Source organism: Narcine bancroftii, chromosome 1, assembly GCF_036971445.1.
Source record: "Narcine bancroftii isolate sNarBan1 chromosome 1, sNarBan1.hap1, whole genome shotgun sequence".
NCBI classification, from domain to species: Eukaryota; Metazoa; Chordata; class Chondrichthyes; order Torpediniformes; family Narcinidae; genus Narcine; species Narcine bancroftii.
Window position 1 is genome coordinate 213,060,194 of NC_091469.1, and position 288,358 is coordinate 213,348,551.

At 43.4% G+C, this 288,358-nt stretch overlaps 2 protein-coding genes across 13 annotated transcripts; one reads left to right on the plus strand and one right to left on the minus strand.

The window, feature by feature from the left end:
• Positions 1–6,666: 6,666 nt before the first annotated feature.
• On the plus strand, positions 6,667–159,750 carry akna (AT-hook transcription factor). Of its 11 annotated transcripts, none has more exons than XM_069890189.1 (23): positions 6,667–6,774; positions 25,843–26,339; positions 38,541–39,727; positions 40,692–40,766; positions 49,123–49,267; positions 52,220–52,395; positions 56,016–56,075; positions 58,600–58,733; positions 61,019–61,256; positions 65,026–65,177; positions 68,490–68,675; positions 68,846–69,104; positions 84,768–84,871; positions 85,470–85,705; positions 86,655–86,796; positions 87,228–87,380; positions 99,649–99,761; positions 117,221–117,352; positions 120,230–120,325; positions 122,276–122,392; positions 153,024–153,156; positions 155,954–156,095; positions 159,379–159,750. In XM_069890189.1, the coding sequence occupies exons 2-23, from the start codon at positions 26,000–26,002 to the stop codon at positions 159,496–159,498; spliced, it is 4,440 nt and encodes a 1,479-aa protein (XP_069746290.1). In that variant the 5' UTR covers positions 6,667–6,774; positions 25,843–25,999; the 3' UTR covers positions 159,499–159,750. The 11 variants fall into 11 exon arrangements, with proteins under 11 accessions (XP_069746290.1, XP_069746321.1, XP_069746308.1 ...); XM_069890220.1 differs by having other exon boundaries at positions 99,649–99,710; XM_069890207.1 differs by having other exon boundaries at positions 87,231–87,380.
• Positions 159,751–168,848: 9,098 nt separating this feature from the next.
• stxbp1a (syntaxin binding protein 1a) lies at positions 168,849–287,127 on the minus strand. Of its 2 annotated transcripts, XM_069890262.1 has the most exons (20): positions 287,058–287,127; positions 264,892–264,941; positions 259,124–259,205; positions 255,686–255,762; positions 247,876–247,954; positions 240,228–240,331; positions 225,806–225,954; positions 213,997–214,081; positions 209,132–209,262; positions 206,508–206,615; positions 205,302–205,362; positions 188,888–188,953; positions 188,623–188,703; positions 185,685–185,823; positions 184,187–184,296; positions 182,445–182,546; positions 177,813–177,898; positions 174,713–174,867; positions 173,796–173,921; positions 170,323–170,411 (listed from the first exon to the last, which is right to left on the minus strand). In XM_069890262.1, the coding sequence occupies exons 1-19, from the start codon at positions 287,092–287,094 to the stop codon at positions 173,812–173,814; spliced, it is 1,812 nt and encodes a 603-aa protein (XP_069746363.1). In that variant the 5' UTR covers positions 287,095–287,127; the 3' UTR covers positions 170,323–170,411; positions 173,796–173,811. The 2 variants fall into 2 exon arrangements, with proteins under 2 accessions (XP_069746373.1, XP_069746363.1); XM_069890272.1 differs by lacking the exon at positions 173,796–173,921 and having other exon boundaries at positions 168,849–170,411.
• Positions 287,128–288,358: the final 1,231 nt, after the last annotated feature.

Consider the following 288,358-nt stretch of genomic DNA (forward strand, 5'->3'; position numbering starts at 1 on the left):
ATGACTTATGAAGGCCAGCATACTATTTGCCTTCTTAACCACCCTGTCTACATGGGAGTCTACCTTCAATGAACTCTGTACCCTAACCCCCAGGTCCCTCTGCTCCTCTGAGTACCTCAATACCCTCCCCTCAACTGCATATGTCCTATTCTGGTTATTTTTACCAAAATGGAGCACATCGCACTTGTCTACATTGAATTCTATCTTCCATCTTTCAGCCCACTCTTCCAAACAAACCAAATCCTTCTGTAATCCAAGAAAACCTTTCTCACAATCCACCACTCCCCCTATTTTCGTATCATCCGCATAGTTGTTTACCCAGTTAACCACACCCTCCTCTAAATCATTGATATAAATGATAAATAACAAGGCACCTAGCACTGATCCCTGAATGACGCACACTGCCCTCCTTCCCCTCAATACAACCAAATGTTGCAAACAAGATGCCTTCTCCTTGCAAGGAAACAAATCTCGGAAGATTTTAGACTGGTATTTATGCACAAAAAGACGTGCCCTTCTCCTGAACTGTGGAAGGACATGTTAATTCTACTTTAAATAATCTGCTCACCTTCAGACAGAGACAGGGTGGCAGGATTATGATAATCCATCTGGCAATCTGTCTAATGATGACGCGGCATCTGGCTGGGTTTACTAAGTTGTTATAAAAGCCCAATGATGGAGAAACGCAGCTGGTCAAACAGTGTACTTTCCATTGCAAATATAAAGATGCATAACTAACGTTTTTGGCGAGCCCTTCATCAAGGTATGAGAAAATATTGGCAGATGCCCGAACAAGATGGTGGGTAGGAGGAGGAGCACAAGATGAACGGCTCAAGCATGAAATGTTAGTTATGCATCTTCATTTGTGATACATAAAGGACACTGTTTGACCAGCTGAATTTCTCCAGCATTGTACTTCAGCCACGGTGTCAGCAGACTTTCGTGTTTGACTTTTGTTGAGTCGTTTTGACTTGTCCCATGGGGACAGCAGTAATCCCATGTGTCTGGTTCACATTCAAAGGTATCTCATTATGCTGCAGAATCTTTAAGATCAGAGTCCCCTGAACTCTGAACTTTCAAATAAAATGGATGCAAAGACTAGGTTGGAGTGACACCCACAGTGAGCTGTTACCCACAAGCTGGTAATAGGTCAGTTTTTAATGTGAAGTCAAACACCACAAACCCATCCACTAAAACCCTGTTTTAAACACTAAAAGAGGATGCTAAAACTGGAAACATCACTTACTGAGCAGAACAAAACATACATCATAGAACTTTACGGCACAGTACAGGCCCTTTGGCCCATGATGTTGTACTGACTGTAAGAAATCTACTCATGCAAAGGTCATGGATTTAGTCACCGATGTACCTGAAGGGTAACTAATGTTTTCAAGAAGGTAGTAGGAACAAACCAGGAAGCTACAGCCTAATGTCAGTAGGTCAACTATGGGAGAGAATTCAGAGGGATGAGATGTAAAATCACTTCACTTGGAAAGGCAGAGACTGATAAGAGGGAGTTGATATGATTTTGTGCAGAGAAGCTCCTGCTTCACAAATGTTAATGATATTTTAAGGAGTGTGCTAAGAAAATTGATGAAGCCAAGGCATTAGATGAAGTTTACAATGATTTAACAAGGCTTTTAACTAAGTTCCACATGGGATAGACATGGGCAGTCTCTTCAATCTGAGGCACCTGCAAGCTCACACCAAGACACAAGAGAAACTTGTCCGTGAACTACTCTTTGCAGACGATGCCGCTTTAGTTGCCCATTCAGAGCCAGCTCTTCAGCGCTTGACGTCCTGCTTTGCGGAAACTGCCAAAATGTTTGGCCTGGAAGTCAGCCTGAAGAAAACTGAGGTCCTCCATCAGCCAGCTCCCCACCATGACTACCAGCCCCCCCACATCTCCATCGGGCACACAAAACTCAAAACGGTCAACCATTTTACCTATCTCGGCTGCACCATTTCATCAGATGCAAGGATCGACAATGAGATAGACAACAGACTCGCCAAGGCAAATAGCGCCTTTGGAAGACTACACAAAAGAGTCTGGAAAAACAACCAACTGAAAAACCTCACAAAGATAAGCGTATACAGAGCCGTTGTCATACCCACACTCCTGTTCGGCTCCGAATCATGGGTCCTCTACCGGCACCACCTACGGCTCCTAGAACGCTTCCACCAGCGTTGTCTCCGCTCCATCCTCAACATCCATTGGAGCGCTTTCATCCCTAACGTCGAAGTACTTGAGATGGCAGAGGTCGACAGCATCGAGTCCACGCTGCTGAAGATCCAGCTGCGCTGGATGGGTCACATCTCCAGAATGGAAGACCATCGCCTTCCCAAGATCGTGTTATATGGCGAGCTCTCCACTGGCCACCGTGACAGAGGTGCACCAAAGAAAAGGTACAAGGACTGCCTAAAGAAATCTCTTGGTGCCTGCCACATTGACCACTGCCAGTGGGCTGATATTGCCTCAAACCGTGCATCTTGGCGCCTCACAGTTTGGCGGGCAGCAACCTCCTTTGAAGAAGACCGCAGAGCCCACCTCACTGACAAAAGGCAAAGGAGGAAAAACCCAACCCCAACCAACCAATTTTCCCCTGCAGCCGCTGCAACCGTGTCTGCCTGTCCCGCATCGGACTTGTCAGCCACAAACGAGCCTGCAGCTGACGTGGACTTTTACCCCCTCCATAAATCTTCGTCCGCGAAGCCAAGCCAAAGAAAAAGAAGACATGGGATAGAACCATAGAACATTACAGCACAGAAAGGAGGCCCTTTGGTCATTCTAGTCTGGGCCAAACTATTATTCTGCCTTGCCCCATTGACCTGCAACCAGTCCATAGCCCTCCATACCCCTCCCATCCATGCATCTGTCCAAATGTTTCTTAAAAGTGAAAATTAAGCCTACATTCACCACTTCAGCTGGCAGCTCATTCCACACTCCCACCACTCTGTGTGAAGAAATTCCCGCTAATATTCCCCCTAAATTTTTCCACTTTCACCCTTAACCCATGTCCTCTGATTTGTATCACACCTAACCTCAGAGGAAAAAGCCCACTTGCATTACCTATACCCCTCATAATTTTGTATACCTATTTCAAATGTCCCCTCATTCTTCTGTGCTCCATGGGATAAAGTCCTAACCTATTTAACTTTTCCCTGTTACTCAGTTCCTGAAGCCCCAGCAACATCCTAGTAAATCTTCTCTGCACTCTTTCTATCTTATTGATATCTTTCCTCTAGTTAGATGACCAAAACTGCACACAATACTCCAAATTTGGCCTCACCAATGTCTTATACAACTTTACCACAACATCCCAACTTATATGCTCAATACTTTGATTTATGAAAGCCAATATGCTGAGTAAATGGCAGACTTTTCTTGAGAAGCAAGTCCACAGCTCCTTGAAATTGCAAAATATGGAGAGGATGGTAAAGGAGGCAAATGACATTCTTTCCTTCATTAGGTTTGGCAATCGTGTTCCAGATGTATAAAACTGTGGGGAGGCCACACTTGGAGTATGGAGTGCAGTTCTAGTTACCACACCTTCGGAAGGATGTGGAGTCTTTGAAGAGGCACAGAAGAGGTTCATCTGGGTCATTCCTGGATCAGAGAGTCTCTCCTCTTATGGCAAGCCTTCCATTGGCCAGAACCAGTTGGGTGTATCTGCACTCCATTCCCTTCTCCATCTCAGAACCAATCGGGTGCATCTTCGCTGCATTCCCTCCTCCATCTCAGGACCAATCGAGTGAATCTTTGCTGGATTCCCTCCTCCATCTCAGAACCAATTGGGTGAATCTTTGCTGCATTCCCTCCTCCATCTCAGGACCAATAGGGTGAAATCTTTGCTGCATTCCTTCCTCCATCTCAGAACCAATCGGGTGAATTTTCACAGCATTCCCTCCTCCATCTCAGAACCAATCGGGTGAATCTTTGTTGCATTCCCTCCTCCATCTCAGAACCAATCGGGTGCATCTTCACTGCATCTAAATTGTTTTTATTGTCTTTACTAAGGAAGTGGTGAAATGCAGAGGAAGAATACCTGCTGGCAGGTCAGGATGGGCATGTCCTCCACTCCCAGAGTCCCTTTACCAGAGGATAAAAAGAAAAGGAGAAAAAACAAATTGGCTGAGCCAACATCACAGGATAGCTAATACTGATACCAAGATGTGACCTGAAGTGGAACATTCAGAAGGTTGCAGATGGAAGATGAGGTGCAGATTCTCAATGTTTCATTGCAGAGTCTTCTCGGGTAGAGAAATTAACACTGGAACTGATACATTGTATTCTGTACTATGCAATATGATACAGTGTTCTATGGTTTTCATAAGACATCACCACTCCTGCAATCAAACCCTCTTGTAAAAAAAGACTATTTGTCTGCCAAACTTCCTGCTGTATATGCATGTTGGCTTTCAGTGAATGGTGTAACAGGGCATTAACACTTAACAGTCTGTCTCCATTCCAGATGTGCTCCTATTCTCAATGAAGTTATCTCTTCTTTGCTCTTACCCAGATCCATCTCCAACGGAGTCATCAAGTTTGCAAATGATACTTCAATAGTTGGCCTCATCAGCAACAACAATGAATTGCACTACAGGGAAGAGGAGGACAATCTTGTAAAATAATGTGAGAAAAACAAACCTGAGTTTCAGTGTGGAGCAGACAAAGGAGATGAATGTGGACTTCAGGAGGACCAGGGATGATACCCCTCCACTGCTCATTAATTGCTCAGTAATGGAGATGGTGAGAGCACCAAGTTCCTTAGAGTCCATGTAACAAGTGACCTATCCTGGACACACTTGTGAGGAAGGCACAACAGTAACTCCACTTTCTGAGAAGAGTGAGGCAGGAAGGACCCTGGCCACCATTCTATCAACTTTCTATAGGAGCTCTATCGAGAGCGTTCTAGCCAGCTGCATCACAGTGTGGAACATTGCTGTAGAACAGTGAAGGGGGGGAGTGTGGGAGTTAGTGGTGACTCTGAGCAGGGAGGGTTTGGTGGGGACTCTGAGCGGGGGGTTTGGTGTGGACTCTGAGCGGGGGGGTTTGTGGGGACTCTGAGCTGGGGGGGTTAGTGGGGACTCTGAGCAGGGGGTGTTAGCGGTGACTCTGAGTGGGGGGTTAGCGGCGACACTGAGCAGGGAGTTAGTGGCGACTCTGATCTGGGGGGTCGAGAGTGATGGTGGCAGCAGTGCTGAGCAGGAGGGTAGAGACACCAGTACAATGTGGCAGCCCCCGAGACCAACTCTCGTGAGAATGCCTTGTCGCCATTTACAGCCACCCCGAGTTTGGCCGTAAAATTACTGCACTGGCTTCTTCATAAAACTTTGCAACAGACTGAATAATAAGACGGAAGGTTTGGACACCGCTCCCCCCCCCCCCCCCCCTACTTTCCCTCACTGCCCCCATGGATCTTTCCACCACCAACTTTGGGAATTACTGCTGAAGAGCATCAGATCAATGGTCAATCCACATGATCGTGAGAAGTGGAGGTGTCAAAGGGCTCTCCCTCTCTCACAATGATTCCATTTCCCAGCATTGCCGTCTCGAGAGCTTGCAAAATCAGTGAGGACCCCTTCCACCCTGCACACAGCATCTTCCAGCTCCTCCCATTGAGAAAGAGATGCAGTTGTGTAAGAGCAAACAGCCCCAGGCTGAGAAACAGCTTCTTTGCACTGGCTGGGAGACTGCTTAATGACTGATGAACTCTATGCAAACCCTTTGTGACTACTATTTATTTAAAAATAACATTCATTCATTTCTTTTTCTTTGGCTTGGCTTCGCGGACGAAGATTTATGGAGGGATATGTCCACGTCAGCTGCAGGGTCGTTTGTGGCTGACAAGTCCGATGCGGGACAGGCAGACACGGTTGCAGCGGTTGCAAGGGAAAATTGGTGGGTTGGGGTTGGGTGTTGGGCTTTTCCTCCTTTGTCTTTTGACAGTGAGGTGGGCTCTGCGGTCTTCTTCAAAGGAGGTTGCTGCCTGCCGAACTGTGAGGCGCCAAGATGCACGGTTTGAGGCGATATCAGTCCACTGGCGGTGGTCAATGTGGCAGGCACCAAGAGATTTCTTTAGGCAGTCCTTGTAACTCTTTGGTGCACCTCTGTCACGGTGGCCAGTGGAGAGCTCGCCACATAACACGATCTTGGGAAGGCGATGGTCCTCCATTCTGGAGACGTGACCTACACAGCGCAGTTGGATCTTCAGCAGCGTGGATTAATTTAATATTTGTACATATGTACTGTACATGTGTATCATGCCTATATGTATGTTATGTCTGTATGTGTGTTTGTTTATAGTGTTTCACCCCCAAGGACCAGAGAAAGCTATTTTGTTGGGTTGTACTGATATGATCAAATGATCAATAAACCTGAACCCTAACAATATCACATGAAGTCCTCGCAGCTGAATCATTGACATGGATTTTCCAAAGGGTAATGAAATGCTAACTTTTTCTCTCTCGATGTTAAGTATTGACATAATTCTGTTTTATGTTTGCAGTTTTTTGGAGCCTTGAATAGACCTTTAAATCAGTCATCGAGTTTGTCCATTACTTTTCCAAAGTGCTCACCATGAATTGTTAACAGCTATTGTGACTTTGACAGATTAGGAATTGTGACATCACCTGTGTGCAAGGTGTCATCCCACCATGTTATGACAATTTGTTAACCCAAGTTCTCCATGAATCAAAGATGTGAGAAGGGGCTGGGGTGAGCACGACGTATTTAACTCGCGAGCGTGCTGTTGAGCTTGCACTGGATGGAAGGTAAGGCTGACTTCATGGTGTCAGAATTGGAAGTTGATCTATCAACTTTAACATTTCTGCAGCACAATATTCCATGTTATTGGGCAGTTATATTTTGCATAAAATTGCTTTATTCAATGTCATAATTTCTTGGGATCAAACTGTTACTAGCAAGAGTTATTGCCTACCTCTAGACACCATGAAAGCTCAGCAGGAGTGCAGTAATTGTTTCATGTTTTTTTTAGTCAAATATAACATTACTGGACATTTTACTGGATTAAAAACCTTAATCTAATTTAGTCACAATTGATCAAAGAGTTTGGGATAAAATCAAGTCTGTGGTGACATGTTAATAATCTGGAAATAAAACAAAAACTTCTACTCGTTAAGTGGGTTAATGTCATTTTTATTTTGGATGATATTTAAAAGTAAAATAGGGCACTATTACACATGGAGAAGGGGTTGGAAGAACACATGGGATGTCTGAGACAGGGATGTCTGAGCCAGACCAGAAGAGACTGAATGGTGATGGTGCTGGTTGGGAGAAGGTGGAGGAAGTCCACTAATCACTGCTGAGCGGTCAGGAGAAGCTGTAAAAGAGGAGAGAAAGAAAGAAAGCTAGAATTACTTGAGAACAAGCCCCATGAACTGTTATCTGATGCCACCATAGATTTGTGGTTCAGATTTAGTATCAAATTGTGTCATTTTCAATGCAAGGCTGAATTTGGTTGCGATGGCCTCATGATGTTCAATTGTGACCTGAGAAATATGAGAATGCGAAAAAAAACAAATGTGATAGAGACCCACAACCAGACATTCAGTGGGACTGCCCATATTTCAGCATGTGACTGATAGCATCCTACTGGGGGATCTGCCTATAACACAATGAGAGATGAATGATATCTCCTTGTGGGCCTGCTGGTATCTCCATGTGTGTTCAAAGAGTCTCTTGCCATGGAATCTTTTCAATAGTCTGAAGTGCAGCTCCCAGGAGCGTCGGGGAAGAGTGGTGGATATCTGGAACTTGCTGCAAGAGGAAGTGGTGGAATTGGATACAGTCACATGTTAAAGAGGCATTTAGACAGGTACCTGACTAGGCAAGGAAGAAGAGTCCTAAAGCTTATATAATAATAATAACAAGATTAGTATATTATGGCTGTAAGAGTTGGAATGGATGTAGTAGAAAGAATACCTGTGCTCCATTACTATAAGACACTGCTGTTGAACAGAAATTATCTACAGAAAGCGGTTGATCATAAATACATCAATGGAATAGGATGTGAGCTGACGTGGCAGGGTTGTCAGCTAATGCGAGTTGGGTGAGTCATTGGATGATGGGGGCTGTGGGTCAGCTGGTGGGGAGGGGAAAATTGAACCCAACATTGGGCTGAGGAGTTCCCTCACTCTCCCTCCATATTTCTTTTCCTGCTCCATTCCCCCTCTCCTCCTCCAACTCCCCTCCCCTCCTCCTCCCTTCCCCAGCCTCCAGGTTTGCATTTTCCTGAGAGCTCGAAGGTCTGGTGAGGGACAGATTATGGGGAGAACGTGCATGCGAACAGATCCCTGGGGGACCTGTTCAATGCATAGTTATATGTTGAGGGTAGTTTGTACTCCTGATACCTTTCAAATATTTTAGATTTATCGTCAGAGTACATACATGACATCACATCCAACCCTGAGCTCTTTTTCCTGTGGGCGAGAAAGAATTACCACTTATTGATGATGCAAAAACAAAATGCACTCAATGTACATGTAAAGAAATAAGGAAGTGTAAAATGAGCAATACAGAGAGGGAAAAAAAAGTCCAAAAGTAAGAGTCTGTAGCAGGCTGAGTAACCGTGCAGTTAGACGCGCCTAATCACTGCCCCAGTCATCTGACACAAGATGATGTGGGCCCCCTCCCGTTCCAAGGAGAAGCCAATGGTTGATGACACGCATTGCCTGGGGGACAGTGCTGCTTCTACGTTGTGCGCTGCTGGACGGGGACTGATGCTGCGACGTGCTGACGTCACTTCCTTAGGCCAGCGCGCCCCTCACAGGAAGTGGCCATCTCCTCGAGCAGTGCGAGGGATTCAAAATAAAGTTCAGTTACTGGTTCACTTCGTGCTGTGTGGATGTCTCTCATTTCGGTAACGCTGCCATTAGCAGCCACTACAGTGGTGACCCCGAAGGTTCCAACGTCTTTGGAACCCACCTCGAACGTAGCAAAATGCAGGATGTTGCTACCACGACAGTCGCAACGGCTGCGACCAACGCTGTGAGCATGCATTTTCTGCCCTTCTGGGCAAATCAGCCTAGGAATTGGTTACAAATGGCTGAGTCTCAGTTCCAGATCAGAGGCATTGTCTTGAAGGACACCAAGTTCGGGCACATCGTCAGCACCCTGGATGCTGCTACCGCAGCCAAAGTAAACTCCTTCATGGAAAATCCTCCTATGGAGCACAAGTACGAACAATTCTGGCATTTTCTCTTCGATTCCCTGGAACTCAGCCAACAGAAGCACATCATCCCCATCCTGACTCTGTAAGGCCTGGGTGATAAGAACCCATCTGAGCTCATGAACGAAATGGTGGCCTTAGCAGACAGACACACAAACTGCTTCTTGTTCAAGGCCCTGTTCCTCCCCAGGTTCCTGGTGTACGTTTCCTTTGCAATATCCAACATGGATTTCAGCGCTCCAGACCTGGTGGCCAAAGAAACAGACAGACTTTTCTGCAAAAGAGCTCCATACATGTATAATCTATGCCATCGGCACCGCTGTTTCAGCCCCCCGCCAGACCCCCCAGCAATAGCCATGGCCCAGCCACAGCATAATGAGTGCTCAGACAAAGAGAGTAATTACTGTTCCTACTATCACAGATGGGGCTGTAACTCTCGGCAGTGCGTCCCTCCACGCTTGTACCCCAACACCAGGTCAGGCAATAGACAGGCCAGCTGCGAATAGTGGCCTTGGTGGATGGCACACATAAAGGCCTACTCTACCTCAGGAACCAGTAAACAAAGAGAGATTCCCTAGTCGACATGGGCACAGAGATAAGCTTCATTCCACCGACGTATTTCAAACTCAAACACAATCCTAAGGGCCTTCCCCTACAGGCAGCCAACGCGTGCTCCAATCTGTGTTTCAGCACCTGTCTGGTCACAATCCACGTCGTGGATACAGTTTTCCACTGGAAGTGTACGATTGCATCTGTGGGACAAGCCCGACTCGGAGCAGATTTTCTCCATGTATACTAGCACCTGGTGAATGTGAACAGATGCCATTTGGTCAATGTTTACCACGTTCCAGTCATACCCCCTCACTCTATAGCAATGCTCCTTTCTGCCATTAGGAATCCACGCTCTGGACCGTAACGAGTATGCCCTTTACTGGCCAAATACCCATCCCTGCTGGTGCCCAACTTCCTTGACATTAAACCAGCACATGGCGTGGAGAACCACATCGAGACCACCGAGCCCCTGGTGAATGCCCCCGGCGCCTCCCGCAGGACAAACTCCAAGCCAAGACCAAGTTCGCTGCCATGGAGGAGTTGGGTATCATCCATCACTCGAACAGCCCCTGGGTGTCCCTGCTGCACATGGTCCAGAAGAACTCCAGAGGTTGGTGCCCGTGTGGCAACTACAGGCGACTCAATGACACCACATGATAGGTACCCCATCCCACATGTCCAAGATTTCACCAAGAGGCTTCAGAGCTGCTGGATATTTTCCAAGGTGGACCTCATCAGAGGGTACCATCAGATTCCGATGCATCCTAATGACATCCTGAAAATGGCCATCATTACACCGTCTGGCCTTTTCAAGTTCCTCCAGATGCCATTCAGCCTAAAGAACACAACCCAGATATTACAGCGTCTCATGGACGTGGTTGGCGGGACCTTGATTTCATCTTCGTCTACCTGGATCACATCTTCATCACCAGTCCCAACACCAGCACACACAGGACACATCTGACTCACCTTTTCGACAGGTTGCAGGAGTTCAGACTCACGGTGATCCTGGCTAAGTGCCATTTCGGCCTGGAAACTATTGATTTCCTGGGACATCGTATCACCTGAGAGGGGTCCACACCGCTGCTGAATAAGGTGGAAATCATCCAACATTTCCCCACGTCGAGCACAAACAAAGGCCTACAAGAATTCCTAGGGATGGTGAACTTCTATCATCGTTTCCTCTTGGGAGCAGCTACCCTCATGCAACACCTATTTGATCTCATCAAACTCAGCAAGAAGGCACTCCAGTGGATACGCAAAACCGTTGAAACATTCCAGGCAACCAAAGCAGAACTAGTGGAAGCCGCATCTTTGGCCCATCCTGACTCTTCCTCCCCCCTGGCCCTTACAACAGACACATCGGACAGAGCGGTTGGCGTGGTGCTGGAGTAGTGGCTCGATGAACGGTGGCGCCCCCGGCTTTCTTCAGCACACATTTCCGGACACCAGAACTCAAGTACAGCACGTTCGACTGTGAACTGTTGGCCCTGTACCTGGCAATAAGACATTTCTGGTATATGTTAGAAGGAAGGGTTTTTGTCACCTGCACAGACCACAAACCACCACCCCCCCCCCCCCCCCCCCCCCACGCACTCAGCAACGTCTCGGACACATGGTCGGTGAGGCAACAACACCACTCCTACATTTCCGAATATACGACAGACATTCACCACGATGTTGGCAAATCCAACATGGTGGTCGATGTAGTGTCCAGACTGGCCATCGCCACTACATCAGGAGGGCTTGATGTTGCTCAGCTGACGAAAGACCAAATGGAGGATGCAGATGTCGAGGCCTACTGGACCGCCATCACCAGCCTGAAGGTTAGCAATTTCTCTCCTTCACCGGGAAGCCTGACTTTACTGTGTGACACATCCACAAGTTTCCCCAGACCCATCCTACCCAGGACCTGATAATGGCGGGTGTTCAACAAATTACACAGTCTATCACATCCTTCCATAAGGTCCACAGTCCACCTGCTGTCTGACCAGTTCGTGTGGCACGGTCTCCACTGCAATGTAACCCTATGGGCTAAGACTTGTTTGGACTGCCGACTCATCAAAGTGCAAAGACACACCAAAGCCCTGCTACTGAGTATCGACCCAGTGCAGCACCTTTTTGACCATGTGCACATGGATATTGTCGGCCCACTTCCTGTGAGCCAAGGTATGTGGTGTTTATTTACAGTAATCGACCATTTTACCCTTTGGCCGGAAGCGATACCCCTGCCCACATTTGACACAGAAACTTGCGCTAGAGCTTTCTTGTCCATTTGGGTCACATGCTTTGGAGTCCTGACCCACATCAGCTCGGACCGAGGGGCCCAGTTCACATCCTCAGGCTGGTCCAACCTTGCCAAGTTCTGCGGCAGTCAGTTACACCACACCACAGAATACCATCCTCAGGCAAACGGCTTCGTCAAACGTTTCCACTGCCCCCTGAAAGCAGCCCTGAAAGCCTGACTACAAGGCCCCGAATTGGATGGATGAACTCCCATGGGTGCTGTTAGGAATTCACACAGTACCAAAAGACCTATCAGCGTGGTCAGCAGAAATGATGTGCGGCTCCCCATTTACCATCCCAGGGGACATTCACTTTAACCCTCCCGCCCACAATCCAGTGTTCTAGATGTTCTCTAGTGATTGAGAGAACAAATGGGTAGACAGAAACCTCCACCACCTTCCCAACATGGCTCTCCACCCTGCCACGTCCTGGTGAACTTGCAGTCCGTTGAGTTCGTTTTTGTGCAGTGAGGACAGCAAGGGACACCGCCTACAATGCCCCTTTGAAGGCTCATTCAAGGTGTTGCAGCGCAACAGTGTCGTTTTCACCTTGGACATTGGCAGGTGGCAGGACAGGTTTACCATTGACCACCTCAAGGCAGCGCATCTCGACTCAGACCAGCCCCTCCGGACCTCCAGGTCAGACACAGAGGCCGCCCATCCAAAGACAGTACGGTAACTTGCTTAAAGCATGGCAGTGATTCTGGGGAGTGGGGTGTAACGGGCCGAGCGACCACGCGGTTAGACCATCACAGTTGTCCAACACAAGATGGCTCAGCCTCCCTTCCCTTCTGATAAGAAGCCCATGGTTGGCAATACGTGTTGTCCAGGGGACGGTGCCACTTCCATGTTGCGTGCTGCTGGACGGAGAGTGATGCTGTGACGCACTGACGTCACTTCTTATGGCCAGCGTGCCCCTCACAGGAAGTGGGCTTCTCCTTGAGCAGCACGAGGAATTCAAAATAAAGTTCAGTTTCTGGTTCACCTTGTGCTGTATGGATGTCTCTCATTTCAGTAAACACTACCGTTAACAGATGCTACAAGTCCTTAAATGAGTCCCTGATTGAGTTTGTCATTGACAAGTCTGATGGTGGAAGGGTAGCAGCTGTCCTGAACCTGGTGATGAGAGTCTTGCGGCACCTATACCTGTTTCCTGATGGTAAAAGTGAGAACAGAGCGTATGATGGCTGGTGTTATTACTTGATGATTCCTGCTGCTCTCCGACAGCAGTATTCCCTGTTGAAGGTGGGCGAGGTTTTGCCTGTGGTGTCCTGGGCTGTGTCCACTACTTTTTATCGGGATTTGTGCTCAAGGTTGTTGGTGTTCCCTCAGCAGACTGTGTAGAAATTTGCCAAGGTTTCCGATGTCATTCCAAACCTCTGCAAACCCCTGAGGAAATGGAGGCCCTGACGTGCTTCCTTCACAATGACTTTAATATGTTGGGTCTAGGATAGATCCTCCGAGATAGTGAGTCCCAAGAATTTAAATGTGCTCATCCTCACCACCTCTGATTCCCCCAATGATCACTGGATCGTACACCTCTGGTTTTCTCTTCCTGAAGTCAACAATCAGTGAGGGGTCATGTGGACTCGTTTCTGTGATCTCCCTCAGACAAGCCTCTGGCAAAGTTGCTGCTGCTTTTAAATACACAGTTCACACATTTTATTGTGGCTGTTCACCAATCTGGAGCTTTGGAATATAAAGGGAGGAAGCGGAAACTATACTCTTGTGCATTTGACAACACAAACTGTATGAGTCACTTCCCTCCTCCCTTGTAATTTAGTTCCCTGCAGCACGTCTCTAGCGAGCGAGGCTCTGGATTAAGACGCACCCGCCAGTGCTGCTTGTGCCTGAGTTTTCTCAACTTTGAAGTGTGTCGTAGCAGAGGGAGCCTCCGTGGAGTTTGCTGTTCCCAGAGGAGGGGGAGGCAGCAATCAGAGATTCTGTACCAGTGAATTGACAGTGTCAGTTTTGAATTCGAGGAACTCTGTGTTGACCCGGCCTGTTTTGTGGGATTTCAGACTTGGAAATGTGCCAGAAGAGAGGGAGTGTGCAGTCGAATGGAGCTCCCCTCGTCTCTCATTGCCGAGCTTCACACGTCTCACCTGCAGACACGACACCAATCGCAACTGCAGCAGGAATCTGAACCACTCCTAAAGCGCTCTCTGTGTGTGGCTGGCTGCATTTAACTGCTGGGAGCAGGGCAAACTTCATTTGGTGTTTCAACCCCTTTTATTAATATTCTGTGCAATGTGACTTTGTGGAAGTTTTCCCTGTTTTTGAAGCTTCTTGGCTTTGGTAGCGTTGTGGATTTTTGTAAAGTTACAGGAAATCAGATCACTAGCAGAACAGAGGCTGAAGAAACTGCACAAAATGACCAGCTCTGCCTGCAAATCACCAGATTCCTACACTGTCAAATTAAATCCACATGGAAGCTGTAATTGGAGCTAAAGTTCTGGGTTAACTAACTATGCACGTGGCCTTAAAACATCATAACTGTGCCTGCTGCAATGAATCTTCCAGTGCTTGGTTACTGCTTTGTATTTTGTGGTTACTAAGCTACCTTTCACAGGTTGGAACACAGAGCTTGCTGCTCATTTTGGAGGCACCCTTAATGCTGGGTTCCGGCTGCAGAAATGGTGAGTTCCTGATTTTCCTGCCTGAGTCTCAATCTGTTTCAGAACAAGTCTGTACTAATTAAAAAGCTGAAAATTGAGCTGTGCATTTGAAACTTGCTGAGACCAGTGTAATTTCTCTCGTCGCCAGTAGCCCTGCTCAATGTTCGAACAAAGGAGTGAAGGTTTTATAGCACCCCTCACCCACCCAGCCTCAGGAAACATTGTTCAAAGACACAAGTTTGATTCAAATGTGCTGATGCTTTCTGTCTCTATCATCCCCTTAGGCAACGAGTTTCGAATGGAGGGAATATGTTGCTTCATTTCTGGTCTAATCTGCCTACCAAAGAGCACTGATTTTTTTTTACCCTCTGCTGTGGAAGATAGGTCCTTCACATGTGCTCTGCCTTAGTCCAGAGTGTGGAGGAGACTCGATGAACTGAATGGCCTAATTCTGCTCCTAAATCCCTTTAACCAGTGAGATGTTGGAATTGTCTCTGACATCTTTCCTTTTTTAATTGGCTGATTTAAAATTCACCGATTGATGATCTGTCCTAATGTCTCATGTGGTTTGGGAGATGGTGTAAAGTTCCATGAACTGTGGGCTACACACAAGGATTGACCCCTGCGCTAGAAATCACAGTAAAACCCCTGTTATCAATTATTCAATCAACCAGCAGCCTTAAGCAACTGGCAAAAAAAAATGCGGAAAATAAATAGGTAAAGAATTCAGGTTTAAAATTGGCAACGCGCAATCTCAAGCAACCAGAAAATACACTTCTCCGCCATCTACCAATCCCTGTAGGTGCCGGTTACCTGGGGTTTTACTGTAATTTTAAAAAAATCATCTGTTAAAGAGGGGAACGGATACATGGTGCTCCCCTGCGGGTTCTACTACCGATGGCTTTAAATGGCCCTGAAAAAGGAGCAATGGTGTTTTATTTTAAAATCCTGCGACTGTGGGGTCTAGGCTCTAGATGGTGGTACCTATGCTGGCAGAGCCCTTGAAGAGTTGCAGACTGCAGGAAAGCAGACGACTGTCAAAGGACACCAGAAAATGGGAAGACCCCTCCCCCCCATTTCAGAAGGAGAAGCAGAAGACATGACGACCCTACAGGACGGAGGCCTCAGCAACAGACCAGTGGGGGGTTCTGTGGCTGAGGAACACACGTGCAGCAGGCTGTGGATGGCTCGAGGTGAGGAACCCATGCAGACTGCTGTCAACTTGCAGTCAAAGGATTCACACCAGGCTGCTGACTGCTGGAGACTGGCTGAAGTGCTACCAGGTATCGAAACCGGGATGTGAGAGGGTGCTGAAGGCTTCCTCATCATGTCAGAGGTCCAGATCTGGAGCTCGGGTCACTGATGGTTGCAGTGAAGTTTGTATGTGTGCAGAGGTGAATCCATGGACACTCAATAGGCCCTTTCATAAAGCAATAAAATTTGAATGTAAAGGCGGAGATTCTCTGCCCTCGTGTCAGAAAACTTACCTTCATGAATGCTCCCCGACCAGTTCCAAGGCGCTGACTCCAATCCCTCTCCGAAGTAGTGTCAGCGGTGGAGTGGAGCACTCTGCATGCATTACGAATGTACTGCCGCTGCTAGGGATGAGCTGATGATGTCGCGGCGTCACCATCAGCCTGCGACCAATCTCACTTCTCTCTCTCTCTCTCCCACTCACTCACCCCTCTCCCTCCATGATCCCATCAGGGCAGGGGCAGCCGGTGGGGGGCTGTCATGGCAGCAGGGGCTGAGCCTACAGGGGACAGGCTGTGACAGCCGCTCTGGCCTCCTGCACCTCACCGTGCCACTTCATCCTTTGAGGCAGCTTGTCAGTGCCAGCGGCTCATTATGCGGCAGAGGTCTGCTGCATATTGAGCTGCTGGCAGTGATGAGCAGCCCCAGAGGCCATTGCTCAGCGCGCAGGTATGGCATCATGGCACCAGCACTTGAACACCGCATCAATGCCCAGGGTATGGCATCATGGCACCAGCGCCTGAACACCGCATCAATGCCCCAGCCACCTCCAGGCTGAAAGGGGACATTGGAGCAGGCTTTTCTGGGCTTGCATGGAAAGGAAAGAAATACCTTTACATTCATCTTTTAGCCAGCCTCCATGCAGAGGCTGACTATGAAAAGGCCTAGTGTCTTTGTTGGGGGGACAGGGGGGGATTCTCTTTCTCTGACTGTAAGGAGCGCTGGGAAATTTCTGGTGATGGTGAATCTTTGCAGTGCCATCTTGCCCTCACTTTTTTTTCCCTGGAAGGCCATATTGCATGAAGTCCAGGACAGGCTGGGCAGAATTGTCTGAGTGGCATGAGTCGGAGGGTTGTTATTCAAATCGGAGACCTGTGAAAGGGATTTATCATAGACGGTGCAGATAGCCACCCCCAAACGCCAGGGCCAACCGCCAAAGCGACAGGATGTGTAGCCGGTTCGGGGGGGGGGGGGTTGTGTGGTGGCACACATCCTCATGGTGAACTGGCCCCGCTTGTATCACCATGTGGCGGGGCAGCCATGGGGAAATGGCGCCGTCAGAGGTTTCTCTCTGACTCCAGCATCCCTTCCAGCGCCCACCCTGGGCAGCGATTATGATGTCACAATGCACCAGGTGACTGAGCTCATGCTGCCCTTATAGGGACGTGCTGAATCTGAATAAAAACTGTCGTTAACGACCCTCAACATGGTGGCTGTGTTTCTTCCACTGCTCACACCGCCACAATATATGCCTTCCTTTATTGGCTATAGTTGAGAAAGTAATCTAATTTGCACACAGTTCATCATTTAATAGTGCATTAGCATTACAAAGTCGGGTTTCATGCTGGGTCTACTGCTGTTTGTCATCTATATTAATGATTTGATGTGAAAGGAGGTGTCATGGTGAGTATGTGTGCAAATGGTGAAGATTACCTTAAGATTATATTGCTGTGGAACTCCATGACTTTTTACCCATAATTTGCTCCTATTATTTTACATTAACTGTGAATCAGGAACAATGTGATACTTTCTGTGGCCCTCTCTCCAGTGTTTAACAAATGAAGAGTTTATTGTCATAGAGGTAGGTACAATGTCTCATTGAAATCCCGACTTTGTAATGCTAATGCACTATTAAATGATGAACTGTGTGCAAATTAGATGACATTCTCAACTATAGCCAATAAAAGAAGCTGCTGTGGTGGTGTGAGCAGTGGAAGAAACACAGCCACCATGTTGAGGGTCGTTAACGACAGGTTTTATTCACATTCACCGTGTCCCTTTAAGGGCAGCAGGAGCTCAGTCACCTGGTACATTGTGACATCATAATCGCTGCCCAGGGTGGGAGCTGGAAGGGATACTGGAGTCAGAGAGAAACCTCTGACAACACCATTTCCCCATGGCTGCCCTGCCATATGGCGATACAAGTGGGACTGTTCCACCATGAGGACGTGTGCCGCCATACAAATCCTGAGGAGGACCCAGGGTAGTTTGTCCGCCCAGTCTGGTCCAGAGAGCCTGGCCATAAGTGATGCCTCCAGGTGGAACTTCTCACCTGTTGGACTGCAGGTGGTATGCTGTGGTGTGGTGGAACTTGACCCCCAGGAGCTTCGCCATCTGAGTCCACAAGGCAGACGTGAACTGCACCACTCTGTCACTAGTGATGTGCGCCGGGACTCCGAAATAGGCGATCAATTGGCTGACCAGAGTCCAGGCGCACGTCTCCTCGGAGGCCTCCTTAATCGGGATGGTCTCCGCGGAGGCCTCCTTAATCCGGAACCTTGTCGCCTGATCCACCCTGTGAGGAGGTAACGAGCCTCCTTGGACACCGGCAGGGGCCCAATTACATCAACGTGGATGTGTTGGAATCTGCGAACCGCCAGGTTGAAGTTCTGAATGGGGGCTTGCGTGTGTTGCTGGACCTTGGAGGTCTGGCACCTGGTACAGTTCCTGGCCAGTTCTGCCACGTCCTTCTTCAGCCCATGCCACACAAACCACTCCACGACCATCTGCTCGATTGTCTTTACCGCTGGTTGAGCAAGGTCATGGATCAGACTGAAGACCTTTGCCCTCCAGTGTGGCAGGACCACTGGGTGCGGCGTGCCTGTTGAGACTTTGCAGAGCAATGTGTCTGGGCTGCTGGGCACCTGAACATCCTTGAATTTGAGGCCTGAGATGGCGGTCCGCGAGGCCTGCGTCTCCACATCGTTCCTCTGTGCCTGAGCCAGTTGCTCGTAATTCAGGCCAGGCGCAAGAGTGTTGATAGCTGGAGAGGGGAGCACATCTGCCACTACATTGTCCTTGCTGGCCCTGTGTTGGATATCAGTCGTGAACTCGGACACATACGAGAGGTGGCACTGCTGTCTGGTGGACCACAGATCCTTGGCCATCGCCAGTGCTTGAGTGAGGGGCTGTGAACAGCTTGCCCTCGAGGAAGTAGTGGAAATGGCAGATGGCCAAATACAGTGCCAGGAACTCCCGGTCTAAGGTGCTGTATTTAAGCTCCAGTGGGCGCAGCTGCTTGCTGATAAAGGCCAGTGGGCGCCATCTTCCATCGAGCCACTGTTCCAGAACACCCCCCACTTCCCACTGCCATAGCTGAGGCATCCACGGAAAGCGTTGTGTGTGCCTCCAGCTGCTGGTGAACCAGCAGCGTGGTGCTGGCAAAAACCTCCTTCATCACGATGAAAGCCCTGTCCGCCTCCACTGACCACAATAAAGTCTTTGGTCGCCATGAGTGCGAACAATTGGCGCATGGTGCGCGCGGCTCCGGGGATGAAACGATGGTAAAAGTTCACCATCACCGCAAACTCTTGGAGTCCTTTCAGGGTGGAGGGTTTGGGGAATCGTTGAACAGCTGCTACCTTCTCTGGCGCTGGCGTGGCCCCAGCTGCCGATATGGTGTGACCCAGGAACTGGAGGGACCTTGCCGAACTGGCATTTGGCCGCATTGACTGTGAGGCTGAAGTCTGCCAGCCAGGGCAAAGAGTGTGCAGAGATGGGCTTTGTGTTCGTCAAGGTTGTGACTGGCAATGAGAATATCGTCCAAGTAAATGAACACGAAGCTCAGGTCTTTTCCAACCACGTCCTTGAAGCGCTGGAACGTTTGGGCTGTGTTCTTTAGATCAAAGGGCATACACAGGAACTCGAAGAGGCCAAAAGGGTTGATAATGGCTATCTTACCAATGTCGTCTGGATGCATCGGGATCTGATGGTATCCCCGCACGAGGTCCACTTTGGAGAAGACCCATGCGCCGTGGAGGTTGGCAGAGAAATCCTGTATGTGGCGCAACAGGTATCTGTCGGGGGTGCTTTCGTCGTTCAACCAACAGTAGTCCCCGCACGGTCTCCAGCCCCCAGACAATTTCAGGACCATATGGAGTGGCGATGCTCAGGCGCTGTTTGAGCACCGGACGATTCCCAGTATCTGGAGCCTGGAGAACTCCTCCTTTGCCTGATGGAGCTTTTCAGGTGGCAGCCATCTGGGTCTAGCATGCAGCGGGGGGCCCTGTGTGGCGATGTGGTGGAAGACCCCATGTTGGAGCAGGGCGGTGTTTAACCGTGGCTCTAAGATGGCGGGGAATTCGTAGAGGATCTCGTCGAACTCATCCCTGGCGGTGGCTACGGCAGTGATTTCGGGTCTGTAGGCTTCTGCTATGTCCAGTCGGGTGGAGTGGAGCGTTTGGGCATTGACCAGCCTTTTGCCCTTCATGTCAACCAGTAGGCCGTTAGCTCTGAGGAAGTCGGCCCCTAACAGCGCGGTGCCCACGGAGGCTAGGACAAACTTCCAGTGGAACTTCTTCCCAATCTGGATCTGTGACCTGCGGGGCCGTGGGTCCTGATGATGGAGCCTTTGGCCGCCCGCAGGGTTAGTCCTCGATACCGGGTGCGAGTCTCTAAGGCTGTGGGGGGAAGGATGCTGAGCTCAGCCTATGTGTCCACCAGGAATTGGCAGCCGGTGGATCTGTCTGTCACATGAAGGAGGCTGTTTGTGTGGCCAGCCGTCGCAGCCATTATCAGTGGCTGGCCTGGTCATTTTCCTGAAGCGCGCAGGACTGGCGGCACTTATGGGCTGGTGGTAGAAACACCTGGTCAACTGGCCCTCTTCTGGCTTGGTCTTGGGAGCAGCTTGTGGTTGGCTGGCTCCTGGACATGCCACCTAGTTGAGGGCTGTCTCGTTCTCCCTCTTCGTGCGCCAAAGGGCATCCGCACGGGCTGCTGCTCTACTCGGGTCTTCATCTGTGAGGAGCAGCTGGGTGTCCTCCAGTATCAGTTCCAAGAATATCTGGCGGAAGAGAAAACAAGGCTTGTGCTCTTCCACCAGGTCCAGCATTTTGTCCATCAGCGCCGACGGACTCGGTTCCCAAGCCCATCTAGGTGAAGGAGCCTGGAAGCCCGTTGCTGAGGAGTTCACTCGAAAGTTCCAAGCAGCAGGTCTTTGAGGGCAGTGTACTTGCCCATAGCCGGGGGGGTGGTGGATGATGCCGTCCACCCTCGCTGCCGTATCTTGGTCTAGAGCTCTCCCAACATGTTAGAACATCATGGCATCTGAGGAGATGTTGTGGAGTTGAAATTGTGTTTCCGCCTGCCCGAACCACATTCTCGGTTGGTGGGTCCAAAAGGGGGGAAGCTTGATGGAGGCAGCATTAACCTCTGCTGAATCCATGATGTTTTGAGTCCAGAAAAACATCTGGGCTCGTCGGGGTCACCATTGTGCCGGTGTGAGCAGTGGAAGAAACACAGCCACCAACCCTGGCAGGACGGAAGTGGTATGGGAATGTGCAGGAGGCCAAGTTGTGTGTTTGTGGTGGGTCACCAGTGCCAACATTGAATCTGGTGTATTATGTAAATAGCAGTTCTGACCTGGAGCAATCGTCAACAGTAATTGGGGAAAAGTGGCAGAATTTGTACTTAGGACATTCTTGGGCACCTGAATGGACTTCACAAGGTTGAACCTCTGTGACCACATTTAATACAGGGTCTTACAAGTAACATTGAGATGATTGCTAATTTATTTTTTTTATCATCGAATTAAAACAACTGTGCTGAGTCTTCAAGCTTGGAGGGTAAGGAGCTCGTGGACCTTTTTATCTTCCCAATTTGTAGGTTTTACAAACGTGACTCTTGGAGTTTGCCAAGGAGGAATAACGGAAGAATTCAGCCACTGAAGTTGGAATTCGAGGGCCAAACCCATCGGGACCATTGCCTGAAGACGGCGCACAAAATCAGTGAACCAGTGCAGACTCGAAAGGCCAACATGGCCTGTTTCCGCTCCGTAAATGTTTATATGGTTATATGTTGAGAGTCGTTAACGACTGTTTTTATTCAGATTCAGCACATCCCTATAAGGGCAACATGAACTCAGTCACCTGGTGCATTGTGACATCATAATCGCTGCCCAGGGTGTGCGCTGGAAGGGATGCTGGGGTCAGAGAGAAACCTCTGACGATGCCATTTCTCCATGGCTGCCCTGCCACGTGGCGATACAAGCGGGGCTGGTTCGCCATGAGGATGTACGCCGCCACACTTCCCACATTTCATGCGATCGTGCCAGTGATCTGATTTGCTGTAACTGTCTGGCCAAGTTGCATCTCTGATGGTTCAAGAAATGACTGAGTGCTAGAAATGAGCTATATCCTCATCATAAACTGACCAAAGCCAAGACAAATAGTCTTCAGTTTCAATTGATTAGAGGGCAGAGTGTGGCAGTAGAAGGGTGGTGAGAAGGTATTGGTGAGAGAATGCTTCAGCAATACTGCCAGCTTTGGTGAATGCAGGGCTACAACCCACTATTTCAGGTTTTTAATGGAGGACCAAGAGTCAAGTAGCCACTCCTTTGCCATGAACTGATGATAGGTTAAGATTATTAATGAGGCATTTAACCTCTGAGTTCACTAACATTGCAAGTTCTACGAGTTTTTGTGACTCCCAGCCCTCAGAAATCCCAGTTGTAACCTGCCGACAGGTGTGTCCCACTACTATTTCAGTCAATGAATACCAATCATGGCTCACTGACGAGTGAAGGAGGATCTGATGGGAGCAGCAACAGCTCTAACTAAAATAATGAGGGGGAAACTTCGTGAAAAGCTGCAGAATAGGACAATATTATTAAAAAGATTCAATGAAGCAAAACAAACTCTCGTCCTGTTTATCTGAGCGGAGTTCTGCATCCATTTGTGAACACTGGTGGACAATTAGACCAGGAACAGGAGGAAGAGGCCCCAAGGTCATCTCCTTCCTGATCCAGTGAAGCCAGCATGTGAGGCACTAAAGTCAAAATGGAAGCATTTGTAAATGTGTTCAGCCACACGTGAGGACCTGTCTCAGCTTCTTCCTGAGATCGCACCATGCCTCAGGCCAGTCTCTGTGAATACAAAGTCCATAGAACTAATTCACATCTGGGCTGTAGCAGAGACAATTTGCACTCTCAAACTAGCTGTACCTCCAACCAAAAATGATAAAGGACAATCTGATGCTAGATACTGGCTGCTGAGACGAGCATCTCCTGACACCCGAAGCCTTTCCATTGAATGTAAAGCACAAATTAGGTGCATGATGAAGTACTCTTTACCTCAGTGGTTCTCAACCTTTTTCTTTCCACCCATATACCACTTTAAGTATTCCCTATGACATAGGTGTTCTGTGATTAGTAAGGGATTGCTTATGTGGGTGGAAAGAAAAAGGTTGCAAACAACTGTTTCAATTGTACGTCATTGACTCGTTATGTGCTCGGTTCCATAACTCCAAAGGAGTTATGGAAACTCCACTGACAATTTTTCTCAAGCATAATATTTCAGTAACAATTAGGTCTAGAGGTGTGGTTCTCAACTTCCCTTCCCACTCACATCCCACCTTAAGCATCCGATGGCAGAGGGATTACTTAAAGTGGGATGTGAGTGGAAAGTAAAATGTTGAGAACCACTGCTTCACCTCTTTGGGTGCGAACAGCTTCAACATCCCTTGTGAAATTTTATACCATCCAGGACAATGCAGCTTATTTGATTGGCATCCATACAGCATCCTAAACTGTATGGTGACTGCACTACCGCAGAATGGCCCACAGTTACTCATCCAGGCTCCTTTGACAGCATCTCCCAGATCTCTGACCTCCACCACCAAGAAGGACTAGGGCAGCATTCCCATGAGATCACCATCTACTGGTTCCCTCTCAGCACCACTGTAGGAGCATATTCACTGGAAGGACTCCAGTGAAGATGATGGCTCACTACCATCTTCTCAAGGGCTATTAGAGATGGTTAACAAACGATAGCCTTATCGCTTATAGCCAGATCTCAGCAATAGATGTTAAATATAGATGAAGATTGTTAAGAGAATTTAGTGAGTGATTGTGGAACTTCGGCCTCCCAACATACAATGGCCAGGAATCACATAACACCATTCTGTAATGCTGCTTAGGGAAAGGAACCTCAGGTCCTGCTCCTGTGGACATTCCTCTCCATCTCTGCAGCTGACTGAATGACAGCCGGTATCCCAGACTAAAAAGAAACATCAGCACCAAGACATGTTCATGGCCATTTTAACATTCGTTTATCACCGCCTTTTTAAAAGAATTCAGGGTCAGGAAGACGTAATGATTTCCCTGAGTTTACAAACAGCACCCATAGCTCTCCGTTAATCAGACATTTATAATGTTCTGCGGCACGAACTGAGTGCTCTGGAGGATGGAATGGTTTGTGGAACGCTGTGGCCTCAGTCTTGCATTCCTGGGAATTCTGAAATTGCACATCTGAAAAGCTGAGCTGCACACCGACTTTACTACGACAACTCTAGTCTCCAGCTTGGGACCAGAACAGGACACATGCAAAACAAACAAATAAAAACACAAAATTCTGGGAACACTCAGGTCAGGCAGTGACTGTGGAGAGAGAAACGAGTTAATGTTCCATCAAGGTATTTCTATTGTAGATTAACATTATCTGCAGCCTTTGGCTTTTCAACAGAAGAGGCTATGGGTCTTCCTTTGATCTGATTGATCCCAATCTCTATCTAGTTCCTGAGAGGGGTCTGATGTGCCATGTCCAGGATAAGACTCATAAATGCTATCAGCACTCAACAGGTCAGGCAGCATCTCAGAGAGAAACAGCTAATGCTTCAGTTTAACAACCTTTCTTTGTGTAAATGTGGAGTATGGATGTTGTACAGTTAAGCACCTTAGAAAATTAACTTGCAAGATGAAACCATCTGGATAATGTGAGCTGTCAATTTGCCAAGGGCTTGCCAGCACCTTCATTCTGATTTATTTTGAAGTGGTGAGTGTGAGATTGTCTAACGAGGCCCAGCCCCTTTCCCTCAACAAATGACTGCATTCTCGTTATATTCTTCTCTCAGGCAAATGCCACTTTATGACATTCCATTAAGCACAGTCTGCCTATAATATGAGCAGGCATGGTGTTGTATGTCGCCATGGAGAAATTATTTTGTTTGCGTGAATTCTTCTTTGACCACTGGCTGAGTTTAGTACTGCTGACATCTATAGACAAGAAGAGGCATAAAATGTGTATAGTAAAGCAGTTCTCTGATAGATATCTGCATGCAATTTCCAGATCTCCTTTCAAACCAAGTCGCCTGGTACCCCAATTAACTAGAATTCAACTTGACTGAAGTTTCAAAAAGGCTTGCTTGGGGAAGCTGAACAATGAGCTAGTAAATTGTACAGGAAGGAAAATACATTGTATGTAGTGGTCAGCACCACACTATTACAATGCCAGGCACTGAGTTTCAAATCCACTGTTGTCTGTAAGGAGTTTGAATTCTCCCTGTGTCTGCATGGGTTTCCTCCCACATTCCAAAAATGTGGTTAATTGGTCACGTGGGTGTATTGGGCAGCTCTGGCCCTTGGGCCAGAAGGGCCTGTTGCCATACTGTATCTCTAGGCTGTAAATTGAACCTGAGTGGGGGTGTCCAATTCTTTCCATCATGTCCAAAATTGATTTCTTTTGCTTCATGTGTGGGCAGGGACAGATCATTCATTGCTAAACTCTGTGTGCTGATCAGCCCCGAAGTTCAAGAGTAATAAGGAGAGAGGAGTGATTGCATTTGTGAACTGTCACGTGCCCTGTGCGTGTTGTAGCTGTGCTGTGGGCTTCGCTGCTGATGCTCAGTTCACGTAACTCTAAGTGACAAGCTGACAGAATGGATCAGCCTTCTTTCTGTTGCTTCCTTTTCCTGGGTGCCTTGATACATTCTATTATTGTTTCATATTAGCAGGTGGGAGTGCTAACTCATTAAAGAGGCAACAATCTGAGCAAAGAGCAAAAGCTGCCTGATCCCGAGCAGGGACAGAATGGAGACTTGCATGGACATTGCCATCAGCTCACGCAGGCCTATTGTCATCGTGTAGCAGTGAGCCAGAGGGAACAGGATGTCAGCAGCCGAAACACAAGCAGCAAACATAGACCTGGGTTCTCAAACCGATTCAGAAGATGAAGACATTTTCAGTCAGATGGATGAGAATGGGATAATAGGAATGGAGAAAGTCGATGAATATTACAGGAAGTACCATCCAAGACTGGAAGGCGGTTTGGAAACTGTGGAGGAATATGCAGACATGATGGACATGGACAAAGACTCGAATCGGAGAGGCCCAATACTTGCCCAGGTCTCTGTGGATGACGAAAGCTTCAACATCAGTGAGTTACAGGATTCTGATGTTGCTCTTTCATCCCTGTCTGAAGAGGAGCCAAGTATCAACCATCTTCTGTGTAAGTAGTTCACTGCCTTGCATGTCTCTAAACTGATTTACGCTGCAGTGTTAACTGCACTTAGGTTGATTATTGATTGTTGGAGTCTTGTGATACAAGGGAGGCACAGATTCAACAAATGTTCATTCCAAGGTGAAATGGTTTGCATGTTTCTGTTTCAATGTGAAGAATCAGATAAGTTTGACAAGAGGCATCCTATTGCATGTATTTATCTCTTGTTATTTTATGTTCACGTAAGGAAGGGCAGTAGGTTATTTCGATTTTATTAATCTCTCCAGTCAATTATTTATCATACTTTGGCTTCAGATGTTTCAGTCAAGGTCCAGTCTTCTATATTCCCAACTAGAGGCTAGATATGACCCTCTAATGTGGAAGTACAGCTGGGTCATAATAGAAGTGACTCCTTGTCCCTCCCACATCACCACTCTGGTGGGAGGCAGAATTGAAGCATATGGATGAATCTTTCCCCTCTCTTTTTTAAAATGATCAGAATTTATTGTCATGAACAAGTCACAAAATTCAGTGTTAGGGTCATTGCTCATAAGTTATCTACTGAGTCCACAGTGAGCTGCTAACTTCAAGAAATAAAGTCCCGGATCCTTCTCCAGAACCTGTCGGGAGGATGAAAATCGTATCAGGATAAGCCAGTAAAGCACTTGAAATTATTATTTCTCATCTTTTCTTAAGACCCAGTGAAAAGCTATATGGTCCGTACAGCCTCTGCCTGTTCTGTGAATACTGTTCCTCTCCTCCCCCCACCTCTACCCCCACCCACCTAGCTCAGTGTAACCAATCCTACCCACCCACCCTCATTCAGGATAATTTACAGCAACCCATTATTAACCTATCAACAGATGTGTTCTGCACAATACTGTTGCTGCAAAATGATGCACATTCATGGCAATAAACTTGATTTATTTCTATATGGATGGGAGGGGGTGTGGAGAGATTTGGTCTGGGTGTACGTTAGTGGGATGAGGCAGAATAAAAGAACTGTTTCCGTACTGTAGTGCTCTATGATTCTAAGGCTGAGCGAATGCTCTAAGAGGAACATTTGATCACGTTGTGTGATTGTGTCTTCAAGCTGTCCCATTGCAGCTTATCTTATCCCTGACCTCGCTCAAAGTGGCTGGGAACACTTAGAGAATAAGCAATGCCGATGTAAACTCTTAATCAAGGCAACAGTAATTGCCTAATGTTGTTAATTAACATTTTTCTTTTAACCAAAAGGACAGTTTCAAGAACATGGAGTCTTAAACGGCATGGAGGATGTATTTCAGCTCAGAAAATGAAGGTGAATCAGTTGAGCACTGAGAGGCAGCAAGGAAGTGAAAACATTGCTGGGAAATTTCTAGCGATCCTCAAACTCTTCAACAACAAACTCAATCAGGGACCCATTTATGGACTCTTACTTTTGCACTTTATTTTTCCCTCTCTCTGTAGTGCAGTTTGTTTGCATTTCTTTATTTGTTTACAAGTGTATGTTGAGTATTTTATTGTACTACCAATTAGTGGTAATTCTGCATCGCCAGCAGGCAACAGAACAAAAGAACATGTGTTGGGAGGTTGTGGCCCCTATAAACTGCCCAAGGATCAGGTGGGAGAGAAAATAGCCTCTGAATGGAAATTATTTAAAAAAAAATTAGTTCTTTATATTAATTCATTTTTGTGTTTGTTAACTTCAAATAGAATACAAACAGATGCTGTTTTAATGTAGACATTTTGCTTCCTCTGGGGGAAGAGGACCTTTCAATAGTTAATCAAATAGACTTTAGGATCAGATGCTGTCACAATGAACTGGTTTAATTCAAAAACATTGCTTCAACTTGCGTTGTTTCAGGACAAGGGAATACATTTGGCAGGGTCCAACACTCTCTTGTGGTCAAACAAAGAGATGATAATAGAGCGCTTGGAAAATTCAAGATAATAACCAAAGATAATTTCTGATTTGAATTGGTTGTTATTTATAGGAGTAACCGGTGGTTTAGGGAAAGAGGAATCAGATTTATTGTCAGAGTGCATACATGACATCACTTACAACCCTGAGATTCTGTTGCCTGCTGGCGAAGCGCAACTAATTGGTAGTGCAATAAAATACTCAATAATTACTGTTGCCTTGATTAAGAGTTTACATCGGCATTGCTTATTCTCTAAGTGCTCCCAGCCACTTTGAGTGAGGTCAGGGATAAGATAAGCTGCAATGGGACAGCTTGAAGACATAATCACATAACGTGACTGAATGTTCCTCTTAGAGCATTCACTCAGCCTTAGACTCATAAAGCACTACAGTACGGAAACAGTTCTTTTATTCTGCCTCATCTCACTAACATACACCCAGACCAAATCTCTCCACACCCCCTCCCATCCATATAGAAATAAATCGAGTTTATTGCCATGAATGTGCATCATTTTGCAGCAACAGTATTGTGCAGAACAAGGTGCAAAACTTGCTATAAATTACAATTCTCTAAATACAAGAATTTAAAAATAAATAACTAGAGCAAAAAAGAGAAAAAAAATGAGGTGGTGCCCACCAGTTCACTGTCCATTCGGAAATCTGATGGTGGAGGGTGTCGGACTCTGGCTTTACCTTTCTCTTAATTTAGTCTATGTGTGGTCTGAGTCCAGCGTGTTCTTTGAATGAAGTGATAGGAGAAGGTATTCGGTTCAACAGTCAATTTATTACACAGCACAAGAATAAAACTTAACAGAGCTCTGGGTCAGTCGTTAGTTCATAGGTCACCTGCACAGTGAGCTATTCCCCAAGACTGACCCCTATTGTCCAGTTGGCTCAGTTTATATAGATCAACCTTATCATACAGAACAAAAGTTGGCTTCCTTTGCTAGATTTCGTTATCATGCAGAACAAAAGTTGTCTTTCTTTGCTAGATCTTTTTGCATAAGGGTTATCACAAGTCATCTCCTGTTTTGCAGATATCTGGGGTGTAGCGCTCCCATCTTAATCCTCCAGGCCAGACTATCCTGTTGTTTTGATCAGAAATTAATTCATCCCCAGATATTTCTAATCACCATTCTGTCCCTGTCTGGCCAATTTCTGCTGTTCTCTTTAACACCTCCTCATGCCTTAATCTTCCTCCTAGACTGGTTTTCCATTCCCTTTGTTTCTTGCAGGCCATTCTTTGTTCTGGTCTGGCCTGTGTCTCCTGTGCTACTCACCACCTCCTTCAGTTGAGCATTCCTCCCAAATCGTTTTATGCATTTCCTCTCCCTGTATTTGGGAGCAGACAATTTTGTTCAGCCAACTTTGCTCCATGCTGTGATTGCCACTTAATCACATTCCTCTTTTTCCCTGACCCATGCAGTACATATAAACTTATTAATTAATCATTTCTTTCATAATGTTTTAACCCCTAGATTCCAACAAGGGGAAGGAGGAGCTCTTTTTGAATTGTTGAGTGTATGTCTTCAGGCTCTTTGATGAGAAAAGGCCATGGCCTGGGTGGTGAGGGACCCTGATGATAGAAACTGCTTTCTTGATGCATTGCCTCTTAAAGATGTCATTAATGGAGGAGTGACTACTACCCACGATGCCACTGACTATGTTCACAACCCTCTGCATCCTGTTCCTGTCCTGTGCATTTACACCTCCATACCAGACAGTGATGCAACCTATCAGAATACACCTGTAGAAATTTGCAAGAGTCTTTGGCGACATACCAAATCTCCTCAAACTCCAAGCAAAAAATAGACACTGGCAAACCACCTTCATAATTGCATCGAAATGGTGGCCCCAAGATAAGTCTTCAGATATGTTGACACACAGGAATCTTATCCTCTCTACTGCTGTCTCCTTGATGAGGACTGGTTTATGTTCTCTTGGCTTCCCCTTCCTTTTTTTTTTTTTTTTAAATTTTTTATTTTTCACACCATAAATCACAATAGCCATGATATACACTTTTTCTTTTCCACACATTTACAGTGACTTTTTCTCCCCCCCCCCCACTCCCTCCTCCCAAGCCACCCCCCCACCCCACCCCCTCTCATCCATTTTAGGTATACAATCTAGGTTGCATTAATTCAGTCAGACAATGTTATCATTCAACAAAAATACACCAGAAATTCTACTGAGTCCATTCTTTTCTTTTCTTCTCCTTCCATCAACTTAGGTAATGTTTGTTCCCGGTAGGTTTTCGCTATTGTATTTAATGTAAGGCTCCCATACTTGTTCGAATATTTCAATATTATTTCTTAAACTATATGTTATTTTTTCTAATGGAATACATTTATTCATTTCTATATACCATTGTTGTATTTTCAAATTATCTTCCAATTTCCAGGTTGACATAATACATTTTTTTGCTACGGCTAGGGCTATCTTGACAAATCTTTTTTGTGCATCTTCCAAGTCAGTTCCAATTTCTTTATTTTTTATGTTACTTAGGAGAAAGATCTCTGGATTCTTTGGTATATTGTTTTCTGTTATTTTATTTAATATCTGATTGAGATCATCCCAAAATTTTTCTACTCTCTCACATGTCCAGATTGCATGAATTGTTGTTCCCCTTTCTTTTTTACATCGAAAACATCTATCAGATACTGTTGGGTCCCATTTATTTAACTTTTGCGGTGTAATGTATAGTCTGTGTAACCAATTATATTGTATCATACGCAGCCTCGTATTTATTGTATTTCTCATCGTTCCAGAACATAATTTCTCCCATGTTTCCTTTTTTATCTTTATATTTAAATCTTGTTCCCATTTTTGTTTAGTTTTACCATTTGTTTCCTCATTCTCCTTTTCTTGCAGTTTGATATACATATTTGTTATAAATCTTTTGATTAACATTGTATCTGTAATCACATATTCAAGGTTACTTCCCTCTGGTAAACTCAAATTGCTTCCTAATTTATCTTTCAAGTAGGCTCTCAGTTGGTAATATGCCAGCGCTGTATCTCCAGTTATATTGTACTTATCTCTCATTTGTTCAATGGATAAGAATCTACTTCCTGAAAAACAATTTTCTATTCTTTTAATCCCTTTTTTTTCCCATTTTCTAAAGGAAAGGTTGTCTATTGTAAAAGGGAGTAGCTTATTTTGCGTCAATATTAGTTTTGGTATTTGATAATTTATTTTATTTCTTTCTACATGAATCTTCTTCCATATATTGAGGAGATGGTGTAATACTGGAGAAGTTCTATGTTGTACCAATTTTTCGTCCCATTTATATAATATGTGTTCAGGTATCTTTTCCCCTATTTTATCTAATTCAAGTCTCGTCCAGTCTGGTTTTTCCCTTGTTTGATAAAAATCTGATAGGTACCTTAATTGTGCGGCTCTATAATAATTTTTGAAGTTTGGCAATTGTAAGCCTCCTTGTTTATACCATTCTGTTAATTTATCTAGTGCTATCCTCGGTTTCCCCCCTCTCCATAAAAATCTCCTTATTATTTTCTTTAACTCTTTGAAGAATTTTTCTGTCAGTTGTATTGGCAATGCCTGAAATAAGTATAGTATCCTTGGAAAAATGTTCATTTTAATACAGTTTATCCTTCCTATCAGTGTTAGTGGTAGCTCTTTCCAATGCTCTAAATCGTCCTGTAATTTTTTCATTAGTGGATTGTAATTGAGTTTATATAATTGGCCTAGATTTTTGTTTATTTGCACACCTAGGTATCTTATTGCCTGCATTTGCCATCTGAATGGGGATTCCTCCTTAAATTTTGAGAAATCCGCGTTATTCATAGGCATTGCTTCACTTTTATTTACGTTTATCTTGTATCCCGACACTTCTCCATATTCCTTCAATTTCTTATATAGTTCTTTTATTGATAGTTCTGGTTCTGTTAAGTACACTATCACATCATCCGCAAATAGACTGATTTTATATTCCCTGTCTTTTATTTTTATTCCTTTTATATTATTATCTATTCTTATCGATTCTGCTAGTGGTTCTATAGCTAGCGCAAACAATAATGGTGATAGTGGGCATCCCTGCCGCGTTGACCTGCTTAAGTTAAATTGCTTTGATACATGTCCATTTACTGTCACTTTCGCTAACGGTCCCTCATATAATGCTTTAATCCAATTAATATACTTCTCCGGTAAACTGAATTTTTGCAATACTTTGAACAAGTAATTCCATTCTACTCTGTCGAAGGCCTTCTCTGCGTCTAAAGCAACTGCTACTGCCGGTGCTTTATTTCCTTCTACTGCATGAATTAAGTTAATAAATTTACAAATATTGTCTGTTGTGCGTCTTTTTTTGATAAATCCAGTTTGGTCTAAATTTACCATTTTCGGTACCTGTTCTGCTAATCTGTTTGCTAATAGTTTAGCTATTATCTTATAATCTGTGTTTAGCAGAGATATTGGTCTATATGACGCTGGTGAGAGTGGATCTTTCCCTTGTTTTAGTATCACTGTAATTATTGCTGTTTTACATGAATCTGGTAAGTTTTGTGTCTCATCAATCTGGTTGATTACATCCAGGAGGGGCGGTATTATTAGATCTTTAAATGTTTTGTAGAATTCTATTGGGAGTCCATCCTCTCCTGGTGTCTTATTATTTGGTAAATTTTTTATTATCTCTTGTATTTCTACTGTTCCAAATGGTTCTGTTAATTTATTTTGTTCCTCTATTTGTAGTTTTGGTAGTTCAATTTTAGTCAAAAATTCATCTATTTTCCCTTCTTTCCCTTCGTTTTCAGTTCGGTATAATTGTTCATAGAATTCTCTGAAGTTTTCCTTAATTTCTTTTGGATTATATGTAATTTGTTTGTCTTTTTTCCTTGTTGCCAATATCATTTTCTTAGTTTGCTCTGTCTTAAGCTGCCATGCTAAGATTTTGTGTGTTTTTTCACCTAGTTCATAATATTTCTGTTTTGTCTTCATTATATTCTTCTCCACCTTATATGTTTGTAATGTTTCATATTTTATTTTTTTATCCGCCAATTCTCTTCTTTTGGTTGTATCTTCCTTTATTGCTAATTTTTTTTCTATGTTTATTATTTCCCTTTCCAACTGCTCTGTTTCCTGATTATAGTCCTTCTTCATCTTGGTTGCATAACTTATTATTTGTCCTCTAATGAATGCTTTCATTGCGTCCCATAGTATAAACTTAGCTTCCACTGATTTCGTATTTACTTCAAAGTACATTTTTAATTGTTTTTCAATAAATTCTCTAAAATCCTGTCTTTTAAGTAGCATGGGGTTTAATCTCCATCTATACATTCTTGGAGGGATGTCCTCTAGCTCTATTGCCAATAACAGGGGTGAGTGGTCCGATAATAGTCTAGCTTTATATTCCGTTTTCCTAACTCTCCCTTGAATGTGGGCTGATAACAGGAATAGGTCTATCCTTGAGTATGTTTTATGTCTAGTCGAGTAGTATGAGTATTCCTTTTCTTTTGGGTTTTGTTTCCTCCATATGTTTCATTTCTTGCATTGATTTAATTATAAATTTGGTTACTTTGTTCTTCCTGTTAATTTTTTTCCCCGTTTTATCCATATTTGGATCCAAATTCAGATTGAAATCCCCTCCTATTAGTATGTTCCCTTGCGTATTAGCTACCTTCAAAAAGATATCTTGCATAAACTTTTGATCTTCTTCGTTAGGTGAATATATATTAAGTAGATTCCAAAGCTCCAAATATATCTGACATTTTATCATAACATATCTCCCTGCTGGATCTATTATTTCCTCTTCTATTTTAAATGGCACATTTTTGCTAATTAATATAGCCACTCCTCTTGCTTTTGAATTATACGATGCTGCTGTTACATGTCCTACCCAATCTCTCTTTAATTTCTTGTGCTCCAATTCAGTTAAGTGTGTTTCTTGGACAAATGCTATATCTATTTTTTCCTTTTTCAGTAAATTTAGTAGTTTCTTCCTTTTAATTTGGTTATGTATTCCATTAATATTTAGAGTCATATAGTTCAGCGTAGCCATTTTATATTTTCTTTATCTTCTCTTTCTGTTTTTCCATCATTACCTTTCCTCCTTTTCCATTTCTGTTTTCTTATTTTCAACTCTTTACCAGACAACATTCCTACAACATCCAACATTTTCCTTATTCTCCTATTTCTATCTTCTTTATCCCCAATCTCCCCTTCCCCTCCTGAGTTGTCCTTTATCCCTTGTCGGACAACCACATCTCCCCTCTCCATTTGGATTTGCGAATCCACTCGCAAGCGTCAACTGATTTTGCAGTGACCGCTCTTTTCCCCCACCCAGCACCCCCCAGAAAAGATTTCACTTTTTATATGTCACAAAGGTCACTCTTTTAATTCCCTCCTTATTCTCTCTATTCCATTACCTTCCCTTATTAATTCTTGTCTATACTATCTATGTTTTCCTCTAATTACAGATACTTTCACATATGCCCATTGTCTCTATTCACTCTTATACCTCTTTACCCGCATACATATCAATCGTGGTCATTTTTACCCTCATTACCCGTCTTCATCCCTCAGTCTATTTTTGTCTTTACCCACATACATATCAATCGTGATCATTTTTGCTCTCATTACCCGTCTTCATCCCTCAGTCTATTTTTGTAATTGTTCTGCAAATTTTCGTGCTTCTTCTGGATCCGAGAACAGTATGTTTTGTTGTCCTGGAATAAATATTTTCAATACCGCAGGATGCTTCAGTGTAAATTTATATCCTTTCTTCCATAAAATCGCTTTTGCTGTATTGAACTCTTTTCTCTTCTTTAGGAGTTCAAAGCTTATATCTGGATAAATGAAGATTTTTTGCCCTTTATACTCCAGTGGTTTGTTGCCCTCTCTTACTTTTTCCATTGTCTTCTCCAGTACCTTTTCTCTTGTAGTATATCTTAGGAATTTTACTACAATAGATCTTGGTTTTTGTTGTGGTTGTGGTTTAGGGGCCAGTGCTCTATGTGCCCTTTCTATTTCCATTTCTTGCTGTAGTTCTGGACATCCTAGGGCCTTAGGGATCCATTCTTTTATAAACTCCCTCATATTCTTGCCTTCTTCATCTTCCTTAAGGCCCACTATCTTTATGTTATTTCTTCTGTTATAATTTTCCATTATATCTATTTTTTGGGCTAGTAATTCTTGTGTCTCTTTAGTTTTTTTATTAGAATCCTCCAATTTCTTTTTTAAGTCTTCTACTTCCATTTCTGCTGCTATTGCCCGTTCTTCCATCTTGTCCATTTTTTTCCCCATTTCTGTTAAGGTCATATCCATTTTATTTATTTTCTTTTCTGTGTTGTTTATTCTTCTTCTTAAATCATTGAATTCCTGTGTTTGCCATTCTTTAAATGACTCCATGTATCCTCTAACAAGAGCAAGTATATCCTTTACCTTGCCTTTCCCTTTATCTATTTCACTGTATTCTTCCTCTTCTTCTTCCTCTGGGTTGGCCATCTGTTGTTTCTTTGATGCCCTTTCCTCCTCTTCTTTCTTGTTTCCATTGTCTTCTGTGGTCTCTTCTTGCTGCAGGTGTTCTGCAGCTGTCGTTGCCGGCTGTGGAGATCGACTCCCCAGCTGGTCCCCCCTCCCGTCGGTGTGTTTTTTTACATGCGCGGTTGCGCACTTTTACTCGGCTCTGTGAGCCATTGTTGTAGTTCTTTTTCTACCGACCTGAGGTAGTGGGGTCCTCTCTCCACAGCAGGCCTCTTCGGACAGGTAAGGCCTTCACCTTTTTCCTCCGTTGTCTTCTCTTCCTCTCTTCTTTCCGTTGATTTTGATTTTTCTCCTTTTGTCTCCATCTTCTTTCCACCTTTATACTCACTTTTCTTTAACTTGTATTTCTGTGCCTTTGTATTTTCTCTTGTTTTTCCCGACTTTTCTGGAGAGGGCTGGAGTTCACCGTCCGGCCACTACTCCATCACGTGACTCCTCCCTTGGCTTCCCCTTCCTGAGTCTACAATAATTTCCTTAGTGTTACTGACATTGAGTGCAAGGTGGTTGTTGTCACACCACTCAACTAGCTAATTTATCTCATTCCTATACACTTCCTCATTGCCGTCTTTGATTTTGCTTATCTCCGGGGAGTTATTGGCAAATTTGTAGATAGCATTTGAATTGTGATGAGCCATGGATGTAGAGAGAGTTTTGTAGAGGACTAAGCACCCATCCTGTGTTGTCAGAGAGGAGGAGAAGTTACCAATCTGCACTGACTGTGGTCTTCCAATGAGGAAGTCAAGGATCCAGTTGCAGAGGGAGGTGCAGATGCCTTGGTTTTGAACCTTGCTGACCAGTACTGAAGGGGATGATGGTGTTGAAAGCTGAGGTATAATCTATGAAAAGCAGCCTGATGTAGGCATTTCTTGTTGTCCAGGGGTGATCCACAGCAGTCAAACTGCAATGGGTCCTGGTCTTTGCTGAGATGCAAGTTAATTCTGGCCATGATCACCCTCTCAAAGCTTTTCATCGCAGTAGATATGAGTGCTACTGGGTGATAATCATTGAGGCAGCTCTCCCTGTTCTTCTTGGGCACCTTTGAAGTAGTGGGGCCTGTCCTAATTTATCTTAAATGTCAAAATTGAGCCTGAATTCACTAATCCAGCTGGCAGCTCATTACACACTTCCACCACTCTTTGTGTGAAGAAGTTCCCCCTAATGTTCTCTTTAAACTTTTCCCCTTTCACCTTTAACCCATGTCCTCTAGTTTTTATCTCCAGTGGAATAAACCTGCCTGCATTTACTCCATCTATGCCCCTCATAACTTTGTCTACCTCTATCAAATCTCCCCTTTGTAAATGATTTAGGACGAGGAGAGTGAAGCATTCTCCTTCCTGCAGAGTTATCATTGGGCTCTGTGACCGGCGGTGCAGATTTGCAGTTTTCACTGACTAAAGAAGCAGCATCCGTCAAGACAGTTGCTAAGACAGTTGCTCTCGGGTTGGATCAGACTGATGCACTCCATTCCTGGTTCAGAGTGTTTTGATTAGAATTGGTTTACAGTGCCTTGTGGAAACAGCATTGCTATTTTGCTCACAGCTTAACTTGACTGATAGTGTCAACAGAAGTTCAGTTTGGTCCAACTAGTTAGTGGGTTTAATTACAATCTGCCTTGACTGATGACTGACTGGTGGAGGTGAAGAGCATTGTTTGTTTATTTGGTTCTGACTGAACATGTCTATGAAAGCTGGCTTCCTGCCACTCAGATTTCAGATTTCTTGTTGAGTACATACATGACATCACATACAACCACGTCATTCTCTTTCCTGCGCGACAGAATTACCACTAATTGGTAGTGCAACAATAACAATACAGCGTAATCATGTAAACAAACAAAGAACTGTAAACAGATAATGAATGTAAACAAACAGACTGTTCTATACAGAGAGAATAAAAAAGAAAATCAATGAAGTGCACAAGTCAGAGTCCTTAAATGAGTATCTGATTGAGCTAGTTGTGAAGAAGCCTGATGGTGGAGATATTCACATTTCCTGGGGCAACCTTTTCCACTTTTTGTCATATTATACAGCCAAGACCTGAATTTGTTACTAAACAAGTGGAAAACTATTTTGAAGTCTTGAGATGGTGGAAAACACAATTTCAAGTCAGCAATAACTAAGCATTTTTCTTGCATGGAAGTGACGGGGATAGGTGACTGAGAGGTGACGGGGATAGGTGTGTATTTGGTGCTTCAGCTGATTAGTGTTGAGCATTTAAATAATACCACTGGATGGGGGAATTCATTTGAAATTAGTGATCGATCAAATCAGTTGTTTTGCACTCAGTATTCACTTATACCTGCCCACCCACTTTTCACAAGTTGAATGTGCAGGGGGCAGGGGTGCGGTGCACGTCTTATGAGGCAAGGGCAACAGAGGTCAGGCTTTTCTCTTTGAAGCAATGAAGCATGAGACTTAATAGAGATCGACAAGATTATGAGAGGCAAAGACAGCCTTTTATCCTGAGGTGACAGTAACAAATTACAAAGTGCATCTACTATAATTAAGGTGAGTGGAAGAAAGTTCAGGGGAGACATCAGGGTAAGTTATTTTTTTACCCAGAGTAGTGGGTACCTGGAATGCATTACTGGAGGTAGTGGTGGAGGCTGGTGCAAAAGGGACATTTAAAAAATGCTTCGATGTGGTTGTAAGAAAAATAGAGGGTTTTGGGTGTGAGGTAGGAAGGTTGAGTAAATTTATATAGGTCAGCACAACATTGTGGGCCAAAGGGCCTGGGCTGTTCTGTAATGTTCTATGAACTGTTTGTCCCATGTTACCCCATTGATCTATTTTTCACCACCTTAGATGAATCAGACCAAGAGGAGGAGGGGATTCTCTGGCACCATGAACAAGATGAACAAACTATCAAAACTGAAGGCAAGAAGGATCAAGGAACTCTGAACATTCAATATAAAGTAGTTGCAGGGAAGAGGGAAGAAAGTGACGAAGGTTACCCCCACCTAGAGTACAATGAACAACCTGAGGAGACAAGCACAGGCATGATGGGAGACTCATGGTGCAGCATACTAGACCACAGGGATGATTCTTCAGTGCAGATTATAAGGAACGACGCAGAGAAACTTGCGGATCGATCTGTTGGGAATATTAACGACTCAAAAACTCAGGGTGAGGAGTCCAACCTATCAGCTGAGGATTGTTATTCTGAAGACTTTGAAACAATATATTCCAATAACATGGACCAATATGGAGATATGTTAGAACTGTCCCATGACAGCAAAGGAGGTGATGGTGAAGTGATGAAGGAAGGGGAAGATGCCCCTCCATCAAATCACCTAATGTTATATTTTAACCAGGTGAAGCCAAGTCACCTCTCAGTTGAGGGCCTGCCAAGTGAAGGAGAAATTGTAGCTGAAATGATTCCGGAATCTCTAAGCTGTGACCACGTTGATGAATCAATGGTGAGACGCCCTTTGAAAGGAAATCCAGATCCAGGGTATGGAAGTACAAGGCAAACCAATAAACTCAGACAACCTCAGCTTAACAAAGCACCATCTAATGACCAAATCAAGCTTACCAACCATAAGAAACAGCTTCATAGCCTCGGTAAACCATCAATATTAGCCAATAAAAAGAGCCAGAACAGCTGGCAGATAAAGTCTCTAAATCCCCAAGGGAGAACAATTAATCAAAGAGGATCAACAAAGCAACTATCACGCAAGATTACCTCAGAAACAGCAATTTATGGCCGGGGTCAGCTTAACTATCCCCTTCCAGATTTCTCAAAGGTGGAGCCCCGAGTTAGATTCCCAAAGGATGAAAAGGTCTACCAGAAGCCCAGGAGTAAGTCCACTGCCATGACCAGGAGTAGGACCAATGCTCAGCTTTTCCTCCATTCACCTGCAGATACTGTCCATCAAGTATTGCAGAGCAGTAAGGATTGTCCTCCGATCACACCAACACCACCTGGAGTCAAGGTGCCGGAGGAATTCAAGTGCCCACAAGAAGCCAGAGAACTGGTTTACCAGCTGCAGGTAAGAATTCAGGGAGCACTGTGGTTCCACCTGCAGTCTGAGAAATGGAGCTGAAACAATTATTCAAAAAAGATGAGGAGAGTTTGATCAAAGTCTGGAGTTTGGAACTTTTCCATAACTGAGGTGAATATAATTAATTTCCATGATTGTAGCTTTGCCACAGGGCCAGGATGTTCCAGAGTAAATCTGAGCATTGATTTGCAATTAATGTTAGTCCAGGGTATAGACATCTGTATGCACGTACATTTGGCCATAGAATCCACTTTAGAGACATTGGTTGAAAGATAAAGTTGACCACAAAACAAAGCACCACGCCCAATTTATCAAATAAACCAGTGAAAGTGCCCCAGACAATGCAGGAGGCTCACATCACTGCCACTCTTAACGGTGCACTATACCCGCAGAACTTCTCCTTGTACAATGCTCCCTCCCGATAGTGGGCCTGCTCTTCAACAATGTAGCACTCTTTTACATCAGATCTCTACCTCAGAACAGCACCTGCAGCCATGCAAGTCTTTCTTCAGTATGACCTCTCTTGACAGAACAAACTCCCCCAAACTGTCCCCCTGACAATGCTTCAACCAAACTGTCCCCCTGACAATGCTCCATCCAAAAGGTCCCCCCAACCACGCTCCCTCCAAACTGTCCCCCCGGCCATGCTCCCTCTGAACTGTCCCCCGGCCACGCTCCCTCCAAACTGTCCCCCTGGCCACGCTCCCTCCAAACTGTCCCCTTGGCCACGCTCCCTCTGCATTGATTTAATTTCTCTCTCAGATCTCTACCTCACAGTGGAGCTCTCCTTCACTACAGGTAGACCTCCAACTTCTGTCACTTCTGCTCGAAGGCACAGAGAGATGATGAGAGGACGGAGCCATAGAATGGCTCGAAGCCCACATCTCGAGCTCCTGCTGCCCCATGGAGCGTCCTCAGTAGCTGCAATTAATTCGACCTTTTCTTTTGTTAGGAGGATTATCGCAGCCTCTTGACCAAATATGCTGAAGCTGAGAACACTATCGACCGGCTGAGGATTGGAGCCAAGGTATGAAATGCAGAGCAAAGCATGTGTTGGGTGGTTTTCCTGAAAAATTGATGAATGGAATTCAGATCCACTGGGCACACAACTTTCTTCAGTGATATCTCCAGGTGGAAAAAGCCTTTGATCTTTGTTGTAGCTCACTGGGGGAGGAAATTCCAAGGTATTCTTTTTTTTCCTGAGACAATGATGTCTAGAATTGGTTATTGGCTGTCACATAATGGTATTTAATTTTTTAAATTTAGACATACAGCACGATAACAGACCCTTTCAGTCCACGAGTCTGTGCCGCCCAATGGCACCCAATTGACCTACAACTCCAGTAGGTTTTGAATGGTGGGAGGAAACCAGAGCACTTGGATGAAACCCACTGAGTGACGGGGAGAACGTAGAGACTCTTTACAGAGAGCGCGGGATTCGAACCCTCCCCATCCTGATGGCTGATACTGTATCAGCTTCGCTCTAACTGCTATGCTAACCTGGCCGCCCTGAACAGCATTCAGCATGTTCTTTCTTTTTCAATTTTTTAAAAATTGTTTTTTTATAAAAGTTACAGTACAATGAAGAAAAGAGAACTAAACTGAAAATAGAATATCACATATATATCAAGATAAAACTTCATACAGTATAAACTCGGTCCCTCCCTCCACTCCACTGGATGAAGACAGAAAAGCACCAAAAATGATATAATCTAAAGATATATATAAATGCCACCTAACCTACTCTATTTAAAAATAGAGAAAACTAACAAAATAAAACATCTGAGTAGCTTATCCTGAAGGTTAAATATATTTTGTAGCTTTTGGTTCCTACCATGAATCAAAAAACAAAGGTGAGACTATATCTCATCTGGAAGAGCACGTATATCTAATCACATTAAAAACATTTACCTCAAATGAAAATAAGACATAAAAGGTCACCATGTATTTTCAAATTTAACCGATAAATCAAATACATGATATCTAATTTTTTTTAAACTTAAACAGGGCATAATGTGAGAGAAGCATTGAAACAATGTGGGGAATCTAGAGTCCTTCCATTTGAATAAGATGGCTCTTCCAGCCAACAATGTAGAGAAGGGCACAACCCATTGAATAGGTACAGAAAAATTCCCTATGTCTGTTCCCTATGAGCCCAGAGGACCCCAAAACCCAGCAGCAATAGATATTCACCAAGACAAATAGTTACTTAAACAAAAGTTGCTTTTAACTATCTGGTGATCCCCCAGGATCACCCTTTAACTTATCACTAACTTAACTAACCTAACAACCCCCTTCCAATCCTAAACAGATGTGTGTAATGAGTGTCTAAGTTTAGAAAAGTTATTTGATTCACAGTCCAATCTCGTTTCTCATTCCTCCAAGTTCACTAGTTGCAGGCAATTCTTATACTGTGCACAGAATTTAATATTTATGAAGTTCACCAGGCTTTGGTGCTTGAAAGGTAAATAGTTACCACTCAGGAAAGTTCTTGTTGGTTTTCAGAGAGAGATTTGTTGTTCCTGGACACAAACTGCTCCCTTTTAATCAGCCACTTCAGTGTCTTGCTGACGAAACTTGCCCCCTCAAGGTTCTCCAGATGATAACCTCTTTCTTTCAGGTCATCACAGAGTTCCTTTTTGTTTCTCTCATTTCAAGTGAAACATTAGACAGCCAGTACTCTCTTGTATGAACCACAAGGACTTTGGCCAGGCTGAACTAAGAACTCACAACCCATCTTCCTAATGGGGGTTTACACAAGCTTTCCAGCTTATCCTGTTCTAGTCCCAGCTGCTGACTTGTAACACTGCAGAACTGAATTCTCTCTCTGAGAAAAATATATTCAACTCTCTCGACTTGCAAAAACCACATGACCCTTTTAGAACAGCAAGCTGCACTCAGACAGCTTGCAGCTTCAAACTAGACCTCTGAGTTCTTTCATCTGTTGCTTTTCAAAACATCAATCCATTAGTGAAGTCTCTTGGGCAAAGGCCCCCAGGGGCCACCCTGTCTGGCTTGAGCAGAGCTCCAGTGCTTTAAATGAGATCTGTTTTGAAGTGTTTGTATGTGACCTACACTTAAAAAAAACCTGCCCCAATTTATCTCCTAAAACGTATCTATATACAATATAAAACTGTGGATTCCGGTTCTTTTCAGTGGATCTCACGAAATGACTTTACCAAAACTTTGTCTGGTCAAGACTTCATTTATTCTGCAGAATTATGAGTTATCTGCACAAAGTCCCATGGAGATGTTCTCTCTGTGAAAGATGGCAGAGACTGACCTCGTGTTTCACAGCTATTTCCTTTGTCCTGCTCACACATGGGGGGAGTTACATTTGGCCTAATCAAAAGTTCACACAATACATTCTTACCCAATGCAATTCCTACAAAGTACAAATTCCATTGCTACATATTATTGGCAGCCTCTTATCAGACCTGCACGTTTGATTGGTTCTGAGTAAATTCCTACGGTTGATCTTCATGCTAATTGGTCCTTTTGACTTGCCATGCCCACCTTACTAGAATGCTGCAAAACCTAGCTACACTATCACTAGCTGTTAACCCTTTCCTTTCTCAAAACACCACAAAATATGTCACACTAGTTCAGTAACCCCAAAAAGAGCAAATATTGGATTGGGCCATAGCTCAATCTGAATTACAGTTGAAAAGATATCAAAAATTTCTTTCCAATAGTTTTCTAAGGATGGACAAGACCAAAATATATTTGTCAATGTGGGATTATCAGATTTTCATATGTCACAAGTAGGGTTAATATTAGAAAAGATATTAGCCACCTTATCTTTGGACACGTGAACACGATGCACCACTTTGAATTGAATTAATGAATATCGGACACATATTGAAGATGTATTCACCAGTTTAAGAATCTTGTCCCTGATTAGGGTCTTGCAAGTTCCAGTCCCCAATCCTTTTTAATCTCATCATGAAGTACTGGGCATAATTTCAATAATCTATATTGTTCAGCATTTATTCACCCAGAATATAGGATACTGCTGCCTAACATCAGACTCACAATTGATGTCTGGCTGCATGATCAGAGTTATTTGTCAATCGCTGGAGCATGTTTTCTGACTTTAATAATCCCTCTTTTAGAGTTAAAGAAAGAGATTAAATCGAATCTGTCCAGCAGAGAACCAGCAAACATGTTGTTCAAAAGTCCATTAAAATATAGAACCTTAGTACATTAAAGCACAGAAACAGGCCTTTTGGACCTTCTAGTCTGTGTCAAAATAGTTTTCTCCCTTGTCTCACTGACCAGCACCTGAGCCAGTCTAAAGTCCTCCATACCCCTCCCATCCATGTATTTGTCCAAATTTCTCAAATGTTAAAATTCCACATTCACCACCTCAGCTGGCAGCTCCTTCCACACTCCCACCACTCTCAGTGTGAAGAAGTTCCAGTGCTTTTTCTTTTTCCTCTTTTCCCTTTAACCCATATCCTCTGATTAGTATCTCACCTACCCTCAGTGGAAGAAGCAAACCTACATTTAGTCTGTCTACACCTCTCATCACTTTAAATACCCGTAATCAAATCTCCCCTCAGACTTCTATGCTCCAGGGAATAAAATTCTAACTTGTTTAACCTTTCCTTGTAACTCAGGTCCTGAAGTCTGGGCAACACCCTAGTAAATCATCTCTGCAATCTTTCAATCTTATTACTACCTTTCCTATAGTTTGGTGACCAAAACTGCACACAATATTCCAAATTTGGCCTCACCAATGTCTCATACAACTTTACCATAACATTGCAATTCCCATACTCGATACTTTGATTTATTAAGGCCAATATGCAAAAGCTCTATTTGCAACCCTATCCACCTGTGATGCTATTTTCAGTGAATTATGCACCTGTATTCCCAGGTCCCTCTGTTCTTCCACACTCCTATCATATGAATTTAAATTTACTGTGTATGTCCATTCTTGATTTGTCCTTCCAAAATGCAACACCTCACACTTGTCTACACTAGATTCCATCTGCCATTTTACAGCCCAGTTTTTCTGCTGGTCCAGATCACTCCATTTTGAAAACCTTCCTCGCTGTCTGCAACACCTCAAATATTTGTGCCATCTGCAAACTTGCTGATCCAGTTTACCACATTGTATCTAGATTATTGATATAGATGACAAACAACAATGGTCCCAGCACTGATCCCTGAGGCACACCACGAGTCACAGGCCTCTAGTCTGAGAAGCAACATCCACCACTACTCTTTGGCTTCTCCCATCCAGCCAATGTCGAATCCAGTTCACTACTTCACCATGAATACCTAGCGTCTGAACCATCCTGACTAACCTCCCATCTGCGACCTTGTCTAAGGCCTTACTAAAGTCCATGTAGACAACTTTCACAATTTGTCAACTTTCCTGGTAACCTCTTCAAAAAATTCTAGAAGATTGGTTAAACACAACTTACAATGCACAAAGCCATGTTAACTATCCCTAATCATTTTCTGGCTATCCAAATAATTGAATATAGATCTCTTAGAACACCTTCCAATAACTTACCTACTACTGTCGTCTGGCTCACCAGCCTATAATTTCCAGAGTTATTTTTGGAGCCTTTATTAAATAATGAAACAACGTGAGCTACCCTCCAACCCTCCAACCCTCCAACATCACACTCATGGCTAAGGACATTTTAAATATTTCTGCCAGGCACCCTACAATTTTTACACTAGCCTCCCTCAAGGTCTAAGGGAATATCTTGCCAGACCCCGGGGATTTATCCACCCTTATTTGCTTTAAAACAGCAAGGTCTTCCTTTTCTTTAATCTGTATAGGTTCCATGACCTCACTGCTTCTTTGTTTTACTTCCACTGACTCTTTGCCTGTTTCATGAGTGAATATTGATGAAAATAAATCAATTTCCAATCCATTTCTCTGCAGCAACCATACTGCACTTTGATGCAGCCGGTCAGGACGCTTTTTAAAGAGCTCCTGTATGATGATGGCTGGCAGCCTTGCGCACTTCGGTCTTCTCAGGAAGTGCAATCACTGTTGCACCTTCCTGACAAGTGAGGAGATGTTGAGTGTCCACAACAGGTCACTAGTTAAGTAGACTCCAAGGAGCTTGATGTTCTCTATTCTCTCCACTACATAGTTATTGATCTATAGTGGAGGGTGGTCTCCCGAAGTCCACCAACATCTCGTTCATCTTGTCCACATTGAGACCCTGGTTGCTACTCTGACACCATATCATGAGATTTTTCACCTCTTGTCTGTCATGTAACTCATCGTTGTTGCTGATGAGCCCGCTACTGTTGTGCCATCTGCAAACTTGACGACACCATTGGAGCTGGATCTGGCGATACAGTTGTGGGTCAATAGCGCGAACAGAAGCTGAATGAGCACACAGCCCTGTGGTGCGCAGAGCTCAGCATTCTGCTACTGGCCAAGACAGACTGTGGTCTCTCTGTTATGAAGTCCAGAATCCAGTTACAGAGAGGGGTGTTGAATCCCAGCAAGAGCAGATAGCTTCTCCACCAGCCTCTGGGGAATGATTGCATTAAATGATCCTGTAGTTCCTTTTAGCTTTTACTTATCTGATCTCTTCTATACTCTCCCCTGCCAGTGATGTACTTATTGGTTCTTTCCATACCCTCAATTGATCCTTAATGTGTTTGTTCCTCCCTGGAGTCTCAATTTTATAGTTTGTTCTTTCCTTTCACTGGATATATTTTTACTCTTTAAATAATTCCTATTTTTGCACCAATCATTGTTTCCAACTTCTTAACCATCAGTCATTTCCGCCAATCTATTTTACTGATTTGATATACTAAAGTGCTGCTCTGTCATCGTGGTCAAGAGAATTTTATGGTGTCGGCACTATCTATCTGTTCCCGGCTTTTACTTCTTGGATACATTGTCCACCCCTAGACCCAAGCGAGGACCTTCCTTTGTTGATATTTTAAAGATTCTGGTACATTATAGAGCTCAGTTCCTTTTACTTCCTTATTTTTGTTTGGTTAGTAATCCATTAATTGCTGTTTGTTTCTTATTTGATTCCCTCATTTGTTGAGTATACTTCTTTCCTTCCTTTCCACTGTCATTGGGTTGTGAATGTTTTACATAAGAGTTCTATTTTTGTATCCTTAGCAGTTACTTCCATGTTGTTACAGATTTCCCCCCCCCCATCGTATATGCGTCACACCTTGAAATATGTAATTCCCAGTCCTGATGTTTTAATGACCATAGAAATTAAAGAAAATTTTCCACAGAGTAGGATATTAAGCCCATCCTATTTGTGCCATTGAAACCCCAGCCAAAGACTGGCTTTGTTATCCTGCAAGCCACAGCTCTTCAATGCCAAATCGGCATGTTGTTTCGGTGTGGTGAAAGCTTCTGCCTGCACCAATCTTTTCAGCAGTGGGTTCTAGCTCACCACCATGCTCTGAGTGAAAAAGATTCTTCACCATCCCTTGTACACCTCTGAGAATTATTATGTGTTCTGAATTTTAACTATTCAGCTGAGGAAATTCTGACCATTTTAGTGCAGTCCAGAAAATACTAAATCATGAAGGTGGATTCTCATGTAGTGGTGAAGAATGTTTTTGGTATGCTGACCTTTATAAACCATAGCATAGAATATAGGAGCTGGGAGGTGATGTTAAGATGTTTCAAGGCATTGTTGAGGCCAAGTTTGGAATATTATGTGCAGTTCTGGACCCCAAATTATAGGAAGGATATCAATAAGGTAGAGAGGGTGCAGAGAAGATTTACTAAAATGTTGCCTGGATTGCAGTATCTAGAATACAGAGAAAGATTGGGTAGACTGGGTCTTTATTCATTGGAGCATAGAAGGTTGAGGGGGGATTTGATAGAGGTATTTAAAATTATGAAGGGGATAGGTAGAGTAGATGTGAATAGGCTCTTCCCCTTGAGGGTAGGTGAGATTGGAACGAGGGGTCATAAGTAAAGGGTAAGGGGGCAAAAGTTTTGAAGTAACATAGAGGAAACTTCTTCAGTCAGAGAGTGGAAGAGATGGTCGCAGCAGGGTCAATTTTGTCATTTAAGAGGAGGTTGAATGAGTACATGGATGTGAGGAGGTTGGAGGGTTATGGGCAGGGAGCAGGTAGTTGGAACCAGTGGAGTTTCACTTAAATTGCTGCAGACTAGAAGAGCCAATATGGCCTGTTTCCGTGCTGTAATTGTTATATGATTATATATATTCATGGAGTTCTTCAGCACAGAAGCAGGCTTTTCAACCCTCCTCAAAAGACTTATCAAATGAAGTAGGTTTTGTTTCAATCTTTCAAGAGTAAGGAAACCTTATCATTGCAGCAACAGGCTTGATAGTATCTTCAATGAGATTAGAGCTGGGAGGGTATTATAAATCAGGACAGAGTTATGATCTCCACCAGTTAAACTGGTATAAAGTAAATAATTCTGTAGATATTCCAACAGGTTAGATAGCATTTCTGCAGAGAGAACCAGAGTTAACGTTTCAGGATGATGGGCTTTTCTCTGAAATGTTTTGAGAGGAATATTAAATAAAAACAAAACATTCATCTGTTGTTCATGAAGAGTTGGCCATGCTCTCAGCAATGTAATGTGGCTGTGTTAACCACAAAGAACCTGTATTCAAAACAGCCAACAGAATCATGGACGACCTTTCCAGTCAGCATGTCCAAGGATGCCTCTTCACTGACCGCCTGTTGCTGGGGCTCCCCACATACTTGAACAGAACCGATTGAGTTTGGAAGCAGGAGGTGCAGTTCACCAGATAACACCCTACTATCAGGTTTAATTATGAGGGTGTTTGTTATGGTGTGTGTGTGTGTGTGTGTGCATGGGGAGGGGGGGGGGTATAAGGAAGAGAGAGAGATAAAGATGAACACAGCATGGAAAAAGGCTCTTCAGCCCACTGGTTAAGTGTTACATATCCTGGAGTTTCAAAGATTTGAGTTAAATTGAGGTTTTAAAGATGACAAATGATTGACTCTCTGTCCAGAGAGAGAATTACTTCCAATGGTGGGGAAGAAAGGGACAGAGGATTAATATTTCAGGTTAAACAGCAGAATGAAAGTTGTTCGTAATAAAGAGCAGCAGATTGTAAAATTAGACATATGACACAGTAACAGGCCATTTCTGCCCATGACTCCATGCCGCCCAATTTGTATCCAATTAACCTACGCCCCTGGTACATTTCGATCGGTGGGAGGAAACCAGAGCCCCTGGGGAATACCCACACAGACATGAGGAGAATGTACAAACAATGCGGGTTTTGGACCCCGGTCTTGATCACTGGCGCAGAAAAGGCGTGGCACTAACTGCTATGCCAACCGTGCCGCCCTGTTGTGTCTGTTTTTGTCTCGGTCTCTGGCCCTATAGACATATGCTTCTTTCATCTTCTGTTTTGTAGGTGAACCTGTTTGCTGATCCTCCAAAACCAGGTCACATTTTCCACGGAACATCCCTTAATCGACCTTCAAAGGTCATGGCATTTGCCATCTCTCATCCACAAAAAGCTGAACTTGAACCCCCTGCAGTCTCCCAGTCTCAAACAGGTAGGAACATAACAGGTTGTTTATCCTTCTAAAGAAATATGGGACCTTTGAAATATACTCAGTGGGAAACAGAGCCAATTTCTTCCAGCTTCCTGCACCTGGTCATGCACAAGATTTGTTTTATGTCCTTTCATCTTGTTGGTCGCATCTTTTTATAAAATCAAACATTTTTTAAAATTTTGAGGGAGTTGGCAGGAATTGTATCATTTGAGAAAGAATTGCTCAAGTAGAGAGGAATATGGATTTTGGCTCTGGTATTTAGGATGGATCACCAGCTGCAAGTCAAAATGAACACAAAACTGATTTTTAGCCAGCAATGAATTGGCCATCTAACTGGCAAGCACGTTTACTGATATGAAAAAGGTCTCTCTCTGAAGGGCGGGAGGATCTTGGGGTTGTGTCGAGTCGAGATTTTAAGGATGAACACTTTCTGCATGGCTTGCTGCTGACCACATCTGACAACAGATAGGAAATGCACGACATTCACTGACATCCTTACGTATACAGGGAATACCCACAGTGCTGAATTTGTGATATATCAGCAATATTAGGTGGATACTCAGTCTTTATTTCCCCCAAATGGAGGCTAATGGGACTACTTCAGAAACAAATTTTGGAAATAGAATAAGATACCGAACCGAGCTCACTTAGTGTAGTATCTGTTATCCCACAGCAAATCTCCAACCATACAAATCTTCACAGTCCTGGCACACCCTGTGAACACTGTTACCTGTACAAGCATGGTCTAATCAAGCAAAAACAAATTGACAGGGAAAAACCCACTGGATATTCACACAATGGAAACTGAGGGGAGATTAAATTGGAACAAATAAAATGATCAGAGGAAGCCAGGTGAAGAGGAAAGATGGACTTTGGTGAAGGGATAAGTAACTAGAGAGACAGATTTGAGTTGGTTGGTAGAAAAATTTGAGGGGGTTTGATTTGTTCATTTGATGAGGGCCGGAGCTCACTGTGTGAAGGGGAATGAGAGGCAGAAAACCTCATTGCATTGGGAAAGGATTTGGATGGGCAGATGAACAGATGGAACCTGAAAAGTATGGATGGAGAGAAGGAAAATAATCTAAAGAATTTGTTTTTTTTGGTCTGAATGAGCATAATGGACCAAATAGCTTCCACCAGTGCTGCAAATCATACAGTAGATCCAACCTCCACCTTCCCCCAGATCTGTCTTGCTCTGGAAAAAAGTTCCAAAGAGTCACCATCCTCTTGGTGAAAAAAATTCTTTTTATCTCAGTCCCAAATGTCTGGCCCCTTACTTTGAGACTTGTTGCCCCTGTTTCTTGACATCAAACAGGGAAACAATCAATCCTACATCTATCCTATCAAAACTCATAAGAAACTTGCCTACTTCAATGACAACACCCCTTATTCCTCTAAAAATAAATACAGTATAGGCCTGGTCCATTTTATCTTTCCTTATGGATCAAGGACATTCCAGGGATCATTCTGGTGAATCTTGCAGCAATCCCTCTATCACATTGCGTAGAGAGATTACTTTGGCCAGAGATTTATAGATTTTTACATATAAAGGGTCTTGTAGGATATTGTGGTTGGTGCAGGAAAATGGAGCTGAGGCAAAAGATCAGCGACAATCTCACTGATTGCTGGAGGAGGTGTGAGGCTGAATGGCTCCAACTTACTGTGTCTATAGTCAGGGCGCATCAGGTAATGTCACGGAGTTTGATGGTTAACAGCATGCAGCTAATGCTCTTTGCACCTATCGATTATGATAGAGCAGTACAGAACTGGAACAAGCTCTTTGGTCCACCATGTCTGCGCTGACCATGATGCCAATCTATAGTAATCCCATTTGCTTGTGCATGGTCCATGTCCCTCCATTCCTTGCTGTTTATGTGTCTGTTTAAATGATTCAAAAGCATTGCATTGCATTTGAGTCCATCACTTTTCCTGGCAGCATGTTCCAGACACCCACTGTGTAAAAAAAACCAAAAAACACACACACACACACACACACACACACACACACACACACCTCGTAAATCTCCTTTAAACTTTTCCCCTCCCACATGAAACCCTCATCCGTTCATTAGTAACATTTCCACTCCAGACTGTCTACCATAATTTTATGAACTTCTAACAGGTCACCTCTGATGGTCCAGAGAAAACCATTCAAGTTAGTGCAACCACTCTTTATAGTGAGTTTTGACCAATCCTTGCAACACCTTGCTATACAGGGAAGCGCTTTTAGCATAGCTATTACAGCCCCAGCAACCCAGGTTCAAATCCCAGCATTGTCATAAGGAGTCCGTATGTTTTCCTTGTGTATTTGTAGGTTTACTCCGGTTGCTCTGCTTTCCTCTGACCCTTCAAAATGTACCAAGGTTGTAGGTTAAATAGGTATTTCGGCAGCATGGACTCCAGGGCTGGAAGGGCCTATTAGGTGCTATATGTCTAAATTGAATTTAGAAATCTGTAGAGTTTACAATTGGGAAAGGTGTAACAAAAATGCCCATTCATGATTTTCGCGTAACACACAGGGACTGCTGCACTTCTATATAGTAATGCAGACTCAAAACCAAATAAATATCTTCCCGAGGGTGCCTTTGGAGTCCAGCCATGGTCTTTGCTTCTGTGTCCCTGCTATCTCACTTGGTGATGCCAGAGTTATTCTATTCCTTTCTTGAGACAATGTTGTGTATGAATTTCAAGTGATCACTCAACCAAGTAACTGGCATCAAAAAGACAGGACCTCGTGCTAATGCTGACAAGCGCTTCTTTCGTCAGGACCTTTGATATTTTTGCTGACTTAAATGCTCCTTAAAGCAGAAAAATGCAGCAATGTCAGTGTGAAGACCAAAGGTGTGACATGATTATGCAAATTTCCTATAAGATTTTCTTTAAAATTACTGAAAATCACGTTACACAAAGATGGTTTTAATTTTGATTTGAAACTGTTGATTCCTGGTCTAGGAGCCATTACACCAGAAGGAGTGACTGCAATCTTGTCTGGATTCAACACTCTGGAGTTACCAGGGACATCAGCTGAGACGTGGATGTCTAGCCACAGTGACCCTACTGTGGAGCCCACAACAGGCGAGTGTCTGACTTGGGCTCTTGCCCAGCAGGCTGAAGCGCTGCAGAAACAGGTGAGAGATAGCCTGAATAGCTGTTTTACAGCAATCTTGTTCTGGCATTGTGATGTATTAAGATCTATGAACCCATGCTAATGGCTCTGTGCAGGGGAGATTGTCTCACAGCTTTTTGTTTTGAACATTTTATTTTTGATTTCTTTTCATAAATATACATATTAAAATTTCAATTTTTAATAAACATAAATGTATATAATTTTTTTCTTACTAAACAAAACACAACAATCCATTCCCTCCCTCCCTCTTCCCAGCATAAATCTGTACACCATCAGGGCTTACAATTGGGTTTAAAAAAGAAAGTCTTCATTAGGGAGGTCACATTTTAATCATAATAACACTTTTTTATATTTGGTCTGCTGAATAGTCCAGATATGGTTGCCATATTTTTATAAATGTCATAATTGTTCTTTAGATTGTATGAGATTTTTTTTTCCATAGGTATACAACTATTCATCTCTGTCTTCCTTCGTGTTATCTGTAGAGGGGAGTCTAAATAATCACTATACATTTTTTTGCCACAGCTAAAGCTATTTTAACAAATGAAATTTGGAATTTAGTTAGTTTATTACTTATTGCAATCAAATTGCCCAAAAGCTGAAGTTCCAGGTCGTCCATGAAGGCCACCTCATTATCCTTGTTAGCATTTCAGTAATATCCTGCTAGAAAGGTCTCACCTTCACACACGACCACATGGCATGTGCCAACATTCCTATTTCTATTCCAGGCCTAAAACACATTTCCAACATTTCCAATTTTTCCAATTTTGTTTTATGTAATTTCTGTGATGTGTGATATAATTGGTGTAGAAAATTATATTGTACTAATCCGTATCTTGCATTTATAATTGACGTCATGCTGTCCAAACACTAATCACACCAGCATCTTTCCATTATGGCAACTCCTAAATCCAACTCCCTTCTCTCTTTTCATCTCTATGAACCTGGCTTTGCACTTTCATTTTGGAGAGCAAAATATATCCTAGATATAAATTTAGGTGTGTTCTCCAGCCACATTGTTGGTTTCATCTCACTAATTTCTTGGTCCCCATCTTTCTCTTAAGAACAATCTTAATTGGAGAAACCAAAAGAATGTCCCATTAGCTACTCCATACTTATTTCTTAATTGTTCAAAAGACATAAGCGATCCTTCCCTATAGCAATCATCAACATATCTTATTCTTTTGTCATATCATGAATTCAATATTTTGTTACCCAGATTCATAGGCAGTAGTACATTTTTTACATAATGATATCCTCAGTGATATTCCTGCTATTTTCCTGATGCATTCATTTATTTCTTGGCGTATTCCAATCATGTATTAATTTAGGATTATTTGGGTTTTTTGTTATTGACATGACATTCCACATATAAATAATGTCTTTCATTGTCTCCTCTTTTATTGAATTCAGACCATTCAAATCCAAAAAGGGGGAATATTTTGTTCAAAGAAAGATGATAAAAATCTTGCAAGTCCTTCTTAAAATCTAACTCGTCCCAATTTATAATCCCATGTTAACTTTTCCAGGGCAATTCTTGGTACTTTGTTATTCCATAGGAATTGTCTTATACAATTATGTAATTATTTAAAGAAGTTTTAGTTAGTACAATAGGCAACAATTGAAAGAGATACTGCAGTCTTGACATTACCTTCATTTACGTAGAATTTACCCTTCCTATTAATGTAATCGGCAGATCTTTCCATTTCTTTGAATCTTTTTCTATTTTTTCTAGTATGGGATATAATTAAGCTTGTATAAGTTCTGTAAATATTATCTGTCATTATTCCTAAATATTTAATTCCATCTTTCTTCCATTTAAATCTACTGCCTCTTTGGTATCTTTCATAATCAAAGTTTTGCAATGACATAATCTCACTTTTATCCATATTTATTTATATCTCAATATTCTTCCATATTTTTCCAATTTTGTTTGTAATCTTATCAGTGATTCAGCTGTGTTCTATATATATATATATATATATATATATATAGAGATAGATAAAATAGCACATCATCAGCAAATAAACTAATTTTATGTTCTTCCCGTCCAAATTTGATGCCCTTAATATCTGGATCTCTTCTTATAATCTCTGCCAGAGGTTTAATAGCTGGGATTAATAATGCTGGTGAGAGGGGACCCCCTGTCTACTCAATCTGCTCAAGGGAAAAATAGAAGACATTTGGTTCTTAGTTATAATTTTAGCTTGTGGTTTATGATAAAGAGGTTTTATCCAATTTATGAATTTTCTGCAAACACCACATTTTTCCAATGTTTTATATAAGAAAGACCATTCTAGTTGGTTGAATGCCTTTTCTGCATCTAAAGAAATAGTTGCTTGGATTCAACCTTGATTTTGCCATATGTATTATTTTGAATAATCTACCTAGAGTCTCCAGTGGTTTCCAACCTTTTTCTTTCCACTCACATACCACTTTAAGTATTCTTTATGCCATAGGTGCTCTGTGATTAGTAATGGATTTCTTAAGGTGGGATGTAGGTGGAAATAAAAAGGTTGAAAACCACTGTTGTAACCATACTTAATTGACTCATTATGTGCACAGTTTCATAACTCCAAAGGAAATGGGCCATTGACCATTTTACTCAAGCAAAATATTTCAGTAACAATTGGATCTAGAGCAGTAATTCTTAACCTTTCCTTCCCACTCATATCCCACCTTAAGCAATCCCTTACTAATCACAGAGCACTGATGGTATAGGGATTACTTAAAGTAGTATGTGAGTGGGAAGAAAAAGGATGGGAACCACTGACCTAGACTATTTGACGAATGTCTTCTTTAACAAATTGCACCTGATCTGGATGTATTAAATTTGGTAAATACTCACCCGATCTATTAGCTAATCCCTTTGCTAGAATTTTATAGTCTGCATTCATAAGTGATATTGGTCTGTATGATGAGGTTTTAAGTGGATCTCTGCCTTTCTTCAGTTGAAAATGTTTCCAGGTGGGTTTGGGTCTCCACTGCCTGGTCTAACACATCCGTCAAAAGAGGCATCAACAAATTTTTTAATTGTCTGTAGAACTCAGGGGGTGAAAGTGTGCATTGCATATATGGATTTTTGCAAGGCCTTTGATAAAATTCCACATACAGGTTAGTGTGGAAGGATAAATCCAGGGTAAACTGATCAATTGGTATCAAAACTAGCTTAATGCTTTTCTAGTCACCCAGCTATTGAAAGGTCATCAATAAATTGGAAGAGGTGCAGAGGAGATTCACCACGATATTGGCAGGTCTGGAGAGGGTTGATTTATAGCAAGAGTTTGGTTAAGCCTGGTCTTTATTCCTTAGAGCATAGAAGGCTGAGGGATGATCTTGTATATATAGGTTTATATAATCATAAGGGACATAGAGAGTGTTCACACTCTTTTTCCTAGGGTATATGGTTCCAGAATTAGAGGAGATAGGTTTAAGTTGAGAGTAAATGCCACAGTAAAAGTCAGCAGATAATCTGGGGCAAAAATGCATGACCATCACACCCTTCCTTCCTCCGACTCAAATACATTTTGTAAAAAATAGTATTTTTTGACTTTGTCTCTTTCAATGCACTTTATTTGAATTATGTACATTTGTGCAATTTTTTTTATATATCTCTCACAGATGGATATATTTGAAGAGTTTCTTAAGACTAGAAATTTGGCATCTATGTCTCGAGTGAAGGTAATGAATTCAGCTGCTGGGCAAGACTGGAATTTGAGAGCAGCAAGACGTTGAGGAGAATGGGCCGATTTTTTTTTTCATGCTAAAAGGGTAGGGGCTTGTTAATTGTGGATTGTTCATTGTAGGTGGAAGGAAGTGCTGAGAGTATCTGAGGGGAAAGAACCATTCAGAAAGAGAATTTGGGTGAGAATAAAGTTAAATGTGGGTTGGGAAGGAAGATGAGCTCAGGAGTAACATGATGGAACAAAGGTAAGAAACACAGGTTTAGGACTGAAGTTGAGGAATGAAGGGCAACAGGATACTTTCACAGGAGCTATGAGAAGGGAGGAGATCAGAAAGGGCAGTACACAGGGCTCTCTGAATCTTAGTGCAGACATGTCCCCACCCTTGTTCACAAGATCTCAAGACAAAGAAACAGAAGCAGGCCACTAGACCCATCAAGTCTGTTCCGTAAATCTACACTAAGCTACTCTTCACTAGTTCCAATTTCCGGCCTTTTCCCCATATCCCTTCATGCCCTCACTAATGAGATACTTGCCTATTTCTTGTTTAAATACTCCCAGTGATCTGGCTTCCACTGCTGTATGCGGCAGTGAGTTCCACAGATCCATGACCCTCTGGCTAAAGAAGTTCTTCCTAATCTCTGTTTTATATGGATAACCTCTAATTTTCAGACTATGACCCCTTGTCCTCAATTCAGCCACCAAGGGAAACATCTTACCCATATCCACCCTATCTAAACCTTTCAAAATACAAAATGCCTCTATGAGATCTCCTCTCATTCTCCTATACTTCAATGAATCCAACCCAAGAGCTGCCAAACACTCGTATGTTAGCTCTTGCACCCTCTCCATTCTAAGATAGGGGGCCCAGAACTGCACACAGTTCTCCAAATGAGGTCTCACCAGTGCCCCATAGAGCCTCATCCACACCTCTTTACACTTATATACTTAGCATTCACTTTCTTCACCACTAATTTCACCTGATCATTGACTTTTAGGTTTCCCTACACGAGGACACCCAGGTCCCTTTGCACATCTAAGATCTGAATTTTCACCCCATCCAAATAGTATTCTGCCTGTTTATTTCCACTGCCACAATGTAGAACGGAACGCTTCTCAACATCATACATCATCTGCCCTATATTTGCCCAGTTTTCCAAACTGTCTATATCCCTCTGCAATTTTACGGTTTCTTCAACATTTCCTGCTTCACCACCTATCTTGGTGTCATCCGCAAATTTGGCCAATAAACCATTCATCCAAATCATTAATATAAATTGTGAACTGCAGTGGCCCCAATACCAAATATCTTTTCAATCAATTCAGTTCAAAATGGGATTTGTGCAGATGGGCTGAAAGGTTGGCATTGGCCTGATGACCAGAAAGGCCATTTACTTCCATTCCATGACTCTATAACTGACTGCAGAACACCACTGGATGTTCTCTTCCCATCAATGGTTCCCCTGCAGACTGCAGGAAACATGTTCCTGAATACGGTCCCTGAGCCAGGTTTGCAGGGTTGGAGAGAAAGGGAAAAGATGGAGAAATTCAGTCATTGGGGGGATTAGAGAAGAGATAATAATTGAGTAAAGGAGGAAAACCTTAGGAGATTCATAGAGATTGGTGGCAAGTTGGAATCAATGGGGCTAATGTGCTTTTCTTCAGGTTAAACTGGCCTAGGACATTGTTCATCAAATTCTAACACTGTGGTCGCATTTTGTATGGAAGCAAGATTTATTTCTTGTGTTAGATCTCATTAACCTTTAGCTTTGCTCATGATAGGCATGTAAATAAATAGGGTAGATACCTCTAATATTGCTGCCATTTGAGTGAATGCACTAGATGAAAGAGGGCAGGTTACACCCAGGCAACAGTGGGACTGAAGTCTGATGGGAAGTATTCGACAGAGCTGTTGGGGAGGGTTTAGAATAAAATGGTGAGGGGTGTGAAAGCAGATATGCCTGAGTAACACATTAAATCAAAGTGTTCACTGTACCTCGATGCACATAACAAGAAACCAATTTGTTTCCATCAATTCAGTTCAAAATGGGATTTGCGCAGATGGGCTGAAAGGTTGGCATTGGCCTGATGAACAGAAGGGCCATTTACTTCCATTCCATGACTCTATAACTGACTGCAGAACACCACTGGATGTTCTCTTCCCATCACTGGTTCCCCTGCAGATTGCAGGAAACATGTTCCTGAATACGGTCCCTGAGCCAGGGTTGCAGGGAGGTGAGCCTGTAAAATTCTACCCCACACAATGTGATGGAGACAAAATCATGAAGTATTTTCCTGAAGTTAGATATAGTCCGATAACTAAAGATATCACCGGATATGAGAAGCAAGAACAGGGCACTGAATTGGGATGAGAAATCGTGATTAAACTGGGCTTGAAGGGCTGAATTACCTGCTTCAGCTTGTTTTCCCTTTACCATTGAGAAGTGCTCAGGATTTTCTGGATCCTCTCTATGGCCATGAATTAACCTCAGGGTTCTTCTTTATTCTGGTCGTGTGTCCAGGCATTTGAGAAGTTGAGGGAGGACCTGGATGCCCTGGAGCGAAGCTATCTCCAGGTTCGGGAGGAGTATCGTGGTCTCCAGCAGAACAACACTGGCAACAACAGTTTCACCCTTGGCAGATTTGATCCCAACAGGTAAGAGGTCAATTCCACATTTTGTTTGGTCATTTGGAGCAACAGGACAGGTAATTCTTCACTTGGACAGTTACATTTTAAGTAATACATTATATCTGGAGCGATGAGCTGTCTAACAGGTTAACTAACATTCAGACAACTGCATATAGTAGAAGGGCAAGGGGACAATTACAGAGTTATAATGGAAATAAAATCAGCTTGTACAAAGCTAGGGCAGCGAGTGCTCTGTTGTGGGGTTTTTCTCAGAATCGTGATGGATGCAGGAAAGAACCTTGACTTTACATCTGTCAGTTCGCACTTTCACGCTCCTGGTGGAAGGAGGGAGAAGAGAGTGTGTCTGTGGTCATTCAATATGTTGACTGAAATTTCTAGACAAGAGCCTCTCAACGTTTTTTTTTCCCATTCACATCCACCTTAAGTGATCCCTGACTAACCACAGAGGATCTATGTGAGTGGGGGATAAAAGATTGAAAAGCACTATCCAAGACAGTAGAAGATGGAAGTGGGGGAGGGAGAGGTTGCATAATGTTCTGAACAGCATTCTATACCTTCTGCAGCTTCTGATCATGAGTAGGATCCAGTTACAGAGGGGGGTGATGAGGCTTCTCGATCCACATTTGAAAATAAGTTTGCTGGGACTATGGTATTGAAGGCAGAGCCATTGCTTACAAGTCTGACACAGATGTGCTTGATGTCTAGGTATTCGAGGGCCAAGTGAAGAGCAAGGGAAATGGTGTCCATTGTGGATCTGTTTGGCTGGTAGATAAATTGAAATGGGTTAAGGCTGGAGTTAATGTGAGCCACGAATAGCCACTCAAATCACTTCATGATGGTGGATTAAGCTCCATTATTGTGCTTTCTTCACTACTCATATGCTGGTGAACTTCTTGAAGCCGGTGCGATTGCAGCCTGTTGCAGGAAGCTATTGAAGATGTTTGTGAATAGACCCACCAGCTGATCTGCACAGGCTATCAGGACACATCCCAGGACTCCTTCTGAGCCATGGGTTCATGTTCCAGAAAGCTGACCTTATTTCAGTCACAGAGGCCATGGGTGCAGGGTCACTTGTGGCACCTCCACCATGTAAATGTTGAAAGGATTGCATTTCATTCAGACTCTGCACCAAAGCTGAGACATAGGTTTCCAGTTCCTCATGGGATTGGAGAATGCTTGTTCTGTAGGGTGTAGAGGCCTCACCATTGCCACTAGCCTGGGTGGCAGTGGTCCTTTGCAAGGAGAAACCAGGTCACAGGGAGAATGTGTGAACTCCACAAGATCAAGAAGAAACCTAAATCCCTGAAGCTGTGAGATGGCAGGTTTCAAGGGCTCCCCACCAAGTCACCTCATTTTACCATGTTATTTACTCTTTGATGCCAATTATATATAGACTACAGCTGTTGTAAATGGACAGCCTATCATTATGTGAATTATAGCATTCTTCTGCTTGTTATTTTCATCACTGAGTGATGAAGGGACGAGCACAGAGAGAACAATAATTAACATATATTTTTGTGAGTTGTTGATTATAGGTTAAAGTTCTGTTGGTGTACCCCCCTGGGTTTGGAAAGCTGCTCCCCAAGCAATTCTTTCCAACTGACACCTTTACCCAGCACATCAGTGTCTGGTACCATACCCTGATATCCCCTACTTCCAGGGCCAATCTTTGCCTGTGATTGTGACCCTGTCCCCCAAACTTGACCTTCCACTAAGTGGCTACTGTGAAGCAAAGCTAACACAAGTCTGGCCTTTGGGGCTTTGTGCATCATTGAATTTATTTTTGGGACCTGAGATAAACTTGCACAGAGCTGCTTTAATTCATCGTTTGGACTCGACTATTGTTCTCATTATTAATGCTGTTGAGAAAACATTTTAGTTTGCCACTGCCGAAGTTTATAAAGTACCTGACTTTCTGATAACGTGAAAGATGAATATGTGGTGAAACACTTAACGGTCTTTACACTGCAGCGTGCATAATGCGGATTGGCACAGAAAGCGAGACTGCACATGCAGGGATGTCTATGGTTTATTTGGTAGCTACCTTTTCTTTTAAAAAAACAATGCTGGAGAAACTCAGCAGGTCAAACAGTGTATTTTGTATAGCAAGGATAAAGATACATAACCAACATTTCGGGCACTTGATGAAGGGCTAAAGCCCAAAATGTTGGCTATATATCCTTTTTATAAAGGACACTGTTTGACCTACTGAGCTTCTCCAGCACTGTGATTTTACTTAATTCACAGTGTCTACAGACTCTCATGTTTTACTCCTAAATTTTCTTTCCCAGGGAAGTGGAGGGGAGCATTTTCCGGCTTGTAATGCACTTAGAGGATGTAAAGGAGCAGATGGACCAAGTCCCTGAGACAAGGGACTCCACAGACCTTCAGTTTGATGAAAGAAAGAGCACCAACTCCTGGGTGTGCAGTGGACCTACCCAGCAGCCACCCAGGCCAGTGCCAATGGTACAACCTCCAAAACCTGCCGTTGAACCCCCAGCAGACACAGAACAGGATCCCAAACATGAGGTAAAATGTGGATCTCTGGCCTCACGCTGCATGGTTCAGCTCTAGGAGCTAGTTTGTGACTGCCATCTACAACCAGGTAACACTACTTATTTGCCCAACTTTTACCACAAGCATTACTGTCTGTCCAGTGGACTGGGAGTGGTACTTGGAATATTCCAGCATAATTCCGGACATTTATCCTTCTTTTCTCACGTGCTTCCATTTCCACTGCAAGTGATGCCTGTTGATGACAAAGCATTATGAAGTAAAATGTTTTGGAAGGTTGAATTTGAAGGTAGAGTACATGGTTAATGGCAGGATTCTTAACAGTGTGGAAGATCAGAGGAACCTTGGGGTCCAAATCCTTTCCTCTTTCAAGGTTGTCATGCAAGTTGATAGGGTAGTTAACAAGGTTTGTGGTGTGCTGATCTTCATTAGTCAGAGAATTGAGTCCAAGAGTCATAACTTTGCAGGGCTATAAAACTCTTGTTAGATCCCACTTGGAATGTGGTGTTCTGATCGGGTCGTCTCATTGCAGGAAGTATGTGAAGCTCAGGAGAGATGACTTAATGGAGGTCTACAAGATTATGAGAGGCATAGATAGGGTGACAGCAAATATCTTTTTCCCCGGGATGAGAGTAGCAAACACCAGAGGATATCTGTACATGGAGAGGAAATTGTAGGGGTAAGTTTCTTTACACCAGTGGTTCTCAACCTTTTTCTTCTCACTCACATCTCACTTGAAGTAATCCCTATGCCATCAGTGCTCTGTGATTAGTAAGGGATTGCTTACGGTGGGTTGTGAGTGGGAAGGGAAGGTTGAGAATCACAGATCTTGACTCAAGTGTTACTGAAATATTTTGCTTGAGAAAAATTGTCATTGGCCCATTTCCTTTGGAGTTATGAAACCATGCACATAATGAGTCAATGAGGTACAATTAAAACAGTGGTTTTCAAACTTTCTTTTCCCCCACATACCACCTTAACCAATCCCTTGCTAATCACGGAGCACCTATGGCATAGGGATTACTTAAAGTGGTATGTGAGTAGAAAGAAAAAGGTTCAGAATTAGTGCTTTACACAGAGTAAACGGCATGGAATGTATTGCCAGAGGTAGTGGTGGAGGCTGGTTCACTGGCAAATTTTAAAAGACTCTTAGACAGGCACATGGATGCAATAAAAATAGGGGGTTATTGGTATAAGATGGGAAAGGTTTAGTTTGTTGAGTAGATTTCCATTGGTCGGCTCAACATTGTGCGACAAAGGGCCTGCATTGTCCTGTAATATTCTATGGAATCCTAGATTTCTGCACATTAAAGCAATCAAAGGAAATCAAGTGCAGAACAATTACACAAAGGTAGAAAGAGAATCAACCATGATCTTCATGAGTGACTGAATAGACGCCAAGGCCAGATGAACTCTGACAGCTCCTATTTCAAAGTCAATACCACTATTTTATTACCAGCTATGCAGTCAACGCTAACCATTAACTAACCACTAAACACTAACAGAACTGTGATTAAATAAACCAACATCAAGTCAAAAAAAAAGGATGTTAAGGGAGGAATCTGGAGTCTTGCTGCAGGGAGGTAGCGTTGGGAAGGTCTTGTGCATCAAAGTGATTACCAGTGGTTGGAGTTGAGAAAGTGGAGGTGCAGAATGGCTGTATTAACTGGGATGAGGTTCACCAGTGGAAGAAGCTCTTGCAAAAGGAAAGCATGAACACAAGAGGATCTTACTTGAGGTTGCAAGGCCAAGTGCCAGTTCAGTGTGCAAAACCAGACGTAGCACTGAAGAGTATGGACAGTAGTGTTCAAACTGATGTTTATGGAAATTGAGTCTTTGGTTGCCCATAAGATTGGATCATTGGAGGAAAACGTTTAGAAGAAAAATATAAGCATAACTTGGTCCCCATTTATCATTTCTGGGGCTCAATAATTGCAGTGTGTACCATTTGCACAATTTTCTCACTTATGCCACTTCAACAGCATCTCCCAAATCTGTGACCTGTACCACCAAGATACATAAGCCCACTAGGTGCATGGGCAAACCCATCTACAGCAGATTTCTCCCCACACTCTCCTGATTTGGAAATAGTCGACCAGTCCTTCATTGTCACTGGATCCAAATTCTGGAACTCCTTCCCCAACAACAGAAGGACAATAAATGCTGGCCTGGCGAGCAGTACCAGAGCCCAGAACCAAATGAAAGAAGTTTGATTTTAATGGAACTGAATGATTTGTGAGGAGAGAGATGTGGAAGAGCAGAAACAGGCAGCAGAGACACTACAGCAAAAAAAAAAAAACAACGGTGGATCAGGCAGCTTCTGTGGTGACACCAGAATGGCTCTTTCCCTTCACAGATGCTGCCTGACCATAGAATTCCTCCGGTAGCTTCTGTTCTGTCTTCGTATATTTAGGTAATAAAATTCTAATGGCTCTATTGAGTTCTAGAGTTGAGAAGCATGCACTCCCGATGAAGGTAAGTACGTGACCGCGACAGGCCCTTCAACTCGACTCATCAATACTGACATTGTCTATCTGACTTAGTCCCATTTGCTTGCATTTGGCCCATATCCCTCTAAAGCTTTCTAACCCATAAACCTGACCAAATGTCTCATTAATGTACAAATTGTACCTGGTTCTACAGGTCTTTCTGCATATCCACCATCCTCTATGTGAAAAATTGTTCCTCAAGCCCCTTTCAAGTCTTTCTCCCTTTCACCTTGTTCCAGTTCAGCAAATTCTCTGTTCTTGTTGATTGGATACACACCCTGATGGTAAGAATTCTGTGAAAATCTCTGAGACTTTAAAGCCAACACCATATACCTTTCTAAATAGTCAAAGAAGATCAAATGGAACTATTTGAAATAGAACAGATGTTATCTTGTATTAACTTCATTATATTTCCCTCAATTAATGTTAAACTTGCATTTTAAATTTAAATTTAGGTTTACAGCATGGTATCAGGCCCTTCTGGCCCATGAGTCCCTGCCGCCCATTTGCACCCAATTGACCAACAGCCCCAGTACATTTATTTGAAGGGTGAGAGGAAGCTGGAGCACCAGGAGGAAAACCATGCAGACAATGTACAAACTCCGTACAAACAGCGTCAGGTTCATAGCCCAGTCGCTGGAGCTGTAGCATTGTTGGCTAACCATGGCACCCTAATTGTTTAGATTAAGATTGTTTTGTTCTCAAACAAACTTAATAAAAATGACAATAAAATCCCATCGTTGAATATTGTGGTAAATTGCATGGTTCACAAGTGTCCTTTAGGACAGGACATCTGGCATTCTCACCCAGTTTGAATACACTTGACTCCAGACCTAGTCATGTGCTTGATTCTTCAATATTGTCTGAAGTAGTGCAGTAAGCCACATAGTTCAAGGCAGCATAGCTCAGCTCCATGAGTTCTCCCCTTGTGATTTGATTCCCATAATATCCGGAAATCAATCAATTTCAGCGGTAGGCAAATCCCAAAACACAGATTGCGAAATTATCTATTTATTTATCTCATCCCTTTTTGAGGCTTTCCATAGACAATGGAGTTACTGCTGTAATTGTGACTACTTTCCAAAAATAACCAATTTGTGGCAAAATATTCTGTGATATACTGAGAATGCACCAGATGCCAATAAATGCAAATTCTCACTTCCTTTTCCATGAAATGTTGTGTCCATTTATAAGTTTTTCATGATTCATTTAAAGTGTTATCTAGGCTTGCTAAGATAATGTGGCTTTTTGAGGGATCTGAGAATGTTTAATAGTCACTTCTGGTGTTTTTAAAGATCCTGGTTCCCAGTGTGATATCCCATCTCAGTAAGGTGGATATAGAAGTGAGTTCCGTGAGTGGAGAGAGTGAAAACGGGGATACCATTCCAAGAACCCTCAAATCCAAGGAGATCCAATTGGAGGAAAGTTTTGACCAGCTGTTAGACCAGTGAGTATGGCCATAATTAACCAGTGTTGTTGTCTCTTAAAATTTCAACAGGCATTCTGAATAGGTTTTGAATTTCCAGTTCAAATGGAATATCACAATTCCAGCCATCAAGGAAGACTAACTGATAGTGCTGGGCTCAATTGTGTCAGCATTCGGATGATTATGGTACTGCTTCACAATGCTGTGCTGAGATCTAATGGACTCTCGTGTTTACCGTCATCTTTATCTTGCGCTTTGACCCAGAATCGGCAGAAGGTCTGAGCTATTCAACATTTTATGCCTTTCCTTCCTAAGCACAGAGTCAGGCCCATCAAGTCCATACCTGTCGATAGTGATCTCATTTTATGCCTTTCCTTCCTAAGCACAGAGTCGGGCCCATCAAGTCCATACCTGTCGATAATGATCTCATTTTCCAGCTCTATGCGGTCCATAGCACTTCATGCATCGGTGATTCACGTGCTCATCTAGGTGCATTTCTTACATATTGCCTCAGTGTATTCTTGATTCCACTCACCCTCTGGGAAGAATTTTTCCAACTATCAGGCTCTTGAACCTCCTTGCCCCTATCCTAACCATTACATCATTTTATGACCACCATTGAAACTTGTCTATCATCCAAATACTGACACAGCATATTTTTGCACTCTTTGTCAACTCTGAATAGTTCTTAATCTTTCCTAATTTTGTTCTCTCTCTTGCTTGTTAATTATACTTCAATTGTTAGTTGGGAAGCTGTAGAAAGTAAGATTTTATGGTATCTGTACACTCTACTTATGTATACGACAGTAAACCATTCATTCAAAAAATTCTTCCTGAGATCTCTTTAGACTATTAAAATACGTATATCTCATCTCAGCACACATTCCCATAATTTGCCTAGTACTGATGGCAGGCTCATTGGCCTATAATTACTTGGGTTCTTTTGAAGCTTTTTTTTATAAAACAACAAACCGACATGAGCTGCCCTCCAATCCTCCAGCACCTGACCCATGGTGAGGGGCATTTTCAATATTTCTGCCCTACAATTTCTGTGCTAGACTTCCTCGAGGTCTGAGGGAAGGTCTTGGGGATTTATTCACCCTTATTTTCTTTAAGACAATAAGCACCTCCTCCTCTTTAAACTGTGTAGGTTCCATGACATCACTGCTTTGTTTGGCTCACATCCTTGACTATGTGCCAGTTTCCAGAGTAAATACATGCAACAAAAAAAAAACCTTTAAAGATCTCTTCTATCTCTTCGGGCTCAATATACAGCCAATCACTCTGATATTCAATAGGACCAATCTTGTCCCTTCCTCTCATTTGCTCTTAATATACATGTAGAAGTCCTTGAGATTTTCCCTTGACCTTGTCTGCCAAAACAGCTTCATGTCTTCTTTTAGCCCTTCTGGTTTTGCTCTTATGCTTTTTCCTGCATTTTTTATGCTCCTCAAGTACCTCATTTGCTTCTTGTTGCCTATACCTGCTATACACCTGTTGTGTTCAAGAATAGGTTTGATGGGTTAAAAGAGAATCAAGGCTAGACATGTGTTATCAACAAATTCTGGTCTTTATTTCTTCTTTCTTTTTCTTTGGCTTGGCTTCGCGGATGAAGATTTATGGAGGGGGTAAATGTTCACGTCAGCTGCAGGCTCGTTTGTGGCTGACAAGTCCGATGCGGGACAGGCAGATACGGTTGCAGCGGTTGCAGGGGAAAATTGGTTGGTTGGGGTTGGGTGTTGGGTTTTTCCTCCTTTGCCTTTTGTCAATGAGGTGTGCTCTGCTGTCTTCTTCAAAGGAGGTTGCTGCCCGCCGAACTGTGAGGCGCCAAGATGCACGGTTTGAGGTGATATCAGCCCACTGGCGGTGGTCAATGTGGCAGGCACCAAGAGATTTCTTTAGGCAGTCTTTGTACCTTTTCTTTGGTGCACCTCTGTCACTGTGGCCAGTGGAGAGTTCGCCATATAACACAATCTTGGGAAGGCGATGGTCACAAAAGGGAACACACTCACAGATTAGCCTGGAATAATACACAAATAACTACATATTTGGTACAAATAAATCACTGCTAAGCATTCTCAACTGATTGGGAGTGCAACGATTAAACACACAATGCCCATCCACCCACAGGCACAACACACTAAAAAACAGTAAATTATCTACAATTAACAACTATATCAAATGAACCTGGTTTCCATCATTGACTATGGCTCGTGATTGAGGACAGGCCTATTGCAATCGGTCTGCCTGTGCCGGGAGCTTGGACTTCAGTGATAGTCTCAAGGCAGCAGCAAAAGTGGACGAACAGACTCCATGTATGGGTTTTTAATGCAGGGCCTGTTCACCTGACCTGCTGAGACCAATCGTGCGTCAGCCTCACAGGTGGGCAGATCTAACCCTTGATTGGCAGGTGAGGTGACTTCCAACTAGGTTCCAGCCAGAGAGGTCACATGACCTCCACAATCCAAACGACAGCAGCTCTCTCTTTCTCTGAACCAGATCCCCCGTATTCCACAAAAAGTGATATCATGGGGGTGGAAGGAGACAGAGGAAGTGAAGGAGCATGCCTGAAGGTGAAGGTCCCATTATTGTCACGTAATCCACATTTAGAATGTAACATGAATGAAATTCTTTAACTTTCGTCCACCGTGAGGCAGACAGAGAGTCATCACTTTGTCCAGCGCCGCTCACAGAAACTTACAGCACCTGGTGATCCTAGGCGGTCTTCCCTCCAAGTACCGACCAGTCCTGCGCTTGCTTAGCTTCCGAGATCAGACAGTCCCAGACGTATTAGGTGCTGTTTGACCCTGGTCTAGGGCCTATGGTCCAAGGCCATCAGGTCCACCTACTCCAGCTCGAGCTACCGGCATTTCACAGGACATCATTTATCAAAAATTTGAAGGAAATTTTCAGAGCTGAAGAATATTCCATGTTCCTGATACTTGCCTTGTAGTGTATATTCCTGTAAATTTTCCGAATTGATTTGCTGGTCAACTGATGAAATGCTCTTGTTATTTGTAATACTCAGAATTTTTATTGCAAGAGGCTGAACCACTGCAATGTTTCTTTTTTCATTTTCTTCACTTATCTGTTATATCTTTACAACCTCCTCTTGAATGAATGCAGGAGAATGCTATAATTTTCTGAGGTAGACTGCAGTGCGAAGTGTACAGGACTTGGCATCCTGCTCTACTCAAAGCACAAAGCCCTTACAGGCAATGGCTGAAAGTTAGTGGAGAGAGTACACCAACAGATTGCTTATCCCTGCAGTTTTCTCAGATTGTGAGCTTGTTGCAGCAGGTAAAATGTTTATTTTTGTTTGGTGATTGCCAGATACAAAAACTTTGAGGATTTGCCTCTGTCACTTGAGCTTGACCAGGTGAGACAAATGCCAGAATCTCCACATCCAGCCCTAAATCCACCTGCCCTGGGAAAGGAAAAGGAGGAACGCATGAGGGAAGCAAAGGTCAGAGCATCGTCCAGTGACTTGGATGCATTTAGCAGGATGAAACCTGAACTGTGAGTAGTAGCACACGCAAGAACTATTTCTAGCCCTAAATAATTACTCAACAGTCAATTTCTGGTATGCTACATAACATTGTGATATAACTATCTGCATTTACAAGGCATTATAGCAACATTTTTCCAGAGTTTTCAGAGATTAGTGATGTTTTCTTTATTTTAAAAAGGAGGCAACCAAAGAAGATGCAATCGGTGTCCACCAGTCATTTCAAGTGCTCTCAACAGACTGCAGTGGATGGAGAGGGGATGCTCTCCAAAATCAGACACTTCAGACCACAGACCATATCCCCCGACTCGAACCGAAATCACCTGACACAGAAGAGGGGCGTTTCACATGGCTGGAGTGCAACTTACATAGATGGAGTTGCTTCTCCAGAAATTGTGCCGTGCAAACCTCTGCTTAAAACTGCTTCAGTACCACTGGAGGTAACAGTACAGGAATTATGTCGAATGCTTATGGAAAGTCTTTTGTTTTTAGTCAAGGGATGTAATGAAGATTTTTTTTTGTGTGAGTAAACACTCCAAAGCAAGCATGAAGAGGTGACCAGGCAGCCCTGAGGAAAGAATGATGAAAATCACAGAACATCTGCATAATTTAAAGAGAAAATTGATTTGCACAAAACAGTTAGGAGTTTCCAGACTAGCATGCTGGAGTTGCTATAGATGAGAGTGACCACCTCTAGTTCCTCTGTTTCAGATGCAGCTCAGCTCTGTTTTGATTGCATCCATTTCCATCACTGGGAAAGGTCCACCTGTTTCCACGCTGCAGATTAAAGCTTGTGGCCACAGATAAAACAGAACCTGCTGAACTTCCTCAATATCCAGAGGTGATGTCACTGAGCATTACACGAGTAATGCAGTCTCCACAGAGTGGCAGAGAGGATCACTGCAGTCTCCCTCCCTCCCCGCCCCACCCCCACCATTGACGGAATCTGCTGGGATCATTGTCTGAAAAGGGCGCACAAAATTGTTGAGGACTCCTTCCAGCCCACACACAGCATCTTACAAGAGTATCAGAGCCAGCACCACCAGGCTGAGAATCAGCTTCTTCCCATGGGCAGTGAGAATGCTGAACGACTAAAGAAACTGCTCACACTGACCATCTGGGACTTTCCTATTCATGGAATAATATTTATTCATTTATTCGAATATACGAGTATGTGTCTTGCAGTTGTATTGTTTATCTCTGTGTTATATCTGGTTGTGTGTCTGTGTATTTTGCACCGAGGACCGGAGAACGCTCTTTTGTCAGGTTGTGTTTGTATAATCAGATGACAATAAACTTGACTCATAAAACAACTGAACATCACAAGAAGCTCCTGACCAGAGTTTCAGCAAGAAATCCTGTTGTCAGACTGGTCGAGAGCTAGGATATGAATCATGTGCGATTCCTTCTGTTTTCACTAGCAGCACGGATGTTTTGTGGATTTCTGTTTCATCTGGTACTCTGTCATTTCTCCGAATCCTTCAGCTGTGACGGCCAATCAGATGTTCACTGCTCATTTATTTACACAGTTCTTTCAACACTTTGATTGTGTAGTTTGCATATTGCTGCCTTAAGTAGCAATTTCTTAAAGGGCTTTGTCCATTGATAGAGCTCATTCTCATGAATTATGGTGTCAAACAGTCTGATTGATACAATTATGCTGCCATATTCTGCACAACAATGCATGTTCTCCACTCCACACCTTGTGTCAATCCTACATGTGTCTGCTAGTGACCCATTGGTGCTCTAACTAACACAGCCTCATTGTTGAAAGAGGAGAAATAGCTCAAATTAATCATTTCAAGATGTTATCTTCCTAATCACATTTATTTAGAAGCTTCCCAATTGTTCAGCATGATGCTGAACCAAGCCATGAAAGACCCCAACAATAAAGACGCTGTTTACATCCGGTACCGCACGGATGGCAGTCTCTTCAATCTGAGGCGCCTGCAAGCTCACACCAAGACACAAGAGAAACTTGTCCATGAACTACTCTTTGCAGATGATGCCGCTTTAGTTGCCCATTCAGAGCCAGCTCTTCAGCGCTTGACGTCCTGCTTTGCGGAAACTGCCAAAATGTTTGGCCTGGAAGTCAGCCTGAAGAAAACTGAGGTCCTCCATCAGCCAGCTCCCCACCATGACTACCAGCCCCCCCACATCTCCATCGGGCACACAAAACTCAAAACGGTCAACCAGTTTACCTATCTCGGCTGCACCATTTCATCAGATGCAAGGATCGACAATGAGATAGACAACAGACTCGCCAAGGCAAATAGCGCCTTTGGAAGACTACACAAAAGAGTCTGGAAAAACAACCAACTGAAAAACCTCACAAAGATAAGCGTATACAGAGCCGTTGTCATACCCACACTCCTGTTCGGCTCCGAATCATGGGTCCTCTACCGGCACCACCTATGGCTCCTAGAGCGCTTCCACCAGCGTTGTCTCCGCTCCATCCTCAACATCCATTGGAGCGCTTACACCCCTAACGTCGAAGTACTCGAGATGGCAGAGGTCGACAGCATCGAATCCACGCTGCTGAAGATCCAGCTGCGCTGGATGGGTCACGTCTCCAGAATGGAGGACCATCGCCTTCCCAAGATCGTATTATATGGCGAGCTCTCCACTGGCCACCGTGACAGAGGTGCACCAAAGAAAAGGTACAAGGACTGCCTAAAGAAATCTCTTGGTGCCTGCCACATTGACCACCGCCAGTGGGCTGATAACGCCTCAAACCGTGCATCTTGGCGCCTCACAGTTTGGCAGGCAGCAACCTCCTTTGAAGAAGACCGCAGAGCCCACCTCACTGACAAAAGGCAAAGGAGGAAAAACCCAACACCCAACCCCAACCAATCAATTTTCCCTTGCAACCGCTGCAATCGTGTCTGCCTGTCCCGCATCGGACTTGTCAGCCACAAACGAGCCTGCAGCTGACGTGGACTTTTTACCCCCTCCATAAATCTTCGTCCGCGAAGCCAAGCCAAAGAAGAAGTGAAATATAAATCATAGAGCAAACTTATCACTCACCAGCATGTTATAGCATTGGAGTGTAAGTAAATGGAAACCATTTAAGTCATGTTGTTGATGAATTTGACATCAATGATACGCAGGTTATTAAAGATGCTTGAAAATGGAGTCCTCCTAAATAGACTAATTAATTAGTAATTTCCTTTCATTTGGCATATTAATGTTATCAAGAGCCTTGGCGATCAGCATTCATTCCAACAGCCAGCAACAGATGGTGCCAGATATACTGTGAAGCTGCAGACTGGTACTCATCTCTTTATGACGGACGGGGCGTTAATTCCTAATGACCTGCCATCATTGACTTAAAGCTGGGTGGATTGTGGCGCACACTAAGAGTTTAATGAGCTTTCTTTTACATGGGATTATTTTAAAGCAACTTTATGACACTGGAATGTGAAGGTAAATATGCTCTGTCGTGAAGAAATGTTCAAATAATCTAATTTGAAGAGTTGGATCTATTGACCAAAATGCAAAATGTAAAATAATTAGTGAGAGTCATTGGCTCTGAAATGAATTGAATTGAAAATGAAGCTCCACTTGTGTATCCTCACAGTATGAGTTGTCCACATTTCCTAGAGCTTTGATGTACTAATAGAAATTGTTGGAATCACTCAGCAGGTCAGGCAGTATCTGTCGAGAAAAAAATATGATTCAGTGTTCCATTCTGATGGAGAATGTTTGAACCAGATGTTGCTATCTGTTTCTATCTCTATCAGTGATGCCCGACCTGCTGAGTGTTTCTATTTCTATCAGTACTGCTTGACCTGCTAAGGGTTTCTATCTCTATCAGTACTGCCTGACCTGCTAAGGGTTTCTATCTCTATCAGTACTGCCTGACCTGCTAAGGGTTTCTATCTCTATCAGTACTGCCTGACCTGCTGAGTGTTTCTATCTCTATCAGTACTGCCTGACCTGCTAAGGGTTTCTATCTCTATCAGTACCGCCTGACCTGCTGAGTGTTTCTATCTCTATCAGTACTGCCTGACCTGCTAAGGGTTTCTATCTCTATCAGTACCGCCTGACCTGCTGAGTGTTTCTATCTCTATCAGTACTGCCTGACCTGCTAAGGGTTTCTATCTCTATCAGTACCGCCTGACCTGCTGAGTGTTTCTATCTCTATCAGTACTGCCTGACCTGCTAAGGGTTTCTATCTCTATCAGTACTGCCTGACCTGCTGAGTGTTTCTATCTCTATCAGTACCGCCTGACCTGCTGAGTGTTTCTATCTCTATCAGTACTGCCTGACCCGCTGAGTGTTTCTATCTCTATCAGTACTGCCTGACCTGCTAAGGGTTTCTATCTCTATCAGTACCGCCTGACCTGCTAAGGGTTTCTATCTCTATCAGTACTGCCTGACCTGCTAAGGGTTTCTATCTCTATCAGTATTGCCTGACCTGCTGAGTGTTTCTATCTCTATCAGTACTGCCTGACCTGCTAAGGGTTTCTATCTCTATCAGTACTTCCTGACCTGCTAAGGGTTTCTATCTCTATCAGTATTGCCTGACCTGCTGAGTGTTTCTATCTCTATCAGTACTGCCTGACCTGCTAAGGGTTTCTATCTCTATCAGTACTGCCTGACCTGCTAAGGGTTTCTATCTCTATCAGTACTGCCTGACCCGCTGAGTGTTTCTATCTCTATCAGTACTGCCTGACCTGCTGAGTGTTTCTATCTCTATCAGTACTGCCTGACCTGCTAAGGGTTTCTATCTCTATCAGTACTGCCTGACCTGCTAAGGGTTTCTATCTCTATCAGTACTGCCTGACCTGCTAAGGGTTTCTATCTCTATCAGTACCGCCTGACCTGCTGAGTGTTTCTATCTCTATCAGTACTGCCTGACCTGCTGAGTGTTTCCATCTCTATCAGTACTGCCTGACCTGCTGAGTGTTTCCATCTCTATCAGTACTGCCTGACCTGCTGAGTGTTTCCATCTCTATCAGTACTGCCTGACCCGCTGAGTGTTTCTATCTCTATCAGTACTGCCTGACCTGCTAAGGGTTTCTATCTCTATCAGTACTGCCTGACCTGCTAAGGGTTTCTATCTCTATCAGTACTGCCTGACCTGCTAAGGGTTTCTATCTCTATCAGTATTGCCTGACCTGCTGAGTGTTTCTATCTCTATCAGTACTGCCTGACCTGCTAAGGGTTTCTATCTCTATCAGTACTGCCTGACCTGCTAAGGGTTTCTATCTCTATCAGTACTGCCTGACCTGCTAAGGGTTTCTATCTCTATCAGTACTGCCTGACCTGCTAAGGGTTTCTATCTCTATCAGTACTGCCTGACCTGCTAAGGGTTTCTATCTCTATCAGTATTGCCTGACCTGCTGAGTGTTTCTATCTCTATCAGTACTGCCTGACCTGCTAAGGGTTTCTATCTCTATCAGTACTGCCTGACCTGCTAAGGGTTTCTATCTCTATCAGTACTGCCTGACCCGCTGAGTGTTTCTATCTCTATCAGTACTGCCTGACCTGCTGAGTGTTTCTATCTCTATCAGTACTGCCTGACCTGCTAAGGGTTTCTATCTCTATCAGTACTGCCTGACCTGCTAAGGGTTTCTATCTCTATCAGTACTGCCTGACCTGCTGAGTTTTTCTATCTCTATCAGTACCGCCTGACCTGCTGAGTGTTTCTATCTCTATCAGTACTGCCTGACCTGCTAAGGGTTTCTATCTCTATCAGTACTGCCTGACCTGCTAAGGGTTTCTATCTCTATCAGTATTGCCTGACCTGCTGAGTGTTTCTATCTCTATCAGTACTGCCTGACCTGCTAAGGGTTTCTATCTCTATCAGTACCTCCTGACCTGCTAAGGGTTTCTATCTCTATCAGTACTGCCTGACCTGCTAAGGGTTTCTATCTCTATCAGTACTGCCTGACCTGCTAAGGGTTTCTATCTCTATCAGTACCTCCTGACCTGCTGAGTGTTTCTATCTCTATCAGTACTGCCTGACCTGCTAAGGGTTTCTATCTCTATCAGTACTGCCTGACCTGCTAAGGGTTTCTATCTCTATCAGTACTGCCTGACATGCTAAGGGTTTCTATCTCTATCAGTACCGCCTGACCTGCTGAGTGTTTCTATCTCTATCAGTACTGCCTGACCTGCTGAGTGTTTCCATCTCTATCAGTACTGCCTGACCTGCTAAGGGTTTCTATCTCTATCAGTACTGCCTGACCTGCTGAGTGTTTCCATCTCTATCAGTACTGCCTGACCTGCTAAGGGTTTCTATCTCTATCAGTACTGCCTGACCTGCTGAGTGTTTCCATCTCTATCAGTACTGCCTGACCTGCTAAGGGTTTCTATCTCTATCAGTACTGCCTGACCTGCTGAGTGTTTCTATCTCTATCAGTACTGTCTGACCTGCTGAGTGTTTCTATCTCTATCAGTACTGCCTGACCTGCTAAGGGTTTCTATCTCTATCAGTACTGCCTGACCTGCTGAGTGTTTCTATCTCTATCAGTACTGCCTGACCTGCTGAGTGTTTCCATCTCTATCAGTACTGCCTGACCTGCTAAGGGTTTCTATCTCTATCAGTACTGCCTGACCTGCTAAGGGTTTCTATCTCTATCAGTACCGCCTGACCTGCTAAGGGTTTCTATCTCTATCAGTACTGCCTGACCTGCTGAGTGTTTCCATCTCTATCAGTACTGCCTGACCTGCTGAGTGTTTCTATCTCTATCAGTACTGCCTGACCTGCTGAGTGTTTCCATCTCTATCAGTACTGCCTGACCTGCTAAGGGTTTCTATCTCTATCAGTACTGCCTGACCTGCTAAGGGTTTCTATCTCTATCAGTACCGCCTGACCTGCTAAGGGTTTCTATCTCTATCAGTACTGCCTGACCTGCTGAGTGTTTCCATCTCTATCAGTACTGCCTGACCTGCTGAGTGTTTCTATCTCTATCAGTACTGCCTGACCTGCTGAGTGTTTCCATCTCTATCAGTACTGCCTGACCTGCTAAGGGTTTCTATCTCTATCAGTACTGCCTGACCTGCTAAGGGTTTCTATCTCTATCAGTACTGCCTGACCTGCTAAGGGTTTCTATCTCTATTAGTACTGCCTGACCTGCTAAGGGTTTCTATCTCTATCAGTATTGCCTGACCTGCTGAGTGTTTCTATCTCTATCAGTACTGCCTGACCTGCTAAGGGTTTCTATCTCTATCAGTACTGCCTGACCTGCTAAGGGTTTCTATCTCTATCAGTATTGCCTGACCTGCTGAGTGTTTCTATCTCTATCAGTACTGCCTGACCTGCTAAGGGTTTCTATCTCTATCAGTACTGCCTGACCTGCTAAGGGTTTCTATCTCTATCAGTACTGCCTGACCCGCTGAGTGTTTCTATCTCTATCAGTACTGCCTGACCTGCTGAGTGTTTCTATCTCTATCAGTACTGCCTGACCTGCTAAGGGTTTCTATCTCTATCAGTACTGCCTGACCTGCTAAGGGTTTCTATCTCTATCAGTACTGCCTGACCTGCTAAGGGTTTCTATCTCTATCAGTACCGCCTGACCTGCTGAGTGTTTCTATCTCTATCAGTACTGCCTGACCTGCTGAGTGTTTCTATCTCTATCAGTACTGCCTGACCTGCTGAGTATTTCTATCTCTATCAGTACTGCCTGACCTGCTAAGGGTTTCTATCTCTATCAGTACTGCCTGCCCTGCTGAGTGTTTCTATCTCTATCAGTACTGCCTGACCTGCTAAGGGTTTCTATCTCTATCAGTACTGCCTGACCTGCTAAGGGTTTCTATCTCTATCAGTACCGCCTGACCTGCTGAGTGTTTCTATCTCTATCAGTACTGCCTGACCTGCTGAGTGTTTCCATCTCTATCAGTACTGCCTGACCTGCTAAGGGTTTCTATCTCTATCAGTACTGCCTGACCTGCTGAGTGTTTCTATCTCTATCAGTACCGCCTGACCTGCTGAGTGTTTCTATCTCTATCAGTACCGCCTGACCTGCTGAGTGTTTCTATCTCTATCAGTACTGCCTGACCTGCTAAGGGTTTCTATCTCTATCAGTACCGCCTGACCTGCTGAGTGTTTCTATCTCTATCAGTACTGCCTGACCTGCTGAGTGTTTCCATCTCTATCAGTACTGCCTGACCTGCTGAGTGTTTCTATCTCTATCAGTACTGCCTGACCTGCTGAGTGTTTCTATCTCTATCAGTACTGCCTGACCTGCTGAGTGTTTCCATCTCTATCAGTACTGCCTGATCTGCTAAGGGTTTCTATCTCTATCAGTACTGCCTGACCTGCTGAGTGTTTCTATCTCTATCAGTACTGCCTGACCTGCTGAGTGTTTCTATCTCTATCAGTACCGCCTGACCTGCTGAGTGTTTCTATCTCTATCAGTACCGCCTGACCTGCTGAGTGTTTCTATCTCTATCAGTACTGCCTGACCTGCTAAGGGTTTCTATCTCTATCAGTACCGCCTGACCTGCTGAGTGTTTCTATCTCTATCAGTACTGCCTGACCTGCTGAGTGTTTCCATCTCTATCAGTACTGCCTGACCTGCTGAGTGTTTCTATCTCTATCAGTACTGCCTGACCTGCTAAGGGTTTCTATCTCTATCAGTACTGCCTGACCTGCTGAGTGTTTCTATCTCTATCAGTACCGCCTGACCTGCTGAGTGTTTCTATCTCTATCAGTACTGCCTGACCTGCTGAGTGTTTCTATCTCTATCAGTACCGCCTGACCTGCTGAGGGTTTCTATCTCTATCAGTACTGCCTGACCTGCTAAGGGTTTCTATCTCTATCAGTACTGCCTGACCTGCTGAGTGTTTCTATCTCTATCAGTACCGCCTGACCTGCTGAGTGTTTCTATCTCTATCAGTACTGCCTGACCTGCTGAGTGTTTCTATCTCTATCAGTACTGCCTGACCTGCTGAGTGTTTCTATCTCTATCAGTACTGCCTGACCTGCTAAGGGTTTCTATCTCTATCAGTACCGCCTGACCTGCTGAGTGTTTCTATCTCTATCAGTACCGCCTGACCTGCTGAGTGTTTCTATCTCTATCAGTACTGCCTGACCTGCTGAGTGTTTCTATCTCTATCAGTACTGCCTGACCAGCTGAGTGTTTCTATCTCTATCAGTACTGCCTGACCTGCTGAGTGTTTCTATCTCTATCAGTACCGCCTGACCTGCTGAGTGTTTCTATCTCTATCAGTACTGCCTGACCTGCTGAGTGTTTCCATCTCTATCAGTACTGCCTGACCTGCTAAGGGTTTCTATCTCTATCAGTACTGCCTGACCTGCTAAGGGTTTCTATCTCTATCAGTACTGCCTGACCTGCTGAGTGTTTCTATCTCTATCAGTACTGCCTGACCTGCTGAGTGTTTCCATCTCTATCAGTACTGCCTGACCTGCTAAGGGTTTCTATCTCTATCAGTACTGCCTGACCTGCTGAGTGTTTCTATCTCTATCAGTACTGCCTGACCTGCTAAGGGTTTCTATCTCTATCAGTACTGCCTGCCCTGCTGAGTGTTTCTATCTCTATCAGTACTGCCTGACCTGCTGAGTGTTTCTATCTCTATCAGTACTGCCTGACCCGCTGAGTGTTTCTATCTCTATCAGTACTGCCTGACCTGCTGAGTGTTTCTATCTCTATCAGTACTGCCTGACCTGCTGAGTGTTTCTATCTCTATCAGTACCGCCTGACCTGCTGAGTGTTTCTATCTCTATCAGTACTGCCTGACCTGCTGAGTGTTTCTATCTCTATCAGTACTGCCTGACCTGCTAAGGGTTTCTATCTCTATCAGTACTGCCTGACCTGCTGAGTGTTTCTATCTCTATCAGTACTGCCTGACCCGCTGAGTGTTTCTATCTCTATCAGTACTGCCTGACCTGCTGAGTGTTTCTATCTCTATCAGTACCGCCTGACCTGCTGAGTGTTTCTATCTCTATCAGTACTGCCTGACCTGCTAAGTGTTTCTATCTCTATCAGTACCGCCTGACCTGCTGAGTGTTTCTATCTCTATCAGTACTGCCTGACCTGCTGAGTGTTTCTATCTCTATCAGTACCGCCTGACCTGCTGAGTGTTTCTATCTCTATCAGTACCGCCTGACCTGCTGAGTGTTTCTATCTCTATCAGTACCGCCTGACCTGCTGAATGTTTCTATCTCTATCAGTACTGCCTGACCTGCTGAGTGTTTCTATCTCTATCAGTACCGCCTGACCTGCTGAGTGTTTCTATCTCTATCAGTACTGCCTGACCCGCTGAGTGTTTCTATCTCTATCAGTACTGCCTGACCTGCTAAGGGTTTCTATCTCTATCAGTACTGTCTGACCTGCTGAGTGTTTCCATCTCTATCAGTACTGCCTGACCTGCTAAGGGTTTCTATCTCTATCAGTACTGCCTGACCTGCTGAGTGTTTCTATCTCTATCAGTACTGCCTGACCTGCTGAGTGTTTCTATCTCTATCAGTACTGCCTGACCCGCTGAGTGTTTCTATCTCTATCAGTACTGCCTGACCTGCTGAGTGTTTCTATCTCTATCAGTACTGTCTGACCTGCTGAGTGTTTCCATCTCTATCAGTACTGCCTGACCTGCTAAGGGTTTCTATCTCTATCAGTACCGCCTGACCTGCTAAGGGTTTCTATCTCTATCAGTACTGCCTGACCTGCTGAGTGTTTCTATCTCTATCAGTACTGCCTGACCTGCTGAGTGTTTCTATCTCTATCAGTACTGCCTGACCCGCTGAGTGTTTCTATCTCTATCAGTACCGCCTGACCTGCTGAGTGTTTCTATCTCTATCAGTACTGCCTGATCTGCTGAGTGTTTCTATCTCTATCAGTACTGCCTGACCTGCTGAGTGTTTCTATCTCTATCAGTACTGCCTGACCTGCTGAGTGTTTCTACCTCTATCAGTACTGCCTGACCTGCTGAGTGTTTCTATCTCTATCAGTACTGCCTGACCCGCTGAGTGTTTCTATCTCTATCAGTACCGCCTGACCTGCTGAGTGTTTCTATCTCTATCAGTACTGCCTGACCTGCTGAGTGTTTCTATCTCTATCAGTACTGCCTGACCTGCTGAGTGTTTCTATCTCTATCAGTACTGCCTGACCCGCTGAGTGTTTCTATCTCTATCAGTACTGCCTGACCTGCTGAGTGTTTCTATCTCTATCAGTACCGCCTGACCTGCTGAGTGTTTCTATCTCTATCAGTACCGCCTGACCTGCTGAGTGTTTCTATCTCTATCAGTACCGCCTGACCTGCTGAGTGTTTCTATCTCTATCAGTACCGCCTGACCTGCTGAGTGTTTCTATCTCTATCAGTACCGCCTGACCTGCTGAGTGTTTCTATCTCTATCAGTACCGCCTGACCTGCTGAGTGTTTCTATCTCTATCAGTACCGCCTGACCTGCTGAATGTTTCTATCTCTATCAGTACTGTCTGACCTGGTGAGTGTTTCTATCTCTATCAGTACCGCCTGACCTGCTGAGTGTTTCTATCTCTATCAGTACTGTCTGACCTGGTGAGTGTTTCTATCTCTATCAGTACTGCCTGACCTGCTAAGGGTTTCTATCTCTATCAGTACTGTCTGACCTGGTGAGTGTTTCTATCTCTATCAGTACTGCCTGACCTGCTAAGGGTTTTCTATCTCTATCAGTACCGCTTGACCTGCTGAGTGTTTCTATCTCTATCAGTACTGTCTGACCTGGTGAGTGTTTCTATCTCTATCAGTACTGCCTGACCTGCTAAGGGTTTTCTATCTCTATCAGTACCGCCTGACCTGCTGAGTGTTTCTATCTCTATCAGTACTGTCTGACCTGGTGAGTGTTTCTATCTCTATCAGTACTGCCTGACCTGCTAAGGGTTTCTATCTCTATCAGTACTGCCTGACCTGCTGAGTGTTTCCATCTCTATCAGTACTGCCTGACCTGCTGAGTGTTTCTATCTCTATCAGTACCGCCTGACCTGCTGAGGGTTTCTATCTCTATCAGTACTGTCTGACCTGGTGAGTGTTTCTATCTCTATCAGTACTGCCTGACCTGCTGAGTGTTTCTATCTCTATCAGTACCGCCTGACCTGCTGAGTGTTTCTATCTCTATCAGTACCGCCTGACCTGCTGAGTGTTTCTATCTCTATCAGTACCGCCTGACCTGCTAAGGGTTTCTATCTCTATCAGTACTGCCTGACCTGCTGAGTGTTTCTATCTCTATCAGTACCGCCTGACCTGCTGAGTGTTTCTATCTCTATCAGTACCGCCTGACCTGCTGAGTGTTTCTATCTCTATCAGTACCGCCTGACCTGCTGAATGTTTCTATCTCTATCAGTACTGCCTGACCTGCTGAGTGTTTCTATCTCTATCAGTACCGCCTGACCTGCTGAGTGTTTCTATCTCTATCAGTACTGTCTGACCTGGTGAGTGTTTCTATCTCTATCAGTACTGCCTGACCTGCTAAGGGTTTCTATCTCTATCAGTACTGTCTGACCTGGTGAGTGTTTCTATCTCTATCAGTACTGCCTGACCTGCTAAGGGTTTTCTATCTCTATCAGTACCGCCTGACCCGCTGAGTGTTTCTATCTCTATCAGTACTGCCTGACCTGCTAAGGGTTTCTATCGCTATCAGTACCGCCTGACCTGCTAAGGGTTTCTATCTCTATCAGTACTGCCTGACCTGCTAAGGGTTTCTATCTCTATCAGTACCGCCTGACCTGCTAAGGGTTTCTATCTCTATCAGTACCGCCTGACCTGCTGAGTGTTTCTATCTCTATCAGTACTGCCTGACCTGCTGAGGGTTTCTATCTCTATCAGTACTGCCTGACCTGCTGAGTGTTTCTATCTCTATCAGTACTGCCTGACCTGCTGAGGGTTTCTATCTCTATCAGTACTGCCTGACCTGCTGAGTGTTTCTATCTCTATCAGTACTGCCTGACCTGCTGAGGGTTTCTATCTCTATCAGTACTGCCTGACCTGCTGAGTGTTTCTATCTCTATCAGTACTGCCTGACCTGCTGAGGGTTTCTATCTCTATCAGTACTGCCTGACCTGCTGAGGGTTTCTATCTCTATCAGTACTGCCTGACCTGCTGAGGGTTTCTATCTCTATCAGTACCGCCTGACCTGCTGAATGTTTCTATCTCTATCAGTACTGCCTGACCTGCTGAGGGTTTCTATCTCTATCAGTACCGCCTGATCTGCTGAGTGTTTCTATCTCTATCAGTACTGCCTGACCTGCTGAGGGTTTCTATCTCTATCAGTACTGCCTGACCTGCTGAGTGTTTCTATCTCTATCAGTACCGCCTGACCTGCTGAGGGTTTCTATCTCTATCAGTACTGCCTGACCTGCTGAGGGTTTCTATCTCTATCAGTACCGCCTGATCTGCTGAGTGTTTCTATCTCTATCAGTACTGCCTGACCTGCTGAGGGTTTCTATCTCTATCAGTACTGCCTGACCTGCTGAGTGTTTCTATCTCTATCAGTACCGCCTGACCTGCTGAGGGTTTCTATCTCTATCAGTACTGCCTGACCTGCTGAGGGTTTCTATCTCTATCAGTACTGCCTGACCTGCTGAGTGTTTCTATCTCTATCAGTACTGCCTGACCTGCTGAGGGTTTCTATCTCTATCAGTATTGCCTGACCTGCTGAGGGTTTCTATCTCTATCAGTATTGCCTGACCTGCTGAGTGTTTCTATCTCTATCAGTACTGCCTGACCCGCTGAGTGTTTCTATCTCTATCAGTACTGCCTGACCTGCTGAGTGTTTCTATCTCTATCAGTACTGCCTGACCTGCTGAGTGTTTCTATCTCTATCAGTACTGCCTGACCTGCTGAGTGTTTCTATCTCTATCAGTACTGCCTGACCTGCTGAGTGTTTCTATCTCTATCAGTACTGCCTGACCTGCTGAGTGTTTCTATCTCTATCAGTACTGCCTGACCTGCTGAGTGTTTCTATCTCTATCAGTATTGCCTGACCTGCTGAGTGTTTCTATCTCTATCAGTACTGCCTGACCCGCTGAGTGTTTCTATCTCTATCAGTACTGCCTGACCTGCTGAGTGTTTCTATCTCTATCAGTACTGCCTGACCTGCTGAGTGTTTCTATCTCTATCAGTACTGTCTGACCTGCTGAGTGTTCTACCTCTATCAGTACTGTCTGACCTGCTGAGTGTTCTACCTCTATCAGTACTGCCTGACCTGGTGAGTGTTCTATCTCTATCAGTACTGCCTGACCTACTGAGTTTGTTGAACCTTTTGCTTTTAGTTCCAATTTACAGTTTTTTGCAATTTTTTTTGCTGCTTCAAATTTACACTAAAATTTTGTTAAACATACTTCTGTAAGTTGTGTGTGTGTGTGTGTGTGTGTGTGTTGGGGGTGCTTAGTATTTTAATTCAAGTCAAATCAATTTTATTGTCATCTAAATTCACAAGTGTTCATCGGTCCTGAGTGTAAAACATACAGACACTCATCCAGACATAACACACTTACAGACAAATAATACATATACAGGTCAAATATTTATATATACAAATAAATAAATATTGTTTCATGAATATGAGAGTCTCAGATGGTTAGTGTCAGCAGTTCCTTTCGTCGTTCAGCTTTCTCACTGCCTGTACCTCAACATAATGGTGCCATCTGATTCTCCTATATCTCTTTCCCAACAGAATCAGGGTGGAAAGTGTCCTTAATGATTTTACGTGCCCTCTTCAGACAATGATCCTGGTAGTCACATCAATGGGTTGGGAAGGAGACTCCAGTGATCCTCTCTGCCACTCTAATGTTCCTGGGTATTGACCTCTGATCCATTTCTCTGCAGCAACTGTTCCACACAGTGATGTAGCCAACCAGAACACTCTTGATAGAGCTCCTGTAGAATGTTGACATAATGGTGGGAAGGTAGCTTGCCTGTTTCAGTCTTCTCAGGAAGTGCTGTCGCACCTTCTTGACAAGTGAGGAGATGTTGAGAGTCCATGATAGGTCACTAATTAAGTGAACTCCAAGGAGCTTGGTGCTCTCTACTCTCTCCACTACAGGGTTGTTGATTTGTAGTGGAGGATGGTGGTTCTGGCCCTCCTGAAGTCCATGATCATCCGTCGTCTTATCCACATTAAGACTCACTTTGTTATTCTTGCACCATTTCACAGGATTTTGTGCCTTTTTCAGTTGATAAGGCCATCTACTGTCAGGTCATTGCCAATTTGATGACCCTTAGAACTGGTTCTGGTGATATAGCCATGGGTCAGTAGCATGAACAAAAGCTGGCTGAGCACACAGGCCTAAGGTTCACTGGTGCTAAGCATTACGGCTCTCAGAGTTCTGCTACCGACCCAGACAGACTGTGGTCTTTCCATTAGGAAGTTCAGAATCCAGTTACAGAGAGGGTGTTGAGTCCCAGCGAGGACAGCTTCTCCACCAGCCTCTAGGGTAGATTGTATTAAACACCGAGCTGAAGCCATTGAACAGCAGCCTGCATGTGAGGCGTCATTCTCCTGATGGGTCAGAATGGAGCAAAAGGACAAGGCTATAGCATCATCTGTGGAGCAGTTTCTTCTATAGGAGAATTGAAATTCTCATCATTCCACACACACATCTGTCCTCTGCCTCATCCATTGTCAGTGTGAGGCTGAACCTAAACCTGAGAAAGAACTCATTACATTCCTCTGGGCAGCCTTCAACCCAATGGCTTGAACCTTGTCAAGTCAAATTTATTGTCATCTGATTGCACAAGTACAACCCACTGTAACAGCATTCTGGTGTTGGCTCTTGACTGGAACTGCTGAAAGATGCTGTGCCTGGGGTAAAATTAGGTCCTCAATGACTCTGTACACTCACTTCAGACAGTGATCCAAGTAGATCATGTCAATGGAGAGTTCAATGATCCTCTCTGCCATTCTTGTGGTCCTGTGGATTGACCTTTGATCCACAGGACCAAAAGATCTTTCTGATTTTAGACGAATTTCCCCCCCACTCCCATTTGGTTTCACAGTTTCCATCTCTCTGCCTACTGCTCTCCATTCAGAACAAGTTTGGCTTTACCTCTCAAGCCTGTGCAATAGTTCAGTGAAAGCATAGTTGGTCCGTGATCAAGTCCAGCAGCTTTGCAAAGTTCTCCCTATCGACCGATAATATTGTTTTATTTTTCAGGAACGCATGGCCTCTCCAGAGACGGACAGTGGGTTTGTGGGGTCAGAGAGCAGTCGGATCACACCAGCTGCTCAGACTCCTGAACATCATCACCTTGTGAGCAGGTATGCCTGGAAGCACCTCCTTTACTGAACAGAATGAAATACTGTACATTAGCAAAAGGCTTTGTGTGTGAGTGCCAGACTCTGAGAGATTGACAAGCAATGATCAAGCAAAGAAAGCTCTGTCAGATCTTGATGTTCATCCTGGAGGCAGGGGCAGGGAGGGAACTCCCTCTTCATGCCTGAGCTCAGCTTGCTTGATGTTGTTAACTGAGAGTGCCTCAGACCAATACACTTGGCGATTCTCATTACCTGAAACTTCCTCACTTGGGATGAGGGAAACTCATGACATTAGCGTTGACAGTCAGGGACCCAAGAGACTGCAGATTCTGGAATCAGGAACAGAGAACAAACAGCTGGAGTGTTGATGTTTCGGGGTTTGACACCCTACATCAAGATTGAGAGTACATCTCTGGGAAGCACCTGTGGGGTTCTACAGCCCTGATGCAGAGTCTCATTCAGAAAGGTTGGCTATCTCTTTGCCTCTGCCAAGTTCCTCCAGCACCCTGCTTTACAATGCCTTGGCTTTACTCAGACAGCTGAGAGACTTGCAACATTTCTGAGTGGTTGAGTTCCAGAATTTACTTTTTTCCTATCCCAGATCGCAAAGCCAAAATGAAAAGTTATTCAAGTTTCTTCATCGAGATGCTACGGAATGTAAACAAACTTTGCCTTATCAAGAGGCTGCTCAGAGAAATGTGAGTGACCACTGCACGATCATAAGCCATGAGAGACAACAGCGCAGGATGGTTGCCCAAGCGGGATGTTCCCGGACAAGCTCTCCTCAGCAGTGGGTTGGCAGCATTTTGAGTGAGTTTGAACAGGAGACCTGCAACAGTAAGTGAAACGATTTCTAGATTTGTAACAATATGATTTGAAGGAAGGGTCCTCACTTTCTTAACTGTGTCTGATAGAACATTCTGAGTGGAGAGGCCTATGAGGGAAGGGGCCACATTGGACTTGGAAATGAAGCTGATCAGGTAACAGGAATAGGTTTGGAACATTTTGGGACCAGCATCCTTGATTCCATTTGCTATAAGCTAGTCATGGAAAAGCATAATAATAATGTTAGAATCTCAAATTTGGGCAAATCCAATTTGTATTAGATTAGGCAGGTGTTCACTAGAGTTGACTGAATGCAAAAGTTAGAGGGTAAAAGGAAAATGGGAAGTATTTAAAAGTGAAAAAGAAGGTCCAGAATGAACATCCTCCCAGTCGGATAAAAAGCAGGAATAGCAAGGTAAAGGAATCCTGGTCAACAAGGGATATAGAGGCACAGATCAGATGGAAGCAGACAGGTGCTGGGGGATGGGACTGATGTAGAAGGATGCCTACTGGTCAGTGTGGGCATGTTGGGCTGAATGGTCTGTTTCTTTGTTGTGGGATTCTATAATCCCACCATCGAGAACGTCAACATGGATCGCTGCCATCGGAAAGCAGTGGCAATCATCACAGACCCACACCACCCACCACACACACTGTTTTTGCTGCTACCATCAGGAAAGAGGTGCAGGTGCCTCAAGACTCACACCACCAAGTTCAGGAATAGTTGCTACCCCTCCACCGTCAGTCTCCTCAACAACAAACTCAATCAGGGATATATTTAAGGACCCTTTTGCAATTTATTGGGTTTCTTTTTTGTCTCATTGTGTACAGTGTTTTTTTGCACTACCGATAAGTGGTAATTCTCCCTGGCCCACAGGAAAAAAGGATCTCAGGCTTTTATGTGATGTCATGTATGTACTCTGACAATAAACCTGAAATCTGAATTTGTTATTGCTTTTAGGTCACACAGAGTCAGAAGCTGATGGACTCGGTATTTGTGCCAGGCAGAAGTGTCATCACTCTTCTCTGTGCTCATCACCTCTAACCTTGCATCCTAAAGCCCAGGACAGTCCTAGTCCTTTAAACATTCGCTCAACCAGAGAGTGAGTAATAATAAGAATCTCATCACTTCTTTTAAAGCACATATTTGTGAATGTAAATTCCACTGAGGAAATCATTGAAAATGTGATCCGGACCCAGAGAGCAGATGCTCCTGCCTGTCGTGGTTCTTGCTTAAGCTACCTAATGTTCAGTATGGGGATTCCCCATTCAGCAGTGCCATGGGAGTGTCACCATGAAGATCACAAGGTGCTTGGCACCCTCTCAGTTGGAGACTGTGGCCAGAGTGCAAATAACAATAAAACACTCATTTGGAAAAATTGTTTTTGCATCAAAAGTAGCTTAAATAGCCCATTGATCCAGATAATATTTTCCTCCAAGCATTATTTTTTTCAAGCTAATTGCTGGACTATAATTACTGTGCGAACTCCCTTTTGCATTCTTTAACCATTGGTGTACAACTTTGTGTCTCCAGTAGGATGATTCAGGCATTGCAAGTAGAAGTTTCGCGACTCAGGCAACGTCTGGAGCAGACTTTGACAAAACCCCAAGGACCCTCTGAAGAAAGCCCACCATTAGCAACAGCCAGACCTCGAAGGCATCTCGCTCACCAGCATTCCCCAAGAAGGTCAGCAGGCTGTTTGTGTGTTTTCAGAATCCAGTAGATTGCGCAGGAAATTGCCGATGCCTCAGTTATCATCAATTCTCTACACATGCATTTTAGCGCTCGTGGGAAATTGGGCAAAGCTGTGCTGTGCAATGTTTAACCAGAGGGCCATGGGTCCTTAGAATCTGTGAGTTATGTTAGCTGAAGGTGACAAAGCTTTTTGTCTCTAATCCTAGAACTAGTGACCATTCCTCCACGGATGGTGCCTCATCTGCTGTATTCCTAAAGCAGGGTGTTTTTGACTTCAGGTACTCCCTGACTTACAACCATAATTTGGACCAAAGGACCGGTCATATCTTGGAATGGGTGTTTGTCGGAATGGTGTACTTACCTTGTTAGTCAGCATCCCAGGGTCAGTAGGCTGAGCGCAGCCATCTAGATTCCCGTGCGCATGCACGAGTCTTTGGTTGGTGCATGCACAGTGGGTTCGCATATTGGAGTTTGGTTGGTCCATGTGCGAGTGTTCAGTGCCCTAACGCTATTGAATTCATGCCCTTAACTCTCATGCATGCGCCAACTGAAGATTCATGGATGTGCACAGGAATTAAGATGACAGTGTCCAGCTTTTGAACCCCAGGACACCAGCCAACAATGTAAGTATGCACATTTTGGCTGGGACATGCCCTGTATCCCTGTTATAGTTTGTCAAATACAACATAAACTATGTAAATTTTATATTTTTTTAAACAAATTTTCAGTCGTATGTGCGCATGGATATAAGTCACATAGGTCGCAAGTCCAATATAACCATTGTGGTTGGCAGGAGGAACTTAGACTGCAAGAGGTGATCAACAGCCTGTCAGTTGTGGAAAGTTATAAATGAAATTTGATAAGAACACAATGCCAGAGAGACTCGGCAGGTCAAACCGAGTACTTTATATAGTAAAGATACATAACTAATGTTTCAGGCCTGAGCCCTTCATCAGGGTATGATAAAATGTAGACAAGGGCCTGAATAAAATGACAGGGCCAGGAGAACAGGCCCATAGGGCTGAAATCAGAGGTGGATATGGGAGGAAGAGCACAAGGGGGAGGGTTTTGGAGGGGCCAGGGAGGGGTGGAGGAGGAGGTAGGGAGCTGGGGAGACCAGTGGGAGGTGCTAGCCAGGGGAGGTCAGAGGGGGGGTGGGTGGAGGGGGGGGGTGGATATCAAGAGGTTCCAAGGAACAGGGGAGTGGGAAGAAAAGGGAGCTCAAATAATGGGGGGGGGGGTGTGAGTAAGTACTGGTGTGAGGGGATAGGGAAAGGTAAAGAATGGTGGTGGGGATGAGGCGAGGAATCCATGGTGTCAGCCTTGCAGAGGCTGTTGGTGTGAGAACCAGCAAGGGAGTTCCCCCCCCCCCCACAGACTTCAGAACTGGGGTGGTCAGGACTGGACCTGTGTCAGCAGAGGCAATGGGGGCTCCAGTGCTGGGATGGTTGAGCAGCAGAGACATTGTGAGCAATGGCCTGCGGGCGGCTGGGGCCAGGTTGGAAATCCACATTTGATGCATTGGGAGCTCCGTGATGAGGTGAGAGTTTGTGACGGTCTCCAGCACGTGTGCAGTGAGGGCCAAGGTGAAACCCATGTCGAAGGTTGCAGAGGCTGCAGTCTCTAGAGAGGCAAGCTTCAGTTCCTTGATGGACATTGGGTGTGTGCAGAGTCGACAAAATAAAGGCGTGGATCCGGCGGAAGAGGTCCATGGCAGGCCATGGTTAGCAAGGTGCAGCAACAAAAGAGCGAGTGTCTGCTGGTATCTCCATAGAATTCAGTGAGGGAAATGAAGAGAGCAGCAGTCAATGAGTGCAAGTACTCGAGATCCTTGTTGGGGACCAACTGGGCCTGGAACTGAAAGCCATGAGGCACAAGATGGGGGCAGAGGCAAGTAGCAAGGAAGGATAGGTGGCTGTGGAAGCGGGTCTAGGTGAGGACATGGTCATAGAGTTTGAGAGCAATGGGGATTACTGATGGGAAATGAAAGTCATGCATCTGAGGAGCTGCAATGCGGTGTGGGAATTTTGAGAAGATATGAAGAGATGTTGGGGAACTTTGGGCCCTCTCCATGGACCACTCTGAATGTCTTTTGTACGTGACAATTGTTCCCACTTCTAATGCTTCCTCTAACAGCTCATTCCATACATCCACCATGCTCTCATCTCAAACCAATGACCTCTCCTACTCTGGCTAAAAGGGCTATGACTATTTACCTTACATATGCCCCTCGTGATTTTATAAAGATCTATAAGATTCCCCCCTTAACCTCTTGCACTCCTGCCTATGCAGTCTCCCCTTATATTTCAAGACTACGTGTCTTGGGAACATTCTCATTAAACTTTTCTCTACCCTCATCTCAATGATATCCTTCCTACAGCTGAGTGATCAAAACTATACACGGAGCTCCAAGTCTAGTCGATCCAACAACTTGTACAATTATAACTCCTGTACTCAACGCCCTGAAGAATGAAAGCACGTGTGTCAAATGTCTCCTTCACCATCCTGTGTATCTGTGTTGCCATTTTCATGGAACAACATTCCTGCATCCTCAAGTTTCTTTCCCAGTAGAACTCTACCATTCACTTTATACTGTAAGTCTTGCCCTATTTAACCTACCCAAAGTGCACTTGTCAGAGTTAAATTTCCATCAGCCATACTTGGCTCACTTTCCCCCATTTGAGCTAGATCCTGTTGTAATATCAGAGAACCTTCTTCAATATGCCATTCACATACTTGGAGAGAGAGGAAGTGGTTGGTTGAGATATTAAATGAATACTTTGCATTGATGTTTACCAAGAAGAAAGACATGAATACTAATAGGGAGCATCATGTGGAGAATTCTCATGTATTTGGGCCTTTTGAGATCAAGAAAGAGGTGATGTGGGGTCTTTTGAACAGCATTCAGGTGGGAAAGACACATGGTCCTGATGGGGTACATCTCTGGTTATTGAAAGAAGCAATTGAAGAATTGCTGGGGCCTTGGAGGAGTCACGTGATGGAGTAGTGGCTGGTCGGGAAAACCAGCCCTCTCCAGGAAAATAGGAAAAAAGTTAGGAAAAAGCAAAGCATAACAAAAATAAAATATAAGAAATAGAAGATAAAGATAGAGAGAAAAGAAAGAAGATGGCTCCCAAGAAGGAGAAAGTAAAAGCAACTGGCAAAAAAGTAGAAAAGTCGCCAGAGAAGATAGAAAAAGCCCATACCTGTACAAAGGAACAAGACGCTGTGGTGGCGAGGAGCGCCCGACCCTCGAGGTCAGTGCCTGCCCTGCGGAGTCACGACCCACCAGCTGGTGCACTACAAAAATGGCTCTCGGAGCCAAACAAAAATGCGCAGTGCGCAATCAAAGGAGAAAGAGGACACCGGTGGGAGGGGGGCCCAGCAGAGGAGCAGGCTGTCACAGAGGGAACAGCTGAGGGATGCCCGACACCAGGGCGCTCAGCTGGAGGACGAGGAAGCCAGCAGAAAAGGAAGCGATGAAATAGACGAGGGAGATAGATGGAGGAATGACTGACAAGAAGATCAATGTCAGGAAGCACAACAGACGAGCAGCCCAGGAGGGAAGGACCAACAACAACAAGAAGAGGCCCAACAAAAAGACACAAGCAGCTCATCAGGAAAAATAAGAGACATAGACACAAAGAAGAGAAGAAGAAGACACAAACACAGATACAGACACAGAAGAAGAAGAAGAAGACCAAGATCTTCACAGAGAAATAGAAGGTAAAACTGATGGACAAAGAGAAATAAAAGGTAAAACTGATGAACAGAATATAGTCTTTTTTGAAGAAAAAATGAGCTCACGAACAGAATGGTTGTCATTAGAGTTTAATGTAATTAAAAGGAAAATGAAAAGAACAGAAGATAAAATGCAAAGGTTAGAAATGGTAATGACAAATAGGGAAAAGTGTAGAGAATGTGGAAGAGTGGGAAATGGCTGTAGAAATGTAAGTAAATGACTTAAGAGAAAAACTGGAAGAAAGTGACAAAAAAAAATTAAAGAGACACAAGAGTTGTTATCTCAGAAATTGATATGTTGGAAAGTTATAGTAGGTGAAACAACATAAAAATAGTGGGCCCGAAGGAGGGTGAAGAAGGCACAGATATGAAGGAATTTATAAAAGGATGGATCCCGAAGGTCCTGGGAATCACAGAAATGCAGGAAGAAAAGGAAATAGAAAGGGCACACAGAGCATTAGCTCCGAAACCACAGACACATCAAAAACCAAGATCCATCTTAGTAAAATTTTTGAGATACACGACAAGAGAAAATATACTAGAACAGGCAAGGAATAAAGTTAGAGAAGATAGTAAACCATTGGAATACAAGGGTCAAAAAATATTTTTTTACCCAGACATAAGTTTTGAACTCTTAAAGAGGAGGAAAGAGTTTAATACAGCAAAATCGATTTTATGGAAAAAAGGTTACAAATTCATATTAAGGAATCCAGCCGTGCTTAAAATATTTATACCCGGGGAGCAGAACAGACTGTTCTCGGATCCAGAGAAAGCGCAAGAATTCGCAGAACATTTGCAGGACAGGAGAAGAGGTGAAGAGATGTAACAAGAATGAAGAACGGTGATAAAGTATATACAAACATGTAAAAACAATGTACATGTAAAGAACTAAAGAGGGAAAAGAGAAGGGAAGGATGGGAGTAAGGGGGGGAAGAAGAGAGAGATTTGTTATATTTGTTTTAAAAAAAAGTGTTTTCTGGAGAGGGCTGGGTAGAGGGCGAGTAACCATCACTGCAAAATCAGTTGACGCTGCGAACAAGATTGCAATCCAAATTGAAAGGGGAGTTGTGGTTGCCCGGTAAGGGATATGGGGAAACTCAGAGAGGGGGGGATCTTTTGGGGTTAAGGTATTAGTGGATGTGGGAACTGCGGGGGTACTTTATGTCTTGAATGTGTTGTCGTACATTAAGTGCAATAAGAGAAAACTAAGAGATGAAAAGGGGGATGGAGGTGGCAAAGAGGTAGAAAAGAGGTGTATGCAAGATATAAGATGGCCATGTTGAACTATATGACTATAAACATTAATGGAATACATAACCAAATTAAAAGGAAGAGGCTACTAAATTTATTGAAGAAGGAAAAAATAGATATAGCATTTGTGCAGGAAGCACATCTAACTGAAGCAGAACATAACAAATTAAAGAGAGACTGGGTAGGAAAAGTAACGGCAGCATCCTATAATTCAAAAGCTAGAAGTATAGCCATACTAGTTAACAAAAATGTACCATTCAAAATAGAGGAGGAAATAATAAATCCAGCAGGGAGGTATGCAATGATAAAGTGTCAGATATACTCCGAATTTTAAAATTTGCTCAATATATATGCACCTAACGAGAAGAATCAAAAGTTTATGCAGGACATTTTTTTGAAGATTGCATACACACAAGGAAATATATTGATAGGATGGGATTTTAACCTTAATTTGGACCCAATGTTGGATAAAACTGGATAAAAGACAAGTAAAAAGAATAAAGTAGCCAAATTTATGGTTAAAAATGCAGGAAATGAAATTTATAGATATATGGAGGAGGCAACACCCAAGAGAGAAGGAATTTTCATATTAGTCGCGTAGACACAAAACTTACTCAAAGATTGATATATTTTTGTTGTCAGCCCATATTCAAGAAAGAGTTAGGAAAACTGAGTATAAAGCTAGACTACTGTCAGATCATTCACCCCTATAATTAGCAAAAGAACTGGAGGGCATCCCACCAAGAACATATAGATGTAAGTTAAACTTCATGCTACTTGAAAGACAGGAATTTAGGGAGTTTAAATTAAAACATATTTTGAAATAAACACAGGATCAGTGAAAGACAAATTTATATTATGGGACGCAATGAAAGCCTTCATTAGAGGGCAGATAATAAGTTATGTGACTAAGATGAAAAAAGATTACAATTGGGAAATAGAGCAGTTGGAAAGGGAGATAGTAAGTATAGAAAAGGAATTAGTAAAAAGGGATGATATAACGAAAAGGGGACAAAAAAATTAAATACGAAACATTACAAACATACAAGGTGGAGAAGAACATAATGAAAACAAAGCAAAAGTTTTATGAACTGGGTGGAAAAAACACATAAAATATTAGCCTGGCAACTTAAAACAGAAAAAGCTAAAAGAACAATACTGGCATCAAGGAAAAAAGACAAACAAATTACACATAATCTAACAGAGATTAATGAAAATTCTAAGGAATTTTGTGAACAATTGTATCAAACTGAGAACGAGGGGAAAGATGATAAAATAGAGGAATTTTTAGCTAAAATTGAACTGCCGAAATTGCAAGAAGAGGAACAAAACAAACTAATAAAACCATTTGAAATAGAAGAAATACAGGATATATTAAAAAAGCAGCCAAACAATAAAACACCAGGAGAGGATGGATTTCCAATAGAATTCTATAAAACATTTAAAGAGTTATTAATTCCTCCTCTCCTGGAAGTAATGAACCAGATAGAAGAAACACAAAACTTGCCAGATTCATGTAAGAGAGCAATAATTACAGTAATACCAAAGACGGGGAAGGATCCATTAACACCAGCATCATACAGACCAATATCTCTACTTAACTCAGACTATAAGATAATAGCAACATTATTAGCAAACAGATTGGCCGATTGTGTACCTAAAATAGTAAAACAAGATCAAACTGGATTTATTAAGAAAAGACAAACAGCGGACAATGTCTGCAAACTTATTAATCTAATCCACACAGTTCAAGGAAATAAGAAACCAACAGTGGCTGTTGCTCTAGATGCAGAAAAAGCCTTTGACAGAGTAGAGTGGAATTACTTATTTAAAGTATTACAGAAGTTCAATCTTCAAGAAAAATATATAAATTGGATTAAAGCAATATATAATGGACCATGGATATATATTGAGTCACTTTAAATTAAGTAGGTCAACTAGACAGGAATGTCCACTATCCCTCTCATTGTTCGCCTTAGCAATAGAACCTTTGGCAGAACCGATAAAAATAGAAAATAAAATAAAAGGGATAAAAATAAAGGAGAAGGAGTATAAAATCAGCTTATTTGCAGATGACATCATGGTATACCTAACAGAACCAGAAGTATCAGTGAAAGAATCACATAAGAAATTGAAGGAATATGGAGAAATATCGGGGTACAAGATCAATGCAAATAAAAGTGAAGTGATGACAATGAGTAATGCGGATTATACAGAATTTATAAAAGAATCACCATTTAAATGGCAACCACAAGCAATCCAATACATAGGGATCAGGTTAGATAATAACTTAAGCCACTTGTACAAACTAAATTATCAGCCACTAATAAAGAAAATGCAGGAAGACTTAGAACATTGGAAAGAATTACTGCTAACGTTGATAGGGAGGGTAAACTGCATTAAAATGAATGTGTTCCCAAGTATACAATACTTATTTCAAATGTTACAAATTCCTTTAACAAAGAAATTCTATGTTGAACTAAAGAAAATTTTTAACCATAAAGAGAATAATAAGGAAATTCTTGTGGAAAAGGAGGATTCCAAGGTTAGCGTTAGATAAATTAGCAGAGAGGTATAATCAAGGTGGTTTGCAGTTACCAAATTTTAGAAATTATTATAGAGCCAACAATTAAGGTATTTATCAGATTTTTATCAGACAAGGGAAAAACCAGACTGGACTAAGATGGAACTAGATACAATAGGGGAAAAATAGTGGAAAATATACTTTATAAGTGGGATGAAAAGCTGGTGCAATATAAAAACTCACTAGTACTGCATCATTTACTTAATAGTTGGAAGAAGATCACTTAGAAAGGAAAAAAATGAATTATCAACTACCAAAATTACTATTGATGCAAAATCCGCTAATCCCTTTTACAATAGATAACCTTTCCTTTAGAGAATGGGAGAGAAAAGGAATCAAAAGAATAGAAAATGGTTTTTTGGGAGATAATTTATTAACATTTGAACAGTTGAAGTACAAATATGGAATAACTCATGGTACAATGTTTGCATATCATTAATTGAAAGCTTATTTAAAGGATAAAGTGGGAAACAGCTTGAGATTACCTGAAGGAAGCAGCTTTGAATATGTGATTACAGACACAATGATAGTGAAAAGATTTATAACCAACATGTACATTAAGCTGCAAGATAAGAAAAATGAAATAAACTATAAACCTAAGTAGAAGTGGGAAAAGGATCTAAACATAAAGATAAAAAATGAAGTATGGAAAAAGTTATGTTCTGGAGCTATGAAGAATACAATAAACACAAGGTTATGCAGGATACAGTATAATTGGTTACACAGGGTATATATCACTCCTCAAAAATTAAAAGAATGGGATTCAACATTATCAGATAGATGTTTTTGACGTAAGAAGGAAATGGGAACAACATTACATGCAACTCGGCATGTACGAAAGTAAATACGCTTTGGGAAGAATTAAATCAGGTGCTAAATAAAATTACAAAAAATAACATACCAAATAAAACAGATATTTATTTTAAGTAACATAAGAAGTAGAGAATTAGGCCTCAAATTGGATAAAGTGCAAAAAAAAATTCATTATGATAGCCTTAGCAATAGCAAAAAAATGTATAATGTCAACTTGAAAAATGGAAGAGTCTGAGAATACAGCAATGGTACATGGAAATGAATAAGTGTATTCCATTGGAAAAAATAACATATAATTTAAAAAATAAAGTCACAATATTTGAACAAATTTGGGAATCATACATGGAACATATCAGAGAGAGCTTGCCTACGATCTCCATTCCCAAAAATGAGAATGAAAATGATAAAAAGACAAAACTACTAGATTCAGTGTGTAATAAATAGATGACGCATTTTTCTTGTTTATTTTCCTTTGTGTGAAGATATTGTTTTATGATTTTATTGTGTTGTATATTTTGAATATTTATGGGTTTTGGAAGAGGGTGCGAAGAGGGGAGGGAGGGAATGGGGGGGGAAGGGGAGAAAAGACCACTGTGTAAATTTAATGAGAAACGTTTGTATATATTTTAGTTGATATGGTTCATAGTGTGAAAATTTTAAAAAAAGAATTGCTGGGGACTCAACCAATATTTTTGCAACCTCTCTAATAGTGACAGGACAGGTCCCAGAGGATTGAAGAGTTAATGTTGTACAATTTTTCAAAAAGAGGAATAGAAGTATAAACTGTAATATTATAAAACCCTCATCAGTGGTAGGGAAACTATTGGAAAGGAAATCTCAGATAGGATTTATGCATATTTGGAAAGTCATGGTTGGAATAGGAACAGTTAACATGACTTTGTGAAGGACAGGTCATATCTTACCGATTTTATTGAGTTTTTTGAGGAAATGGTTCAAGGTTCCTTTTATTGTCACTTAATACTATGAAAAATGTAATACACATCAATCATAAAGCAAACAGAGAGTCGACTCGACCATCACCCAGTCCTGCTAACAATAAGAGAAGTAAAAGAGAGATCCTTCAGTGTCACTGAGTGTCCATGGATTCGCCTCCAGTGCTCCCGCGGCATCTGTTCAGTTCATTAGCCACCCAAACTCCAGATCCAAATCTCCCATATGACCAGGGAGCCTTCAACACCTGATGCCTTTGTGGGAGTCTATCTTGGCCTCAGCATGTTCTCGAATCCTGGTCCAATGCCTGGTTCCTATGAGCTGGTGTGCAGCAGGTATGGGTCCTTCAGCTGTTGAGCCTTTGCTTGTCTGCTGCCCCTCACAACCGCTCACCTTCTTCTTTTGGTATGTTGGGCCTGTCTGCTGCTCCAACTTTGGTTGGTTTAACCTCTGTGGTTAAAGGATGTTGAAAAAAAAATCTACATTGGCTTCTCTAACTGGCTGTTTAAAGCCTGTACAGAGCTGTAGGACTCTGTGGAGCAGTGCTGTTTCTCAGCTCCCTGCTCTCCCAGGTTCATACCAGAGGCAGCAGCTGTGGCAGTACCACCATTTTTTTGTGTCAAAGATGATGGATGCGGGTGGAGCAATGGATGTTATCTACGTGGACTTTAATAAGGCATTTGACAAGGTCCCTCATGCTAGGCTGATTCAGAAGGTCCTGATGCATGGGATCCATGGTGAGGTGATAGTTTGGGTACAGAATTGGCTGGCCCATAGAGGACAGAGGGTGGTGATGGAAGGCTGTAATTTGGACTGGAGGTCTGTGACCAGTGGTATTCTGCAGGGATTGTTATGGGCACCCTGTTGTTTGTGATGTATAAAATGATTTGGATGGGTAGGTACTTTTGGAGATGATACAATGATTGGTGGAGTTGTGGACAGTGTAGAGAGTTATAAAGAATACAGCAGGTTAGAGATCAGAGATGGGCATAGTGGATGGAGTTTCATCCGGACAAGTGTGAGGTGTTGCACTTTAGAAAGTTAAATGCAAGGGGAATATATACATTTGGTATGGGAGCTCTTAAACGCATTGATGTGCAGAGGGATCTCAGGTTACAGGCCCATTGAAAGTGCCATGCAAGTAGATGGGGTGCCAAATAAAAGGAGGCATTTGGTATGCTTGGCTGCATTGGATGGGGCATAGAGTAGAAAACAAAAGATGTCATGTTGCAGCCATATAAAAGTTTGATGTTAAAGTTTCTAGTCACCTAATTGCAGGGAAGGATGTGGAAGATTTTGAGAGGATGCAGAGGAGATTTACCAGAATGTTGCCTGGAATAAGAGAACATGTCTAGTTCACAGAGCTAGGCCTTTTCTCTTTGGAGTGATGGTCGATGAGTGATGACTTAATAGTATTGTGCTCTGCTGTTCTATATTCTATATCACAAGGTTTATCAGGATGTTGCCTGGTTTCAGATAGTATTATTTATGGAGAAAGATTGGACAAACCTGGGTTGTTTTCTCTGGAGTGTTGGAGATTGGGGGAGACCTGAGAGAAGTTTATAAAATCACGAAAAGCATTGATAGGGTGGACAATCATAATCCTCCCCCCCCCCCACAGTAAAACGATCATATTCATGAGGACATGCATTTAAAATGAAGAGGGTTAAGAGAGATGTGTGGGTAAATATTAACATAGAGAGTGGTGGGTGCCTAGAATGGGCTTCCAGGCGTAATGGTGGAAGCAGATATAATACTAGCATTTAAAAGGTTTCTATATAAACACCTGTATAGGAAGGAGATAGAGGAATATCTATCAGGTGTCAGCAACAGATTTTAGTTGGATTTGGACATGTCCAACACAGACATGTGGGCCAAAGGACCAGTTCCTGTGCTGTACCGATCTATTGTTATACATTAATATAGATGACGAATTAGAAACAGTTCATTACACTAGATGAAAAACATTTTGTCCTGAACACTTTTAGGTGTATTTTGTGGATTTTGGGCCATTGATCACGAAAATCACTTTAAAAATGTTCCTTTCATGAGCCATTTTTTAGATATTACCTATTTTTGTAATTTCTTGTCATATTTTAAGTCTACTAGTATATTGTTCACAAAGCAAGCTGTTTTGATCAGTCAAAACATGTCAGTGTAGTCCTATGCAAATGTTCTCTTAGGCCTGGGCATGTTTCATCAGGATCGATGCAGACAGGTTATAAAAGCAGCTCACACATGCAGATGCTGTGCATTACATTGCTACAAATCGAATGCATGTTGATGTGCATGTTCTTCACGCAATAGCATAGTGAGGGTTCTTAACAATAGGATTTATTGTCTTCAGGAAGATTCATTACAGCAGAAAGGTGTTGACAATGGCGCAACAGCTGCGATACATTCTGTTACATTTGTGGCAAGTAAACATTTAAGGCTCAAAGACGCAGCGTGTCTGCACTTATTAAGAAAGCCTTTGAGCTCTACTTTGGTTGCAACATTGGTGACCAAGACAGACCTGGGCTCCTGACTTTGTTGTGCAACATGTGTAGTCAACCTGAAAGCACTATTATGCTATTAAACATGTTAAATTTAATAAAAGATAATGTCATTTTTTTTCCAACTTCCTACATTATACAGAAAATCTGAAATTATCTTGGTCTTCAACTTGAAATTGTCTATCATAATCCCCATTTTTTTTTCAGGAAGCGAACCTTTTGGGGGAAAATATGCTGTTTAATGTTATTAAGAAAAATATTTTTTGGAGGTTTTGCCATTGAACATTCCAAAGCAATTAAATGTCTGAGTCTCCTCCCTTGTCTTGCCACTGAACGATTCATATTTCAAATCAGTAGAGTTTCAGATGTGTTGTTCCCAAATTGCAGTCACGTTTTCAGACATCTTTTTGATTATTTTCTAAAGGAAACTGAAACAGGAAGATGAGGAGGAGGAAGAGATGTGGAGAGGCAAAAAATCCTCATCAGGTCAGAACTGCTCAAAATCCTTCCCTCACGTTGCTTCGGAGCTAGAAATCAGTAAGTGTGCTCAAGGAGTTTTCCCACACTAATCAATTCTGCTTGGCAAAATTCCCGACAATTTGCAACCAACAGGGTGTAGAGTTATGTGTGTTCCAAAGCTCAGCACCATCTCTGTTCCCATGCCCTCTTATTTCATCTGAGTGGTGTTAGGTCTGCTTTGTTCATGAATGAGTGAGACAAACACCAGACTGAGTCGAAATCAGGGTTCTTTGTTCTTTATTACCGGATTGTAACACTTGCGACTAACCATGTTAGTCGGAGAATGCATTCTGCCGTTATCAGCAAAATGGTGATTTTTTATACCCTTGGATACATGCTTAGAACATCATCATATCATTACTTGTCCAATGACTAAAACTGTTGCTATCCTTTCCCTGCTAGCTTCCTGCCTCTCAATCCATCAATGTCTCTCTTATCTTGTAAGTACAAGGATGCATTCACATCTTGTTACAGCCCTGTACATTCCCATCTCATGATGTTTTACCTAACAGGAGTACAAGGACACCTCCCCTTCTTGTTACAGCCCTGTACAGGGTAACTCCTTACACATTCCCATCTCATGATGGTTTACCTTACAGTGGCCATGGATGTAATTGGGCCCCGTTACCTCTGCTCCCAACTACACCCCTTTGCTCTTCAGCGCATTATCCCACCAACCAGTGCCTCTTGCTTGGTTCTGTTGGCAGTAGTTGAAGAGTTACATTTTTATCTCTAGAGCCAACGTTACTGCTGAAATTGGCAATGAATAGAAGGAATTGGCAACCAGAACAGACTGCTGGCATTCTGGCGGAATTACTAGTCTAACACCTGGAGTACTGGTCGACTGATCTGCTGACAGCAAATCCCAGCTGGGGAAATAATTAAGTTAATTGTATAATTCAGGAATAAAAATGGTGGTCATGAAACTGTTGAGCAGTTGGTGAGTTCACCTAAGTCCCTCAGAAGGAAATGTGCCATTCGTACCTGCTGCAATCCCTATGTGAGGTACTAATAGTCCCTTTCAAATGGTTCATGGTCTTCCCTGCACAATATTGATACATAATTTTTGGATGATATATAATTTTTTTGATCGAGTTCCTCAGACAAAAAGTCTGTTCTGATTGAGAAATGACATGGCTCCAACTCCAGATAGTTTCCTCCGCTCACTCACTTCTCGTTGATGGAGAGAAGGTTTTTATGCTACTTGATTGTGAAGGTCTTGTTTCATTCCACACAAGGCCTTGAATCTTGCACTCAGTAGAATGAAGTGATGGAGACCTCACAAAGCCTGTGTTCAACCAACTCGCATCACATATCAAAACATTTTCCCCTCTGTTGAAGACATGTTTGGCTGGTAAGAGTGCCAAAAGTTGGAAATGGGAGAAAGTTCAGAAAATTGAGAGGAGGAATAAGTGCATTATCATATGGTTGGCAGCTGGTTTTCAGTGGAATGTGACAGGATCGGATCCTTACTACAAAGCTGGTCACAATTTAAATGCCTGAATGTAGCACATTCAGGTTCACAGATGATACAAAGGACAGTGAGAACCTGAGCTGTGAGGCAAAATGGAGATTGCAAAAGGAATATATTATGGTTGAATAAAGAAGGTGCTTCATCCTTTCTTTAACAAAGGATGTGGAATCAGAGAATTGTTAAAATGGGAAACATTCATGAGCTGGAGGAAGTGGTCAGTGTGGCTGAGGAAGTGGGTGTGAAGGAGGAAATGGTCAGTGTGGGGGAGGAAGTGGGTGTGAAGGAGGAAGTAGTCAGTGTGGGGGAGAAAGTGGGTGTGATGGAGGAAATGGTCACTGTGGGGGAGGAAGTGGACAGTGTGTGAGAGGAACTGGGTGTCAAGGAGGAAGTGGTCAGTTTGATGGAGGATGTTGGAGTGAAGGAGGAAATGGTCAGTGTTCCAGGAGGAACTGGGTGCAATGGAGGAAGTGGTCAGTGTGTGAGAGGAACTGCATGTGATGGAGGATGTGGCCAATGTGTGATGGAGGAAGTGGCCAATGTGTGATGGAGGAAGTGGTCAGTGTGTGATGGGGATGTGATCAGTGTGTGGGAGGAACAGGGTGTGATAGAGGAACAGGGTGTGATGGAGGAACAGGGTGAGATGGAGGAAGTGGTCAGTGTGATGGAGGAACTGGGTGTGATGGAGGAACTGGGTGTGAAGGAGGAAGTGGTCAGTTATGGATGGAACTGGGTGTGATGGAGGAACTGGGTGTGAAGGAAGAATTGGTCAGTGTCTGGGAGGAACTGGATGGGCTAGTTCTCGAGGCATTGGAACTGCAGAGCAATTTTGAGGAGTTGGGTTGCACTGCTGAGCTGGTTTGTTGCTCATTGGTTCAGATTCTTGCTATGAGAACTGGGAGATTGTCAATTGATGGTTAGCTGCCAAGCTGATTGTGACAGGATTCCCCACTGAACAGTCTGATCATTCTCTTGTGTACATGCTTAACAATCAGCATGAAGACTCTTTCATATTGTGTGGATATTGTCTCATATTGATAGCTAAGGGTTGAATTATTTCTTTGCTCCAAAAATGATTGAGACTAGGAAATGCATTCCTTCATTTCTTTATTTAGAATGAATATTTAACTGGTCATTTGTAATTTTAATTGCCACACTTTTAGAATCCCTTGATTTGGAGAAGAAAAATTAAACACTGACTGGTGTTAGGTTAAAAGATTCAAACTGTTATATTCCTTTTAATTACAAATGTTTTGTTACTAACACAGAACAACTGTCTTCACTTCAACATTTCAATGAGAAAACAGAAAAAGAGATTAAAAAGAAGTTAGTCACTGAAAGGAGAAAGGAAGAGAGCATGAAACCCTTGAACTTCAGGAATGAAGAGGCAGCCTCTTCAGTGCCAAGGCAGCAAAAAGCAAAGCAGGGAGGGAAGCAGAAATGTCAGAATTCAGATAGTTCCTTATATTGGCTCAAGAATCACCTTAACCTGCAGCGTGAAACTATGGAGGAACAAAGGAGAAGTAATAAGTTATTGGCAGAACTTATTGAAATACACAGAGATATTAAAACTTTCATCCAGAAAATCAACTCTTCACTCAGGATTTTAGGCTTCTTCCATCAGAAGAAGGCAAAGTATTGCTATAATTTGATGTGACAACCAAAAATGGTCCATCCACAATTCACTTCTAACCCCAGTCACTCTCTATCTCTCTCTCTCTCTCTCTCTCTCACTCACTCACTCACTCACTCACTCACTCACTCACTCACTCACTCACTCACTCACTCTCTCTCTCACACACACACTGCTGATATGAAGTCACTCACCTCCTCTGCGATCTGCAGGCACTGTAGTGTTGTTCTGATCTTGTGTGTGGGCACTGGTCACCTTTAAATCTCCTTTATGGGGGCTGCTGCCAACAACTTTCACATACCGGTAATCCTGAGGACTTTACTTATGCATCAAACACATGGAATTGTAACTCATTTTGGGCATTTTTTGTATGAATGATAATTGTATGATCACCTTGTCTCCTACAATCCCCTTCCAATGCAGCTCCTGATGTGACAATGCCTGTGTTCCTCAAGGCTATGCCTGTCCTTTATTTGGGCTAGTTATCCTGGAGCACAGGTTTTGCTGGGCATGGACCACACACAGCAAACAGTTTTGGCTACCGACTCTGAAAGCCAGAAAATATTCCCTTTACTTTCAGTGATTAATCATGGTAATAAAATTCAAATAACACCTTGTAGATAATGTGTGTGTTTCATTGAAAACAAACTTGGAGGAAACGTGAGTCAAGATTTCACTCTGGTGTTGGGTCTCCGTCAGTGGCACATTGACAAATACAATGGTCTTGTCTTTGCTGAGCATTCCATGTGCAGTCCGACCCATGTTTATTAGACCCTGATGCCTGGTCAATCCTGATCGAAGGTATTGTCTTTCAATTAAGTTTCAGGCACCATCAGTATTTAGAATCAAAGTTAAATGCAGTGGCCATTAAAGATTTAGAGCAGTGGTTTTCCAACTGCCCCCTAAACTTGCTATGCCATAAATGCTCTGCCTTAGTAAGGGTTTGCTTAAGGTGGTATGTCAATGGAAAGAAAAAGGATTGAAAACCACTGTTTTAATCGTACATCATTGACTCGTTATGTGCACAATTTCATAACTCCAAAGGAAATGGGCCAATGACAATTTTTCTCAAGTAAAATATTTCAGTAACAATTGGGTCTAGTGCAATGATTCTTAGCCTTCCTTTCCCACCCACATACCACCTTAAGCAACCCCTTTCTAATCACAGAGCACTTATGGTAGAGAGATTGCTCAAGGTAGAATGTGAGTTTAGGGGGGCAGTTTGAAAATCATTAATTTAGAGGAACACAAAAACCCCAGAAAGCAAAAGGCAATCAATATTTCTGGCCTGAGCCTGTCAAGATTTTCCTGTTTACCGACAAAAATTGCAGATGGTAAAACAATGAGCTCTGGAGAAATTCAGTGGGTCAGGCAGCAACCATGGACAGAAAAGATAGATATCAGAAAAGACATCAATAAAATAGAAAGAGTGCAGAGAAGATTTACAAGTGCATTGCTGGGACTTGAGGTACTGAGTTACAGGGCAAGGTTAAACAGGTTATTCCCTGGAGCATAGAAGAATGAGGGGAGATTGAATAGAGGTATACAAAATTATGGGGGGTGTAGATAGGCTATTTCCACTGAGGGTAGGTGAGATACGTGGACTTTTTACCCCCTCCATAAATCTTCGTCCGCGAAGCCAAGCCAAAGAAGAAGAGGTGAGATACAAACCAGAGTTTACAGGTTAAGGGTGAAAGGGGAACACGAGAGAAAACCTTTCATACAAAGAGTTGTAGGAGTGTGGAACAAGCTGCCAGCTGAAGTGGTGAATGCGGGCTCATTTTTAATATTTAAGAAAAATTTGGATGGATACATGGATATGGACTGGGTGCAGGTCAGTGGGACTAGGCAGAATAATTGTTTAGCATAGACTAGAAGGACCAAAGGGCCCATTTTTGTAATGTAATGTTCTATGTTTCTATAATTCTAAATATCAGTGAATGTCCCAAGCTGAAACATTGACCATTTATAAAGTAATGCAAGATCCCTGAACCAAACGAAGCCAGAAGAGCAAAGATTTGGGTGGGATGAGAAGATGCAATACCCAGCTCTATGTGCTGCAGGGAGCACACACTACAACAAGGTTCTGAGAAAGTTATCTTTGTTCTGGCTTCACATGAAAGGAAGCTTTCTTCTTAAAGGTGGTGCGTGGAGAAATTGTGGAATTATTAATTTAATAATACAACACTCTAACCCTCTTGTTGCCATACCTTTTTCTTAATAAATGACAGAAAAGTCCTGATATTGTGAAAGCATCCACATCTAAGAAGACATTTTGTAGCTGTATACACAATGTGACAATAAGAGGAGAAATCTTACGGCAAGTAATTCCACAAAACTCCACAAAGGCTCAGGTCAGGAGCATGATGGAACTCTCTCCACTTGCTGCTTGAGTGCGTCAACAACACGCAAAATGCTCGACACCATCCAGGATACCGCAGCCATTTGCTCGACATTCCATTCCCAACCATGACCTCTCTCCACCATCCACACACAAGAGCAGCAGTCTGTACTATCCACAGGATGCACTGCAGCAGCTAGCCAAGACTCGTGAAATGGCTCACCAAACCCAGCACCTTCACCAGGTAGAAGGACATGGGTGCAAAGGCATGGAGTGACCACCAGCTTGAAATCGCTCTTTGAGCCACGCACCACCCTGATGTGGAAATATATCGCTGTTACCGCGCACCATCATTGGGTCAAATCCCCGAAACTCCCAACCTAACAGTTTTGTGGGTGTCCCACATCTCAAGGACCGCAGAAGTTCAAGACAACTCCCCACCCCTTTTCATGGGCAATTAAATGTTGGCTCAGCCAGCAAAGCCCACATCTCTTTCATTAAAAAAAAACTGCTACAGCACCGTTTCAACAAAAAGGAATGCAAGTCGCAGGGGGGGTGGGGGGATGCTGGGGCCTGATGCACAGTCAGGGAGTCCAATTCATTAAATTGTGATTCAACATAAAAATATCAGCAGTTAACACTGCTGGACTGGAGTTAGATAGAAATTATCTTGTTGAGCCTACCCCCCTCCACCCCTTACAGTTTGGACATGGATGACTATAAACAAGGTGATGTGGTCAATGAGAGCTGTTAAGTAATCGGTGCTCTGTGATTAGTAAGGGATTGCTTAAGGTGGGATGTGAGTGGGAAGGGAAGGTTGAGAATCATTGCTCGAGACCCAATGGTGACTGAAATATTTTGCTTGAGAAAAATTGTCATTGGCCCATTTCCTTTGGAGTTATGAAATCGTGCACATAACGAGTCAATTAGATATGATTAAAACAGGGGTTTTCAAACCTTTTCTTCCCACTCACCTTAAGCAATCTCTTACTAATCACGGAGCACCGATGGTATAGGGAATACTTAAAGTGGTATGTGAGTGGAAATAAAAGGGTTGAGAACCATTGGTCTAATGGCAAAGCAAATGCTGGAGGAGCTCAGGCCTGAAATGTCAGTAATATTTCTATACCTCCTCTGGACACTACAAGACTGGCTGAGTTCCTCCAGCATACAATGTGATTTTACCTCAGTCACAACATCTGCAGACTTCTGTGTTTCAGAGGATGATAGAACAGCCCAGCTTCCACCACCTCCCGGCTTTGTGTTCAAATTTGTGTGCAAATAACTTACCCCGCACATTCAAGCTATGTACGCCCCCAAAGATTTGGTATTTCCACCTTAAGAAATCCATGCTTTTCCAAATGCAAGTAAATCCTATGTTTGAAAATCTGAAACAATATCTTCCCTCCTACCTATAATTTGCTGGATTATCCCTATTTCCCTTCTTAAACAAAGGAATAACTGATTTATTTCTAGTCCTGCAGCCAGAGAATATACAAATATCTCTGTCAAAGCCCCACTAATCTCCTTCCTTTCCCTCTCAATAACCTGGGGAGATACCATTAAGTTCTTTAATATTTAAAAGTCTACCCACTTTCTCCTTGATATCAACATGACCTAGATTATTAGCATGCCCACACTAATCTCACGATCCTCCATATCTTTCTCCTTGGTGAATACTCCGCCCATTTCCTCTAACTCCAGGAGGAAATTTCCTCCAATGTCCTTGAGATGACAACACTGCTGTAAGCGGCAGTCTTGCCACTGGTGTGGACCTGCGGGGAGCGAGAGAGCAGAGATGCAGCGGACCCATGGGGTCTGGCCATCCGGTCGACTGCTGTCGGCTCCACACGGGCTTGGAACGGCCCATTGAGGGAGCTGACGGTGATTTTATTTGAGATCCCACGACCTCGGGACCTGCATCCAAGATGGCAGCACCTATCAATCAGCTGCAGCCAGGGGGGCTGCAGACCCCAGAGAAGCTCAGGACTGAGGAGGGCACCAGAGGATCGGAAGATCACCCCCACCCCCACCCCCCACTTGAGAAAGAGAAGCGGAAGAGACGACCCACAGGACTGTGACTGTGGAGGTGGACCAGTGAGAAGGCTCTGCGGCTGAGGGACCAGTGCAAGTGGCAGGCTGCTGGCAACTCGAGGCGAGGAACCCACAGAAGCTGTGGGCTGCTGGAGATTGGCTCAAACTGGCTGGAGGGGACCAGGTATCGGATCTGGAGCTCGGGTCACTAATAGTTGGGACTGGACTCTGGGTGTTTGCAGTAGCTGCGGAAGCGCTAGAGGCGAATCTACAGACCCTTAGTGACTCTGGGGGGACTCTCTTTTGCTTCTCTCTCTGACTGTAAGTCTGTCTGTAAGAGGCACTTGGGTAATTCTGGCCAGTGGTGAATCTGTCTGCTTTACAGCAGGCAAAAAGAAATTTCGTGTAATATGATACTGTTTTATTACTATGATAATAATTTGAATCTTAAATCTTGAGTGGTCATACCTCTCCCTACTTACCCATTTGTTTTTAATGTATATTTAAGAAAATCTTGGGGTTTTCATTTATCGCACTAACCAAAGGAATTTTTTGATAACCTTTTTTGAGTTCTTTCTTAGTTCCTCTATATACCTCAAGGGCCTCAACTGATTTCAGCTTCCCTAACCTTACAAATGCTTCCTTTTAATTTTTGAATAATTTTAAACAGCTCTCATCATCTTTGCCATCCCTGACTTTCTTCCTCACTGGGACCAAGAATTCTATTCAGGTGGTCTTTCAGTGAGTCCCACAGCTCAGGTGTGGACTGAGCCACTAACAGCTGCTAGCTCCCCCCAGCTCCTGCCTCGTACTGTTGTAATTTGTCCTTCCAAATTAGCACTTCCTGCCAGGGTCCCTACTTGTCCTTATCCATAAGTATCTTCAATCTCCAACTAAAACCTCAATCGCTTGGCTGGGCCATTTCTCAGTACAAGGCCCAGTTTTGGCCCCCTTCCTGTTGAATGAACTCTGCGATTCGCCGGTCCCATTGAAGCCTCCGGCACTGAGGATGACCCAGCCAACACTGGGAAAATTAAAGTCTCTGACTATGACAATCCTATTGCTCTTGTATCTTTTCATAATTTGCTTCCGTATCTGTTCATCTGTAGCCCGCAATTTATTGGGAGGCCGATACAATGAACCGATTATAGTGATTACACCTTTCCTATTTCTGAACTCTACCCATATTGTCTTCACTCGACGAGCCTTCCAATGTATGATCATAATGACGTGTTCTCTCCGAGACCTGTCATGACATTTACTCTGGTCAATTATGCAGCCCTCTATCTCTTTCACACTCATTGAATCCTGCAACTCTGAACTGCCAGTCCTGTACCTCTCCCAACCAAGATACTGCAATGACTGCAACATCATAGTTCCACCCATTTAGTTCATGTGTGCCTTATCTATAATACTCCTTGCATTGAAATAAACACACTTCATCCTGTTATTAACCTTCCTGTCAGATTTACCTGTCTAAACTCCTCCCTTTCCCTCCATCTCCCACTTAGTGGTCACCCCTTCCAGGCTCATTTAGCCCTGCTTGAGCATCATTAGTAAACCTCCCAGCAAGGATATTGCTACCTCTCCAATTTAGATGTTCAGGTCCCACCTGCCCTGGAAGAGAGCCCAATGATCCATACTTCTGAAACACTCCATCCTGCATCGTCCTTACCCATGCATTTAACTGGTGGATTAACCATTAGGCTGAGTAGGCTGAAGTCTAGGGGCCCAGAGGGGAAGGAGGCCCAAGCCAACCAAGATATTTCAATACTTTTGCATATATTATTTTCATATCTGGAATATTACAAATACTATCTTTTTAAAATCTAAATTAGGCTCCCAGCATATAAACATTTAGAAATAAACAATTAATGATTTTAGGGACTTTGTCCTGCAGCCGCAACTCCCCGCGAGTTTGCGTTTACCATGACCATGACTGTAGACGCTGTGATTGTAGTGAATTACATAAATGTGCTGGTGTAGGTCGTGCAGCATCTATATGAAGTAAAAGGTAGCCTGGTCTCGGTTTATCGTTTCACACTTTCAGAGTGGGTGAAGCTGGTGACTGTGGGCCAGAGTTGGCACCGTGCCATTGCCAGGGTGATGTGTGTGGTGGTTTCTGAGAGCCGGCAGTGGTGGGAGTTCATTCAACAGGAAGGGGGCCAAACAGGGCCTTGTACTGAGAAATGGCCCAGCCAAGCGATTGAGGTTTTAGTTGGAGAATATTTGTGGCGTGTGCAAGGAGGGGGCTTTGAAATACCAGTAAGTGAAAAACGGGAAGGGTACACAGCCATTAGTGTGTGACCGGTGATCGATACTATTAAATGAGAGGCCAGTAGCAAATGGATGGCCAGGCGCTCGCTGGGGAAAGAGGGATGGCGGGGGTGGTGAGGGCCGTGGTGTGGAGTGAGAGGCGGTGGGGGTGACCCAGGTGGTAGTTAATCTGCCACTGAACTGCAGCCTAAATACGTCTGACATTGTCTGATCTCGTAAGCTAAGAAGGAACAGGATTGATGGGAGGTCGCTTAGGAACACCAGGTGCAGTAGGTTTCTGTGAAGGGCACTGGACAAAGTGGCAACTCTCTGTCTTGTGGTAGACAAAAGTTAAAGAATTTCATATATGTTACATTCGAAATGTTGTACCTTCACACTATCTTCCTGTATCTAATCCCACGAGCACACAGTGAGATTGCAACCAGACAAGTCTTTTTTTTAAACTTTCCATCTAACTTCCTAAATTTTCTTTGCTGGATCATATTTTTCTCCCTACCTACGTCATTGGTACTAATAAAGAGCATGATCTCTAGCTGCTCACCCTCCCGCTTCAGAATACCCACTCGGAAACACCACCCTGCAGTCTTGCTTGTGTCCATGGAAACGCCAGTCAGTGCCCCTAACAATCAAGTGTCACTGTTGCCCTCTTATTTTTGCCCACCCTACTGCACATTCAAATGGAATGCTGCACATCAGCTAGGTCCAAACATTGCTGATGGAATTTGATAGGTACAGGTACTAATAGATCTCCAAGTGAACCCTTTCAGCACTGAGATTTTCATCACCTGCTGTCTATTGATTTCAGTTACTAATGAGCACTGCTTATTCCAAATTATTAGTAGGCTGCATTTTTGTTGAATTATTTATGACTATGGGTTGGATGACCCTGACCTGGCAATCTTTCACAGTCTCAGGTTCTCTCCTAAGACAACTCAAAACTGCAGAAGGCACACCGACAGCAAACATATTTAGATATTAGAGGGGCTAATCAAGCTTCACAGGAAAGTCAGATCTTGAAGAGAAAGACCTTCCAAAATAATAAGAACCTTTTTCAATTCCATGTACTTACCAAAAGATTGAATTAATAAGTGCTTTAGTGAATTTGTATTTTAAATTTAGACTTGCATCTCAGTAACAGGCCATTTTGGCTCACGAGTCCATGCTGCCCAATTTACAACCAATTAACCTCCACCCCAGTATGTTTCGAAAGGTGGGAGGGGGCGAGAAACTGGAGCCCCCAGGGGAAACCCACGCAGACAAGGGGTGAATGTACAAACTCCTTACAGGCGGCGTGGGATTCGAACCGCAGTCCCGATCGCTGGCGCTGTAGCAGCGTTGAGCTAACCACTAAACCAACCATGCCACCCCCTACTTGATTTATTAAACGTTCCTTATGATAACAGAGAACTCTGAAAATTGATGCATTTTAAAACATACCAAAGGGACACTCCTGTAGATACACTTCATACATTGGCTCTGCTGGAAGTCAGAGGAGTTTGATGTTCACACTGTTACTAATGGCACAGTGACAGCAAGGTCCCAAATCATACAGATTTGTGTAGGGAGGTCAACCTGTGGAGAGAGGAAAGGGAAAAAAATTGTTGAATGTTGAAAATCTTTGCTTTCACTAATTTACAGAAGACCATCAATGAGTGACTTCAATAAGATGTTAATTACGGAGGAGTCACGTGGAGTAGTGGCTGGTAGGAGAATACCAGCCCTCTCCAGTAAAGAAAAAAAAAAGCAAAGAAAAAGCATAGCCCCAGACACACAAATCACAACAAATAAAAACTAAAGGTTTGGAGAAAATGGCACATAAGAAAGAAAAAACAAAAACAACGGGAAGAAAAGAAGAAGGAAAGACACCAGAAGAGAAAGGTGAAGGCCTTACCTGCACAAAAAAGCAGGGATCTGCTGTGCAAAGAGGACCCCACGTCCCGAGGTTAGTGGAGACCCCGCAGGGTCGTGACCCACCGACTGCAGGACTTCAAAAGTGGCTCATGGAGCCAAATGGGTGCGCAACTGCGCATGCGCAATGTGCACAACAAGGACAAGGAGAACACCAACAGGAGGGGGGAACCAGCTGTGCAATGAAATTCCACAGCACGAACAGCTGAGAGAAGCCTGACAGCAGGGCTCCCAGATGGAAGAAAAAGAAAGCAACGGGAAAGGGTGGGGGGGGGGGGGGTGAGAAATAAAAAAAGGAAGCAAGAGACACAACAGATAACCAGCCCAGAAGAAGAGGACCAACATCAAGAAATCATAGAGAAAAAAAATACCTTACAAACTGAGACAAGCAGCTCAACAAGAAAGTCAAAAGAGACACAGATACAAGGAAAAGAAATAGAAGACACAAACCCAAGAGCAGACACAGAAGAAGAAGAACAAGCTCTGCACAGAGGAATAGCAGGTAAAATAGATGGACAGTACATAGATTTAAAAAAATTCAAGAACAAAGAAAGCATTAAAAGAATGGTTGATACTAGAATTTAGTGAAATGAAAAGTTCAGAAGAAAAAGTGAGTAGAATAGAGATGGTCATAACAGATGTAGGGAAAGGATTAGGAAATGTGGAAGAATGTGTACAGTAGAAATGGAAAAGAACAACTTAAGAAAATTGGAAGAAAGTTACAAAAAAGTTAAAGAAACACAAGAGTTGTTAGCTCAGAAGATGGATATAATGGAAAACTATAGTCGGCGAAACAATATAAAGATAGTGGGCCTTAAGGAAGATGAAGAAGGCAAAGATATGAAATAATTTATAAAAGAATGGATCCCAAAAGTCCTGGAAATGCCAGAAATGCAGGAAGGAATGGAAATAGAAAAGGCACACAGAACATTAGCCCCGAAACCACAGTCACAACAAAAACCAAGATCCGTTTTAGTAAAATTTCTGAGAAACACAACAAGATAAAATATATTGGAGAAGGCAATGAATAAAATTAGAGAAGACAAGAAACCACTGGAATACAAAGGTCAAAAACAATTTTTCTACCCAGACATAAGTTTTGAGCTCCTAAAGAAGATGAAGGAGTTTAACGCAACAAAATCAATCCTATGAAAAAAAGGCTATAAATTTATGTTAAGATATCCAGCGGTGCTTAAAATAGTTATCCCGGGACAGCAAAACAGACTGTTCCCGGATCCAGAGAAAGCACGAGAATTTGCAGAACGGCTGCAAGACAGAAAGAGAGATGAAGAGATGTAACAAGAACAAAGAACGACGACAAACTACATATAAAGATGTAAAAATAATGTACAAGTTAGAACTAAAAGAGGGAAGAAAAGGGAAGTAAGGGAGAAGGGGAAAAAAAAGAAAGGGGAGGGGTTAAAAATAAATAAATAAAAAGAAAAAGAGGGGAGCTTTGCTGTAATGTGAAGATAAAAGTCTTTTCTGGAAGGGGTTGATTGGGAGAGAATAAGGGTCACTGCGAAATCAGTTGACACTTGCGAATGAGTTTGCAGTCTGAATGGAGAGGGGAGTTGTGGTTGCCCGTCAAGGGATGAGGGGTGACTCAGAGAGAGGGGGGACACTTGGGGTTAAGGGAATTTTAAATGTGGGAATGGTTGAAATATTTTATGTTTTAGAAGTGTTGTCATACAGTGCGTTCAAAAAAGGAAAACTGAGAAATGAAAATGGGGAAAAGGGGAAAGGTGGTGGTGAGGAAGCGGAAATGAAATGTAAACAGAATATGAGATGGCCATGTTGAACTATATGACTATAAACATTAATGGAATACATAACCAAATCAAAAGGAAGAGGCTGTTAAATTTACTGAAAAAAGAAAAAATAGATATAGCTTTCATGCAGGAAACGCATCTAACTGAAGTGGAACATAATAAATTAATGAGAGACTGGGTAGGGCACGTAACGGCAGCATTATATACTTCAAAAGCCAGAGGAGTAGCTATATTAATCAATAAAAATGTACCAATCAAAATAGAGGAGGAAATAATAGATCCAGCAGGGAGATATGTATTAATGATAAAGTGTCAGATATATTCAGAGCTCTGGAATTTGGTCAATATATATGCACCTAATGAAGAGGATCAAAAATTTATGAAAGATATTTTTTTGAAGATTGTAGATACACAGGGGAATATATTGATAGGAGGGGACTTTAACCTTAATTTGGATTCAAAGATGGATAAAACTGGACAAAAGACTAACAGAAAGAACAAAGTAGCCAAATTTATGGTTAAATCAATGCAGGAAATGCAACTTTTGGATATATGGAGGAGACACACCCAAAGGAGAAGGAATACTCATATTATTCGAGTAGACGTAAAACATACTCAAGGATTGACCTGTTCCTGTTTTCAGCCCATATCCAAGGGCGAGTTAGGAAAATGGAATATAAAGTTAGATTGTTATCTGATCACTCACTCCTATTATTAGCAATAGAACTGGAGGACATCCCACCAAGAACATATGGATGGAGATTAAACTCCATGCTGCTTAAAAGACAGGATTTTAGAGAATTTATTGAGCGACAAATTAAAATGTACTTTGAAATAAATACAGAATCAATGAAAGACAAATTTATATTATGGGATGCAATGAAAGCCTTCATCAGAGGGCAGATAATAAGTTACGCAACTAAGATGAAAAAGGGCTACAATCGGAAAATAGAACAGCTGGAAAGGGAAATAGTCAGTACAGAAAAAGAACTAGCAACAAGGGAAGATACAACAAAAAGAAGGGAATTGGCAGACAAAAAAATAAAATACGAAACATTACAAATGTATAAAGTGGAGAAGAATGTAATGAAAATAAAGTAGAAGTATTACGAGCTAGGAGAAAAATCGCACAAAATACTAGCCTGGCAACTTAAAATAGAACAAGTGAAAAGAATGGTATTGGCATCAAGGAAAAAGGACAAACAAATTACATATAACCCAACAGATATCAATGAAAACTTTAAGGAATTCTATGAGCAATTATACCAAACTGAGAATGAAGGGAAAGAATACAAAATAGATGAGTTTCTAGCTAAAATTGAACTACCGAAATTGTAAGAGGAGCAAAACAAATTGATAAAACCATTTGAAATAGAGGAAATACAAGATATATTAAAAAAGCTACTGAACAATAAAATGCCTGGGGAGGACGGACTCCCAATAGAATTCTATAAAACATTTAAAGAGTTACTAATTCCTCCTCTCCTGGAAGTAATGAACCAGATTGAAAAAACACAAAACATGCCAGATTCATGCAAAACAGCAATAATTACAGTAATACCAAAGACGGGGAAAGATCCACTAACACCAGCATCGTATAGACCAATATCTCTACTTAACTCAGATTATAAGGTAATAGAAAAACTATTAGCAAACAGATTGGCCGACTGTGTACCAAAAATAGTAAAACCAGATCAAACTGGATTTATTAAGAAAAGACAAACAACGGACAATGTTTGTAAGTTCATTAACTTAATCCATGCAGTGCAAGGAAATAAGATGCCAATAGTGGCTGTTGCTTTAGATGCAGAGAAAGTCTTGACAGGGTAGAATGGAATTATTTATTCAAAGTATTACAGAAGTGCAACCTACCAGAGAAATATATTAATTGGACTAAAGCATTATATAAGGGTTCAATGGCAAAGGTGACAGTAAATGGATATATATCGAACCAATGTAAATTAAGCAGGTCAACTGGGCAGGGATGTCCACTATCTCCCTCACTGTTTGCATTAGCTATAGAACCACTGGCAGAACTGATAACAACAGAAATAAAATAAAAGGGTTAAAAATAAAAGAGAGGGAATATAAAATCAGTCTATTTTCAGATGACATCATAGTATACTTAACAGCACCAGAATTATCAATAAAAGAATTACATAAGAAATTGAAGGAATATGGAGAAATATCGGAGTACAAGATCAATGTAAATAAAACTAAAGCGATGCCAATGAATAATGCGGATTTCACAAAGTTTAAGAAAGAATCGGCATTTAAATGGCAAACACAAGTAATCTGATACCTAGGTATTAGACTAGATAATAATCTAGGCCATCTATACAAATTAAATTATCAGCCATTAATGAAGAAACTACAAGATGACTTAGAACATTGGAAAGATTTACCACTAACCCTGATAGGAAAGGTAAATTGGATTAAAATGAATGTTTTCCCAAGGATACAATACCTATTTCAATCGTTACCAATTTCCTTAACAGAGAAATTCTTCAATGAGCTAAAGAAAATAATAAGGAAATTCTTATGGAAAGGGGGGAAACAGAATGGTACAAACAAGGTGGTTTGCAGCTACCAAACTTTAAAAATTATTATAGAGCAGCACAATTAAGATATCTATCAGATTTTTATCAAACAAGGGAAAAACCAGATTGGACCAAGACAGAGCTAGATAAAATCGGGGAGAAGGTACCAGAACATATACTTTATAAGTGGGATGAAAAACTGGCGCAATATAGAAGTTCACCAGTACAGCAACATCTGCTCAACATTTGGAAGAAGATTCACATAGAAAGGAAAAAAAACAAATTACCAACTACCAAAATTAATATTGACGCAAAATCAACTAATCCCTTTCACAATAGATAACCTTTCCTTTAGAGAATGGGAGAGAAAAGGGATTAAAAGTATAGAAAATTGTTTTTTGGGAAATAATTTATTATCATTTGAACAAATGAAGTACAAATATGGAATAACTCATGGTACAGTGTTTGCATGCCACCAACTGAACACCTACTTAAAGGACAAATTGGGAAGCAGACTGAGGTTACCAGAAGGAAGCAGCTTTGAATATGTGATTACAGACACAATGATAATTAAAAGATTTATAACAAACATGTACATCAAGCTGCAAGAGAAAGAAAATGATGAAATAAGCTGTAAACCCAAACAAAAGTGGGAACAAGATCTAAACATAAAGATAAAAAATGAAATATGAGAAAAGCTATGCTCTGGAACTATGAGAAATACAATAAACATGAGGTTACACATGATACGCCCCAAAAGTTAAATAAACATCTATCAGATAGATGTTTTTGCTGTAAGAAGGAAATGGGAACAACAGTACATGCAATTTGGGCATGTGAGAAAGTGGAAAAGTTTTGAGAAGATCTAAATCAGGTATTAAATAAAATCACAAAAACCAACATACCAAAAAATCCAGAGATCTTTCTTCTAAGTAATATAAGAAGTAAAGAATTAGGCTTCGAACTGGATGAAGCGCAAAAAAGATTTATTATGATAGCCTTAGCTGTAGCAAAAAAATGTTTAATATCAACTTGGAAATCAGAAGAAAGCCTGAGAGTACACCAATGGTACATAGAAATGAATAAATGTATTCCATTGGAAAAAATAACATAAAATTAAAAAAATAAAGTCACATTATTTGAAAAAATTTGGGAACCATACATGGAACACAACAGAAAGGGCCTACCGCGGACTTCCACCCCCTAAAATTATAGAATGAGAAGACGAAATTAACTGACCTAGTGTGTAAAAGTAGATGACACAATTTTTTTGTTTATTTTCATTGTGTGATGACATTGTTTAATGCATTTATTGTATTGTATATGTTGAATGTTTAATGGGTTTGGACGGGGGTGGGAAGGGGTGAGGGAAGGGTGGGGGGAAAAGGGGAGAAAATTACACTGTGTATATTCAAGAGGGAAATGTTTGTGTGTAATTTGATTAATATGGTTCATAGTGTGAAAAAACTTTAAAAAAAAATGTTAATTACTGTTTTTTCAGGCACTGAATCTGAAGCATCTTACTCCATGGCACATCCTTTCACTTCAAAGCAAGCTTCAGCCAGCCAGACCAATCAGAGGCCATCTCCTTGCAGGATCCAAAGACCCAGACCTGTAAAAGGTCCTTATACAGGTAAAAGGGGTACTAGATTTATGTTATTGAGAGCGTAGGAAACATGGGGCAGAACAGTTAGTACATCAGTTAGCTCAAAGCTGTTACAGCACCAGCAACCAGAGTTAGAATCCAGTGCTGTCTGTAAGGAGTTTGCATGTTCTCCCCATGTCCACCTGAATTTCCTCTGGGTGCTCTGGTTTCCTCCCTCCATTCAAAAACATACTGGGTTGATGGTCAATTGGGTGTAATTGTGGACGATGGGTCGAAAGGGCCCATTACCTTGCTGTATGTCTAAATTTTAAAGATTAAAAATATGACATTGGAAGGACCTCAGCTGATGGGGTCAGATATCCAGAGATGAAAAGTAATTGGTTGAGAAATTTAGAGGGGAAATAAGGAATCATTTTCTCACCTAGAATTGGTGGGATATGGAACTCACTGCTGCAAGGATGGTGAGGCAGAAACCCTCCCCACACTTTAAACATCCCTGGAAATGTACTTGAAGAGCCATGGCATGCTGGTTTCCTGGCGCAGTGATGGATGGTGAAAAGTTCTCTACACTGTCAGAGACTGGATGATCTGAGTGTCGTCCTTTCATTCTGTACATGCTCTCTAGGCCTATGATTTTGGTTTAGTTATGGATTAAAGATTCATTTTTAACACAAGATTAATTTAGCATAGTGAACTATATCCCTTCCAAAATCACTTGATGGGGCTGGCTTCACTGATTGCTGCCCTTGCCCCAGTTAGCTTGGTATGAGGATCAAACACTCTGACTAGGCTGCTAAGTTAAGGAAGTGCTGTTGTATCCTGATCCCATTGAGTATCAGCTTATCATCCTCGCCCCACTGAGATAATATGAAGTTAGATGTGAGAGTTCTTTTGGACTTGCAGGGCAAGTCATGACCACACCTGCCTCAGCTTTTAGTCCCATCCCTGCCCTGTGCAAAATCACAAAGGAAATGCATCAAACATTTCCCTCTCTCCCCTTTCATTCAACACAATCATCCCCTCAAATCCAATTGGCAAACTCCAAGACCTGAGCTTGAATAACCCACTGTGTAATTGGATTCTGGATTTCTTCACCTCAGGGTGGATAGACAAGAACGTACCCTCCACAATTTCCATCAGCGCTGTAGGGCTGTGTAGTAAGCCCCTGCTCTGCTCCCTTTACACACATGACTTTGTGGCTTGGTACGACAACAGCACCATCTGTAAATTTGCTGACGATACCACAGTAATGGGCTGTATATAAAGGGGTGATGAGTCAACATACAAAAGTGGATGATGTATTCTTTGGCTTGGCTTCGCGGACGAAGATTTATGGAGGGGGTAAAAAAGTCCACGTCAGCTGCAGGCTCGTTTGTGGCTGACCAGTCCGATGCGGGACAGGCAGACACGATTGCAGCGGTTGCAAGGGAAAATTGGTTGGTTGGGGTTGGGTGTTGGGTTTTTCCTCCTTTGCCTTTTGTCAGTGAGGTGGGCTCTGCGGTCTTCTTCAAAGGAGGCTGCTGCCCGCCAAACTGTGAGGCGCCAAGATGCACGGTTTGAGGCGTTATCAGCCCACTGGCGGTGGTCAATGTGGCAGGCACCAAGAGATTTCTTTAGGCAGTCCTTGTACCTTTTCTTTGGTGCACCTCTGTCACGGTGGCCAGTGGAGAGCTCGCCATATAATACGATCTTGGGAAGGCGATGGTCCTCCATTCTGGAGACGTGACCCATCCAGCGCAGCTGGATCTTCAGCAGCGTGGACTCGATGCTGTCGACCTCTGCCATCTCGAGTACCTCGACGTTAGGGGTGTGAGCGCTCCAATGGATGTTGAGGATGGAGCGGAGACAACGCTGGTGGAAGCGTTCTAGGAGCCGTAGGTGGTGCCGGTAGAGGACCCATGATTCGGAGCCGAACAGGAGTGTGGGTATGACAACTGCTCTGTATACGCTTATCTTTGTGAGGTTTTTCAGTTGGTTGTTTTTCCAGACTCTATTGTGTAGTCTTCCAAAGGCGCTATTTGCCTTGGCGAGTCTGTTGTCTATCTCATTGTCGATCCTTGCATCTGATGAAATGGTGCAGCCGAGATAGGTAAACTGGTTGACCGTTTTGAGTTTTGTGTGCCCGATGGAGATGTGGGGGGGCTGGTAGTCATGGTGGGGAGCTGGCTGATGGAGGACCTCAGTTTTCTTCAGGCTGACTTCCAGGCCAAACATTTTGGCAGTTTCCGCAAAGCAGGACGTCAAGCGCTGAAGAGCTGGCTCTGAATGGGCAACTAAAGCGGCATCATCTGCAAAGAGTAGTTCACGGACAAGTTTCTCTTGTGTCTTGGTGTGAGCTTGCAGGCGCCTCAGATTGAAGAGACTGCCATCCGTGCGGTACCGGATGTAAACAGCGTCTTCATTGTTGGGGTCTTTCATGGCTTGGTTCAGCATCATGCTGAAGAAGATTGAAAAGAGGGTTGGTGCGAGAACACAGCCTTGCTTCACGCCATTGTTAATGGAGAAGGGTTCAGAGAGCTCATTGCTGTATCTGACCCGACCTTGTTGGTTTTGTACTGAATGATGCACCAACAACAACCTCTCATTCAATGTTACCAAACCCAAGGAGCTGATTGTAGACTTTAAGAAGGGAAAACCAGAGGTGTATGATCCAGTGATTTGAGGAATCAAGTGTGGAGAGGGGAGTCACTATCCTGGAGGACCTTTCTTGGACCCAATGTACTAATGTCATTGTGAAGAAAGCACGTCAGTGTCTCTACTTCCTCAGGAGATGTTAGAATTCTGATGTTAGAATTTTTGTCAACTCATGATTCTGGAAAATCAACTATTTTGTCCTTGCACCAAAGACCTTGATGTGTAAACAAGTTATCCAGCAATTGCTTAATGGAAATATTTTTCTTCTAGGCACAGATTATAGTTTATTTGGACCAAGGAACAGCAGGCAGGGATATGGAAGGGCACTAAGCCCCTCCTGTGGGCTATCTCCAGCAGAGACGGCTGGTGAGTTGAATATTCAAGCATGTTCCTCTTTTTCAGTTATGAAGTGTGCCAGATAAAATTTAGGCCTTTAAGTAAATCCTCATCAAAGCTGAAGCTCAGAAGACTTGCATGATGGGAAGAGGCTGCCATTTACCAAAAAAAAAATAAGTAATGTACAAATAAAGGGGAAGGGAGAGGACAGATTCACCTGGCTCTCTGACCTTGCTGCCACCCTTTGCATTTGGCTCTCTGTGCCCCACTTCCTGTCATCCATACCTCTGCTCAGTGTCTTGCAAAATTGGGCATTAGGACCAAAAGAGATTAAAAAAGTAAGAGTTGACATTTCTTTTAGTCAAAATTGGACTCGTAGCAAAGGGTTAATTTATTGTATTATATGATGCACAAGTGTGCTGCAGAAACTCAGCAGGTCACACAGCATCCACAAGAAGTAAAAGGCAGCCAATATTTTGAGCCTCAGCCCTTTGACAGGAATCTGGAAGAACAGATGGACGACAGGATAAAAAGGTGAGGAAGGGAGAGGAGGGAGGAAGGAGAAGGGTTAGGAGCACAGGCTGACAGATAAATGATAATGGATGGATACAGGTGGGAGGGTAGAAGAGAAAGAAGTTGAGAAATGCCAGGGAGAGAGGGCAGAGGGATAAGAAGGGTGGCTCACTGACAGGAAAAGGAAGGGAAACTGAAGGAAAGGAGACGAAGGGAAGGGAAACTGAGAGTCCCGGGGATCAGGGTCAGCGGAAACTGAAACAGTTGTGCCATCCCAATGCTGTCTGGTTGGAGATTGCTGAGATGGAATATAAGGTGTTGTTCCTCCAATTTGAGGGTGACCTCATTTAGGCAGTCCATTAGACCATGGGCACACAGGTCATTGTGGCACTGATATTTGATATCAAAATGGTTGACCTTCTGTTGCAGCAGACAAAGTAAAGATGCTCAACAAAACAATCTCCCAGTCTGTATTTGGTCTCCCTGATGGAGAGGAGGCCACATCAGGACTGCAAGATGCAGTAAACGACCCTTACAGATTTACAAGTAAAGTATTGGTTTATGTGGAAGGACTGGTTGGGGCCCCAAATAGAGGTGAGAGAGGAATTGTAAGTACAAGTGAGGTTCTTCTTGTAGTCAAAGGGGTTGATACCAAAGGGGCAGTTAGTAGGAAGGTGTGAGGGCATGAGGGAGACCCGGAGTGAGTGATCCTTACGGAAAGTAGAAAGGAGAGGAGAGGGGAAGATGTGCCTGGTGGTAGGATCCCTTTGTAGGTGACAGAAATTGCATTTTGGATACAGAGGCATGTGGAGTGGTAGATGAAGACCAGGGGAAACCTGTCCTTGTTGCATTTCGGAGGTAGAAAGAGGCAGGGCAGATGTGCAGAAAATAGAGGAGATGCAGGTGAGCGCTGAGTTAATGGCAGTTCAGGGAAAGCCACATTTTCTGAAGGAGGAGGACATCTCAGATGTCCTGAATTGGAAGACCTGGGAGCATATGCAATGGAGATGGAGGAATTGAGTGTAAGAAATAGAAATCTTTCAGGAGAAAAATTGGGAAGTGGTATAGTCAAGGTAACTGAGGGAGTTAGTGGGTTTATGAAGATGTCTGTAGATAATTTCCCTTTTGAGATGGAGACAGAGGGACTGAGATAGGAAAGAGTTTTGCCAGAGGTGGACCAAGTGAATTTGAGGTCAGGATGAAAGTTGGTAGCAAAGTAGATATAGTTGATGAGCTCAATGTGGTGCGGGAGGTAGCACTGATGTAGATGTCAATGTAGCTGAGGAGAAGTTGAGGAGCTTTGCCTGCGCAGACTTGCAGCATGGATTGATCTTCGTGTCTGATGAAAAGACAGGTGTAGCTAGGACCTGTATGAGTACCCATGGCTACTCCTTTAAATTTATTATTGAGCATTTCATTAGTATTGATTATCCAGTAGATGATGAGGCTGTGTGTGAACTCTGGCAGATGCTTCAACAAGGAATGCAGCCTTCGTCACCAGCAGCCCTCGAAGGAGCCCTTGTCCTGCTTGTAAGGGATCAGGAACATACAATAGACATGCCTCTGAGAGGAAACTAGGACTTGGTGAGTGATTAAGTTAGTCATCTGCATCGGGACTAAGCTTTAAGTTGCATGATAATTGATGGTGTACCACAGAGATCTTAACTGAGAAGTCAAAATTTCACAGCTAAATCAAAATTTAGCTCTCTGTTATATTTTGAACTTTATGAAGTCTTCTTGTTCTTTTCCCGAGTTTAATTTGTCTTTTTTTTTCCACAACTTTATTTATTCGTTCAACAAAGTTATTACATACAGTAGAAAAAGTACATATTGTGAACAATAAAAAATGTTTTTATATAAAAAAGAAAAAAGAGAAAAAAAAAAGAACCCCCTCCCCCTCTCAGCCAACTCTCTTTAGGAGAGCCAAAAAGAAAGAAAACTAAAATATATTTACTAATATCTAATCAAAATAAATTTAAATGTAAATATTCTGAATATAAAGACCACTTATTAAGAAAAAAAGAATAATTATCATGTAAAAGATACGTAATTTTTTTCATTGCCAAACACGTTTTCATCTCATTATGCCATCTATTAATATCATCACGTTAACATTTTTCCATGTACTTGCTATACATTTTTTTGCTACAGATAAATCAAAATATACAAAAGCAATCTGAAATTTGTCTAATTCCAAATCTTTCAAAGGCTTCAGCTTACCCAACAAAAATATTGTCGGGTCTAAAAGTATTTTAATCTTATACAAATGTTCCAAAAACAATTGAATGGCTTTCCAAAAAGATTGTATATGTACACATAACCAAACAGCATGATAAAAAGTTCCAACCGAATTACCGCACCTAAAACAAGAGTCTGATTCACTAAAGCCATAATTTTTTTTAACTTTTCAGGTGTTAAATACAACTGATGTAAAAAATTGTAATTAACCATTGGATAACAAACATTTATCAATCTAGTAACACTATTATGACAAATATCTAACCAATCATCTTCAGAAAAAGTAAAGTTGATATCCTATTCCCATTTAATCTTAGATCTATCCCATCCCTTTTTTTCCACACTGTCCTGTAATATTTGGTACATCAATGAAATGTATCCCTTCTTTGGTAAAATCACAAGAAAAGTTTAAAATTTAGTCAATTTAGGTAAAGTCATATCGCTCCCAAATATTTGTTTTACTAAAGATCGAAGTTGATAATAAACGAATAAAGAATTCTCATTAATACCAAAATCTTCCCTCAATTGATTAAAGGATAAAAATTTACCTTCTTTAAAACAATCCCCCAGATTTTTAATACCTTTAGATTTCCAATGTAATAAACATTGATTATGCATTGAAAAAGGAATAAGTTGATTATTATATAATGGTGTTAAAGTTAATAATTTACCCTTAGAACCTATCATTCTATTTTTTCTCATCCATAACTTCATTAAATGCTTTAGCACATTATATTGTAATAAATTTAAATTCCATTGAAACAAAAATTGATGTATTTCAAATTCAAAAATATTCGCCATCTCAATTTTAGCCCAACTAGGGGGCCATTCCAAATCCATTAAAGAACTAATAAATTTAAATTGAGCTGCCTCATAATAATTTTGAAAATGTGGTAAATGTAATCCTCCTAATGCATATTTCTAAGTTAACTTATTCAAAGCTATTCTCGGAAATTTACCCTTCCATAAAAATTCCCTAACCATTTTATTTAAATCTCGGAAAAAATTCTTATTAAGTAAACACGGAATTGACTGAAACAAATATTGTATATGTGGAAAGATATTCATTTTAATTGTATTTATTCTTCCAATTAAATTTATAGGAAGATTCTTCCACTTAATCAAATAACATAACATAACATAACAATTACAGCACGGAAACAGGCCATTAGGCCCTTCTAGTCCGCACCGAACCAAACATCCCTTTCTAATCCCACCTCCCTGCACAATGCCCATAACCCTCCATCTTCCTCTCATCCATATACCTGTCCAACCTTTTCTTAAATAATACAATTGACTCTGCCGCCACTATTTCTCCCGGAAGATCATTCCACACAGCTACCACTCTCTGAGTAAAGAAGTTCCCCCTCATGTTACCTCTAAACCTCTGCCCCTTAATTCTTAACTCATGTCCTCTTGTTTTAAACTTTCCTCCTCTTAACGGAAATAGTCTATCCACATCCATTCTGTCTATCCCTTTCATAATCTTAAATACTTCTATCAAATCCCCTCTCAACCTTCTACGCTCCAAAGAATAAAGACCCAATCTGTCCAATCTCTCCCCATACTCCAGATGCTTAAACCCAGGCAACATTCTGGTAAACCTTCTCTGCACTCTCTCCACTCTGTTTATATCCTTCTTATAATTAGGCGACCAGAACTGCACACAGAACTCCAAATTAGGCCGAACCAACGTCTTATACAATCTCAACATCACCTCTCAACTCCTATATTCCATGCAATGATTGATAAAGGCCAGCATACTAAAAGCCTTCTTCACCACCCTATTCACGTGAGTTTCTACCTTCAGGGAACGATGTACCGTCACTCCTAAATCTTTCTGCTCTTCTGTATTCCTCAATGCTCTCCCATTTACCACATATGTCCTATTCTGATTCTTCTTACCAAAATGAAGCACCTCACACTTATCAGCATTAAATTCCATCTGCCATTTTTCAGCCCACTTTTCTAAGCAGCCCAAATCCCTCTGCAATCCTTGAAAACCTTCTTCATTATCCACTATTCCACTTATCTTAGTATCGTCTGCATATTTACTAATCCAATTCACCACCCCATCATCTAGATCATTAATGTATATAACGAACAACAATGGGCCCAATACAGATCCTTGAGGCACACCACTGGTCACCGGCCTCCAACCTGACAGACAATTATCCACTACCACTCTCTGGCCTCTCCCTTTCAGCCAATGTTCAATCCATTTGACTATCTCAAAATTTATACCTAAAGACTGCACCTTCCTAACTAACCTTCCATGTGGTACCTTATCGAAGGCCTTACTGAAGTCCATATAGACAACATCCACTGCGCTACCCTCATCCACATTCCTAGTCACCTCTTCAAAAAATTCAATCAGATTGGTCAAACATGACCTTCCTCCCACAAATCCATGTTGAGTGCTCCTGATCAGACCCTGTCTATCCAGATGTTTATAAGTACTATCTCTAAGAATTTTCTCCATTAATTTACCTACCACAGACGTCAAACTTACAGGCCGATAGTTGCCAGGCTTCCTCCTTGAACCCTTTTTAAATAACGGAACCACATGCGCAATGCGCCAATCCTCCGGCACTATCCCCATATCTAATGACATTTGAAAAATTACCGCCAGAGCCTCTGCTATTTCCTCCTTCATTTCTCTCAATGTCCTGGGGAAGATCCCGTCTGGTCCCGGAGACTTATCCACCTTTATATTCTTCAAAAGCCTTAAAACTACACCTTTTGTAATCTCTATATTCCCTATATTTACCCAATTTGCTTTTTTTATCCCACATCTCCCAATATCCTTCTCCTTAGTGAATACCGAAGAAAAGAAACTGTTCAATATCTCCCCCATTTCTCTAGGTTCCACACACAGTTTTCCACTCTGATTTTCTAAGGGACCAATTTTGTCTCTAGCTTTCCTCTTACCATTAACATATTTGTAGAACTCTCTTGGATTAGTTTTCACCCTGCTTGCCATAGTTTTCTCGTACCTTCTTTTAGCTTTCCTAATTCCTCTCTTAAGATTCCTCTTACATTCAATGTATCTTTCAAACATCTCCTTAACTCCATGCTTCTTATATCTAATGTACGCCTCCCTTTTTCTTCGAACCAAGTTTCCAATATTCCTTGAAAACCACAGCTCTCTCAAACCTTTTGCCCCTCCTTTTAACCTAACAGGAACATAAAGCTTTTGCACTCTCAAAATTTGATCTTTAAAAGACTTCCATCTCTCTACTACATCCTGCCCATAAAACAAATTGTCCCAATGCACACCCTGCAAGTCCTTTCGCATCTCCTCAAATCTAGCTTTTCCCCAATCAAAAACCTCAATCCTTGGCCCTGATTTCTCTCTTTCCATAATGACATTGAAGCTGATGGCATTATGATCACTGGACCCGAAGTGCTCGCCAACACTAACCTCCGTCACTTGACCCATCCCATTTGCCAACAGTAGATCTAACACTGCTCCTTCTCTGGTCGGCACCTCTACATATTGTTGTAAAAAACTATCTTGCACACATTTCACAAACTCTAACCCATCCATTCCTTTCACAGAATGTGTTTCCCAATCTATATGTGGAAAATTAAAATCTCCCATAATTACAACCCTATGCTTATCACAAATATCTACTATCTCCCTACAGATTTGCTCCTCTAGGTCTCGGTCCCCTCCGGGTGGTCTATAATACACCCCTACAAGTGTAACCTCTCCTTTCCTACTCCTCAGTTCCACCCAAATAGCCTCCGTGGATGTGCCCTCTAATCTATCCTTCCTAGGCACCGCTGTAATATTTTCCCTGACAAGCAATGCAACCCCACCTCCTCTTGCCCCTCCGACTCTATCACACCTAAAACAACGAAACCCAGGGATATTCAGTTGCCAATCACATCCCTCCTGCAACCATGTCTCACTAATCGCTACCACATCATACTTCCAAGTATCAATCCACACCTTCAGCTCATCCACCTTTTTTACAATACTCCTGGCATTAAAATATATGAATTTCAGGGATTTCCCATTTTTTAATCCCTGTTTTCCCTCATCTTTAAGAACAACATTATTTACTTTTCCTGACAAATGCCCTTCATCTTCTTCCAGAGCATTTCCCTTCTCTATCACCTGCCCATCCATATTCAAATACTTACTACAAACTTTCATTGTTTTCATTCTAACCTTCTCCTTACTGCTCTGTACTATTTTGTTCCCTCCCCCCAACCATTCTAGTTTAAAGGATCCTGAGTAGCCCTAACAAATACCTCTGCCAGGATTCTGGTCCCCCTGGGATTTAAGTGTAACCCGTCCTTACTGTACAGGTCACATCTCCCCCAAAAAAGGTCCCAGTTATCCAGAAACTTAAAACCCTGCCCCTTACTCCACCCCTTCAGCCACGTGTTAATCCTCCACCTCATTCTATTTCTATTCACACTGTCACGTGGCACAGGGAGTAATCCAGAGATTACCCCCTTTGCGGTCCTTCTTTTTAACTCCCTACCTAACTGCCTGTACTCACTTTTTAGGACCTCTTCTCTAATTCTCCCTATGTCATTGGTACCTACATGTACCACGACCTCTGGCTCCTGTCCCTCCCACTTTAGGATATCTGGGACACGAGCAGCAACATCTCGGACCCTGGCACCAGGGAGGCAAACCACCATCCGGTTCTCCTTGCTGCGTCCGCAGAATCCCCTATCCGTCCTCTTAACTATGGAGTCTCCTACCACAATTGCCCTCCTCTTCCTTTCCCTCCCTTTCTGAGCTACAGGGGCCGACCTCGTGCCGGAGGCACAGCCACTGTCACTCCCCCCAACCTTGATGTCCCCCTCAACAGTGCTCAAAGAGGCGTACTTATTGCTGAGGGTTACATTCACAGGGCTTGTCTCTGGCACCTTACGTTCTTTTGTCCCTCTCCTAACAGTTACCCACCTTTCATCCTCCCGTGGCCCTGGCGTGACCACCTGGTTGTAACTCTTGTCTATGACTACCTCTGTTTCCCTAACCAGCCTGAGGTCATCGAGCTGCAGCTCTAGTTCCCTAACACGGTCCCTGACAATCTGCAGCTCGACACACCTAGTGCAGATATCCGGGAGTCTGGAAGACTCCAGGACCTCCCACATCCGGCACTCCCGACAACACACAGCCTTAACACTCATCCCTTACCCCAATGAAGAAGTAATGAAGACTATCTTAGCTTTCTCTCCGCCTGCTTTCGCCGAAGCCTGATGAGCCAAAGCCTGGAAGTCCCACTCCTTCACTGGGCCACTCACTCGCTGGGCCGCTCGCTGTCCCTCTTATTTAATGGCCTTTTACCAATTAACCCCTTCACACTCTCCTGTACGCTGGCTCGACCAATGGCCGCCTCCGACGCCGACTCCTCCCCGCAGACCCTGGTAAGAGACTTTAAAAAAAGTTTTCTTACCTGCCCCGGACTCTTTTCTTTTCTGTCCTTCTCCTCTCTCCTCTCCTCTCCTCTCCTCTCCTCTCCTCTCCTCTCCTCTCCTCTCCTCTCCCTACTGCTAAGCTCTGTCCCCAGTAAGAGTCTTTAAAAAGACCTTACCTTCCCGTCACACTCTCCTGTACGCTGGCTCGACCAATGGCCGCCTCCGACGCCGACTCCTCCCTGCAGACCCTGGTAAGAGACTTTTAAAAAAGTTTCCTTACCTGCCCCGGACTCTTTTCATTTCTGTCCTTCTCCTCTCCTCTCCTCTCCTCTCCTCTCCCTACTGCTAAGCTCTGTCCCCAGTAAGAGTCTTTAAAAAGACCTTACCTTCCCGTCACACTCTCTCATTAACGGTACATAATTTAATTTATATAAAGATTGATAATCAACATCCACATTTATACCCAAATATTTAATTCGATCAGTCCACTTCAAATTAATAATATTCTTATAAACTGAATAATCTCCTTCACCTATCGATGACATTTCAATTTTTTCCCAATTAACTTTATATCCAGACAAAGATCCATATTGTGTTAAACACTCCTTCAAGTGTAAAAGTGACTGAACTGGATTTGGTAAATACACCAATTTTTTCTTTGGTTTGGCTTCGTGGACGAAGATTTATGGAGGGGTAATGTCCACGTCAGCTGCAGGCTCGTTTGTGGCTGACAAGTCCGATGCGGGACAGGCAGACACGGTTGCAGCGGTTGCAAGGGAAAATTGGTGGGTTGGGGTTGGGTGTTGGGTTTTTCCTCCTTTGTCTTTTGTCAGTGAGGTGGGCTCTGCAGTCTTCTTCAAAGGAGGTTGCTGCCCGCTGAACTGTGAGGCGCCAAGATGCACGGTTTGAGGCCCACTGGCGGTGGTCAATGTGGCAGGCACCAAGAGATTTCTTTAGGCAGTCCTTCTCACCAGTACATCATCAGCAAATAGATTAATTTTATACTCCTCATCTAAAACTGTCATACCTTGTATCTGTGTATTTTGTCGTATCAGCTGTGCTAAAGGTTCAATTACTAACGCAAACAAAACTGGAGACAAAGGAGAACCTTGTCGAGTTGAACGAGTTAATTTAAAAGGTTCCGAGATCTGACCATTTGTCAATATCCTGGCTATTGGTTTATTATATAAAGCTTTAATCCAACCAATAAAAGAAGGACCAAACTTAAATTTCTCTAAAACTTTAAATAAAAATTTCCACTCAACTCTATCAAAAGCCTTTTCTGCATCAAGAGATATCACCATCGATGGTCAGGGCACTGTCGATATTTATTAATCAAACTAATCACTCTAAGAATATTATCTGAAGCATATCTATTCTTTATAAAACCTGTTTGATCAACATGTATCAACTTAGGTAAAAATTTAGCCAATCAATTCGCTAATACTTTAGCTATTATTTTATAGTCTACATTTAACAAAGAAATTGGTCTATATGAAGACACCTATAATGGGTCTCTATCCTTCTTAGGAATTACAGTAATTAAGGCACGAGAGCATGATTCAGGTAAATCATAATGTTCATTAATCTGTTGTACCACATCTCCAAACATTGTAGATAAATCATCATAAAATACTTTATAAAATTCAACTGAAAACCCATCATCACCAGGTGATTTTCCATTTGGCATTTCCAACATAGCTAATTTAATTTCTAAATCAGTAAAAGAAGCTTCCAGCTCCCATATATCTTCTTCTAATACCGGTAATTTCAGCATTGATAAAAAGGAGTCAAATCGATCCGCTCTCCTGTTTTTCCTCAGAAGTATATAATTTCTTATAAAATGAATAAAACTCATCATTAATCTCACAAGGTTTGTAAGTAATAGTCAAATTTTGTCTAACTACATTTATAACCCTTGATACCTGTTCTTTCTTTAACTACCATGCAAGTACCTTATGTGCCTTCTCACGCCATTCATAATACCATTGTTTAGATCTATTAATCAAAAATTCAAATTGATAAGATTGCAACGTATTGTATTTCAATTTCAATCTAGACAACTCTATCTTCTGATGTTCTGTGGCATCTCTCTGAAATTCCTTTTCTAATTCATCAATCTGTTTCTCTAATTCAAGGCTCTCGGTCAAATAATTCTTTTTAACCTTAGAGGTATAAATAATCATTTGACCTCTCAAGTAAGCTTTCATAGCATCCCACAATATAAATTTACTCTGAACAGAATTAACATTTTCTTCCAAGAAGAGATTGATTTGTTTTTTAAAAAATTCAATAAATTCTGCTTTTCTTAACAACATCTTATTGAATCTCCAACGAGAAGCTGCACAAACTTTTTCAGAACTTTCATAAGTAAAATACAACAAGGAATGATCTGAAATTACCCGACTTTTATATTCTGCTTGTAAATGTGCCGATACTAAAAAAAAAAGAATTATAGGAAAAGATTCATGTCTAAATGAATAAAAAGAGAAATCCTTCTCTGTTGGGTTGAGACATCGCCAAATATCCACTAAATTAAAATCTTTCATCAAAGCTTGATTTTGAATTGCCATTTTAGATTCTTTAACATTTTTTGGAAATTTATCTAATAAAGGTTCCAGAACACAGTTAAAATCTCCTCCAACCAGAACATTTTCATTAGCTTGTCCCAGAAGCAAAAATGTATCCGAAATAAATGCTTCATCATCCACATCTGGTGCATAAATGTTGAGTAAAGTCCAAAATTCATTAAAAATTTTACAATTCAATTTAAGAATATGTCTTGCATTCATTTCCATTGATTGTAATTCAAAAGGTCATTTTTTTATGTATCAAACTTGCTACTCCCTTAGATTTAGAGTTAAATGAAGAAAAAAAAACATGTCCAACCCAGTCCCTCTTCAATTTCATACTTTCTTTTTCATTCAAATGTGTCTTCTGTAAAAAAGTAATATCAATTTTCATCTTTTTGATATATGCCAAAACTCTCTTACGCTTGATCGGGTTGTTTAATCCCTGAACATTAAAAGTAGCAAATTTCAAATTTGACATATCTAATACAATTACTAAATACCAAAAATGATCACAAAATTAATAATAACAAAATTTTTTTTTATATATAGGACCCCCAAATTAAAATATATAGGCCCTCCAAATAAAAATAATATTCGTGAATAAGAAAAAAAAACTACCAAAAGGTAGTAACTCCCTAGAAAAACGGTGTGGATTACCCACTAGTGACTGATGACTAACAAAGAAATCAATGCAATCCCCTCCTTCCCAGCCAGCCAATCAAAAATATTAACATATTACAAAAAAAATCAGCCTTGAGATTCCAGTCCAGATGATGAACTCATTTCAAGAGTAGGTAAACTCTTTCCATTCCCATTCTTTCCACTTCTGCCATTTTTACCATTTCCAAGACCATCAGATTTTCTTTTAGGAGATAATGGCAGACTTCTTCTTTGTCCTCTGACATCTGGTAGCGAATTAGCAAAAACCATTGCTTCATGCTCACTCTCAAAGAATTGAGACTGATAGTTTCCATAAAACTCTTTCAACAGAGCAGGGTAATAAAAAACAAATTTGTAACCTTTACGCCATAAAACATCTTTAACTGGATTAAATTCACGTCGGCGTCTAATGACATCTTGACTCAAATCAGGGTAGGAGAAAACTCTACTATTCTGAACCATCATTGGAGCTTCCCTTTGTCTTGCATTTTGAACTGCAAGTCGAAGAATTGTCTCTCTATCCAAACAGTTTAAACAACGAACTATCACAGCTCTTGGGGGTTGACCAGGTAGGGGTGTTCTTCTTAAAGCTCTATGTGCTCTTTCCAATACCGATCCATCAGGAAAAGACTCTTCCCCTAACATCTGAGGAATGCAATTAAAAAAAAAAATTGACAGGATCTTGACCTTCTATACCTTCTGGCAAACCCACCATTTTCACATTATTTCTTCTGCTTTGATTTTCCAAATAGTCTATTTTTATTTGTTAATTCTCTTTCCCGAGCTCCTAAATCTTTAACTGATTTTTCCACCTTTACTATTGTTTCTGTATTGGATTGTACTTGTTGTTTACATTCAGAAAAGGAAGCTTCAAAATTTTTAGTTTTCCCAATTTTCTTTAGCTTCTGCCTTAACCACAGTTAGGTCTGAGCTCATATCAGTATTCATTTGAACCAGCTGGTTCAATTGACCAGTAATGATATCCAAATAAGAAGCAATACCTTCAAACATCATATAAACAGGCTGAGATACAATTTGGAATTCAGAATCCAGTTCTGTAATTTGTAACTCACTTTCTTCCAGCTCTTCTTCCATTTCCTGTGCAATGGCAGAGTAAGGAAAGTCCTCTTCTAGTTGTACATCAAAAGGCAGCATTCTAGTCGTTTTGCTGCAAGTTTGGACACCTAACAACGATCCCCTGACTTCCTCAGGGGGTCTTCGCTGTCCTCCCCTGCAGACCATTTTTTAATAAAATTACAGAATCTTCCATAATTAGCAGCGCTACTCACGTCCACAGTCGCTATAGACTGCGTGACTAGCATCACAGTCCTCTTTCTCCGCGCTCCTATCTCTTTCAATGGGGTTATTCTTTGCAACAAGCCTCCAGGCTCATGCCCAACTTCTCAGGAGCACACTCATTCCTCCGCAAAACGGGTCGAATTAGCACCATCTTGAGACTTGTGAGTAGCTGTTACCTTAACTTTTGTCCCCACTGGCGATCGTTAAGACTTGGGGGTTGCTGAAATCGAGTCCAAGGCTATTTGAAGTCGTTTAGGCCCCAATTCTTCGGCACTTCAAAACTTTATTTTCTTTTGTAACTGAGACTTCGTTTTTTTTTACAGTAGCAGCCATAATGGCTCACCAAAATATCAAACTAAAAATTAAAATTTTAAAATTAAAAATAAAGGGCTAAAAAATGGGTACTTAAAAGTCTGACCAGAGAGGACAGGGGTTACGTAGTCTCTACGCCATCTCGCCACGGCCCCGTTTAATTTGTCTTTCAGGCAGATTCCTTAATGCTTTAGAAAATCTACTATCCATGGGCAGAACTTAATCAATACTACAATAGCACATTTATCAGAGATGCTGGAAATCTCCAATCAAAAACAAAAAATGCTTAGGAAACTCAGCAGGTTTCACTAGAATGTGCAGAGAGAGAAAAATGGAGCTAACTTTTCCAATCAAAGATCTTTCATCAAAACTCAAGGAAAATTCTCACAAAAAATCATTGATCTAAATTATTAAGACACTTTCTCTCAAGATGCTTCTTGACTTACTGAGTACGGCCAAAATTTTGATTTTAATTTTAAAGGAATTTCAGAAGACTGTCACCTAGTCTGAACATGGCCCATCACCACCCTGGGTCCTGCAGGTTGACCATATGTGGGCTTGAGGAAACATAACTGAAGTAGGGTCAAGGGACCAGAAGTGGAGTTGAAGCAAGCATAGATCGGTCGTGATCAATTGAATGGTTAAGCAGGCTTGAGGTCTGGAATACTACTCCTGGCCAAATTGGTCACATTGTGAAAATATGAATAAGAATTGGCTTTTCGGCCCTTTGAGTCTGTTCTGCCTTTCAGTATGATCATGTCTGATCCTCTACCTCAATCCCATAATCTCTCACTCTCCCCATACGCATTCTAATCTATTACTTGAATTATTTAGCATCTTGGACTCCACAGCTTTTTTGGAAGAGGATTGCACAGGTTCATTGTCCTCCAGGGAAAGGCATTTGTCTTCAGTTTGGTCATACGGTCAATGTCTTATTTCACATCCTGCCTGGGTTCCCCTCTATAACCATATAACAATTACAGCACAGAAACAGGCCAGTTTGGCCCTTCTTGTCCATCCTGACATCTTCTCCCATCTAGTCCCATTGGTTCGCACCCTGCCCATAACCTTCCACACTTCTCCCATCCATATAACTTTTCCTTAAATATTAATATCAAGCCCGCATCGACCACTTTGCTGGAAGCTCCTCCCACCTCCCTCTGAGGGAAGAAATTCCCCCTCATATTTTCCCCTATACTTTTCCCCCTTCAATCTCAATCCGTACCCTCTTGTTTGAATCTCCCCCACTCTCAATGGAAAAAGCCTGTCCATATTGATTCTATCTGTCTCCCCCCCCCAACCCATTCAGAGAAAACATCCTCCTTTTATCCAGCTGTTGCACACTGCAGGATTTTGCACCCACTAAGTTGATTTTCCATTCTTCTAAACTGTATTGAATGCAAGCTGGTCAACACAATGCTCTTCAGAGGTCCTGCATTTCGACAAACCATCTGGTGGACCTCTGTTGCTCTCTATGTTAATTATCTCCTTATTTGGGTAAGGAGAGCAAAGCTGCATAAATATTCCAGGTGTCTTATTACCAAGGCCCTGTAAATCACATCATTTAATCCCAACCCTTCTTGCCAAGGCCAACATACCACTTGCTTTAACTGATGCTGCATCTTCATCCAACCAGGTTTTTACCCACACACTCAACTTGTCTAAATTGTCTTTGCATCCTCTCTCTAACTCACAATCTCACCCAGTGTTTTTGTCAAAATTCAAAATATTGTGTTCCATGTCATGGTTATACATCAAGAATAGCTGAGTCCAAGAATGCCCCGTGAGTCACCAGCTTCCATCTTTTATTTCTATTGGCTTGTTTCCTCTCCACCAAAAACTATCTGTAGAGCTCGTCGAAAGAACCAAAGACTTGTTGATCCAAACCAAGGCTTTTATTAGCAAAAGACCGGAGCTCTTCACAGGTGGCCGACCAGTCCGGAATGATCCGACCTGGCTAGGGACACAACCCTTTAAGGCCCAAACAATAGGTGTGGCTTAGCTCTCAGCCAATCGCTGTAAGCACAGTCTAGATACAGTAACTATATACACTATGTACATTGGTGATAGATCTGTACTATCACATTCACCCCTTCTTGGAGAATTGACCCGGGGAAAAAAAAAAAAACAAAAACGAGGGAGAGAATGAAAAGGGGTAGGTCAAGGACTGTAGCGGTCAGGGGGTCTGACCATCCGGCGTGACCGCCGTGGTGCCGGGATTGGGGTCGCTGGAGTGGTGTCACCAGCGGGCTCATCGGGTGCGACTGCTCCGTCGCTCAATTCCCCAGTCGTTTTGTCGGCAGGGTGGCCCGAGTCATTGGGGTGCTGTTGGTCCTTCTGTTGCGGCACGGGGCCTGGAGCATAAGGAGTTGGGGGGTTTGCTGGGTCTACCGCGTCCTGAGCTAGGTCCCGCACCGAAACAGTGTCCTCCCGCCCGTCTGGGAACTCCACGTATGCGTAATGTGGGTTCGCGTGGAGTAGAGTCACTCGGTCGACCAAGGGGTCATTCTTTGAGTGCCGGACGTGGCGTCGCAAAAGGACGGGGCCAGGGACGGTGAGCCATGCCGGTACAGTGGTTCCCGATTCGGATTTCCTCGGGAAAAGGAACATCCTTTCGTGGGGGGTGGCATTTGTTGCAGTACATAGGAGGGAGCGGATGGAGTGTAAGGCACTAGTGAGAACCTCCTGCCAGTGAGAGGTGGGGAGACCTTTAGACCGGAGAGCCAGTGTAACCGCTCTCCATATGGTGGCATTCTCCCTCTCGACCTGGCCATTACCGCGTGGGTTATAGCTCGTGGTCCTGCTTGAAGCAATGCCACACTCCAGAAGGTACTGTTGCAGCTCTGAACTCATGAATGAGGACCCCCTATCACTGTGGATGGAATTGGGGTACCCGAAGATGGTGAAAATACTGTGAAGGGCCTGTATCACTGAGGTGGCAGTGGTGTCTGGGCAGGCCACAGCGAATGGGAAGCGGGAGTATTCGTCGATGGCCGTAAGGATGTAGGTATTACGGTTGGTCGACGGTAGGGGTCCCTTAAAGTCTACGCTAAGACGCTCGAAGGGGCGGGTGGCTTTGATGACGTGGGAGTTATCCGGACGGAAGAAGTGGGGCTTGCATTCGGCGCACACCGAACAGGCTCGGGTCATGGAGCGGATCTCCTCAATTGTGTAGGGTAAGTTGCGCGCCTTGACAAAGTGAGCAAACCTAGTGACCCCTGGATGACAGAGCGCCTCATGGAGTTTCCGTAGTCTGTCCATCTGTATGCTGGCGCACGTCCCCCTGGAGAGCGCGTCAGGCGGGTCGTTGAGCTTACCAGGCCGGTACAGGATGTCATAGTTAAAGGTGGAGAGTTCGATTCTCCATCTGGCGATTTTGTCGTTTTTTATCTTACCACGCTGGGTGTTGCTGAACATGAAGGAGACCGCGCGTTGATCAGTCAACAGTGTAAAGCGCCTCCCAGCGAGGTAATGTCTCCAACGACGTACCGCTTCAACTATGGCCTGGGCCTCCTTCTCGATCGAGGAGTGTCTACTCTCCGGACCCTGGAGGGTTCTGGAGAAGAAGGCTACAGGCCGACCGGCCTGGTTCAAGGTGGCTGCCAGGGCGAAGTCGGATGCATCGCTCTCGACTTGAAACGGGACAGACTCATCGATCGCGTGCAGCGTCGCAGCAGCGATGTCAGATTTGATTCGATCGAAAGCCGCTGTGGCTTCGGTCGAGAGGGGAAAAGAGGTGGTCTTGATAAGAGGACGTGCCTTGTCGGCCTAGTTTGGAACCCATTGTGCGTAATAAGAGAAAAGGCCCAGGCAGCGTTTGAGAGCTTTCTGGGTATGTGGGGGGGGTAAGTCCATTAAGGGACGCATGCGGTCAGGATCTGGCATGACTATCCCGTTTTCCACCACACAACCTAGAATAGCGAGTCGTGTGGTCCGGAAAACACACTTGTCCAAATTGTAAGTCAGGTTTAGCTGACGGGCAGTTTGAAGAAATTTGTCTAGGTTGGCATCATGGTCCTGCATGTCGTGGCCGCAGATGGTGATATTGTCCAGATACGGGAAGGTAGCGGTTAGCCCGTTCTGGTCCACCATCCTGTCCATTTCCCGCTGGAAGACCGCGACACCATTTGTGACCCCGAATGGTACCCTGAGAAATTGATATAGCCGCCCATTCGCTTCAAAGGCCGTGAATGGTCGGTCCTCGCAGCGGATCGGGAGCTGGTGGTAGGCCGAACGTAGGTCAATAGTGGAGAAAATGCGGTACTGGGCGATCTGGTTCACCACATCCGTGATGCGTGGCAGGGGGTACGCATCCAGGAGTGTGAAGCGGTTAATGGTCTGGCTGTAGTCGACCACCATCCGTAGTTTTTCCCCATTCTTGACAACCACCACCTGGGCTCTCCAGGGGCTTGAACTGGGTTCGATGATGCCCTCATCCAGCAATCTACGCACCTCACTCCTAATGAATTGCCTGTTTTCGTAACTATATTGCCGACTTTTGGTGGCCACAGGCTTCCAGCCAGGGGTGAGGTTTGCGAAGAGTGCTGGCGGGGCAATCCGGAGTGTGGAAAGGCCGCAGGATTGGCCCCGGGGCACGGGGGCGGGTTGCTCGGGTGCTTCGGGAGTGGGGCGATGGCGATGGCAGACCGAGAGGGGGGCGTGGGGTCCCCCAAAGTGTAGGGACACCGTTTGGAACTGACACTGGAAGTCTAATCCCAGCAACACTGGGGCGCACAATTGGGGAAGGACGAATAATTTAAAGTGGGTGACCGTCACGCCCTGTACTTCCAGCGTGGCGATGCAATACCCCTTTATCCCAGTCGAGTGCGACCTCGTCGCTAATGAGATCCTCTGGGTAGTGGGGATAATGTCAAGTCCCCAATGGAGGGCCAGATCTGGCTGGATAAAACTGTCAGTTGACCCAGAGTCAAATAAGCAATTGGTGTAGTGTCCATGCACTTTAATCAGTTCCATTGCTCTGGTGAGGGGATGAGAGCATTGCTGGTTTAATGTTATTGAAGCAGTTGACAGGCGAGTTTTGCGCGATGACGTCACGCAACGGGATGACGTCACGCAACGGGATGACGTAGTCAACGCTCGAGGAGCAGGTTGGAGAACCTCCCGGAAGTGCTGTTGTGGCGGGTGAATGGTAAGTAGTGGGGTTTGTAGTTGCTCGTGATCGGTGGTCGGGCCCTGGCGGTCGTCAGCGATGGACGCTAGGGTGAGCACCTGGTTGGCCGCGGGGGTGGCTGCGGCGGCGGTAGCGTCGGCCCCGGGGGTGTCTGTGGCGGCAGCAGCAGCGGCGGTAGCGTCGGCCCCGGGGGTGTCCGTGGCGGCGACAGCAGCGGCTGTAGCGTCGGCCCCGGAGGTGTCCGTGGCGGCGGCAGCAGCGGCGGTAGCGTCGGCCCCGGGGGTGTCTGTGGCGGCGGCGGCAGCAGCGGTAGCGTCGGCCCCGGGGGTGTCCGTGGCGGCGGCAGCAGCGGCGGTAGCGTCGGCCCCGGGGGTGTCCGTGGCGGCGGCAGCAGCGGCGGTAGCGTCGGCCCCGGGGGTGGCTGTGGCGGCGGCAGCAGCGGCGGTAGCGTCGGCCCCGGGGGTGACTGTGGCGGCGGCAGCAGCGGCGGGCGAGAGGCAGGCCATCACCATGGTTGCGACGGTGGGTTGCCCCTTCCGGGTTCGGCGTCTCCGTGACGTCAGGCGTTGCCGTGCAGGGGAGCCCTCGCTCTCATTGGACGAGAGCTCTGGGGAAGAAGAGTTTGAATGGGATAGTGGCGGTTGGGCTTCACACGAGGCACTGTGTTTGCTGGCGGCCATTTTAGACCTACAGACTGCAGCAAAGTGGCCGTTTTTAAGGCACTTCTGGCACCTGGCTTTTCTTGCTGGGCACTGGGATCTGCTGTGCTTGTTCCTCCCGCAGAAATAACATTTCGGGTTCGCACGGGGCAGGGTAGCAGCAGCCGACAGGCCGTCAGGGGTAGGGTAGAAGGGCACTTTACTCACATCAGAACGAGGGGTCCAGTCCCTAGAGAGCTCGGTGGACTTTAAGGCTGCATCCTCCATTGTGATTGCAATCCGGGCCACGTCCTCTAGTTTTTCTACCCCTTGTTCGAGCAAACGCAGCCTCACTTCGTTCGATCGGAGCCCGGCCACATAGGCATCCCGGACGAGGTCGCTAGTGATCTCGGCAGCAGTTTTGTCCACACAGTTACAGTCCTTGCCCAATGCCTTTAATACTTGTAAATATGCCCTGCTGGACTCGCCGGGCTGTTGTTTCCTCGACGCAAGCATGAGCCGGGCATGAACTCTGTTCACCGGTTGATCATACAGTCCTTTCAGTACCTTTATGGCTGCGGTGTAAGTGGTCTCATCCTGGATGTTCTCGTAGACTCTCAAGGACACCATAGACAGCAATGCTGTTAGACGCTGGTTATCCTCCTCTACCTGAATGAATCTCAGGAAGTTTTCAAAGTTCAGCAGCCAGAACTTAAAGGCTTTGAAGGCTGTAGCTGACTGTGGGTCGATATCAAGTTTTTCTGGCCGAGTTAAACGCTCCATCCCTTTCAAAAAAAAATTCCTTTTGCTAATAAAATTGTAGAGCTCGTCGAAAGAACCAAAGACTTGTTGATCCAAACCAAGGCTTTTATTAGCAAAAGACCGGAGCTCTTCACAGGTGGCCGACCAGTCCGGAATGATCCGACCTGGCTAGGGACACAACCCTTTAAGGCCCAAACAATAGGTGTGGCTTAGCTCTCAGCCAATCGCTGTAAGCACAGTCTAGATACAGTAACTATATACACTATGTACATTGGTGATAGATCTGTACTATCACACTATCAATATGAGCTAATCTCTAACTCCAAATAACTTGTCATTTCATTTTACACACTAACCTCTTCGAAGGCACCACTCCCATTGGTTCTCGCACGCCCGTTCTCAGGTCAGTCCTGAAAAATTCCATCTGGCTTGTCCAATCTCACTGATACTTTGGAAGTGTCTTATTACAATAGACTTTATACCAGTGAGCAGCATCAGAGGGCAGAGTAAGTGGAGTTGTGCCAAAGAAAGAGCTGGATGAATTTTCACTGTATAACATTACTGCAAAATGCTTGAGTGCTTTGGTCGCCTGAGCCATGTTTGAGCATCTTTATAGATTCATAGAATTTTCCCAGTCTTCTTGTCCTTTGAAATTGCCTGTGTGTCTGTTCTGAGATTCCTTGGTTGATGGAAAACCAATGGCATTTTCTGGTTCAAATGCAAAGGAACAACTCCAAGAGTCTCAGAGTTTGTCAGCTTGACATCTTCCCAATTGAATCCAGACCATTTAATCTGCAGGTAACTTGAGCTGTGACAGGCTAATCCTGCATGTAATTTCTATAACTGGACAAAACAGCATTTATTGGAAAATCACATCACTTAATCTGTTCCCTGGCCTCTCTACTCCAACAAAGTCTAAGGGAAGAACTGTTTTACAATTGGCAGCTTCCTGTTACAACCTGAGCAGAGCTAAGAAACAGCTCAAGGAATGTTACACAGCGAACCAAGGACAGGTTCATAAGTTACAAGGTATTGTAAAATGTCCGGATGTGCATCTATTCTGATGACTATCTTGCTCTGTAACATTTTATAATATCACAGATTCATCTCATTTTGTGATTAAAAGTGTTACATATAAATCATCCAAAAGATGTGCTATTTAATGTGGTCAAATGATTGCAGGAATTAGCCACAAAGTATGGTACATTCTGCTTACTTCAGATTCTACAGTCATCAACGAGGCCTGATTAATTCTTTGAATAACTATAGCATTAGATAGAAGGGGGAAGGTGAGTGTATGTGAGAGATGGTGTGAATATCCTTGGGGTGACAAGGAAGAATCTATTTGGTAATAGTTAAGAAACAATAAGGAATCTATAGCTCCATATCTCCTTCATACTTCTGAGGAAATTATACAGACCACAGAAGAATGAGGGAGAAATGGAAGAGCAAGTCTCCAGCAAGATTAAAGAGATATGTTACAATGGAAAATTTATTGAAGGATTTCAGTTAGCTCAATTTTGACTGGAATAATGTGAGACAAAAGAGCTAGAAAATTAGGACGTTATGAAGTGCTACTGAGAACCCCTTTGATCAGAATTCTTTCAGCCCAAGAAGGAACGAGATGTTGTTGGATCTGGTCCTGAGTAATTAGGGGGCCATGTGTCAGAGGAGAATATTTCAATGTGATGCGCTGTGGTTCAGCAAGCAAACACAAAACACAAGAAGACTATACTACAGGCTTTAATGAACTCAAACTGTGCACACACCAGTCTTAATATCTTTGCTGGCTCCATGTGCCCGACTGACCCCAGGAGGGGCCGGTTCGAGTCTATATACAGGCCAGTGATTGACAGCCGGCAGGTGGGGCCAGCCTCCCAGGTTGCCTACCTGCAGGTATAGTGGTTGCCTCCTGCAGAAGATCGGTAGGAGTGCGGCCAGTGAATTGGTTGTATCTCCATATTCACCCCCTTCTTAAAATGAATATCTTGGCACCGGGTAGTATTTACAAGATCAGGCGATCCAGTGGCTGTCTGTGGCTCTGAGACTGTCACAAGGCTGGCTCCTGGTCAGTGGTTGGCAGGATGGGGCTGCCTGAGGATTGGCTGGGTCCGGTGTGGCCAATGATATGAGCAGGATATTGTCTGGCCATTGGGGGGGGGGGGGGATGTTGGTATGGGGCAGATCCGCAAGGAGTGCAGCCCTCTGGAGAGGTGGAGGGAGGGGGTCAATTCCCAGGGTTGGGTGGGCCAGGGGTGCCTGGGGTTGGAAGGTTGGGCCCCTGCTGTTGTCAGGTCCCTGGTCGAGATGGTTGGGCCCCTGCTGGTGCCAGGTCCCTGGTCGAGATGGTGTCCTTGTGTCCAGTGGGGTAGCTGACATAGACATAGTTCAGGTTTCAACAGAGAAGGAGCACCTGCTCGACCAGATAATCAGACTTGTGGGTCCCGGAGACATCAGCCACGTTGTCAAGGAGACACCAGTCACCAATTTCCTATAGAAGGACAAAAGACGTTCATGAGGGGTCTGATGGTAGCCGTGCACAAGAACGACCGTATGGCGTGGAGTGTCTCGTAGTTGACAGATCAGCCTTTCAACTTCAGGGTCAGGAGGACTGCCTTCCAGATCACTCTATTTTCATGCTCCAACTGCCCGTTGCCCCTGGGGTTGTAGCCAGTCATGCAACTAGATGTAATGCCTTGCACTAGCAGGTATTGGTGCAGCTCCTCAGTCATGAAGCTGGATCCCCAGTCACTGTGGATGAATGTGGGGTATCCAAACTTGGTGAAGATTTGCATCAGCACTTTGATAAGTGGAGGTGTCAGGTCAAGGGATGGTGAAGAGAAAATGGGAGTATTTGTCTATGACCTAGAGGAAATAGATGTTCTTATTCGTGGAAGGCATGGGCCCTTGAATTCAATGCTGAGTCACTCGAAGGGCCGAGTGGCCTTGACTACATGAGCCCGTGGTGGGCGGAAGAAACGTGGTTTGCATTCTGCACAGAACCTGCAGGGCTCGGTCTTGGTCTGGACTTCTTGGATGGTGAAGGGGAGGTTCCTGGACTTAATGAAGTGGTACATGTGCATGATGCCTGAGTGGCAAAGGGTGTTGTGCAGCTACTGCAGTTGCTCAGACTGCACACTGGCACAGGTCTGGGTAGGGCATTGCAGAAGTCATTGAACTTCCCCGGTCTATACAGGATGTTGTAGCTGTACGTGGCCAGCTCAAATCTCCAGCACAAGATCTTATCGTTCTTGATCTTGCCCTTGTGGGTGATGCCAAACATGAAGGCCACTGTACGTTGGTGAACCTCCTGCCTGCCAGGTAGTGGCACCAGTGGTAGACTACTTCCATGATCAACTGGGCCTCCTTTTCAATGGTGGAGTGTCCAAGCCCTGAACCGTGAAAGGTCCTGGAGAAAAAGGCCATGGGTCGGCCCCTTTGTTTGGAATTTTTTTTATAATTTATATCAATACAGACAAAAAAATTCAATGAATACAATATTAATCATTTGATCATATGTAGTGATACAAAGAAAGAACTTTTAAATTTTCTTCCCAACCCCCCCCTCCCAAAAATAAGAAAAGAAAGAGACACCTACTACTGCATATACAATAGCATCATAATATATATGTCCATTAATTATTATTATTAATTTCTAATTGAGAAGGGTGGATAAGGTGGAAGAGTTGGACAGAAACTCGTTCATAAAATCCATATATGGTTTCCAAATACTATAAAAAATTTCAACTCAATTCCTTAAACTATACGTAATTTTTACTAAAGGTCTACAATTTTACATATCACTGTACCACCTACTTAATAATACTTCATTATCAACTTTCCATGTTATCGCTATGCATTTCTTTTCAACTGCTATTGCTATATTTAAAATGTTTTCTTGGTATTCGTCCAATTTCAGTGGTATATCCTTTTCATAAATAGCCCCAAGTAAAAAATATTCTTGGATCCTTTGGTATCTTTATCTTCATCATTTGCCCTAATAATAAACTCCATTCATTCCAAAACCTTTCCACTTTTTCACAAGACCAGACTGAATGTGTAAAAAAAATCCCTCTTTCCCACTTATTAGAATAATTAAGGTTAAGTCTATTTAATTTATATGAAGTATAATATAATTGATGGAGAAAGTTATACTGAACCATTTGGTATCTAACATTAATTGTATTTGTAACACTTTCTTGACACAATTGGACCATATTTCCTCTTAAATTTGTATATTTAAATCTTTCTCCCATCGCATTTTTGATTTATATAAATCTTTTTTCTTTGTGGTTTCTTGTAATTTTATATACATATTAGTAATAAATTTCTTGTATCTGTTATATCTTCAAATTGACTTCATTCTGGAAGCCTCAAATCTGTTCCCAATTTCTTTTTTAAATACGATTTTAATTGATAATATGCAAAAATTCTATTATTATGTATATTGTATTTATCTTTTAATTGATCACTGATAATTTTTAATTCTTCAATATGGATTCCATTCCATATTTTGAATAAATGTTTTAAAACTAATGTCTCCTTAGTTCCTTTGAACAACTCACTATTCCATTTTTACAGAATTTGGTCTGGGATAAATTCACCAATTTTATTCATTTCAATCTGAACCCAAGCTACTTTTTCACCCCTTTAATAATAGGAGGACAAAAATCTTAATTGAGCTGCTTTTAAATAATTCTTAAAATTTGGTAATCTTAGTCATCCCTGATCAAATTTCCATGTTAATTTTTCTAAACCAATTCTTGGCATCTTGCCTTTCCAAATAAATCCTTGTATTATTCATTCAAACTTTGAAAGAATGATTCTGGTACATGAATAGGTAACAATTAAAATAAATATTTTATTTTCAGAAAAATATTAATTTTAATGCAATTCATCCTATTAATGATATTGGCAAATCTTTCCATCTTCTCAGATCTTCTATCTTTTTCTATACTGGTAAATAATTTAACTTCAACAAATTAATATTTCTATTAATTTTTATTCCCAAATATTTAATTGCATAATTTTCCATTTAAATTTTGTCAATCCTTTACACTGAGAATAATCCATTGGCATCACCTTACATTCTCAACATTGATTTTATAACCTGATACTAATCCATATTGTTTTAATCTCTCATTCAACTTATTTAATGATATTTCTGGTCTTGTTAAATGGCTGCACCATTTCATCAGATGCAAGGATCGACAATGAGATAGACAACAGACTCGCCAAGGCAAATAGCGCCTTTGGAAGACTACACAAAAGAGTCTGGAAAAACAACCAACTGAAAAACCTCACAAAGATAAGCGTATACAGAGCCGTTGTCATACCCACACTCCTGTTCGGCTCCGAATCATGGGTCCTCTACCGGCACCACCTACGGCTCCTAGAACGCTTCCACCAGCGTTGTCTCCGCTCCATCCTCAACATCCATTGGAGCGCTTACACCCCTAACGTCGAAGTATTCGAGATGGCAGAGGTCGACAGCATCGAGTCCACGCTGCTGAAGATCCAGCTGCGCTGGATGGGTCACGTCTCCAGAATGGAGGACCATCGCCTTCCCAAGATCGTGTTATATGGCGAGCTCTCCACTGGCCACCGTGACAGAGGTGCACCAAAGAAAAGGTACAAGGACTGCCTAAAGAAATCTCTTGGTGCCTGCCACATTGACCACCTCCAGTGGGCTGATAACGCCTCAAACCGTGCATCTTGGCGCCTCACAGTTTGGCGGGCAGCAACCTCCTTTGAAGAAGACCGCAGAGCCCACCTCACTGACAAAAGGCAAAGGAGGAAAAACCCAACACCCAACCCCAACCAACCAATTTTCCCTTGCAACCGCTGCAATCGTGTCTGCCTGTCCCGCATCGGACTTGTCAGCCACAAACGAGCCTGCAGCTGACGTGGACTTTTTACCCCCTCCATAAATCTTCGTCCGCGAAGCCAAGCCAAAGAAGATATACTATAACATCATCTGCAAATAAACTAATTTTATGATTTTTATTACCTACTTAAAAACCTTTAATTTCTTTATCAGTTCTAATTATTTCTGCTAATGGCTCTATTGCTAGTACAAATGAAAAAAGTGACAATGGCTAACCTTGGCTAGAAGACTTTTCTAACAAAAAGGGTTTTGATATTTGTTTATTTTTAATCACTTTTGCTTTTGGCTGATCATATAATGCCTTTATCCAATTTATAAAAGTATTTGGAATCCCAAAAGCATTAAGTGTTTCAATAAAAAGTCCAATTCCAATCTATCAAGTGCTTTCGCTGCATCTAATGTTACTATCACTGCTGGGATCTTTCTATTTTATGCTTTATTTATCAACTTAAAAATTTAACAATATTGTTTGTCACTCTTCTATTCCTAATAAACCCATATTTATAAATTTTGGCAAAAATTCAGATAAACTATTATAAATTTTGATACAATGTTGTAATCTGTATTCAATAATGATATAGATATATATGAAGGTTGTAACAATCTTTCCCTTTCTTTGGAATCACTGTTATTAATACTGTTTTAAATGATTCTGATAAATCATGTACCTTTTTCATTTGCTCTAAATCCTCCATTAATACAAGCAACAATAACTCCTTATATCTTTATAAAATTCTGGTGAAAACCATCTTCACCCAGTGCCTTATTATTCTGTAAAGACATTAGGGTCTCATAAACTTCAATTTCAGAAAAAAATTGAGACTACCTTAACTTTTCAGGCAGTTTAACTTGTCTCAAATAATATTGTATTTTATTATTATATTTCATAGATTCTGAATTATAAAGTTTAGCATAAAATTCTTTAAAAATATCATTTATTTTCATCATTTTATAAGTAATCTGACCTGTAGGTTTCTTAGTTGCAGTTAGTGTTCTAGAGATTTGTTCTGTTTTTCATTGCCATGCTAATACTTTATGAGCCCGTTCACCCAACTCATAATATTTTTTTCAATCTCATTATATCCCTCTCCACTCTATGTCTGTATTGAATTAAATTTTAATTTATTTGACTCCAGCAATTTTCTCTTCTCATCTTTTTGCACGTGAATTTCCTTCTCCAATTTTATTATTTCTTTAACTGATCTACTTTTTTCATATATTCTTCCTTTACTGAGAAGTGTTACTTATTATTTGACCTCTTAAGTATGCCTTCATAGAGTCCCATAATATAAACTTACTTATAATTAAATCATTATTAATTTTTAAAAATCTGTTGCCTTAAATAATTACTAAATTCTTTTTTCTTTAATAAAGTTGTATTTAACCTCCATCTATAACCTCTATTTTGTTGTTCTTCCAACAAAATTGACAAAATTAAAGGTGAATGATCTGATAAAACTTGTGCTTAATATTCCACCTTTTGTATTCTATATTGAAATGGAGTAGTATTTGTGAATATGTTTTATATCGAAAATAGTAAAAGGAATAATCTCTTTCATTTGGATAACGTTGACTCCAAATATCCACTAGGTCCATATCTTTCATTAAATCTCTTACCATTTTTGCTACTTTATTTTTCGTCACTTTATTTCCTGACCTATTAATTTAGGGTCTAAAGCAAGATTAAAATCTACCCCTAGTATAACTTTCCTCTTAGAATTAGATAAATGCCTAAAAAGATCTTGCATAAATTTACTATCATCTACATTTGCTGTATATACAGTCATTAGGATCCATTGTTCCAAATAGATTGACAATTTACCAAGGCACATCTTCCAGCTACATCTATACTAGTATTTTGACTGGTATTTTTTAATGTATCAATATTGCTGTACCTCTAGCCTTAGATTTAAATGATTATGCTACTACAGTCCCTACCCAGTCTCTTTTTAATTTTTCATGTACCTTTTCTGATAAATGTGTTTCTTGTAAAAAAAAAGTTATGTCCACTTTAATTTTTTTCATATATACTACTATTTTTTTCTGCTTTATTTGATTTTGTATCCCATTAATATTAATAATAATAAAATTCAATTTATCAGCCATCTAGTCTTCCACATAATCTACTAATCATCCAGCTTTCCACCTCCACTCCTCTCATTAAAAACACTAACAATATAATTCATAATATAATTATTATATTTAGGTGTATTAGAAGAGAAAAAGAAAAAAAAATACAGAAAAAGATAGGACCCCCCCCCCCCTCACCAAAGGTTACATTGCTGGTAATATATCTTTACTTCCCTGATCTGTCGGAGTTGTGATTAAAAAAAACACACTCGCTCGCATGACTCTGCAGAGACCAGACTCATGCTCCCAACTATCTCTCTTGAAATATTATACCATCTTTTATTGCCTCCGATCTATTCAATCTCTACCAATTACCAGTTTCAGTTTTTCATAGATCTACTGGGTAAGATCTCTTCTCCCTAATACTCTCTCTCTCTTTCTCAAAACATCTTTTCTATTTTATATCCTCAGCTGAAATCTTTCTGCATCCTCTTTATTTTCAAGTATCACCCAGTTCTCATTTCTCTTTCTCAGGCAAACACTTTTGCTACATTGAGTTCTGAAAAGAAAATCTATTTTTTCCTTCAGGAACAAAAATATTCAGTACTGCTGGATACTTGAAAACAAAGTATAACCTTTCTTCCATAGTGCATTTTTAACAGCATTGCATTCTTTTTATCAACAAATCAAAATTTACATCAGGGTAAAATAAGATCTTATTTCCATTATAAATTACTTCGCTTTCACTTGTTTTGCTGCCAGTTCCAGGATCTTCTCCATAACGAAGTAGCTTGATCAGTATCGGACGTGCATTTTGATCTGGTTGCGGTTTTGGCCGTAACACTCTCTGGACTCTTTCAATCTCAATGTCTCCTTGAAATTTGGTTACTCTTAAAGATTGCGGAATCCAGCATTGCAAAAACCTCTTTGTGTCTTGACCTTAGTTGCCTTCTTTAAGCTCAACAATTTTTATATTATTTCTTCGACTAAAATGTTAATTTTTTGAGCTAATTGATCTTTTGTTGCAGCTGCTTCAGCTTGAATTTTTTAATCTGTTCTTTAACATTTTGAATTTCAAATTAATTTCCTTTAATTTTTTCTTCCACAACTTTTTTTATCCATTTGCAACATTTTTTCTACCTTTTTTGTATAACCCTTCATTACAATTTTTGTAACTTCCATTGTTAATTGCACCAGAGATTACTGAAAAGTATCCATATAGTTCTTCATTTCTATTGTAGATATATGTCTCTTTTATTTTTTTAGTCAAAACTCTCTGTTCTAGATGTTTCTTCTTCCTGCTTCTCTTCTTGGTCCAGTGACCAAGGCTCCTTGGGCTTTTTCAAAAGTGCCTCCATTTTTTTGTGCTCTGCGCCTGTGGGACTCCTCGCGCCTGCACAGTGTCACTTCTTCACCTGTGGCAGATGGCCATTATCAGGGAAGACCTTGTACAGCAACATCCAAGGTCTCCCCAGCTCCAGGCTTATCCCCACAGGCACCTACCATCCAGACCACTCCAGGATCCTTCTTCAAGGAAGCTTCCTTTTCTTGTTCCAGTTCTTTTATCCTTCTTAGGTGGCATTCTGAGTTGTGCTGTAGGCCTTCCAACAGCTTTTCTTTCTATTTTCTTTTAATCACTTCAGCCTTTTTAACTCTTCTTTGAAACATTTACAGAGACAGAAGGGATTGCAAGTCTAGCCCCACATCATCATGTGGCAGCCCCAGGTCTGCCCCCTTGGTTGAGGATGGCCACGAGGACAACATCAGAGGCATCGCACTCCAGCTGGAATGTAGTGTCCTCATCCACGGCATGGATCGTGGCATCGGTGATGTCCTGTCTGATGTGGGCAAAAGCCATTTGCACCTCGGGGGAGGGGAAAGGTAATGGCTTGGGTCAGTGGGCAGACCTTGTCCAAGAAGCAGGGGACTCACTGGGAGTAGTAAGAAGAACCCTAGGCACCTGCGGAGGGCCTTGAGTGTGTGAGGGAGGGGCAATTCCATTAGGGGCACATGCATTCGGGGTCAGGACTGATAACACCATGTAAGTGAGGTTCAGCACCAGGGAAAACTCTCCAAGTTGGCATCATAGTCCTGCTGGTCATGGCCTCAGATGGTGACATTGTCCAGGTACGGTAAAATCACTCTTAGATTGTGCCAGACTACCATGTGGTCCATCTCCATCCGGATCACAGAGACCCTATTTGTGACACCAAAAGGAATCTGGCAGAACTTGTAGAGGCACCCATCTGCCTCAAAGGCAGTACAAGGTTTATCCTGGGCATAGATGGGGAGCTGGTGGTCAGCCAACTTCAGGTCAATCGTGGAGAAGACCCTGTACTGGGCTATCTCATTGACCATGTCAGTGATGGGGGGCAGTGGGTAGGTGTCCAGCTGGATGTACCCATTGATGGTCTGACTATGGTCCATGACAATCCTCAGTTTGCTGCCCCCTTTTATGACCATGTCCTGAGCTCTCCAAGAGCTGGTGCTGGGCTCTATGATCACCTCCACCAGAAGCTGTCTCACCTTGGCCTTGATAAAGGCCCTGTCGGCTGCACAGTAGCATCTGCTCTTGGCAGCTATGGGCTTACAATCTGGCATCAGGGATAGAGAGGGCCCCCGTAGGGTGGAGAGCCCTCAGGTGGACTGGGGACAGTCGCTGGGCATGGTGCTGTGGATGGTGAGTGGGGGGAGTGGGCCACTGAAGGCAAGGGTGAGGCTGTGGAGGTGGCATTACAAATTACTTCTCTTTCACTTGCTTTGCTGCCAGTTCCAAGATCTTTTCCATAACAAAGTAGCTTGACCAGCATTGGACCAGTATTACTTGAGGATGACAGGGGCACAGAGCATGGGCATGACCAGGAGTCTGAACCCTTGATATGTTTTCCCCTCACCTCCCCCCTACCCCACTGTCAAGTCCACTGAACAGCACCCGAGTGTCGTGATAGAGTGGTCCTGAGCAGCAAAGGCGATAGAGAAGTTTGTGGGGTACACCTTCAATTTCAATGTCCAGGCCATTTTCGGGTGCACAAAGTTTTCAGTACTACAGCTATCAAACAGGGATTTTGTTACTTTCCTGTTCACAACAATGTCCATCATTGAGTGCCCGAGTCCATGGGAAATGGCCTTCGTAAGTGTGGTGGACACTAGACCACCTTGGGGTCCAAGTCACTGCTTCCCGACAGTTGAGGTGAAGAGCGACCAGCGGGTGCCCTTTGGAGCATGGGGTGTGGCAGGTGCATGGTTCTGTACACATGCATGTCGACCATGTCGCATGGTCGGTGAGTTGAGTGAGTTGGAACGGTTGGGAACGGAGGTGCAGGCGGACGTGAAGCCTTTGATGTGGGCGGAAGATGGACAATGAAAGATGGCGGTGCCCACGGTGAGCACACTGCAGCAATGTGGGTGGGCGGCTGGGCTGAAAGTGATGTCGACAGTGTGGGCAGAAGTGGTGGGTGGAGTAATGGCGCTGTCTGGCACTTGCACGTGGCATCGTCCAGGGGGGGCCCCAGTTGGTTGTGGAGGGCCGTAGCACTCCCGGTAGGTCTGGAGAGGCAAACCTTTGTGAAGTGGCCTTTCTTGCCTTATCGGGAGCGATGTGAGTTCCTCGCCAGGCAGCTCTTTTGGGAGCGCCTGTCCGATCCACATCGGGACCCACAGTACTTACAGCGGCAGACTGTGTCAGCGGCGGTGATCATCTCTTCCACGTGGGGCCCCTCAGCAACAGCAGCAGTCGGCGTTGACCAGACTGGAGGTTGGGGGATTTGAGCATCAAAGGCCTCTACGTAATGAGCTGCAGCTTCTAGAGAGTGGACCACCTCCACGATCCTGGTAAGGGAAGCATTATTCTCCTCCAACAGTCTCTGTCAAGTCACCCTCGACCACAACCCTCGCACGCAGGCATCTGCATGGGCACACTAGTTCTCGCAGTGCTCCCAGGTAAGCGTCTGCCATCTCCCCTGGCTGCTGCATCCTGATGCTGAGCAGCCACTGGGTATAGAGCATATTCGTCGGGGGCTGGTACATGCCCTCCAGGGTGACCTTTGCAGATTCAAAATCCATACAGTCTCAAATAGCCTGGAAAGCGCGGGGGCCCAATTTGGTGCGAAGTACCATGAGTCTCTTCAGGTTCATGTTGATGACCTCAGTCTGTATCTGGATAATCGCCTCAATCTCATGCTTCCAGATCTCGAAGTATGCTGGTGTGTCCGGGTGTTGAGGGTCAATATCAACCTCTTGATGGCAGGCTTTAATCAACTCAAACTCTGTACACCCCAGTCTTAATAACTTTGCTGGCTCCATGTGTCCGAATAATACCGGGAGGGGCCGGCTCGAGTCTATTTAAGGATATCAATAAGGTAGAGAGGGTGCAGAGAAGATTTACTAAAATGTTGCCTGGATTGCAGTACAAAGAAAGATTGAGTAGTCTGGGTCTTTATTCATTGGAGCGTAGAAGGTTGAGGGGGGATTTGATAGCGTTATTTAAAATTATGTGGCGGTTGATAGAGTAGATGTGAATAGGCTAGGTGTAGGTGAGATTGGAATGAGGGGTCATGAATTAAGGGTTAGGGGTCAAAAGTTTAGAAGTAATGTGAGGGGAAGCTTCTTCACTCAGAGAGTGGTGGCTGAGTGGAATGACCTTCTGGAAGAGATGGTTACAGCAGGGTCAAATTGTCATTTAAGAGAAGGTTGAATGTGAGGGGACTGGAAGGTTATGTGCAGGGTGCAGGTAAGTGGGACTAGAGGAGATCACTTAAATCGGTGCAGACTAGAGGGGCCGAGATGGCCTGTTTCCGTACTGTCATTGTTATATGGTTATACACAGGTCGGTGATTGACAGCTGGCCAGGTGTGGCCAACCTCCCAGATTGCCCACCTGCAGGTACAGTGGTTGCCTCATGAAGTGGGTTAGTGGGAGCACGGCCAGTGTTCTGGTTGTATCACCACACTCAGGAACTGAACGTATCAGACCATGAGATTAGGAGAGGTGTATGAACATGAGTATGCAAATGAGGAGCAGGCACAGACCACTCAACTCCTCAGATCTGCTCCATAAGATCATGGTTGATGTGATAGTGCTCCCAGCCGAAATCCTTTTGTCAATGCTCTATGTTACACATGTAAATTATAATATTTGGGATGTCCCAAAGGTCAAGAATTATTATAAACTTTGGTATTAATTAGGTTTGTTTAAAAAGTTCTCAACATGGATGTAAATTGGTGCTTGTTTCCTCAGCCTTGACTCCTTTGTTTATTGGCAGGCGCTAAAGCGGAGAAAAGACCGACTGAGAAGCATAAAGGCAAGAAGCAGCGAAGCAGTCGAATGTCAGAGCATCCTGTCATCATGGGCTCTGTCCCACCTCTGTATTATGTGCCTCATGCTTCACAAATGTAGTAAGTATAATAAACAGCATCTGCCCAGAAATTCATCCCAGCACCTGGTCCAATTGACCACTGAATTTCAGTAGCAAAATGGAATGTGATGCTTCCACTTAGCCATATATTTGTCACCAAAAGCTTAAGATGAATTGCTAGGAACATCTAGCTGGTCAATGTGAGTCAAAGGATCTGATGTGTTTTCATTTACTTCTCCCTTTTTGTCAACGCACAATTCAACCAAAGATTTGTATTGTTTGTAATCTGTATTTTTGCCAATTTAAGTAAACTTCACACCGTAACTCTCCCCCCCACACTGCCCAGCCTACCAGCTGTTTGTTCTCTCTCTCTCTCTCTCTCTCTCTCTCTCTCTCTCTCTCTCTCTCTCTCTCTCTCTCTCTCTCTCTCTCTCCATCTACCCCCTCCCCTTGCCCACACACACACATAGAGTGAGGCCTCATTTCACTCCAACCCCATCTTTCACTACTCACTCCCTCACACCCCCACTAACACCCCTCATGGCTCGTTCATTACCAGTCATGCCTCTGGCAATGAGTACATGCAGTCATTATTCCCATTCACCATTACTGCATTCATCTGTACTCCCCCAAAGAATGCATGGAAGAGAGGGGGATGAGTGATAATCTGGAGCAGATCAGTATTAAGAAGTTGTTAGATATCAAAGGACCTGAAAACGTTGATAAATGAGATGAGATCTATCCTAGGGGAAACAATGGAGAAGATGAGTGGAACCCTGATGGAAAACATGTGTCTTTGTTTGTGGTATGTAATGTGCTAGAAATCTGGAGGACATCTGGTCAGCATGGTTTTGTGAAGGGAAAATCCTGCCTCATTAATTTGAGTGAATTTCTTGAAGAAGTAACAGAAGTTGGATGAAGGTACTGTGCTAGATAACTGTATGAACTTTAGGAAGACATTCGACAAGGTCCCGTATGACAGGTCTGGAAGGCTAAGACAGGTGGGATCCAAGGTGAGCTACTTGGATCCAAGGTTGGCTTGGTATTCAGAGGCAGAGGGTAGTGGTGAAAGGATACTTTACCCTTTGGGAACCTGTGACCAGTGGTTTGCTGCAGGGACCCTTGTTGTTTGTGATACATAATTACATCAATGGCTTTGAGCTATGATTCGTACATTTGCAGATGACAAAAAAAAGTTGATGGTTGTGTAGACAGTGAAGAAGATTTCAGTAGGATGTAGATCAGATGGAGGTTTGGTAGATAAATCAGATCTAATAAGTGCAAGGTCTCAAATAGGGGTTGGATGGAAAACTTGAATATTTGGCAGTTAAAAAAATGGTTATTTTTAAATTTCTAAATTTAAATTTAGACATACTGCACAGTAACAGGCCATTTCGGCCCACGAGTCCATGCTGCCCAATTTACAACCAATTAACCTTCATCCGCAGTACATTTTGAAGGGAGGGAGGAAACCAGAGCCCCCAGAGAAAACCCACGCAGACACAGGCAGCCAGCGTGGGGATTCGAACCCCGGTCCCGATCGCTGGTGCTGTAAAGGCGTTGCACTAACCGCTATGTGATGAACAGAAGAGACCTTGGAGTTCATCCATAGTTCCCTAAACACAGGTAATTAGGGTGGTGAAGAATGGAGAATGCTGTGCACATCCCCGTGCCACACCATAGGAAGGCTGGAAGCTGGGATGGAGAGAGTACAGACGACTTCAGTTATGGGGAATAATGGGAGAAGAGGTGTTTGTTTGCCTGGAGAAGAGGAGGCTCAATCAAGGGTGACCAGACTGAGGTGTATAAAATTATACGAGGCCAAGATAGGGTAGATTTTTTTTAAAAATCTGATAATAGGGGGTTAAAAACCAAGAGAACATGGTTTTAAAATGAGAGGGGAGAGTTTAAAGGGTGGGGGGGGGGGGGAAACAGAAGAGATTGTAGATACTGCAGCAAAAAGCAAATGCTGGAAGGTCAGTAGATCAAGCAGGATCTGGGGAGATGGATCTGGGTTGACATTTCAAATTGAGACTCCTCACATCCCCTTTGTCACCCTGTTCCCTATCACTACCCTGTTCACTCCCCACCCCATTACCTTGTCCCTACTTTATCATGCCATCCTATCTGTTATTCCAAGCCTGTCTCTCACTCCCTTATCTCTACCCTTCTACCTACTCCTTCCCACATAACCACCACCATACCCATGATTCTCCCTGCCCGTCCACCACCCTACACCCTTCTCTCCCCCATCCTCCACCACTGGCCTCTCCCTGCCCCCTACTGTTTCATCACCAGTAATGCTGCTGGCAATGAATACATGCAGACATTATCCCACCAACCCAAACTCTTCCTGCCTCTTCCCTCTCTCGTCCACCCTTTTCTCCACCATCCTCTACCACTGGCCTCCATCCCCCACCACCCAGCTTCCCTCCCTCCCCATACTCCTCCACATTTCCCCTCTCCCCATCCCCACCACCTACCCCCTCCCTCACCCTATCCCACACCACCCTGTCCTCTCCCTCCCTGCCCCTGCCACTTTCCATTAGCTATAGAGAATCACAGTCTCTCTTCGCAAGCACAAAGCTCTGCGGCAGAAGACCCCATGTATTTAGTTTCCCTTCCCTCGCTTCCGACCACACCTTACCTGGTCCTGAGCAACTGTGCCAGTGCAAGAGGCCCATGTTTGTAAACCTTACTCTGCCGGGACCCCCCCCACCTCCCCAATTGTTGTCTGGGCCTTGATTGTAGAGATGCTCTCAGAACATCACTGGGCAGCTTGTAAATGCTATCTCATTATATTGTTGTTAATAATTAACTGCAAGTTTGTTTACTAGTTGTTCTGCACCAGCCTGGATATCACCAACTCCATCACACTATCACTGCCAACCTGGATATAAAGGGCTAGAGAGAAGTCTAAACCTTGCAGGCAAAATGTCAAAATATCATCGCCAGCAACTTGATGGTGAAGCATTCACGGTATGGGAATGTTTATCCTCTGTAACTGTATACTTTGAAAGAGTGGCTATGACGATATGTTAATGCTGGGAAGGTCAACACAAGGTGCAGATGGTTCAGAATTCTCTGAGACCGGAATGTTCTTAAATTTGAAATAAGCCAGTGAGATGTTGAGAGATTCTGCTCAGTGATGATGCTCCCAGCCATGTCTGTTTGGACTGGCATTGATATCACTGCCTGTGGTTTTCATCATGTGACCTGATCACACACCTTCCATGAACCTTTTAAGGATGGGAGCTAGTTATTCTCTCACTTTACAGGACATGAGGATTGTTTGGAATGTCTCTTCCTAATTGCCTGGGAAGGTTGTGCTGAGCCACCTGATTCCAGGGAAGCCAAGGGGAGGAACTCATGATTAAGATGGTCCTTGTGAAGATTGTAAAAAAAATGGACGTGAAAGGGATCCGTGACCCTAGGGCAAGGGGAGGACAAGATTCAGAAACAGGGAGGGGAAAAAAGCCTAAGGTGTGGTGATCAATGGTTGCCCAGAAGAAGACTTGAACTTTTTAAAAAATTTACAACATGGTAGAAGCCGATTCTGGCCTTTGAAACCTGTGCCACCCAATCACATTCAATTAGCTATCTCATGTGTTTTGAAGGGTGGGAGAAAACTGGCGCATCTGGAAGAAAGCCCACCCAGGTCATGGGGAGAACGTACAGACTCCTTAAAGACAGTGCCGGATTCAACCCCGGGTCGCTTGCGCTGTAGTAGTGCTGCACCAACTGTTTGGTTAACGGTGCTGCTCTTATACTATTGGTACTTGCCTCTGCAATTAAACGGATATTATAGCCTGGAGCCAAAGGAAACCTACATCTTGTCAAAGTGGACCAGCTCAAATCCAGTTTCTGGAAGTAAGTGGTATGTTCAGATGTCCTAATATTGCTGGTGCTGATATTTTGCCGAGATGCATTAAAATCTTCAAAGTCTAAAATTAATTGTTTTTATCAGAATATTGAAAGTATCCCTGACTTTCCAGAACCCTAAACATATTTAATGGAAACAACTTCACTTGTGAAATTTGAGCAATTATCACTGGAATAAATTCTGATGAAACACTTTACATCTCAATGGCTGAAAACTTTGGTCCTGCGTGAAATCCCAGTATTTCTCAGTGTACGCAGCAGTTTCAGGGTTCTACACAAATTCAGAAGTTCCAAAATTAGTGATAAGTGTCTGCCAGTGTTCTCCTGGCCTCATCTCATGGCTGCGTTCCTGAGCACTCCAAAAGCTGAGCAGGAACTCTGGGGAATTGCACTTACAGCTGTGCCTGGCCAGACCTGGCAGGGTTTGAGACAGGCAACATCATCTCGGTGCCCAAAAGGGTGACAATAACAGCCCTCAATGACTACTGCCCTAGTATCTGGTGATGGAACCCATCAAAGCACACCTCCCAGAGGTGTTGGACACATTTCAATTCACATATAGAAGAGACCGTTCCACAGATGATGCTATTAGCCTTGTCCCTTCTCTCTGTCCTGACCCACCTGGAGAACAAGACCTCATATGCCAGACTGCTGTTCATTGACTTCAGCTCGACATTTAATATGATCATTCTGCAGAGGCTGGTGGAGAACCCGTCCTCGCTCGGACTCAACACCCCGCTCTGTAACTGGATCCAGGACTTCCTAACGGAAAGACCACAGTTTGTTCAGCAGAATGCAGAGCACCATCACACTGAGCACTCAGCCCACTCCTGTTCATGTTACTGACCCACAACTGCATCACCAGATCCAGCTCTAACTGTGTCATCAAGTTTGCAGATGATACAATAATAGTTGCACTATGGCGTAACAACCCGAGTCTCAACATGGACAAGATGAAGGAGGTGATCGTGGACTTCAGGAGGATCAGTTACAACCACCCTCCACTACACATCAACAACCCTGTAGTGGAGAGAAAGTAGAGAGCACCAAATTCTTTAACTCATGTCCTATTGTGGACACGCATCTCCTCACTTACCAGGAAGGTGCGACAGCGACTGGACTTTCTGAGAAGACTGAAGCAGGCAAGGCTACCAGCCACCTTTATGTAACCTTCTACAGGAGCTCTATCGAGAACGTCCTCTGGCTGCATAACAGTGTGGTATGGTTGCTGTAGAAAACTGGATCCGAGGTCCATCCACAGGACTATGAGAGTGGCAGAGAGGATCAATGAAGTCTCCCTTGCCCCCATCAACGTGATCTACAGTATTGTCTGAAGAGGGCCCAGAAAATTATTGAAGACCCCTTTCACCCTGTACACAGAATCTTTCGGTTGCTCCCATTGGAAAAGAGATGCAGGAGTATCAGAGCCAGGCTGAGGAATGAATTATTTCCACGGGCAGTGAGAACGCTGAATGACCCCAGTAACTGCTCACACAGACCATCCGAGACTCTCATAGCCATGAAACAATATTTATTTATTTGTGCATATGAATACTTGTCCTGCATATGTATTGTTTGTCTGTATATGTGCTATGCTTAGCTGTGTGTCTGCATGTTTAGTACCGAAGAGCGGAGAACACTGTTTCGTCGGGTTGTATTTGTGCAATCAGATGACAATAAACTTGGAGGACTTCAGGGTATGTCTGGAGAAGCTGCAAATCCTTCAAATTATTAGTGATTTAAAAAAAATGTTTTGAGATGGTTTTAGTTTTTTTAAAAATATGTTAGCAATTTTAAATTTTCTATTTAATTGTTAAGTTTCTGCCATGACCAAGGCTGTCAGTGAAGTGCCTGTGGGACTAGAAAGATGGGCTGAGGTCTTGCCATCTGACAAAGGCTTCACCAGAAGTTTTATGGGTGGACGTATTGCTCTGTTCATGACTCCCCATTATGTCTGTACTGCTCAAGCTCTTGCTCCAAGTCTCTGGGCCACCAGACTAATGGAGAGCAGCTTTTAGAATAGTCTCCAAATAATAACTTTGGATATGTTGGTTCACTTTGTGGCTGGTGAATGTTGTACACATGTCTGGTGACTCTACACCTCAAGTTAGGTGGCACAGCTGGAGGTTAACATACCTGGGTTCAGACTCCACAAATAGAATTTAGCACACCTAAATGTGGTTGTATACAGGCTCCATACCTACAGAGTAATGCAGCTGGTGTCTGGTGCCACATCTGTAATCTGCATTTAAAGTTGACCAAAAATGCATGTGGAATCTGGATCCAAAGAATATCAGTGTTAGACTTCAGGAAAGATAAATAAAGAACAATTTGGTTGATATAAAAATAATTGAAAGCCTTGTCCGCTGTTTCTTTGAAGGTGTTGGACTTAAACGACTCCCTTGACCAAGCTATCAAGACAGCTAAAAGCATGAAATGGACAACGCTGAAAATGGTGACGTCACTTGAATCTGATCTTCATAAGGCCCAAACCACCTGACATAGCAATATACTGAGAAGACAGTTGCGGGTTTATTTGTGCTGGCTCTAATCCTCGACATTTTCTCATTGTTCAGCTCAAGGTCATCACAATATTTTGCACTATTTCTGCACTGATTTACTTCTTTTGATTTTATGATATTTGTTGAAAGCTAATCTCAAAGGCAGCACTCCCTCAAACAAATGACATGCCGTTGGTAACCACATATCAAAGGTAAATATCCCAGTCATAATACAGCATTTATAATCCAAACTCGTGCTGCCTCAATCAAACAGTGTTAAGCATTACTCTAACTTCTGATTCATCGTTAATGTAGTGCAGGTATTCGGACAACTAAAATCAGAAAAGCTCCAAAAACCGGCATTTTTTCCTGGTGCTGGTACAGCGGAGGGAGAGAGAGACAGCAGCGCGACCAGGTTGGGCAGGGGGTGGGAGAGACGGCAGCACGATTCGGGTGGGAGGGGGAGAGGGATGCCAGCACGACTGGAAGGGGGTGGATACGGCAGCACAATTTGGGTGGGCTTCAATCTGGGGCAGTTGCCTTTTGTTCTGAAATCTGGAAATATCTGAAATTCGGAACACACTGTCCCCCAAGGGTTCCAGATAAAGGATTGTGTACCTGTTGGCATTCCAGGCACAGTGAATCACAGGAGGTGGGCAATTTCCAAATATCATCAAGAAGATTTCACTTGTGACTCTGACAAGCAAAATTGTAATGTGTTCATTTACATTATTGCAGGGTTATTTATCAATTTCATGGTTTTTTAAAAATTTGTAGACATCTAGTGTGAAGTGTTAAAAATGGTCCTGTTTGATCCATGAGGTTTTGTAGCAGTATCTACATTTGTTGAAATCTGTTATCAAAGTTCTTCTGTCTGATGACAAATGAGAGGGAATAGCTCACCGTGCCACAAGGATGCAGATTGCCAAAATGCTTTATTTTTAAAATATTAGTGTGGATGGATGTAAACGTCCTCCCATGTGCATTGGGTTTGGTTTTGTAGGTGAAGGCCATTATCAACAGGAGAGAAGCACATGTGCAATCAGCCACAGTGGCCCCATGCATGGGCCAACAAAGACTTGAAATTATTGTCAGGTTATTCAAACAGTTGCAGCTTTAAAGAATAGAATTTATGATTTTTTTTTTACTCCAAGTCCCACATAAATGCATTGGATAGAACCCAGGTTATTAACCTGAAAAGGATTACTCTAAAATCAAATGGTCTGGAAAAAAATGACATAGTTTGTATCTGAATACTTTCATTGTTTTCCTTCAGTGTGGCATAACTCTGCCACAGCCTGGTTAGATAATGTGCTCAGAGTATCATGCAGATTCTTTTCAATTTTAGCCCTTGAGCAAAGAAGATTATATCATGTGAGTGACTAACTTATTTTGATAAACAATGAAGTTTGTGTAAACATCAATACAAGTTGGGTCCACACAGATTACCGAAGATATCAAAAGGCATGTTCAACTGATGCTTCCCTGTCAGTGACGTGGGTTTGCTGAATTACTGGGACCAATCATTTGCAGAATCAACCCAGGTAGGACCCACCTGTGGCTCCTGAGAAAGGAAACCAAAATTGTACCAGCAGTCCTGAAAAGTAACATGTCTCATCCTGTGATTTTCAGATCTTGATGTCTGTTCCAAGACTCATTTACACAATTTCCTTCCCACTTCCACAAAATAAATAGAACATTTGAAATAATACATTATTATACTTTTATCTTTTGATGCAGCCAAATGCACAGGACCTTAGGAAAGAAAAGATAAGCACATATCTTTTCACGGGTTGTCCGTGAAACTTTGATATGTTAGATGGGGACATCCATAATCTGATAATTGTGCATTTTATAAAGTTATCTACCTGGATTAGAAACCACAGTTCTTTGCAGTTTTATAACTTATAGTCAACTAGATTATTGTTATGTTAAAGGAATGTAATCCTAATACTGCAGATTTTTATGAATCCTATGCCTGGCCAAAAGCACAAATGCAATTCATGGTCATAAGATTCAAACAGCATAGGATAGGCCCTTCAGACCAACTTGTCCATGCTGACCAACATGGTGTTTTGGGCTTATCTCAGTTTTCCATTTCCCTCCAAGCTCCTCTTGTCCAAATGTCTTTTGAATATTGTTATTGTGCATGCTTCTACAGTTTCCTCTGGGAGATCATTCCAAATATGGGCAACCGTCTGAGTTAAAAAAAAACCCCACAGCTCAGGTCCCTTAAACCTACCTTGAGAATCACTCTTTATTTATGCCCCACATGATTTTGTAAACTTCTAGAAGTTCACTCGCTCTAGGGAAAAAAAGACCCAATCTCCCCCAATATCTCAAATCCTGCAGTCCCAGTAACATGCTAGTGAATGTCTGCTGAATCCCTTCCAATTAATTGATGTCCTTTCCATATTCAGAAGATGTCTGTCATCTTTGTGATATATGTTGCAGATCCAGTCTGGTGACTTAAACCATCAGAGAAATAGCACAGATTCCACACTTTGTCATTTCTTATTCTTTTGTGAACTTCAAACATTACCATCGTGTTTCGCCAGATGAACTGAGTATGATTTCATGTGTTTCATATGCAACTGACTAAGCAGATAATTAATTGATATTTCTCAGTATTTTGGATTCTACCACAGAGAGAGCAGTTGGACCCATTTATAATATGCATCACCTTTGTGCTGTTTTAAGCTTTTAGAACTTGGTGACCAAGTAAGGATAGACTGCTTTATCAAGCTCAGAAGATTAAAATGACACCAGCATCCTTTCTGAACACAGACCCTAATCCAGGACCAATAAGTAGAATAAATACTCAAGAAAATCTGCCTTCTGTCTATTAGTTGATGAAAACTAGTCCAGGAGTTCACGCAGAACTCTTAAGCCATTTAATGATGAAAGCTCTCTTTGCTTTCACTGGACATTTGGATAAGAGCATTTTTTCATAATGTGGTGTAGGTTTAACTGCATTTTAATGGCATATTGCATGGACTCTTCAATGGATTGATAGAGTCTTTAGTTTCTCCAAGCTTGTACTTGGTTCATTTGAATTGGCTCAAGGCTGTGGAGTACAACATCAAAAATTACTGTGTTGGCCCTAGTCAGCATGGGCTGACATAAAAGAGCAGATCCTGCCTGACTCACCCATTAGAGTTTTTTGAAGAAATCTCAGGTAGGATAGACAAAGGGGATAGACAAAGGGGAGGCTCTGGATGTTGTATATTTGGTTTATCAAAAGGCTTTCGATAAGGTGCCGCATGTTAGGCTGATAAATAAGATGAAGGTCCATGGAATTACAGGGACGTTATTACACTGGATAGAAAATTGGCTGATAGGCAGGAACCAAAGGGTTGAAATTAAGGGATCCCGTTCAGGATGGCTGCCTGTAACAAGCAGTGTTCCACAGGGGTCGGTCTTGGGGGCACTGATGTTTACAATTTATATTAATGATTTGGATGAATGGTTTATTGGCCAAATTTGCGGATGACACCAAGATAGGTGGTGAAGCAGGAAATGTTGAAGAAACTGTAAAATTGCAGAGGGATATAGACAGTTTGGAAAACTGGGCAAATATAGGGCAGACGATGTATGATGTTGAGAAGCGTTCCGTTCTACATTTTGGCAGTGGAAATAAACAGGCAAAATACTATTTGGATGGGGTGAAAATTCAATCCTCGGAGGTGCAAAGAGACCTGGGCATCCTTGTGCAGAGTAATCTAAAAGTTAATGTCCAGGTGGGATTGGTAGTGAAGAAGGTGAATGAGACTCTATGGGGCACCAGTGAGACCCCATTTGGAGTACTGTGTGCAGTTTTGGGCCCCCTATCTTAGAAAAAGATGTGATGTTGCTGGAGAGGGTACAGAGGAGATTTACTCGGAGGATTCTTGGAATGCAGGGCTGGCGGATGGGGAGCGTTTGGCAGCTCTTGGGTTGTATTCGTTGGAGTATAGGGGAATGAGGGGGGATCTCGTAGAGACATTTCAAATATTGAAAGGCTTTGATAGAGTGAATGTGGTTAAGTTGTTTCCCTTGATGAGTGAATTGAGGACAAGGGGTCATAGTCTTAAAATTAGAAGTTATCCAATCAGAACAGAGAGGAGGAAGAACTTTGGACCTCACTGCCACATAAAGCAGTGGAGGCCAGATCACTGGGAGTATTTAAACAGTAAATAGATAAGTATCTCATTAGTAAAGGTATCAAAGGATATGGGAAAAAGGGTGGAAATTGGAACTAGGTGTGAGCATAATTCAGCTTAGTGTAGAGTCAAGGCACAGACTCAATAGGCCTAATGGTCTGCTTCTGATCCTTTAACTTGTGAACATGAGAATCGTAATTAAAACTCTTCTTTCTGACTGATGCAACCAATCTGTCCCCGAAATAACAACACTTCCAATTTACTGTTTTTTCTCTCAATAATGACAATTTTAACAAATGTGTCATGCAGAATCACCCTGAAATGTGAGTAATTTTTAGATTTTAGAAGTATTTTTTTTATGAAGTCAAAAAATAAATATTAATAACTAGTTTTTTTACAAAGTAATATTAAAATTATTTATTGTAATTTTTGTAATAAATATGATGTGATACAATTTAGAAACCTGATAATTTCTATTGTTTATATGAATGAATATTTTCTTTGGAATAAATTGATCATCTGTAATGCATGCTGTCTATTGCAATTTTTATTATTGTTTGGTTATCATTTAACTTATATAACCATATAACAATAACAGTACGGAAACAGGCCATCTCAGCCCCTCTAGTTCGCACCGATTTAAGGGAACTCCACTAGTCCCAATTACCTGCTCCCTGTCCATAATCATCCAATCCCCTCATATCTATGCACTCATTCAACCTTCTCTTAAATGAGAAAATTGACCCTGCTGCAACCACCTCTTCCGGAAGGTCATTCCACTCAGCCACCACTCTCTGAGTGAAGAAGCTTCCTCTCATGTTACTTCTAAACTTTTGCCCCCTAACCCTTAACTTATGACCTCGTTCCAATCTCACCTACCCTCAAGGGGAGGAGCCTATTCCCATCTATTCTATCTATCCCCCTCAACCTTCTATGCTCCAATGAATAAAGACCCAGTCTACTCAATCTTTCTTTGTATTCTAGATATTGCAATCCAGGAAACATTTTAGTAAATCTTCTCTGCACCCTCTCATTGATATCCTTCCTATAATTTGGGATCCAGAACTGCACACTGTATTCTAAATTTGTCCTCACCAATGCCTTGAACCTTTTCAAATTCACCTCCAGCTCCTATATTCTATGCTTTGATTTATAAAGGCCAGCATTTAAAAAAAAGCCTTCTTCACCACCCTATCTATGTGAGATTCCACTTTCAAAGAATGATGAACCGTTATTCCAAGATCTCTCTGTTCCTCTGTGTTCCTCAGTGCCCTCCCCTTCTCTGCATATATCCTGTTTTGATTATTCTTCCCAAAATGAAACACTTCACACTTATCTACATTAAACTCCATCTGCCACCTTTCAGCCCACTCTTCCAACTCTCCCTATTTTTGTATCGTCCATATATTTACTAACCTAATTTACCAACTCATCATCTAAATCATTAATGTAAATGTCAAGCAATAAGGGACCCAACACTGATCCCTGAGACACACCGCTCATCACTGGCCTCCATCCTGAGAGACGCCATGATTCTCTGGGATTTACCTTCTAGCCACCATTGAACCCACCTGAATATCTCAACATTAATACCTAGCGCCTGAACCTTCCTTACCAACCTTTCATGTGGAACTGTATTGAAGGCCTTACTGAAATCCACATAGACGACATCTACTGCTCTACCCGCATCGACCTTCCTAGATCTTAAAAAATTCATTAAGATTTGTCAAACATGACCTTCCCCGCACACAAACCCACATTGGGTGTCCCTCTAGATACTTATACATATTATCTCTAAAATTACTTTCCATTAGTTTACCAACCACCAAAGTCAAACTTACTGGCCTATAATTATTGGGCCTACACCTGGAGCCCTTTTTAAACAGAGGAACCACGTTTGTGATACGCCAATCCTGCGGCACCACACCCCCCCTCCAGTGACTGTTGAAAAATTACTGTCAGAGCCTCCGCTATTTCTTCCCTGACTTCTCTCCAGGTCCTGGGGAAAATCCCATCGGGACCAGGAGACTTATCCACCTTTATATGCCTCAAAAGTTCCAATACCCTCTCTTTGCTAATCCCTACATTTTCCATAATTATCCATTTTGCTTCTCTTGTCCTAAATGATTCTATATCCTTTTCCCTATTGAATACCAAAGAGAAGAACTCATTTAATATCTCCCCCATCTTATTTGGCACTGCACACAGTTGTCCGCTCTGATTCTCTTGTGGATCAATTTTATCCTTCACTCTCTATTTGATGTTTACATATTTGTAAAAACCCTTCAGATTTACTTTCACCCTGTTCACTATAGCCACCTCATTCCATCTTTTCACTATCCTAATTTCTTTTTTAAGCTTTTTACAATCCATGTATTTTCCAAGCATCTCGTCCATATCTTGCTTCTTGTATTTAATGTAGGCCTCCCTTTTATCTCGAACCAACTTTCTAATCTTCCTTGAAAACCACGGATCACTCCAACTTTTCACCCTGCCTTTTATCCTAACAGGAACATAAAGATTCTCCATCCTCAAAATCTCACCTTTAAATGCCCTCCAATTCTCCTCCATCTCCTTCTCATAAAACAAACCAGCCAAACCACTCCCTGCAAATCCCTTCTCATTTCATCAAATCTGGCTTTCCTCCACTCAAAAACCTTCATCATCGGACCAGACCTATCCCTTTCCATAATTATATTGAAACTAATGGTACCGTGATCACTGGATCCGAAGTGCTCCCCAGTCATGTGCCCTATCTCATTCCCCAACAGTAGATCCAGCGCTACTCCTTCTCCAGTGGGTACCTCAAAGTATTGCTGCAAAAAAACTAATGTGCACTCATTTTACAAATTCTAATCCCCAGCCCTTTCACAGAATGTGTTTCCCAATTTATATTAGGAACATTAAAATCCCCCACTTACACAACCCTGTGCTTATTACAAATCTCAGCTATTTCCTTACCCATTTGCTCGTCTATTTCTCACTCCCCACTAGGTGGTCTATAATACACCCTTATAATTGTAACTTCTCCTTTTCCATATTCTAATTCCACCCATACCACTTCCCCTGACAAACTCTCCAATCTATCTCACATCAGCACCGCTGTGATATTTTCCCTAACAAGCAATGCCACACCCCTCCCCCCAAACAAAAAGCAGGAAGCAAAGATCTCTACAATTAGCAAATTTGAAGTTAATTCTGTCGTTGGTATGGAATAAGATATTTTTATTTTGCTGGCACAAGCAGCATTTGTTTTTTGCTCATTCCCAATTGCCCATGAGAAGGCTGTGGGTGACCCTCCTCATTGTACTGCTGCAGTTCTGGTGTTGCTGGGCAGGAAGATTCCAGCAACAATAGTGGTTCAGTAATATACTTGAAACCAAGATGGTATGACTTGGACGGGATACTACAGGTGGTGACTTTTCCATGTTCCTTCTTGGTAATCCTGGTGGCAGGATTGAGTGGGCCGTTGGCGTCTGGGTGAGTAATTGCAGGGAATTGGCTGGACCTTAGACACTACAGGCACTCTGCTGTTGTTGGGGAGAATGAATGTTGCAAGCAGAAAGAAATATTGAATAGATTTCTGTTTAAAAGATTTAATCACCAACAAGGAGCCAGCCCTAAACCACCACCATTCTCCTGGGATGTGAAATTAAACAAAAGATTAAGTGCCAATGAGAAATTGCAAGTTGCATTGATTTATGAAGTATGGGAGAACCTCATAGAAGCATTTCAAATGCTGTAAGGCGGAATAGAGTATATGTGGCAAAGTTGTTTCCTATAGTTGGGAGTCTTGGAAAAGAGGGCACAACAGTGAGGAAGAGGAATTTCTTTAGCCAGAGAATGGTGAACCTGCAGAATATGCTATACCAGGTCGTTAGGTGTATTTAATGTAGAGATTGACAGGTATCTGAATAGTCAAGGCGTCAAAGGTTGCGAGGAGAAGGCAGGGGAGTGGGGCTGAGTCAAATCGCCTACTTCTGCTCCTATATCTTATGGTATTGTGTATGTCATGTATATTTTCTAAAATTTATCAGAGATGAAGAACATCATGTTGATGCAGTTACCATTTTTTGTGTAAATCCCTCCATCTGGTTAAAATGTTTGCTTTCCTTCCGATTGCAAAACATTTTCTGTTAAAATGCTCAAGATTTACCAGCCATCAACATTAAATATCTCTTAACTTGATTAGTGATTACAGATTAGGGAGGGCTGAAAGCTGTCTACTCTTCATCACTTCAGCCAGCCTTTATATTAAAAACATTTCGGAACAGAGGTTAAAACACAGTTAAAGTGCTCTGAAGTGACTGAATCTATTTAGAGTCTTACCTTCATGGACCAAGGCAATGAGTGCAAGAGTTGGGACATCATATTGCAGTTGGATCAAATAATGGCTGGACAGCATTTGTGTACAGTTCTAGTCACATCGCTGTAGGAAGGAGAGTGTAGAAGAGACTCACCAGGACGTTGCCTGGATTGGAGGACTGCATTAATGAAGAGAGATTCGATAGCCTCCCACATTCATGTGAGAAGAAATCCAGCCTGAGATTACCTCAGAGAAATTTATACAATTGAGGAGCATGGAAACAATAGTCCTTTCCCCTGTGCAAGGGGAGATGAGAACCAAAGAACACAGGTGTAAGTGGAATGAGAGAAATGTAAAGGTGATCAGAGAGGTTAGCTTTTCACATGGTTATCTGCGATGAGCTGCCTGAGGAAGGTGCAGACAAATACAATTACTATGTTTAAAAGGTTTTGGGACAGGTGGTTAGTGTAGTGGTTTGAATCCGGAACTGTCTGTAAGGTGTTTGTACGTTCTCCCTGTGCCTGTGTGGCTTTTCACTGGGAGCTTTGGTTTCTTTCCACCTCCAAAACGTAACTTGGGTGTGATTAAACGGCACGGGTCTAAATGGCCGGAATCGGCTTCTACTGTGCTGTAAATAAAATTTAAAACAGTTTAAAAAAATTTTTTTAAAAGTAAAGATGGAGTTAGAGCTCATGCAGGCAAATAGAATGGATAAGGCGAGCAGAGAAGTGCTTGAACTAAAACAGAATTAAACTGAAAAAAATATTTGTAAGATTAATAGCAGGTTTTAATATTCTGCAACATATCCCGAGTCCTTTAACAGGTCAGTTTTAAACTTGTTTTGTTACCATAAATATCGGTTGAAAGACTTATTACTGCAGAAACACACGTGCTGGGTGGCACAATTAGTTAGAATGGTGGAAATCAAATGCATTAGTTATATCTTCACTAATGAACCTTGCACTCAGTTAACAATGATGGAGAATCTAAACAGCACAACATTCAGTGCCAGTAGTTGGGTAACTCTGAATGAAGAAGCGTCTGAAACTGGTGTCGAAGAATCCAGAGAGTCACTCTTTCAAATCTCTAGCAGTGCAATGCAAGAAGTTACTCGAAGTTCTTGCGCCATTCAGAAAACCAGAAAAGATATTGCAGCTTACAATTCTACAAGCAATTTTTTATCAGATCTGATTTATTTGTCTGTTCAGTATCAGTACCATAAAGTACAGTTTGTGCTTGAACAAATAGAATGCAGTATCTGATGAAATTTTAAAGGAACATGGGATCAAGGCAGACTAAGTTCTTAGATAAATAACTTCAATATAAATATGACTTGACACAGAGATCATATACAATGGCAAAATAAGCTTTTTGCATTACAAAGCAGTCAGTGCATCACACAGCCTTTGCTCAAGTAAATGGCAAGCAGAGACTGGAAGGTAATATGCCTTTCAACAAATGGAAGATGCAGCAATGCCCAGAAAAAAAAAATCTTCCCAATAACCACAAAACAGCTTCACAGAACAATACAGACATAGGGCATAGACACTAAAAAAATTAAAAGAGCTACTTCACGTTGTCACCAGTGGACTATACAGTAATAAATGGCATACACACTACATATCTCAGTGCATTAGGTTTACCTTGATACTAACCAATAAAACATTTTGCTAATTACAATACTGAAATAACATTGGCCCTTTTTGCAAGCATGACTTTGACACTACACATAAAAGATGAGGAATACTTCATTTTGAAGATTAGTGGAGGAATGTGTTCAGGAATTTTCATCCAAATATCACCTTCATTTGAAAAGTCTCTTAATAATCTCATACCAGTCTAATATAAATAAACCTTGGTCAAAGCAAACAGGGAGGAGGAGCTGTATCTGGGCTCTGACGTTCAGTGAATGCAGAAGGTATCTTTGGATTGTGGATCTTACATGGTTTTGTTGAAGACTATGAATGGGAAGCAGTTCATTAGTAGCCCCTACCAATTCTGTCCCATCATTATCTGCAGCTTTCTTATAACTGGAATTATTTTTGCTCATTTAAGATTAAATACATGCAATTTTTCCTCCACTAATGAAAATGTACACTAATAAACGAACATAATTCTACCATTGACACATCCTAGCAGTACTGAGAACATTCTTATAAGATTTGGTCATTACAGTTTAATGTAGCTTTTTGTTTCAAAACGTTGCATCCATTGTTAAACAGATTTAGTTAAAGTTCACAAGTCATTATTTAGCTCAATGCATACATGTTGAATTACAAAGATGCAACACCAAAACTTCACAGACAGTAATATTCTCCTCACTGGGAAGGAAACATTTGGGAATAAAGAGTGTGTGGACACTTTGATGTACAGTTTCGCTCTTAACTGCTAGCTTCTTCATCTGGCTTGTTCATTTTCTTTAGTGAGTTGAGTAACTTCTGGGGAGTGAGAACATGTGTCGATCCTGCAGTTAAGAGACAACACATTTTAGAATGGCGGAGCTGCAAGTTATTGTCATATGCTGAACTAATGTAAATTTTTAAAGTAACATTTTAAAATTGCATTTATCTCATTTCCTAATAGCACAGAATTCCTTTACGGCTTTAAGTGTTTTATATTCTCTGACTGATTGACTTGCTTAGAAGTTAAATTTACCCATTTTATGTGTTTCAGATGGATACTTCACCCTCAGCTCATCGTCCAAAAAAATTACAAACTTAGCCCAAAACAGCTTAAAAGGTGATAAAGATTTCCATTAAAACTGTCTGCCCAGCTCCTGCAGAGACCTCACTCTAAACAGGCTCCCCCGCCGATACTTGTCCACTTACTAATTTTAGAGAGGAATCAACCCTCAAGAGGCACCGTCCCCACTGCAGCCATCAGCAGGAACATGGGAAGACTATAATGGTGAGGCAGAGAGCTCCTAGATTGACCCAGTGGATAGTGAGATGCTGAGAATTCAGGGAGAAGCTAGGATGCAGACATTCTTTTCTGGGGGCTAGGAAAACCTCCAGGTGGCTCTTGCTTTCCACCTGCCATGAACTATGGAGAAACAGTGAATGGAATTTCAAGGTCTTTAATGATTTGTAAAAGTGAGCTCTGTAATTATTCAGTTACAGCTCCATCAATTTAACATGCAGATAAAAAACATGCACACACACACACACACACACACACACACACACACACACACATTCTCTCTCTCTCTCTCACACACAAATACATTAGAAATTAAACTTGCCTATGGGGATACCACAGCACGAGGACAGAGCATAAAAGTCCACTCACATGTTGGTGGGCCAGTGGATTAGTGCAAGAAGGTGGAAAAGTAGAGTTATCCAGGACTCCTCACAGTTTCTTAGAAATACAGCATGAATGCCTATGTATGATTTGTGCTAGGAAATGCGGGAGGGGACATAATTCCAGCAAGGAAAAGTACCTAGTTAAACATATTAATATGTGCAGCATGGACATCAATTCTGACAGACTTGTCTACACAAGCTAGTCCCATATGCTGCAATTCGGGCCAAAATCCTTTAAAACTTTCCTCTCTGTGTGTAAATGTTTATTAAACATTGTATTTGTATCCACCTCATCTCATTTTGAGAGCAATCAGGGATAGCATTAAACCCTAAGGGGCATAAAACATTGGCTCAAAAATCTGGGCACTGGAAGGTTTAGACTTCAGCAAGGAAGACAGGGTCAAATTAGAAGGGAGAAATCTGAGTGTAAACTCACAGGGAACATAAAAAAATGATTGAAAAGGGTTATATAGGTATGTGAAGAATAGGCCAGTGTAATGTAGATAATTGTGAGGTTACCCTCTTTGGTGGCCATCATGGGAAGACAGATTGTTAAACGAATGGGGAGAAATTAGAAAGACAGATACAGTGAGACCTGAATCTTATGGTTCATCAGTCATTGGAGGATGGAATGAAGGTGCATTGGGCAGTGAAGAAAGCAAACAGCCAAGGTTGCCTTGTCAATAGCCAGGAAATGTATAGCAGTGACGTGGAATTCGAACTCCCAAAAAAATAGTACACAATGAAATATGAAAATGACAGAGTGCATTCCCCTGGATAAAATCATGTACAATTTAAGGAGGAAATGTAACACATTCGTTAGATGTGGCAACTTTATTTGAACCACATAGAGAGACAGATATAATTTCACCCCTTTGGAATAAAGTAAATGAAACAATCCATCCCAGCAGGGAAATGATTGGGATCAAAGAAGTGGGACGTGGGGCAGATGACAGGCTCTTGTTTGTTTTTTTTTACCCTTATCCCTTTTTAATTTGAGTACCTGGGGTTTTTCTTCAGACGTTGACCTCATGGGTAGTTGCGTTTTTTTGTATAATTTATATAACTTTATTCTCTGTTGTGTTGGGGCAGAGGGTAGGGAGGGAAAAAAACGGACTCTGTATGTTATACATAAGTGTTGAAAGAGCATCTTGTCTGAATCTATATGAGTCTTTGAAAATCAAATATTCAAAAGAAAACAAACGGCATGTTGGCCTTCAGTGTGAGAGGCTTTGAAAATAGAAACAGGGAGGTTTTATAGCAGTTGTACAGGGCCTTGAATGAGGCAGCACACTGAGTATTGTTGACAGTTTTGATCTCCTAATTTGAGGAAAGCCATTCTTGCTATTGCAGCGGAAGTTCACCTGACTGATGCATGGGATGACAGGACTGACTTGTAAAGATAGATAGATTAGGGCTATACGCCTTGTAATTTAGAAGAATGAAAGGGATCTCATTGAGAAGTATAAAATTCTGACAGGACTATACAGCTTTGAAGCAGGAGGAATGTAAGAATAAGGGGGAAGCTATTTAGAACGGAGATGAATCTAATCACAGAGAGTTGTGAACTTGCGGAACTCCCTACTACAAAGTTGCTGAGGCCAGTTCATTTGATACATTCATGCAGAGTTGGATGTGGCCTTAATAGCTAAAGGGATCATGGGCTATTGAGAGAAAGCAGGAATAGGGGACTGAAGTCACTTGATTAGCCGTGATGATATTGTTTGGTGGTGAAAATGGCTGGTTGGTCTCCTCCTGCTCCTATTCTCTGTTACCGGTTCTTATGGCAGCTTTCATTCCTTGTACTCACCAGCCTCTGTGTAAAAATGGTGTCCCTCACCTCCTTTTAAATCTTTCCCCTCTCACCTTAAATCCTCGCCCTTTTAGTATTAAAACTCCCTTATCTTGGGAAAATGACAGATTATCTGTGCACCTCATGATTTTATAAACCTGCCTAAGGTCATCCCTCAGCCTCAAATACAGTGGCTGGTGCTGATCACCACAAGACTCACAAGGACCGAGACCACAGTTAATCATTCCACAAGTCCACTAAGTTCTTATCTTATTTGATAGAATGTTCACGGAAGGTTCTACAACCTGGAAAAGGCTACTTTTGTTTCTCTTTTCAAAACATTTTTTAACTATAAAGATCTTTTTAAATAAAGAACTTGCATGGACTCTTTGCATTTGCATGTCTGTAAAAAGTACGGGTTTTAAAAATTTATCTCCAAGTTTTCTTTTTCTTAGTCATTTAATTTTTCATTTGAAAAGATGAACAAATGGGAACAAAGTTCATACTTTGCGTGCAAGGAAAACCTTAACATTCAGAGGATCGTGGAAAACTCTGAATGGCAAAATGTACAAGCCTTGATCAAATGAAGGATAATTTATAACAATACTCTTCTAGTATTTAAAAGCATTTTTTAAAACAATGTTACAAGTTCATTAATCAAAAAGACTTTTTTTAAGAATGCAGTTATGAAAGAAAAGTTTCAGTAAACAAAGAAAACCCTTTGAAAGAGAAGAGTTTCTTTATGAGGCTTTACTTTTTAGTGGCATTTTTCACTCCTCTTTAGGAGCTTGATCCTCAAAGGTAACCTTAGAGGACTCCCTGAAGTCCGGATGTCTCAGGTCCATGAGAAATTTTGTTGGAGTTATAATGTGGGTAGAACCTGTGGGAGAACAAAGGCCAGCTAACACCCTTACAACATGCTAATTTATGTCCTAAGTAACTTTCCAGGGTAAAGAAGACGGCCGAGTAAAGATACATGCAGATTGCACAAGGTTGGCGCCTCTCTCCCAGCTAAAGCCAAATGGCACGGCTGGCGTAGTGGTTAGTGCAACATCTTTATAGCGCCAGCAACTGGGACCAGATTTTGTATCCCGTGCTGTCTGTAAGGAGTTTGTATGTTCTCCCCGTGTCTGCATGAGTTTTCCACAGGGGCTCTAGTTTCCTCCCACCATTCAGAACGTAATGTAGGTAAATTGGGCGGCACAGACTTGTGGGCTGAAATGGCCTGTTATTGCGCTGTGCACTAAATAAAACACCCTGCTGGGTGAAGTTGAAGCTACCCTGCTCAGACAGAACCCTCAACCCATGAGCTGAGGCTTCAGTGCAGGTAACCTGGAAACAAGGAAGTACTGAAACAATAGTAGAGAAGAAAAACTGCTAGGAAAAGATGAAAATAATTGTGGTTAATGGACAACAAGCCAAAAAAGCGCAAACAAAATCAGTATTAGTAATAAGAAGCTCAGAAATTAGCAAGAAAGTACAACAAGCAGCAAAATACAAGCAATTGCACATACAATGTGAAGCATTAATATTTCACTCTCAAATATTTGAACTTCACAAGGCAAGATGAAAAGCGATATTAATTTAATTAAATGAAGCAAAAATAAGAAGTAAATTTACTTAAACTTACCACGGTTAATAACCTTATGGCTGATTCTTCATAATACTTACCTATTAGAACCTCCCACTTCCCATTTGCTTGAGTCACCTCGTAAGCACAGCGCATCTCTGAGAACGAGGTCCCTCCGATGATGAAAATGATCATCCGCGGGCCTGTTCTGTATTCTCCAGGAGTTTTATTCTTGTGCCAGTGTCCATATCGGGCGCTGCATAAAAATGTTGCCAAAACATTAACAATCAGGATAACTCTGTTGAAATGACTAGGGTAATCTGCCCTGTGGAAGTTAAATCTGCAAAATCTCTCCCAATAACAAACCATTGAGTTGACCGTGTGGAACAGTGTATTTTTGATACAAGGCACTTTCAGGATTGCTGCTTTAGAACAGTGTCTGATCAAATTAGAGCAGTACAGTACAATTTAGAATAGTTGACCAGAGGAAATGTACCCAAAGTTCTCCCAGTGTTATTGCTCCATTACTTCTCTCTTTCTCCTCTCCACCATCTTCCTCTGTGCTCTTTGTTTTTTCACATCCACTTTCTTTTTCCTACTTGCTCCAAGCCAGTGTTCATGCTACATTGTATACTGACTACGTGGAGGGGGTCCCAGTTTAGAAAGGGATGCAAATGCAACTGATGGCATTTCCATGGCAAAATAAGTACCAGCCAATGCCTGAAGCACGTGCCCCAGCCTTTCTTTCATCAAGTTATGGCAATCACCAAAAGCAGAAATGCCAACATGGACATATATGTTGGAATAAAATAATCAGATACTGAATTCCTTGGCAAAAATGGTTCTTTTATCAGTTTCCTAGACAACACTTTCTAAAGCATATAGCCAAAATTTCCAAAGGTCAGGCAATAAACAATTAACACCTATCCCAGTTGAAGCACACCACCCCCCACCCCCGACACCCACACCCCATGGCTATATGCTCTCTCTCTTACCTTCTTTGCTTTTCCTCTTTCCCCTCCCATTACCTGTGCATCACCTACACCTTCCTTCAGCTTCAACCTCTTCTCTTCCATGCTCCTTTCAGAGAGCATCTTTCTCAACCCTCTGCATCCACCTGCAATTTCACTCAACAATTCTGAATATTCACAATTTCCCAAGTGATTTTTGGAAACAGAGAGAATTTAGATCCCTAAATTGGTAGAAAAGCTCAAGTTTGGAATCCAAATAGATGCTTCTGTGAAACACTAAAGTATGCTGGAAATGCCACCTTTTGAATGAGATTCCATGTTATCACCTGATGCCCAATGAGCACTGGCCAACTTCTATCCCATAACCAACAAAGCTGATTTGCATTAGAAGTCAATTTCATCCTCCTTTAGTGTGCCCTCTACTAGCTTTTCTGCTATTGAAAACTAACTTGTTTCTCTTTCTCAGTTCTAATGAAGGGTTAAAATGAATATAACTATATAACATATAACAATTTACAGTATGGAAACAGGCCATAACGGGCCTTCTAGTCCGCACTGATTTACGTGAAATGTTAACTTTTTCCCCCCCACAGATGCTGCCTAACCCAAATGCCTTCATCATTTTGTTTTTACTACACATTTACTGGCATTGTGAATTCACAAGATGTAGGAGCAGAATTAGGTCCATTGGCCTGTCGAGTCTGCTCCGCCTTTCTAATCATGAGCTGATCCTTCCTCCCACTCAGCCCCACTCCCTGGCTCTCTCCCCATAACCCTTGATGACCTGACTAAACAAATACCTGTCAATCTCTCCCTTAAATACACTCAATGACCTCGATCCACAGCTGTCTGTTCCACAGACTCACGATTCTCTAACTAGATACATTTTTCCATGGCTCTGTTTTTTATTGGCATCCTTTGTCCTGAGGTTATGCCCTCTTGTCTAGAATCCTCTACCATGGGAAACATCCTTGCCACATCTACTCGGTCCAAGTGTTTCAGCATTCAAAATGCCTCTATGACAGAGGTTCTCAACCTTTTTCTTTCCTCTGTATGATGGCATAGGGATTACTTAAAGTGGTATGTGAGTATGCAGATGATGCCGCTTTAGTTGCCCATTCAGAGCCAGCTCTTCAGCACTTGACGTCCTGCTTTGCGGAAACTGCCAAAATGTTTGGCCTGGAAGTCAGCCTGAAGAAAACTGAGGTCCTCCATCAGCCAGCTCCCCACCATGACTACCAGCCCCCCCACATCTCCATCGGGCACACAAAACTCAAAACGGTCAACCAGTTTACCTATCTCGGCTGCACCATTTCATCAGATGCAAGGATCGACAATGAGATAGACAACAGACTCGCCAAGGCAAATAGCGCCTTTGGAAGACTACACAAAAGAGTCTGGAAAAACAACCAACTGAAAAACCTCACAAAGATAAGCGTATACAGAGCCGTTGTCATACCCACACTCATGTTCGGCTCCGAATCATGGGTCCTCTACCGGCACCACCTACGGCTCCTAGAACGCTTCCACCAGCGTTGTCTCCGCTCCATCCTCAACATCCATTGGAGCGCTTTCATCCCTAACGTCGAAGTACTCGAGATGGCAGAGGTCGACAGCATTGAGTCCACGCTGCTGAAGATCCAGCTGCGCTGGATGGGTCACGTCTCCAGAATGGAGGACCATCGCCTTCCCAAGATCATGTTATATGGCGAGCTCTCCACTGGCCACCGTGACAGAGGTGCACCAAAGAAAAGGTACAAGGACTGCCTAAAGAAATCTCTTGGTGCCTGCCACATTGACCACCGCCAGTGGGCTGATAACGCCTCAAACCGTGCATCTTGGCGCCTCACAGTTTGGCAGGCAGCAACCTCCTTTGAAGAAGACCGCAGAGCCCACCTCACTGACAAAAGGCAAAGGAGGAAAAACCCAACACCCAACCCCAACCAACCAATTTTCCCCTGCAACCGCTGCAACCGTGTCTGCCTGTCCCGCATCGGACTTGTCAGCCACAAACGAGCCTGCAGCTGACGTGGACTTTTTACCCCCTCCATAAATCTTCGTCCGCGAAGCCAAGCCAAAGAATGTGAGTGGAAAGAAAAAGGTTGAGAATCACTGCTGTTGACAATCAAAATTAACAATGCAACACATTGGGCAAAATAGTTGAATTATTAAAATATGCCTTATTTACTTATCAACATGGACTTCAACAAGTTGTGCATGGAAATTTTACCTGACTGCAGTGGCACTGAAGGAAGCAGTAGAGCGGGCAGAAATGTATGGGTAATGCTTGGTCTCCAACTTGTCATCAATAGCATCCTGCAGGAGAAATGCATCGGAGAATAGTACTACAGCCCAGAATGACTGAAGCTTTATCATCATTTCTCAAAATCAGATTCTGTACCTAATTACTCATTTACAATTTCTTAGAAGAAGACAAATTCAATTAAGTTTTCTGAGAAGTGACAAAGATGGTTGATGACGTGAAGGCAAGTATGAGGTGTTGCATTTTGGAAAGTCAAATATAAGGGCAAAGTACACAGTTAATGCAATGACTCCTAAAAATATTGATGTGCAGATGGATCTGGGAATTCAGGTCTATAGGTCTTCAAAAGTGGCTGCACAAGTAGATAGGGTGGTGAAGAAGACCTATGGTGTGCTTGGCTTCAGTGGTTGGGACATCGGGCAGAAGAGTAAGGAAGACATAGAACCGTAGAACATTACAACACAGAAACAGGCCTATTTGGCCATTCAAGTCTGTGCCGAACCATTTTTTTGCCTAGTCCCACGGACCTGCACCCAGTCCATAGCCCTCCATACCTCTCCCATCCACACACCTGTCCAAATTCCTCTTAAATGTTCAAATTGAGCCCACATTCACAACTTCAGCTGGAAGTTCGTTCCACACCTCCACCACTCTCTGTATGAGGAAGTCCCCCCTCATGTTCCCCCTAAAATTTTCCTCTTTCACTCTTAACCCATGACCTCTGCTTTGTATCTCATCTACACTCAGTGGAAAAAGCCTATCTACATTTATTCTCATATCCCCTTCATTAAATACCTCTATCAAATCTCCCTTCATTCTTCTACACTCCACGGCTGGTGTCACAGTTAGCACAATGTCTTTACGGCGCCAGTGATCGGGACCAGGGTGCGAATCTCCCCATGTCTGCATGGGTTTTCCCCAGAGGTTCGGGTTTACTCCCACCCTTCAAAACAGACCGGGGGTGTAGATTAAATTGAGTGCAAATTGGGTGGCATGGACTCGAGGTCGGAAATGGCCTGTTACATTGCGGTATATCTATTTTTTTTTAATTATAAAGTCCTAACCTGTTTAACCTTTCCCTGTAACTCAGTTCCTGAGGTCTGAGCCACATCCAGTAAAACTTCTCTGCACCATATTGTTCCAGTAGTTAGGTGACCAGAACTGCATACAATACTCCACGTTCGGGCTCACCAACGTCTTATACAATTTTAACATAACACCCTAACTCCTGCACTCAATACTTTGATCTATGAAGACCAATATGCCAAAAGTTCCCTTTACAACCCTATCCACCTGTGACGCCACTTTCAGGGTATTATGTACCTGTATTCCCAGATCCCTCTGTTCTACTGCACTCCTCAGTGCTCTACCATTTACCATGTATGTCCTTCTTGGTTTGTCCTTCCAAATGTAACACCTCACACTTGTCTGCATTAAATTTCATCTGCCATTTTTCAGCCCATTTTTCCAGCTGGTCCAGATCCCTCTGCAAGCTTTGACAACATTCTTTGCTGTCCACAATACCTCCAATGTTAGTGTCATCTGCAAACCTGCTCCTCTAATTTACCACATTGTCATCCAGATCATTGACATAAAAGATGACAAACAACAATGGTCCCAGTACTGGCCCCTGAGGCACCACCACTAGTCACAGGCCTCCAGTCTGAGAAGCAATCATCCACCACTACTGTCTGTCTTCTCCCATCCAGCCATTGTCGAATCCAGTTCACTACTTCACCATGAATACTGAGCGTCTGAACCTTTCCGACTAACTTCTCATGCGGCACCCTGTCAAAGGCCTTACTAAAGTCCATGTAGACAACATCCACAGCCTTTCCTCTGTCAATCGGTTAAACATGACCTATCATGCACAAAGCCATGTTGACCATACCTAATCAGTCCCTGGCTATCAAAATAATTGTATATCCAATCTCTTAGAACAGTTTCCAATAATTTATCTACTAGTAATGTCAGGTTAGTAACTTCCAAGGTTACTTTTGGAGGCTTTTTGAACAAAGGAACAACATGAGCTACGCTCCAATCCTCTGGCACCACACCCGTGGCTAAGGACATTTTAAATATTTCTGCCAGAGCCCCTGCAATTTCTAAATATCGCAGCTATGTAAAATTTAGAGCAATAAACACAATACTCCAAGTGCCGCACTGCCTATTCTAGAAGGAAGTGGAGGCTTTGGAAAGGGTACATAATAGATTCACCAGAATGTTGGCTGGATTAGATAGAACCATAAGAATACTACAACAGGGAAACAGGCCCTTTGGCTTATCTAGACTATACTGAACTATTTATTCCATTGAGTCCCATCAACCTCCACCATCCATTCCCCTCCAATCCATGTACCTATCTAATCTTCTCCTAAATGTAGAAATCAAACCGGTATCCACCACCTCAGCTGGCAGCTCATTCCATACTCACCACCCTCTGATGAATAAGCCTCCCATGTTCTCCTGAAACATTTCACCTTAACCAATGTTCTCTAGTTTTTGTCTTGCCTAGCTTCAGTAGAAAATAGTTTAAAGGAGACATCGGGCAAGTTTTTTTTAAAACACACAAAACGATGCTGTCAAGGTAGTAGTACAATTGTTTAAGAGACTTGTAGAAAGACACATGAATATGCAGGGATTAGAGATTTAGTTTAACTTGGGAATCATGTTCAATGCTGACATCGTCGGCTGAAAGGCCTATTTTTTGTTTTGTACTGTTCTATGTTCTGGAGGGCTTCTTGCATCGATTGAACTCCATCTCCAGATAAAATGAGCCATGAAGCAAGGAACCTGATCACGTGGATTGAAGGTGTGGGTGTTGAAAAAAGACTTTAAAGGGCTGGTCATTTAAAAATGCTTAAAAATGAATAAATCCCTGGGGCACAATCCAGTGGACCTCATGAGAAGCAAGTGAAAGAATTGCAGTGACTCAAAGATATTTGTATTATCATCAGGCAGAGTTAAGGAGCCAGAACACTGGCTAATCTCATTCCTTTATTGAAGGACTGCAACACAAGTGAGAGTGACAGCCTGGACAGCCCATCATCAGTGGAGAGAACATTCTGAGTGAAGGGATCTAGCTGCATTTGGAAAGGCAAGGACTGGTTAGGGATGGTCAACATGGCTTTGTGGGTGGAAATTGTGTATCATGAGGTTTTAATCCAAAAGTTTGACAAGACCCTTTGTCGTAGCCCTGCACAGTAGGCTGGTCCAGAAGGTGAGGCCACATGATATACTGGGTGAACTGGCCAACTGGATACAAAACTGGCTTGGTGGTAGTGGAGGGATGTTTTCCAGATTGGAGTCCTGTGACCAAGTGGTGTTCTGCTGGGATCAGTGGTGGGTCCCGATATTCAGCTGTAGTAATAGTTTGAAGAACGTAGCCATAAACACAATCAGTGGGTTGAGCAGCATCTGTGGGAAGAAAAGAATGGTTTATGCTTTGGGTCAGAACCCTTCATCAAAACTGAGAGGACAGTGGGGAGAAACCCAATATAATGAGTAGAGGGTCGAAGGGGTTGGTCAGGGACACTCAATCTCTGTGCTCTGCTTTCTCAGTCTTGATGAAGGGTTCCAACACAAAATCTCATGATTCTTTTTCTCCTATTGATGCTGTTCACTTGCTGACTGCTTTTTTGTACCAGATTCTAGCATTTGTATTGTCTTGTATCTCTCTGGATGGTAATGTGTTTGGTTTGCTTCGTAAGTTTGTGGATGACATCAAAACTAATGTTGAAGAGGATTATCTAAGATTACAGCATTTGGTATGTTAAAGCAGGAAGGACTCATACAGAACACAGCAAGACCATAGAGGGTGTAGTAGAGATTTAGGTACATAGTTTGCTGAAAACAGCGACATAGATAGAGTGGTGAGGAAGGTGTTTGGTACACTTACCTTTGGAAGTTGGGACATAATGATACAAACATGCACAGCATTAGGAGTATGGTGTGCAGTTTTGATTGTCCAACTGTAGGAAGAACATTAAGCTGCAAAGGGTGCAGAAAAGATTCACCACGACATTACTGGAACTAAAGCTTTTAAATTATAATGAGAGCCTGGATGGACTGGGACTTCTTCCCTGGATTGTAGAAGGCTGACCAATTTTATGGAGGCTTATTAAATCCCAACAGCACAGAAAAGGATGAGGAGTCTAAAAGTAGCAGCACAGATTTAAGGTGAGAGAGATGATTTAAAAAGAATCTGAGGGGTAACTTTTTTCACAAAGAAGGTGGTGTTTTTATGGAATGAGCTACCAAAGAATCTGTTGAGGTTGGTACAACTGTGATTTAAAAAAAAGACATTTAGTTGGTCCTTGGATGGGAATGATTTAGAGGGAGATGGGACAAATTGGACTACTAGATGAGCTGGGGCAAAGGCCTGTTACTAGGCTGTATAATTCTGAATTGGATTTGAGCTTCGCCTATGAAAATAGCAATGCTCTGCAATTTGAAATAATTGTCCTCTTCAAAAACAATGAGTTCATCCTCCAGCTGAAATTGGACTCTGACTACTAAATTTCGTATTTCCAAGAGCATTCAAATGACCAAATGAATCTTGTTTTATTCATTGACTGAGCCAAACAGAAGCACACACACCTCCATGATGTCTTTGATGAGTGGTGTCCATCGAGACAGTTGGTAAGTCTGTTCACTGATCCGCTCTTTGCGTTCCGGCTTGTTCCTACGGCGCAAAGTTGACTAAACACAAAAACCAGAATGTGAATTTTCTTTTAACAATTTTGACATTTGACATTTTTTTGATAATATATATTTATAAGTTCCTCCGTGTTGAATAAATGTCTAATGCCACCTCAAGGTACTGACAGTACCTGATCAACCAGGTGAAAATTATTATTCGTGGAACCATGGAAATAAAACAACACACTTTAGAGCAGTCATTCTCAACCCTTTTTTTTAAAAATATGGTCCCCTTAGGACCCAGCTCAAAGCTTATGGACCCCCTTCCAAGTCAAGTTTAGTTGGTTTCTTCCATACTTTTCTCCCACCGACTGCACAAAAAAACCCAGAAATATTTAATGATTTCAGTCCATGGCCCCCGTTAAATGTGCTGTGGCTCCCAGGGGAGGGAGAGAGCAGGAGGTTATGGTTTCCATTGAGAATGGCTGCTTTAGAGGATTTCATAACCATTTTAAAAATGACTATGACCTAATCAATATTTTGCAACATTTGGTATACACTCTCCAGACTTGTTCCCTTTTCCCTACTTATGAATCACAGGATCTGAAATGTTATCATAAATATCCTTCCAACAAGCCCGCTCTCTTTCGAAGACCATGCAGCCTGCACTCTTTCGAAATGTACAATTCAGTCTGTATTTTCTGCCCAAATGTCTTGGTTATAAGCAGCTTCCTGCCCCTCCGCCACTCACCTACTCTCCGATGCCCTCGATTGCTATAACCCACCCCTGGGGTCCTGTGCCCTCTATAACTATCACCCGCCTGCTGGTCTATGGCTCGGTCACAACTCTCCCAACTGCTTACCACATCTGTGAGCGTCCTTTTCAGATGTTGAAGTTTGATTTGTGACAAAAAGGACCTTCATAGAAATATAAAATCAGCAGGGCTAAAATGATTATCTTCACCAGTAATGCCCTGAGCAATTATGTTTTGTTTCTTTGCTGACAACAGATATCTTTAGATCTAGTGTATGTCCCTTTATTTGAACATGATTAGATACTGCAATTTCACCCTCAACGTTGACACCATTTCAAGCCCATGATCAGTTAGCCCCAAGGTTTCATTCTGTGTCCATGCTACTCCCACATCAATTTACAGTTGCTGGTACCATTCATTCCTCCAACTCTGTGTACAACATTTTATGCAAACAAATCAAACATATTGCTCACTTCTACTAAGTGTTCATCACGGAACAAATTCTGGTGGACATTATCTGTCAGTGTAAGGAAAATCATCATGGGTTAGCATGGGGTTAGTGTAATGCTTGTTACAGCGCCAGCGACTGGGGTTCGAATCCAGTACTCCCTGTAAGGCCTTTGTATGTTCTCCCCATGTCTGCAGGAGTTCCCTCCGGGTGCTCCGGTTCCCTCCCACTATTCAAAAATGTACCGGGATGGTGGGTTAATTAAGTGTAAATGAGAGGCATAGGCTCATGGACCTAAGGGGGCTGTTACCATGCTGTCTGTCTAAATGTAAATTTAAATACATCCCCACTTAGAATTTTCAAAGTATAGGTGACATAATCTGATAATTCTGACATAACTTTGCCAACCATTAAAAAATTTGCATCTGGACAATCATAAAAATAATTTCCCAGCGATTAACTGAGCAAACAATTGACCAACTATTATTTGAACATACATCAGAGATGATGGGGATACCCAGATGAGCCATGTTGTTAATGATCTCACTGTCCTCGGGTGGAATCTGGGCATGCTGAATTAATTTGTTCAGGTTCTCTTCGGTGATTCCTAATTTACAACCAGAAAAAAAAAGATCAGCTGAACATGAAGTTATCATTAATTTGTAAAATAAAATCAGAAGTCATAAAACTTAGAATCCTCTACTCTTGCTGATATAACTGTTCAACAATCTTGCACATTTCAGAGGGGAGCACTGGAAGGTTTCTCAGAAACCAGGATTATCCTCACAGGAATATCTCTCATTCTGGTTGCTGCAGAGTGCTCTCTGGATCCTACTATTCCATTCTGACAGCAGCCCAATACTGTTAATTCTAATTTACCTTCCTGTTGTTTTCCTAATACATTAGTCTTTCACCATTCCAATGAACCACTCAGGTATGTATGCAGTACTTTCACTGCCCTGGAGTTCATTCTTTCTTCAGTTTGTTACAAACTGTGTAATTCAAATAGCTAGTAACATGCCTTTTTACTTCTTGATTCCACTGATGAAATTATAGAGAAGCTGATCCAATCTTGGCCACTCTCTCAAACTGAGGTAACATTGTTCCAACATTGAACCAACTCTGATCTGTTTGGCAGGACTCACATTTAACCATGCCATTTTCTCCATCTGCCATACAGCAGAAAATGAAGCACCTCGCCAATTAGTTCAATGGAAAACAGTTAAACTTTGATTCTAAAAAGCATGTCCTGGAAATCGGAATTAAAAACAGAACATTCCATCGAAACTCAGCAGCTTGGAAGCATCGGTGGAAAAACAGTTTCGTCAGATCGATCAAAGCACATTGAATTGAAAATTAATTCCATTACTCTCTCCACAAATGTTCACTTTATCTGATCTCACTATGCGTCATTTTAAGGATCACAGTTACAAGCTAGCAGACAAATCGTATATTAGAATTCTCACTCACCATTCTTTTTTTTAATAATTTTTTAAATTTTTCACACTGTGAACCATATCAACCAAAATATATACAAACGTTTCTCATTAAATATACACAGTGACATTTTCTCCTTTTTTTCCCCCCTACTCTCCCTCCCCGCTTCCCATCCCCTCCAAAACCAATATCCAACATATACAATACAATAAAACCATAAAACAATGTCTTCACACAATGAAAAATAAACAAGAAAAATGCGTCATCTATTTTTACACACTGAATCAAGTCTTTTTGTCTTCTTAACATTTTAGGGGGTGGAGGTCTGAGGTAAGCCCTCTCTGTTATGTTCCATGTACGGTTCCCAAATTTGTTCAAATAATGTGACTATTTTTTTAATTATATGTTATTTTTTCCAATGGAATAGATTTATTCATTTCCATGTACCATTGCTGTATTCTCAGACTCTTCCATTTTCCAAGCTGACATTATACATTTTTTTGCTACTGGCAAGGCTATCATAATAAATCTTTTTTTGTGTTTTATCCAAGCACTCACCATTCTTAAGGAAGATGTAGAGAAGGATGATGCGAATTTTATCATAAGTGGTGACATTGTTGTCCAGTAATATGGGAACAATAGCTCGCATTGGATCTTTTATTTTCTCTCCTTCGGCGTCAGTCCCCATGGCTAAATCCTAAACATAGACAACCCTTTATGATCATCAACTCATTATAGTACAGAAGAAGGTCATTTAGTTCAAGATCTGTGTGGTTTATACCATTTTCTAATTCCTTCATAACCATGCACATTCCTTCTTTATCTAGTTACTTTTTCAAAACTCCAATTGATATTTCTAGAACAAGTTACAGAAGAGGCAGCTGGGCCAGGTACTATTGCAATATTCAGGAAACATTTAGATCAACTATTTTATTCAGCTATGCCTCTGTTCCCCCCACCCCCCTCCATAGGGCTCTGCTCAAAGTTTATGGGCCCCCTTCCTTGTTTAGGTTTCTTCCTTTCTCCCTACTGACTACATAAAAAAATATTAAGAATATTTGTTATGTCAGGTGAAAAGAAAAGAAGGCTTTTACTTAAATATACCGTGGCCCCAGAGGTGATGGTGGTGGGGGGGGGGGGGGGGGGGGGGGGCGGAGTGTGTAGGTCTTCACAATTAAGAATAACTGATTTAGATGGATACGATACGTTTAACGTTTAGAGGGATATGGGCCAAATGCAGGAAGGTGAGTAGGACATTTTTGGTCGGCAAGGGGCCGAATGGCCTATTTCTATTCTGTATGACTTGAGATTCAGTGTGTCACCAATCTCCTGTCCACCTTGATCCTCCTATTATACAATGACCTCCGAAGAACAAACGAAATAGGAACAGGAGCTTGCCATCTGCCCATTTGAGCCTGCTCCGCCATTCAAAATTATGAGTGATCTGGTTGTGGACTCAGCTCCACTTGTCTGCCCATTCCCCATAACCCTTCATTTCCCTATTCTTCCACCTTTCCAGGTTTGCATACATTTAATGAGGCAGCCTCTACTGCTTTGTCCAGCAAAGAATTCCACAGATTCTCTGCATGAAGCAGTTCTTCCTTATCTCTGTCTGAAGCCACGAATCTTGAGGCTATGTCACCTCATTCTAGTCTCTCCTGCCAGAAGAATCAACCTGTCAGATTTTCTCTTGTATATTTATTTCATAATTTTACACGTCTCTAAAAGATCCCTCCCTCATCCTTTTAAACTCCATCAGTATAGAACATAATACAGGGCTTTCGGCCCACAGGGTTGTGCTGACCTAATGACCTACTCTAATTACTGCCCAGAATATCTGGACATAACCTCTCAGCTCCATGTACCTTTTAAAATATCCTATTGTTCCTATTGCCACCTCCAATGCCAGCAGTGCATTCCATGCACCCACTACTCTGCATGAAAAACATACCTCCTAGATCTCCCCAAGGTTAAGGTATTTACTCTCCAAAATCTTAAAACTTTTGTTAGCTGTTTCAGCCCTGAGAATATAATTTCAGGCTACTCAGTCAATAGGATCACTTCATCAATTCCAGAATCAAGCTGATGACCACCTGCCTGCTTTTTGCTCATATTTTGAAGAAGGGCTCAGGCCCGAAATGCCAGCTATACATCTTTACCACTTATGGATGCTGCGAGGCCTGCTGAGTTCTTCCAGCAGTTCATTGTTTTCACTCAATTCATGCTAAGACATGACCCCCAACTCCATGCGTCCTTATTCTATGCCGAAGCCTTTTGTGCAGCCATATTGAACGTCTTCTGGAAATCCGAGTATACGACTTCCACCAATTCCCCTCTTTCCATTGTGCTCATTATATGCTCAAAGAGCTCCAATAAATGAGCTAAACATGACTCGCCCTCTCATGACTCATCTTCCCTTTTTTTTTATTTGCTCTGTGTATTTTTGTTGCTTTTTAAAGTTTTCCTAATCCTTCAGTTTCCCACAACTCTTAGTCACATTTCAATGTTTAAAATGAGCCTTCCCCTCTCTTTAATACTACCCGCCTTCCTTCCTTCCCCTTTTTTAGTTCTAAAGCAGGGTTCTCACCTGAAATGTTGATTCCATAGATGCTACCCAACTCACTGAATTCTTCATGCAGTTTGTTTTTTAGCTCTTTATTTTCTCTGTGTACACTTTGCTTGTTAATTTTAGTTAAACTCTATCATTTTAGCCCCCGATTATATAATTTATGTCTCCGCTCCATCCTCAACATCCATTGGAGCGCTCACACCCCTAACGTCGAGGTACTCGAGATGGCAGAGGTCGACAGCATCGAGTCCACGCTGCTGAAGATCCAGCTGCGCTGGATGGGTCACGTCTCCAGAATGGAGGACCATCGCCTTCCCAAGATCGTATTATATGGCGAGCTCTCCACTGGCCACCGTGACAGAGGTGCACCAAAGAAAAGGTACAAGGACTGCCTAAAGAAATCTCTTGGTGCCTGCCACATTGACCACCGCCAGTGGGCTGATAACGCCTCAAACCGTGCATCTTGGCGCCTCACAGTTTGGCGGGCAGCAGCCTCCTTTGAAGAAGACCGCAGAGCCCACCTCACTGACAAAAGGCAAAGGAGGAAAAACCCAACACCTAACCCCAACCAACCGATTTTCCCTTGCAACCGCTGCAATCGTGTCTGCCTGTCCCGCATCGGACTGGTCAGCCACAAACGAGCCTGCAGCTGACGTGGACTTTTTACCCCCTCCATAAATCTTCGTCCGCGAAGCCAAGCCAAAGAAAGAAAAAGAAAGAAAAAAATATAATTTATGGAATAACTAGATATTTGTTAGATTTCATATGCTTTCAAGGAGTACAGTCAACCCAATGACATGGAAATAAATGCCAACATCATGATTGCGAGCTCAGTAACCCAACCAACACTGAATATTTCAGCTTGTGCTTTATCAAAATCACTTGTCCTACCTATAATTTATGCGTAACCAATCTCGAGCATCTCACCTGTTCAACTCGACACAGTTTATCAACAGTGCCCTGATAATGTTTCATACAGTCCTCTGCAAGGTGAAGGTGTGTGGAGTACTGAAAGATGAAAATGGACATCGATGAACAGAATGGAATTGAATTCTTCAATATCATTTTTCTTCACATTCACAGAATTTCTTCACAATATCATTGTGAGAACTGCATCATTAACGAGGGAATTATTCAGGGCAAAAATCCTGTTCTTTAATTCCGTGAGCATTATTATTAGGAGTATTAATACCTTGCTCAGTTCTTTCTGATACTGCGGCATCTTCTTCAGCATCTGGGACAAATCCCTCATGGTTGTCTGCAATGAGGATAAATGTAATTAGTTTATTACACCAACTGTCGAAACCCCAAATGTCCGCATTTCACAACTCGCTGCCACATGGAGATAATTTCCCCAAGTTCTCAATTTTTAAAAAAATCTTTATTTATAAGATAGAAAATACAGATAGAAAATAAAACTAAAACCCTACAAAATACATAATATCTCCACTACTACTCACCACCACCCCCCACCCCCAACATCCCACCCCTAACTACCCCTTCGAAAAGAGCCAAAAACATATATTGGTTAATTATCCATTGCTGTGGAGTGTTCCAAACCCTTAACATCTTCAAAAAGAAAAAGCTTTTATGGTATATCCAAACCCCTTCATTTCAAATATGGAGTCCACAATTTTAATAAAAAAGGAATAATTATTATGTAAATTATATGTTATCTTTTCTAAATAAATATAAGATCTCAACTCATGATGCCATCTGTGATTTCCTGGCTCCAGCCAAAGCCAGGTGAATAAATGCAATTTAAAATTTGTCCAATCTTAAACCCATTGTTAAAGTTGTAGTATAACCCATTAAAAAAAGTAATGGATCAAGTGTTAACTTGAATTTGAAAAATCTTCCAAAAACTCCGTAATTCTTTCCCAAAAAGGTTCAACTTTTTCACAGGTCCAAACTGAATGTCGAAAAGTACCGATCTGTTTTCCACAACGAAAGCACGAATCCGAAGAACGAAAGCCATATCTTTCCCAAGTTCTTCATCTGATCTCATCATCTAGAGCCAGCTGACCAATTATACAGTAAATAAAAGTATAAAAGCAGAAGAGCATTCATTGGCTGAACATTTCAGGATGAAACTACTCTCCAAAACACTGGTCAATGAAGGTTTTGCCTTCCTGAATACTTTTTGGGTGTAAATTATGGATTTCGGACTGCTGAACATGAAAACTATCTTAAAATGTTCCTTTTTTTTTAGATATAACCTTTTTTTGTGATTTCTTGTCATAATTTAAGTCTACTGGTATATCGTCAATGAAGCAAGCTGTTTTGGTCAGTCCAAGCAGGCCCGGCCATGCACTCAGTACAGGTGCTATACAAATATTACCTTTGGCCTGGGGATGCTTGGATGGTATTTAAAGATGTTGTTGAGAATTTTCTTGGCAACTGCAGAGCACCAAACTTCATCCAGCTGATTGACAACATGCTTTCAGCAGACAAAACCATGAACCGCAACATGTCATTGAAAATTCATTTTATGCATTCGCACTTGGACTTCTTCCCTGCTGATCTTGGTGACAAATGTGGTGAGAGGTTTCACCAGGACATTGTGACCATGAAAATGTGGTATCATGGTAAATAAAATCTATCAATGCTGGCCCACTATTGTTGGGCATTGACATGAAAGGCATCAGATGCTGAATACAAACAAAAATCTGTGCCAAAACATTTTTAGGTCAGTTGAACTAACACAATGTGTCAACATCATTTTGCGATTAAACAAGATAAATTCAATAAAAGTTGATTAAATTTTTCTCCAACTTCCTAAATGATACACCAGATCTGTGTCCAGCTTGAGGTTGTCTATCATAATCCCCAATTGTCCAGTGACATTAACAACAAAATTCAGTGATTGTCTGATCCTGGAATTCATTAGAGCAAGCAGGTAGCTCCTAGTTCAAAACAAACACATCACTGGAAAGCACCTCACAAACATACACTTGTTAAATCCACACCTAGCCACCTGCGTGCACACACCGACGCGCACAAACACTGACGGACAAGCACACACACAAAAGCACACATAAAGGCCACTTATTCCCTCAAAAAACTGGTGAGACTGCTGGAGCTGCTGTCATGGCAGTGCTGTTGATGGCGCAGACCCGCGGGGAGTGGAGTCGGCTCTGTATAGACTTTAAACAGGCTGTAAAGTGGGCCAACGTCAGTTTTATTTAAAAATACTGCAACCACAGGGTCTTTGCCCAAGATGCCAGCGTCTACGATCGGCAGCAGCCACGATAGGTTACAGACTCTGGGGAAGCAGAAGACTGACAAAGGGCCCTCCCCCCCCCCCCCCCCCCGTTTAAGTTGACCCATGGGACAGTGACCACAGCAGTGAACCAGTGAGGGGCTCTGAGGCTGAATAACACATAAGCAATGGGCTGTTGGTGACTCAAGGTGAGGAAGCCTTGCAGGCTGTGGGCTGCTGGTGACTGCAGTCAAGGGATTCACACCAGGCTGTGGACTGCTGCAGACTGGCTCAAAACTGGCTGAATGGGTACCAAGTATCAGGACTGGGGTGCAAGTAGGTGCCGAAGGATTCCTGATCGTGTCAGAGATTCGGCTCTGGACCTTGGGCTGCTGATGGTTTGGACTGGGCTCTGTGTGGCCACGGAAGAAATGGAAGCGAATTCATAGACACTTGGTGTCTCTGAGGGGACTTTTTTTTAACACTGTTTTTAATGCATGACAATAAGTTGAATCTTGAATCATCCCTAAGACAACATTCATATGATCTTTGCATCATGTTTTACACTAACTCCATGTCATTTAATTTCTTAATACTCAAAAATATATTCATCTTTGCTTTGAATCAGCTCAGCAGCCTGATAATAGAGAATTCAAACGATACGTCACACTCCAGGCAAAGGAAATCAAAGAAATGTTGCTACTGTTTGCGATTTTAACTTCCCCATCATTAACTGGGAATGTCAAAGTGTTAGGGGATGAGATGAACGTTCCAAAGTGTCCAAGAGAACTTTCTCCAGCAATATGTGGATAAGCCTGCTAGGGAAGTGACAATATTGGACTTTGGACTGGGGGAGAATGGCAGTCTTGTAACTGAGAAATCAATAAGGGAACACTTTGGGGCCAGCAAACCCAATTCTATTAGCTTTAAGATATAGTATAACTCCGATTATCTACAAGGGTCAGGACCGGATAAATTAAATTTTTGGAAAACAGGTCATTTTTAAAAACAGTCCAGTAGCAACAGCAAATCACTTGCAACAGTGTTTAAACAATAAACAAGGAAAGGCTTCTGAAGCATTAAGCAATGTTAAATTCTCACCAAAAAAACAACCTGGACAAAATAAGATTTTTTTAAATTGAATTTTTCTCAACCTGTAACTTTAGTTCAGCTACGAAAAAAAATTGGAGAACTGAGGACTTCTGATTATTTCGGACATCCTCAGTTGTCCAAAATTTATCAGAGGCGAAATTATGTCATTTCAGCTTCAAAATTCTTCAGATAAATGAGGATTTCTGATTTTCTGAAATTCTCAACTATCAAAAAATAATTCGGAGCCGAACAGACGTTACTTCCGGGTCCAAATATGAAATTTCAGATAACTGAGGATTTTGGATAATCTGAGTTGTAGTGAGGTTAACATCCTAAATTGGGACAAGGCCAATTTCGACAAGATTAAGCAAGTTATCCAAGTTGATTGGACGCAAATGTTAGATTTTAAGAGTGTAATATTGAAGGTCCAGGATGTACATGTTCCCAGGAAGATAAAGGGCAGGAATTGCAAGGAAATAAACCATGAGTTTCAAGATTAGAAACAAGGCATATATCAGACACAGGCAGACAGGTTTGAGCGACTCCCTTGAGGAGTTGAAGGAACAGAGAACCATAATGAATAGGGAAATAAGGAGGTCTAAAGGAGTATTTGAGATGGTTTTGCAGACAGTGTAATGGAGAATCCAAAATATTTATTAAGTATATTAAGAACAAAATGATTACGAGGGAAAGAATAGGTCACCTTAAAAATCAAGAGAGTCGTCTAATTGTAGAAGCTGAGGAGATAAACCACATGACAATTACACCATGGAAACAGGCCATTTTGGTCCTTCTAGTCCACACTTCACTAAGTACTTTTCTCTAGTCCCACTTACCTGTACCCTGCTCATAACCCTCCATTCCCCTCCATCCAATCCAATTTTTCCTTAAATGACAAAATTGACCCCGCTGCCACTACTTCTCCCAGAAGCTCATTCCACAGCGACCACTCTCTGAGTAAAGAAGCTCCCCCTCATGTTACTTTTTCCCCTTAGCTCCCAAATTATGATCTCTTGTTTCAATCTCTCCTACTGTCAATGGAAAAACACCTATCCACATCAACTCTATCTATCCCCCTCATAATCTTAAATACCTCTATCAAATCCCCCCTCAACCTTCTATGCTTAACAGAACCAGAACTATCAATAAAAGAATTATATAAGAAATTGAAGGAATATGGAGAAGTGTCGGGTTACAAGATAAACGTAAATAAAAGTGAAGCAATGCCTATGAATAATGCGGATTTCTCAAAATTTAAGAAGGAATCACCATTTAGATGGCAAATGCAAGCAATAAGATACCTAGGTGTACAAATAAACAAAAATCTCGGCCAACTATATAAACTCAATTATTATCCACGAATGAAAAAATTACAGGACGATTTAGAGCATTGGAAAGATTTACCACTAACACTAATAGGAAGGATAAACTGTATTAAAATGAACATTTTTCCAAGGATATTATACTTATTTCAGGCATTGCCAATACAACTGACAGAGAAATTCTTCAAGGAGTTAAAGAAAATAATAAGGAAATTTTTATGGAGAGGGGGGAAACCGAGGATAGCACTAGATAAATTAACAGAATGGTATAAACAAGGAAGCTTACAACTGCCAAATTTTAAAAATTATTATAGAGCCGCTCAATTAAGATACCTATCAGATTTTTATCAAACAAGGGAAAAGCCAGATTGGACGAGATTAGAATTAGATAAAATAGGGGAAAAGATACCTGAACACATATCATATAAATGGGATGAAAAATTGGTACAACATAGAAGTTCTCCAGTATTACATCATCTCCTCAATATTTGGAAGAAGATTCATGTAGAAAGAAATAAAACAAATTATCAATTACCAAAACTAATATTGACGCAAAACAAGTTACTCCCTTTTACAATAGATAACCTTTCCTTTAGAGAATGGGAAAAAAAAGGGATTAAAAGAATAGAAAATTGTTTTTCAGGAAATAGATTCTTATCCTTTGAACAAATGAAAGATAAGTACAATATAACTCAAGATACAGCGCTGGCATATTACCAATTGAGATCCTACTTGAAGGATAAATTAGGAAGCAGCTTGAGTTTGTCAGAGGGAAGTAACCTTGAATATGTGATTACAGATACAATGTTAATCAAAAGATTTATAACAAATATGTATATTAAACTGCAAGAAAAGGAGAATGAGGAAACAAATGGTAAAACTAAACAAAAATGGGAACAAGATTTAAATATAAAGATAAAAAAGGAAACATGGGAGAAGTTATGCTCCGGAACAATGAGAAATACAATAAATACGAGGTTACGTATGATACAATATAACTGGATACACAGGCTATACATTACACCTCAAAAGTTAAATAAATGGGACCCAACAGTATCTGATAGATGTTTTCGATGTAAAAAAGAAATGGGAACAACAATTCATGCAATCTGGACATGTGAGAAAGTAAAAAAATTTTGGGAAGATCTAAATCAGATATTAAATAAAATAACAGAAAACAATATACCAAAGAATCCAGAGATCTTCCTCCTAAGTAACATAAAAAATAAAGAATTTGGAATTGATTTGGAGGATGCACAAAAAAGATTTGTTAAGATAGCTCTAGCCGTAGCAAAAAAAATGTATTATGTCAACCTGGAAATTGGAAGATAATTTGAAAATACAACAATGGTATATAGAAATGAATAAATGTATTCCATTGGAAAAAATAACATATAGTTTAAGAAATAATATTGAAATATTCAAACAAATTTGGGAGCCTTACATTAAATACAATAGCGAAAACCTACCGGGGACAGTCATTACCTAAGTTAATGGAAGGAAAAGGAAATGAAAAGAATGGACTCAGTAGAATTTCTGGTGTATTTTTATTGAATGACAACATTGTCTGACTAGTTTAATGTATCCTAGAATGTATACCTTAAATGGACGGGAGGGGGGAGGTAGGGAGGGTGGGATGGGAGGAGGGGGGGGGAGAAAATGGCACTGTATATGTGTGAAAAGTAAAAAGTGTGTACCATGGTTAATGTGATTTATGGTGTGAAAAATAAAAAATTTAAAAAAAACAAAAAAAACAACCCTTCTATGCTCCAAGGAATAAAGACCTAACTTGCTCAATCTTTCTTTGAAATCTAGATTCTGAAATGTTAGGTCTGCTTTGTTCATGAATGAGTGAGACAAACACCAGACTGAGTCGAAATCAGGGTTCTTTGTTCTTTATTACCGGATTGTAACACTTGCGACTAACGATGTTAGTCGGAGAATGCATTCTGCCGTTATCAGCAAAATGATGATTTTTTATACCCTTGGATACGTGCTTAGAACATCATCATATCATTACTTGTCCAATGACTAAAACTGTTGCTATCCTTTCCCTGCTAGCTTCCTGCCTCTCAATCCATCAATGTCTCTCTTATCTTGTAAGTACAAGGATGCATTCACATCTTGTTACAGCCCTGCCCATTCCCATCTCATGATGTTTTACCTAACAGGAGTACAAGGACACCTCCCCTTCTTGTTACAGCCCTGTACAGGGTAACTCCTTACACATTCCCATCTCATGATGTTTTACCTTACAGAAACCCAGGTAACATTTTCATAAATCTTCTCTGCACTCTCTCTACCACGTTGATTCAGTGACCAGAACTGCATTCAGTACTTAAATTTCGCCTCACCAATGCCTTGAACAGTCTCAACATCACTGTATTCTATGCTTTGATTTATAAAGGCCAGCACACTAAAAGCCTTCTTCACCACCCTATCCACATGAGATTCTACCTTATCACCAGCCTCTAGCTTGACAAATAGTTACCACTACAACTCTCTGGTATCTCCCTTCCAGCCACTGTTGAATCCATTTGACTATGTGTGGTGGTATACCACCGGCCTACTGCGGGGGGCAACCTCTGTTCCTGCAGGAGTGTAAGGGGACAGGACAACACTTGGCTGGCTGCCAATCAGTCGACGATCAAGCCCCACCTGGTAGGGTGTCAATCACCCTCCGGGATATAAGACTGCGCCGGCCTCCAGAGGCCTCACACTGAGATGTTGCAGCCACAGCCAGCCTGGCTCTGTCGAGGTTTTTGTGGATTAAAACCTGTTGTTCAGTCTTTGCCTTGTGTGTGTCTGATTCTGTCTAACAGTGCACCACAATTTAATCCACAAAATTTTCCCACGCCTGCCATGGAAAAACTTCTGAGCGCAGGGAGCCTCGAGGTTGATCCACACCACCCGGAAGCCCAGACACGCTTCAAGATCTGGCAGCATGCGGTCGAGGCAATCATCGAGGCACACGAGGGCGACATCCTGGACTCCAATCGGAAGTGGTTAGTCCTACTCTGGTCAAAGCTGGGTCCCCACGCCTTCCAGGTAACCAAAGGCTGCTCCACGTACAAAAGCACAATGGACATTCTCGAGAACTTGTACAAGCCGCTCGTGAATGCGGTCTGTGCAAGGTACCTCCTCAACACCCAAACCCAGCAACCCGGGGAGACAGCTGAGTCTTACCTGGGACACTTCCGAGAGTTGGCCCGACCGTGTCTGGCTGAACGCCGGGGTAGGTGTAGAGGAGGTCGAGATGCTGATCTGGGATGCCTTCGTCCGAGGGCTACGCTCGAGGGCCATCCGGCAGAAGCTGCTGGAAGACAACATCTATGCCCTAACCAGGACTGTGGAAGTGGTCCAAACCCTGGAAGCAGCAGCACTGCACATCAAAGCCTTCAATTCCAGGTTCCCCAGGCTCCCTCATGGCCCTCTCACACTGCAGCTGCAGCCCCAGGCAGAGCCAGGGAGGAGAACGTCGGTGCGGCAGGCACCCGGCACCCCTGTAAGTACTGTGGGTCCTGGTGTGGGTCAGATCGACGATCATGCCAAAACTGCCCAGCTAGAAACCAGTATTGTTCCTGATGCAGCAAGAAAGGCCACTTTGCAAAAGTGTGCCTCTCTATGACCTTCCTACCTCCTCCGCGGATCCCCCCACGTGTGCATGCCAGGCGGTGCCATTATCCCCGTGGCGACTTCCTCCTTTCCCGACTTCGACCGTGCAACATCCAGCCCTGCCAGCAACCGTTGCACCGTGTGCCCCGAGCATCTGCAGCAGCCCTCATCCTCGCCGCTCGATAAGAACTACAGTGATGTCACTTCCAGCTCATGGTGAGATGTCACTTCCGGCTGACATAATGACATCACTGCCACTGGCCGTGATGACATCACTTCCCCTGGTGCAGCGAACACGGTTGGGGAAGGAGGCCAGCCACGCAGCGACTCCCCACATGCCACCGCCATCTTGGGCCAGGCAGCGCCCGACACGGAGGGCCCCCGACGACATTGGGAATGATGTGGTCAACACGGGCGATGACCCTGCGGCCTCTCCACACTGCACATCACCCCTCCGGCGCTCTTTCCACATCTTGCACTAGGCTGCAAGCCGATCGCCACCAGAAGTAGGCGCTATTGCGCTGCAGACAGGGACTTCATCAAGGCAGAGGTGCAGCAACTCCTTGCGGAAGGCATTATAGAGCCCAGTAACAGCCCTTGGAGAGCCCAAGTCCTGGTGGTCAAAGGGGGAAGTAAGCCAAGGATGGTCGTGGATTACAGCCAGACCATTAATCGGTACACCCAGCTGGATGCCTACCCCCAGCCGAGGATCGCCGACATGGTCAATGAAATTGACCACTACTGGGTTTTCTCCACGATTGACCTAAAGTCACCCTATCACCAAATCCATATCCACCTGAAGAACAAGCCCTACACTGCCTTTGAGATGGACGGGAGCTTATACCAGTTACGCCGAGTTCCTTTTGGGGTCACGAACAGGGTCTCCATCTTCCAGTGGGAGATGGATCGCATGGTAGACTGGCACAAGCTGAAGGCAACGTTCCCATATCTGGATAACGTCACTATCTGCAGCCGTGACCAGCAGGACCTCGTTGCTAACCTGGAAAGATTCCTCCAGATGACCGTGGAGCTGAACCTCACTTACAACAAGGAGAAGTGTGTGTTCAGCACCACCCGCTTCTCCATCCCGTGGTACATCGTGGCCCATGGAGTCGTCGGCCCAGATCCGGAAAGGATGTGCCCGTTAATGGAGTTACCCCTTCCCCCCCACGCTAAAGGCCCTCCGCAGGTATCTGGGCCTGTTCTCTTATTACTCGCAGTGGGTCCCTCACTTCTTGGACAAGGTCCGTCCACTGGCTCAAGCCACAGCTTTTCCTCTCCCACCTGAGGCGCAGACAGCCTTCTCATGCATCAGGCAAGACATCGCGGACGCCACAATGCAGGCTGTGGATGAGGACTCCCCCTTCCAGGTGGAGAGCGATGCCTCTGAGTTGGCCCTTGCTGCTATCCTCAAGCAAGGAGGGGGGGGGGGCGCCCCATCACCTTCTTCTCCAGGACCCTCCATGGTTCCAAGCTAGGGCACTCCACCATTGAAAAGGAGGCCCAGGCGATTGTGGAAGCGGTCTGCCACTGGCGCCACTACCTGGCCATCAGGAGATTCATGCTCCTCATGGACCAGTGGGCCATGGCATTCATGTTTAACACTACCCACAAGAGCAAGATAAAGAACGACAAGATCCTGCGCTGGAGAGTCGAGCTAGCAACCTACAGCTACGACATCCAGTACCGCCCCGGGAAGTTTAACGACTCCCCTGATGCTCTCTCTGGCACCTGTGCATCTATGCATGACGACAGGTTGCAGGGATTACATGAGTCCCTCTGCCAGGATCACCTGGTTGTACCATTTCGTTAAGTCCCAAAATCTGCCATACACCATCAGGGACGTCAGGAACATGACCGAGGCCTGTCGGGTCAGTGCGGAGTGTAAACCCCATTTTTTCCGGTTCCCCCCACCCCCCCACCCGCCCCCAGGCCCATGTTGTAAAGGCTACTTGGCCTTTCGAGCATCTCGTCATGGACTTCAAAGGGCCCCTGCCTTCCACGAACCGAAACGTCTACTTCCTCATGATAGTGGACGAGTACTCACGCTTCCCTTTTGCCATCCCTTATCTGGACACCTCCATGGCCACCATCATCAGGGCTTTGGGGCAGATTTTCACCATGTTTGGCTACACCGCCTTCATCCACAGCGACTGGGGGTCTAGTTTCATGGGCGATGAGCTGCGTCAGTACTTGATGGCGAGGGGTATCACGACCAGATGCACGACAAGCTATAACCCAAGAGGCAACGGGCAAGTGGAACGCAAGAATGGGGTGGTCTGGAAGTCAGTCCTCCTGGCTCTCAAGTCAAAACGGTGGACTGTTGAATTCTGGCAGGACACCCTGCCCGAGGTGCTCCATGCCATTCGGTCACTGCTGTGCAGGGCTATCAACGAGACCCCTCACGAACACCTGTTCTCATTCCCCAAGAGGTCGGCAACTGGAATGTCACTCCCAGCATGGCTCACGTCCCCGGGGCCAGTGCTTCTGCATAAGCATGTAAGGACACACAAGGCCGAAGCCCTGGTGGAGCAGGTTTTCCTCCTTCATGCAAACCATAACTACGCTTATGTTAGGTTTGGCAGTGGCAGGGAGGACACCAGCAGAAGCACCCACCACACCACGCCACTCTCCAACCCAGGACGACGCTGACCGGGCATACATCTCCGTCCCCATGTAGCTATGGGGCACGCAGAACCTCCTTGACCACCAGGGGCCCACTTCAGCCTTAGGAGACGAACCCACCCCCCCGAACCCATCGAATACAACCCACATACATCGACCCCAGGCCCCCTGGCCACCCCTCCATGTGGCACCATACCAGCCACACACACCCCTGCCGCCAGCCCCCCCCACTTCCCCTCTGACCAATGACAGTCCTACAACGGTCACAGAGACCCCGGCGGCCGCCAAATCATCTCGACCTGTAAATATTTTATGTACATAATAGGTACAATTCCTTGTTACTGCCCCCCACTCCGGGACAATTTTAAAGAAGGGGGTGAATGTGGTGTTACACCACCGGCCTACTGCAGGGGGAAACCTCTGTTCCTGCAGGAGTGTAAAAGGACAGGACAACACCTGGCCGGCTGCCAATCAGTCGGCCTGAATGGATCAAGCCCCACCCAGTCGAGTGTCAATCACCCTCCGAGATATAAGACTGCGCCGGCCTCCAGAGGCATCACACTGAGTTGCTGCAGCTACAGCCAGCCTGGCTCTGTTGAGGTCTTTGTGGATTAAAGTCTGTTGTTCAGTCTTTACCTTGTGTGTGTCTGATTCTGTCTAACAGCACACCACACTATGTCAACATTAATACCTAGTGCACGAACCTTCCTAACCTTCCATGCGGAACCTTTTCAAAGGCCTTACTGAAGTCCACATAGACAACATCCACTACTTTCCCTTCATCAACATTCCTAGTCACCTCTTCAAAAAATTCAACAAGATTGGTCCAACATGACCTTCCATGCACAAACCCATGTTGAATATTCCTGATCAGACCCTGTCTCTCCAGATACTTATATATACTATCTCTAAGAATGCTTTCCATTAATTTACCTACCACAGACGTCAAACTTACTGGCCAATAATTGCTAAGCTTACTATACCCGTCTCTAATGACATTTGAAAAACCACTGTCAGAGCTGCTGGTATTTCCTCACTAACTTCTCTCGGGAAAATCCTGTTGGGACCTGGAGACATCCACCTTTATATGCTTCAAAAGCTCCAATACTTCCTCAATCACTACAGTCTCCATAATTACCCTCTTTGCTTCCTTTACCCCCTACAATTCAATCTCCTTCTCCTTCGTGAATATCGAAGAAAAGAACTTGTTCAAAATCTCCCCCATCTCTTTTGGCTCCACACACAGTTGTCCACTCTAATTCTCTCAGGGACCAATTTTATCCCTCACTCTCCTTTTGCTATTAACATATCTGTAGAAATCCTTTTGGATTTATTTTCACCCTGCTTGCTATAGCCACCTCGTATCTTTTTTAGCTTTTCTAATTTCTTTCTTAAGATTCTTTTTACATTCAAGGTATTCTCCGAACATCTCCTTTATTCCATGTTTCTTATATTATTGTAGGTCTCCCTCTTTTTTCAAACCAAGTTTCCAATATCCCTTGAAAACCATGGCTTTCTCTGGTTTGACCCTGCCTTTTAACCTAATAAGAACATAAAGATTTATGGGGATGATTTTAAATGAATATTTTGTGAATGTGTTCATTGTGGAGTACGATAACCAGGTGTGGGAGGAGAAGGTGGCAACTAAAGATGGCCTCAGGCATCGCGGATAAATCTCCATGTCCAGACCATTGTGGAAAGGCAGGAAGGAAATTATTGAGGCTTTGACAGCCATTTGTAACTTATTGCTGAGAATGGGAGGTTCCAAAAGACTGGAGAATGCCAAAAGGTGGTGCCTAAATTTGCAGATGACACAAAGATTGGAGGTACAGTGGGCAGCGAGGCAGACTTCCAAAGGTCACAGCGGGATCTGGACCAACTAAAAAAAATGGGGTGCAAAATGGCAGATGGAATTTCATGTAAACAAGTGTGAAGTGCTTCACTTTGGAAGGACAAACCAAGGTAAGGACATAATGGTAACTGGTAGAGCACTGAGGAGTGCAGTAGAACAGAGGGATCTGGGAATACAGGCATACAATTCCTTAAAAGTGGTATAGGGTCATATCAAGATTTGTGGCACATTTGCCTTCTTAAACCAAAGAATTGAGTGTAGGAATTGGGATATTATGGGAAAGTTGTACAAGACGTCAGTGAGGCCAAATTTGGAATATTGTGTGCAGCTTTGGTTACCTAACTACAGGAACTTGAAGAACTGAGTAACATAGAATGCTACACACAGTGCAGGCCCTTCTGCCCTCAATGATGTGCCGACCCATATATTCCTTAAAAAATACTAAACCCTCCTTACCCTGTAACCCTCTATTCATCTTCCATCCATGTACCTGTCTGAGTCTCTTAAATGCCCCTAATGTTTCAGCTTCCACAACCATCCCTGGTAAGGCATTCCAAGGACCCACAACTATCTCTGTAAAAAAAAACACCCCTGATGACTCCCTTAAATTTCCCTCCCTTCACTTTGTACAGATGCCCTCTGGTGTTTGCTATTCATGCCCTGGAAAAAAGGCACTGGCTGTCCACCTTATCTGTGCCTCTTATAATCTTATAGCCCTCTATTAAGTCTCTTCTCATCTTTCTACACTCCAAAGAGAAAAGCCCCAGCTCTGCTAACCTTGCCTCATAAGAATTATATTCCAATCCAGGCAACATCCTGGTGAGTCTCCTCTGCAACCTCTCCATAGTTTCCACATCCTTCCTATATTGAGGTGACCAGAACACAATACTCCAATGTGGTCTCACCAGAGATTTGTAGAATTACAACATGATCTCTTGACTCCTGAACTCAATCTCTTTATTAATGAAGCCCAATATCCCATAGGCTTTCTTAGCTATTCTATCCACCTGCATAGCAACCTTGAAGGATGTTCGGATTTGGACCCAAAGTCCTTCTGCTCATCCGCATTCCTAAGTAAATTACCGTTAACTCGGTCTTCTGGATTGTCCTTCCAAAATGCATCACCTCACACTTATCTGGATTGAACTCCATCTATGACTTTTCCACCCAACTCTGCATCTTGTCTATATCTTTTTGTAACCTGTGAAAACCTTCAGCACAATTCACAACTCCTCCAACTTTTGTATCATCTGCAAACTTATCGACCCACCCTTCTGCCTCTTCATCCAGGCCATTTATATGGATCAAAAAGAGCAAGGATCCCAGTACAGACCCTTGTGGTACTCCTCTAGTCACTGACTTCCAGACAGATTACTTTCCTTCCATAACAACTCTCTGCTTTCTACATGCAAGCCATTTTTTGTATCCACACTGGCAAATTTCCAAGAATCCCATACCTCATGACTTTCTATGGGGGACCTTGTTAAATACTTCACTAAAATACAAATAGACTACATCTACATCTACTACCCTACCTTCATCAATTTCCCTTGTTACCTCCTCTAAAAACTAATTTACACTCATGAGGCACGACCTTCCCCTCACAGAGCCAAGCTGACTATCCTTGAGTAGACTGTATCATATCTTTAAGAATCCTCTCCTATAGTTTGCACACCACTGACGTGGGACTCACCGGTTTATAATTCCCAGGATTCTCCCTATTATCTTTTTTAAACAAGGGGACTACATTGGCCATTCTCCAATCCTCCGGCACCTCCCCTGTGACCAAAGAGGACTCAAAGATCATAGCCACTCCCACAACCATCTCTTCCCTCAATTCCTACAGCAATCTGGGGTATATCACATCTAGCCCCAGGGACTTATCAAATATTAATGTTTTTAAGAAGATCCAACACTTGCTCTTCCTTAATCTTAATACTGTCCAACACACAAACATGTTCAATTCTGACCTCACCCTGACCCAGGTCTTTTTCTCTTGTGACTACTGAAGCAAAGTATTCATTTAGAACCTCCTCTGCCTCCAGGCACATCACCTCCCTTATCCTTTTGAGGCCCCGCCTTCATTCTCATCATCCTTCTGTTTTTCACATACGCATAGAACACCCTGGGGTTCTCCTTAATCCTACAGGCCAAGGCCTTCTCATGCCCTCTTTGAGCTCTCCTAAGTTCTTTCTAAGCTCCTTCCTGGCTACCATATATTTCTCGTAAGCCCTTCCTGTTTCCTATAGTAGTTGATGTTATTTTAAAAAAGGCTCACATGGTAGGTTGGTAGGAAGGTCATGGCACACGGTTCAGGAGGCCAACTAGAATTTTAAAAAAACAGCCTTAATTACTGGAGTTAGTGGTTGAAGTGGAGATTTTTTTCTGTCCAGAGAACTGTGGACAGTGGAGTGTCTCAAGGTTTGGCTCTAGAACCCTTGCTTTTTGTATTATTTGGATAATGATGTTTGTAGCATCTGTGCATTTTAAGGATATAATTTTTTCGTATATTCGTCTATACATTCACTGAGTTCTTCCTTGTGCGTGCGTGCGTGCGTACTTTTTTTTCTTAAAAATTAAATAAAGGTTAAAAAAGGATATTTGACACTTTCTTTTTACAGAGATATGGTCCAGAGACTACCTAGAATGCATTGCCAGGAGTGGTACTGGTGGCTAGTACAATAGAGTCATTTAAAAGACTCTTAGACAATCACATAGATGCAAAATAAAATAAAATAGGTGTGGGATGGGGAAGGTATAGACTGTTGAGTAGATTTCTTTAGGTCAGCACAACATCATGGGCCAAAGGATCTGTACTGTGCTGTAATGCTCTATGTAGCAAGGTAAGTTTGCTAAAGAAACAAAAATATGTGCTCTGGTGGACAATGACGAAAATTACCTGGGTAACTTACCTGGGTTTACAACGGGATCTAGATCAGATGAGGAACTGGGCTCATTCCCTTGAGGACATCTATGAAACCCAGTGTCTTAAGAAAGCAGTCTCTATCCTCAAGTGCCCTCACCACCCAGGTTACGCCCTCTTGACACTGCTACCATCGGGAAGGAGTCTGAAGATTAACACCCAGCTGCACAAAACCGGCTTCTTCCTCTCTGCCATCAGATTCGTGAATGGACAATGACCCACGTACACTACCTCACTTTCTTTTTGCACTAATTTATTTATTTTATAGATGCAATTTATTGCAATATTTTCACCTGCAATGCTGCTGCAAGAATAAAGTGTACCACATCATATCACAAAACAATGAATTTTGTGACATTCACAACAGTAAATTCTGATTCTGATTTAGGTACAGTTCATCTCCGAGAAGGGCGATGTGCTGCATCAACAGGGCGGGATTTGCTTGGTTTACAGCTGTCACCGAAGGAGGGTCATGGAGCAGAGGGACCTAGGGGTGTAGGTACATAGCTCTTTAAAGGTGGCAGCACAGGTAGACAGTGAAGAGAACATTTGGGACACTTGCCTTTATCAATTAGGGCATTGAATACATGTGTGGGGACATCATGTTGAAGTTATAGTTTTGTGAGGCCACACTTGGAATAATGAGTGCAGTTTTGATCAATTAGCAACATTCAATGCAGGTCATAATGTTCTGGGTATTTAATTGCTTGAAGTCCAATTCATTTCTCCGATATCTATATTTCATGAATTCTACTTTTCTGGATTTGCTCACATCTATAAGCCTCCACTATTCTCAAGAAGTTTTCTTTGTCTCTTACTATGAATGCCTGAAGTGAAGTCATGTGGAAACCCACATGAACACAAATCTACCCATATGCAGGTGCACATCTCATCATCATGTATACACAGATACAGTCATGCCTACTTGTGCACATACTTGAGGAGAGACCCAATGGTCATAATGTTGTCACAAACCTTTTCACCAGTTGCCATTCTCTTGCTTGAAGAGAAGTCTTTCAATGACCGTGTCACTTCCCTACAGAAAGAAAATGCTGTGAATCAAACAGACAGGGATGCAGACCAAAACCAACACATTCAGGATACACAGCATCTTTTGAATATCTGCCTTCCAAACATATTATCCATTTAAATCTGAATTGTGCTTTAAAATGTTTGCCCCTGATGTCCTACATCACTGACCCAAGGCTGCAGCATATTCAGCCCTTTGGAGAGATCCTCCTGTCCACAACTCTTTAAGGCCGAGGTGTTACCTCAGAATCTGTGCACCTGCAAAGTTTACAAATGTTTGTACAATAGCATGGGCCATTAGCTCTGCTATTTTAGGATGCCACATGGAGCGAACAGCCTGGAAACTGGATTTCTGGCTACACTGCTCCTTTCCGATCATGCACCATACTGGCTCCTCTCAGCATTTTCCCCGTGAACATTACTAGGTCTCCTTGAATGGATCGGTATTCAAATCTTCTGCTTTCTGCTGGTGCTTATCATTTAAAGATAAAGTATTTTCTTTGCTGTGCTGTTATTTATTTGCTTCTGTAACTGACGTGGTCTTTTGGAATCAGGACAGTGTCCAGGGGATTTCACAGGAACTTTTAAAAACTGCTTTGCAACAGGTTTGTTTGACAACCAGTCATTAACAAAATCACATGAGCTTCAGTGCAAATTCATTCAGCTGATTCCTTCTCCCAATGTGCTGTAAATGACAGGAATGTAAAACTTTGCAGCCTTCATGTTGTTGTGCATTTCAGAAGCACTCATGATACTGATGGCCTCTCAGCTATAATAAACGCCAAGTGTAACATCTTATAATTGTTTAGATATTTATAGTGATTTAAACTAATCTTTCAAGACTAAGTAAACATGAATCTCTTCTAGAATGTGTATAAATGGCAGAATTAGGAAGTAAACAAGACGTCTGCAGACCAACACACAATGTTGGAGGAACTCAGTGACACGGCCAGTGTCCATGGAAAGCAATAATAGACAGTCTAAGCATCTGACCAAAAACCCTTCATCAGGACAATAGACAGCTGTCTATTGTCTTCCATGGATGCTGCCTGAGTTGTGCTGTGTTGTTCCAGAAAAGGAATAAATACCCCTTCTGAAACAGAAACACCATAACCAATATCGCAATGCAGAACAAAGGCCATTGCTACGTACTGAGACACCTCTGCAATATGCTTGTGACGGAGGGTAATCCACAGGTCGTCATCCTCGTCCAGCAGCACCTCTTTTACCCGGTTTTCCCCAATACCACTTGTTTCATACCTGAGAAGTGGAAAAAGAACAACTGAAATATCTGCCTTCCAAGCATATTATCCATTTAAATCTGAATTCTGCTTTAAAATGTCCTACATCACTGACCCAAGGCTGCAGCATATTCAGCCCTTTGGATAGATCCTCCTGTATGCAACCCTTTAAGGCCTCAGAATCTGTGCACCTGCAGTTTACAAATGTTTGTACAATAGCATACGCCATTAGCTCTGCTATTTCGGGATCACATGGAGCGTACAGCCTGGAAACTGGACTTCTGGCTACACTGCTCCTTTCCAATCATGCACCATACCGGCTCCTCTCAGCATTTCCCTCATGAACATTACTAGGTCTCCTTGAATGGATCGATATTCAACTGAAGATCAAATGAAATAACTGCAGTTCCATCAGTCAACAGGGAACCACTTCTGAAACAAAACATCTATCCAGTTCAGCTGCCATTTTTTTGTTCTACATTACATCTCCAGCAGCAATTTCTAGCAGTTTGATGTCCACTCTTGCTTCTTTATTTTTAAACTTAGTATCTGAAGAACCTTTTGGTGTCTTCTTTGATGCTATTGGCTAGCTCACTTACATATTTCATCTCTACTTCCCTTATTATTTTTGTGCCTTCTGTTTGTTTTTGTTGGTAGTATAGTGAGTAAGTTTGTAGATTACACTAAAATTGGTGGTTTAATAAATAGTGAAGATGGCGAGCTAGGACTTCAACAGGACCTTGATCAACTGGGTAGATTGGCCGAGATAAATGGAGGTAAATGGAGTTTAATTCAAATAAGTGTGAGGTGTTGCATTTTGGTAAGTCAAACCAGGGCAGGACATACAGAGAGCGTCATAGAACAGTGAGGCCTCGAGGCACAAATACACAATTGACTGAATGTTGTAACACAGGGCGGTGAAGAAGACATTTGGAGATTAAAATAAAGGATCCACGAGGCCATAGAGGGTTACAGTCGAATCCAGGGTTGGGGAAAGGGTCAATGCCTATAATTGCTTAAGCAGGCACTAATCTGGGTCAGAAAAAATTATTGTTTTTTATTGTTTTAAACTGAATATAGTAGTAGAAGATGTAAATCAATGAAGGATTAATTGTTGTGGTTGTTGTTCATCCTTCGTAGTCAAAGATGACCATTGATTCAAAGTCAATTGAAGATTGGTGGCTGTGGGTACAGAGCTGACTGGTGGGACACAAGTGGGTGGGTGCTGTCATGGCAGTGGATGCTGCTCTGGCCTTCCACACAGCACGCTTTCATTGCGCCTCGATGATCCACCTGACTTCAGGTACACGGGCTCCTGTGGTGATCTTGCTCCACCTAGCTGCACGGTCAAGGGCAAGTGTCTCCCACATGTTGATGTCGACTCCCAGGCCTTTGAAGGACGCTCTGAGGCAGTCTTAGTAACGTTTCTTCTGCTTGCCTGCCCTGACACGGTTATCCGAACAGCATCTGCTTAGGCAATCAGCAGTCTGGCATTCTGACCACATGTCCAGCCCACTTGGCTTGAGCTTTCAGGAGGAAGGTGGAGACGCTGCAGAGCCCAGCACGTTCCAGGATTTCCATGTCAGGGACTTTGTCCTGCCACCTAATGTGGAGGAGTCTGCGGAGACAGCTCAGGTAAAAGTGGTTGAACTGTTTGGCGTGTCTGCTGTAGACAGTCAAGGTCTTGCTGGTATAAAGGAGGGTGGTAAGGACCACTGCACAGTAGATCTTCAGCTTGGTGGCAAGGGTGAGTCCTCCCCACTCCCAGACGTTCTCATGGAGTCTCACAAAGGCGGTGCTGGCTTTGGCAATCCTGTTGTTGACTTCAGCGTCTATGTTCACTGCGTGAGAGAGTATGCTGCCCAGTTGTCGACTGCTTGGAGGTTCTGGCCCTTCACTGTGAAGTGCGGCTCATGGTATGGCTTTCCAGGGGCATAACTTCGGACTTTTTGGTGCTGATAGTGAAACCGAAGTTGTCGCAGGTAGAAGATGAAAATCAATGAAGGATTAATTGTGGAAACTAGATGAATGGTTTGAGGGTCAGTGATAATGAGATCTTCCATTTTTTTCTCTTTGCTTGTAAAAGTTGGCTGTAAAGTGGGTTTGAGTAACCCCAGCGCCTTCCTCAATAGGCATGGGTACAAAATTTATAACTGAACGCAATTTGGCAATGGTGACCAAACCATACAATGGAGGTTACAAATTGAGTTAAGGAGAAAGTGAGGGCTTATTCTGTGTCTGATGTGTCTTCATTTTAAACTGCTACCATTAGAGCTAACACTAATAACAATGCATTATTACCGTGCTACCAACATCTTAAGGAGTCAAAACATAGCGAAGGCCAGTTTATTTTAAAAATAAATCTCCAATTATGATGTGTTGGGGAGAATCCAATGCTTATTTGTCATGGAACTTTCAGATCAGAAATGCAGGTCAGCATTAGTCTATGTTTTCCTAAAAATAGTTGACCTGAAATTTCTGATCTGAAAGTAAAAACAGCATAGGCTAAATTAAAAGCAGAAATGTATCTCTCACTTGTAGACATCGTTTTCAACTGGCAGTAAGTCATAAGCCATGGCCTGGAACGTCAATTCATGCAGGACCGGAGACGCTGGATCAAATCCGCGGTCTACTATCAACAGCTGTGAGCGAGCTTTGTCAGGACCCTGAAATCAGATTTGTTTGAGGAAGTAGGGTAAAGCTGGATAGCTACAAGTTCAAACATTGAATTCAATAATCATTCAAAGTTATTAAACAGAAATCACTGCAAATATTTATGTGGGGCATCATCTGCCAAGAAAGCAACAGTTAAAATTTCAATCAAAAGCCTTTCATTAGAATCATCAGGCCTCAACTAAGCAATTATGGTGCTACAGTAGGACTTGACCAAAACTTTGACCCAATATGCACAGAACAACATTCGAGCGGACTGAAACAGTCTTTTTCCATTCATTTATACCCTCTGAAGTAACCTGTTCCAATGAAATTAGTAATAAACTAAAAGACTGGCAATACCCTCTTCCCCAACCAGTTGGAACTTAGCAGAAGCATCTTAAAATCCTTTCTCCTCTCTCCAGGCCTGCTCATCTGCTACTCTAGTTGAGATCAGGGGAGCTACATATCTGGAACTGCTGGTCCATAGCTGTTCTCACCTATCACACCCTGGTTGCACTCTCTCTCCTCCCATTAGGGACAAGACTCGAGAGTTGGAAAGCTATGCACCAACCGGCTTAAAAAGTCTCTTCCCTACAACCATCAGGCTTTTGAAGAACCCCATAACAGTGCTTTCATGTTGACTTTGCTTGGTAGTATTTGCTAGGGTTGTCGGGGTGGGGTGGGGGTTTAAACTAGTATGGTTGGGAACAGGGTTTCAAGTGAGGCAGGACAGCAGGGAGAGGGTTTGTAGGCTAAGGAAAGGGGAATGTTTAAATAATTTGAGGGAGGAACAGCAGGAAGTAATAAAAAGATGTTGTAGTGACAATGGTGAGAAAGGTAGAGAGGAGGATAGGCAGAAGGTAGGATGTAGGAGATCCCTGAGATGTATTTATTTTAATGCGAGAAGCATAGTAAAGAAGTTGGATGAGCTCAAGGTGTGGATTGACACATGGCATTATGATTTTGCGGCCATTAGCAAGACATGGTTGAAGGAAGGATGTGACTCGCAGTTAAATATTCCAGGATTTCACTGCTTTAGATGTGACAGAGTTGGTGGAGTAAGAGGGGGAGGTGTGGCATTACTTGTCAGGGAGGATATTACAGCAGTGCTGAGGCAAGGTAGACTGGAGGGCTCATCGAGGGAGGCACTGTGGGTAGAACTGAAAAATAAGAAGGATGACGTTACTATTATAGGGGTATATTATAGGCCTCTGAATGGGGAAAGGGAACTAGAAAATCAAATGTGCTAGATGAGGTGTGGAGTAGGAATAGGGTGGTGTTAGTTGGGGACTTCAATTTTCCAAACATAGATTGGGAAACACAGTCAGTAAGAGGACAGGATGGCTTAGTATTTATGCATTGTGTTCAGGATTGCTTTTTGCAGCAATATGTTGAGACGCCCACTAGAGGGGGAGCAGTGTTAGATCTGTTATTTGGGAATGAAATGGGGCAGGTGACGGAGGTGAGCGTTGGAGAGAACTTCGGATCCAGTGATCACAGGTCCATTAGCTTCAGCTTAATGATGGAAAGGGATAGATCGGGTCTGAGGTTGAAGGTCTTTGAGTGGGAGAAGGCCAGAGAAAGGATTTGCAGAGAGTTGTGTGGGTTGATCTTTTTGCCAGAAAGGATGTAGAGGAAATTTGGAGGGCATTTTGGGGTGATATTTTGAGAGTACAGGATCTTTATGTTCCAGTCAGGCCGAAAGGGAAGACCAAAGGTTCGAGGAGGCCATGGTTTTCTGGTAAAATTAAGAAGTTGGTTCGGGACAAGAGGGAGGCCTATACTAAATATAAAAAACAAGGGATTGAGGAGATGTCTGGTCATTACTTAGATTACAGGAAGAACCTTAAGAGGGAAATTAGAAAGGCAAAATGAAGGTATAAGGAGTCCACTGCTAATAAGGCTAAGGTGAATTCTAAGGGTTTTTACAGATACGTGAACAGTAAAAAGAGGGTTAAGGATAAGGTCCACTGGATGATGGGACTGGTGAACTATGTTAGGAACCGTATGAGATGGGAGAAATATTAAATAATTTTTTCTTGTCTGTATTCATGAGGGAAAGGTACATTGGGCTATACGAGATAAGAGAGGTAAAGGGCTTAGTTATGGAAAGGATAGGGATTAGTAAAGCAAGGGTTTTGGAGTTTCTAGGGTCAATAAAGATGGATAAGTCTCTTGGTTCTGATGGGATTTTTACCAGGACTTTAAGGAAGGTCGGGGAGCAAAGAGCAGGGGCACTGACAGTGATTTTTCAGAGATCACTGGAGGAGGTTGTGGTACCATGGGATTGGAGGGTTGCGAATGTAGTTCCATTGGTTAAAAAAGGTATTAGGTGTAGGCCAAGTAATTATCGGCCAATACGTTTAACTTCGGTGGTGGGGAAGGTTATGGAGGGTATTCTTTAAGATAGTATATACGCATATCTGGATAGGCAGGGATTGATTAGGGGCACCCAGCATGAGTTTGTAAAAGGAAAGTCATGTTTGATGAATCTTGTTGAGTTTTTTGAGGAAATGACAAAAAAAGTGGAAGGTAGGGCGATTAATATGATATATTTGGATTTTAGTAAGGCTTTTGATAAGGTTCCGCATGGAAGGTTAATAAGGAAGGTTCAGTCACTAGGAATTAGTAGAGAGAATGTGACATGGGTTCAGAGGTGGCTGGAAGATAGACAGCAGAGAGTCATGGTGGACAACTGTCTGTCATCAGGATGGAAGCCTGTGATGAGCGGTGTGCCTCAGGGATCGTTGCTGGGTCCCTTGTTTTTTATCATTTATATTAATGATTTTGAGGAGGATGTGGTTAACTGGGGAAGCAGGTATGTGGATGATACTAAAATAGGGGGAGTGGTGGATAGTGAGGAAAGTTTTCTTGGATTACAGAAGGATTTGGTTTGTTTGGAAGAGTGGGCTGAAAGATGGCAGATGGAATTCAATGTAGACAAGTGTGAGGTGCTGCATTTTGCTAAAAATAACCAGAATAGGACATATGCAGTTTAAGGGGAGGGCATTGAGGTGCGCAGAGGAACAAAGGGACCTGGGGGTTATGGTATAGAGTTCACTGAAGGTGGATTCCCATGTAGACAGGGTGGTTAAGAAGGCAGATGGTATGCTGTCCTTCATAAATCATAGTATAGAGTATCGGAGCTGGGAAGTGATGCTGCATCTGTTTAAGGCATTGGTAAGGCCTGGTTTGGAGTACTGTGCTCATTTCTGGTCTCCAAATTATAGAAAGGATATAGATACAGTGGAGAGGGTGCAGAGAAGGTTTACAAGGATGTTGCCTGGCTTACAGTATCTGGATTACAGGGAGAGATTAAGGAGACTGGGACTTTATTCATTGGAATGTAGATGACTGAGAGGGGTTTTGATAGAGGTAGTTAAAATTATGAAAAGAATAGATAGACTAGACATAAACAGACTCTTTCCCTTGAGGGCACAGGAGGTTGGAACAAAAGGGCATGAGTTAAGGATAAGGGGGAAAAACTTTAGGAGAAATATTAGAGGATGCTTTTTCACTCAGTGAGTGGTGGCAGAATGGAATGATCTTCCAAAAGAGATAGTTGTGGCAGGGTCCCTTCTGTCATTGAAGAGAAGGTTGGATGTTTACATAGAGGTGAGGGGGTTGGAGGGTTATGGGCAGAGAGTGGGAGGGTTGAGCTAATGGAGTTGTTCCAGTGAACCAGTGCAGACTCGAAGGGCCGACATGGCCTGTTTCCATGCCATAAATGGTTATATGGTTATATGTAAAGATGTAATGAACATTAGGAGTTGATATACCTTCTCATTGTGACAAATAAACTTTAAAATTAAACTATTCTTTGCTGTTATTTGGTATACCTCCATGCTAACACTTTGTACTTCATGTACCAGAGTCCACATATTACTTTGTGCCACCACATTTTGGAGTCTCGCTATATTTAAATAATAATTTACTTTTACAATCTTCATTTGAAAGTAGCTAAATCTCACATTTTCCCACATTGCCCTCCATCTACCGACTTCTTTCTCACACAACAAAGTTCTCTGTATCCCTCTGCAGCCTCTTTGAGGAGACTAAAGAGATTGTAGATGCTGTCATTTTAAATTTACCAGGAATTTAATGTAATAGTATAGTAACTAGTAACAAGCCTTTCCAGTCCACTAGCTCGTGCAGTCCAATTACATCCATTAACCTACTAATCCTGTATGTCTTTGAAACATTGGAAGAAACCTGACCACCCCATGCGATCTCAAGAACATACAGACTGCTTGTAGACAGCGGCGGGTTTGAACCTGGTTCGCTGGCACTGTGCTAACCAGCAGTTTGTCTTTTGCTGTCCCTTCAGCATCGACTTCAGATCATCAACAAGTTTGGCTGCAGTCCTTCATCCCAGGTATTACTGTGGATTGCAAGTAGTTGGGACTTCAGCACTGATACCTCTAAACCCCACTAGCTATTGACTGCCCACTTGAAATCACCCACTGATCCGTATTTTGGTTTCTCAGAGAGAGCCACTCCCCAACATCGGCCAATGTATTGCTCTTAATCCTGTGTGATCTTAACTTGTACAGTAACCTTTTCCAAGGCTCCTTTATCAAATGCATTAAAGCAGGACTATTTCTATTGGTGTTAATCACTTACACACAGAACATTACAGCACAGGAACAGGCCCTTCGGCCCACGAGTCAGCATTAAAACTCTGCTGCTTCCACATGATCCATATCCCTCCATCTCTCCCCCCCACCCCCCGCATGTTGACTTACCTCGCCCATAGTTGGATCATCAGCTTTGTAAGCATCAAGCTTGTCCTGAACCAGTTGTGCGAGCATGGCATTTTCTTTGTAATCTCTGCAAATGGAAAATGTAGCTATTTATTTAAATGATATTATCATTTAATATTGTAGTAGTTTTCAAAAAATTCCTGACTTATTTTGTATTAAAAAGCCCAATGGTCTGACTATACGCACTTCTGGTCTCCTTATTGTGTAAGAATATGCTGGCTTTGGAGACAGTGCAAAGGAGTTTTACCAGGTTGGTTCCATAAATAGGGGGTGAGGGGCTTGCTTATAAGGAGAGACTAAGTAACCTGGAGTGATATTCATTGGAGTGAAATGCAAAAGTCTGCAGATGCTGTGATTGTGGTAAAACACAAATGTTGGAGGAACTCAGTAGGTCTTACAGCATCCATAGGAGGTCAGGATATATAATGGATGCTTCAGGCCTGAGCCCTTCTTTATGGTATAAAGCAGGCAGGCTTCTGAATTGAAAGGGCAGAGGGAGAGGAACAGACCAACAGACAAAAGATATTAATTGGATATGGAAAGGAGAGAAGAAAGGTGAGAATTAATTGGGGGACAGGGAGGGGAGGTTTGGCTCTCTGAATCAGTATTTGAGATAGAGGGAAAAGAGAGAGAGTTAGAGGAAAGGAGACATGGGGAAAGATGGGGGAGGAGCTAACAAAAACTGGGGGCCGATGATAATGTCATCTGGTTGGAGGGTCCCCAGGCAGAAGATGAGGTAATGTTCCTTCAATTTGCAGGTGGTCTCAATCTGGCCATGGAGGTTAGAGGGATCTCAAAGACATAAAATTACGAAAAGAATAAAGAAGACTGAAGCAAGAAGGTTGTTTCCAGTGGGAGGTGGGACTGGAACTAGGAGATATATCCTCAGAATTTAGGGAGTAGATTTAAGGCAGAGATAACGAGCAACTGCTTTTTCCCAGAAAAGAGTGAATCTGTGGAATTCACTGTTAAATGTATTAAGGACATGTAGATGTATTTTTGAAGAATAGGGAAATTAAGGGTGATAGGAGACATTCAAGTAAATGGAGCTGAGTCCACAGTTAGATCAGCTATGACCTTATTGAATGATGGCGCAGACTCCATAGCCCAGATGGATGACTCCTGCCCCTGTTCTTAAGTTCAATCACAATGTCAAAATGTTGGAAAATGTAAATGGAGAGGAAATATCTCTCCAGGTCGATGAATCAAGAACGTCAGGTCACAGAATCTTTTGACTTCTCCATTTCCAGAGGTCTGTGGAGACTCAGCCATGGGATATATTCATATGGGAGATTACAACTTCTTTAAATGTCCAAGGAGTTATGATCACTACATTTCTGGATGTTAGAGAAATCAAGGCATATGGTGTCAGGACAAGAAAAAATTGCTGAAGTAGAAAATGAGGGATGATCTTATTGAATAGAAGAGTGTCTCAAGGGGCTGATTCCCATTTCTATTTCTTATCTTCCTATAATGCGTTAAAGTAACCAAGCAAGACTGGAAATTACACAAGGATTTTGCTTAAGAGTAAATCCTCTTAATGGCTCTATCTCTCTTTTGAGTAACAACCCCTTCTTCAAACTTCTGTGTAATGCAAGTTAGATTTTACAGATCAGAGCTCTCAGTATGGGAGTCAGGCCACCCACACCAATATCTGTAATTACAGAGAAAACAATGCCCTGGGTGCTTGGGCTTCTCGCAATCTTTCCCAGCTTACCAAAACACTGCTCCGATATGCCAATTTGAAAAATGGCACAAAGGTGTGACCATCAATAACAATGTAAAGTGAGTCACCTTTAAAAAACTACGGATTGTCAATACCACTGGACCACTTCTCTGAATTTCTGATCCAATAAACACATAAAAGTTGCATTTTACCCATATTTTGATATACTTAACAAAATCTATGATTTGCCCTCGCCTCAAAAAAACCTGAAAAAAATGGACCATCCTTGCTATAAGAAGTGGCTGCTGTCATCTCCTCTTTCTGAGAAGCATTAAACCTGACAACTTCCAGACAATGCAGTTGCCCAAAATGTTCATCCATCACAGGCCTCTCACTGAGAAGCAGATTAATGCTATTCAACCAAACATACAATGGCAACCATTCAGGGTGGAATGGGAAAAAGGAAAATTAGACGGGTATGTGGGACATGGAGTAGTGGGGATAAATCAGAGGGGTGAAACCGAGGCATAGTTAAATGGCAATAGTGACGGTGGCCTCCTTTGCCTACACCAAAGGTTAGAGCAGACAAAGGCCCAATCATATGGAGTCACAATCAGTACTGAAATAGGCCCTTTGGCCCAAATCATCCATGCCAATCAAGGAATTTTCCTGAGCAAGCCCCATTTGGCCCACATCCTATCCACGAGGTGTGTGTTTGCTGGTTACCAGAATACAGGAGTTGGAGTCTGTGCCCAGCATTGGCTGGTAATGGGGTCCTAAACATTGAAAAGATTGGAGAATTTATAAAATGTAAAATAAAATGATACCCTGATGGAGGTACTCATCATCCATGTGGTGTACCACACGATGAACTGGGGGGCTACAAGGGTGATAACTCACAACCATTGATCCAGTTCTATTGCTGACTAATTAGTAAAGTACTGCCAAGACAATAAGATTATCACGTGACAGATACAAAAGGAAAATAATATCAGTGTCATGGAGAAATGTGTCCAGTTGAACTTCTACTGGCTGTGACTTCAGCAGGAACAGGCATGAGCACTTCAAAACATACCGTATATTTCAACATATATGTCGACCGGCATACGTTCACCTCCCTTTTTCAGCCTCATTTTAAGGGTTTTTATGTTGTATCTGGCATACGTTGACTCCATTGACCTGTGTATAAGTCAACCCCCAAAGCTCGTGATGCCTGACATGAGCCGTTAACCGGAATATATGTCAACCGCCCCCCCCCCCCCCACCCCCCCATAGATCATGCTGATTTATCTGCTGGGCGTTGGCTGAAGGTGATTGCTATCATGGAGGGTCCACTGATACAACTCAGCCCACGACAAAAATATGAAGTGAAATTTAAGTTGAAAGTGACAAAAATGGCAAGAAAACCAACAATGTCTAAAATCCTTAAAAATTCCCTTATGTCATAGCTTTCCTCTGTCAATTCCCGGCACATGACCAATGTTCTGAATACCACACATAATATTAAATCCAGTGAACACAAAAATTCTTGACTGTTATATTAAGAAAGATAGAAAAAAAAGAAAAAGTCCCCCCCCCCCCTCACCCCAACAAATAAGCTGCTGCAAGAAAATTTGATGTATATGAGAAGTTGGTAAGAGATTGGAGGAAGAAAGAAGAAACTTTAAGAAAAATACCAAAAAGGCAATGTTCATTGAGAAAAGGAATCACTCCTTGGCCAGAGTTGGAAAATCACATTGCAGAACGGGTACAAGATTGCTACACAGTCACCTGAAAGAACATTTGCACTGCATTGGGCCAAGTCGCACCCAGACCTCAGTAAAGATTTTGAGGCTACAGTCAGCTGGTGCAATCGTTTCATGAACAGGAAAATCTGGTATTACAACAAACAACAAAAATTGCACAGAAACTACTGTCATGAGCCCAGAGGACCCCAAAACCCAGCAGCAATAGATATTCATCAAAACAAATGGTTACTTAAACAAAAGTTCAATCTCACTTCTCATTCCTCCAAGTTTACTGGTTGCAGGCAATTCTTATACTCTGCACAGAATTTAACATTTATAAAGTTCACCAGGCTTTGGTGCTTGAAAGGTAAATGGTTACTGCTCAGGGAGGCTCTTGTCGGTTTTCAGAGAGAGATTTGTTGTTCATTGGACACCCACATCTGATTCCTTTTAATCAGCCACTTCAGTGTCTTGTCAACTAAACTTGCCCCATCAGGGTTTTACAGATGATAACCTCTTTCTTTCAGGTCACCACAGAGTTCCTTTTTGTTTCTCTTATTTCAAGTGAAACATTAGGCAACCAGTCCTTCCTCTTCTATGAGCCACAAGGGCTTTGACCAGGCTGAACTAAACACTCACAACCCATCTTCCAAATGGGGTTTTCCACAAGCTTTCCAGTTTGTCCTGTTCCAGTTCCAGCTGCCGCTGCCAACTGTAAAACTACAGAATTGATCTCTCTCTCTCTCAGAGAAAAGCCCATTTGATTCCCTTTCTGCTTGCAAAAAATTCACATGTCCCTCTTAGAGCAGCAAACAGTTCTCCCAGATAGCCTGCAGCTCTGAACCTACTCCTCTGAGTTCTTTCATCTGTTGCTTTTCAAAACAACAATCCATTAGTGAAGTCCCTATAGTCACCCTCCAAAGTTTTTGCAAAGGTACTCGGAGTCGGGCTGTCTGGCTTGAGCAGAGCTCCAGTAATTTAAATTAGATCTGTTTTGAAATGTTTGTATGTGACCAACACTTAAAAAAAAAACTTGCCCTAATTTATCTCACAAAATCATATCTATAATCTGTCACACTACCAAAAGATCTTTTCAACCCAATTTCTTTTTAACTTTTGATGTTCCTGCCACCCTTTAAGCGGACAGCCTCTGTGTCTGGCCTGGGGATCCGGGCGGGCTGGTTTGAGTCCAGATGCGCTGCCTGGAGGCAGTCAATGGTAAACCTGTCCTGCCACTCACCAATGTCCAAGGTGAAAATGACACCATCATATTGCAAAACCTTGAATAAGCCTTCGTAGGGACATTGTAGGCGTGTCACTGGCTGTCTGCTCTGAATGAAAACTAATTCGGTGGACTGCAGGTTCAACGGGATATGGCAGGGTAGAGATCCGAGTTGGGAAGATGGCGGAGGTTTCTGTGTACCCATTTGTTCCCTCAATCACTGGAGGATGTCTATAGCACTGGGTTGTGGGCCGGGAGGGTTGGAGTGATTGTCCCCTGGGGAGACGTACACCATATCGGCTGAAGACGCTGGTAGGTCTTCTTTTGGTGCTATGCAAATTCCTAACACCACCCATGGAACATCCATCCAATTCGGGGCCTTGTAGTCAGGCTTTCAGGAGTGCTTTCAGGTGGCGGTGGAAAGGTTCGACGAGGCCGTTTGCCTGAGGATGGTAGTCCGTGGTGTGGTGTAACTGGCTGCTGCAGAACTTAGCAAGGTTGGACCAGCACGAGGACATAAACTGGGGCCCTCGGTCCAAGGTGATGTGGGTCAGGACTCCATAGCACGTGACCCAAATGGACAAGAAAGCTCTGGCGCAAGTTTCTGTGTCACATGTGGGCAGGGGTATCGCTTCCGGCCAATGGGTAAAACGGTCGATTACTGTGAATTACCCCATTATGATTACCCCATACCTTGGCTCACGGGGAGCAGGCTGACGATGTCCACGTGCAGATGGTCAAAATGGCACTGCACTGGGTTGAAGCTCTGGAGCAGGGCCTTGGTATGTCTTTGCACTTTGGTGCGTTGCAGTCCAAACAAGTCTTAGCCCACAGGGCCACATCGCAGTGGAGGCTGTGCCAAATGAACTGGTCAGACAGCAGGCACACAGCAGACATTTTGATGTGATAGACCATGTATATGGTCAAACACCCGCCATCCCCAGGTCATAGATAGGATGGGTCTAGGGAAGCCTGTGGATGTGTTGCACAGTAAAGTTGGGCTCCCAGATAAAGGACAAAATTCGCTAACCTTCAGGTTAGTGATGGCGGTCCGGTAGGCCTGGACATCCACATCCTCCACTTGGTCTTTGGCTGAGCAACATCAAATCCTCCTGATGTAGCAGCAATGGCCAGTCTGGGCAGCGTGTCGACCACCATGTTGGATTTGACTGCATCGTGGCAAATGTCTGTTGTATATTCGGAAATGTAAGAGAGGTGTCATTGCCTCACCAACCATGTGTCCGAGGCCTTGCTGAGTGTGTGGGTGAGTGGTTTGTGGTCTATGCAGGTGACAAAAACCCTTCCTTCTAACATATACGGTCGAACATGCTGTACTTGAGTTCTGGTGTCCAGAGATGTTTGCTGAAGAAAGCCAGGGTGCGCCACTGTTCATTGAGCCACTGCTTCAACACTGCACCAACCACTCTGTCCGATGCGTCTGTTGTAAGGGCCAGGGGGGAAGAAGAGTCAGGATGGGCCAAAGATGCAGCTTCCACTAGTTCTGCTTTGGTTGCCTGGAATGCTTCAACGGTTTTGCGTGTCCACTGGAGCGCCTTGTCGCAGAGTTTGATGAGGTCAAATAGGGGTTGCTCGAGGGTAGCTGCTCCCAGGAGGAAGCGATGATAGAAGTTCACCATCCTTAGGAATTCCTGTAGGCCTTTGGTTGTGCGCGGCCTGGGAAAACGTTGGATGGCTTCCATCTTATCCAGCAGCAGTGTGGGCCCCTCTCGGGTGATATGGTGTCTCAGGAAATCGATAGTCTCCAGGCCAAACTGGCACTTAGCCGGGTTCACCGTGAGTCCGAACTCCTGCAACCTGTCGAAAAGGCAAGTCAGGTGCATCCTGTGTGTGCTGGTGTCGGGACTGGTGATGAGAATGTCATCCAGATAGACGAAGATGAAATCGAGATCCCTGCCAACCACATCCATGACATGCTGAAACGTCTTGGCTGCATTCTTTAGGCCGAAATGCATCCAGAGGAACTCGAAAAGGCCAAAAGGTGTAATGATGGCTGTTTTTGGGATGTCATTAGGATGCACCGGAATCTGATGGTACCCTTTGACAAGGTCTACCTTAGAAAAGATCCAGCACTTCTGAAGCCTCGTGGCAAAATCTTGGACATGTGGGATGGGGTACCTATCTGGGACGGTGGTGTCATTGAGTCACCTATAGTCGCCACATGGGCGCCAACTGCCTGAGTTCTTCTGGACCATGTGCAGTGAGGACGCCCAGGGACTGTTCGAGCGACTGATGATACCCAACTCCTTCATAGCAACTAACTTGGTCTTGACTTGGAGTAGTTTGTCCTGCAGGAAACGGCATGCCCATGCATACACTGGGAGCCCAGTGGTCTCGATGTGGTGCTCCACACCATGTGCTGGTTTACTGTCATGGAAGTTGGGCACCAGCAGTGATGGGTACTTGGCCAGTAGAGGGCATACTCATTACGGTCCAGAGTGTGGAATCCTAACGGCAGAAAGGAGCATTGCCATAGAGTGACGGGATATGACCAGAATGTGGTAATGTTGACCAAACGACATTTGTTCACGTCCACCAGGAGCTCGTGTACCTGGAGGAAACATGCAATCATACACTTCCAGTGGAAAACCATGTCTGTGGCGTGGATTGTGACCAGGCGGGTGCTGAACCTCAGAATTGAGGATCCGTTGGCTGTCTGTAGGGAAAGGCCCTTGGGATTGTGTTTGAGTTTGAAATACTCCGGTGGAATGAGGCTTATCTCTGCGCCTATGTCAACTAGGAAATCCCTCTTTGTTCACTGGTTCCTGAGGTAAAATAGGCCTTCATGTGGCCACTATTCGCAGCCAGCCTGTCCATTTCCCACTGCTGCACTTGACTTGACATTGGGATATAAGGATGGAGGGATGCACTGCTGGGTGTTACGGACCCAACTGTGGTGGTAGAAACAGTAATCACTCTGTTTGTCTGAGCACTCATTACGTTGTGGCTGGGAGGTCCAGCCATGGGGCTGAACGAGCGGTACCAATGGCATAGATCGGTTGCACATGTATGGAGCTCTGTTGTATGGAGCTCTGCTTCCTTGACTAGCAGGTGTGGGGTGCTGAAATCCATGTTGGATATGGCCAAGGAAACGTGCTTCAGTAGCTTGGAGAGGAACAGGGCCTCGAACAAGAAACAGTTTGTGTGTCCATCTGCTAAGGCCATCATTTTGTGCATGAGCTCGGAGGGGTTCCTATCACCTAGGCCTTGCATAGTCAGGATGTGACCGGCCCACTCGTGTTGGCTGAGTACCAGGGAATCGAGGAAGAAATGCTGGAATTGTTCGTACTTAAGCTCCATAGGAGGATTTTCCATGAAGGAGCTTACTTTGGCTGCAGTAGCAGCATCCAGGGCACTGACGATGTGCCCGAACTTGGTGTCCTTCAAGATGATGCCTCTGATCTGGAACTGAAACTCGGCCATTTGTAAGAAATTCCTGAGCTGATTTACCCAGAAGGGCAGCAAAAACACACCCACAGAGTTTTTTTTTAAACTTTATTTATTCATTCAAAATACAGATAATAAGTAACATATATAATAATAAACAAAGCATGAATGTTATATTTTATATATATATATTAAAAAAAAGAAAAAAAAAGGAAAGAAACCCTCCCCCCCCCCTTTCAGCCAACTCTCCTAAGGAGAGCCATAAAGAAAAAAGAAAAAAATAAAGAAAAGCATACATATTAAAATCTAGTCAATATAAATCAAAATGTAAATATTCTGAATATAACAACCTCCTATTAATAAAAAAAACTATAGTTATCTGCAAAACATATGTAATTTTTTCCATTATTAAACAATATTTCATCTCATTATGCCAAAAGTCTCAAATTTAATCATTTCAGGTAAAATCATATCTCTACCGAACACGTTTTACCAAAGGTCGAACTTGATAAAAATACGCTTACGCTTAATCGGACTGCTTAAACCCCGAACATTAAAAGTAGCAAACTTCAACTTTTGACATATCCACTAATATTACTAAAAATTAATAATATCAATCTATAAAGACTCAGATCAACGTAAATAGGCCCTCCAATAGGAGAAAAAGAATCCACAAATTAAAGTCTAAATAAAATGAAAATTAAAAAAAAAGATAAAAAGAAAAAAAGAACTCCAAAAACTACCAAAAGGTAGTAATCCCTAAACAAAAGTTGGGTGTGGATCACCCACCAGTGGCTGATGACTAGTAGAACATAGAGCAAATTTCTCCCTCCCCAGCCAAAGAATAACAACAAGATATCATAATAACATAAAAAGAAAATAAAAATAAATAAGTTCTTCTATTCATCCAACAAATTCCAGACTCGGCGACTCCGTTTCAAGGAAACTGACTCTTTCCATTCCCATTTCTCCCATTTCTGCCATTTCTTCCATTTCCAGAACAACCAGATTTTTCTTTAGGAGACAATGGTTGGCTATGTCTTTGTCCTCTTACATCTGGCAACGAGTCAGCAAAACTCATTGCTTCACACTCATTCTCAAAAAACCAAGATTGAAAGTCTCCAGAAAACACCTTCAACACTGCCGGTGAGCGAAAAGTAGACTTGTAATATTTACGCCACAAAACTTCTTTAACTGGATTAAATCGACGCCGACGCTGAATAACCTCTTGACTCAAATCAGGATAGAAAAAAACTCTACTATTCTGAATCATTAACGGAGCTTGTCGTTGTCTCGCGTTTTGCACTGCTAAACGAAGTATCGTTTCTCTATCCAAATAATTCAAACATTGAATTATCACGGGTCTCGGTGGTTGACCAGGCAGAGGTCTTCTTCTTAAGGCTCTATGAGCTCTTTCCAATACCAGACCTCCAGAGAAAAATTCCTGCCCCAGTATTTGTGGAATTCATTCGGTAAAAAAACGAAGAGGACCTTGTTCTTCCATACCTTCTGGCAAACCAACAATCTTCACATTATTCCTTCTACTTTGATTCTCCAAATAATCTACTTTCCTCTCTAACTCCTTCTCACGTTCTCGCAATTCTTTAACGGATTTTTCCACCTCCAACACTTTTTCTGTATTAGAAGCCACTTGTTGACATTTCAAAAATGCAGCCTGAAATTGTTTAAAATCCTCACAAGATGCTTCCACACGTATTTTAACTGTATCCAGTTCCAAACAGAGCCTCTGAGACATTTCATTCAACATAGGCTGAATGATAAGGCTTAGCTGTTTACATTGTCATTCAGAAAAGGTCAGCCCTGCTTTCTCTTGCGTAGTGGCAGAACCAGGTAACTGCAGCTCCTGCTGCATCTCAACAACGGGCAGTTTAACAGTTTTACTACGGGTCTGGACTCCCAGCAATGGCACCCCGACTTCCTCAGGGGGCCAACGCTGTTCTCCCTCCGCAACCCGTTGTTGCTTCAAAACCTCACAAAAAAGACCAAAATATTCAGTTTGGAGTATATCCTGGGGTATTTCAAGCAATGGAGTCATCTTCTTGCATGCCCCCTCCGTTAAAGTCAGGAGGCTGCCAGAATCAGGATCCACATCGGGGGCACACGCACCTTCCTCCTGAGAACGGGTAATTCCAGCGATGTCCTTCTCCTGGTGAGTAGTAGTCATTTTTTCAATTCCCACAGGCAATCTCTGTGGTTTAGGCTTGAAAGAAAGCAAACCTGAAGTTGTAGCAAACTGTTTAGGCTCTAAATCTTCAACACTCCGAAAATGTAGTTTCTTCTGTACTTGAGGTTTAATCTTTTTACCATTAATAGCCATAACAATTCCTTGATACCTTAAACTAAGTTTTAAAAAATTTAAACCTAAAAACAAAGAATTAAAAACGGGTTCTTAAAAGTCTGGCCGGAGAGGTCGAGATTACACGTCTAGACTCTACGCCATCCTGCCACACCCCCCCCACCCACAGAGTTGATCACAGTTGTTGCGACTGCAATGGTAGCAGCATCCTTCATTTTGTTGCATTTGAAGTGGGTTCCAAAGACGTTGGAACCGTCAGGGTCACCACTGTAGTGGCTGCTAATGGCAGCGTTACCAAAATGAGAGACGTCCACACAGCATGAGGCGAACCAGTAACTGAATTTTATTTTGAATCCCTCGCACTGCTCGAGGAGACGGCCACTTCCTGTGAGGGGTGCACTGGCTTAAGGAAGTGATGTCAGCATGTCGCGGCATCACTCCCCATCCAGCAGCGCACAACGCGGAAGCAGCGCTGGGCAACGTGTGTTGCCAAATGCAGGCATCTCCTCTGAAAGGAAGGGGGGCCCGCGCCATCTTATGTCGGACAATTTGGGCGGAGATTCAGCCCGTCTAACTGCGTGGTCACTCGGCCCGCCACAATGTTTATTTCTACATTATCTCTCTTGCCTTGCTGCCTGACTTGCTGAATGTTTTCAACATTTCCTGTTTATGTTTCAGATTACCAGTATCTGCACATTTTTTTTAGTATTCACAATGCCTAAATGTCCTGATTCTGATTTTAAAAAATGAGCCCACCCTTACCCATTTAATAGAACACACTCTCAGAAAAGGCAGGCAGCAATTTAGTTCATCATTGTTCCAGTACAGTTCTTAAGGAAAAGTTTCATGTTCAATGGGCATGATCCATATACTGCTGAGACCAGGAATATTGTTGGCAATCACTTCAATGCGTTTTAAAGACACCCACCAACAGTCACTCTAAAATCCTCCAACTTCACTGGAAAATCAAGCGAACCAACATCAGCATTTGATACCAAGCCAACATCTGCAGGATTGAGACGCAAGTGACAGTCCATCAGCTAGCTACGTTATTCACCAGGCTCTCAAAAGCTAACAATCTGATACAGGAAGTGATTACTGGGGGACGGGAGGGGGTGGGGGTGGAGAAGAACCAAGTTTAAGGATAGCCTCAACCCCTCCTTAAAAATATGCAAGATCTGCAATAGCTCTTGGGAATCCCTGGCCCAGGTTTACTGAATGTGGAGAGGGAAAACCCAGAATGGTATTGAGAATCTCATCCATCCACTGTGAGCCCACGGGAGCACAGTGTAAATGACAGTCGGGACACTCCACCTCCTGTCCATCATCTCCAAGCCCCACCTCTGGAAGATGTGACCTCATAAGTCACTTCTGAACAAAAAGAACTAGAGTTTAAGGATATAACCCCAAATCTCAAAAATTAGGACCACCCTCACAGATCTGAAATGCCATACCCCCGGTATCTGACTGCAGGATACTCTTTCAGCGTGGCACAGAGGGTCGCAATTTGCTCAGCTAATCGCTCCATCAGAGGGTTTCGCAACTGTGTCTTGTGGGGACTGTAGAAGCTCTGAAATGCATCCGGTACATCCAAAGAGTAAACCTGAAACAAGAAAAACAACGGTGTCAATCTTCAAGTAGGTTCGTACAAGTCGGGCATTTGAGGAGATGATCTATAATCCTCAAAAACACTTCCACTGAGAAATAAAGACTGTAAGACCTTCACTGTGGCTAACAAAGGAATCTATGTATTGTATCAAATTGAATGGAGAGGCACACAATTGGTAAAGATTGATCATAGGCCAGTAATTTGGTAAAATCTTAGAAAGTAACCAAGAGTGACTTAAACAAAGTAAAACGGAAGAAAATAAGAATGTTAGCAAAACCAGAGAGTAACATAACACGTATAAAAGCAAAGAGCATAGTTAAAGTAATCATTTATTCTATGGAATCCGAGACTGAGAAATTAATAATGGGGAATGAGAACCAAATACTTGGCACCCAATTAACAAATGAAGAAAATTAAAAGAGGATTAATCAATGGTGTTTTCAACGACAAAAGATTTCCATCAATTTCTAATTTAATTTTATTCCAAATATTAATCAAATGCTTCAATAATGGAGCGTCTCTATCACTAGTCATTAACTTTGGTTCCCATTTGTAAATAAACTCTTCAGGAACAGTTTCTCCGATCTTATTTAATTCAGTTTCCACCCGTGACGTTTTAACCTTCCCAAATAGAGAAATGGTGGCGATCCCAGACCAGATGGAACAGCAGTACTGCCACTGGGGCGGGCCCTGGAGTGTAAGGTTAGATACTGTCTGGATAGATACCAATGGTTCCATGCAGGTTTTAAAGGGCCTGTCAAAGGAGCTAATGGTGTCTTTTTATTAAATCCTGCAACTGCTGAGGTCTGTGGCCAAAATGGCATCTTGGGACCATTTCGAGGAGCGTGGCACTCGAGAGAGCTGGGACTATCGAGAGCCAGCTGGAGGTGGGTGCCTTTAAGAAGCAAGGGTTAAACAGATGGTGATTGGTGAGAGGAGCAATAAAGATAAGGGCCAGTGACAAATTAAAAGCAGGGTAGCTCAAGAGGAGTAGCCAGTGAGTGACTGGCTCAGTGTAGGACTTATCAGAGGCTTTGGCGAGTGGTGGCTGAGGACGAGGTTAATTCCAATGAGGGATGATCTTTGAATTTAAAAGAGTTAATAGAGACAGCAGCTCAGGCAGTCAAATGCTCTGATTGCAGGATGTGGGAAATCTGGACAGCACAATTGTCTCTGATGACTACACCTGCAAGAGGTTCATCCAGCTGCAGCTTCTAGCAGACCATTTTAAGGAACTGGAGCTGGAGCAGGAGGTAGAGGCAGTGATAGAGAAGACCTTAAAGGAGACAGTCACCTCCTGGAGAGGGAAGGGGAAAAGGCAGATAGTGAAACACACCCCTGTGGCCGTTCTGCTCAACAAGTATAGGTACTCCCCAACTTCTGACCACAATTGGGACCGAAGGATCGGTCGCATCTCAAAATTTGATGCAAGTCAGAATTTTGCCCACACGCACGGAGTACCGAAGTCTTAAAGCAAGCTTTTAATCAATTTTTTTTTTTTAAATCACAGATTTGATGATAACAACTTAAAGCTTCCTGAATTTGTCGATCAACCCTGGTGAATCTTTCCACATTCTAGTCCATGCTTCCCTTATTAGGTGTCATTGCGGGATCCCAGGGTCCGGAGGCTGGGTGTGGCCATCTTGATTCCTGTGTGCATGCGTGAGTGTTTGGTTGGCACATGCGTGAGAGTTAAGTGCCCTAACTATATTGAATTCGCGCCCTTAACTCTCACGCATGTGCCAACCGAACTCCAATATGCGAACCTACCACACATGTGCCAACTGAAGACTTGAGAGTGTGTACAAGAATCAAGATGGCCACGTCCAGCCTACAGACTCTGGGATGCTGACTAACAAGGTAAGTACACACATTTTGGCTCTTCGTGCTCTGTATCCCTGTTATAGTTTGTCAAATACCACATAATCTGTGTAAATTTTATATATTTTTAAAAAAAATTCAGTCCTATGTGCGGATGGAAGTAATTCACATATGTCACAAGATGGGGAGTACCTGTATACTATTTTGGATACTGTTGAGGGAACGATCTATCAGAGACAAGCCAAGTTGGTCACATCTCTGATGCAGAGGCTGGCCCCTTGGCTCAGAAGGGATGGGGGGAGAAGAGAAGAGCTATGGTAATTGGGCCTCTTTGGATAGGAGAGCAGATAGGAGGTTTAATGAATGAGACTGAGGCTCCTGTATGGTATTTTGCCTCCCAGGTCCCAGGGTCAGGAACATCTCTGATTGAGCTCACAGCATTCTGGAAGGGGATGGTGAGCAACCAGATGTCATGGTCCACATGAGGACCAATGACATAGACAGAAGTAGGGATGAGGTCCTGAAGGGGGAATATAGGGAGTTAGGAAATAAATTAAAAACAGAATTTCAAGAGTGCTAATCTCAGGATTGCTCCTGTGCCACGTGCCAGAGAGGGTAGGAACAGGAAGTTCTGGCAGATGAACTTGTGGCTGAAGAGTTGGTGCAGGGGGCAGGGGTTCAGATTCATGGATCACTGGGATCTCTTCTGGGGAAGGTCTGACCTGTACAAAAAGGACAGGCTGCACCTGAACTAAAGAGGGACCAATATCCTGGCTGGCAAGTTTGCCAGAGCTGTTGGGACCGACTGACAAGAGGAGAGGCCACACTGGATCTGGTTCTGGGGAATGAAACTGGTCAGGTAGAGGAACATTTTGGTGAGATTAATAACAACTCCCTTAACTTCAGCATGGCTATGGAAAAGGATAAAAACAGACAAAATTGGTAAGTGCATAACTGGGGAAGGGCTAATTATGAAGGGATGGGGCAGGAGCTATTGAGAATAAATTAGAAACAGGATAAAAGCACAGTGGAGGAAGTTGAGGGGCCACGAGCTGAGTTCAGGATAGGTTTGTCCCACTGGGACAAGGAAACTATGGGAGGAAAAGGGAACCGTGGCTGACGAAACAGGTCAGGCAACTAGTCAAGAGGAAGAAGGACGCATATATTAGATACAGGAAACAGGAAAAGCTCATGAAAAGTATATGGTAGCCAGAAAGGAGCTTAATAAATGACTTTGGAGAGCTTGAAGAGAGTATGAGAAGGCCTTAGCATGTGGAATTACCCAGGGTGTTCTATGCATATGTGAAGAACTGAAGTATGATGAGAATTAAGGTGGGGCCACTAAAGGATAAGGGAGGCAACATGCAGCTGGAGTCAGAAGAGGTTGAGGAGGTCCTAAATGAATACTTTGCTTCAGTATTCACAAGAGAAAAGGACCTTGATCAGGGTGAGGTTGGAATAGAACAGGCTTGTGTGCTGGACAATGTGGAGATTAAGGAAGCAAAAGTGTTGGATCTATTAAAAACATCAAGATTGATAAGTCCCCAGGGCCAGATGCGATATACCCCAGGCTGCTGTGGGAAGGGAGGCAAGAGAATAGCTGGGGCAGTAGCTATGATCTTTGAATCCTCTTTCACTGCAGGGGAGGTGCTGGAGGATGAGAGAGTGGACAATGTAGTCCCCTTGTTTAAAAAAAGTTAATATGGAGAATCCTGGGAATTATAGACTGTTGAGTCTTATGTCAGTGGTGTGCAAATGATTGGAGAGGATTTTCTTAAAGATAGGATCTATGAGGATTTGGAGAAGTACAGTCTACTCAGGGATAGTCAGCATGGCTTTGTGAAGGAAAGGTCATGCCTCATGAGTCTAATTGAGTTTTTTTGAGAAATAACAAAAGAAATTAATGAGGGTAGGGGGGTAGATGTGGTCGACATGGATTTTAGTAAGGCATTTGAAAAGGTCCCGACGAGAGACTCATCCAGAAAGTCATGAGGCATGGGATCATTGGAACCTTGTCTATGTGGACAAAAAAATGGCTTGCATGTAGAAAGCAGAGAGTAGTAGTGGAAGGAAAGTATTCTGTCTGGAGGTCGGTGACTAGTGGAGTACCACAAGGATCTGTTCTGGGACCCCTGCTCTTTGTGATTCTTATAAATGACCAGGATGAAGAGACGGAAGGATGGGTGAGTAAGTTTGTGGATATCGCGAAGTTTGGAGGAGTTGTGGATGGGGATGAAGGTTGTTGAATGTTACAAGAGGATATAGACAGGATGCAGAGTTGGGCAGAAAAATGGCAGATGAAGTTCAATCTGGATGTGTGAGATTATGCATTTTGGAAGGACAAACCAGAAGGCTGAGTACAGGGTTAATATTTGGTTAATTAATAGTGTGGATGAACAGAGGGCCTCAGGTTTCAAATCCATACATCCCTCAAGGTCACCGCATAGGTTGATAGATAACTAAGGAGGCCTATGGGATGTTGGGCTTCATTAATAGGGAGAGAGAATTCAGGAGTAGAGAGGTCATGTTGGAACTCTATAAATCTCTAGTGAGACCACACTTATTGCATTATTTCTGGTCACCTCATTATAGGAAGGACATGGAAGCTTTGGAGAGGGTGCAGAGGAGATATATCAGGATGTTGCTTGGATTGAAAAACAAGTCATCTGAGGCAAGTTTAGTAGAGCTGGGATTTTTCTCTTTGGATCGTAGAAGGATGAGAGGAGACTTAATAGAGGTCTAAAAGATTGAGAGGCATAGATAGGGTGGGCAGCCAGTACTGGTTTCCTAGGGCAGGAATAGCAAACACCAGAGGACATCCATACAAAGTGAAGGGAGGGAAATTTAGGGGAGACATCAGGAGTAAATGTTTTGCGCAGAGAGTTGTGGGTGCTTGGAATGCTTTGCAAGAGATGGTGGTGGAGGCTGAAACATGAGGGCATTTAAAAGACTCTTAGAAAGGCACATGGATGAAAGAAAAATAGAGGTTACAGCATAAGGAGGGTTTAGTATTTTTTTAAAGAAATGTATGAGTGGGCACATCACTGAGGGTCGTAGGACCTGTACTGTACTGCAGTGTTCTATGTTTTATGGCAGCATCTATGCTGGGCAGTGAGGGTTTGCAGACTCTGGGGGAGCACTGGATCATCACAGGGCACCAGAAACAGGGAGAATACCCCTACCCCTGTTGAGAAGGAAACTGCAGAGGTTGCAGGAGTGCTAAAGGGTAATCCACGGACACCACCGACTCTGAAAGGACTCTCTTTTGCTTCTCTTTCTCTATTGCTAGGAACAAAGAGTGATACTCATGGCGACTCCTTGCCTGTTTTATAGCAGATAAAGGTTGAAGTATATCATATATATTACATCTTTATGTGGTATTGCATGACAATAGATCACAAGATCAAGGAAAAGAAGCAGGCCATTAGGCCCATCGAGTCTGTTCCGTGACTCTACACTAAGCTGGACGATGCTCACCCCTAGTTCCAATTTCCAGCCTTTTCCCCATATCCCTTGATATCCTCACTAATGAGATACCTATCCATTTCCTGTTTAAATACTCCCAGTGATCTGGCCTCCACTGCTTTGTGCGGCAGTGAGTTCCACAGATCCACGACCCTCTGACTAAAGAAGTTCTTCCTCCTCTCTGTTTTAATTGGATAACTTCTAATTTTAAGACTATGACCCCTTGTCCTCGATTCACCCATCAAGGGAAACAGCTTATCCACATTCACTCTATCAAAACCTTTCAATATTCAAAATGTCTCTATGAGATCGCTCCTCACTCTCCTACACTCCAATGAATACAACCCAAGAGCTGCAAAACACTGCCCATACGCCAGCCCCTGCATTCCAGGAATCATCCTAGTAAATCTCCTCTGCACCCTCTCCAGCAACATCACATCCTTTCTAAGATAGGGGGCTCAAAACTGTACACAGTACTCCAAATTTGAAAATACAAATATACAACATCCACAGCTTCCCTTCTCTTACCAGAGATTTCTTCAAAAAAACTCTAATAGGTTAGTGAGGCCTTTAAAAAACCATGCAGTCTAGGACCAATCCTGTCATGCATTTCCAGGTATTTCATAACTTCATCCTTGAGGATTGACTCTAATATCTTCCCCACCACCGACATCAGACTTATAGGTCAATAGTTTCCTTTTTCCTGTTTCCCACCTTTCTTGTACAGCGGAACCAATCCCCTGGAACCATGCCTGAGACTATTGATTTCTGGAAGATTGTCACCCATGGATCTACAATCTCCAAAGCCACCTCTTTCAAAACCTGCTGGTATACCTCATCGGTCCGGGAGGAACCTTGAAATAAAAGGAACCTTGAAATCAGTAATGAACTTCCAAGTTCTGATAAGGCCCCAGAAGATTGGAAAAGCCACAAGTATAATAATAGTCCCACTCAAGAAAGCAGGGAGACAGAGACAGGTTGGGCTGAAGGGCCTGATTCTGTGCTATGAAAACCTTTGAAAACTGAGACAGAATCTTTGGTCTGTAAGGAAATAAAAAGTTTGGGGGTTCAAGTGGGAGCTGAATCAGACTTGGGAGTTACTCCTCATCTTTATCCTAAATCTATTTTCCCCTCCCCCCCAAATGTTGAAGCCACGTCCCATAGTTGATTTCTGCCTCTGTCTTACCTAACTTTTTCAGGATTTTATTGGTTTCTCTAACATCTCATTGAGTATAGTTCCAGGTGACTCAATCTCTCCTCATAGGCTAACCCTCGCATTTCTGGAATCAACTTGGCGATTCCTCTGCACCATCTCCAAAACTAGCCTATCTTTTCTCAAGTACGGAGACCAGAACTGCTGAAACCTCGCCAGTACCATGCACACCTGTAGAAGAACTAGTGTGCTCTTAATTTCAATCCCTCTTACAATGAAGGCCATCATTCCATTTTCTTTCTTGATAAACTGTTGCACCTGCAAGCCAACAATTTGAAATTTACGCACAAGCACTCTCAACTCAATCTCCCCAGATTCTAATTGTCCCGAGCGTGGTGTTAATAGTCAAGAGTTTTACAGACACTTCAGCCCAACTTCCATGCCAATTTAGTTGTCAATCTGAGCCAGCCCTATTTGCTTGCATTTAGCCCATACCCTCCAAACCGTTCTTATCTATTTACCTGTCTAGATGTCTTTAAAACATTACAATTCTACCCATCTCTATCACTTCCTCTGGCATCTTGTTCCATACACACAACATGAGAAATAAAATGCCCCTCAAGTCCCTTTCAAATCTTTCTCCTCTCAACTTGAATCTATACCCTCTAGTTATAGAATCCCCTACCTTTGAGAAAGATTGTGAACATTCACTGCTACTGTCCATGCTACTGACTCATGACCTCACTGCCAGATTCAGGTCAAACCAAATCATCAAATTTGCAGATGATAACCAATGACGATCTGGCTTACAGAGAAGAGGCTAGGAGGCTCATCCAATGGTGCATGACAACAACTGAGCCTCAATGTGGACAAGACAAAGGAGATGATTGTGGACTTCAGGAGAATGAAGATCGACCATTCTCCACTACACATCAATGGCTCCACTGTGGAAAGGGCAGAGAGCACAAAGTTCCTTGGTACGCACGTAAGAGATGACCTACCCTGGACCCACAACACCTCCTCATTAATCAGGAGGTCATGGCAGCACCTACACTTCTCATCTTTACAAAATTTTACAGGAGCATAACTCTGCTATCTGGTTGAATTATTGTGTGGTAGCTGCAAAAAAATCACATCAGAAGACAGAAGATCATTAAAAAAGCCAAGAAGATCACTGTGGTCTCCCTTTCCTCAAACTGATGACATTCATTGGGAGCATTGCTTAAATAGGGCCCAAAGAATGATTAAGTATCCCTACCATCCATCACACAGTATCCTTGACCTACTACCATCAGCCAGGAAGTACAGGAGCACCAAAATTAGCACTGCCAGGTTAGGAAATAGCTTCTTCCTGCAGGGTATTGCATTGATGAATGGTATCCTGTAATGTTGGGTCTCTTAGAGCTGAAACTGAGTAAATTATTCCAGAACATTTATTAATATTTATTTTATATTAAGTTTTATGTATGTGAGTGATTGTTAAGCGCAGAATAAGAATTGTATTATGTATGTATTTATGTGCAGCGAGACCTGACGAAACACCATTTCATCTCATTGTATATGATATAATAATACAGCAGATCCCAAATCACAATGGACATCTGTTCCGGGACTCGCAATCATCCTAAGTCGAAACAGTACCGATGTTCCTGTTCCTGCCACTCTATGAAGCACCTGAGTACATGTTCTGACATTAAGTGTCACACAAATATCAACTGATGTCTGTTAACCACAACTTTTGTACAGAAGTTGTCTTGAGAATAGCGTAATGTATTTTACTCTGATTTTGAGATTGCCATACCCTTTTTCCATCTCTCACAGATTTGCTGTGGATTTAATACCCTTCTTCTGCCGCGAGCCCAAGGTCCCCACTCCTGCCGTGAGCCTGAGGTCCCCAATCCTGCTGGGAGCCCAAGGTCCCCGCTCCTGCCCAGGAGCCCGAGATCCCTGCTTCTGCCACGAGCCTGAGGTCCTCGCTCCTGCTGGGAACCTGATCATTGCGAGCTGCGGTTTGGCTACCCCTGCTTTAGAGGTTTCCCCTGCCTTTTTCAGAAGGCCTTCATGGATAATCATCCACAAAAATGACAGAAATTCTGGAAGGGGAAAGAAGTGTCAGAAATAGTTCAAGCAAATCCACTTGGATGATTTCTGGCATTTGCTCCCCCTTTTTGACTATCGTAACTGCGAACTATCATAAATCGGAACATTGTAAGTTGGGGTCTATCTGTAAACTTAAACATCTCAGCCTCCTATGCTCCAGAGAAAAAAAATACTTGTCCACTCTCTCAAGCCTGTAACATCTTGTGACTCTTCCCAGCTTAATGACATCCTTCCTATAATTAGAAAACCAGAAATTCACACAATATTACAGGTGTAGTCTCACCAATGTCTTGAACAAATGTAACATGTTGTCTCCATTCCATGACCACTGAAGGAATGCTCACCAAACTCTATCTCCATCACCCTGTTCACCTGCATCACCAGGGCCTGCCACTTATTGTGCAAGTCCTGCATAGATTTAATGTCAAGACTGCAGATCTCATGTAAATATAAAATCTGGCCATAGTCCAATGTGAGATGCAGTAAGGTAAGAGGCCTTTCCAGCCCATAACTCCATTCTGCCCAAATATACCAATTAACCTACAAATCACAGGCCTCCAAAATCAGGCCCTTCATTTGCTCTTCTGTATTTTAGATAAAATCTAAACATTTGCAGGGTTAAGTTACAGTAATATAAAGAAGCAGGCAGCAGAAATTCAGCTCCATCTGTTCTCTGTCATGTGACTGGTTCCTGCTTGGAATTGGAGAAACCGTTTCTTTGACAGATGGTCTCACAATGGTTTATTCCAATGGTCAGTTAGTTTTAATTGTGAGAGAGAAAGACAAAAGAAAGATGGGGTGGGGGGGGGGGAGAAAGACAGAGAGAAATGTTTATACACAAATTGCAAAAAAGACAAGCAATGTTAAAAAGATTGTGGTAAATTTAGTAAATAAACTAAGGCCATTTCTTCAAGTTCAATCTAGATGATTCTGAGCATATTTAATCACTCCTGTCAGATTATAATTTAAAAAAAAATGTTTTAACAAGTAATACATATTGCTGAATTAAATCAATGAAGTGGTGTCCTTACTGGGTTAATATATGCATTTAATTAATCTCTTCTACAGAAGATTTTGTCATGCAAAGAACTTGTAGTTTCTAGCACATTGGTTTAAACACTGGGTAAATTTCTCCAATTGCACTTTGTAGTGCACAAGACTGGCTTTCTACGTTGTGATGGGAAGCAAAACAGTTGGGGCTCCATTTTGAAAGGAGCCTCAATTCCAGTGTCCGAAATGTCCGACTCCTGTCAGCAAACAATCATGTGGCTGCTAATGCCCAGTACAGCTACTGCTACATTAATCTTGTCAGTTCATGAACTAAGGTGGTTCACTGAAGCCATGAAAATAACCTGAGCAATTTAGTTTGTGGCAACTCCGGCAGTTCGAAGCAGACAGCTGCCTCAGGGCCCCTGGTAAATTTAAGTCAGGTGGTGCAGACAAGCAGCTGTGTCCCCAGCTTGTCAACAATGAAAGAAGAGCTGGAGTGATTTCCTTTTTGCAGAGAATATTACAAGGACTTCTTCAGCAATTGTGGCTGAGATTTAATTTGTAAGTGGTGAAGTTACCAGAGACGGCCAAAGGTAAACTCGAAGAACAACACCTCATATTCTGTCTGAATAGGCTGGAGCCGAATAACAGGAATACTGAATTTTCTATTTTCATGCAACTCACTCCAGTCCTTCTCTCTCATTCTCATCAGGCCACACAGGGCCTCTCTTTCCCTTTGTTCCCATCTGCCCATTACCCACAGGCCCATCTTCCTGGGATTCCACACCCTTGTGTGATAGTACAGACCTATCACCAATGTACATAGTTACAGTATCTAGAGTATGTAATGACTGTGCTTACAGCGATTGGCTGAGAGCTTAGCCACACCTACTGTCTGGGCCTTAAAGGGTTGTGTCCCTAGCCAGGTTGGATCATTCCGGACTGGTCGGCCACCTGTGAAGAGCTCCTGTCTTTTGCTAATAAAAGCCTTGGTTTGGATCAACAAGTCTTTGGTTCTTTCGACGAGCTCTACACCTTGCCCTGCCCTCCCTTATCCCCTCTCATATCTGGTTCTGCTTCCCAATAATCTCCCCCTCCCCTTCCCCTTATCTGGGTCTACTTTTTAATTCTTCATCCTCCATTTCGACCTTCCCTCTCCTCTCTCCCCCACTTGGCTGCATCTGCCCATCACCCTTCACTTGGCTGCATCTGCCCATCACTCTTCACTTGGCTGCATCTGCCCATCACCCTTCACTTGGCTGCATCTGCCCATCACCCTTCACTTGGCTGCATCTGCCCATCACCCTTCACTTGGCTGCATCTGCCCATCATCCCCCATCTCATCTGCTTCCACCCATCACCTACTGGTCTCCTCTTTGTACTGACTAACATCTGTCCATGCTCGAGCCTGTAGCGGGGTCATGCCCCAAAATAGTGACCATTCCTTTGCCTCCACAGATGCTACTTGACCCCTTCAATTTCTGCAGCAGTTTGTTGTTGTACCAGATTCTGCAGGCCTTTGGTGTCTCCAGAGATAAAAATAAATAAATTTCTTCCCCAAGAGAGTGGTGAATCTTTTTAACTCTCTAAGAGAGCTGTGGAAATGCAGCCACTCAGTACACTCAGTACACTCAAGACATCAATAGATTTTTAAATATATGGGGAATAGAGTGTCAGCAATATGGCTGATGCCTGCTTCTATCTTTTTATGAACTAAAACTCATTACGTGAAGGGATCCATTGGCATCAGGTTCCTGTGACTCCTCTTGTTGCTTGTGTTCACATGCTGCAAGAGGACGCTCACATGGGTTATGGGTAATAGCTGGGTTGAGGAGCTGAACTGAATAGTTCAAAGAACCAGCACTGACTGGAAGGGATAAACGGTCCGATCTTGCAAAAAAGACCCAATGATTCTCTCATTCATCAACTCTTTGCTTTGAGATGGTGACCTAGCCAGGGAACCATCAACTTCGCATCTACCACACCAAGCCTGTCATTTTTCAGCCCAATGATCTGACTTGACCAATATCAAAGTAATATTAAAAATCATCTGTAAAAATAATGTGAAGCATGGATTCTGAAGATCGAAACATACCCCCAAATGATACAGCCCCGAGGATAGGGCTGAAGGGAATTCTAAGGAAAATGGAGCTTGGTGGGGTCATTGCTGGAAGAATTAAAAGGGAGCCACAAAATTTTTACTTCAGGCACTTAGATGGTCTCTGGTATAAAGCACTGGTGAGCTGGGAAATGCTTCACAGTCAACACTTTATCTCTGCCAGTTAAAGATGGAATATTGTGTCCAGTTCTGGTCGCCTCATTGCAGGAAATGTGAGGGTGCAGATGAAATTTACCAGGATGTTGCTTGGATTGGGGGACAAGTTGACAGAGATAGGGGTTTTCTCTTTGGAGCAATGAAGCATGGGCAGTGACTTAATGGTGTATAAGATTATAAGACCACAAGAACATAAAATAATAGTCTGCCATTTTATTCCTTCTACCAAAGTGCATGGATGTACCCTTTCCAATATTGTATTCCATTTGCCACTTATTCTAATCTACTGGTCTATCTGCAGCCCCTCTGTGTCCTCCTCGCTATCTACCACTCCATCCATCTTTGTATCATCTACAAACTGAGCCACAAAGTCATTATTCTGCGATCCAAGTCATTAACATACAATGTAAATAGAAGTGGCCCCAACACTGACCCCTGTAGAACACCACTGGTAACTGGTGGCCAATCAAAATAGGATCCCTCTCTTGCTGATCAGCCAATGCTCCAGCTATAATAGTATCTTTCCTATAATTCCATGGGCTCTCATCTTGTTAAGAAACCTCATGTGCAGTACATTGCCAAAGGCCTTTTGAAAACCCAAATATACAACATCACAGTGTTGGGCACTACCAGTTGCCCCAGTAATCACGAAGACAAATACTGAGGGAAACGATAGGCTTTATTATACAAGAGACTGCTGGCCCAGGTCAAGGATAGGGAAAATGAGGAGAGGGAGAGGGGAGTTGACCTTTATGGCCTGGGTCACATGGGAGGAGATCAGGGAGAAGATGTCATCAGGAGGGTGGGCCAGCCTGTACACACAACCATATCACTACACACAGCATCTCCTTTGTCTAGCCTCCTTGTGGTTTCCTCAAAGAAACTGCAGATTTGTCAAGCAGGATTTTCCCAAAAGGAACTATGTTGATTTTAACCTATCTGGTCATGTCCCTCCAGATATTCCATAACCTCATCCTTGACAATCAAATCCACAAATTCCCAACCACTGATGTTAGGCTAACAGGTCTATAATTTCCTTTCCATTGTCTCCCTCCCTTTTTAAATTGTGGAGTGACCTTTGGAATTTTACAGTCATCCAGAACCACGCCACAACCTATTGCTTCTTGGAAGATTATAACTAATGCCTCCAGAAGCTCCATAGGTACTTCTTCCAGAACCAAAGGTGCATTCCACTTGGTCCAGGAGACTTATCTACCCTTAGACCTTTCAGCTACCCAAGCACCTTCTCTCTGTGATCGTGACTGCTCTCACCTCTCTTCCCCGACACCCTTGAAAGTCAGATATACTGTGAATGTCTTCTGCAGCAAAGACAGATGCAAATCACTCAGTTAGTTCCTCTGCCATATCCTTGTTTCCCATTATAATTTCTCCAGCATCATTTTGTACAGGTCCTCTATCTACTCTCACCTCTTTTTTGTACTCATAATATACTTTAAAAGTTTTGATATTCTTTTACATATTATTTGCTGGTTTCCTTTTTTAAAGTTCATCTTTTCCTTCCTAATGACCTTCTTAGTTGCCTTCTGTAAATGTTTAAAAGCTTCCCAGTCCTGTCTTTTCCACTAATTTTTGCTTCCTTATACACCCTTACTTTGATGTGTCATGTCAGCCACAAGTGTGTCATTTTCCCGTTCAAGTATTTCTTTTTTGGAATCCATCCGTCCTGCACTTTCCTCGTATCTCACAGAAACACCAGCCATTTCTACTCTGCCATCTTCCCTGCTAGTGTCCCTTTCCAGTCAACTTTAGCCAGTTTCTCCCTCATACCCTTTATTCCACTGACACCTCTAATTCTAGTTTCTCCCTCTCAAACTGCAGGGTGAATTCTACCATTTAATGATCACTGCCTCCTAAGGGTTCCCTTGCCTTCAGCTCCCTTATCAACTCTGGTTCAATACACAATATCCAATCCAGAATTTCCATTTCCCTTGTCAGCTTAGTCACAATTATGAGGGGCTTAGAGAGGGTAGACAGCCAGCACCTTTTACCTTGGGCCACAATAGCAAAGGACATTTGCTTAAAGTGAGCTGAATCAAGTTTACGGGAGATGGCAGAGTTAAGTTTTGTGCTTGGAATTCATTGCTCGGCAGATGGTGGAGACTGGTACAATAGAAATATTGAAATGAATCTAAGATAGGCACAGAGATAGAAGAAAAATAGATGGTTATTGGTGTTAGATAGGAAAAAATTACCTAGTTGTGGAGTCAGCACAAGATTGTAGGCCGAAGGGCCTGCGCTGTAATATTCTATGTAAACCCACTGTTGTCGCAACACATCTCGCCTGTATAAGTTACTGAAAACGAAATTGGCATTCAATATCCCAGTTGAATAGAAAAATCATTGTTTCCATCAAGAATGAGGAAAATGTTCAACAAAATCAACACCAGAAAATCTTTCCATCAAATGTTTACTCCTCTTTGCCTGACAGATAAGATTGCTCACCTGTGATTCATATGGAAGAAAAGCAATGTTGATCTCAGTAAGAGTTTTGATAACCTTTGAAGTGCGGGACTTTACCAGCTCATTAAACAGCGGGTCTGCGCATGCTGTAAATTGCAAGAACAACAATTTTAAACAATGAAGGACAACAGCAAAATGGGTAAATCTGAAGGCAGGTGGAAATCGGGTTGAGGAGGGTTGGTGGTGCTGGGAACTTGCCAAACAGATAGTAATGAAAGCTTCCACTGGCTTCCCAGGTATATTCTACAGAAACCAGAGGGTCCACAAAACAGGGAGGACCCCTGGGGCGAATCATTGATCCTGTCATAACTTGCACCCAAAGTTGGGCTCTTTCCAAAGTGTTTCCTGTTCCATATGTTCCAGCTCAAATTAATTACACAACACGAGGTTCAAATTCTGATGTCAACCCACAGAATTCATTGCATTTAAAATTTAATTTTCTTAACAGAATTGGTTTCAGCATTGTCTTTGATACATTTACAAACAGCATGGATCAATGTCACTGAAAATAGGCTTATCACAAAAATCACTGTTTCATGATTTTTTAAAATCATTTGTATGTAACCTGATTTATAGGGCCCTCCATAATATTTGAGCCAAAGACACTTTTTTTTTCTTTACTTGCCCCTGTGCAGCACAGTTTTAAATTTATAATCAAACAATTCACATAATTAAAGTGCACATTCCAGATTTTATTCAAAGTTATTTGTGTTCATTTTGGTTTGACCATGTAGAAATTACAGCACTTTTATACATAGTTCCCACATTTCAGGGCACCGTAATGTTTGGGACATTTGACTTCACAGATGTTTGTAAGTATTCAAGTATACTTAATTGCTTCATTGGTGCAGGTATAAGAGAGCTAGGCTTGCTTCTAAGCTTTTTGGTGACCTTTGGAGTTTGTAGTTGCCATTTTTCCACATGAGGACCAGAGTTGTGACAAAGAAAGTCAAAAGAATGAGGTGGAAAAACAAGAACAGAACAGTAAGTGACATCACCCAAACCTTAAGATGACCAAAATCAACAGTTTAGAACATCATTAAGAAGAAAGAGTGTACTGGTGAGTTCAGTAATCACAACAGGGCTGGTAGACAAAGGAAGATCTCCACTGCTGATAACAGAAGAATTCTCATCACAATGAAGAAAAGTCCCCAGACGCCTGTCTGACAGAGGCTACAATGCAAGATGCAAACCACAGGTTAGTCACAGAAAGAGGATGGCCAGATTTCACTTTCCCAAGAGCCTGCAGAATTCTGGAAAAAGGTCATGTGGACAGATGAGACCAAGATTAATCTGTATCAGAGTTATGGCAAGAGCAAAGTGTGGAGGCATAAAGGAACTGGCCAAATTCCAAAGCTACCACCTCATCTGTGAAAGATGGTGGTGGGGGTGTTATGGCCTGGGCATGTCTGGCTGCCTCAGGTACTGGCACACTGATCTTCATTGATGATGGCAGTAGCAAAATGAATTCTGAGGTGCAAAGAAATATCTTATCTGCTGAAATTTGAGCAAATCCCTCCAAATCCATTGGATGGCACTTCATCCTACAGCAAGACTATGATCCCAAAAATGCTGCTAAGGCAACAAAGGAATTTTTCAAAGCTAAACACTGGAAAATTCTCAAGTGGCCCAGTCAGTCACCTGATCTAAATACAATTGAAATGCCTTCTACATGCTGAAGAGAAAACTTAAGCAGACAAGTCCCTGAAACAAGCAGGAGCTGAAGGTGGGTGCAGTAGAGGCCTGGCAGAGCATCACCAGAGAAGATGCTCAGCACCTGGTGGTGTCTATGAATCACAGACTTCAAGCAGTCATTGCATGTAAAGATGACTTTAAAGCCGATACCACTGTTATGTCCCAAATACTATGGTGCCCAGAAATGAGGGGACTTTGTGATTTCTGCACAGTCAAGCCAAAATGTACACAAATAACCTTGAATAAAATCTGAAATGTGCACTCTAATCACGTGAATTTTTTGATGACTAATTTAAAACTGTGGAGCACAGGGGCAAATAAAGGAGAAAGTGTGTCTTTGTCCCAAACATTACAGATGTCACTGTATATCACTGAAAAATACATTTCAAAAAAAATAGTGGTTCATTCCACTGAGACACTGTGGTCAGTTCCTTCATAAAATTTAAATAATTTTTAGATAAAACTTTTTTTAAATCTCTAGTTCGTTCCCCCCACCCCCCACAGCAAATAAGCCTGCTGGCATTTTGGAGACACCTGGAAGTCTCATAAATGTGTGTAGCTATGAAAGGAAGAGATGTATACATTGTAGAGCTGAGTTCATGACTGATTTATTCAGGCCTTTACTCTGTGCTTTTATACATTCCCGCTCCTGTCACTCAGGCTGGAAGTGACATAATTGGATCGGATAAAACATAGAAACATGTAAAAATAGGTGCAGGAGTAGGCCATTTGGCCCTTCAAGCCTTCACCGCCATTCAATATGGCTGATCAGTACTCGGATCCTGCCTTCTCCCCATTCCCCCTGATCCCCTGAGCCACAAGGGCCAAATCTAACCTACTCTTAAATATTGACAAGGAAGCGGCCTCAACTACTTCCTGTAGCAAAGAATTCCACAGATCCACCATTCTCTGAGAGAAGAAATTTTTCCTCATCTCAGTCCTAAAAAAATTTCCCCTTATCCTTAAACTGTGACCCTTGGTTCTGGTTTTCCCAGCATTGGAAACAACCTTCCTGCATCTAGTCTGTCTAAACCCTTAAGAATTTTAATATGTTTCTATAAGATCCCCCCCCTCAATCTTCTAAATTCTAGAGAATACAAGCCTAATCCATCCAACCTTTCTTCATATGCAAGTCCTTCCATCCCTCGTATCAGCTTAGTGAACCTTCTCTGCACCCCTTCCATGGCAAGGATGTCCTTCCTCAGATAAGGAGTCCAAAACTGCATGCAGTACTCCATATGTGGTCTCACCAAGGCCCAGTACAGCTGTAGCAGGATCTCTGTACTCCTGTACTCAAATCCTCATGCTATAAATGCCAACATAGCATTCGTCTTCCTCACCACCTGCTGCCCCTGCATGCCCACTTTCAATTACTGATGCAGATCAACACCCAAGTCTCTCTGCATCTCCCCTCATATTTATCCACATTATATTGCATCTGCCATGTCTTGGCCCACTCGCCTAACTTGTCCAAATCACTCTGCACCCTCTTGGCGTCCTCAACACAGCCAACCCCACTCCCCAACTTCGTGTCGTCTGCAAATTTTGAGATTTCCCACATCTTTGTCATTGATATGTATTGTAAATAACTGTGCCCAGCATGGAGCCCTGTGGTACCCCACTAGTCACTAGCCACTATTCCTACTCTTTGCTTCCTGTCCATCAACCAACTCTCTATCCACCTTAATACCATACCTCCTATACCATGCTTTTTTTAAAGTTTGTACATTAGTCTTCTGTGCAGAACCTTATCAAATGCCTTACTAAAGTCCAGATATACCACATCCACTGATTCCCCCCTATCCACTCTACTGATTACATCCTCAAAAAACTCTATTAGGTTCGTCAGACATGATTTTCCCTTCACAAAACCATGCTGACTCCATCCGATGATACCACTAGTCTCCAAATGTACTGCGATTGTATCTTTAATAACGGATTCTAGCACCTTCCCTACGGCCGATGTCAGGCTAACTGGTCTGTCGTTTCCCGGTTACTTTGTCCCTCCTTTCTTAAAGAGTGGGGTTATGTTGGGAGCCAGTTAGCTTATCGATTAGTGGGTCACCGCATGACCCCCTCCCTACCCCAGAACCAGCAATAGTACTCCAGGCATCCAAAGCCCATATCTGCCTCTGGTTGGGTGATCTGCCCCTGTGCTGTGGTGCTCGAACCTCAGCTGGTTGGTCCAAATCCAGATGGGCCGGTTTGATTTGGTCTATGGTAAAGGCTTCCTCTCTCCCTCCTATGTCTAAAATGCACGTGGAACCTTGTGCCTCACCACTTTCAAAGGTCCTTCATACAGCTGCTGAAAAGATGCCCGGTGCGCTCCCCTTTGCACGAAAACAAACTTGCAGTCACGCAGGCCCTTGGATATGTAGGCCCTAGACTGACTTTGTTGTGATGTCAGCACGGGTGCTAAAGAGCCAAGCCTCTCACGGACTTTCCCTAGGACTGGTGCAGGTGCCTCCTCCTGCCCCCGTGGAGCTGGCACTAATTCTCCTGGAACCACAAGGGGTGTACCATAGAACAGTTCTGCCGACGAGGTGTTTAAATAGTCCTTGAGCGCCATGTGAATTCCCAAGAGGACCCAAGGTAGCTTGACAATCCAATTAAGTCCGACTTCATATACCTATGGAACCTTCCCACTAGCCTGTTGAACTGCGGGTGGTATGCAGTCTTGTAGAGCAGTTGGGATCCAGCAGGTTGGCCAATGTCAACCACATGCAATGATATAAACTGGGCGCCCCTGTCAGAAGTGATGTGTCCTGGTAGTGCAAAACACTCCACCCAGGTAGCAATCAGGGCAGGTTTCCATACTCGTGTCTACGAGTGGAATCGCCTCTGGCCACCCTGTGACCCGATCCACCATTGTGAGCAGGAACCAGCCACCACCTGACACCGGGAGGGGCCCCACAGTGTCCACGTGTATGTGGTCAAACCTTCGACATGCTGGCTCGAAAGAATGTAGCAGGGCTTTTGTGTGCTGCTGGACCTTGGCTGTCTAACAATACATGCATGTCTTCGCCCAATTGTTGACCTATTTATGAAGGCCATGCGACACGAACCTGCTAGCTACCATCTGGACAGTCGTCCTGATTGACGGATGTGCTAAACCGTGCACTGCATCAAATACTTTCCGCCTCCAGGCTGCAGGAACGATTGGACGAGGCCAACCCGTAGATATGTTGCACAGGAGCTTCCGCTCCTCTGGGCCCACCGGGATCTCTTCCAGCTGCAGTCCCAAGGACTGTCATCCTGTAATGTGGGATTTCACCATTGGCTTGTTGTGCACCCCTTGGGATAGGGCTGCACGAACTGGATGGCGGGACAAGATGCCCCATCTGTTACGACATTGACCTCCCCCAAGATGTACTCAATGGCTGGCATGAATTCCAAAATATACAACAAATGTTTCTGTTGATGAGACAACCAAGGGTCCAACACTTTAGTGAAGGCAAATGTTAGCAGCTTGTGGTTCATAAAGGTTGTGAAATGCCTGCCTTCGAGGAAATATCTGAAATGCTGGATAGCGAGGTACAGTGCCAACAACTCCCGATAAAACACACCGTTCTTGGGTTCAGGTGGCCTCAAGTGTTTGTTGAAGAAAGCGTTCGATGTATTGTTCACGCACTACCCCACCACTGTACTGGACGCCACCACTGTTAGGGCCATTGGGACATCTATTTTTGGGTGGACTAGCAGTGGAGCGTTAGCCAAGGCATCTTCTGAGAAGATGCAAGTTAGATGTGAAGTCTATGTATGTAGCACAGGTTAGCGATCTGGTGAGGTAACCTTGTTCAACCAGCGATAATCGCCACAGGGTCTCCATCTGCTTGATGCTTTGGGCACCATATGTAGTGGGGAGGCCCAGGAGCTATCAGACTGCCGTATAATTCCCATCTCCTCCATCATTTTAAATTCCTCTTTGGCTGGACAGACCTTGTCTGGAGAGAGCCTGCATGCTCGGGCGTGCAGCGCTGGTCCTTTGGTTGGGATGTGGTGCTGCACCCCAGACTCTGGCATTGGTGAGGTGAATTGTAGCATTAAGTGGAATTCTGCCACCATCCTGGTGAACTCATTCTCCGAGAGTGTAATGGAGTCTAATGGTGGGGCCTCCCCTAGGGAGAAAGTCTGGAATGTTTTGGTTTGGATTAGGCTTCGTCATTCCAAATCGACCGTAAGCCGTGCGCCCAGAGGAAATTCAACAGCCAGTAGTGGGTGCGCGACCACGGACAAGATGAAAGTCCATGTGAACCAACCGGCACCGAACTGCAGTGGGACTACATGAGTGCCGTATGTCTGAATATTGCTGCTGTTCACGGCCCTCAATGTTGGTCTGGGACTCCTGTGGTGGGTATTGTGCCCTGATGGGGGGGAAGCACGCTGATTTCAGCTCCCATATCCACCAAGAAATGTCGGCCAGCATGCCTGTCCCAGAAATACAAATGGCTGTCTTGATGGCCAGCCACCACAGCCCTTAGCAATGGCTGTCCCCGGTGTTTCCCTGGAACACACAGGGAGGTCGATAGTGGTGAGCATCTACACTCCTTCTTTTGTGATAGAAACACCATTGGACGATATCTTCATCCTGTTGTCTTCTGGCCGACTGCAGGTCTGCTGCTGGGTTTGATCAGGTCTGCTGTTGTGTGCAGGATCTAGCGATTTGTCCCATGGATCTGCGAAGCCCACCACAGTACCTCCATGGGATACTGAAATCTTCATCGGCCAATAACATATGGATGTCCTCCAGTCGTTTCTCCAGAAAGGCCTGCTCGAACATCAGGCAGGGCCTATGTCCTTCTGCTAGTGCCAGCATTTTGTTTATTAGCGCAGAAGGGGTTCTGTCTTCTAAGCCACCCAAGTGCAGCAAGTGGCCACTCACTTGGACCGTGAGAGGACAAAAGTTCAGATCAATAGTTCCTTGAGTACTTGCCCTCCTCTGGGGGCTGTTGGAGGAAATCAGAGTCCCAGCCTGCCATCTCCTGCTCCAGAGTCCTGGCCTGCCATCTCCTGCTCCAGAGTGCCGGCCTGCCATCTCCTGCTCCAGGGCACTTACTACACAGTGGTATTGTGTAGAATCCGATGTTATTTGCTGCAATTGAAATTGGGTTTCCACCTGGTCAAACCAGACATGTGTTTGTCAAGTCCAAAATGTTGGCAGTTTTGAAGTAAGTGCATGTAGTTCTCCATCCTTGGGTCCAAATATCGTCTGGACCCTCGGGGTCACCAGTGCAGCGAAGTGCTACTCACTGAGCTATGAAAGGAAGCGATGTACACGTTGTAGAGCCGAGTTCAGGACTGATTTATTCTGACCTTTACTCTGTGCTTTTATATACTCCCGCTCCCGTCACTTGGGCTGGAAGTGACATCATCAAATTGGACAAAAACCCGTCCTGCGCACAGACTGTTTTCCTCCACTTGTAGCAGTGTGTCTGCTATTTTGGGAGCTGGTTTGCTTGTTTCTAAGTGGGTCACCACAGCAGTGCAATTACTGAATCATCCAAGAAGATTATGGCTATTTAGTGGGTGGGACAATCTCCCTACAGTGATCCTTCTTAATAAAAGCAGGCATGGAAATTAACTTGAGCTGAAATTCTGACATTAATAAGTAATAATTTATTCATGATCTCCTGGTTGTAGTATTTTTGAGAATACAAAATATAATTTCTCATTGATAACGAATAGTTTTAGAATACCTCATTTTGAACCATGACAATAATAAACTAACAATATACACAGCCTTCCACTAATCTCTGGATTGTAACGTCGAATTGTAATGCTTTGAGACATTCGATGCTCAATAATATTACATCAGGGCAGTCAGCAGAGGACTTCAACTAATAAGAAGCCGGTTTCTGAAAAATCCTCCAGCGATAATAAATCCCATAATTGACAGAAGAGCATTTGGAATAAAGTAGACATGCTGTAAACTTACAGTCCGTAAAAAATACGTGTGCGGCCCGGTACTTGGAGGAGGGTGCATCCTTAAAATCGTTGATCAGTGCACGCACAGACTGAAAAGATAAAATCTCTATTCAGTAATGTTAACTTAATGTGTACGAGCTGCAACTGAAGCAAATATCTTTCAACTAAGCAGTTATTTACGAAAATCACTCTGATAAGAGCATTGTCATTGTATGTGACTAGTGGGGTAAAAGCAGGTGCTGGTGCGGACCTGTGGGAGCAGGTAGCGGAGACAACGCTGTTCTGCAGGGTCCTACTGCCCGTCCCTAATGCTGATGCCTCTGTACATGCCTTAAAAGGCCTGTTAAAGGAGCTGACGGTGATTTTTCTTTTAAATCTTGGAACTACAGGGATAGTGCACAAGAAGGTGGTGCCTGTGCCGGGCAGCAAAGGTGAGGGGTTGCACACGCCGGGGGAGCAGAGGACTGGTACAGGGCACCAGAAATGGGGAGAACACCACCCGTTGAGAAGGAAAGGTTAAGGAGATGACCCTACAGTTCGGTAACCAGGGCAGTGGACCAGCAAGGGGCTCAAAGGCTGAAGCGCCATCGCAGGCTGCAGGCTGTTGGCGATGTGCGGTCGAAGGATTCACACGACTGAGGTCTGCAGTAGACTACCTCCTGGGAACCAGGTACAGGAACCGTGATTCAAGAGGGCGCTGCGAGCAAGAAGGGTTCCTGAAGGGCCTCAGGCTCTGGAAGCTTCCTGATGGTATCAAAGGTTTGGATCTAGAGTTTGAGTTGCCAAAGATTTGGACAGGTGTCTGTTCAGCTGCCGCAGCACTACAGGAAAATCCATGGGCATTTAGTATCTCTGAAGGGACTCTCTTTTGCTTCTCTTTCTCCTATTATGAGGGGTGCAGGGCAATGCTCATGGCGATTCCTTGCTTTACGCCAAACAAAAGTTGAAGTATATTACACGTTCAATGTAATATTATGTGGCAATAAATATGGAGAAGGGGAGAGAAAGTGGCAAATCCAATGCAATGTCAGAAAGTGAACATTTTGGTAGAAGAAATAAACGGGCAGACAATTTTTTTAAATGGAGAGAAAATTGAAAATTTCCAAATGCAAAGGGACGTGAGAGTCTTCATGCAGGATAAACTTGCAGGTTGAGTCAGTGGTGAACATCATCATCCCCTCAAAACTGATCAGCAAACTCCAGGACCTGGGACTCCACACCCCACTGTGTAACTGGATCCTTAATTTCCAAACTTCCAGACCACAATCAGTGAGGATTGGTAAGAACATTTCCTCCATAATCTCCATCAGTACTGGAGCACCACAGGGATGCGTTCTTAGCCCCCTGATCTATTCACTTTACACCTATGTCTGTGTAGCTCGATACGACAATTACACCATCTACAAGTTTGCCGTCGATACCACGGTTGTGGGTTGTATAAAGGAAGGGGATGAGTCAACGTATAGGAGGGAGATTGAAAACTTGGCTGAATGGTACACCAACAACAACCTTGCACTCACTGTCACCAAAACTAAGGAACTCATTGTTGTTGACTTCAGGAAGGGAAAGCCAGAGGTAAAAGATCCAGTGATCACTGGGGATCAGTGGGGGAGAGGGTGAGCAAGTTTTAATTCCTTGGGAGTCACCATCTCAGAGGATCTTTCCTGGACGCAACACACTAAAGGAATCGTGAAGAAAGCACGTCAGCGTCTCTACTTCCTCAGGAGTTTGTATGACATCAGAAACCTTGGCAAATTTCCACAGATGTGTGGTGGAAAGGGTGCTGACTGGCTGCATCATGGGCTAGTACAGGGACACCAATACTCCTGAGCATAAAGCTCTCTGAAAGGTAGTGGACACAGCCGAGGACATCACAGGCAAAACCCTCCCCACTATGGAGAACATCTACAGGGAACACTGCTGTCGGAGGGCAACAGTCATCAAGGATCCACACCACAAGCAAGAGCTCTTTCGCGCTACTGCCATCAGGAAAGAGGTATAGGTGCCACAAGACTCGCACCACCAGTTTCAGGAACAGCTGCTACCCCTCCACCGTCAGACTCCTCAACAACATACTCAATCAGCGACTCATTTAAGGTCACTGACATGGACTTTATTGATTTTTTTTTCTCTGTATCGCACAGCTTGTTTATAGCAATAGCAGTTGATTGGGCAATCGAGTTCAACAGTTGAAGACAAAGTGGGGGAACAGTCATCATCGGAATGGCCTGAGTCAGAGTGGTAAGGCTTTGGCTCAACAGGCTTCAGCGAGAACAGATAAGAGGTGAGGGATAGTAGGAGTTGAAGTAAGAAAGGGCCACACTATTCAAGGAACAAAAAAGATTCAGCAGGTAGACACAGGTAAGGGGAGGTTTTAGATATCATATATTTTGTTCCTCCAGTCATAAACAGTGGGAATGGCAGCCAAGGCAGGGGAATGCTCCTCTTGAAGAATGTGGGTTATCAGCGAAGCCAGCAGAATCCCTGATGACTTCATCTGTGAGAAGTGCATCCAGCTGCAGCTCCTGACAAACTGAGTTAAGGAATTGGAGCTGGAGTTGGATGATCATTCAGGAGGCAGAGGAAGTGGAAGACAGGAGTTACAGGGACACTAACACATTTAGAAGGCAGGAGGAGGGTAAATGGGTGACAGTCAGGAGAGGGAAAGGGAACAGGCAGGCAGTGCAGGGCACCCCTGTCGCCATTTCCCTCAATAACAAATATAACATTTTGGATACCGTTGTTGTAGGGGCAGGGAGGGGGGGGGGAATGACCTACTATGGACAAGCCACGGAGATCAGATTTCTGGTCCTGTGGCTAAGAAGGGAACAGAGGAGAGGAGGTGAGCTGTAGTGACAGGGGATTCCATAGTTAGGGGGACAAAGAAGAGATGGAAGAGATTGAGTATCCCGGATGGTATGTTGCCTCCTTGATGTCAGGGTCTGAGATATCTCAGATCGAGTTCACAACATTTTCAGGAGGGAGGGTGAGCAGCCAGATGTCATGGTCCATGTAGGGACCAGTGATGTGGGTAGGAAGGGTGACGAGGTCCTGCAAGGAGTTAGGACCAAGGTTGAAGGATAAGACCTCCAGGTTAATGCTCTCAGGACTGCTACCCATGCCATGTGCTGCTGAGGTTAGAAATAAGAGGATAATGCAGCTTAACACGTGGCTGAAGACATGAGTGTAGGAGGAAGGGCTTCAGATTTCTGGATCATTGTGCTCCCTTCCAGGGAAGGTGGGACTTGTTCCGATGGGATGGTTTGCATCTGAACTGGAAGAGGACCAATATCCTTGTGGGAATGTTTGCTAGTGCTGCTCCGGTTGGCTTAAACTAGATTTGCAGGGGGAGGGGAACCAGAGTGCTAGAGCAGATAGAGGAGTGGAGGAGGGAAAAGATCATGTTAAAACTGCATGTACAATTAGAGTCAATGGGTTGTATGTGGTGATAATATCCTCAGGTTCATCTATTTCAATGCAAGGAGTATTGTAGGAAAGGCAAATGAGCTTAGATTGGCATGTGGAATTATGACATTGTGGCCATTAGTGAAACTTGATTTAGGAGGGGCAGGATTAGTAGATCAATGTTCTGGGCTTGCATTGCTTTAGACCTGATAGAACACAGTTGGGGGGGGTGGGGGGAGAATGAAAGGGGGAGGAGTGGCATTGTTCATCAGGGAAAAGATCACAGCCATGCTCAGACAGGAAAGACCAGAGGGTTTGTCTTCGGTGGCTATAAAGGGGAAGCTGAGGAACAGGAAAGGTCTGACCACACTCATGGGATTGTATTATAGACCACTCAATTGTCAACAAGAATTGGAGGAGTAAATCTGTAGAGAGATAGCAGACAGCTGCAGGAAACATAACGTGATGATAATAGGAGATTTTAACTTCCCACATATTTGACTGGCATACCTATTCTGTAAAAGGGCTGAATAGCTTTGAGTTTGTCAAATGTATTCGGGAAAGTTTTCTAAATCAATATATAGAGGTATCAACTAGAGAGAGTGCGATATTTGATCTCCTATTAGGGTATGAGCGAGACAGGATAGGGGACAGAAGTATGTGTAGGGGAATATTTTGGGTCCAGTGATTATAATGTCATTAGTTTCAAGTTAGTTATGGAGAAAGATAGGTCTGGGTCTTGGGGTGAAATTCTAAATTGGAGAAAGGCCAATTTTGAAGAAATGAGAAAGGAAATAGAATGTGTGGATTGGGACAAATTTTTTTCAGGAGATGTGCGAGATGAGTGGAGGATCTACAAATGTTAACTTTTGTGAGTACAGAGTTTGTACGCTCCTGTAAGGATCAAAGGCAAGGTTAGAAAACATAGGGAGCACTGGTTTTCGAGGGATATTGGGCATCTGGGTTGGAAGAGGAGAGAGATATATAGCAGGTATAGGCAACATGGAGCAAATGAGGAGTATTAAAAAAATGCTAGAAGAACTTCAAGAAAGAAATCAGGAAGGCTAAAAGAAGGCACAAGGTGGCTTTGGCAGACAATGTGAAGGAAAGTCCTCAGGATTTCTACAGGTCCTTTACTAAAGGATAGTAAAGGACAAAATTGGTCCCCTTGAACATCAGAGTGGTCAGCTTTGTTTGGAGCCATAAAGATGGGAGAGTCATAATTTTTTTTTTTCCATCAATGTTCACTCAGGAAATGAGTACAGAGTTGTGGGAAGTAAGAACAACAAGCAATGAGACCATGGAATCTATACAGATTAAAGAGGAAGAAGTGCTTGCTGTCTTAAAGCAAAGAAGGTTGGATAAATCCCCTGGGCCTGACAAGATGTTCCCTCAGACTTGAGGCAGACTTGGAGAAATTTCAGGGGCTCTTGCAGAAGTATTTAAAATGTCCTTAGCACGAGTGTGGTGCTGGAGAATTGGAGTGTAGCTCACATTGTTCCATTGTTTAAAAAATACTTCAAAAGTAACCCTGGAAATTAAAGGCTGGTGAGCCTGACATCAGTAGTAGTAGGTAAATTATTGGAAGGTGTTCTAAGAGATCAGATATACAATTATTTGGATAGCCAGGGACTAATTACGCATAATCAACATGGCTTTGTGCGTGGTAGGTCGTGTTTAACCATTCTTATAGTGCTTTTCGAGGAGGTTACCAGGAATGTTGATGAAGGAAAGGCTGTGGATGTTGTCTACATGAACTTTAATAAGACCTTTGACTAGGTCCCACATGGAAGGTTAGTCAGAAAGGTTCAGATGCTAAGCATTCATGGTGAAGTAGTGAACTGGATTTGACAATGGCTAGATGGGAGAAGTCAGAGAGTAGTGGTAGATGATTGCTTCTCAGAGGAATGTGCCTCAGGGATCAGTGCTGGGACCATTGTTGTTTGTCATCTATATCAATGATCTGGAAGATAATATGGCAAACTGGATCAGCAAATTTGTAGACACTAAGATTGGAGGTGTTGTGGACAGTGACAAAGGTTTTCAAAGCTTGCAGACGGATCTGGACCAACTGGGAAAATGGGCTGAAAAGTGGCAGACAAGTGTGAGGTGTTTCATTTTGGAAGGACGAACCAAGAAAGGACTTACATGATAAATGGTAGGGCACAAGGAGTGCAGTAAAATAGAGGGAACTGGGAAATTAGATACCTAATTCCCTGAACTGGCGTCACAGGTGGATAGGGTTGTAAAGAGAGCTTTTGGCATATTGGCCTTCATAAATTGAGTACAGGAGTTGGGATGTTATGTTAAAGTTGTATAAGACATGGGTGAAACCAATTGTGTGCAGTTTTAGTCACCTAACTGCAGGAAAGATATCAGTAAGATAGAAAGAGTGCAGAGATTTACTAGGATGTTGCACGGAGTTCAGGAACAGAGTTACAGGGAAAGTTTAAACAGGTTAGGACTTTATTCCCTGGAGCATTGAAGAATGAGGGGAGATTTGATAGAGGTATTTCAAATTATGAGGGGAATAGACAGAGTAAATGTAGATAGGCTGATGGTAGGTGAGATACAAACCAGAGGACATGGGTTAAGAGTGAAAGGGAAAAGTTTAGGGGGGCTGTGAGGGGGAATTTCTTCACCCAGAGAAGTGTGAAATGAGCTGCCAGCTGAAGTGGTGAATGTGGGCTCACTTTTAACATTTAAGAGGAATTGCTTCTCAGAGGAATGTGCCTCAGGGATCGGTGCTGGGACCATTGTGGGAAAGGTGTGGAAGGCTATGTACTGTGTGCAGGTCATTGGGACTAGGCAAAAAAAAAGGTTCATCACAGACTAGAAGGGCCGAAGAGGCCTGTTTCTGTACTGCAATGTTCTATGGAATACATTCGTTATCTGTTTATAGTTCTTTATTTGTTTACATGTATAAGCTGTGTACAGTCTTTTTGCACTATCAATAAGTGGTAATTCTGCCTCGCCCGCAGGAAAAAGAATCTCAGGGTTTTATTTGAGGTCATGTATGAATTCTGACAATAAATCTAAAATCTGAAGAAGGCAAATGCGATGTCTGCATTGATTTCAAGAGGGATAGAGTAAAAGAGCAGGGATGTGATGTTGAGGCTTTATAAGGCACTGGTGAGACCGCACTTGGAGTATTGTGCGCAGTTTTGGGCTCCTCATTTAAGAAAGGAGGGGCTGACACTAGAGAGGGTTCGCAAGGATATTTCCACCAATGAGAGTGTTATCATACAAGAAACGATTGACGGCTCTTAACCTGTGCTCATTGGATGTTAGAATGAATGGGGGGGGGTGGAATCTCATTTCAATATATCGAATATTGAAAGGCATGGACATAGAAGTAAGGGCTGTCTCCCATGGTGGGAGAGTCTATGACAAGAGGGCATAACCTCAGGACTGAAGGCTGCCCACTTAGAACAGAGATGTGGAGGGATTTCTTTTGCAAGAGGCTGGTGAATCAGTAGAATTTGTTGCCACAGGTGGTTGTGGATATCAAGTCATTATCCCTACATTTAAGCCCCTCTAGGTCTCTTCATACTTGCAGTCCCCTCCTTGAAATTCATTACTTGGACCCTGCTGTGTCTTTCACCTCACACTGGTACCCATGTCAATTTCCTTTCTCAATGCCATTCCATCTGCTCCTTCAAGCTTCTTCCATTTTGCCTCAACTTTTACTCATTTTTAATTTAATTTTTAATATTTTTTTTTAATTTAGACACACAGCATGGTAACAGGCTCTTTTGGCCCAAGAGCCCATGCCAGCCAATTGTACCCAACTGGCCTACAACCCTGGTATGTTTTGGAGGGCTGGAGGAAACCAGATCATGTGGAGGAAACCCACGCAGACACGGGAGAATGTACAAACTCCTTACAGACAGCGCCAGATTCGACCCCCAGTCACCGATGCTGTAACTGCGTTTCGCTACCTGCTACACTAACCATGCTGCCCATTTATGTTCCTGTGAAGTGATACTGGATACTTTTTCATTATTAATATTTTACATTATGTTGGTTGCCATTTTTGTCGTTTGGTTTCCAGGTATTTTCTAAAAGTTTGATTCTATAATTATAATAATTTCTAAACTTCTGGAAATGATGTCAGAATGATCGGACCCTGAACAAGGGTATGAGTGACACAGTTTGAGTCATGAAATCTTGCACCTTATTGGTTTCACCATGAGAAGGCAAGTGATCTCCAGACATTTGTCACTGCATATGACACATGACATTACCGGACCTGGGCATTGAACCCATCAACATGATGGGAGTGGTGACATTTCTAGCAAGTTGATCTTATTAAAATGACTTGCTGTTCCACCTGTCGAAGTAAATAGCGCACACTGTAAATCTGTGTTGGTACAAATTATTTAATACACTGAGGTAGTTAAGCTGTCACTTACTTCCTCTGAGGGTGTGATGAGATAAACTGCTTCCAAACTGGGCAGGGGTTCTCTGCGCTTATTGATGTCCTCCACAACTTAGCCAAAAAAAGAACAAAGAGAACATCAAATCAACAAAGGTCTGAGACACAGAAAAAGCAGTCACCAAAACTTCAGTCCAAGGTGAGGGCCAGAGAACAGAAAGCCAAAGACAGGTGCTGAAAGAGCCAAATATAAACAGGATATGTTCCACTGGTCAGATCAGACCCATTCACAGGCTAAGCCATCCTCCAAATGGTCATCTACTGTCCTGAAATCATGTGACTCAATATCTTGGCAGACCTCGAGCCTAAGGAGTATAAAAAGCAGCAGATGTGTCATTCTTTTTCTTTATTCCCCCAACGCCATCCCTAGCTGCAATTAGTGCTGGAGAACCAATTGTGAGATGCGTGTTATAAAGAGTGGGGGCTCAATTGTGGTGTATTCCTAGGGGACCATTATGGTTCACCTGGTTTAATTTATACATTCAAATCTGTAGCTAGATAGCTTCTTTAATCCGTGTGTCATGCCTCTACATCGAGGGGTGACAGGTCCTGTTTGCTCTAACCCTCAGTAGTTCCAAATACTTTCTCTAGGTATATGTGGTCGAGCAAATTTGAATGCCGGTAAGATGGGTTTGGCTGTGGCAATGCTGCCTCTGCTTTTGCGTTTGCTCCCATTGTAAATAAAATTTGTGTTTTGATACTAATACGTCTCCAGTGCTGTATCTCCTTGAACTCCTCAAATCTGTTACCTCAGCCTTCATCACAATACATGGATAGGGAAATTTAATGGAGACAAATGTGAATTGATTTACTGAGTGGGATATAGGAGTCAAAGTCACCCAGCAAGGAAACAAACCTTTTCATCTGAGGAAAACACACTAATCATCAAACATCCATTTGTGTGAATCCATTTTATTCTCTCCACATTCCTTGCAACCTACCTAGACTCTCACTCACCAGGGTCAGTTTAGAGTGGCCAATTATACTATATATCTTTGGGATTAACCTGAAGCCCAAAAGGAAACTCGCACAGTCACAGAGTGAATGTGCAAACTCGACACAGACAGCACCTGAGGTAAGGAGTGAATCTGGTTTACTGCCTCTTCCAGCTGCACCTTTGTGCCACCCTAATCAGAGTTATCACATGTTAAATCTTAAGGTGGGTCATTACCACTTATTATGTCAGGACCAAATAATCAAGAAGGCAATTGGGATGATAATCTTCCTTGCAGAGGGATTGATTTGAATTCTGGAGGTGAAATTGCAGTTGCCCTAAAGAGCTGAGTAAAGTAGTATTTTCCATGTAGATGCTGCAATGTGCTCCTCTCAATCAATGGAATTCTGTGAGTCTCGATTATATGTTGTCAATTCTGAAGGGTGATGGTCATGGGTCAAACTGCATGGTGGGCACTGATTGGCCAACAATCTTAGACTAATCTGTGAAATGCCTCTCATAATCACAGGGTCTGAAAGAGCATTTGACAACCAACAAAGTATTTTTGAAGTGTAAAATGCAGAGTAAAAAATAGCCCACATTCTGAATTCCACTGAACAGTTACATAAAGCAAACAGTCCAGCACAGGAATATGTGCCAAACATGATGCCAAATTAAACTAAGGCTCTGCGGCCTGCACCCAATACATATCTCTCTAGTCTCAGGGATATTCATGTGTCTATCTGGAAATCCCTTAAACACCACTACCGTTTCGTTACCACCACTACTTCTGTGGACCATTCCAAGCGCCTAATACTCTCTGTGTAAAAAAGACTTGCCATGCAGATCACCCTTAAACTTCTCTCCTCCTCCCTCCCACCTCACCTTAAATACCCATCCTCTGGTGTGTGAAATTTTTATCCTGGGAAAAAAAAATCCTGAGTGCCTATCCTATTAATGCCTCTCAATCATATAAACTTCCACCAGGGCACCTCTCAACATTCCACAGAAAACAACCCAAGTTAGTCCAATCTCTCCCCATAGCTCATACCATCTAATTACGACAACTTCCTAGTAAATCTCTTCTCTACCTTTTCTAAAGCCTCCACGTGTTTCAATACTTCAAGTACAGCCAAACCAAAGTTTTACATCGTTGCAATGTGACTTTGTTACCAACTTCCCAAAAAACATTGCACTAGAACACTGGAGATAACCTCCTGCTATTCAAAATACACAAGAGAATCACTGATGTCTCCACCTGAGAATTAATGTTGCACCAAAATTCAGCAACCTTGAATCCAATTACATACTGCTCTTTATGTCTGAAAATTGGCATCTCCAGCACTGAAATATGCTGTTGGCATCAGACCAGAAATCTAACCAGGCACACCATATCCAAGGCATCTATATCCATATCTAACTAACACTAACCAAATTTTCAGTCATAATTTCACATCTGGATGAGGGTTATTAGGCCATATCCGAGAGCAACCAGTACTGGTTATGGCCAGGGCAACTAGATTTTAGTAAAAGATCTACAGGACATTGGATAGCTGGAATCTGAAGCTAAACACAGTCTGGTGGAGAAACTCAGCAGCTATGCAGTATTAATGGGAGAAAAAGAATCGCTGATGTTTCAAGCTGCAACTAGTTATCAACACGGAGGAAATGTGGGATGGAAGCCAATGCAAAGACAACAGATTTTAGTATGCCGCTGCTAGAGGTGTTCTGAGAACTCCAATCAAATAAGCTCCATTCCTTGGCTTTTACCCCTGCCTCTCCCAAACAGTGTATTGCCAATCTCTGCCTTTATTCTTCTCTGAGTCTCTGACACCAGGTACCAGTCTCTGCAGAACCCCTGGCTCCCACCCTTTCTCTGTCCCAGCCCAGTCTCAGTCCACAGTAACACAAAGGGAAGCATATAATCCCCAAATTCCATGCCAGACCTTATGAATGCAGCCCTTCGGGCAAAGCAGTCTGTGCCATGCAATTGAACAAGCTGATAGCATGCTACTACTTCAAGGCCAATATACAGATCTCCCTCGGAAAATCTGTTTAAACATCAGCCTAGGTACTGTATCCAAGCCTCTAGCAAAGGACTCAAACCCTGTTCTCAGTTTTCCAAACACCGCAAGCTTCTTGGCAGAAAACAGTTACTTGCCTTGGGTTTCTCTGAAAATATAACCATATAACCACATAACCATTTACGGAGCGGAAACAGGCCATGTAAAAATGGCCTGTGATTATTGCTAACTAGTAAACTTAGTGAAATAATGCACTCTCTGAATTCCGTAGAACAGTCACAAACTTGCCAAAAAACAGAGCTGTAACTAACTGTTACCAGGATTTCCAAAGTAATTTGTAAGGAGTATTAATATTTTTAATTTGCTCTACAGCTGCAACGATCGTGCTATCTACATTAAATGTGGCTCAGTGCTATCCAGTTCAACTTGAAGGATCGCAGCAGTAAGCTGAACTCACTTGTGATGCCTTCTGTCATGATGTCAGTCATCTTGCAACAGGATGACAGCATCCGCATGCTGAGCTGATCCACCACCAGCACCTGAAGAATAAACATAGACAACTATTAATAAAGACATTAGCAAGGTGTGGTAAACACATCAGCAATGCTGGAACTAAGCAAAAGCCCAGAGTATAAATTAGTTGCTTCGCAGCTCATCGGGTGTTCCAAATAAAAATTCAATGCACATAAAATTAATGTAGCAATATGCATCATCCATAGCCCTATCCCTTACAGAGAGAGAGTTGGGAACTTTTATTCACAAGAAAAACACTTTCATGATCCATGTGGGGTTTTGGTAATTCTTCTCCTACCAAGTACTGGCCAGCAATGAGCTTCCTCCAGATCTCTATTTCTACATTCCATGGACATTTGGGAGGTATAGAATACAAAACTCTGAGTAACCCTTAGTTCTGTCACTCAATCACATCATTGATCATTAACCTTTTGTAACACAGGAACACATCATTCCTAAAACATTAGGAAGGCCTACTGTTTGCAAGTAGAAATGGAAAACCCAACATTTCATGGCCAATAAATTGGTCTCTTTTAAGAGAGATTTTCTTTACCAATAGAGCAAAGGATCTCTCTCTCTCTCTCTCTCTCTCTCTCTCTCTCTCTCTCTCTCTCTCTCTCATCCTTTGTAATTTTCCAATCTCTTCCTATACATATTCTAGTGGGAAGTGGGCAGCTCAAGTACTGGCTGGTTTATTATCTGTCCTTAATTGTCCCTGAACTGAAGATGCAGTGAAATGTCAACCCCATTGATAGGCCTGGAACTGCATAAAGGTCAAAATGAGTGAAAACAACTTTCATGAGCTGGCTGGGCTTTTACAACAATCCAGTCTTTTTATTTTATCATAGTGGGATTGAACTCTTGACCAATAGTCCAGTAAGTTTATCACAAGTTTATCGTATTTGTCGCTGCACATGAATTATCCAGTAGGGGATTAAAATGACCAGAATATCTTCTCTTCCAATTGATGAAAAACCAGCTTCTGGTTCTTTATTCTAAACTGAAGTGGTTACAAATTCAATCAGGTTCTTTTCGAGCTTAAATATTCAGACTATTTTAACTTTTTGAAAACTTTCTACATAACATTTTTATTTAGACATACAGCATGGTGAACAGGCCCTTCTGGCCCACAAACCTGTGATGTGCTGTGATAGCAGCAAGCAGACACAAAAGACTGTACTACAGGCTTTATTCTGCTAAAAGTCTGTACATACCAATTTCAGCTGCGGTGGCTCCCGAGTGATTGGCTCAGGAGGGGCCGGCTCAGGCTTATATTTAAGTTGGCTGGTCAGGTGGAGTTAGCCCCCAGCTGGTCCTTCTGCAGGTACAGAGATCGCCCCCTACAGTAGGCTAGTAGTCATATCACAACATTCACCCCCTTCTTAAAATTGTCCTGGGTTGTGGGGCGGGGGGGGGGGGGGGGGGGTGGTGTTGAGTGACGATGCCAGGTGGTATTTACAGGTTTATTTTACAGGTTTAGACAGTCCGGCGGCCATCAGAGTCTCTGTGACTGTCGCAGGGTTAGCTCATGGTCAAAGGTCAGTGAGGGTGTTGCGGATGCCGGAGAGCTAGTCAGATCCGCCACAGTTGAGTCAGGCGCCGGGGCGGGCAGTGTAGTGTATGTCTGTGGTAGTGTGGCCGGGTCGGCGTGGATTGACAGGGGAGGGAGGTGCTCGAGAAGCGGGGGTAGTGGTTCAGACCCTGGGTCCTGGGTGGTTCAAGGATGCCCGTGATGGGGAAATTGTGTTGGATCGACATGGTGTTGGGATGGTGGTGGTGGTGGTGCTCCGGCTAGTGCCAGATCCCTGGTCGAGACAGTGTCCTCACAGCCACTGGGGTACCTGATGTAGGCATAGTTGTGGTTGGCATGAAGGAAGAGAACCTGTTCGACCAGGGGAGTTTGTCTTGTGGGCCCGTATGTGTTTGCACAGGAGCACCGGTCCCAGAGATGTGAGCCACGCTGGGAGAGAGGTTCCAGTCACCAATTTCCTGGGGAATTAAAACAGGCATTCATGAGGGGTCTGATTTGTAGCTGTGCACAAGAGCGGCCTAGTGGCATGGAGTGCCTCAGGGAGGGCTTCTTGCCAGTAGTCCACGGACCAGCCTTTGGACCCAAGGGTAAGACCCAACTCAGTTTTCGCGCTCCACCTGCCCGTGGCCCCTTGGGTCATAAATAGTCGTGCAACTAGTCACGATGCCTCGCATCACCAGGTGCTGGCGCAGTTCCTCACTCATGAAGCTGGACCCCTGATCACTGTGGATGTACGCCGGGTAGCCAAACATGGTGAAGACCTATGTCCGGGCAAGGGATGGTGAAGGGAAAATGGGAGTACTCGTCTATAACCATGAGGAACGAGACGTTCTTGTTTGTGAAAGGCAGGGGACCCTTGAAGACGATACTGAGTCATTCAAAGGGCCGCATGGCCTTGTCGATGTGAGCCTAAGGTGGTTGGAAGAAGCGAGGTTTGGAGTCCGCGCAGACCTTGCATGATTCAGTCATGGTCCGAACCTCTTGGACAATGAAGGATAGGTTGCGTGACTTGATGAAATGGTACAGGCGTTTCACCCCTGGGTGGCAGAAAGAGTTATGGAGTGCCTGCAGCTGGTCGGCCTACACTGACGCGCAGGCCCAGAAGTCGTTGAACTTCCCCGGTCTGTGCTGTATGTCGTAGCTGAATGTGGCCACCTCGACTCTCCGTGCAAGATCTCTTCATTCTTGATCTTGCCTTTGTGGGTGGTGCTGAACATGAATGCCACTGCACACTGGTCGGTGAGGAGAATGAACTTCCTGCCAGTCAGGTAGTAGTGCCAGTGGCAGACAACTTCCACGATCGCTTGGGCCTCCTTTTCAATGCCAGAGTGTCCGAGCTCAGAACTGTGGAGGCTTCAGGAACAGAAGGCATCGGGTTACTCCTTCTGGTTGAGGGTAGCGGCGAGGGCAACATTTGAGGGATCGCACCCCACCTGGAATGGGGTGACTTCATCCACGGCATGCATCATGGTATCGGTGATGTCCTGCCAGATGTGCATAAAAGCTGCCTGCGCCTCGGGTGAGATGGGAAAGGTGGACGGACTTTTTCCGAGAAATGGGGAAGCCACTGAGAGTAGTAGGAAAACAGGCCAAAACACCTGTGGAGGGCCTTGAGCATGTGGGGGAGGGGCAGTTCCATTAATGCATGCATTACGGGTCGGGACCAATGACCCCATGAACACGCACTTCTCTTTATTGTAAGTGAGGTTCAACTCCTCAGCCATCCGGAGAAACCTCTTCAGGTTGTCATCATGGTCCTGCTGGTCGTGGCCGCAGATGGTGACATTGTCCAAATATGGGAAGATCGTTCTTAAGTTGTGCTGATCTACTATGCAGTCTATCTCCCTCTGAAAAACAGAGATTCCGTAATTGTCCCCGATGGAACTCAGCAGAACTGGTAGAGGCGCCCGTCTGCCATGAAGGGAGTGTAGGGCTTCTCCCATGTGTGGATTGGGAGCTGATGGTAGGCCAACTTTTAGTTGATCATGGAGAAAACCTTGTGGAGAGATATCTCGTTGACCATGCTGGCTATTTTGGGTAGGGGGTAGGCATCCAGCTGAGTGTATCAGTTGATGGTCTGGCTGTAGTCAATAACCATCCTTGGTTTGCTGCCCCCTTTTACCACCAGGATTTGCGCTCTCCATGGACTGGTGCTGGGCTCTATGATTCCTTCTGCCAGAAGCCATTTTACCTCCATTTTGATGAAGACCTGGTCGGCCACGCAATAGTGTCTTCTCCTGGCCGCTATCGGCTTGCAGTCTGGCGTAAAGTAGTTGAAGAGGGTGGGGGTGGGGTCACCCGCAGCGTAGAGAGGGCTCAGGTGGGATGGGAGTGGTCAGATTGCGTGCTGTGGAGCGTGAGCGGGGCGAGGGCCCGCTGAGAGTGAGGAACATGGCATGAAGTGGCAGCCGGGGGCAATCTCTGTCAGCACGGGGTGCATTGGATGGGTGGTCTGGTCAGCACCTGTGTTGACCACATCATCCTGTCCTGGCTGTTGCGATGTCACTGGGGCCCAACTGACCCAAGATGGTGGCACTCTGTGGACGCACATGGTGTTGGTATGGCTTGGCCTCCCCGTGGCTCATGTAGTCCATGCTGGCAGAAGTGACGTAAGTGGTCCTGGCGGAAGTGGCTTGGAAGAAGATGGCGACACCTGAGGTGAGCACACCACTGTGGTGCCCATCAGAGGCAGGACCGGAAGTGGCATCAATGGAGCGGGCAGAAGTGGCGAGGTGGGTTATGGCGTTGCCCGCACTTCGCACGTGGCGGTCTAGGGGGGTTGTTTCTTGATTGCGGAGGGCAACCGCACTCCCGGTGGGTCTAGAGAGGAACATTTTCGCGTATTGGCCTTTCTTACTGCATCGGGAGCAGAACAAGTTTCGGGCCGGGCAGCTTCTATGGGACCATCTGTCTGACCCACACTAAACCCGCAGTACTTACAGGGATGCGGGGTGCCAGTGGCAGCGATGGTCTCCTCCATGTGCGGCCCTGGGCTACAGCAGTTGTCTGGGACGGCCATACTGAGTGCTGGGGGAGTCGGGAGTTGAAGGCTTCGGTATGCAGAGCTGCAGCCTCCAGAGAGTGAACCACCTCCACAGTTCTGGAGATGTTGTCTTCCAGCAATTTCTGCCAGGCGCTCCTCGATCGCAGTCCTCGCACACAGTCATGCCTAATCAACCGATCCTTCTCCCCTTCAGACACCCTGGTCTCGGCCAGGCATATGCGGGCCAACTCCTGCAGGACCCCCAGGTAGGCATCTGCCGTCTCACATGGCTGCTGAGTCCTGATGCTCAGCAGGTACCTGGCGTAGGCCACATTCGTTGGGACTTTTACATGGCCTCCAGGACGGCCATTGGCAGCTCATAATTGGTGCAGTCTTTGATGGCCTGGAAGGTTTGAAGACCCAACTTTGTGCGGAGTACCAAGAGGCACTTTTGGTTAGTGTTGATGACCTCGGTCTGTGTTTGGATGACCGTCTCGACGGCGTGCTTCCAGATTCTGAAGCATGCCTGGGGTTCCAGGTGCTGAGGGTCGATCCCCAAACTCCTAATTATCAGGAACCTTTCCATGGTCGTTTTCAAATTTTTAGCAGAATAAATTGTGACGCGCTATGGTAGCAGCGAGCAGGCACAAAACACAAAAGACTGTACAACAGGCTTTATTCTGCTAAAAGTCTGTACACACCAGCTTCAGCTGTGGTGGCTCCCAAGTGACTGGCTCAGGAGGGGCTGGCTCAGGCTTATATTCGAGTCAGCTGATTGACAGCCGACCAGATGGAGTCAGACCCCAGGTGGTCCTTCTGCAGGTACAGAGATTGTACCCTCAGTAGGCTAGTGTTCATATCACCACAAAGCCCATGAACCTCAAATACACCAATTAACCTATAAACTCTGGTCCACCTGAAGGAAACCCATGCAGATACTGGTAGAACATTCAAACTCATAAAAGACAGCGCCAGATTCGAACCTGGGCCACTGGTGCTGTAATAACATTACGCTAACCACCACGCTAACTGTGGCATCCAAAGTTGTTATCCTTGTGACTTTAAACAATGCTCCATGTCAGACACACCCTACTAATCGGAACCTGCTTCAGTCCAGAAACCATACAAATATCTCTTCTGGCCATTCAACACTAGAGCACAAAGCATCAACACAGGTTGAAATGAAGAGGTCCAATACCTTCCATTCTCCCTTCTTCTTCACCTTCTTGATGACATCATTCATAATTTCTGTGATCAGAAAGAAATTAGCATTAACCTTCATAGTAAACCTGAAAAATACTATCCAAAGCCCAGCAGTATGTGCAGGCGAGAAGAGGTGTGAAATATCTGGACAGAAATATCAGCCCAGTTTTCTGTCCTTCAGATATACACTGTGAATAAATGTTGAAGTGCGTGTGATGTAAACATCTGCAAATTCATCATCCAACAGCATCCTCATCACTGGGTCACTAAATGTTGGCCCAGTGTTTCGCTGTTTCTAGGGGCCATCTCTTAAAGTTACAAAGTTTCTTCTTAAATAAACGCTCATCAAACACAATGTAACCTGATGTAGATAATGATGCAAGGCATTGTCTGGTGCATGAAGAAAGGATCTAATGTTTGTCTTTATTTGCCTTTAAAATCATTCTGTGCTCTTGGATCATGTTGACTATGCATTTTTGCCAGTTGACAAGATTACATTGTAATTCCAAATGCGGCATTTTTTTCTTACCAATCCTTAAGGATAGTTGGAAGGAATTTGTAATATTGTTTCAAATACCAGTAGATATCCCATTATCCTATGAATTAAGTAAAAATCTGGAAAATGGGATCCTGAGATTAGGAAACAGCTTTCATTACACAAATGATAAAAGATCAAGGAGGCTAAGTAGGCGACAACAACCAACACAAAGCCTGCAGCACTGATTTGCTGGCCGGTAGCTTTCTCATGCCTGCAAGCCGCACCAACCATGCTGTTCAATCGGGTGAGTGCATCTTGCAGAAGCTGTGGTTTCTAATATGACATGGAAAATGAATAAAAACTCAACGCACAAGAAGGTGTGTTCCAGTGTTTTCAGATATTACTCTGGAGGTACTGGTGGACGAGAGAGGGGAAAAGAGCTATGATGCTCTCTGGGGACCCTGCAATACAGAGAGATGGAGCAGCTGGCAAGTGTAAAGCCCACGGATCTGAGTGCATTGTCATCAAGCAGTGAGCACATCAAATTCTACTGACCAAGCAGCATCAGGCTCCACTCCATGCATCTCACCCATCTCATCTTTCAATAGTTCAACCAATCTCCATCTCCATCCTTGGTAACAAATCGACCCCATCAAGCTCATGACCCTTGCCTGACCCACTGATTTGTCAACTGAAATCCTAACTGTCCTATTCTCATCACTGAATTGTCAATCTGTCACCTTCCCAAATTCCAAAGCCTGGCACATACTGTATATATTCACTGGAATTTAGAAAAAAAAAATATTGAAAAACCTGACATTGTATCAGGGAGAATGTTTCTCCTGGCGGAGTTCCGGGAACAGGGGTTATAGTCTCAGGTTACAGAATGAGATTTTGGATGAGACAAGGTGAAATGTCTTTACTCAGATGTTGGCGAGCCTATTGAATTCTTTACCACAGAGTTTACAATCACATGTATTTAAGCAGTCAGATAAATTTCTAGAAGGAAAAGGCATTAAGGTGCAAGTGAAGAGCGCAACAATCTTCTATGGAGGTAGTTGGATCTATGTCGATACCATATTTAATAAATGATTATATCAAATGGCAGAGCAAGCTTGAAGTTTCTATATTGGATGTTCCTATGTATTATTCTTCGACTCCTCCCTTCCTATAAATCATCCTCTTGGCACCGATCCCTGTGACCGCTCCCTCACCATCATTTGGGGCCCCAAATAGTCATTCCAAGTGAAGCGACACTTCACTTGTGAATACGCAGGGGTCATCTACTGCATCTGGTCTCCTCTTTATTAGAGAGATTAGATGCAGACTTGGGGATTGCTTTGTGGAGCACCTTGGCTCAGTCCACTGCAATAGCACAGATCGCCCAGTGGCCACTGTTATGGATTAACAACCCTTTTAATTATTTTTGGACCAAAGGGACTTTGTTAGTACTAACTCAGAAACAGCAATGGAAAATTCATCAGACAATGGTAAATTCAAAATAATAGTTTTTTTTAATTAAACTATTAACAACATAACATTTCTTACTTATCTCTGAACTTACTTAACTCTAAATTTAACCCCACTATGTGCAAATGTAAATGTGTGTGTGTGTTTATAATTAAAGTCCCACTCTGAAAAGTCAATCTTTAAAAGTTCAACATCATTTTAGTCTTGTTTAAAGGTCTTAAATTCTCAGTTCAGAAATAATTATAAAGCGCTTTAGGGCTCTTTACTCACAATGTGGCTATTTTCTTCCACGATGAATTCACAAATCCAGACAAAGGTTAAATAAAGTGGCCATACAAAAATAAACCCAGTAGAAATCTGTCCTCTTTTCCAAAGAGATAGTAAAATCATCTTCCTTATTTCAAAAGCCACTGATTCTGTGTTCCCCTTTTCCCCTGAGTAACACACAACAGCACCAATTCTGGTTACTGTAACTCAACCCTGTCTAACAAGGTTTCACCCCCTGTGTCACAGAGGTTTTGACTTCGGTATTCTCCAAACTGAACTCTTCCAAAGCAACTCAAAATGTCTGAATTCGGTAATATATTTCTCCAAATCACTGAGGTGAGTACCAATTCTTGGAAACCACATGACCATCAGTTTTATTTCTACCAAAATTCTATTCTTTTTCAAAACCATTCCATATTCTTAACAACCTCTGACCTCATCTCTGTTCAAGAGGCTTAAGTGGCTTTGATTAAAAACTGATGGCTTCCTTCAGCAGTTCTTGAAGAGTTAAGACCCAGTTGAAATCCATTAGCTCTGTCTGTGCAAGACACTGTGACTGAAAACACACTCTTCTCTAAGCACAATGGTTTACCTGTAATTGTGCTGTGACCTGTGTCTGATCCTGTACCAACCCACAGCCAACTTACTGAGAATTCAATACAATATTTTAACTCAATAATTTACTTTACTATTTTTATAAAAGAAATATAGTTCAACATTAAATTAAAGGTTAACCACGCATTTCAATTCCTTGCCCTATTCCCTTGCTTACATGTTCTGTCCATAGTCTCATGCACTGCCAGACTGAGACAAACTGCAAATTGAAGGAATAACACCATATAACCATATAACCATATAACCACTTACAGCACAGAACAGGACAGTTTGGCCCTACTAGTCCATGCCATAGCAAATCCCCACCTTCCTAGTCCCACTGACCAGCACCCGGTCCATACCCCTCTAGTCCCCTCCTATCCATGTAACAATCCAATCTTTCCTTAAATGTAACCAATGATCCCGCCTCGACCACGTCTGTCGGAAGCTCATTCCACATCCCCACCACCCTCTGCGTAAAGAAATTTCCCCTCATGTTCCCCTTATAATTTTCCCCCTTCAATCTTAAACCATGTCCTCTAGTTTGAATTTCCCCCTTTCTTAATTGAAAAAGCCTATCCACATTTACTCTGTCTGTCCCTTTTAAAATCTTAAACACCTCTATCAAGTCCCCTCTCAATCTTCTATGCTCCAGAGAAAAAAGCCCCAGTCTGCACAACCTTTCCCTGTAACTCAGACCCTGAAATCCTGTCAACATTCTCGTGAACCTTCTCTGCACTCTCTCTATTTTGTTTATATCTTTCCTATAATTTGGTGACCAAAACTGTACACAGTACTCCAAATTTGGCCTCACCAATACCTTGTACAATTTCATCATAGCCTCCCTAGTCTTGAATTCAATACTCCGATATATGAAGGCCAACATTCCAAATGCCTTCTTCACCACACCATCTACCTGAGTATCAGCCTTGAGGGTACTATTTACCATAACTCCTAAATCCCTTTGTTGCTCTGCAATCCTCAATTGTCTACCATTCAATGTATATGACCTATTTAAATTTGCCTTTCCAAAATGTAGCACCTCACATTTATCTGTATTAAATTCCTTCAGCCTTTTCTCAGCCCACACCTCCAGCCTTCCTAAATCACCTTTTAATCTACGGTAATCTACCTCACTGTCCACAACACCACCAATCTTTGTGTCATCCACAAACTTGCTTATCCAATTCTCCACCCCTACATCCAGATCGTTAATATATATAACAAATAATAGTGGACCCAGGACTGAACCCTGAGGAACTCCACTAGTCACCGGCCTCCAATTGGACAAACAATTTTCTACCACTACTCTCTGACACCTCCCATCCAACCACTGCTGAATCCATTTCACTACTTCCTTATTTATACCTAATGCCTCCACCATTTTTCCTAACCTCCTGTGGGGAACTTTGTCAAAAGATTTACTAAAGTCCAAATAGACAACATCCACAGCTTTCCCTTCATCAACCTTTTTTGTAACCCCCTCGAAGAACTCAATCATGTTTGTCAAGCATGATCTACCCCTGACAAAACCATGCTGATTACTCCCTATCAATCCCTGTACCTCCAAATATTTGTAAATAGCATCCCTCAGAACACTTTCCATCAACTTGCCCACCACAGACGTCAGACTTACAGGCCTATAATTCCCAGGTTTGCATTTGGACCCTTTCTTAAACAGAGGAACCACATGTGCCACCCTCCAATCCTTTGGTACCACCCCCGTGGCCAGTGACATCCTAAATATCTCTGTTAATGGCCCCACTAACTGTCCACTAGCCTCCCTGAGTGTCCTAGGGAATATTTTGTCTGGTCCAGGAGATTTATCCACCTTTATCTTTTTTAACACAGCCATCACTACCTCCTCGGTTATCCTTATATGCTTCATGACCTCCCCACTATTTTTCTTTACTTCAACTGGTTCAACATTTTTTTTCCCTAGTGAATACCGAGGCAAAGAAATCATTCAAAATTTCCCCCATTTCCTCAGACTTCTCACTCAGCCTACCCTCGCTATCTACAAGGGGTCCAATTTTATCTCTCACTAATCTTTTACTTTTAATGTACTTATAGAAACCCTTTGGATTTATTTTTACTCTGTCAGCCAAAGCCTCTTCATGCCTTTTTTTGGCCTTTCTAATTTCTTTCTTAAGATTCCTTCTACACTCCTTGTAGTCCTCCTTCAACTTCTCAGCTCCCTGCTCTTTATACCTCTTGTACACCTCCCTTTTTCTCCTAACCAAATTTCCAATATTCCTCGAAAACCAAGCCTCCCTATGACTTCCAGCCTTTCCTTTGATCCACACTGGGACATAACTACTCTGTACCCTCAAAATGTATTTTTTGAATATCCTCCATTTTTCATTAACATCCTTACCTGAAAATATCCTGTCCCACTCAATACTCCCCAAATCCCTTCTTATTCCTTCGAAATTTGCTCTTTTCCAATCCAGAACCTCAACTTTAGGCCTCTCCTTGCTCTTCCTTAAAACTACCCTAAAAATAACAGAATTATGATCACTAGACCCAATTGGTTCTCCAACATTAATGTCCGCTACCTGACGTAGCTCGTTCCCTAACAGGAGATCCAGTATTACACCATCCCGAGTCGGTTCTTCTACTAACTGATTTAGAAAACAATCCTGAACACATTTAACGAACTCCAGCCCATCCAGCCCTCTAACCGTATATTCTGTCTGGACACCCTCCAATTAGATGGCATTAACATCGACTTCTCTAGTTTCCCTTCTTTCCTCCCCCCCACCTCCAACTTTCCCCATATCTCCTTACCTGTAAGTGGTCTCTCTCTTTCTCACCATTTCCCCTACCCCAGTTCTGCATTCACAGAGCCAAACCCCACCCCACCCCCATCAATTCTCACCTTTCCTCTCTCCTGACCACCTCACCAGATCCAAACATCTTGGTTGGAATGTTTGCCTCTCCCTGTCATTTCTTTTATTCAGGTGTTTCCTACTTTTGCTTTATACCTTGAAGAAGGGCTCAGTTCCGAAACATTGGCAATATATCTTTACTTCTTAAGGATACTGTGAGACCTACTGAGTTCCTCCAGCATTTCTGTGCTTGTATTATGCATTATTGATTCCATTTGCATGACCCATAGAAAAATGACCCTCACCTATTACCACATCATTACCACAAGTGACCAACCCCTCTTCCAATCTCCAATGATATTCCTCATCACCCCACCAAACCCCAGTCTCCTTTTCCCATAAACACCAGACCCAAACTCATTCTGAACTCACTTAATTTCTCATGTGAGGCACGTGAATTTACTTTTAGTATAGCCCCAGCTAAAGCTCCATTGCAAACCAGGTTCTTAATGAATATAAACCACTGCCTTTGAATCTGTAGGCAATTATCTGGTGTTTGGGTTTGCAGGAGCTTCCAAATTGCTTGTCATGTTTCCTACCTGGCAACAGTGTCTAAACTTCACATTGAGCTGGCCTGGGGCTATACAAGGCAGAAGATAAAATTTTTTCTCTATGTACAGCAGTGCTACTTTGCCTGTTACTTCGAACTTAATATTGTGGAAATGATTCAGAAAGAATTCCGCATAAATGTAAGGTAAACAAGAAGTCTGCAGATGCTGGGGTCTAGTGCAGTACACAAAGGTGCTGGAGAAACTCAGCAGGTCATGCAGATCAAATTGCTTTCCACTGATGGTGCATGACTTGCTGAGTTTCTCCAGCACCTTTGTGTACTCCACATAAATTTAAATTAGGTCACTAACTCCTAAAGGCTCAGACTGAATTTCTGCTTGTATTTAACTCACTTGACAAAGGTGAATTTTTTTTTAGAGATACGGGACAGTAACAGGTCCTTCCGGCCCATAAGCCCAAATACACCAATTAACCTACAAAGATTTTTGGACGGTGGGAGAAAACCAGAGCACCCGGAGGAAACCCATACAGCCAAAGGGAGAACATACAAACTCCTTACAGACAGTGCTGGATTCCAACCAAATTTCTGGTGCTGTAATGGCGTTGCGCTAACCGCTACACTAACTGTGTCGAACTATAAATACCAAAATAGATGACCTATCTCCACTTTCTCCCGAAATCTCTACCGTGGCAGAAGCCAGGACTAATACTATAGAAAACTGATCAGCTATGTCCTATTCATAAAAAGCAGGGCACATCCAAGTGCATTAATTACCACTCAAATCCATTTACACTCAATATAATGAAAGTGTACTGTGTCTAATCAGTGATAAAACATTATGTATTCTACCCCTTCTATTGTTGAAGGCGCAATACAAATGGAATTCAGAATAGTTCATGAATGGGCAATAGAGAGGAGGGTGTATCCACCTTTGTCTTTTAATGAATGAATCAGAATGAATGGATATGATTAGTGACTCAATAATATAATGGAAAAACATAGAATAATTAATGTGAATCCTTTGAGCATTCTGTAGATTGTTACCTCATCTACACTTTCTAATTGGTTTCTGCTCATGCTTGACTTGGTGTACTATTCTCAATTGTAATCGGATAAAAGCAGGAAGGATTAAATTTAATTACAGAAACAAAGGCGCCAGCTTCTTTCCTCTTCCAAATGTGGAGTAATTCTTTCAATCTTATTGAAAAGGATAGATCAAAAGGAAATGACATCTCAAATCCAGGACCATGCACATGGTCTTGAATTTTAAGTGAAAGAGAAAGGTCCAAGTTTGGGAAGTGTGACGTGATATTCACCATCATCAAACCACTTGCTTCAGACTAGAATAAACACAAACATACATAAGATTATAGGAGAGTGGAATTAACAGCATATACCACTGGCTTACAAATGCATTTTAACATCAATTACTTATTGATGGGGTTTGTGGTAAATAGTTCCCTTGACTATTAAACTTGAAGCAAGGCTGACAAAGTCCCAAATATGTAAAGACTATAAAATTACTCTGATTTTCAAAATCCATGAAGTAGCTCTTTTTTTTCCTGAATGTATCAGTAAATTATATTCTGCTCAGTTGCTATTAGAAATGAATTTCAAACAACTATTTATTACAATAATTCTAATCCTTTAAGTAAATCTGATGCCAGACATTTCCAGCTAGTTCTAATTTCACCAGACGATCATTGACCCATCTGCTATCAAATGATATTTCGTTCACTTCAACTTATAAAGCAATTGGGCAAAGCCTAGTCACTTATTCTAAAGTCAAATCAATGAATCATTACATTCAATATTAATTAATAGTTATAAAAGCTACTTTTAGCTGAAGTGGCGACACAAGTAGATTGGGTGGGAAAGAAGACACAAGACCCTGGGATACGGGAGCAGAAGTAGGTCATTCGGCCCATCGAGTCCACTCTGCCATTCCATCATGAGCTGATCCATTCCCCCATTCAGCTGTACTCCCCCACCTTCTCCCAATAATCTTTGATTGCATGAGTATTTAATACAGTAGAATCCCCATTATCCTGAATTCAATCAACCAGCAAACAAAAGGAAACAAATAAATAAATGCATTTTTAAAATAGATAATAAATAAAATTTAAATAAAAGTTTAAAATTGTAAAAGTGACTGTTCTCCGAAGCAACCCACAACCCCTTGGCGAAAATGGGAGCAAGAGTTCAGCCAGTGAAGCGACCCGGTCGTAATCCCACCCACCCCCCCCAACCCACCACAGCAGCTGTTTCAATAAAGTTGTATTTGACTAAAATGGCGGCATCCAGGGCGAAGAGTCGGTTGATGCCATTCATTGCTGGGACGACTCTCCCAAAGTGTCTCCCTACCCCTCTCTGGTAAGAATCTTTTTTTAAAATTTGTATTAACAGTGTTAGAAAGACTTTATCTGTAATACTGGGGGAGGGTGGGTTAATTATGATGGTGGCAAGGTTAGTGTAGTGGCTAACAGTAAAGGTTCCATTTCTGGAACATAATACTACATTTGGAATGTAACACATGAAATTCTTTTAACTTTTTGACTACCATAAGGCAGGTAGAGAGTTGCCATATTGTCCAATACCCCTCACATAAACCCACAGCACCTGGTGTTCCCAGGAGGTCTCCCCTCCGAGTACTGACCAATCCTGAGCCTGCTTCGCTTCTGAGATCAGACCATCTAGGAACACCAGTTGCTGCAGGAACTCCTAGCGCAACGTTGTTTCAGTGTCAGAGACCGGGATCGAATTTAAATTTTATAAGCCAAGGGAATTATTACCTGATTAAAGTGAATTTGACATAATTAAAGACTACCATACTAATTTTTATCAAATTACTTTACATTTTGCATTGTCTTTGTCCTTGAAACTGTGTATTCATGATGAATGGGATATTACCGTATTTGATGGCATAATCAAGACCCATTTTTTTCCCCAAAAAATGGCTCAAAAATATCCCCTGGGTCTTGTGTGCATGGTTGACATGAGGGTGATAATGGTGAGTAATCCTGCGTGGCATCAGCATCATCTATCGTTGGCGCAGGTGGTGGGGAGAAGCGGGGCGGTAGGATCAGTATGGGGGCAAGGGGCGTGCTGTCAGGAGACTCTCCTAGTGGCCTGCTGTTGGTCCCCGCACTGGTCCCACCACTTCGCTCCCTCAGGAGAAAGCAGGGCAGAGGGACCAGTGTGGGGACCAACAGCGGGTTGCCGGGAGAGAGCAGGGCAGGGGGACCAACATGGGGATCAACAGTGGGCTGCCGGGAGAGAGCAGGGCAGGGAGACCAGAGTGGGACCAACAGCGGTCTGCCAGGAGAGAGCAGGGCAGGGGGACCAGCATGGGGATCAACAGTGGGCTGTTGGGAGAGAGCAGGGCAGTGGGACCAGTGTTGTGACCCACAGGAGAGAGCAGGGCAGGGGGACCAGCATGGGAACCCACAGTGGGCTGCCAGGAGAGAGCAGGGCATGGGGACCAGCATGGGGATCAACAGCGGGCTGCCAGGAGAGAGCAGGGCAGGGGGACCAGCAGTGGGCTGCCAGGAGAGAGCAGGGGAGGGGGACCAGTGTGAGGATCAACAGCAGGCTGCCTGGAGAGAGCAGGGCAAGGGGTCTAGTGCGGGGACCAACAGCGGACTGCTGGGAGAGAGCAGGGCAGGGGGACCAACATGGGGATCAACAGTGGGCTGCCGGGAGAGAGCAGGGCAGGGAGACCAGAGTGGGACCAACAGCGGTCTGCCAGGAGAGAGCAGGGCAGGGGGACCAGCATGGGGACCAACAGCGGGCTGTTGGGAGAGAGCAGGACAGGGGGACCAGCGTGGGGACCAACAGCAGGCTGCTGGGACAGAGCAGGGCAGTGGGACCAGTGTTGTGACCCACAGGAGAGAGCAGGGCAGGGGGACCAGCATGGGAACCCACAGTGGGCTGCCAGGAGAGAGCAGGGCATGGGGACCAGCATGGGGATCAACAGCGGGCTGCCAGGAGAGAGCAGGGCAGGGGAACCAGCGTGGGGACCCACAGTGGGCTGCCGGGAGAGAGCAGGGCAATGGGACCAGCATGGGGATCAACAGTGGGCTGCCGGGAGAGAGCAGAGCAAGGGGACCAGCGTGGGGACCCACAGTGGGCTGCCGGGAGAGAGCAGGGCAGGGGTACCAGCATGGGGATCAACAGCGGGCTGCCAGGAGAGAGCAGGGCAGGGGGACCAGTGTGGGGATCAACAGAGGACTGCCAGGAGGGAGCAGGGCAAGGGGTCTAGAGCGGGGACCAACAGTGGGCTGCCGGGAGAGAGCAGAGCCGGGGGACCAGAGCAGGGACCAACAGCAGGCTGCCAGGAGAGAGCAAGGCAGGGGGATCAGAGTGCGGGCCAACAGCGGGCTGCTGGGAGAGAGCAGAGCAGGGGGCTCAGAGGGGGGATCAACAGCGAGCTGCCGGGAGAGAGCAGGGCCGGGGGTCCAGCGTGGGCACCAACAGCAGCTGTTTGTTTTTATAAAATGTTTTCTGCTCTAGCTACTGCTTTTGTTTTCTCCTGTAAATTACAGCAGTATTATTATTAAAAGGATTTTTTTCCTGTTGTCCTAGTTGCAGGTTTTGTCCAAGTTTTTTTTCTGCTATACTGCAGATATATATTTCAATAACATTAAATGTTTATCCATAAATACACTAAAAAAATTCTTCATATTACCTGCTGAAATGAGGGATATGCCATCAAATACAGTAGGTAGGCATTGTAACCGTGTGTCTCAGTCAACCAGAAAATTGGCATATGCGGCCTCAATGATCCCTGTAAGTGCTGAATAATGGGGATTCTACTGCACCTACTAATCTCTGCCTTAAATACACCCAACCACTTGGGCTCCACAGCTGCCCATAGTAGCAAATTCTAGAGGTTCATGATTCTCTGATGAAAGAATTTCTCTGCATCACTGTTTTAAATCCTGAAGCAAAGCCCTCTTGTCCTAGACTGCTCTACCATGGAAAACATCTTTGCCACAATTACTCTATTCAAGCCTTTCAACATTCAAAATGCTCCTCATTCCTGTGAACTCCAAGGAGTACAGTCCAAGAGCTGAAAAACATTCCTCATGTGCTAATCCCATCATTCCAGGAATCATTCTTGTGTATCTTCTCTTGCACCCTCTCCAATGCCAGCACATCCTTTCTTAAATGAGGAGCCCAAAACCGGACTTTGTACTCCAAGTGAGGCCTCACCAGTGCCTTATAAAACCTCAACATCACATCCCTATTCCTCGAGATATGAATGCCAACATTGCAATTGTCTTATTTATTACTGACTCAACCTGGAGGTTAACCATTAGGGCAGGGGCAGTCAAATATTTTTGGTTATGGCCCACATGCAGAAAAATATAAGGAGTCACGGGCCAAACAGGAGTTTTCAACCATTTACACTGCTAGAAAAATGGTGGGGTTTTTTTAAGATCAGAAAAACCCAGTGCCATCAAAAATTCATTTTCTATCAAAATAACTATTTGACTACTGTTGAGATTACAGTCATTTATTGATGTGCCCACATGTTACAGTAGGCATTTCTGTATCTGCTGCTCTTTAATTTAAATGAATACAATAAAATTTGTTAAAACTCTCATTCAAAAAACAGTGCAAAATAAAAAGCTGAGGGCAATATAAGTTCAGAAAGGGACAAGGCAGTTTCCAACATTCCTCCACAACTTTCAGTGAATACAGTTCATGGCCCAAGTGTCCACCTCAATGACTATGATGCAATGTTAAATCTGTAGATAGGCTATTAAAGTTAACATATTCCTTGCAAATCAAACAAACACAATTCCATTTGACTTCTGTGAGAAAGTATTCATTTTCCCACCGTGTCTGACATTTTTGGCACTCCTTTCCTATTTTCCATCTTTTCAGTTCTCCCGTTTGAACAACGGAGGAAAACTTTTTTTTATAAACAGAGGTAAAACATTTTTTTTAACTGAGGTAAACTTTTTTCATCAATGAGTAACATTGCATTAGTTGGTCTAGTAGTTGTTCAAAATGGCAACGACATCTAGTGTTAAAACTAAGGTCAATGCATATAGAGTGCGATCTATTCTTAGAAACTATGTTCTAACAGGGCATATTATATTTTATTTTTAAAATTCACCCTGGGCCACTTAAAAATAGGCCACAGTTGGCCTGAGGGCAGTAGTTTGGCCACCCCTGCTTTTGTGCTTATCCTGCTCAAGGACCCCAAAGACTCTTTTCACCTTCAAATTTTGACTTTTCTCCCTATCCAAATCATAATCCATCCTTTTATTTCTTCTACCAAAGACCCTGGCCATACACTTCCGAACATTGTATTTCATTTGTCACTTTGCTCATTCTCCTGATCCGACACAAGTCTCTTTGCAGCTTCTTAATTTCCTCCTCACTACCTGCCCCTCCTCCTATCTTTGCAAACTTAGCCACAAAAGCCATTTATATCACAATCCAAATCATTGGGCATAAAATGTGAATAGAAGTGGCCCCAACACCAACTCCTGCAGAACACCACTAGTAACTGGTTGCCAGCCGGACGGAATAGGATCCCTTTACTCCCTCTCTCAGACTCTTGCTGATCAGCCAATCCTCTACCCATGCAAGGGTCTTTCCCGTACTTCCATAACCTCCAATCCTATTAAACAATGGTATGGTATGGTATGCTTGCTTTCATTGATGGGAGCATTAGTTATAAAAGTAAGAAAGTCATGTTGCAGCTACATAAAATTTTTGGTTAGGCCAATATTTGGTTGGAATACTGTGTACAATTCTGGTCACCCACATTACGGGAAGAATGTAAACATCTTTCAGGCCATCACCTCGTCTTCTGTCACTCCAAGGAGAAAAGACAAAGTTCACTAAACCTATCCTCATAAGGCATGCTCTCCAATCCAGGAGGCATCCTTGTAAATCTCCTCTGCACCCAATCTTTAGCATCCACATCCTTCCTGCAGTGAAGTGACCAGAAGTGAATACAATATTCCAAATGGGAATATTGGCTGCAACATTACCTCATGGCTCTTGAATTCATCCTACAGTTAATGAAAACAAACACACCCTGCACCTCCTTAACACCACCATCACCGCGGTGCAGCAGACTTTGGGTCCTGTGGACATTTACCCCAACTTCTTCCAACTCCTCACATCCCTCCCAATAGCATTGCATTCTGTCTTCAAATACAACCTAACAAAATGAACCACTTTACATTTTTCTGGGTTAAACTCCATCAGCCATTCCTCTGCCCAACTCTGTAGCTGTCAATGTCCCTTTGGCAACCCTCCATACTATCCACAGCACCACCTACTTTTGTGTCATCCGCAAACTTACTAACTCTCTCTTCCATGGCCTCATCCAGGTCATTATAAAAATCAGAAGGATGAGATGGCCCAGAACAGATCCACTGGTCACTGGAGTCAAGTGCAATATACAAATGCGCTGGAGAAACTCAGCAGGTCACGTTGTACCTCTCAGAAGTAAAAGGTAACGAAAGTTTCAGCCTGAACTCTTTGTCACAGGTACAAGAGAAAAAATAGGCAGACGCCTGAATAAAAAGGTGGAGGGAGGGGTGGTGGGAGGAAGGGGATGGGGAAGGGGTGGAGCACAAGCCAACAGGTAGGAGGTAATAAGTGCATACATGTGGGAGGGCAGAAACTGTGGTGATGGGGAGAAGCAGGGATGTAGTTCTGACTTGAGAAGGAAGGAAAGGGGTGAGGAGTGAGAAGAAAGGAGGCAGAGAGATGGGAAAAGAGAGAAGCAAGGTTAATGAAAATTGGAGGCAGAAGTTAATGCTATCTGGTTGGAGAGAGTGCCAGGATGGATTACAAGGAATGGTTCCTCCAATTTTTGGGTGGCCTCGGTTGGTGGTATAGCAAGCTATTGTCATTGGTGTGGCAATGGTGCATGGAATTAAAATGGTTGGCCACTGGGAGGTCCTTACTGTTGCAATGGAGAGAAGGTCCTTAACAAAACAGTCTTCCAGTCTGCATCTTGTCTTCCCTATGTAGAGGAGGCCACATCAAGAGCATTTGATCCACTGAATAACTCCAACAAATTCATAAGTAAAATGTTGCTTTTCGGCTTGGTTACTTTATGGCGAGTTAGCATTAGCAGTTAGCGCAATCCTGTTACAGCGCCAGCAATCAGGAACAGGGTTCGAATCCCGTGCTGTCTGTAATGAGCCTGTACATTCTCCTCATATCTGCGTGGGTTTTTCTGGGGGAGGAGCTCCTGTTTTCTACCACCATTTAAAATGTACTGGGGTTGTAGGTCACTTGGGTATAATTGGGCAGCAGATGCTTGTGGGCCAAAATATTTGGTTACCAGGCTGAACATCTAAAATTAAATTTAAAAATTTAAATTCCTCTGGATGCTGCGTGACCTGCTGAGTACCTCCAGCCCATTTGTGATGCCAAGCTTGAACTTGAACATGTTATCTAACCCGGCAAAACAGCATCTCTCTAGACCTCAGTGCTCAAACAAGCCAATACAATGCAAAGTACATAATTATCACGTATTTAGATAAATTCACACACACATAAATAAATAAATAAATGTTTTGGCATGATTTGCTCAGTTACAGGATACTGATCATCAATCTCATGGCCTGGGGGAAGAAACTTATTTCCCAGCCTGCCAGTCCTGATTTTAATGGTCCTGTGCCACCTTCCTGATGGTAGTGGGTTAAAGATATTGTGTGGTGGATGCAAAGGATTCTTAATAATTCTTTGAGCCCTGTTTCCACAATGCTCCCAATAAATGTCATAAATAGAGGAAACGGGCAACCAAATAATCTTCTCCACTTAGTTTTAATTTAGACATACAGCACAGGAACAGGCCATTTCAGTCTACGTGTACGTGCCACCTAATTTACACCCACTTAAGTAAATAACATGCTCATGATAGGTTAAAAATCAGACCAGAAAAATTTAATTCAGGTGACCGAAAGTAAGTGTCCTTTAACATTTTTGGCATGTTAGATAGCCCATATTAGACCTTGCAATAACTGGTAATGCTATTATTAATGACTGAAGTACTTGAAGTCAACCAAAAGCTACAATACAAACTGTTCCACTGTTCCCATACTTAGCATGTAGGACAATAAACACAAATAGGATGTGTTGGAGAATTTGCCTCTGCAATCCTATGCCAGATTTAATGTAGGGTTATTTGAATGGCAATTTCCAACATGGTCCTTGATGTTAGGAAGAAAATAGTAAGTCCAATTATTTAATTTTCATAATTTTAATCAATAGATTAAATCATATTTTAATTACATAACACTAATAAAGAAATATTCAATGTTTTTAAAAGTCTGAACACCAGAGACATTTATAAATCTAAATGAAGTCTTACTGAATAATTTTAGTTGACCACTTCTGAACCCTCAAAGCCTTTACATCTTTTGAAATGTGACACCCAGAACTGGTCACGATACTGTAGCTTTTGCTGTACACGTTGCTGTACATCATGACTTTCTTGCTGTTGGATGAAGACCTGAATCCTGTTTGCTTTATTTTTAAAATCACTTCCTCAACCTATCCTAACATTTTCAATGAATTATTCTCATTACTCTTGCAGTTTGTTATACCCATTCATATATCATCTGCCACCTTTCTGCCCATTCCACTGCTCCAAAACCCACTTCTATCCTCCTCACATTTCACCAAGCTTTCAAGTTTACTACGTGAGGGAGACCATTTCCTTTTGTTGAATCCATGCTGTCGTTCTCCAATTAATGCCCAATTTTCCACACACCTCCCTGTTCATTCCCTGATTAATGTGTCAAAAGTTTACTCCATCATCAAGTTTAAACAATGATTTGGGTTTTTACTGGGTTTATCCTTATACACTTTTTGAACGAGGGTACAAGATTCATAATTTTTCTGCCCTCAGACACCACCAACATATACAAAAAGGCAGATATTTACTTAGGCAAAGAATAGAGATACGCAGCCCTAGTGCAGGCGTATGTGAATAGTGTAGATCAGTGGTTTTCAATTTTTTTCTTTCTACTCACATATGCATGGGTGCTCTGTGATTAGTAAGCGATTACTTAAGGTGGTATGTAGGTGGGGGGGGAAAAGGTTGAAACCATTGGTCCAGATAGACAAAACTGCAGTGGGCCAAAGGGCCCATTACCGAATTGTACATCTCGGTAATTCTTTGACATGAAGATCATGACCTCTGCAATTTTTATGCTTACATCTCTCAGTAATCAAGGATGCAGCCCATCTGGTCTAGGTAATTAATCAATTTTAAGTGCAAGTAGCCTTTAGCTTTACAGCACAGAAAACTTGTCCATGCCTAATAAAGTGCCGTCTTGCTTTAGTCGCACTTGCCTGCAATTGGCCCAGAACACACCAAAACCCTCCCATTCATGTGCTTCTTAAAGAAAGCTAACATGTCCATCTCCACCACCTTGTCTGGCATTTCACTACCCTCTGAGTGAAGAAATGTCCTCTCATATCCCCTTGAAGTCCCACCCTCTCACCTTATAGTTAGATCCTCTCATCTTAGATTTTCTTACTCTAAGAAACAGACTGTCTCTATTGATTTTACCAATACCCCTCATGATTTTACAGATCTCAATAAGATCCACCTTCAATCTCCTGAGCTTTCAGAAAAATAGGCCGAGTTTTTCAGGTCTCTCACAATAACTCAACTTCCCTTATCCTAGCAACAACGTTGTAACCCTCTTCTGTTCTCTTTACAGCTTTATAATATCCTTCCTATAGTTAGGTGTCCAAACTGTGTACAATATTTTAAATCAGAAGGGCGTGCACAGCATCCATCGGAAGCAAGGGGATAACCAACATTTCAGGCCTGGGCCCTTCATCAGGGATAAGTAAAGAACAGGCAGGCACCTGAATAAAAAGGTGGGGAATGAGGGAGGAGGAGAGAAAGGAAGAAGGGGGAGGAGAGAGGAACATGTAAGAGATCATAGGTGGGAGGGTTAAATAAAAACTGAGGTGATAGGGGAGAGGTAGCTCTCCGATAGGAGAGGGAAAAGAAAGGTTGTGAAGTGGAGGAAAGGAGGCAGAGGAATAGGAAAGAGAGAGACTCATGGAAATTTTCTCCAGCACGTTTATGTTATTAACCCCTTCCCTCAAGTCTCTCCAAAACTTTGGGAGGTCAAATGTTAGGGGAATATACAGTATATAAATTAATGAAAGCATTGATGTGCAGGGTAATCTGGGAGGGGTGGGTGGTTCATAATTCCTTGAAAGTGGTCAAAAAAGATGGTAAAGAAAGTACATATGGTTTGCTTGGCTTCAATGGGCGAGGCACCAAGTACAAAAGTAAAGAGGTCATGTTCCAGCTACATAAAACCTTGATTAGGCCAATTCTGGTCGCTCCATTTGGAGGCTTTGGAAAGTGCACGGAAGAGGTTGACCAAGATGTTGCCTAGTTTAGCGAGTATGGGAGAGTGTAGGAGGCTGAGAGGAGGCCTGATAGAGGCTTATAAAATCATGAGAAGCATTAAAAGTGCACATACAAAATATTTTTCCACAGGGTAAAGCGTCACACACAAGAGGACCTGTGTTTGTGAAGGGAAAGGAAATTCAAGAGAGATGTGAAGGGCAGCTCGGTTAGTGTAGCAATTAGCGCCACTATTACAGCGCTGGCAACCTGGGTTTAAATCCAACACTGTCTGTACTTCCTCCCAGTGTCTACGTGGCTTTCCTTCGGGTGCTCTGGTTTCCTCCCACCTTTTATAAACGTACAGGGGCTGTTTGGAGTACTTGGACCAGAAGGGCCTGTTACATGCCTAAATTAAATTAAAATAATGTACACAGAGCAAGGTTGGTGTCATGGTTGAGGGTGGGGGGATTTGTGGGCCATGCTCCCACCACCCACTTGGTCTGATGCTGTTTGTGCCCCCAACCACGGTTACCCTAATGCCCCCTGATTAGATTTGTTCTTGCTTCAATTCTGGCACAGACAATGGTGGATACCTGGAATGGGTTACCAGGAGTAGTGATGGAAGCAGGTATAATAGTAGCATTTAAGGGGTTTGTAAGTAGACGTGAACATGAATAAGATTGAGGGATGACTATCAGGTGCAAGCAGCAGAGATTGGCTTTGATTTTGGCATCAGGTTCGGCACAGACTCTTGGGCCGGAGCCTTTTCCTGTGATGCACTGTTCTGTATTATTAGGCATGACGCCCATCGCTTTCCACCTGGTTATACTTTAATTTTATTTCAAATGTTGAGAGGTACAAAAAGGGACCCTCCAGTTCCAAGCTTATTCAAAAGGATCACAGATCCCTATTGTGAAATAAATACAAGTTTCAGATTGTTTCCCAAGACTGAAATTGAATCATCTGCTGATCGCAGCATACTGGGCTCCTGTCATTACCACATAACTAAGACTAATATTTAACTGGACACTTTGGTGATCCAGGGAAAGTCCAGTCATATTGCTAATGCATTGTCCATTTAATAACTGCTTGAATTGGCCATAATGCAAATAAAAGTATTGGCAAAAATAACCACGTTTGGAATGAAATAAACCTTCATTACGCAGATGAACTGCAGCTGAGCGTGGGTTAAACAGGTGCTTGGCACATTAACCCAAGCTCAAACAGTGAGCAAGTGTTGGCGCGGACCATGTAGCTCACTGTCTGTGCAGAGAGAGAGAGAGTGGCCAAGAGGAAATGGTCATAAGGCAGTGAAACCTGTGTAAAAACACAAAAGTGCTGAAGGAACCCAGCAGGTCATGCAGTGTCCAATAGAGATAAAGATATATAACCAATGTTTGGGGTCTCAGCCTGAATGAAAGGGCTGCGGAAGAAAGGGCAGGGAGAGGAGCACAGGCTTCATGCCATCTGGTTGGAGGGTGCCCAGACAGACGACCAGATGTTATTCCAACAATTTGCTGGTAGTCTCAGTCCATGAGACCATGGACAAACATGTCAACAAGATAATTGGGTGGGGAATTGAAGTGGGTTGCCACTGGGAGATCTCTGCTGATGCAGTGGAGGGTGCTCAAGGAAGCATCTCCCAGTATGCGTCCAGTCTCTCCCATATGGAAGAGGCCACAACGGGAGGACGGATGCAGTAGATGACGCCCCTGCAGAAGTCCTGACCGAAGGATTCAGGCCCCAAATGTTGGACACTGCCAGACCTGCAGTTCCTCCAACATTTTAAGTCCCGGTATTTACTACAACCACAGCGTCTCCAGACAATTCCCTACCATAGCTGTAACTTAATTTCTACCCGCCCGACGTCACGAGCCTTGACCGCAGCGGGGCCGTGGGGAGCCCGCGGCGACCCCATCGCGATGACCAACCCTGCATTAACGGCACAGGTACAAACCTCGTGGGAGTGGGGCCGAAAAGGGCAGTGTGATGGGTAACAGCAGGCGAGGAGCTTCCGGGCACAGGCCACCCCACACCCCCCCCCCCCCCCCCCCCCACGGCGTCCAAACTGCGGCAGAGTGCACACGCCCAGCGGACGCAGCCACTTGCTGGGGGCTTCCGAGGAACACGCAGCCCAGCCCGAGCTCGTGAACACAGGAACACTCCACGATGGGGAACCGCGGTTACTTTCTGGCGGGGTGATGCTGATGCCACTCCGAGTGCCCAGCGTTTGATCGCTGCAGTGCACGCACTCGGGGGGAGGGGGGTCAATTCAATGCCCAGCCTCTGGTGGGGCTATTGGCCCCGCTGTCTACCTCCTCCGTCCCTGCTCTCCCCCCCACCCCCCACCCAAGAGCAGACTCGAATATACATCGTCAACCGGGGCTGCTTTGTAACTAACCTCGTCGCTGAAGCAGAGGCGGCGCGTCCATCCGCACCGTGACCCTGCTCGGCGCTGCTTTCTTCACCCAGTGGCACCAAGCCTGGGATCTCATCCCTCCATCCGTCCGGCCTCTCATCACCCAGCCCGGGATCTCACCCCTCCATCCGTCCGGCCTCCCATCACCCAGCCCGGGATCTCACCCCTCCATCCGCACTGGCCTCTCATCACCCAGCCCGGGATCTCATCCCTCCATCCGCCCGGCCTCCCATCACCCAGCCCGGCCTCCCATCACCCAGCCCGGGATCTCACCCCTCCATCCGCCCGGCTTCCCATCACCCAGCCTGGGATCTCACCCCTCCCTCTGCACTGGCCTCCCATCACCCAGCCCGGGATCTCATCCCTCCCTCTGCACTGGCCTCCCATCACCCAGCCCGGGATCTCATCCCTCCTTCTGCACTGGCCTCCCATCACCCAGCCCGGGATCTCACCCCTCCATCCGCCAGGCCTCCCATCACCCAGCCCGGGATTTCACCCCTCCATCCGCCCGGCCTCCCATCACCCAGCCCGGGATCTCATCCCATCCTCTGCACTGGCCTCCCATCACCCAGCCCGGGATCTCACCCCTCCATCCGCCCGGCCTCCCATCACCCAGCCCGGGATCTCACCCCTTCATCCGCACGGCCTCTCATCACCCAGCCCGGGATCTCATCCCTCCATCCGCCCGGCCTCTCATCACCCAGCCCGGGATCTCACCCCTCCATCCGCCCGGCCTCCCATCACCCAGCCCGGGATCTCATCCCTCCATCCGCCCGGCCTCCCATCACCCAGCCCGGGATCTTATCCCTTCCTCTGCACTGGCCTCCCATCACCCAGCCCGGGATCTCACCCCTCCATCCGCCCGGCCTCCCATCACCCAGCCCGGGATCTCACCCCTCCATCCGCCCGGCCTCCCATCACCCAGCCCGGGATCTCACCCCTCCATCCGCCCGGCCTCTCATCACCCAGCCCGGGATCTCATTCCTCCATCCGCCCGGCCTCCCATCACCCAGCCCAGGATCTCATCCCTCCATCCGCCCGGCCTCTCATCGCCCAGCCCGGGATCTCATCCCTCCATCCGCCCGGCCTCCCATCACCCAGCCCGGGATCTCATCCCTCCATCCGCACTGGCCTCTCATCACCAAGCCCGGGATCTCAGCCCTCCATCCGCCCGGCCTCCCATCACACAGCCCGGGATCTCATCCCTCCATCCGCCCGGCCTCCCAACACCAAGCCCGGGATCTCAGCCCTCCATCCGCCCGGCCTCCCATCACCCAGCCCGGGATCTCATCCCTCCATCCGCACTGGCCTCTCATCACCAAGCCCGGGATCTCAGCCCTCCATCCGCCCGGCCTCCCATCACACAGCCCGAGATCTCATCCCTCCATCCGCCCGGCCTCCCAACACCAAGCCCGGGATCTCAGCCCTCCATCCGCCCGGCCTCTCATCACCCAGCCCGGGATCACGTCTCTCCATCCGCCCGGCCTCTCATCACCCAGCCCAGGATCTCATCCCTCCATCCGCCCGGCCTCCCATCGTCCAGCCCGGGATCACGTCTCTCCATCCGCCCGGCCTCTCATCACCCAGCCCAGGATCTCATCCCTCCATCCGCCCGGCCTCTCATCGCCCAGCCCGGGATCTCATCCCTCCATCCGCCCGTCCTCCCATCGCCCAGCCCGGGATCTCGTCCCTCCATCCTCCCGGCCTCCCATCGCCCATCCCGGGATCTCATCCCTCCATCCGCCCGGCCTCTCATCACCCAGCCCGGGATCTCATCCCTCCATCTGCCCGGCCTCCCATCACCCAGCCCGGGATCTCATCCCTCCATCCGCCCGTCCTCCCATCGCCCAGCCCGGGATCTCGTCCCTCCATCCTCCCGGCCTCCCATCGCCCATCCCGGGATCTCATCCCTCCATCCGCCCGGCCTCTCATCACCCAGCCCGGGATCTCATCCCTCCATCTGCCCGGCCTCCCATCACCCAGCCCGGGATCTCATCCCTCCATCCGCCCGGCCTCCCATCGCCCAGCCTGGGATTTCGTCCCTCCATCCGCACTGGCCTTTTGTTTATCTGCGCGGACGCGAACAGCGAACAACACCATCAGCAGCCGGTATCCGTGCTGCAGACACATAACCCGGCTCCGCTGCAAAACAAGGCAGCATCTTACTTTCTCCGACCACCGCCTTCAACCCGATCGGTGCCATGGTGCTTCCAACCGCCCGCAATCCTTTCCCAATCAGCTGACTGCGGCGAGGTGCGCGCACGTCACTGGCCGCAACCAATGCTCGTGTGCATCAATAGCCGCTTCAGCCGGCGCTGTCTGCTCAACGAGAGGATACAGCGCACGCTGCAGCTGTGCCGTTATAAACCTCCTCTCCAGCCCTCCCACGATCCATCCCCTCCAACACCCGTTGACCCCCCTCTCCAGCCCCCTGTTTTGGTCCTTACTCCTCCCTTCCACCTTCTCCTTTCAGAGATCTACCGTCTGTGCTCAAGAGAGGCCTCAGCTTCCACCCCCTTTGCCAACACCTCAATGAATTCTGTGCACGCCCTGCCGCTAAATTCTTCTTCACACAAGTTTAGCCTCCGAGACGACTTCTGACAGGACCCTATCCCCCGTGGACCCGCCCCACATCTATGCCCCCACTCCATCAGGCACCACCCCACTCACACCACTAGCCGCCCTGACCACCCCAGACTCGTCCGACCTTCAGCGGCCCCGCACCCACCAGGAGCCTGCCTTGCAACAGTCCCAGCGACAAAGGCCACCACCGGACTGCTTGAACTTGTAAATATTGTAAATACCCTAGAACATTCACCCCCCCCCCAACTCATTTTAAGAAGGGGGTGAATGGGGTGATACAACCACTACTCTGGCTGCACTCCTATCAGCCAACTGCAGGGGACAACCACTGTCCCTGCAGGTAGGCAATCTGGGAGGCTGGTCCCACCTGCTGGCTCTCAATCACCAGACTCAAGTTGGACCTTTCCAAAACCACATACCTGGTGCTTTTTACCTAAGCTGACTCAAGCCTGTTGTACAGTCTTTCAAGTTTGGTGTTGTTTGTTGCATCACAGTGCACCAGAATGTGCACCCACATGGGACCCAGCTCTGCCTACCTTTTTGTTGGCTACGTGGAGGAATCCATGCTACAGACCGACACAGGCAGGCCCCCTCAACTCTTCCTCTGCAACATCGATGACTGCTTTGGTGCTGCCTCATGAGCTCATTGCCTTTATCCAATTTGGTATCAGCTTCCACCCTGACCTTGAATTCACATGGCCCACCTCAGACATACTGTCCCCTTTCTCGATTCTGTCTCAATCTTGGCAGACAAACTCTACAACCCCACCAACTCCAACAGCTACCTCAACTACACCTCTTCACATCTTGACCCTCTATAAGGATTCCATTCACTTCTCTCAATTCCTCTGTCTCCATCACATCTATTCCCCGCACAAGGTCCT

Bases quoted from the DNA above. Each gene is read 5' to 3' on its own strand.
- akna (XM_069890189.1), top strand. From the start codon at position 26,000: ATGTCAGCAGCCGAAACACAAGCAGCAAACATAGACCTGGGTTCTCAA. The intron at 49,268-52,219 runs GTAGGAACATAA...TTCCTGGTCTAG, and splicing joins AGTCTCCCAGTCTCAAACAG to GAGCCATTACACCAGAAGGA. The intron at 86,797-87,227 runs GTGAGTAATAAT...TTGTGTCTCCAG, and splicing joins AACATTCGCTCAACCAGAGA to TAGGATGATTCAGGCATTGC.
- stxbp1a (XM_069890262.1), bottom strand. From the start codon at position 287,094: ATGGCACCGATCGGGTTGAAGGCGGTGGTCGGAGAAA. The intron at 259,206-264,891 runs GTATTGGACCTC...TTTATTCTTCAG, and splicing joins AGAAGAAGGGAGAATGGAAG to GTGCTGGTGGTGGATCAGCT. The intron at 173,922-174,712 runs GTAAGTATTATG...GTTCTCCCACAG, and splicing joins GAAGTGGGAGGTTCTAATAG to GTTCTACCCACATTATAACT.